The sequence below is a fragment of the Psittacula echo genome (assembly GCF_963264785.1).
Source record: "Psittacula echo genome assembly, chromosome: 1".
Taxonomy (NCBI): Eukaryota; Metazoa; Chordata; class Aves; order Psittaciformes; family Psittacidae; genus Psittacula; species Psittacula echo.
In genome coordinates, this window is record NC_137735.1 from 28,437,514 (window position 1) to 28,676,019 (window position 238,506).

Consider the following 238,506-nt stretch of genomic DNA (forward strand, 5'->3'; position numbering starts at 1 on the left):
AGAAAAAGGTGCATCAAAATGCTAGAAAGAGTCATACTGTCCAAAAAAAGTGACAATTCCTTTACCGTTCAAGACTGTTAATTTTTGTCCTCAAATACAAACAAAAAAAAGTCATTGTAGAGTCTTCTTGTCAGGGCTGCATGGCTTCTGAATATAGAACCATGATCAGCTTCACAGACTTCTAGTGTCCTGCCAGCTGAGTTTCAGCTAGAGGCTATGTCTTTATAAACTCAGGCTGAGTAAGGCTGGCAGTGCTGTGTAAGAGGCATTACCCAAGATAGCATCCTGGTCATGGTATCAAGAACAATGGCAATAGCTGTTTGGGAGAATTTCTGGTTGTAGAGAAAACATTGTCTCTTTTTTTTCCTTATAATTAAAAAAACCCAATGGAAATGTCTGCATTTCCACTTTTTTTTTTCTTTTTCCTCATTCTTCCACCCATTTTCTCCTCTCCAGTGTTCTCAAAATATCAGCAATTCAACTAATACTTTCCAGGGTTAGATATTTAGTAATAAATCCTTCCACACTGTGTAAGTCTGATTTATGCTGAGTAGCAAGCAGAGCATCCACAACACAAGCAACTTGCAGTTTCAAAGCTAAATTGTTAAATAGTTAAATTTATATGAATTTATAGTGTTTTTAAGTTCCATCACATTTTGTTTGAGTTCTCTGTTTGTTTGGGTTTATGGCTTTAGGTCTCTGAAATTGATCCAGAAAAATTCTCCAGTAGAATAGAGTGTGAAAGTCCTAACAATGACCTTGGTTGCTTCAGAGGCTTTGTGTAAGTAGACTTGTGGCTCTTGAACTATTGTAATTTGCTTTGGTGCTCTTACTAATTTTCAGAGAGCTTGTAATGTTTGCTTAAAAAATTAATAACAATATCTATAGAAGTCAGCTTACGCTACTACATTTCTGAGTATGGCCCAACAGACAGAGCTCCAGAAGGGCTTTCTGAGCAGCAGATTGTGAACTGGGCAAGGCCACTAGTGCTTTTTATTTTTAATTGAATACTTTCAACATCTTAGTTCAGGCTATTTTAGAATTGTATAGTCCATATTTGAAATAGCTGTTTCAAGTCTGCTCTTAATAACGTGTGATATCTACAGTATTTGATCTGGACCATGGCCTGATTGTACTAGCTGCATTGCTCAGAAGTGGAAATTGAAAGGAATGGCTTCCTCTCCTGATCTGATTTGTTTTGTGTAACCAGTGTCTTGATCAAGGTCCTTTTGACCAATGTGCCTATCCATGTCTTTTCTTCCTATAGGTTAATGATTTTCGGTAGGCAGTAGGAATATAAAATATTATTTCATGGGGTGACTTATTCTCAGGTTTTGAGAGTTATAATGTCAATAATCTTCCATGTGGGCATTGACAAATTAGAAAAATTAAAAGAAAAATAAATACATATAAATCTTATATATAAATCTTAGTCTCTGAGGAAACACTTTGACAAAGAGTGGGCATACCTTTACTGAAAGTATGCCACAGGAGTAGTGATGCTCACGGTATATTTAAGATGGGATTTTATATGTTGTTCAATTTTTTTTCTGATATTGACAATACAAGTAGAAGTCTTAGGCTTTCAGACTTCCAGTGTTTGTTTTGAGCTCTTTTCAATAGTATTGCCTATTTATGCTTGTAAACACAAGAAAATTTTAACACAGTGCCTACATGCCTGGATTTTCAGAGGTGATCTGCATGCATGTTATCCCGTTCTTTTGAAAAGTCCAATTGGAAATGTCAGAATGGCTGTCAGAGATTAGCAGCTTCTCTGGGAAATCTGCTCCCTAGTGGCTTTGCAAAGCCTGACTGGTAATTGCTAGAGCTGAAATAACATACTTTTTTTTTTCTTCAGTGAGCATTCAAACAAGGATCGAGTGGGCCTCAGCAAGGAAAACTTACTGCTCCGAGGATGCACAGTAAGAAACACAGAAGCTGTTGTAGGCATAGTGGTATATGCAGGTTAGTGAACCACACTGGCTTTCACAGGCTGCCTTGCAAACAAGGGAGTTATGTGCCCTAAGATACAGTATTGTACAGATAGGAATTGGGAGTGTTAAAGCTTGAGTCCAGCCAAAAGCAGCTGTAGCTAGAAATGTTAAGAATGCGTATCTGGATTAAGTTTGTTTCTATATTAACAATGTAAAGAACTGATACATCTGATCATTCATGGAAGGGCAGCTCTGTTCTATGTGAACAGGCCCTTGTCCTCAACTGTTAGTTGCAGTGGTAAACCCAGATTTTGAAATGGACATGGAGATGAGTGGCTTGCTTAGGGGTTTTTTTCTGGTCCAAAACTGAAGCTAGAGCTCTTCTTCAGTGTTCTGTATTAAAGGGTAGGGGTTTTCAACTAATCAATAAGATGTATCCAGATAGTTGTAATACAGGTGCAGGATTTTGTAGAAAATACTATAAATAATATAAAAAATGTCAAGAATGAGATAATTTCTACAGGAAAGAATATTATAGACAGTATAAATGTTAAATGTGTATGTGACAGATTTTGGTTTAGCTTCAGGTTTTTTTAGGACAGAATTCATATATTGTAGGAGCAGTTAGTTTGCTCATATTTACAGTTTCTGTTCAAATACTGGTTTATAGAAATGTCTCATTTCTCAGACCTTCAGAAATGCAAAGAACTTGTGGTTCTGATACCTGCTATTAGAAAATTTCAACCTGTGTTGTGATGACAGGTCATGAAACCAAAGCCATGCTGAATAACAGTGGCCCTCATTACAAGCGCAGTAAATTGGAAAGAAAAGTGAACACTGATATCCTTTGGTGTGTTCTGCTCCTAATTTTGATGTGTTTAACTGGTGCAATAGGTAAGTAAGAATCAGCAAACTCCTGTTTTCCTCTCACAGTCTTTAATGCTTGGTGTTTATTTTGTGGCTGATTCATTTTAACAGCACATCTCAGAAGCTGCCTTTATCCAAGCATTATTCTCTAGCAGCTGGGGATGCTGCCAGGTTTTAGTTCATGGTGTCATGTTTAATCTGGAGTGTGGTGTGAGTTTAGGAGTCTGGAACCTGTTCCTCCAGTTGATGTCTTTTTTTCTCTTATTGATTAGTCTTTTCTGTCACTAATTGCTCAGCAAAACTCCACTTTGTTTTAGGATTTTTCAGGTAACATGAGATATGTACAGCATTGTGGAGAGAGGCCTAGTGTGACTAGGGATTGATTAAATAGTAAGCTTGAATAAATCTAAACAGACTAACTTTTATGACAAATCAAAAAGGTGTTTAAACATGTCTAAAAAATCTTCTTCAGACTACACTTGATGATGTGTTCACATGTTAACTAAAACCTGGACAGGCAAGGATAATACAATTAATTGTCAGAGGTTTTTCTGCAGAAAAAAAACTGTGTTTATCAAGTGTAGTTAGTATTCCTTTAGTTCTGAGATATGCTGTATAGATGTCCTGTTGATAGAAATGTATGTAGAGCATATATTCAGATGTGCATTGATACTTACTTAATTTTAATGGGGTTGCTGCTGAGGAAAAAATCAGGAGATAAAATGGTATTTTAAAAGCAAAGTTAGAACTGCAGAGTGTAACACCTAACACTATGACCCTGAACAGTAATACAGTTTACATACAACTGACTCACTTTATCTTGTTCTTGTTTTCAAGGCCATGGAATTTGGTTAAGTAGGTATTCAGAAATACCTTCTTTCACCATCCCTGAACCAGATGGGAAATTGATTCCTCCAACATTAGCAGCATTCAATGTGTTCTGGACGATGATCATCTTATTACAGGTAACTTTGGTCTGCTTGTTGGTCATGTTCTGATCTCATTCATATCCTTGATGTAACTCTTCAGCTTCAGTAGAGCTACTTCATGTTTGTAACTCACCAAAGAGTTTCGTTTTATTTAATCCCCATATTTTGTTTTGGTAGGTCTTGATCCCAATTTCTCTCTATGTTTCAATTGAAATTGTCAAATTGGGACAAATTTATTTAATACAGAATGACATTGATTTTTACCATGAGAAAACAGACTCAACAATTCAGTGTCGAGCACTGAATATTGCTGAAGACCTTGGCCAGATTCAGTATATCTTCTCTGACAAGACTGGAACCCTCACTGAAAATAAGATGGTTTTTCGGAGATGCAGCATTGCAGGACAGGAGTATTGCCATGAGGAAAATGGTAAGACACTAAGCCTGTGTTCACAATAAGTCATTTTTCTCTTCTGAGAAGCTGAAAGTTTTGATAGGGGTCCAGTGGACTTTATGAGCTTTACATGGCATTACACACTCACAGAAAATAAGAATTTAGACTGATCCTACTAATAGCCACACGGCTTTTCCCATTATTTAGATCCCTTCATATATAGTGTGTTACAAGACTTGAAGGCTGGATGTAAGGTGTTGCTTTACAGCCAGTTAAGTTTCAGTGTATTTGATACCACAAACAACATTCTTTACTCACAGTGGAAGAAGTCATGCCTACTGTGTTTTGCTTCTCTCCTTGCAATATTCAGAACCCAGAACACTGGAAAATACCCATCTAGTCTTTCCCTCAAAAAAAAATTTTTTTTTTTGTTAACTAGAGTGCCAATGCTTACCTAACATTTAAGGTTCAGATATCTGTTGGCTGCCACAGATATACTACCTTTATGTAGTGTATCTTAAGGCTCCAATTTAACATGCTGTTGTCCTTTAGGATACAGTAACACAAATAAAATACATGAAAAGTTAGAGTTTTAACAGTAATGTTTAAGTACAAGTCACGCAAATAAGTATACATGTGTTGAATACCTCCATCAAAAATGACTATTGTATTCTTACTTACATCTCAAGCAGCTGTTTATTGTTAGCCAAAAAGCCACCAAGCAGTGTTTCGGAATGGTTGCTTCCTCACTGTCTAACAGTGTAGCATCTTTCAATATGCATTTTGTGAGAGCCCACTTAAAACTTTCTCCTAGCCCGAAGAAGATACAAAAAGGCAAAAGAGAAAATTGGGCAGAGTGACATGAAGTATTTGATTGCATTATCTATTTTATTAATTAGATAGAACCACAAAGTTTTTATTGCTCTTATTGTATATAAGTACTGTGGCTACGGACATTTACTGTTTTGCTGATGGGCAATGCAAGTATTCCATAGGAGATCAAAGGTGAGGTGCTGACAGGCAGTCACACGCAGCACAGCTGTGTATTAAACTTCCCCTTGGGGTTTTGGTGGTTTTGCTGCTAGATAGAGCTCCTCACAACTGCGAGCAAAAGGCACACCCTGCTGGCCACAGCATGAATCAGTTCAGCCTTTCTGTTGGGTCGCAGGATCAGATAGTTCCAGACCATTTTGCAGTAATTTCTGCACATACTTTAAAAATCTTAAGGTGTGCATGTCCAGCTGCTTCTTTGGCTGTGCATAATTGTACTGGGAAGGATGACAACAGCAAAGTGAGAAGAAATATTTTCGAGTTTTGAACTTGGTGAATGAACAACTTAAATAAAAAATAGAATATATTTTCAGAGCCCTGTCTTTTACCTGGAGGGTAAGCATGTGCTTCTTTCTAACAACCTAGAAATTATGTGAGCCCTGAAAATCAGTTTGAAAAATGTTGGAGGTCCTGTGTTTCAGTTCTGCTTAACATTTGTTCAGCTGCATAAACCTATTTGCAAGGCTCTTGCTATATATTGTAAGAGTTGTGCTGCAAGACAGTACAGTCTTTTGCATACAAGCCACTTAATCTTTATATATATTTCTGTACTGATATCTGTAGTGCCCAAGGTAAAGCGGTGCACAGCAGGGAAGTACACAACAGCAATGACTGTGATTCAGTATAATCCTCCAAATAGGTGCCCCCAGGCAGTTCTGTGTAATGTAACATGTGCCTCTTGGACCATGGCAGCAGAGCAGTGTGCTGTTATTAAGAGGTCCACAAATATTACTTCAGACAGAGCATGCAGGCTTCTCAACAGCGTGGAAGGAAAGCAGAATGGGCGTGTGTTGTCTAAACCTGCCTCTACAAACACATACTAAGTCACTGTTGCTGCTTTCTGGTAAAAGATATCAATAGCGCATGTGGGATATTGTATTTGGTAGTTGTGGAGAGCCAGTTTGTCACATTCCCACCTATCTCTTTAATAAAAGAAATATGTTATTAAATTCATGTTGACATGTCCCCTGAGTGACATGGCCTGCCAAGGAAGGTGTAAGCTCTGGTCTCCCTGCTTTCCTGGACTCATCAGAATAGCAGTGTCGTGGTTTAAGCCGAACCCAGAACAAGGAGGATGAGGGACAGGAGGCTTTCATTTATGTTCCAGAAACAGAATAAAGCAGGAAATAAGGAGAACTTAACAGGCTAGAAAACCTGGTAGCTCATTTCCTGAACATAGCTTGAGCTCCTGTGCTTTGGCTGGGAGGCAAAGGACTCACGAGCGATATAATAAACCTATTTCCATCTCATTTTGAGCAACAGAGCTGGAGACACAACTGTGAATAGGTTTCCTATTTGCATAAAGGAGAATAATATCTCACTGTTCACTTCTTTCATGTAAATTAGCTGCTACTTTAAATAAGAAAAAAATAGGGAATTAGTGTTGTTGCAGATGTTGTTGCAGATGTTAACATATGTTAATACTGGTTTTTTCCTAAGATGCCGTTGTTTATAATCACACTTTAATGAAATAGATAGGCAATGCACACCTCTCAGAACAGTTTTTCCATGCTGTCTGTGGATGCAGACATTGAACTGCTAGTTTATATTCGTTGCATCCTATTTTCACAGTGACAGGTAAAAACGTGAAAGCTGAAGAGTGTACAGTGATCCAGTGCTGTCTGTATTGAGATTGCAACCTCTTGGATGTGGTCCAGCACTGTCCCAGAACTCCAGTACAAACACTTGAATATGTTGTTAACAAGTGCATGATAGCATAGGCCATGTTTCCATTTGGTACAGATGTTCTTTGTACCACTGATCTTCCTACCTAGATTTGTGAGGCACAGAACTGCATTTATATCTTAGGTGCAAAGGTGTTAGACATATCAATATGAAGTTTTATTATTTAAACCTTCTTTTCAATTAAATACTCAGGAAATGTGCATGTGTGTGTGTGGGGGGGGTGTCCAATACAGAAACGATTGTTTCAGTGAGTTCCTGCTAGCAGCTGTACATACCAAACCACTGGCATAAAATCCTGATCAATCATCAAATAAATTGGAAAACTTATCAGTAGGTAATCTGGTCCCATTTGTCTGGGCTAAGGCAGAGTTGTTGCTATCATTCTTTACGAATTTTTTTGTTTGTTTGTTCCTTCAGAACCTCTAGTGAAGTCGTGTTCAGTGCTTTCTCAGGCATTCTGTTCTAGTATATCACATCTTCTCTGTCAGAGTTTTGCTGGTACCTGGCCCTGAGTATGTCACAACCTAGGGCCATTATTATCCACAGCCTGTATAAAAACCAGGCTATTTCCTTTTCTCTTGCAATTGCCCTTCATGTACTTGAACACTATTATTTGGCTCCCATCAATGTGCCCTTCCGGAGGCTATGTAACTCCAGCTTATTATACTGTTTCCATGCAGATTGTGTTGTCTAGAGCCCTGATCATTCTTGCTCCCTCTTTTGGGTTCGCTCTGGAATCCAGAAGGATGACTCTTGAAGTGCAGTGTCTCAAACAGAAAGTCAGCCTGGTGGTTTATTATGGGTTTTGTTTTTCATAAATAACTGTATACTAAATTCTTACTTTAAAAATGTGTTTCCTGAACCTCCAAGCAACGTTTTAGACAAGTTTCTTCTTGCTCATGTAACAATAATTTTGTTTCCCTTTCCATAGCAAAAAGGCTGGAATCCTATCAAGAGATGGATTCAGAGGATGAAGATTCAGCTGATCATCAGTGTGGCTCTTCAGTGCGTATGTCAAAATGGCAGGGGCACGACTGCAGAGCTGTAAAGGAACCTTTGAACAGAAAGTCTTTGAATCTGTTGTCTGATAGTCATTCTGCATTAGGAAGGGAAGATGGAGCAGGTGATGCTCCCCCTTCAGGACACGTTGCTTTCAGCAGTCCCATTGTAAGTAAAAAATGTAGGTTTTGATGCTAAGTTTCTGAAGTAACTCATGAAGGAATATCTTTTCACCATTTAAGAAATTGTTTCCCTCTTGATCAATACCGGAGCCTCCCATGATTGCTTGGCAGCATCCTATTTGCACAGATGTTTGTTGCGTCATGAAGGTGTATGCTTTAGTTCTTGCTGCTGTGAGTGCATGATCACTCCAGCTAAAATGACCAACTTCATCTTAATAACAGTTTTTAATTTGTTTTAAGAGATTTCTAGTATTTTCTGGTTTTAATGGAAAATACCTAGATGAACAATATTTATTGGAAGTTGTAGAGGTAAAAACTTAACTTCTCTACCTGAAGATGTCTAATTAGCATTCATCATACTTAATCTCAGTTGAAGTGTCTGTGAACTATGGCTTTACTGTTTAGCTATCTGTGCATGAAGTTTACAGTTTTCAGTGGGCTAACAGAAGGCAGTGAAGACACCAGAGTGTTACTCTATTTCATCTGTAACTGATTCAACTTCCAGAGACTAAGATTAAACTTATAACCTAATGGACAGTTTTGTTCATTTCATCAATAGGAAACAGATGTTGTACCAGACACACAATTGTTGAAGAAGTTCAGTCAAATTTCTTCTCATTCCTATGAGCAATCAGAAGCTAGCAGCAAGTTATCTCTGGAGACAATGTACATCACTGACTTCTTTCTTGCTCTGGCCATCTGTAATACTGTGGTAGTTTCAGTCCCCCATCAGCCACGTCAGAAGGTAACAAGGTCTTATTTTTGTTTATTTGGCTATATTCATAAAGAAATTAGCTCCTTTTGGGTTGATTACAAAAGGAAAAAGCAATTAACTGACATTCAAAAATGACCCTTTTCTCTTCTATTGGTTTGTCCTCTTAGAAAGATGGGAATTACTGTAAACCCACAAAGTGCGATCAGTTAATATGTAATATAATGCTGGTAGCATTTTTCAGAAGCAGAAAAACTTGGCTTCAGTATTTTTGCTTCTGTGTATAGACAGTTCATAACTTTTACAAGACAAATTTTGAGATCAAACTGAAGTTGTGATTTTTTCTATATTCTAATTAAGTTTTTCTAGATATGTGCACAGCTTCATTTTAGAGTATCCTAACACTCAGGTTACCTTTACAAATAGGTTATTATTGGCTGAAAGATGAGAATAATCTCAGAAGGCTCCCAGAATACTGAAACTGGGAACGGTCTTACCCGTTCCCTGGCTATTCAAATAGAGTTTCAGCAAAAGTATGAAAGGTCAAGTTTCATATATGTAATAATTGAAATTAAAATGCTTTGCAGTATGGCATAAAGTGGTCTTATTTTGAATGTACAGTGCATTTGCTAGCCTGTCCTGGTTTAATGGTCTGGGGTGTGTTTAAGTATTCTGAGACCTTTTGTTTTCAGAGCACGCAACCTAACAGTTTTTTAAAGACACGAATATCTTTTTCAAATCCTTTTTTTTGGTTTTTTTTTTTTTTTGAGGGGGGGTTGGTCAGTTGGTTGGTTGGTTGCTTTCAGGATGGGATTTTCGTAAGCCCATCTTACTGATTTTGATTATGTTGCAGCAGGATAATCCCCAAGTTTAGCTTTGATTTTCTTCCCTCATCCCCTGGTTATTTCCATTCATTGACTTTGATTTCGGTGTCCATCTAGGCAGTGAATATACAACCGTGGCTGGAGATGTTCCCAAAAGGTATCCTGTGGAGTATAAAGTACCTCCTATGTATAAGTGAGACTGGTATTTTAGCATGCTTCCAGGCATTCCCAGAAACAGGCAGTGTAACAGGCAGCCTACAGGTCCATGTGTGGAATGGGCAGCTGCATTTCATAGTTACTAATCGGTCATTCCTTAAAGGTGATACAGAAAAAAATACAGGCAAGGTTCTTGGTTTTTTAAGAGTCATATTTCTCGATGACTTGCTAGCAAGGGAGATGATCTCTCCAGGTACTAGTAAGGTAGGTTGGGAGGGGCAATGTAACATGAAGTTTCTGAGTTTATGGGAAATGACATGAAAGAGATCAAGGCAACGGAAGTTTTCAGTGTTTCCTTAGGAAAAGGGAATGAAAGGATGTTCCTAGTCTCTATTTCCATGATGCTGGATGCAGACATGCTACAAATTGCGTGCAGTTGTGGCAGAACTGAAGCCAGAGTCTGTCCTTGCTTTATGCTTTTCAGTGGCAAAGGAGAGCATGCTTCCTGATGACAATTCAGTCTTAACTCTTACCCAGTAATGAGATTTTAATAACAAGCTTGCATGCCTTGTTCGTTGTTTCTGAGCTAGTAACTGCCTGACTGTTCTGAGAAACAGTAAACCAATTGTTTTGTAACATTGATGAGAAAGGAACTTTCTTTTGTTTTAAATTCAGACATTAAAGAAGTATTGATATGAGGTATTGTATTTTTTTTTTTCTAGCTAGTTACTGTGGGAAGTATGGAATTGCTTTATTCTTCACAAATATCTTGCTAATTCAGAGCAAGAATTAAAGTTTTTATTTCAATTTGCCACAAGTTTTAAAAGTTATGTTATACTAATGCGTTCATTACTGAAACAGTTCTAAAGAGGAGTCATGAATCAAACTTCGAATGCATACAGTTTTCAGATCTGAAGTATTTTATAATTCTTTTGGTTGGAATAATGAAGCTCTTCCAGAAGCTGTTTAGTGTACTCACATGGTTATGCGTTTAATTGAGCTGGCCATCTTCAATACAAACAATCAAACTCATGGTAAATTTTAAAATACTACATTCATTAAGAGACATACATAGTTTGTAAGCTGTCCTTCTTCAATTTAGTAAAATACAAAGAATTTAACGTAAGTGCTTTCTCTAACTGTTTGTTCCAGATGAGACTGTCTTCGCTGGGTAGGATGCCTATTAAATCACTTGAGGAAATCCGGCAGATGTTCCAGAGGTTGTCGGTCCGGAGACTAAGTTCTTCCCCACTTCCAAGTGTGAAGGAGTCATCATCTGAAAGCCCCAGTAGTTTTGTGAGCAAACTGTCTGTTTTCAGAATGAAAATGGCTTCATCTGCTTTGGATGAAGCTGCTCAAAGGGCTGCTGAGGTTCATAATATGGACAGCCCAGAAAATTCCCAAGTGCCTCAAGAATTAGATATGATGAATGTAGCTGCTGGCTGTGAACGCAACAGTGCTACGTCATCTATTGAATTGTCTCCCTTACCTGAACTTTGTTATGAAGCTGAGAGTCCAGATGAAGCTGCCTTAGTTCATGCTGCTAGGGCTTATAGATGCATCTTACGGTCTAGGACTCCGGATCAAGTAACTGTGGACTTTGCAGGTCTGGGATCTTTAACGTTTCAGCTTTTGCATATCCTGCCTTTTGATTCGGTGCGGAAAAGGATGTCAGTGGTGGTTCGGCATCCAATCTCCAACAAAGTGGTGGTGTATACAAAAGGTGCAGACTCAGTCATGATGGATTTATTGAGAACTGCATCTGAAGGTATGCACAGAACTTTTAATTATTTTTTCACCTTTATCATTCTTCAGTAGAGTTGAACAGATGGCCAGGTTCATGAGAAAAGACAAGTAGCCAAGCAGAGCTATTTTCTGTGAATAGTTTGTTATAGGGAACCCAGAAAGGTCTTATTGCTTGTCACCTAGATATGTCTGTGCTGTGTGCTGGTGTGGAAACTAAGAGAGAAGCAGCTGTTATTCAAATAATTTAGTCATGTCTAAGCAGACCCTTTGGAGGGGGTCTGAATTATTTCCAGTTACAAAGTAAGGCCACCTGCTTGAATAGGTGATATCTGCTGTGCAGCAAGAGGTGTTTATTAGAGTGAAATACTTTCTAGTCTTTGCCAGTGTTAGTGTTTCTGAGCTGTTTGAGAGAGGTATCAGTAGAAGATGTCATCAATCAGTGCTTTTTGAGCTTTTCTTTTTTTCCTTTGATTACTATTTGTGTGTTTCTAGGTGTAATAATAATACCTGCAAAGTGCATGGTGCCTCCTCATGGGCCCTGTTTTTAGAAGGTAAACATTTTTTGAATGGGCCACTGGAGGAATGCACCATGTTTAAGCACTAACTGATTTGTTCATACACTAGTGAACAGTCACTGATTTTTTTAACTGAAGGCAGTAAAGAGAAACCATTATCTGTGTATGTAAATATACTTAAGTTCACAAGATGTTCCAGGTGTTCAGGGGTTTTTTTTATGGTTCAGAAAGTAGTATAAAGGAATTAATTTTTACAGGCTTGCTTTCTGCAAAAGGGAGTTTGGTTTGTATGTTCCATGGCTGGCTGATCTCAGTGAGGATGAGGGGTATTTCCAGTTCCAAGGGTGGATTTTAACTCAACCAACATTAGCCTTTTGAAGTCTAGACAAAAAGCTGCTGTAGGCTAGGGAGCAGAAATGATACCTCCAAAATCCGTCATCTTACTAGGGGGTTAATTTTATGTCTTGAGATGCCTTTCCTTCCTTAGATTCTCAAGGTAAACTTGGAATCTAACTTCTACATGTCTGAAGTTAGGTGAGTTGAATGCCTGTCTGAATAGCCCACCCCTTAACAGTTATTTTTAAAAAAGCTTTCCTATGACTGCCCTTTTAGCTCCCTCCCACTACATTGGTGACAGTAAAGCTGTTTGGGTGTCTGTGACCCTGTTCATTTTAGAAAATTAGTTTACTTTAGAAAAATGTTTTGACATATACTACTGGCATCCAAAGATGTATCAGTACCAGGTAGGTTCTCCGTCACTGCTGATGCCAGCTGCTCTCTGTAGATACAGCCACAGTACATTGTGCAAACATGAAGATACTTTCACAGGTAAAATAAAGTATGGTAATATTTTGGTATTTTAAAAACTTATGTAGACCTTCAAAATTTTCTGCCTAATTTAGCCTAAGAATGCATATTTAAGTTGCTTTCTCTGCTTTTTATGTGGTAATAGATACTAATAATTCAGAAATGGAACAAAGGAAGATTAAAGAGAGAACTCAGAAGCATTTGGATGACTACGCCAGAAGAGGACTACGCACTCTCTGTATTGCTATGAAGGTAATCCTTTTAATACATATTTTTAGGAATGTCTGTGACCAATCTGAGTGGTCCAGCAGACACAGTTTCTAAGCAATGCTTCCATTGCCGCACTTTGTTCATCCTCATGTTCTATATCGGAGGAATTTGTGAGTTGACCCAAATCAATTCCTGGCTTCTGTTAGCTTGTCATAGCTGTTGTCAGCTTAGGATGCCAAGCAGCTTAATATCTTAATTCTAAGACAGGGGTTGTCAAATAGTCCAGAGTCCTGAGTGAAACTTGCCCTGGTTGGAATTCCAGACACAGAAAACAAATTAAGTCAGACCTAGTTTATTTGGTTTCACAAACAGTTTGCAGCGTTATAAGCTCAGGATGCAAAGCTGCTCAGAGGTAAAATTCGATAGGGATTGAAACAGGTAAGAAACTTCTTTACAAAGCCTTATGGGAAGTGAAGGTACTTGCTGTATAGCTGTACAGCCATCAAGTTGTACACAGCTATACAGTGATTCTGTGGCTGTGTCAAAGGTGTGATTAGAGAGCAGTAGGGAGAGCATACTATGCTTGTTGGCCTGCCTACTTTCCGTCTAAATGGAAATCTGTCAGGCAGCTCCAGGAACCTGCAGGGTGCCAGTGAGTAACCTGGTTTGTTACTCACTGGCAAAGTAATCTTACGCTATGGACATCATACTAAATCCATGAACATATTGGTGCATTTAAGACAGCAAAGTAACTGTGAGGACACCAAGGTGCCTTTGAAAACACAGTATACATACATGCTGTGTGTTTTCTCTCCCTCTGCAGGTGATGAGTGATGCAGAATATGCAGAGTGGTTAAATCACCATTTTTTAGCAGAAACCAGTATTGACAATAGGGAGGAGCTGCTGCTTGAATCTGCCATCAGGCTTGAAACCAAACTAACTTTGCTCGGTAGGTAGAGAATGCTGTAACTCCTAGGAAACTGCTTATGGTATTCATAATTGGAATTTCCTTGCTAACCTCAATTAGCTTTCTATGGGCCTAGAATTTATTGTCATTCCTGTGAATTTCCATAAATCTGGTAACTTTGTACTAGTTGTAGAACACACTGAAGACAGCAAGTGTTCTGTTGTTTGTAAAGGGTGAAGTTTTATTTATTTTATTTTTTAATTTGGTTTCTTTTTTTGTGCTTATCAGAGTTTTTTAAGTGTCATCATAATAAGCATGAGAAATAATAGTAATAAACCAAAGGCCTGCCTGGGCAAACATATGCAGGGGTCCCACTTCTGGGCATGTTTTCCATCACTGTTGCATTTCTGGCTTAGCAGGTATGCTTGTGCTGTGTCCTCCTGTAATAACATGGAGATAAGAAGTCAGGAATGCTTCTTCAGGAACCATTCCTCTGGTGGTCATTCAGCTGTGCAGAAATGCGGAGGCCAAGACAAAATGAAAAACATTTGGTTTAGATGTGTAAAAGGTAAAACTGCAGGCAGTATTGGATAATAGCTCCACAGGACTGACCAGCAAATAACATTTGGAAAACAAAATGCAAAGATCTGACTGACTCACTGGGATGGTAAAGGCAGCTCATGCTAGAAGCTGAAGAGAGACAGATTCTATTGTGTGGAAAGGTGTTACTCCATTCTGTGCTACATCTGCTCAGTGCAGATGCCATAAATGCCTTAGTATTAAAAGGAGGGGAGAGTTAAGCATATAGACTGCCCAAGTTAAAATAACATTTTTCTTTCTTCCGCTAATGCCTGACAGGGCCTCTCGAAGCAGTTTGCATCAAATAGATCCCAGCTTTTTCTTTTCTGTCACTTTTGTTTACTTGCATAAAAATGCAGGTAGAGTGCAGAGCAAAGACCTGGTGGTTTTTGTCTTCACAGTGACCTGAGGCCATGAGCTCTGTGCAGTGTTGGCAGCTACTTAAAGAAGAAATTGCTGTAGTGTCAGAAATTTCGTTGACCTTTTGGCTCTTACCCATCCTCGTATGACAGTGCTTTGTATTCAAATTGCTGGCTACAGGCCTGCACTAGAAACATGCCAGGAGGGAAAATTCTGCTTTGAATTTTTTTATTGTTTGTCTTTCAGAATGAACCTAGCTGCAACTGTCTGAAGTTTCTTTCTGAGAAACTCTCTCAGCCTGAGAATCCCACAAGACAAAGCATGTCTTCTGGTTATGATTTAGTACCATTTTAGTACCCTGAAAAAGTGATGAAAATGTCCTGTACAATAGTAAATCACTGGCACTGCAGCTTTTCAGAGTTAGTTCTGGTTTATGCTCATGTTGTGTTACCCATTTTTACCAGAACAGATTTTGTTAAGCTGGTTTCAGGGACAGAGTTCTGCCTGCTGTGCACAGCACAGAAAAGGACATCTTTCTTAAAGTGTCTGTATTTTTTTTGTCAAAAGTCTTTCTTTAACCTCTAACGGTTGTGTATTAGAGCAGATGTTTCCTCCCTGTGGAAGAACATGTCAAGGTTGGCAGTGCAGGCAGGAAGAAAGGCAAACATAGAGCTTAGTACTATGAATTGAAAGGACCTGTGACAGCAGGTACTGCAGCAATGAGTAGGGGAACCTGATGATGAATGTAGGGTCTTTGCAGCAGCGTGCAAAAACATGTCATAAGAAAAGGGGATTTTGGTGTGGAAAAGGTGAGGTCTTGGGACAAGAGGTACACAGAATTCAGCTTGGGGAGCAGAGTTGAGGATAAGGAAGAGAAGTGGGCCTTGAGATAGGAAGGATTGAGGTGATACATGAAAGAAGGTTTGGGGTAGTCTGGGGTGGGAGGGACTGAGAATAATGGAGTATATTTGTCATGAGAATCCTGGGAGTCTGTGTCTCACAGCCACTGGGGAATGTAACAGTTGTAAGAACAAGAAAAGTTGGCGTAAAAGGGTCTTATGAAGAATTGGAGATCCTCGAGGCTGTAGCCAGTATGTGTGTCAACAGCCTCACATGTGATGAGCTCTGGGACAGAAAGATGTGAAAGGGAGACTTTCCCAAGCATATCCCAGTAGGGTGTCTGTTTTGGGATGTGAATACACACAGAGGACCATCTTGTCTTGTCACTCTTGCAGTACTTTGGTTTTGGAAATACAGTAGCACTAATCTGTCTAAATTAAGGTGCCACTGGCATTGAAGATCGCCTGCAGGAGGGTGTTCCGGACACAATACAAGCCTTACGAAAAGCAGGAATAAAAATATGGATGTTGACAGGTGACAAGAGAGAGACAGCTGTCAACATCGCCTATGCTTGTAAACTGCTGGAACCAGATGACAGGATCTTCACTCTCAAATCACAGAATAAGGTGAGTAGAAAATTACACTTTTCTTCATGTTATGTGTTGTTTTGGGTTTTCTTCTCCACTGAAAAACTCAGACAGGCTGTATCACAGGGCAGTACAGAAAAATAAAATGTCCTCTGCTTTCCCAACCAACCGAAGACAGCATGATTTCCTGGAAGATGAAAATACTGGAAAACTGGCAGTTTTCTGCCTTGCGGGTAAAATATTAAATCCTTTATATGTATCATTGGTTTCTTTATATACAGTCCCTAAATTATGCTTAACTATTTTAACTGAATAAACTGCTTCATTTCTTTTTGTGGGTGGGTTAGAGAGTTGACATGACCTCAAGTTGCATCAGAGGAGGTTTAGCTTGGATATTAGGAAAAATTGCTTCACTGGAAGGTTGATCAAGCATTGGAACAGGCTGCCCAGGGATGTGGCTGAGACACCATCCCTGGAGGTATTTAAAAAACATGTAGATATGGTGCTTAGGGACATAGTTTAGTGGTGGAATTGGCAGTACTGGCTTAACAGAAAATAGTTGGACTCCATGATCTTAAAAGTTTTCTTCCAACCTAATTGATTCTACTGTTCTCTGTAACTAGAGATTTCAGGTGACTGTGACTTACAGCATATTAGCAATGTGAGAATTATGGTCATATAAATTCTATTGTATTAAGTTTCATGTTGCTTTGTATAGAATATTCCCTCAGCCCTGTTTGTCTTGCATGAATGTACAAAGAATTGTCCCATGAAAAACTACACTGTAAATAATTTAAAAAAAAACTAATCTGCCAACAATTTTATCAGAGAAAAAGCTGCCTTCTACCCACCACCCAGTGATTCAGTCATTGATAGAGTGGGTAAAACTGCTGCTGTTTTGGGAGGCAAGATTAATCCTAGTTGATTGTTGTGTCCTCTTGTGGATGCTTATAACCAGCAGTTTTTCTAATCTTGATTTTTATCAATTTGAAGGTTCTTAAGAGAGAAATTACTAACTGTAACCGGTAATCCAAGGAATGAAATCATAGAATCATAGAATCATAGAATAGTTAGGGTTGGAAAGGACCTTGAGATCATCTAATTCCAACCCCCCTGCCATGGGCAGGGACACCCCACACTAAACCATGCCACCCAAGGCCTCATCCAACCTGGCCTTGAACACCGCCAAGGATGGAGCATTCCCAACCTCCCTGGGCAACCCATTCCAGTGCCTCACCACCCTAACAGTAAAGAATTTCTTCCTTATATCCAATCTAAACTTCCCCTGTTTAAGTTTGAACCCGTTACCCCTTGTCCTATCACTACAGTCCCTGATGAACAGTCCACCCCCAGCATCCCTGTAGGCCCCCTTCAGATACTGGAAGGCTGCTATGAGGTCTCCACGCATGTCCCATCTCAGAGCAGAGACATGAAATCTGAGACTTCTCTCAAGGACTGGCAGATTCTTCCAAGACCTTTCATATTTTTTTTTCTCTGCTTATATGTTACTTTAGATATTCAGTTTGTATCTGCCATAAATTGTAGTGTGGCAGGCGGTAACTGTGGGGAAAATAAAGTGAAAAGAAAGGATTTTTAGTCCAGTTGTGTTTAAGGAAAGCTGGGGTTTGATTTTTGCTAACACTTTTTTCTTCCTTTTTTCCTACAGGGAAATAAGTGTTTTAACAGTAAGAACTGGGTCCCTTTTGCAGAAGTGCTCATCCTCCCTCTAACTAAGCTTTGAAATAAAAAATAGGCAGTATTTGATACTGTTGCATTTCAAAGGAAAATGAGAAGATTTAAGAACATTTATTTTCTTCTATATAGCATGCACATTACATATATTGATACCAATAATCTTTTAGCCATCTTGTATTGATTCTGATGAAGTAAAAAATTCCACAAGGCCAGTTCTTCAATAATTCATTGCAGCTCACCTATAATCTGATTTGAAATGCACTTTTGGCTTTGCATGCCAGACAAAAGAGCAAAAGTCTTCTATCAAAGCTGTATTTATTTTACAGAATCCTTAATATTTTTCTTTTTTCTGATAGTCTTACGAACATTTTCTGATTTGCTTCAGTTTTTTCCCTTCTAGTACAATACCCAATGCAACCTACTTAGCTAAGTTAAATCACAGGCCCTTTTATTAACAACAGACTGCATCCTTTGTGATTTTAAAGAGTTCTTCAACTCATGTCTGAGCCTTTCTGTATTCAAGTGAAATGCTACACAAGGGCAGCATCTGACTTTTTCTCCATATGTATTTCATAAATTGGAAAGGGAGCCAGAACCCAAAAAGTATTTTAATAAGTTGCCTTACTCTTGTCTTTAATTAGGATGCCTGTGCCTTGATGATGAGCAAAATTTTAGAAGGCATCCAGAAGGATACCTCTAAAAAACAAGCTGGTCAGAAACTTGGGAATGTCTCTGCAACTCTCTCCACCCAATCTCCAGGGTTCAGTGCAGGCCTCGTTGTTGATGGAAGGACTTTGGAGCATGTCCTTCATGACAGCCTACAGAATATTTTCTTGGAACTCACCGAAAAATGTCGGGCTGTAGTCTGCTGCAGAGCCACACCACTGCAGAAGAGTGTCCTGGTCAGACTGGTGCGGAGTAAGCTAAAGGCAATGACATTAGCTGTAGGTGAGTCCTGTGGTTATTGGTTATCTTCTTATCTACCAGTTTCTTCTCTCCTTTTTTTTTTTTTTTTTTTGTTAATGTCTGTCACAAAATTTACTTTACAGAGGATAATCCTTTAAATCGTAGTTGTCTCTGGTGTAAGATTATTTTAGTATTCTGCAGTAGCAAATTTAGTCCATAAACATTCTCATGGTAACCTAAAGCAACAAGAACAGCAGCAGTCCTGCAGTGTTATGTAACATGTGCAAAGGAGCGAACAAGGGGGTTTTTCTTCTCATTCTTCATCACAACCCCCCAGAACAGGAAGGGAGAGGGGAGATGACTGGCTGAAATTTTAAAAACTTATATTTTCAGTTCCAGCGTACCAACTACATTCTAACAAAATGAACAGCTAATATCCATTTGGAAAATACAGCTCATTTCAGTCAAGTCTTCCACTTACTTATCCTGCTTTCTGTAGGGTTTTCCCTAGGCTGCACTTTTGGCCATAAAAATGCTTTTCTCTGAACAGTCTGATCTTGTATATTCGTCTTTTCCTGCCACCCTCATGGTGATGCAGTAGCCAGCAAAGCTGCCTTTAGGTTGCATTCCAAGTAAGAGAGTTTATAGTTTTTTCTTCTTTTTTTCTGTAGGTGATGGTGCCAACGATGTCAGTATGATCCAGGTGGCTGACACTGGTGTGGGAATATTGGGCCAAGAAGGCATGCAGGTAGTATATACAAAGATAGCTGCAAATGACATCAGATTCCATTTTAATTTGTTTCAGAGTTTACCCTGGAGGCCCAGTGGCTCCACAGCCCATTATTGAACACGAGCAAGATTTTGCAGCCTGAGCTCACACCCAAGCCTTAGCACTCTTCCAGCAATGTTCAGAAGCTGAATGCTTCAGGAATTCAGACTCCAAACAACAGAGCTTGCTGAGTATCACCAAACTCCCTATTACTTGTGTCCTGCCAGGAAACAAGCAGACTAAGCATCAGTGATTTCTGTGCAGTTGTGTGGTAATAATAAAGACAGCCATGTTCCTACCTATGTTGTTGGGCTGAGCAGTTTGTATTAGTGTAAAATGTTGTATGGAGGGGCTCAGATCTGAGCAAGGGTAAGACTGTAAGCACTATGTGTAAAAAAAATAACTATAAAATATGACTTTCCATCAGCTGCTAAGTTGCTCATTTGGCAGTATCTGAAGCTTATCTTTAACACTCTGGAAATGACATATTCTTTCCTTCATGTGCGTTGCAGGCTGTAATGGCAAGTGACTTTGCAGTCTGTCAGTTCAGACACCTCAAGAAGCTGCTGCTTGTCCATGGTCATTGGTGTTATACCAGACTTACCAACATGGTGCTTTACTTCTTCTACAAGAATGTGGTATGTAGCAGTCCCATCCCAGGGAAATCACATTTTGCATATTTGAGACCACTGACAGTTTAGTGGAGCTTTATATTCTTTTTTATTTTTTTACTGTGAACAGTTTCAAAAAGCGTCGAACAATTCATTTTCCAATTTATGTCTGCAGAGACCCTTATTCCTTGGACTGAATTTCTTACGTCATCTAATTAAACAGCGGGTAATGGGTGTTACCAGTGTAGTGGTAGCGTGACTATTTAAACAAGTCATGTCCGAGTTTGAAAAGTAAAGCTGTGACAAGTTTGAAATGTGTGCTAGTCAAATATAATCTTGAAGTGTAGGATTGGCATGAACTCTGCAGCATTTATAATTATTTTTCCACAGATTACTGTGGAAAAGATCTACCTGTTTTCCTCCCGCTTTTTAAAACCCTTGTCTGTGGGTAACGTTTTGTCATGCCATCTTTGACTTTCCAGGCCTATGTGAACCTCCTGTTCTGGTACCAGTTCTTCTGTGGATTTTCAGGCACATCAATGACCGACTACTGGATCTTGATTCTTTTCAATCTCCTTTTTACATCGGTGCCACCTATCATTTATGGTGTCTTGGACAAAGATGTGTCTGCAGAGGTACTTCTGCAACTCCCACAACTGTACATGATGAGCCAGAAGTCTGTGGTAGGTTAAAGAATGATTGGTCTGAAGCAAATTGGAATAGTCAGCATTTGAGCCATTTCTGTCTGTCTTTCCTTCATGGTTCACATCAGGCAAACATGAAGTTTAAAACCACTTTATTAGAAAAAACATCTAGACTTGTGCACATAAAATAAAAGCTGTGTTTTCAAAAGTTTTTGTAGGCTCTTTTCAGCCATATACACCTAATCTTATCAAATATTTGATGAGAAGAGAAATTAAGGACTTCAGGGGAAGCGTTGTACTAGATAAACATTGTTACCAGCTTGTTCAATTCAATCACTGTCTCAGCTGTCAACATTCTTCCTCAAAATTCATTTCTTCTGAGCATCTGGGCTTACTTTCAAAGATAAGGGCCCTAGATACAGTTTTTTTCACTGCCGTTTAAAGGTCTCAACTGCCACAATATTGAGGCTGGAGGTACACAAGAAGTTGGGAGGGGGGACATAGCTGAGGCAGCTGACCCCCACTGACCACATGGATATCCCATATCATATGTCATCATGCTCAGTATATGAAGCTGGGGGAAGAAGGAAGGGACACACACACACACACATTTAAAGTGATGGTGTTTGTCTTCCCAAGTAACTGTTACTCATGATACAGCCCTGATTTCCTGGAGATGGCTGAACACCTGCCTGCCCATGGGAAGTGGTGAATGAATTCCTTGGGTTGCTTTGCTCGCATGTGGCCTTTGCTTTCCCTGTTAAAACTGTCTTTATCTCAACCCAGGAGTTTTCTCACTTTTATTCTTCTGATTCCCTCCTCATCCCACTGTGGGGGGAATGAAGAAGCGGCTGAGTGGGGCTTAGTTGCCAGCTGCAGTTAAACTGCAACAAATGCTTAATTAAAATCATATCTTTATTATAAAAATTGAAAGCAGTGGCATACTGAGCCTGAGACAGAATAGATAATGGTAACCCAGAGAGAGGAAACACTTGAGCATATGAGTCATCTAAAACTCACCATTTTCTTTATGATCATAGCTTTTCAGTGACAGACTTGACATTAAGAAGCATTTCTTTACAGAGAGAGTGGTCAAACACAGAAACAGGCTTTCTAGAGAGGTGGTCCATGTCCCAAGCCTGTCAGTGTTTGAGGCATTTGAACAATGCCCTTAATAACATGCTCTAAATTTGTCAGTCCTGAAGTGATCAGGCAATTGTAGGTCTCTTGCAAATGAAATATAATGTGCTGCTCTGTTCTATTCTATTCTATTCTATTCTATTCTATTCTAACAAATGCTACTAAAAAAATGAGCTATGACGTGCAGTTTCATCAGCCTAATCTGGCAGAAGTCTAGGTCTGGTTTAGAAGCGAGAAAAAGATAAACAGTGAGGAGATAATTTGTTCTGGTTTTTTGTGGACCTTTACATTTCTTTTTACATATCCTTAAGTACTTTATGTTGCTTGGTTTATGATATTTTTGCTAAACAAAGTTGTCTTTTGGTACAAATCTGAGTCCCTGCAGAGTGGCTGAGGTGTATCTGTGCTTTGTCAATCAAAGAGAGTTTTGACTAAGTAAAGGTTACAAGGCCCCAGATTTGGCCCTTTTTTGTCTTCAGGATATGTACAGTGAGCTGAGCTGAAGGTTTTGAGGTAGCATAATCACAATTGCTGCATTACAGAAGTTCTCCCCGCTTTTTTTTCCTTAACTTTTACCAGAGTTTTTCTCTTTTGTCCATCATTGCCTTGCTCTGTGGTTGGAGTTGTTAAGTAGTAAATCATATCATTTCTTGCATGGAAGCACAGTGAAATAATTGCTTTTATTAAATGCAGTATAGAAAATCAAGTGCAGTATAGAAGAAATAAATGCTTTAAAAGATGTCATATCACAGTATTGGACCATAATATCGCAAGTGCACAGATCTGTACAAGCTATAAAAATGGACAGTAACTTGGAATCATGTTCCGTATTTTAAAGCACTTCCCTCACAGGCAAATAAGGTAAGTTTCCCACACCACCTCCAGAAAGCAGCAGTTCAGTTCTTGAAAGAGCTGAATTGCTTTTTGGAGAAACACATCCCTTTCCACTAATTGTACAAAGTCCTGGGTGACTAGGTTGCTCACCTACGTGTCTCAATCTAGGGCCTGAAGGAATGGGATATATTTTAGTCAGGACAGATGCAACTATATGGTTTCATAAGCAGTTGAGCTGTCGTAGCAGTTTGCTGCCACTAAGTGAGGAAGGCTTGTTCCTTCTCCTCCCTTTTCTTTACATTCCCTGTTTTCACCCACATAGTTAAACTACCTTCCTTTTGCCAGCTTGATTGTCCCATGGGATCTTCTAGGAGCTGATTTAGCTCACCAAAACAGCAGTGTGTTATTCCAGCAGAAAAGCAAATTGGTTTCTCATATTCCAGTGAGTTAGATTATCTCAGAGGAGTCCCGTCTGCCCAGAGAAGTCAGCCAGCGCAAATTAAGAGGCAGAAGCACATGTACTGAAAAAGAAGGGGGTGGAGATAGAAGAAAGTAGGATTTGGTGTTCAGTGATGGTAAGCTGCTAGGGTAATTCACTGCACCCTGTCCTCACTGCCTTAGTACTCAGGTGAAGGCTCTGGTAGGTCTGTTCTGGCAGAAACAGCCGTGAGAACAGTTAGCTGCTTGTGTGGAGTGAGACCTTTATTCATATTACCATAACACAGAAGATTCCTCTTAATTGAGAAACTAACTGGCATTGCTTCTGAAGATAATCTTTCCTCAAATCCAAATTAATGGTAATTAAGGATGCAGCAATTTGTTCACTTTTATTTATCTGCCATTATCTGTTTTTCTTACAGGCTTACTTGCCTTCAACATTCTGGATAACCTTGCTGGATGCTTTTTACCAAAGTATTGTTTGCTTTTTTGTGCCTTATTTTGTAAGTGTTGGATATGAAACACATTTATACATTTTGATATACTAAAACCCCAGACAAATTAGAGAACAAAATTGTTTTATTTTAATATATAAATGTGTACTAGTGGGATCATCATTGGAACTGAGCTGAACTGCTGATGGAGGGGAGATTTAGATTAGATATTAGGAAAAAAATTCTTCTTTGTGAGGTTGGTGAGGTGCTGGCACAGGTTGCCCAGAGAAACTGTGGCTACTCCATCCGTGGAAGTGTCCAAGGCCAGGTTGGACAGCCTGGTCTTTGGGCAGCCTGGCCTGCTGGAAGGTGCCCTGTCTATGGCAAGGGAGCTGGAACTAGATGATCCTTAAGGTCTCTTCCAACCCAAACCATTCTATGATTGTGTGATGTTGAAAGTATTCTTGCCACTTTGAGTATTAGGACTATATGTAAAGAATATATTATGGTGACCATTGGCTTCCTTTACAGACTTACTATGGCTCAGACATAGACATTTTTTCTTTTGGAAACCCTATAAACACAGCAGCGCTCTTCATAATACTGTTTCACCTTCTTATTGAATGCAAATCTGTGGTGAGTACTTTGTTTCCAAAAGAGTATATTCCTAACAGAGAATGTGCATACAGCTTTCATTAAAACTAACAGAAGAAAAAGCTTCATATACAAAACAGAATAACTATAAAAGTGCCAAAACCTAAACCAAACATTTCATATATGTGACCATGCAAGCATTCCTAATGCATCTGCCATTGGAGCCAATAGAATTACTCATATTACTAAAGTTAACAAAATTTGGCCTCAGAATTATTTGTAAATATTGAAAGGATCCTGCCTTGTTAGGATAAAGTGGTTTTGAAAGTGTCACTTTCCAGATAGTAAAACCAGCCAGCGATCTGCTGAGCCTTCATTCGTTCCCAAAGCTTGCATCTCAGTGTGAACTGTTGATACTGGAATGCTTGGAACTGATGATCTGCTTTGTGGCCAGGATAAACAAGTCAAAGGTGTGTTTTGGTACCAGAACTAGAGAACCGATACACTACAGAAAAGCTATTCCAGTTTTTAATAAAGTCTGTGCAAGCTAAAGCATCTGCTTTAGCTTGGCTAAATTTACAGCCCTTAAAAGTGTAATACTTGGCTTTCTTGCATAATTTTAAAGAAAATAAATACAATAATATTTACAGTCCATTAATATTTAGGATATAGAGTAATGGGGTTTATTTTTTCTTTGTCTTTTTTAATATATATATATTTTAGGATTGTTTCATAATGGATGAAATTTCAAGTTGGGATTCAGTCTTTCCTTTGTTCTTTTTGGGAGCCTGGCAACAGTGATAAAATGCTTTTATTGAGGCTATATGGGTAGCATAAGTGTATCCACACTTAGAATAGAAAACCAGTACTTAAATGAGTTTTATTTGACATTTTTGAATGTTGGCAAGCTGTCAGACTGATGACAGTGTTGGTTCCATAGGAACTGTTATAGCAGTTTAGGTATAAAATTACAGAAAACTCAAATGTATAACTAATCAGTGTCTCAAGATACAGAAGGATGGTGTCACATAAAGATCTCATCTCCATTTGCTGCAGAAGGCTTTCTCTGCTGCCAGTGGATGAGGTGGTCATCTAAGGCAAATGGCACAAAAAATGTCTCTCCTAAAAGTATCAAAAGCTATGTGTGTAGTTAGAATTAAAAAAAAAACTAAATGGCTGGGTCACCAATATGCTGTGGGAAGAAGGCTCCATTCTTCCTGGAATGTTTTGAATAGAATTGGGAATATTACGTGAACAGATCTATCCTCTGTTACATTAAGCAGCTAGCCTTGGAGGAAGAATGTATGCTTGTTCATGTATGCATTGTGTACACACTAACACACGTTACAGGTTTTTTTGTGTTTGCAGCTTAAATCTGATTTCTTTCCTTTTCTGAATTGCAGACTTGGATACATACAGTAGTTGTAGTTGGCAGCATCCTGTTTTACTTTGTCTTCACTCTGGCCTTTGGGGCAACCTGCAAAACTCACAATCCACCATCAAATCCTTACTGGATTATGGAACAGCACATGACAGACCCAGTGTTTTACTTAGTTTGCCTCCTGACTACTTGTGTTGCTCTGCTACCAAGGTGCGTTTCTGTTTTATAATGCCAGACTGCTGTTGTTAGCAAAATTAGTTTTCTTTGTGTCAGTGATGCTATAAATCTCTCCGGCTAGAGGTCTTCCTCTCCACCCCCAATATAAAGAAAATTTCACAACTTGACCAAGCCATATGAAGATAGCTCTTTAGTGACATGTTCTGAAATTAAATTTCAGTAAATAAAAAAATCATTTTGTGATTTATATTAGATTATTTATGTTATATTGCAGATTGTGTTTGGAGGAAAAAAACCCAGTAATCTCTAACTACAGACTTTGAGAATCATAGAATGGTTCAGGTTGGAAAGGACCTTAAGATCATCAAGTTCTAACCCCTCTGCCGTGGGCAGGGACACCTCACCCTAGACCATGTTGCCAAGGCTCTGTCCAACCTGGCCTTGAACACTGCCAGGGATGGAGCATTCACAACTTCTTTGGGCAACCCATTCCAGTGCCTCACCACCCTCACAGTAAAGAACTTCCTCCTTATATCCAACCTGAACTCCCCTATTTAAGTTTAAACCCATTGCCCCTTGTCCTGTCACTACAGTCCGCAAATGTATAATTTACATGGTTTATAATTTATATTCAAATCAGTTAAATTAGTGATCAAAGTTGACCATGTACTATACATAGAAGTACTCTGCTTAGTCTGTGTTTTTGAAACTATTTTCTGTTTGAAATTTATGTCATTAATACATGTAAGATTATTTAGAACAAAGAATGTATGTACAGGCTTCTTTGTGGGGTGGAAAGATGCTGACTAGATTCACAAGGGGTCCTGGGTTGTGCTTTTATTGTGCCTAATGTTTAAGTGTTTTGCCTCACTGAAGAAGTCCCAAGTTCAGTAACTCATTCAAGCTGGAAAGGAAGGAGCACTGGGTGGAGGTCCCAGACACCAGCACACTGAGCAGGGAGATACCCAAGCGAGACAGCAGCAAACAACAGAATGTGTGAAAACCAGTGACAGACTTCATCAGGCTCTTGGTCTAACTCTGTTTAGTAGCTGTGTTTCACAGCTATCTTCTATTTACTGGCTGAACATGAACTTAAGCCTGTAGCCTATTTGCAGAGTGCCTCCGATGCCGATTTATTCATTCTTCTGTGTTACGCCTGGTTTTGTTCCTCTCATAATTACAGAAGGAATGTGATTTGAAACTGAGTTGCACAGACACATACTGACAGAACTCTTGGGGAGAATAACTGCAGTTTCCTCCTAACCTGACATCATTTTATATCGTTAGGCACAGTCTGAGTACCCTTTCTGGATCAAGTTACAGGCTGCATGTGTTGTCAGTGTCACTGGCAGGAAGGCTGGCAGAGCTGTGGCTGTAGGTGCCTGCAGTAGCTAATAAATATTTGGGTCCCCTTTGAAAATGTCCTGATCTGTGTCTTAAGCACGTCAGCCAGGGTTTTGCCGCACTCTCCAGAGAACATAACTGATAGCTTTGCTTCACACTTCAGTTGAGTAGAAGGACAAACCGTGAGGTGCAAGAAACATGTATGCTTTTCCGTCTCCATCCCTACTGTCAGCTTAGCTTCAGGTGATGACTGTAGAGCCTTTTCTTTCACACACAATAGATCTCCCTTATAAGACAAACAGATAAAAAAAAAAGCTGTTTTAGGACCGGGGTATAGAGAGCCTGGGTAGGAGAAAGCCTTCAGCTTAGTGACTGTTTCCAATGTACAGATAGATGCTCAGTTTTGAAGAAGATGGTGTTTTCTTGGTGAATTATATCCAAAGTAATTTGTACTCTCTGTGTGCAAACACCTCAGAAGATTTATATGTGTTGTGACTAACTAAAGCTTTTCTCCTTGAGCAATTTAAAGTAGAAGTATGGAACCACTGCTCTCACACATACATCTTTTTCGTTTGTAAGGGTATCTCTCCCCACTTGGTGAGAACTGTGACACTACTGAGTGCTCTACACCTTCTGGACTGGGCAAGGGAGATTGCAGCTTTCAGTGGAGTTTAAACAGCAGTTCTCCCACAAAGGGACAGATGTTGGACGCCCTGTTGACTGAAAATTCAGTGCAAAAGTCTATGATTATTAAAACCTTTGCCCAACCTAAGTTGCCAATTAAGTCAGTTCTAATATGAAATACTCCTAGAGTTTAATTCTGGAACATCATTGGTACTCCATATTTCTTTTATTGCATGTGATGCTTTGTTTCTTAGGCTTTCACCTTCATGTTCATTCTTGCTTCTGGTGAATTCTCTGGCTCCTGCAAAAAATAAAAATTTCAGAATGATGCTTTACTTACTCTTCCTAGGGCTGTTAGTGCTATATTGGAAGTGTGAATTTGGTGCCTTTACTCCTGGGCCTGACACTATATGCAGAAAGCTCCACTTCCAGCATAGTTGGGACTCCAGCCATTCACTGAAGTTGCAAGTGCACAGTGCTGCAGTAACTTCTGTAGGAGAACAGCATTCAGGACAGAAAAATGGAAGCCCCTGAGATCAGTATCTGTCTATAAAAATGCCACTTTTCAAACGTGTTCTGGTGATGTTGCTGGCCTTATACTTCATGTTCACAAAACAGCATCTGCTAAAACTTTTAGAGGCTGCTGCAGCCTCATGGTTGCTTGAATGGTGTTTGGTTTTCTTTAGTGTTGCTGGAAACTGTTTTGAGTGTGCTTTTAAACAGTTTATTTGAAACTGTTTATTTTGTAGATATTTGCTGAGAGTTCTCCAGGGAACGTTGTTTCCATCTCCGGTCTTGAGAGCCAAGCACCTTGACAGACTGACCCCAGAGGAGCAGAGGGAAGCAATTAAGAGATGGAGAGATGACTGTGTTGTAAACTGTAGAGTGGAGTTCCACACTACTTCTGGGTTTTCCAGCTCAGTCACAGGTGCTGTGTCAGAGGAAGAAAGCATTGCCAGTGTTTTGCCAACATCTAAAACGCTGTTACAGGCCTGTTCAAGAGATGGGTTAGTAGAGGACACCTTCTTACCAGACATTCAGGATGAGTCTGGGAACACAAATGGCTTGAACTCTGAGAAGATGGAATTCCTGAATTCATCAAAGGAAACTAATTCAGACTCATTTGGCAGTAGTAACTCATGTGCCAAAGTCTCCGTGTGTGATTCTGAAGGGGGCAGCAGTGCTGTTTCTGTAGCATAAATCATGTTTGAATTCTTTTGTGTGAAGAAGATGCTTCAATGTATTTTACAAAGTTGGAATGCTAACTATTTTAAAACCCAAGAGTAATAACTGCTGATTTATGCTACATTGTGGTTTTGTTTTCTTCAGGCAAAGGAGATGATGCACACATTTCCTTAAAAGCTTTTTTGTTTATAAAGATTTTCTGTAATGTATTTAGATGTTCAAGTTCTAAGTGGCTGGGTTGCTTTTTGTATTTTTTCAGTCAAAAGACTTTGCATACTGCTTATTTCTTGTATGCAAGATTGCACAATACCTCATGGTGTTCTGGACAGGATGTTGCATGAATACGGATTTGCAGGTAGGCCAACCTGCTCCCTTGCATTGCTAGCCTACAATCCTAGCATTCCCTGAGACTCACCGCTTTATCTATGTATGATGTAAGCAGAAGGACTGGGAGGTAGAGTTACTGGTTGGCTTGTTTAAAGACTCCTGCAATATAGTAATTTTATAGTAACTACTGTAATACAGTATTTGTTTTAACCACTCGGGTCCAGTTTGTTCCCCAGGCTATTGCACAGGCCATCTCAGTGCTGGCCAGACATGATTTTAACCATCAAAAGGGCAGCCCAGATGAGGCATATGTGCTGTGCACCTTCCTCACCTTCCTCTTCCACAAAAACCCCCAAATTCTAGTGCGGCCTTTTATTCTCTGTGACAGTTCATACTCATGCTGCAGCCCTCCTTTTATCTCCATGTGCCGTGTCATGCAATCTGCCAGTGACTGGACTTCTTTTCCACCTCATCCAGCTCAAATGCTGGTTGCCTGACTTTTCTCTAAACTATCTCATGCCCATACTACAAAATTGCCTGCCAGCAGCAGTGGGTAGCTACAGTCTGCCTCCAGGTCTTCTTAGAAATAGCAGCTTCTACCTGATATTACTCTGTTCACTCTCAGGTGTTTTTATGTTCCTCCAGGCTTTTATAATGCACAGCTGAAGTATCTTTAGAGGCTGTTAGGAAGAAGGTATAACCCATTGCACACCCTAAATTTGAGCTCTGTTGCTCATCTCTCTTGCAGATGTCCTGCCCCAACCAGTTCCCACTGCTCTGCACACTGCACAAGAGCTGGCTGAAGTGCATGTGGAGTCTGGGTTCCAGACCAACATATTGCCTCCTTATTACTCCTTCCCCAAAAAGTTACATGGCCAATTTATGGAGGAACTTAGGAAACTGTTCGTTATCTACTAGCACCTGTTGAAATAAACAGTTTCTTCTAACTGTAGCTGCTAATGAATTCTTAGTATTGAGCCCATTTTTTTGGTTCGGTTTCATTCTAAAGCTTTCTGCTTTCAAACTGCCAAGATTTGTGTGTTTAGGTACTGTGTTTGGGGCAAGGACACTGCTTTTTAATTGAACCATGAGCTTTCCATGTCAATGATCAACGTTACATATTCCACATCTTTTAAGATCTTGGAAAGAATTTAAACAAATGCTGTGAGGTCTGAGACAGCTGCTGCTATGCAGGGCAGATGCTGGAGGCATGCTAAGTTCATTCAAATGAAGGTCACCACATGTTACCAAAAGTTGAAAATGGTTCTGTTTTCAAAAGGTAGAGCGTAGTTAGGGCTGACTCCATCCCTAGTGTTAGTGAACAGAAAAATACCCTTTTGTTTAGCCTATAGAAGGAAAACAGTGAAAGGAGCCAGTGATGACAGCCATTTCTGCAAATACATAGATATATATTTTTTTTTTTTTTATTTAGTTCAACATATGACAAAATATTTTCTGTAACATGTAGCAGAAGGTTAGTGGGGACCTTTGAAGTGATGGCAGGCATTCAAATTCTAAGATCATGTGGAGCTTGTTGGTTTGCAGTTATGATTTTCAGATGTTTGTCTGTAGCCTCCTTCTTGCTATGGGGGCACTGTGCCAGGAGTGGGCTCCAGGTGTCCCAAGTGAAACATCTTTGCTTGCTCTGCAAGCCATGGGGATTTGTGAGGTATCCAAGAGGAAGATGCAAAATGGTCAGCAGATTGTGCAGGGAGATCAGACAGTACAAGGGCAAAATCATACAGGAACAGACTCAGTGAAGTCATCTGCTCTGCTTCACAGCCCCACACAGGCTCAGCTTTGCCCTTACTGTTCCCAGCAGATGTTCTCCTGTTGTAAAGAGCTCCAGAGAAGCAGGCCAGGCCAGTGCTCTCCTGCCCTCAAAGTCAAATACTGGTTTTGTTTCTGTTGCCTCACCTGCATATTTTTATTGTGCCTTAAATCTATGGGCTTTCTTCACCTGTGGCCACAGAGAACAGGTTATTCTGTTCTGTGGTTTTACAAGTCTGTGACTGAGGCATGCTGAGCTCTCAAAGAGTAGCTCAGGGACTTGCAGTGAGATGAGGGAGCACAGGGCTCCTCTTCTCCTCCACCTGCCACTGTAAAAAGGAGTGTGGAGGACAACATTGGCCTGACTGCCTCTGCTGCAGAAGCAGAACCTGCCAGTGGATTTGGCAGGTATCTGATCATTTAGCCTCAGGAGGTTGCATGTGTGTCACACAAAAGCTGTAAGCATTGCAAGTACCATCTTCCAGAATCCTCTGTGAGTGTAAGCCATGGCATTGAAATACCTGCCCAAGAAACGTGTCACCTGCTGGACATGGGGCTTGCTGCATGATGTCTCTGGGACACTTGGATTGCTATTCTGTGGCTTCTATAAGCCTAATAACCCTGTGCTCACTGCTCGCTGTTGTGGAGCTTTTGTGATGGGTTCTGGAATTGGATGAAGGATCATTCCATCTGCATGTGGATCATGCCAGACCCTGCAGGTTGCCTTGAAACTTCAAGTCCAACCTGTGCTGAGGTTGTAAGTAAGTAAGGACTGTGGTGCCACTTGAAGTGGTCCAAGATAACATGCACACATTCCATTTTTTCTGGTTATGTTGTTTCACTGATGCTGTGTGTTGCTTAAAATTGTCTGCTGTAGGCTGTGTTCCTTTAGAGGACTTTGACAAGCAGTCTAAGTGCTGACATTATCTGTTGTGTAAAACCCAGTGTTTCTTTTTTCCCTTTTTGGTTTCTCTGTGGACAAACAGCAGAAATCTCTTAACACAGAATCTCTGCTGTGATCTCTTGCTGTTTTTCACTGAAAGGGAGATGAGGGTAGCGAGTCTTTAGTGAAAGCTTCAAAATGTTAACTGACCATATCCAAAGTGCCAAATGGAGGGTGCAGGCAGATCACTCTTCCTTTGCTTCTCAGCAGCTGAATGTTGTTTCCTTTATTTCTTTTTAGCACTGGAGACATGAGGCTCCCCTGCTGGCTTCTGCACTTTGGCACAGCATGACCTGACTTTCCCATTTTGAAAACAGGCTTTTTAAGATCATCTCACAGGTGCCTTCCAGATGTGAAAGAAAGTACAGCATTTACACTTTTGTCAGCTTAAAATAAACCAAACAATCACGTTCAGCTCTGGCAAACTTTGTAGCTACACCTAGGGCAGCTTTAACTCATTTTTTGATGTGCAATATTTGATTTACAGAATGATTTTTTTTTTTTTATTTTTTATTTTTTTGCTATTTTTTTTTCACAGCAGCCACACCATTTGCAGGTGGCAGGAAGCCACCACCTTTATAGAGCAAGTGTCTTTGCAGCACAGTGAGCTTTGGTCTGTACCTGGGGGGTAGACAGAGCTGAATGTTTAACCCAAGTGTGTCTTTCCTCTCAGCCCCAAGGGGCCAAGCACAGGGCTAAGGACCAGCCAGTGTGGAGCAGCCAGTCCTCCTGGTCAACCTCACTCTGACACTGGCCAGCCCAGCTCTCCTCTCTGTAGAGGCCAGCGGCCAAGTTCTGAATGTGGCAGTGTTAAGAATGTTCTCATAGCTGAATTTCAGTATGGGTTTTGTATTATTTGTTCCTGGCTGATTCTGGATATGTTACTCTTACCCTCCTGGTCCTGAATGCCTTACTGTTGACTGCAGTGAAAAGGAAATTTTAACTATTTAAAGTTTCTGCATGCTTAGTACTTTGATTTCAGCGTGTGCCCTTAAAATGCTGGATCCCAGTTAAAACGAGATGGTTATTTCAAACTAATTGTGTTCCTGAGGAAAGCCATAGAACAAAATGTGTTCAGAGAAATTTGACTGCATTTTTAGTTTTATTTTAGATTTTTCAATCCAGAGTATTTGTTGGCAGCAATATTACTGATAATGCTCTGTATTAGAAGCATACATGCAGAAGAAACTAGAAGTTGTATAGTGGTGGTAGTGCCAGAATCTCCACAAGTCTTGTAGTGCCAGGGCTGTGAGGGCTGCTTAAAAAAAGCTAGATAAGGGCATGCAAATAACTTTTAAAGACTATTTTTAGGCACTATTGCTAAAGTTGTAACTTCACACCTCCATACGGGTGTTGAGTCTCCCTCTTGAGATTGAAACACACTTTCAACAGAGAAGGTTTTTGGAAAATTACTGTAAATTTTTATTAGTACAGCTAGAAAAAAAAACCACATCTGCTTGACTGTGTGACATTGCGTGGTAGAAGTAAAGCCAGCAATAGTTACCTTACAGTGAGGCTACACTTAGTTAAAAGAGAAACAGCATGGTTGTGATGATAGCCATCAAGTCAGCACACAGGGGAGGACTCGGTACAGCGGAAGGAGGGCTATGTTTGCCTATTTTGTGTGCACACATAAAAAAAGCAGTATAAAAATACATTTATAAAATTACAGATTTCTTTTTTACATGGAATGTTGTGTCAGGGACAGATGTGGGGAAGGACAAGTACACAACTGCTCCCTCCTAAAGTCATTTGCAATGGGTCTTCAGACTGATCCCTTACCAGGAGGGGGCTGGACCATAGGTGGAAGCAGTCTCATTTCCCAGGAGGGACTGCTTGGAAAGTGGAGGCAGACCAAACCCAGTTAATAAAAATGTGTAATTACATATTATCATTTGGTAGCACTCATGTCTACATGAAATGATGAGATGGATCCAGTGCTTTGCTTCACAGAATTCGAAGCTGCTAACTATGTCAGCTGGTGGAGAGCTGTCGGGCTGGGCTGTCCATTTCACAGAAGCACCTCTTTGTTTTCTGGAAAACAGACCTTGCTGAAACCTGTCACCAGACACATCAGATGGATGGATGGACGGGCTGGCTCTGACAGCCTCTGGGCAACCTCTCCTGGTATCTCTCAGTAACTGGCTCTGGGACTTTGATCTGTGCTGCCCTACAGCTGCAGAGGTCCTGCCCCAGAGAAAAGCTAAAGTGAGGACTGAGAGCTCCAGCTTCCATATCCTTGAGGAAAGGGTGTCAATAACCTGTTTCATCTGTAATCTACTTGCATTGGAAAAACATGGTCATAGCTTCCTTCTGTCATTTACAGCTGGGGAAAAAGATCATTTACATATTATAGTAAAAACAAAGTCCTTAATGTAAAATAAAAAAGACCCCCAAAGCCTGGAAGGGTTTTCTTTCTGAGCATGAAACAGTGATACAATAGTCACTTAAAAAGAGGTTCAGATTCCATAACATAGTTATTGAATATTAATGTTGTCTAGTCTGTCTAAACATTAAGCATGTTAAAGGAGAAGATAGATCTATCTATTAGTTGTAACATGATTAATAGTACCTGAAATGTCTGTTACTGAGCTCTTTTAATGCATGTTTCCACATACGGCAGTCATGGTATTAGTAAGTTCCCACCATGCTTTCATGGGGGTGTGCCAGAGGTAGCAGAGAGAGTGGTTACATGCCTTAGTCAGGATTCACAGCAGGCTGGGCACAGCACTGAAAACATAGATTTTAAACATGTTAGTCCTGGTGGAATTTACCCTGTAATCCTGGGTCCTGACTCCTCCTGCTCTGGCTTCTGAAAAGCTGAGTGCTGTGCAGGACAGCACCTACAGCAGATGGTAAGACACGCTTCCCCACCAGCACCATGAAGAGGTGCCAGGCTTCATTTAAACATTTTTGAACCAGACTGTCCTGGAGTCAAGGCACAGCCTCTTACCTTCCACACAGTGCTCCACTATCTGGCTGCCAAGCATGTGAGCTGATGTACTTTGCTTAGTGTCTAATATTCATTTGACCAGAAGCTGCAATCCAAGTCTTCTGTCACTCAGATTTTTTTGCCCTTTTCTTCCAATTGTTTAGTCTTGCTAAGCAAAATGAAACTTTCAATGCAAGATACTATAAGAGACCTATCAACTACCCAGTTTGCCAGTACTTGGGGTACTGCTCACACTGCATCTTTTGCTGTACTGAAAGCTGCATTTCCCGTATTGCACCAGGTGTTCAAACTAGCTTACTGTGGGAGGGAAAACCATTGCAGTGGCATTGACAATTCTGTTATGTTTTTGAAGGGCTGGAGATGGTCAATGCATGCTTTATAGGCTGAACACACGATACAAAATGAAGGAAAAAGAAGGGGAGCACAGGTCTGACAAAGATGTCGTGCTGTCAAGACATGAGTGATTCTGGGACATGTCGGGACACTGGAAGCGTCAGAAAATGAAATGATAGAAACTGTCAAAAAAGTCTGAAGAGCTGAGTTGTGGTCTTGGGTGCCTCAAGTGGCAGTTACAGGTCTGTTGTACTGGTCCCTCTGTCACCCCGCAGATGCCCAGGCTGGCTCTGGGAACAGAAGCTGTGCATCAGGATGGTGCAGGGTTATGCCCATACACATTAGCTGCCCTGAGGGACAGAATGCTTTAGCTCAGGCACACCAGGAACACATGGCTACACATCTGTGGAGACTGGCACGTGTACCTTGATGTGTCTGTGCCACATGGATGCACAAACTTGTCGACCTCTTCCACACCCTCCATCATGTGGCATGGCCGCACCCAGTGTGGCCCTTGTGAATAAGTGTCCCATCTGAATGCACAAAGTTCATTCGTCATGACAAATGGGTGAAAATGCATATGCTACTTGAATAGTATTAAAATAGGTTATTTAAAAAGGTTTTTCTAGTCTGTGCTACTGCTTAGTTTGAATAGCTGAAAGGCAGAAAGTGGCTGATTCTTTTAAGCCTTTTGCTGTGTTTGGAATAGCACCACAACACAGTTAAAAGAGAAGTCAAAAGGATTATTAATTCTACCCCAGAGTATATTCACCAGCAGAGGGTTTACCATTAACATACACTGTGTATTCCATACCTCCACAACAAGAATAGATAGAGCTTGAAACTCTCTTTCATGAGTCCCTGGACTGCAAAATCTTCAGTGTTGAAGTGCTGATTCCTGTTTTTCTTTTGTCTGTCAGCACAATTCTTACCATCTGGAGTTAGTTTAGCAGAAAGGTGTGGATGTATATTTGTCTTTCAATCCACTCAATAAAATGTGACACATTACTGTAAACTCCAGGTCCCAAAACTTTGGAAAAGCAGACAGAGCCCCAGGATGTTAAACCAAACAAAGTCCAGCGCCCTGCAGGTTGCTCACACACAAGTGGTCCTCCGCTGTCACCCTGCAATGTGAAAGAAAAATAAAGTCTACAGAGGCTACACGTGGCCAGCAGTCGTGGTTAAAGCTCTCTTGGTTCCCACAACGATTTGCCTTTAGTAAGTACCTCAGCTGAAAAAACTGGCTGCTCTGCTGGACAAAGTCTTGGGCAATACGGTCCAGTGAGGCATCCCTGCTCATGGCAGGGGAGTTGGAACTAGATGATCTTAAGGTCCTTTCCAACCCTAACTATCCTATGATACTGTGATTTTACGTGATACAGCAGCACACAGTGATACCAGTATTTATTCCCTGTTCTATTTGTACAAAAAATTACCTGCAGAAGGCTCATGAAAATAACATAAATTAAAATAAAAAATTAGTATAATACTTAAGGAATACAGATAAACCTTCAAGAGTCGTCAAGCGATATTTCATTATCATAAGCTGAAGCTGACTACTACATCAATAATAATGAAAGTTGAGTTAAAATCTGTAAATAGGCAGTTGTGATTCCCGTAGTAGCTAAAGTATGCTATACCTAGTAAAAATCACAGTACTTTGATTTCTAAAAGCAATTTTTTGGCTGTTAGTTTCCCCTACCATGCAAGAGTCCACAGTGCCAGACTCATAGCCAGCACACAGCATCCTGCTGGTGATGGTTTTCATGTCGAAGTATGACTGGCATTGTTCTAAGGAAATGATGCGAACCTCTCCTTCTTGAAGCTTGAAAGGCACTGGAAAACAGAATTAAGCATTAAACTACACCCACATAAACACACAAATAGTTACGATGGCTCTTTGAGATATCTGAGTTATGTTTGTGTAAATTTGACTTAGTACATCAGGGACTCAGAATTCAAAGGACATTGATATTATTTTAGTGCATTCAGGAGACAGTAAATTGACTTCGTGGTGTAAACACCTGACAGAGCTCGAATTCTAAGGAAAGTTGTTCTACTTACGGCATGAAATACTAAATGTGTGTAGCCATCTACTTTTAGAGAGATGGAACTGCTAGTAAATGGCCTATCCCTCACATGTGCAATCTGATTTTTGCCATATGTCTGGCCTGGCCACTTGAAGTGAAGTCCCACCTGAAGCAATTCTGAAAGGAAAATTTCCTTCTCCAGTGTACAGAACAGCAACCTCCCCTTGTAGTTACTATAATGGTGAAGAGAGAAACACAACGGCTAAAGCATTAATAGGGCTGTGGCCAGGATCATTTACACATGATTCATGCAGATTTACACATGATTCATGCTCATTTTGTCTAAATGAGCAACCTGGTCTAGTGGAAGGTGTCCCTGCCTATGGCAACAGGGTTGGAACTGCATGAGCCTTAAAGTCCCTTCCAACCCAAATCAGTCAGTGATTCTGTGATAACAACATCTATGCTTGTCATGGGACCCAAGGATTGCAGTGGGCACAGAACAAGAAAACATGCTAATGCTCTGTTTGGAGAGACAAAACTAGCACTTGTGATTAGGCCTTTTGATTCAAGAAGTTGTTCATTCAGCCTGTATGCCAGTGTTTCCAGTGCATTCCACCTTCACTGAACTAAGAATGTCCTCCCCCCTCCAGAATATCTGATACCTTCTCAGTACAGTTCTGAATACAACCTAAACCAGTAAAACAACCAATTCAGGTGAATTTCTTGATAGCAGTTTCTAGAGCCTCAGTGTTTTTTAAAATCAATCCACTTGTCTAAGTGAGGATTAAAGAGCATAAGTTCAAGCTGCTGATTTGAAAAAGCTAGGCTGTAGTCACAGCTAGATCCCTTCATGAGTTACAGTTTCCTAGTATTTAATAAGGCCCAGTAGTAATATACATGGATAAAGCCTTGTAATAGGATTGCTTGTTTGATTAACTCAGTAGAAGGTTAACATATTTTTCCAAGGGTCCCAGAAATATTCAGCTTACTTTTGTTGCCCATGTGTCCCCAGCCTGTGATGTAGCAGTAGGTATCTGGCTGAACCAGCTGGTCCTTGCTGGGCAAACAGACAGGTCTTACATAGCTTGTCTCGTTGATGTCCTCATCTAGTTCCACAATGCTGATATCATAGTCTACCACTGCTCGGTTGTAGCGTGGATGGAGGATAATAGTCTTCACTAGTCGGGTCTGCATGAAGACTGATGGGTGATCAAGATTGCTAATCCCAAATACTACTTTCCAAACAGCTGCATTTTCTCTCCTTTGAAAAAAAAGAAAACTTGGGGAACTGCAATCAAATAAGAGCATTCTTTTAAACTAAAATACCTAAGAATTTTTTCTCTCTGACATTTTGCAGATTACACTTTGTAAACAATTATACCTAAAATGCTACAAGAAAAATCAAATCCTTAGGCATCAGTACTTAACAGCTAAAATCTGAGCAACAAAATTCCATTTCCTTCCTGTCTGTTACCAAATTAAAGCTCATACCTTCAGAAGACATGTGACCACAAATTAGTTGGTGTATTACATGCCAAAGGCTCTCAAAATCATTCCTTGGAGCCTGCCCAGGTCTTCAGTGCTCCCATACTCACTGGTGGGCACGTACCAGTTTCAGTGGGGTGACAGCACTGTTCAGTAGTGAGCTGCTGACAGCCATGAGTCTCGCTGGAATCCCAAAGAGTCTCAAAGACGCAATGCTATTACAAAAATCACCTCTTTTATGATAGGCATGGGAAAAGTCCCTTATTTATTGGGCATTCAATCTGTGCCAAGCATACTTCCTATGTCAGAGGTTGCTTTGACTCTTACAACTCTTAAGACTTTTTTGCTAAACATACAAGATCACAAAAAAATGCACGATACAAGTGGGAGTCTGAGCGAGTGTCTGTTGAGATACACAAGAAAAACACAGACTTTATGAAAGGCTTTGGGGGTGTAATCTCTTGATCATAACTGGTCACAGGATAAGTCACGGGTTCCTAATTAGTCTGTGATTCTAAAACCCTCCAAAAGTCAGCATTTTTCACACCTGATGAAATACAGTTCCATGTAACTAAACACCTTTGACAAGATAGAAGCTTCATCAAAGCAGTGTAAATCAAAGCATGCAAAATTTCAGCTTTTTCACAGTACTCAGCAGGACTGTAATTTCTATAATCTGTAAAGAGATTTGGCTGCTAAAAAGGGTATTTTTGCATTATCTTAAGAGTTGCATGAAAATTCTGATATTTCAGACTATAATGATCATTTCACCATCATGATTAGTTTGTGAGTTTTTCCCTAAAGTTCCAAGATTAAGTGCTAAGAATATTCACATACTACTGTGGTTATGAACACTGTAAAAAAAGCATTGCTGAGAGCAATGAGCAATCACAGCTAGAAGGTACTGTCCTACAGTCAAGTAAAAGACCTTTATATCTTGGACGCTTTGGTGTAATGCATTTCAAGTCAATCTTGACAAAACTCTGGGGACTGTACTAATAAACTAGCTCTTCCCATTTATGCCCTCTACAAGTATTCATGAGTATTTGAATTAATACTTTCTGCTGCATTATAGTTATATGTTTCTCATACTTTGTATCCCAAACCTCACATGAACTTCATGAAATGCTTCACGAAATGAAGTTTTCATTTTCTCTGAAGTACTAGAGCACTTTAAAATCTGCTTTAACTGTTGGCTTACCTGATTGGTTTGGTAACTATTTAAATACTTTATATCAAGAAAGCTTCCTGACATCAAGAATGATCTTGCTGTTGCTGTATCAAGCTATACAAATGCAGAACTTAAAGATTTCAGGCCAAAAGAACCGTAGACTCAAATTTATTTGGAGAGGCAGAAGAGAAAAAAGTTCATAGAACTCCTCAATGATTTATTAAAGTAAAATATTGTCCTGCGTTCTTGGTACTTTAAGGCATTTGGAACACAAATGCAGAAGAGACCTTTAACACGCAGCATTCTGAGCTCACGTAGATATTGTACAGCCCTAAATCATAGAATCATGGAACAGTTAGGGTTGGAAAGGACCTCAAGATCATCTAGTTCCAACCCCACTGCCATGGGCAGCGACACCTCACACTAAACCATGCCACCCAAGGCTCTGTCCAACCTGGCCTTGAACACCGCCAAGGATGGAGCATTCACAACCTCCCTGGGCAACCCATTCCAGTGCCTCACCACCCTAACAGTAAAGAATTTCTTCCTTATATCCAATCTAAACTTCCCCTGTTTAAGTTTGAACCCGTTACCCCTTGTCCTATCACTACAGTCCCTGATGAATAGCCCATCCCTAGTATCCCTATAGCTCCCCTTCAGATATTGGAAGGCTGCTATGAGGTCTCCACGCAGCCTTCTCTTCTCCAGGCTGAACAGCCCCAACTTTCTCAGCCTATCTTCATACCGGAGGTGCTCCACTCCCCTGATCATCCTCGTGGCCCTCCTCTGGACTCGTTCCAACAGTTCCATGTCCTTTTGATGTTGAGGACACCAGAACTGCACACAATCCTCCAAGTGAGGTCTCACGAGAGCAGAGTAGAGGGGCAGGATCACCTCCTTCGACCTGCTGGTCACCCTCCTCTTGATGCAGCCCAGGATATGGTTGGCTTTCTGGGCTGCGAGCGCACACTGAAGCCGGCTCATGTTCATTTTCTCATCGACCAACACCCCCAAGTCCTTCTCCACAGGGCTGCTCTGAATCTCTTCTCTGCCCAACCTGTAGCTGTGCCTGGGATTGCTCCGACCCAGATGTAGGACCTTGCACTTGGCATGGTTAAACTTCATAAGGTTGGCATCAGCCCACCTCACAAGCGTGTCAAGATCCCTCTGGATGGCATCCCTTCCCTCTGGCGTATCAACCGAACCATACAACTTGGTGTCATCAGCAAACTTGCTGAGGGCGCACTCAATCCCACTGTCCATGTCACCAACAAAGATGTTGAACAAGACCGGTCCCAACACCGATCCCTGAGGGACACCACTCGTTACCGGTCTCCAGATGGACATCGAGCCATTGACCACAACTCTTTGCGTGCGGCCATCCAGCCAGTTCTTTATCCACCGAGTGGTGCACCCATCAAATTGATGTCTCTCCAATTTAGAGACAAGGATGTCGTGTGGGACAGTGTCAAAGGCTTTGCACAAGTCCAGGTAGATGACATCAACTGCTTTGCCTGTGTCCATCAGTTCCGTAGCCCCATCATAGAAGGCCACCAAATTGGTCAGGCAGGATTTCCCTTTAGTGAAGCCATGCTGGCTGTCACCAAGCACCTCCTTGTTTTTCATGTGCCTTAGCATGCCTTCCAGGAGAATCTGCTCCAAGATTTTGCCAGGCACAGAGGTGAGACTGACTGGTCTGTAATTCCCCGGGTCATCCATTTTCCCCTTCTTGAAAATGGGGGTTATATTTCCCTTTTTCCAGTCGTCGGGAACTTCACCTGACTGCCATGATTTTTCAAATATGATGGCCAGGGGCTTAGCAACTCCATTTGCCAGCTCCTTCAGGACCCGTGGATGGATTTCATCAGGTCCCATGGACTTGTGTACGTTTAGGTTTTTAAGATGATCTCGAACCAGATCCTCATCTACAGTGGGCCCAAGGTCTTCATTCTCACAGTCCCTGCGTCTGCCTTCCAAGACTTGGGTGGTGCGGTCAGAGACTTTGCCAGTGAAGACTGAGGCAAAGAAGTCATTAAGAACCTCAGCCTTCTCCAAATCCCAGGTAGCCAGTTCTCCCGAAAGCTTCCGGAGGGCGCCTACATTGTCCCTAGTCTGTCTTTTATTTGCAATGTACCTATAGAATCCCTTCCTGCTATCCTTCATATCCCTAGCCAAGTTTAATTCTAACTGGGCCTTAGCTTTCCTCACCTGGTCCCTAGCTTCCTGGACAGCATCCCTGTATTCTTCCCAGGCCGCCTGTCCCTGCTTCCACCTTCTATAAGCCTCTTTTTTTCCCTTTGAATTTTCCTGAGCAGCTCCTTATCCTTCCAAGGAGGTCTCCTGGCCCTCCTGCTGCACTTCCTTCTAGTTGGAATGCAACACTCCTAAGCTTGTAGCAGGTGATCCTTGAATAACAACCAGCAGCCTTGGGCCCCCCTGCCCTCTAGGGCTATATCCCATGGAACCTGGCTAAGAAGGTTCCTGAAGAGGCCAAAGTCTGCTCTCTTGAAGTCCAGGGCAGTGAGCTTGCTGCACGCTCTTCTCACTGTCCTGAGGATCTCAAATTCCACCATCTCGTGGTCGCTGCAACCAAGGCTGCCCTGGAGCATCACATTTCCAACGAGCCCTTTCCTGTTGGTGAGCACGAGGTCAAGCATGGCACCTCTCCTTGTCGGCTCCTCTATTACTTGCAGAAGGAAGTTGTCTTCCACGCAATCGAGGAACCTCCTGGATTGCTTGTGCCAGGCTGTACCGTCGCTCCAACAGATGTCAGGGTGGTTGAAGTCCCACATGAGAACAAGGGCCTGTGAGCGTGAGGCTGTTCCTATCTGCCTATAGAGCACTTCATCCACAGATTCCTCTTGATCAGGCGGTCTGTAACAGATCCCCACAATAATGTCTCCCATCGCTGCTCTCCCTTTAACCCTGACCCACAAACTCTCTGTCGACTGCTCACCCGTCCCCAGACAGGGTTCCATACTCTCCAGCCTATCCCTAACATAAACAGCAACTCCCCCTCCCCGCCTGCCAGGCCTCAGTGTTTCAGAGCTCAGTGTTTCAGAAATAGAAAACAAAACTGAAATTATTTCTGAAAAGGGTGATGATTAATGTTTTAAGGAAATACCAGTCATGAGACACTTGCTTACCACAGAATTTCTGCTGGCTTGAACAGGAAGAAAGGTGTTTAGTGTAGTCTAAAATAATTTCCAACGAGCAAGTACCAGTTTGAAGCAGGATTAAGCACTGATGACAACAACCTAGCAGAGAAGTACTTGCTAACTACAGCAAAAAACACACATTTCGGCTATCTTTAGAAACCCAACTGAGTATAAGACGAGGTAATAAACTTAACTCCAAAATTTCTAGTTCATTAAAATTAAATGTTTGTTAGCACTGAAAAGGTGTCAATGACCAAGACAACTCCTAAGGCATGGAAACTTCCTCTGCACTCCAGACTGTCCATCCACCAGAGGACCTCAGATACCAGAAGGTACTGAATAATGACAGCATCCCTAATAAAGGAGTGGAGTCTTTATAACTAGGAAAAGGCAGTGACTTCAGTATGTCAGTTGCACTGTAAGTAAATACCCAGTTTCTAGTTTTAACTAGTGGTCACAGCATTTTTCCAGGGTTATTTCTATGCTGGTGTCCAGAATTACTTTCTTAATCTATAGCAGTTTTATGACACCTATAGGATTAATGTTTTGCTCTTTGTTTCCTGTTTCCTGATGAAAGCCAGGGCATCTTCATTTAGCTTTCACTAGTAGAGGTACCAGCAATGAATAATAAAGCACGTGAAAACTTAAGCTGATGCTGGTTTATATCATTCACTTTCTTGTTTTAGTCTCCTAAAACCAGGCCTCTGTGATTTGCGTGACTGCCATTCTACAAAGGTCACTACCTACCCCAGTGTGTCTGGTAGAGGAGGGAAGACTTGGTAATTCATATGTGCAAATTTATATGAACAGTAAAACTCTCTGAGCCCTCTCACCCTTCAAAGCAGTGTGCTACTGTCAAGACCCATCTCTTTGCAATCAAAACACAGCCACATATGTGTCCGCTTGGCTCACTCTGCAGGGAGCATTGCCATGGCCATCGGCCTGGGCGACTGGTCCTACCACCAAGGATCCTCTTGTTCATGCGAGCAGCTGGGCGACGGCCACAGTCTAGTGAGGAACAGACGCAGAAGGGAGTTACCACAATGTTACTATTGTTACCATGAAGGCAGCATGTACAAGACCTTCTACAAGGAAAATGTGGACAGAATTATATTAACAGTCATGAAATTACACTGAATAACAGAGAACATTAAATCATGAACAACAACACAATAATATCACAGAATCATAAAATGGTTTGGGTTGGAAGAAACCTTCAAGATCATCCAGTTCCAACCCCCTGCCACGGGCAGGGACACCTTCCACTAGACCAGGTTGCTCAAAGCCCCATCCATCCAGCCTGGCCTTGAACACTGCCGGGGATGGGGCAGCCACAGCTTCTTTGGGCAACCTCTGCCAGTGCCTCACCACCCTCACAAGGAAGAATTTTTTCATAATATCTAATTTAAACCTACCCTCTTTCAGTTGAAATCCATTCTGCCTTGTCCTATCCCTACATGCACTTGTGTGAAGTCCCTCTCCCGCTTTCTATCAAACACACTGAGCCATTTTTATCCTTCCTTTATATCAAAGGATTTTCTCTCCTGGTACTAATTTAATCAGCTCAGCCTGAGATATTAACCAAGCTAAGCTTGGGATCCTGAATTCCTTTCTGTCAGGGGTTACCAGGCTGCCCTTAGGAAGGTGTCCTCCTGGGTTTATGTCCTTGTCATTCTGTCAGCTAGCAACACGTCTGGGCTACTTTGTACTATCCGTAAGAACTGTTTCTGGAAAATCTGCTCAGCAATAATAAGGCTTTTCTTAAGCCAGGTGCCAGGTTAACGTCACACTGTTTACTCAGTTACATGGCAGCAATCTTGCTTGGCCTATGGAAATTACTAAGGGAAGAGATCTGAAAATTTGAAGACATTCCAGTACGGTGTTCATTCTACTCTGTAAGCCACTTCCACTGGAAATTACACCAGATTGCCATCTGCCAGACAGTTACTTTTCTGAAATAGCCCTCCACTTTTGTTTAACTTTACATTCTGGATTTGTAAGATAGCAGACATTATTTATCCTGTTTATACTAGGTCTGATTTAGAGATCAAAAGAACGCCACCTGTTTCTGCAATCAGCCTCCCAAGGGAGGAGCAATGGTTATTTGTAATCTGTAATTCTTACTGTGTTCAGAGGGCAATGGGTTTTAAATGTACTTAAAGCAACATATGTCAGAAGCAAACACCTTTGACAGGCTCATATAAGGGTTGGGGCTTTTTCTGATCAAAGTAGTAAATGTTTTGATTAGTTTCCCATATTTAGGTCATGCTTTGTGATTAATTTTCCCTGTGTCAAGCTAATTCATAATCTAAGTGTTCTTCAACAAAGCTCTCCTTGTCTGTAGGACAGGATTTCACTGAAGATGAAGAATTTCTGCATTTTCAAACCACTTAAACTTGCACAATCTGCTGCATCTACAGACTTGGTCTGCAGCTTTCTACTTCAGATTCTCCTGTCCCTTTGAGCTTCACACTAAATGGCTTCAAGCTCCCAGGCAGATAGCCTGCTAATCACTCAGCATGAAGTTTTATCAAAGTAATTTTTGGCACCTGACTGCTGACAAAATTTGTTCTGTGGGAGCAGGACTGCAGTACATAGCCTTGTAGTCAAAGAAGGAAAGCTGATGAAATGGAATAGCATGGAGGGGGAAAAAACACTGCAAAACTGGATGTTGCAGAAGTCTAGTCAAATTTCAGAATGAATCCACACTAAACATTTGCATTTGTTAATGTAATTTAGCTCATCTTGGAAAATGTCTTTGTATTATATGCACTTCTCTCTTACCTGCTTTACTGCAGAAGAGAGCCACTTTGCTTCTGCTCTGACACATCTGTCTAAATATTAAAACAAAAACATGGCAGAAATTTCAATTAACGGATGTAATTTTTGTCAATTTGAACATCAGCACAGGTACTCGGTACTCGTTGTTGTGAACCAGCTGTGAAAACCCACACAAACTGTAAAAAGAAACGCAAAGAGCTTCTTACGCCAGATCATCTGTGATTTCCAGTGTCTTCCTGGAGGTAATGCAAAGTATTAGTTCAGCTTTACGATGCATTCTGTGAATGGGTGCTACATGTTCTTCAGACTGCCTCACTTTCTGGGCACTGACCCAGCTCTGAGCTTAGCTGGGATGTACAGTCTGTCAAGTCTTAACTTATGGCACCTGAAAGCACAGGAATTGCCCTTCTCCTCTTCCTTACAGCTGAAGGATAGAAGTGTCTTTGAAATACCTTTGATAACAGATGATCTTTCATGCCCTAAACATTTGGGCAGCTTGAAAAAATAGGAAGTTTGCAAAAGTAAGTATTACAACAACAAAAATGATCATTGCTGTTAGACTTTTTTTCATATGAGAGAGGAAAGAAGGGATTCTTTGTCAAAGGGAGATCCTTGTAAAACAGTGAGCATTGCTGCTCAAACAGCTGACTGCCTTTTAATTTCCACCACTTGCATTCCTACTGTATACGTGCTTTTCTGAGACAGATTCAGAGCTAATTAGACTGGATACCCACATTATCTGCTCCCCAGGTAATTCATTGAAGGCTGTAATCTCAGTAGGTAGGCAGCACCTTTAAAATTTCAACCACCTATAAAGGACTTCATTTAAGTCATAGATACTAATGTGGGCACAAGAAGAGTGCCAGAAGCTCACCAGATGAGCTTGAATCTGTGATTTGGCCGGACCTCTGTCTCTTACATTGCACATGCCCCAGTCATATACTGTGCAAATCAGTCTACTTTCTGTTCCTGAAAACACAGAACATAAAATTCTGTTTCTAGAGCTGGACAACCAATTTCAGGGAAGAAAATTCTGTGCACAGTTTTGAGGAGCATTTGCACCCCATAAAAAAATTTACAGAATATAATAGAGACTCAAGTTTCATACTCATTTTTTTGACTTACCAAGTAGCCAGCTCTAAAAGAGAAACCTTCAATACTTCAATCTCATATGTATGCACAGCCTTCACTGTGACATTCCCTCTTATAAAAATGTTATAAAACTAGTGGTGCATTTGTTAGTTCTTGCCCAAGTTCCCAGTAGTCCAGGAGCCTGACAGCTCCTGTAAACATACAACGTACTCTGCAGCACAGATGTTTTACATGCTGAAGTTGACCCAGATGAATACACCTGAACTGCAGGTCCCAGTCCTGTCTTGGCTTCATGTTGGGAAGAGACTAAACACATACTGTCCCCTGTGCAACTTGCTTTATACCAGGAAGCAAGCCATGGACATGAGAAGTGAAGCAGGCCTGCAGGTCCTCCAGTGGAATGATGGGGAGATCAGTATGGGGTGCATCTGACCTGCAGCACATGCACAGACAGTGAGAGACATCTAGGCAGGATGCCTGATGCAGCCAAACCAAAGCCAGCTTCACTCTTCACTTAGCTTCTCACTTTGTGTTACCCATTTTCTGGATTCAAGGAGACTGGAATGTACTACCTTCCTACATACTACTTTAATCTGTTTTAATAGCTTTATCAATAATCCTCATTACTGATATTTTTTATTCCTTTAACTTGTACTTTGAGTGAAACTAGATCTTCTGCTACTAGATATTGTAACTCAGAGGCTCCAAATCCATCCCTTCACACACACTTCCTAGCAGACCACTCTCAAATACGACAAAGCACCTTGAAATTTCTGCTTTGTACTTTGGTGACTGTACAGACTATGACTGTGGACCTGCCTTTGCATTTGCCAAGGTGTTTATTCTCGTATTATCCTGGAGAAAAGCATTTAGATACCATTAGGCTAGTGGAAACAGACAGTGAGAAAGGAAAGGAGTTAAAAAGATTTTCAAGTATCAGGCACCATCCTGTAATTACCTTCTCCCAGAAGAAGAAATAAAAAGGAATTTAAATGAATGAGGAAAATACTAATATAAACCAGAACAAGTACAAAGCTGAGATGCAGGAAAGCAAAAGTAGGCACTTGCAGGCACAATCTTTTTAGTATTTTGCCATTACAGAAAAGTTTCACTGCAGAAAATAATGGAGCCAAGCAAAGCAAAAATAAGTGTATTCTTCACATTTGTGTCTTCACACATGTTGTACGTCTGCATTTAGCCAAGGCAGTCTTTTCTTTTGAAACAGAAGGATTTTCTATGGAAGAAGGATGTTCTGAAATCTCCTAGGCATTTGAAAGAGAATAGGGAAACAATGAATCTGCTTTCTGAAGAATGCAGTTGCAGATGGGGATTAGGTGGCTCTCCCCATTTTGTCCTGGATGTTAAGTTCATTGACTCTTCAGTCTCAAAATCACAACCATGAATGTCTCAACCATGAGCTCCTGCCTTCTCATTACCACCTACCTGTTTACTCAAGTTAATTAAAAGGAATATACCTCTGTCTGAAGTCGCAGGGGTTGCTAAGGAACCTACCATAAGTGGATATAATTTCTGCTGAAAAAGCTGTGGTCACTCCCAATGTGTGAATCCAGACTACATGGGCTGCAGAGGATGGCAAGATGTTGCTGCAGGCTTTGCTTACTGGAAGAAATTCCAGTAAGTACCTACTGGAATTTCTTGGTCAGCAGGGATTTAATGAAGCCGTCTAGCCCAGGTGCTTCAAGGGCATCACCTCTATGTCATTCAAATGCTGTTAGTCTAGCAGAATGGGCCCCTGAGGTTTCACAAAGTAGATTCAGAAGAGTCTACAGTTGTAGTAGACACTAAAATCGTTATAGAGTGTAACCTTAACAACTCACAGGATTATGTGCTGGGATTTATATATGGATACCTTGGGAAAAAAAGAGTTTGTCAAAGGGAGTTTATCATCCTCCACTGATAACTGATTACCCACAGCAGTGAAACCAATCTCATTTACCTATTACTTACCCATTCACTAGAAGAGCATGTAAAGTTGATGCATTTTTATTCTTCCAGTCTGAGTGCAGATTCAGCCATTTTTGATGCTGCATTTCCTCATTCTCTATTACAATTTCTGTTTTGGATGGTCCCCTGAAAGAAATGAAAGACACTCATAAATCTTCCAGTAGGTTTCTATGTTACACTAATGAAGGTGAAGAGGCCCTATTGCCTCCTGTTTACTCTAAAGATATACAGCTGAACGTTATGTCGAAGCCATGTGTGGCAGAGTCATAATTAGGGGCATGAAATCACCTCAAGAAGCCAGGCCAGCTAACATATTACTGTCAGTTATGCTGTATTTTTTGATGAGAACCAGAACTGGAATCAGAAACACTAAGAGCCTTTACTGTAATGCATACATTGTCGTACTGTTTCTACAGCTTCTTGCCTCCAAACAGACAAAAAAACCCCAAACATTTTTATATGCATATTCATATTTTCTTGCATTCCTATATTTGCAAATCCATTAAAATTTAACAGTATAGAGCAGTCTGGGTCTTGTTAATAATACTTGACAGTATCTCTAAGTCCAAGCTGTCTGCTTTGCGAAATAGAACAAATCATGGGTGACAATGTCAAACCCATCCTTCTGCAACAGGAATATGAAAGTAAGTTAGAATGCTTCACCAGCAAATGTTTTCATATATCCACTTCCTCAGTTTAGTTATCACCTGATAGACTCAAGCCACTGAAGCAGAAATTGCTGGTTTAGTAAATCTCAAACTCTAAATGGGAAAAAGAGTATTTTTTAAATGGCTTTACAAGTCATGCAGCTTTCCAGCACAGAACCATCCATGATTAGCCATCAATCCCTGTTGATGCTAAGGACTTTCAAGGACTGTTTTTCTAAACACTGATCAAAGGCCAAATTCTAAATCCTAGTTCATCAAAAAGAGAATGAGAAAGGTTCGGAAAAACTGAGATGTGTCCCAACACTTGCCTCTGAACCCTATCTCTCACGGCAGTAGCTACAAATGCCAGCCAGGTTATGAGCTTGTTTTTTACTCCGATTTCAGTCTCAACTCTATTTCTTTTTAAATATTTACAAAAGTGCAGCAACTTTTACTCACTTGATTGCATAAATTAACAAAATCAAAGAATTCTCTTTTATGCTAAAGTCGTCAGTGCAACCACATGGAAATGTTTTCAGCAGGGCTGGCAGAACTGACTAGGCTCTGAGATCACAGCCCAGGATCCTGCCTGTAACATGACTTATTTTTCAGAACCTTCTCTGGGCATATTAAACAAAACTTATTCCATGATCTACTACCGAGAATGTGCAGGCAGATATAATAAGCATTTTTAAAGACTGCATTTTTTCCTCATTTAGAGAAAGCTGTTTGCTGCAAAAAGAGCAGCACTTTCTTCCTCAGTGCCTGTTTATAGCAAACACATAAAATTCTCCTTTCTTCATTTCCATCATTTACTTATTTCCCACTCTCTCCCCACCAAACATACACAAACCTTTTCTTCTTAAGATTACATTCTGCCTTATGATCGTCTGGGAACAATTATATTCACCATTTCATAATTGTGTACAGTCATATTTCATGTAGCTGTAAACAGTGCCCGATCTACAAAATGTGTCACTCAAAAATGTGCTAAAAGTTGCAAAGGTTATGCCATCTGATGGATCCAAATTCTACATTATCCCACATACTCAATTATTTCGCTGAAACCTGCAGTTCTGAGTTACAGTGTGTGATGCTATAATCATCATTAAGCAGACATGTACTTCCAAACCAGGGCAACAATCTACAAGACACTTAACCCTGTATGAGATTTTATAATTATTAATACAAGCTATTGTACTTAGTAAAATTATAGCTATGCCTTTTTTCTGTGGTGGTCACAGCTTGATGTAATACACTTAAAATCCGTAGCTAATTTACATTTTAAGAACGCTCTCTGTAAACATTAATACAGCATTCCTCCCTTGATGAATTTTATTCATGGTTTTCTTTCAAATAGGTAAGGGCCACAACTTCTAATTAGCAACAGGCAGAACAAAAGAGACCTAAGAATCTCATTTCTAGCTGAAGAAAGCTGGAGTCAATAGCTAACATCTGTAGAGAGACCAGAGCATTCTGGCAGTTGCCAGAGAGTAAGAGAACACAAGTTAAATATGTTAGAGGAGAAGGACTTGGGGTGGTGTGAGCTTCTGAGTCTAAGACTTACAGCATCCACCAAGGGGCTGCTATGCCAGGTGCATATGTTACACCAGGGACTGTAAAGCACTCAGAGAAAAGGAGGTATATAGAGTACTAGGGACTCATTTTAGCTAGACCCTGTGCTCCAGAAATGCAGCAGGTTCTATTTGGCCCCTCCTAAAGCTGTAGCACGCAATTTCTTCTGTAGACACACTCCAAAGAAAGGGAAGAAGGATCTTTCAATAGGCAGAGCCACATCAACTCATGGTGTATAATTTCTTCATAAGAGTATTTTGCTTTCTTGAGTTTCTGACTGACTCCAATGCCAAGGCTATAGCTACCAATTGAGATATCAATCTAATATTTGAGTTCAAATTTCGCTCTCTTGCCAATTTTTTTTCTTTTTTAATGGCCTGACAAGGTTGACCTGAATGAAGTAATTCTGCATAAAAGTCTTGTGTGTGGCCATATGTAATATCTTTCATGATTTCAGGCAAGCAAAACATTTTTTATCAAACACTTTCAGAAAGCTCTGCATTACTTGAAGAGGAGTTAAAAGGTGGTGGAATCGAGCTTCTCTCAGTAGTGATGCATGGTAAAACAAGGGGAAATGATCTAGAGTTGCAGCTCTGGAGATTCTTTTTCACTAGGAAGGTGGAGTAGCCCTGAACAGAGAGACTGTGGAAACTCAGTCCACCAAGGTTTTCAGGACTTGGCTAAACACAGCAGTGGTTGAGCCTATCTCATTTTGCCAATAGTCCTGCTTCAAGTGGGAGATGGACTAGATTTTCTCCAGATGTCTGTTACAATGGGGACTTTATGATTCTGTTCCTCAATACAAATACACTATACTGACCAGTACCTATGCTGAAGATCTTAATCTTAAAAAAAAACCAACAGTTACTTGAAGAGGTTTTTTGTACATAAGAGCATCTTCTAACACTACAATACAGTCACCGAAATATCTGTATCACTTCAGTACGTTTGTTAGTTATATCTGCAAACATAAGACATCCATGCCACGGTAACAATAATGCATGCCTTATGAGTGATCATCTTTAGATGAGGTCTTCCACCATGCTTTTAAGATAAATTACAAATCCTACCTGAATCCACATGACTTTATAACATCTCATGGTGCTATTTGGATGGAACCATCTGAGTACCGAAATATTATTTTAAAACCAATGGGATTATAAGAATCTATTATTAAATAGATCACATAAATTTAAATGTCTCATGTGTCACATTATATATGTGCAGTAAATCTTTATATCCAGAAGAATGATAGACCTCTTGAGTTCAAACCACTCAAACATAATACTCAACAAGTATTTAGGGTGCCTGTAGTCTCAGTCTAGGGACTTCTCCAAGATCATACCAAAAGTGCCATAGTTCAGGAAGTTTACAACAGACACGCAACCAATAGCAATGTTTCATCATTCCGCACACACACACATCTGATGTGACAGAAATACCAACCTTAGTGGTAAAAGACAAGTTTGTCTTTCACCTAGATTTTCACTAGATCCTTTGCACTGTTTTCAAGAATAAAACGGGACTAGGACCTATGAAAAAAATCCTTCCACAAGGCTTTCTTTCACTCAGCAGTTAACCAAAACAGTTAACTATCAGAAAATTCAAATGAAAGAACTCTTATGAGGCCATCTGATCCATTCCCCTAATCCAAAATGAGATCAACTCTATCTAAATTCTTCCTGACAAATATCTATCTGCCCTATTTGTAAAAATCTCTAGTGATGGACAGAATTCTCAGCATTTCCAGGCAATATATTCCAGGACTTAGAGTTAGCAATTTTTTTTCTGGTGTTTGTTCTAAATCTCTCTCACTATCATTTTAAGCTCATTAGTTTGCTTTTATTTCCTTCGGAAATGGAGAACAGTTTATTCCTGACATCTCTGCATCAATATTTTACACGTTTGAAGGTTCCTATACCTCCTAAACCCCGACTGACCACTCAGAATTTTCAACTTTTCTTCATGGACCATGCTTTCTAGGCCTCTGCTCATTCCTGCTGACTTATTCTGAACTCTCCCCATCTAATCAAAATCTAACACAAGCTGAATATGCCAGAGAGACAACCCAGAAACACTGCTGGTTAATTCAGGCCATTTCTCCCATCTGTCAAAAAAATTGTTAATTTCTAATCCTGTCCTCCAAAATGCTTTCAGATCCTCCCAGCTTGATGCTTAATGAGAAATTATTAAGCGTGCTCTCCACTCTGCCATCTGAATGATTCATGACAACAATGAATATCATCCTAAATCCACTGGGATGTGTCGAGCCCTCCACCGATACATCTTTACGGTCTGAAAATGAATCAGCAGTCTTGTATCATTTCATCTCTGTCATATCTCCTTACTTACATCAAAAGTCATTTCACATAGTGTGAAAGTGAAAAATATATCACATTTACTGTTTCTTCCCTATCCACGATGTCTCTGCCTTTTCAAGGAATAAATTAAGGGAATCTGACATGGCTTGTTATTGATAAATATATTCTGCCTGTCGTTAAGATCCTATACTTCCGTAATTATTAATTGATAATTGAAATTAGGCAACTAGTTTGTAAACCTCTGCATCTTCTTTTTCCCTTTTTAATGAAATATAGCATACCTAACAGTTCTCAGCCTTATGTAGCCATTCACCACAACTTCTCAAAACTATTGGCTATCATTATTGGCAGCCATAATGGAGATCTGCCATAGCCATAGATCTTAAAAGCTCTTGGACAAATTTCAGCACAAATAACTACTTTGAAGAGCAGTGTACAATCTATTATTTTCTTACTCTAGCCCTAATTCTTAAGTCTTTGTCATCTTAGAAACTGTAACTTTGAACTACATCTCCACTTTCTCTGGAACACTGCTTCCAGTTTCAGGTGACCATATAGCTTCTGCCTCAGCCAAGTTAGTTTTGCTACTAAATCTGGCATGTCTGCTAGACCTGATGAAAATCAAAGGGCACGTATAATTCTAACATTTCTAATTTCTTTAACCTAAGAAATTCCCTTTAGTCTGAGGCAATTTCAAAAGAAGCTACTCAATGATTCTACAAAATCAGTCACATAAAATCAGAAAGGCAGGATATTTTAATTTGCCGCAGCACTTACGTCTACCCGAATGGGAAATTCTAACTTAGATTTTTGCTAACTTTGCAAATTTCAACTTTAAAATTAGAATATTCCTCTAATACATTGAATTTCAAGCTATGGATTCCCTTCTGTGTGTTTAAGAAGGAGATTTTTGAATTAAAAAACCAAACAAAACCCAGTTTGTCTTCTACATTACAAATGTGCTCACAATAGGGCAAAGTAACATTTAGGGCAATTTCATTCCACAAGCTGTGCGATGGAAATATTAAATAAATAGCTTTCAAAGCATTCTAGCCTGCTATCTGCTGATCACTGTGCACAACATTCGAAGTTTATAGTATAGCTTATAGTGAAACACAAGCAGCATTATGACTTGCATACTCAACCATAATGAAAAAAAAAAAGACCACCAAAACCAAAAAAAACAAAATGGAAGGGAGAGACTAATTTTAGGTTATGAAGTTAATATTCTGTTTATCACTAAAACTAACATAATTTGGGATACTTATGAACAGCAATGTTTTTTTTAATACCTCATTCTCCCTGTTCCATTGTGGAAAATTCTTACATGTATTAAATTGCAAGTTCAGAATAAAGTATAACTCATAAACTGGATTCCTTCTCCCTTCATGGTAACAGTAATATTCCTCTGTGCAGCTTCTGTAATTTGATTGTTTTAAGCCTCATCTGACAGCAGGCTTGAAAAAGGAACCCTTGTGTTCTGCCAGAAAGTAATGAATAATGTGTGTATGGGCACTAATATAAAACAAATCAGGCCTATTTCAGAGCTGGAACAGCATCTTTTTCCTGCCTGTACTTACTTACTGTTTGAGATGTTTCTTGGTCTTGAGCAGAATTCTATGAAGCCATGGCTGTGCCATAGAATATGGAGCAAAACATCAAATTGACTGAAATCAGAGAAGGCTGAAATCTTAATATGAAGACATATGGAGACATAGAAAGTGGAGATTAAAAAAAATCAGACCATCGGCACAAAATTAAAATGTGTATAATTAAACAGTTCTTTAAATATTTGATGGAAAGCAGGTAATCAGTGTGATATTTCTAGGTTTCAAAATGTCTACTGTCATATGTCCTCACTGATAGACTACTTGATGCTATCAAGAATGAGTTAATGAGTTATTATGCTGAAAAAAAATATTTGCTTGCTTTTTCACTGTGTGCTGGTTTTGGCTGGAATGGAGTTAATTTTCTTCATAGTAGCTGGTATGGAGCTATGTTTGGGATTTGTGCTGGAAACAGTGTTAATAACACAGGGATATTTTAGTTACTGCTGAGCAGTACTTCCACAGCCTGAAGGCTATTTCAGCTCCTCACCCCACCTCACAGTGCACAGGCCAGGGGTACACAAGTTGTTGGGACAGTTGACCCCAAATGACTAAAGGGATACTCAACACTATATGGCATCATGCTCATCGCATAAAGCTGGGAGAAGAAGGAGGAGGTGGGAGGATGTTTAGAGTGATGGTGTTTCTTTTTCCAAGTGACCATTACACACGATGGAGCCCTGCTGTCCTGGAGATGGCTGAACACCTGCCTGCAATGGGAAGTAGAGAATTTCTTGTTTTGCTCTGCTTGCACACATGGCTTTTGCTTTCCTTATTAAACTGTCTTACTTCAACCCAGGAGTTTTCTCACTTTTACTCTTCTGATTCTGTTCCCCATCCCACTGTGGGGGTAGTGAGTGAGTGGCTGCCCACTTACTTGGGATTAGTTGCTGACTGGGGTTAAACCACAACACTGTCATTTGAGTCTCTGTAAGTTATAAGATTCAAGTAGCTAAACTTATAAAAAGAACATTTTGGGCTACCTACATTGAAAACTTCAAATAAAATACAGATTTTATTAGTGGGAAGTCTTAGTTCAACTTCAAATGAAATGCAAAGTTAAGAAAGTTAATTAGCTGTTAATTTTAAAAACATGGGCACATTTTGTTTTTAACTAAAAAGTGAAGTGTTTCATTTTAAAATGTTCAGAACAAAATAACTTGATTTTTTCAGACTTTTTCCCCTGCTGAAACTATTCACTGAATTTGCATAAAATCTGTTGCTATTTTTGTTCAACATTTTCCTTTAGAGAATTATTATTCACTAAGAAATGTTCCCATAGTTGTTCTCGTCATAACACATTCGTCTGAGAAATCAGACTCCAGAATGAGTTTTCAGGACTGACAGCTGTAATATCTGTTTAGAGTTACACGGAGTAAATTTGACTTGGAAGCCCCTTTTGGAAAAATAAAAAAAAGGGGTTCATAATGCCATTTGTACAAGCTGTGATGTAAAATAGTTTGAAAAAGGACTTGTGATCAACCACTACAATAGGAACATTTCTTTGGTTGGCAGTATTCATGTATCTTTCTATTTCTTTAAGTCAATAACAGAATAACAGAATGATTCGTGTGGAGACTTCATAGCAGCCTTCCAGTATCTGAAGGGGGCCTACAAGGATGCTGGGGATGGGCTATTCATCAGGGACTGTAATGACAGGACAAGGGGTAATGGGTTCAAACTTAAACAGGGGAAGTTTAGATTGGATATAAGGAAGAAATTCTTTACTGTTTGGGTGGTGAGGCGCTGGAATGGGTTGCCCAGGGAGGTTGGGAATGCTCCATCCTTGGCGGTGTTCAAGTCCAGCTTGGATGAGGCCTTGGGTGGCATGGTTCAGTGTGAGGTGTCGCTGCCCATGGCAGGGGGGTTGGAACTTGATGATCTCAAGGTCCTTTCTAACCCTAACTATTCTATGATTCTATGATTCTATGATTGAGGTTGAAAGTCTGGAGGTCATCTCATCTAACACCTCTTGGTCAAGCAGGACAACCTACACCCGGTTGCCCAGGAACACATTCAGACAGGTTCAAGGTTGTTGGAGATATTAAATCATTAATAATAATTATCTTTTTACTTAAAGAAATAAAAACTGTCCAGTCATGGAGCTAGAAAGTGTTACATGAGGTGAGTGACCATACACTTAATGACTATTTGAAGCAATTGCTACAATTTGCAAGGAATTACTAGGTTGAAAATTCTTTGAAAAAAGCCTTATCCAAATAATTATATTTTAAATTATATATGTACATGAAAGATGACACATTATCAGATTTAAGCTAATACAACTCTCATACACTGATTAAAGTATATGTAATTTAATATTGGTTTACAGTTGCTCAAAATTACTAAAACAGTCTTCCACAGCTTGTAATGTCATTTTCAGTAAATTTTATTTGATAATTTGCTGTTGTTCTCAAAAAAACCCAACATGTAATCTGAAGAATTTGCTATTTTACTAAATCCTCTAAAGATTTAATAGAACACACTGCAGCCATGAACAATGTGTATGTATTCAAGGTAAGTCAAGCACATTTTACATTCGGTTGAGTGGGTCTAGAAATCCAGATTGCATTGATGAGTTCAAATAGTTCATCTCGGCGTGGAATTTGATTTACTAAATGTCATTTTTATTCTTGGAGGAAATAAAGTAGGTTATATTTAGAAGTTCAAATTTCTATTGTGGGTAGGACAAAAGTATTCAATTTTTTGTTTCTGTGATGTTCTTCAACAAATAAGACATTAAACTAAATTTCCATTATTTCTGTTGTAGAATTAGAAAGTAATTAGCATAATAATTCATGTGAGAACAAAAGGTTATTGGTCTAGCAGCTTGACTGCTTAGTTGGCAAGTATTATTAAAGAACTCTGTGCCAAAGAAAGAGTGCGGAATATAAGAGGAAAGACAAAAGGCCAGGCAGCAGAAAGAGATTAGCCTTTCCCATCCACAAATACACACACAATAGGTGCTCTGGCACAGGATACAAGGAAAAGGAGCTACCTGTTTAAGTGGATCACCAGTGGCGCAGCCTACAAGAAAGGGAGCAGCAACAGCAGGAGGAGGTAGCAGAGATACCAAGTTACAAGAAGTAACTTGGTGAACAGCTGTGATTTTATGCTAGATCAGAACAAGATCACCTCAAATTCCTCTGTACTGTGCTGAGTATAAGCTGACGAAGCTTATCGCTATTACATTTGTTATCTCATTGTATGCAGAAAAGAAACTATTACACTAACAGAACAACTTTGCTGGTTTTGCCAAATTTCAGATCTTAGCAGACCCTGGTTTTATGATGACCATTCCATTAACAAAAAATGGGGACTTCAGAGTATATGAAAGTGGTTTTCCTCTACTAAACATCAAGACAAATCTACAGTCTTCTAACATAATGTTTTGAACCTGCATAGTATGCCCATCCTCAACAGCATAACCTCTGCAGCACACGCGAGGATACAGCTATCCTTGATCTGAGACACTGATGGTGATTGCTGTTCAGTTCTCTACCTGTGTTAGCAGGAAGCCTAATTGCCAGATATTTTACTGTATTTAAATTTGGGATTCAATTAGAGGTCTCTGAACAAAATTTTCTGTCCTGAGATGAACAACCACTCATATCAAGTGATCTAATTGCCTCCTCTGGCCGTAAACTAAGAAAGCTAAGACTTGAACAAAGAGCTCCCATTAGGCTCTCAGCATTATAAACAAAAGCTTACTTCATTTCTAACATTCTTTTTGCACTAGAGGAAAACATAAGAACTGCTAAGAGCACATATTGCATAACTTGACCAACAGCCACCATTAGGCCAAAGCCTTTCAGACAATGCTTAGAACTCGCATGGTTTTGTGTGATGCTGCATCACACAAAATATTGCATATGTTATGCTGTGAAACACTGGAGAAATACAACATCTGTGGAATTAGAGTTGAACAACAGCCAGGAAAAATAGTTCACATTTCATGAAATAGGCAGAGCAGAATTACCTTTTATGTTGCTTCAGGCACAATGCTTATACCTCCCAAATAAACAGACTGATACTCTGTAAAATGTGTTACCACTGTCAGCTGAACTAATCTAGCTTTAAGCACTGTTATTTAATTATCTTCATTTTTTCCAAATTAATTTAGGCTGAAGAATTAAAAAATATCTACAAGCTGTTAGAAACACATTGCCCTGTACTCCTGAGACCTCAGATGAAGTCAGGTCACTGGAGCAGTTTGCCTTAGTCAATGAGGAATGGGTTAGGGACCAGTTGAGCAATCTGGACATCCATAAATCCATGGGTCCAGATGGGATGCACCCGCGGGTGCTGAGGGAACTGGCGGAAGTCATTGCTAGACCACTCTCCATCATCTTTACCAAGTCTTGGGAAACGGGAGAGGCACCTGAGGACTGGAGGAAAGCAAATGTCACTCCAGTCTTCAAAAAGGGCAAGAAGGAGGACCCGGGTAACTATAGACCGGTCAGCCTCACCTCCATCCCTGGGAAAGTGATGGAACACCTTATCCTTGATGCCATCTTAAGGCATGTCAAGGATAAGAGGGTTATGAGGGGCAGTCAACACGGCTTTACCAAGGGGAAGTCATGCTTGACCAACCTCATAGCCTTTTATGAGGAAATAACATTGTGGATGGATGATGGCAGAGCGGTGGATGTGGTCTACCTTGACTTCAGCAAAGCATTTGACACAGTCTCCCACAGCATCCTCATAGCTAAATTGAGGAAGTGTGGTCTGGATGATCAGGTAGTGAGATGGACTGCGAACTGGCTGAAGGACAGAAGCCAGAGAGTTGTAGTCTATGGGGCGGAGTCCAGTTGGAGGCCTGTATCTAGTGGAGTGCCTCAAGGGTCAGTACTGGGACCAGTATTATTTAATATATTCATCAATGATTTAGATGAGGGAATTGAGTGTACTGTCAGCAAGTTTGCTGATGACACTAAGCTGGGAGGAGTGGCTGACACGCCAGAAGGCTGTGCTGCCATCCAGCGGGACCTGGACAGGCTGGAGAGTTGGGCAGGGAGAAACTTGATGAAATATAACAAGGGAAAGTGTAGAGTCCTGCATCTGGGCAGGAACAACCCCAGGTTCCAATATAGGTTGGGGAACGACCTGTTAGAGAGTAGTGTAGGGGAGAGGGACCTGGGGGTCCTAGTGGATGGCAGGATGACCATGAGCCAACACTGTGCCCTTGTGGCCAAGAAGGCCAATGGCATCCTGGGGTGTATTAGAAGGGGGGTGGTCAGTAGGTCGAGAGAGGTCCTCCTTCCCCTCTACTCTGACCTGGTGAGACCGCATCTGGAATATTGTGTCCAGTTCTGGGCCCCTCAGTTCAAGAAGGACAGGGACCTGCTGGAGAGAGTCCAGCGCAGGGCAACTAAGATGATTAAGGGAGTGGAGCATCTCCCTTATGAGGAAAGGCTGAGGGAGCTGGGTCTCTATAGTTTGGAGAAGAGGAGACTGCGGGGGGACCTTATTAGTGTATATAAATATATAAAGGGGGAGTGTCATGAGGATGGAGCCAGGCTCTTCTCAAAGGCAAACAATGATAAGACAAGGGGTAATGGGTACAAACTGGAACACAAGAGGTTCCACTTAAACTTGAGAAGAAACTTCTTCTCAGTGAGGGTGACGGAACACTGGAACAGGCTGCCCAGGGAGGTTGTGGAGTCTCCTTCTCTGGAGACATTCAAAACCCGCCTGGACACATTCCTGTGTGACCTTATCTAGGTGTTCCTGCTCTGGCAGGGGGATTGGACTAGATGATCTTTTGAGGTCCCTTCCAATCTCTAACATACTGTGATACTGTGATACTGTGCTTTCATATTTTAAACTTTCCCCATTACTGGGTGTTGTCATTTGGGAAAACACCAGACACAGTTATGAAAAATAGTCTTTTACAGAAAATAAAAACGCCATATGCTACCATTCCCTGTAATTCCTGGTCTAAGGTACTAAGAAGTCTCAACTTTGATTTATCATGTTCCTACTCTTGCTAATTTCAGCCTAGGCACACCTCTCAAAAAAGGAAGCAATCAGAGGTCTTGTTATAATTTAATACCTTTTTCACTTTCCTAGCAGCATGCACTATAGGAAAGTTAAGCAAATCTTATGTTAGGACTATGAGACTGAAATATTAAGAAGAAAATACTTTTAATGTTAAGACCATCAGTTTGTTCTTAGGCAACAAAGTAGATGTTAAAGCAATAGCTATTTTTGAAGGTATCAAAGGAGTTTAAGCTTATTAGGATGTTACAGAAGTTAAAGCATAAAGATAATGTCAACATTACTTAGATATACTAAGCTAGCTAAAGGAGTGCAGAATTGTTGGGTGTTAGAATGGCAGGCAGTCCATTCAGTACAGCTGGTCTTGGATTCAGGAGATGCGTTATAATTGACGTCAAGCATCCTTGCAGTGCAAGGCAATATAGGACAGGTGAAGTGCAGACACTGTAACCCAGTGTTGTTATCCTTCTGTGGTTTTGACACAGATACAAAGAACAAGATTGCATGTCAGTATATGTAGTGGTAAAAGGCAGACAGTTTGGGGATCAGACATGAACAAAAGATACCTTCTATGCCATCTGGCTGTCTTCCCTAGTAGAAGAGAGCTTTGGATATCAGAGCACTTGTGGTTTATCCCACAGTTACATTTTGCATCAACTATTCCATAAAACAGCTATTAGTTTAATGTGCATGCAACAAGAAAGATGCATAGAGACTTATTTTTTTCTCAGTTCCACACAGAGAGCTTTAACAATTCGTTTTTCAAAAATACCCAAGTTAAACATATCTGCTGGCCTAGTTTACAGTACTTATTGCAGAATGAAAAAGGATGCAGAGGAATTTTCCTGCGTTTCCTAAGTCCACTTTCATTCTTTAGGAAGACACAGACTATCACATTGCCAAACAATTCTGAGCCTCAGCAACAACATCAAGTTCAGATATCAAGGTTTGGCAAGACATCAGTATCTTCTCAACACACTCTTTTAATATCAATCATGTAATGATTATAAACTGGTGGAAGTCCGTAGATTTTAGTGAGCTTTTGTTCCTGACATAGTTCACAAAATTTCATTACCTCTTTTCTTTATGAAAATTTCCACACTAGGTATAGCATTGCAGCAATCAACAATCATTTACATTTAACTCCAGTGCTCTGATTGTCCTAAGAAATTCATCAATGCTACAAACTACTGACCTTACCCTAAACCCATCTGACTGCAGGCCAGTTGGCTTAAATTTTCTTGCCACTCATCAGCACAAACATGGTTAGCAGCAGCTGACCTGTGAATGGTCAGGAACATCAAGGAATTCATGTTTTTAGACAGGGTAACTGCAAAGAAAAAGAAGAACAACTTCACTATTATTTCACATAGTTTTATAAATGGCATACTGAAAACATACATTCAAAGGAGTTTTCCAAGATGCTGGCACTTTTGCTGATTTTTTATGTTCAACAGCTATGTAATTTAAAACCAAGGCAACCATGGCTATTAGAACCTTGCTAACACTGAACAGCATGAGGCACTAAGCAACAAAAGCATCTTGAGGATTAGAATAAACCAGAATACTCTCGACTCACCAGCACAGGTTTACATGGTTTTCTGATAGTCTTAATCTTGTTAAATGATGTTTTACCCCACAAATAGTCCAACTAAAATCACTAAATTTGTGACTGATTGACATAAGGGTGATACCATCATTTGACTCTCAGTAATATGCACTATTCCTGCTGTAACAATATGTGGGGGTAATGAGAGAAAGAATAAACAACTACTGTTTACAAGAAAGATCATGACCATTGCTTCTCTGTTAATCTGTTTATAAAAGTGTGCAAACTGCTTTTATTACACACATAAAGCTTCTTAAAATGGCCCAAAAGTGAAGTTTACATCTCTCCCTTTCTAGAATCCCTTGAAAGAGGTTGGGTTGTGCATTTCTTCCCCTCATACATACTGGTTTTAGTTAAACTGTTCCTGACTTTTGCTTTGATAGTAAAAATCTTACCACTGTCGTTACGCATTTTTCTGATACGCTGAAAGTGCTCTGCTGCTCTCCACATGAAAAAGGTACATATTAATCTTAGATTACTCATTTTCAAATATACATGTCTAGAATAGTTCTTCTCTGTTGCATAGGATTTATTAATTCTGTTGTTGTTTAATATTCATAGAATCATAGAATAGTTAGGGTTGGAAAGGACCTTAAGATCATCTAGTTCCAACCCCCCTGCCATGGGCAGGGACACCTCATACTAAACCATGCCACCCAAGGCCTCATCCAACCTGGCCTTGAACACCGCCAAGGATGGAGCATTCACAACTTCCCTGGGCAACCCATTCCAGTGCCTCACCACCCTCTCAGTAAAGGATTTCTTCCTTATATCCAGTCTAAACTTCCCTTGTTCATACAATGTTAAGTGTTTTAAAATATTTATAAAATCTACTTCAATATGAATACAAAGTACTTGCTTCTGTAAGCCACAGTATACCTTTTTCCTGTATTTAAAATCACATACAAAGCATCTCAAAACTTAGTAATATAAACTACTGTCGGGTACAGAAATACACATTATGCTCAGTGAAATCTCAAGAGAACATACTACCACTTTCCAAACTGCTTCTTTTCAGTGCAATTTTTTTGAAGTCCACCTTTATTTTTATTTAAAGATTTAATTAATACTTCAAGAGTATTATTTTAACAACAGATAAAATCATGAGGCCTGATCTGAATGTATATAGCAATAACAGGTTACATCACTCTGCAGGTCTTTAGCCAGTGCAAAGGGGACCTAGTAGGACTATCTTCTTCTCATAAGCTCTGAACCTGCACCATTTGAGTCAGTGGGAATTTCACAGTTTTCACAAGTACAGAATCGGGGCTTAGAAGTTTTGCCCAAATGAATTCTACATCTGAACATCCTCCTACTCTCTCTTCTATCCACAACACTTCAGATTTTACACACCACCTACAGATTCTAGCAGTTCCCTGCTAAGTCATTTTTCTTGTATCTTTGCACTGTGATAGTTTACACCAAGGCTTCTTTCTGTTTTGCCCACTGTCTTGCACGCTTTCCCAACCTCAACCCAGTCTCCCTTTGGTAATGAAGAGAGCCTCTCTCCACTACTGCAATTGTATTCTAAATGAAATCACCAGTGAGCACTACCATCACCCAAACACCGCTTCCAGGCAGAGCGCACCATGGTGGAAACTTACCACAGTCCCATTCATCTGAGCTGTCACTGCAGTCTGCTTGCCCATCACACCAGAGCTCACGTGGCACACATTCATGGTTTTCACATTCAAGTTCGCTGTCTTCACAAAATGCTGCAAGGACATATTTCATACTGAGAAAGAAATCGTCAATGTGAAGTTTACACTGAGACTGAAAGAATGAGAAGGAGGGTGAAGGTGGGCACAGATCAGATTTATGGAGCAAGTCAGTGAGACAGATTTGCAACAAAATTCAGGACAGACATCACTGAGGTAAAAGGTGGTTGCTGCCACACAGTGGCACAGCACACAACAACGCAAAGGGAAAGAAGAGTGCCTGGAAAATTGCAGGATCTGTGATTACTCTGTAGCACTTGCGGTCTTGTCACATGAAACCTGTCTAAGCCTCTCAGAAGCTTTAAGTGAAAATACTGTGTTAAATGCTTTTGAGAAGACTTCTTCATGTTCCTGAAAAAGTATTTTACTGCAATGCGTATGTATTTCCTCTCATCCACAGCAAATCTGTATTCACTTTTAGATCCCCCTTTGCTATTTAAAATACAAGAATAATTTTTATCTCCACTTTAGAGATGGGAAACTGCTGTACAGATAGATAGACATGTTCCAGTTCACAGTTGGTTGCCAGTTGGCAGCATTAGACAGCAATTTCCTGAGTCTCTTTCCAATGCAGGAACCATAAGAGCATCTACAGCATCTATACTGCCATACAAACCAAGGATTTATTTGCAACACTAGCGCAAAAAAGGTACTCCACAGTGAAAACCTTAGAGAGAGAGCGGGCAGTGCTGCCTACTCTGGCATCAGTGACCTGCCTGGCTCTGGAACAAAGTGCGCAAAACTAGAAAAAGTTCTCTAACTCTGCCTCCCAGAAAAAGCATGTTTCAAAAGCTGGAAGCCTTTAGCTGGGCAAACTTCTGCCATTTTGGATATTCAAAGCCTGACACAAAATCAGAGAGGAAATCCAGCCTGATAATTATAGACTAGCTTAACATAAGCCCTTGTCGAATCTTTTCTCTGACATGATCTTAGTGTGTGATCATGAGCAAATCACTTTAATACCACCTGCCCTTGTTTAGATTACAGTACACAGACTGCTAGGAAATCAAATGGCATAACCTTCACAATAAAAATCAGATTAAGAAATGTTCCGTGAGCTGCCTCTTCCCTAGGTTAGATCTAGGGATATATGCAGGATGGCAGTTGTTTCAACGAATATATTCATATGCTCCACATAGCACGTAAAATGTGCCTGCCATCTTGTCCCTGTCAACAGAACTCCAGAGGCTTGGAATAATTTCATTTTTTTTTAATTGTAAAATTATATCCTACTGTCCCAGCAAAACCACCGAAATATTGGGATTGCCCAGAGAACTGAAATTTCAGCTTTTAAACAGATTTACCAAGCATCACTTCTCCCTTGTGCAGGCTGAGTGTCACCCAGTATGTCTCTGCTAGCTCCTTGTCCTGGGAACATGCCCACACACCAGGTTTCCTCAAAAGAGGAGAATTCAGTGTACCACCAATACATTAATGAAAGTGAAGGTAACATCTCACAGCATCAACACCCAGCTTCACATGCAGGGTAGGAGCCTGCAAAGCAGCTGCTCTTTGCAGCTCCTTTCACATCCTCCCAACCCACTGGTCAGCTGCAGAAACACTGGTCAGAAACAGAACACAGGGCAGCTCCCACAGTGGACCAGGGGGCCTACTACACACTGTCAGCACTTTGAGCCAACTCACACTGTGCACATGGACAGTATGTTCACATCATTGGTGTACCATGCTAAATTTCGTATCTCTGATATTTATTATGGTTTGGGTTGCAGAAGCCAAGATTCTGTCCTGTGGAGCCAAGTGGGGAGACAGAATCTAAGAAATGTCAAGCAGAAGAGAAATTGAATAAAGCAGGGAGACATAAAATTTACTGAAGAACAGATCAGAGCAAAAATCAAGTGGAAATCAAGGGAAAAAGCAGTGAGCAGTTATACCTACATGAAACAAAGTTGAAAAAAAATGGGAAAAGGAGTCAAGTTACAAGGAATAAAGAAAAGAATCACAAAGACACAAGAAAGAGGAAGGAGAGGGAGAGAAAGGAGAGAGGACCAAAGTGATCAAGGAGACAGAAAGGATCCAAGGATGTGAACAGCAGATGACACAAGATGAGGAAAGAGATACATTGGTTCCATAGAAAAACTGAAAAGGAAACTGAGGGAATGACTAAGCCTTTCTGTTGGTAGAAAACCTTTTTACTTCCATTTATTTTGCACCCAAAGATCCCCAGAATGTGATCAGTGCTTTATGGGACTAACAAACTGTATAAGCCCTTACAGCAGTTCTTTTCATCCATCATGTCAGGGCAGTCTGGGAAACCATCACAGATCATGGAGTGCTTGATGCATAGCTTCTTCAAAGGGCACTCCCAAAGACCCCTTTCTATACAACCTAGAGGCAGAGAAGCACAGCTTTGAAACACTTGCATGGAATATCAAGTCCACTTTTTTCTTCTTTCTTAATAATCCTGAAACACCCAAAATGTTTTCAGTTCCCATACAAACTTTAAAAGGTACCAAGAATAGTTATTAACAAAGAAACTGAAATAATATTGTCACAGTGTGCACTTGATAAGTGAGTATAAATTGTGTAACACTTCATAATCCTTCAGTGCTTTTAAAATATTATGCTACACAAGTCTATAAGTAACGGTTTAGGCATTAGCTCAATTAGCTCAAAACCCATGCACTACTACTCTTGAAATAGATTTAATAGCAATATATAAACTTTTGTAATCCTGGTCTATGGAGTTCCCTTTAAGCTATTGACCATAAAAGATTTCCTGGTTCCATTATCTGAGACCAAACCAGTCTGAAAAGATTAGAGACTTAATGGCTATTTCAAAAGGGTTCATTATTACACAGGGAACACACTACATTATTGTCTCTACAAAATCCTGCTAAACAGCCTGATTTCAAGTGGCTTCTCATGTTTTATTTCTCTATTTATTGCCATCAGCTAATAAAGCACTTCATTGTGATGTCAGTTTAAATACTTTGATGTCCTAATACTAATTTACTAATGTCCTGCACATCTGACATTCTGGTTTTATAGGAAGCCATAAAATCAATGTGCTCCCCTGACTAAAACAGATAGCTTGTCTTCCTTCTTTGGCTTGTTCTACAGATGATTATACCTGTTTTCTTTTTAGTCCAAGCTGTAATTCAGGTGACAACCCTGATGTCCCCACAAGCAAATAGTTAAGGTATAAACTCACAAGACTGCATTTGAAGCAGCACCTCTGTCTGCCTGGACTTGGAATTACAGCAGCACATAAGCAGTTCAATTACTAAGCAGATTGTGTTGTTTCCAAGAAGTGTTATTTTAGAAGTGAGTACTTCAAAAACATGAACCAGAAAATCACTACTACCTCATATGATTACTGGGAAAATTTACTCACATTTTAGCTGGACCTGGATGTGTGGAGTGGTTGATTTTGCTTAGATTCAAAAAGGCATGTAAATAAATGCTACAGCCCAGAGAAATAAATAGCCTTGATAATTAACAAGTTTAAATATTTTAATAAATTAAACCCACATAATCAAGAACTTTCTTGGGTATCACCATTTCCATGTCTCCTTACTGACAAAATTTGTGATAACTATTAATGGAAAATTAATTGAAACCAAACAAAACCTTTACCCCAATAAAGAACAAAGCATGTCAGTCATGGTAGGAACTTCATATGAAAATATAATAAAAAAGCTCAAAAATATATAATTTATGAACTTTGCAATTTTTTAGCAGTGTTTACAACTAATTAAATACATGTTCACTTTTCCCCTTCATCACACATTATAGTGTTACACTGTGAAGTGTACCATGATTCTCCAAAATTTATCTTTGAGTACAATACAAGCAAATATAAAGACAATTCATTAGGAAAAGATCCCTTTTACTGAATTCAGTGTTCAAATATATTGGGGGTTTGGTAGAAGCTATCTACTCTTTGGTGTATTTATATTTCTTCTCTTAATATTTGTGTGACATATATTTTTAATTTAATGACAATGACATTGAAGTGAAAATTGAGGTAGGAAATCTTATGTCCATATTTACATTACCCCCATTTGAAACATATGTGCTGGCAAGAGATAGAGATTCACATATGATCTTACCTTTATTCTTCTTCAAAATATGAAGCAAGTTACCACTTGTTTTTCATATATATATTCCCCATGCAACTATTATTGCCATTAAGACCGCCAGATTTTTCTCTCAACTAAAATACCATAGTCAGAACTCAGACTGCAGAAAATAGTAAAGGGCAATATTGGGTTTGAATGTTAGGTCCTCAATTTCTTCAGTACTCCTCCAGAACCCTATTCTGCTCTCCACCAGAGGCATAGTTCAGCAGCCAGTAAATTAATAAGATCAACTACAATCAAGCATATTTAATACCACAAACTCTTTTGACATCTATCAGTTTTCAGAAATTATCTTCCTCAGACTTTACTGAAATGCACTTAGAAGTCTCACATTCAGAAATGTGGGTCAAATTTTCTCCCCAAATCCTAGTTTAAATGGCACTAAAGTCTTAGGAGTTTGCTGCAGTTGCACGGGTGAGACTTCCCTCACAAAGATCATGTGAAAGTATGACAGGGATTCTTAACAGGAAGAGACAGGGGATGCTGAATACAGCTTTATGCTGCATGGGCAGAGTACACCTTAGATTCTTTGGGCTGTTCTACCTCACATTTTTGGCCAGAGTAGCTTGAGCCTCCAAGAGCTGCAGTTAGTCTTTTCCAGCCTGTTCAGGCCAGCACTGTGAAGTTTTTTCCATGCCTGTGATTTAAGGCACTTCAGATACATGGGTTTCAGCTTAAATACCGGCTGACATTTAATGGAATAAAACCAATTTCAAAGGATAAATGTAATAAAATGTAAGCTAGCCATTTACACATGGAAAGATCATCAAGTTTTGATTTTGTCCTGTACACATGGAATATGAATGAGTCTGAGACAGTTACTTCTGGAGCTCTACAAGGACGTCCTGTTCTTTGTGTTACCCCCTGGTCAATGTAATGTCACTCTGACAGCGGTAATTGCCTAGCAGATACAGTCCTCTATATTTATAGAAACTGATAAGAATTCTGCTGATTGCTAGTGACATTCTGTCTAGACTGTAGAGACAGGGAGAGATCCACTCGAGAAATTAATTTTATATATTAGAAGAATATTTCATATGTTAATGTCTAGGAGAATAAAATTATCCTAAAAGACACATAGCAACTACTGTTCTAAGGAGTTAAGAACAGGTAGCAATGAAGAATATTTGGCAGGGAGGACAACTGAGACAATTGATTCAAAGCTAAAGAGATGACAGACTGATCACTGTGATCATCAGCTCTGTCTTTCCTTCACAACCCAAGCAAGGGAACGACCTAATATTAGATCTTGCTTCAGTGAGCATACTTTTTGGTTTTTCTTTTTGCTTTCTTTTTGGAGGGGGATGGGAATGGGGCAGAAAGAGGACACAGAATACAAATGTGATTTGAAAACTCCCAGATATTGAGAATACATTGTACCTTAGTGATAAGGAACCCCTTGGTTACTCCAATCATAGAAACAAGATGCTTTTTTAAAAACTAAGCATTTCATAGAGCTGTCAAGCTTAATTTTAGCCTCGCTTCAGCTTTCATGTGCTGGATCTTATTTTATTTTTGTGCAGCTGAGTCAAAAGTCTCTTATTGCCATGGTTTTGTGGCTCACAAACTGCTTTCATCTTAACCTGCTTTCTGTTTAAAAATAAACAACAGGTTGTGCACTCTGCTGGAATGTTTTCCAACCCTTTACTCACATCCACACCTCTTGTCTAAACCCTTAGTGATTTGTAAGTATTCTCTTGGTCTCTAGGAATACCAGGCCATCATGCAGAACCGTAAAGAGGCTACACCTTAGTCACCTAAATACAGTATAAACTTCCTTCTCAAAACAATCCTGCCAGCATGTACAAGGATAAACAGTGACCAGGAGATTTGTTTGTTATTCTCAAGTGCAATACATCTCCTTGAGTTTAAAGTCAAAAGCATCTCCACCATAAGTAAATTCAGGAATATCCTGGAAAATAAACTTTGTGGTTGCCACTTTATCCTTGTACCTACAGCTTGAGCTTGACCAATCTGAAAAAAACATGCAATTCTTGACTCTTGCAGTACAGAATCCACCTCAGAAACACAGATATTTTGTTAACACATAATAATGAGAACATTACTGTGTAGAAATTTAAAATCATATTAAAATTATAACTAAAATTAAATCTATGATTTCAAAATCTAAACTGCCAGGAAGCCACCTTTTAGTTCAGCAGAACTTCCAACAATATCAAAAGAATTAAATCTGCATCATTTTTTATCTTGCTTACTAAAGGAATACTCAAACATCCCGGAATACAGTTAGCAGAACCTAAGTGATCAAATATCGTAAATTGCGTTGGCATTAAGCAAGAAGGATGCTTGCTGAGTATTTGTACTGCCATCAATCCTTAAAAAACCACAAACAAACAAACAAAAAACTCAAATGAAAAAAACAACCACCCTGCACTTTCAAAACCAATTTTTTTTACAGAAAAAAAGGCTTATCTTCTGAACTGTCAAATAACTGAAGGGAAAATAAAACTCATCTTCCAATGCTGCAAGTACTCTTCATTTAAAAGATCCAGCCCATCAAATTTATTTACCACAGCTATCCTCATCACTATCATCCTCACAGTCAGCTTGACCATCACATCTTCTGGATGCCAGGACACACCTCCCAGAACGGCACTTAAAGTGACTGGGTGAGCATTCTGTCAATGACAAAGAACAGGGAGAAACAAGAGTTCATAAACTCCAAGCTAAATCATCATGTGAGTACTTACTTATTTATCACCGTGTCTGTTTCAGAAGGGTAAAAGACAGGAATAGAAAGTTTGTGCAACACTGAACTAGAACCACGTAGCAGGCAAGACCCAACAATTGCACTCTGTACCGGGTGAAGCAGTATCTTGCAGAGCTCTCCCTCACATGTTACCCTCTCATGAATTTCAAAGCTTTGACAAATAACTGGCGTACAATGTTACGACTGTGGGCATGGATCTTGTAGCTACTTTTCTCAGAATGGTGGTCTTGTCTGAAGCAGAAATAGAAACAGATAACGTGATGTGTTGAAATGTGTTGAAAAGTGTATATATGTATACACACCAGCAATTGTGTGACTATTTGAATTAATAAAACCACCTGTAAAAGTCCACTAAATTAATTAACCATTGCTTCTGCCTCACCTTACAGGGTATCATTTCGAGAAAGCTTTATTTAGATGGCTTTGAAAAACCCACTCTTTTTTTCACTGCATACATGTCACTGACTTTGATGTACAACCTCCGTCATATGTTCCTTTTATTTTCCTTACTGCAGAATCTCTCAGATCCTTCATACCATGTGGTTCCTTGGGTAAATTTTATCATTCAATAAAGAATTGTACCAAAAAATATCAATGAACTGAGGAGCCTTAGAAAAATAACCAATCTAATAATAAAAGGCATGTGAACTATTCTGCCAACATTTAAGACTAATTCATTATGAAAATAACTAAGTTGACAACGCATACTGTCTTGGACAGCAGTGTTCTTAGATTCAGCATGGACTGGAAGTAATTCAGCACATTGTAAAAACTCTGGTGATTAAAGCTTAAGTTGCAAAATCACTTATATTTTGTAATCATAAACATTTTAATTGCTCTCATGAGTTGATTCCTTTTATTACCTCTGTTTTGGTTTCGTTTGGGATTGGTTTGGGTTTTTTTTCCAGCAATATTTAGTTAAGATTCTAAACTTTCCAAGGAAGAATTTCTAGGCAACACTGGTAGTCAGTGGGAATCTGAATGAATCAACATTAAGTTCTAGCAGTAAGTAAACTCAAAAAACCTCTCGTAAGCCCCCTTAATGAGTTAAACTGTTTCTAAAAGAATGCCACCCTCCTCCTTTCATTTTTATTTATTTTCCAGAAATATCTAATTCAGTGCTAAAATAATGAATGAGCAGTGGATCAGCCCACCAGGCAGAGTCCCTCTAATTAAAGTGAGATTTTTGTAAGTGACCAGAATTTGTCTCAAGAAATGGAACACACTTGTCTCATATGCAGTAGTATATTTAAAATATAATCATTCTGTGTTATATTTCAAAGCCAAAAGATCTAATAGCCCAGAGAGGAAGGTTAAAAGACGTTTGACACCTGAGAAAATTAAATCACATCATTTTTCTTTAATTCAACTTCCTGTGCCACAATCTTACTTTTCCTTTCCTACACAGTGCTGTGTAATAATGGATAACTCAGTCATCTCGCTGCTGTGGAGGGAAGTTATCTCCTTGTCTCTCAAAAGTGCCACAACAGAGGATTTCATTACTATGGTATTACACATCTTTATAAAATCTTCAGTGATATCTGTGCAAATGGACTTTGCTTGAAGAAATAGTACTGACTGCTATATACGCTTCACTGTTTTTTCACAATTCCATCACTATATCCACAGCACTACACCTTAACTAAAAGAACTGCAGACCAAGCAGCTTTTACCCATTCCTTTCTCTGAGCAAGATCAAGGCTGTTGAAAGACCATCATCACCATGTAGGTGAGCAGAAGAGTGAGAACTGAACAATATCAGCATATTGCAGGCACTACAGTACACCCCATCTCACTACCTACCCAGCTATTTTACTGTCATTTTGGAAATAAATAGAAAAGGCATGTCAGAACCACCACAGATCCCTCATTTGATGAAAACTGCAAAAGGAAAAGCTGCACAGCTTCTCTCTTCATACATACAAACAATATCTAGAAGGGTTTAAGGCAATTTCATTCTTTTGTTCCATGTTTGCATCCACCCACAATGATTAATATTATGGTTGAACGCAAACCCCATAATTTGTCAGTTGCTACTGAAGCTGGGTTAGAACAATTCTACAGAACTTCCCTCAAAGAAAAACCAAGGGCAAAGAATAGCTGGCAAAGACACTAACATTACAATATCTTTCTCAGAGCTGTCATGGGGCTCAGCTTTTTAAGATTGCCAAGAGTCTGCCTCCTGTTAGAAAAGCATTATTATAACATCTAAATAGGTAAAAAAGTGAAGTATAAACACAAGCAAGCACTAGGTGTGGTGTTAGTAACAAATCTCAAACACTGACTTTCACAGATTGAGGATAATTGATCCCTCCTTCAAACAAACTTCTGATGAGAACTTCCTGCTGTCTGCAAATTTTAAGTATCCAAATTCCCTGAAACCCAGTTTGGAATAATTCCCACAGTTTAATTACTATAATTTAAAGAAGAGGTACGTAAAAAAAAATCAGTGGCTTGGGGAACCTAATTAAATGTTTAATTTTCTGCTCTATGTATTTATAGGAGTTACCTTCTACACCTTCATCTGGTGTTAGACAAGTTTCATTATCTGAGTTCTCATCTGGAAACTGAGTGCAGTCAGTATCTTCTGGCCACTGCAGACCTACAATCCCAAGCACAGACTCACAGCGTTCCTTAGACTGTACACATAAAGTCCTGAGAAGATAAAGTGGAAAAGCACAAAGTAACTGAGTGAAAGTCTTACAAACTCCCAGCTATTGGAAGCTAATAATCATAACCAAAGTTAAAGATGAAGATCAAGGGAAAATCAGTTTATCAGATTTCTTAAAAAAAAAATCAAAAGATATGTTAGAATCATAGAATCATAGAATAGTTAGGGTTGGAAAGGACCTTAAGACCATCTAGTTCCAACCCCTCATACTAAACCATGTCACCCAAGGCTTCGTCCAACCTGGCCTTGACCACCACCAGGGATGGAGCATGCCCAGCCTCCCTGGGCAACCCATTCCAGAGCCTCACCACCCTTACAGTAAAGAATTTCTTCCTTATATCCAGTCTAAACTTCCCCTGTTTAAGTTTGAACCCGTTACCCCTTGTCCTGTCACTACAGTCCCTAATGAAGAGTCCCTCCCCAGTATCCTTCTCTTCTCCAGGCTGAACAGCCCCAACTTTCTCAGCCTATCTTCATACAGGAGGTGCTCCAGTCCCTTGATCATCCTCATGGCCCTCTGGACTTGTTCCAACAGTTCCATGTCCTTTTTATGTTGCGGACACCAGAACTGCACACAATACTCCAAGTGAGGTCTCATGAGAGCAGAGGGGCAGGATCACCTCCTTCGACCTGCTGGTCACTCTGCTTTTGATGCAGCCCAGGATACAGTTGGCTTTCTGGGCTGCAAAATATTGCTACTGTTGAAACATTATTTAAGTTACTGTACGCAGACTATTACCTGAGTTATAATAGCCAAATACAAATACTTAGAAACATCCTCTCCTCTCTAAGGGAAGGCAGATAACTTTTTTAAGAAGCATTAACTGCTTTCCTTCAAGAAAAAAAGCCAAATACATTTTGTACCAGTGAAATGGTGCCTCTTCTGATGATCCTACCTCAGAAAACAAGCGGCTTCAGAAGGACAAAATATTTAAACCTGCAAACTGTAGAGCAAGGAACTCCCCAAAGAACTGAATAAAATTAAAAGTCTGGGGAAAATCAAAGCACAGGTCAACCTAGTCTTAGGTTGCTGTCAGTTAGAGCAACAGAAGCTTGTACCATACCTGGAGAAAGGTATGAACATAGAACTCCTTCTGCTGACCATACAAAATTATTTCAGTTCATCTAGATTAATATCCTGTCTCTCAAAAGAGCCAATGTCAAATGTTTCAAAAGTACAAAGAGTATTTTGCATAATAATTCCCTATTATTTTAAACATTATTTAAAATATTTAGTAACTACTTTTGCCTGGAATCATATCTGATGTGCTGTTCGATAGAGTAGTCTTTTATCTGTGGTATTTTTAATCCCTGTTTGTTTCAACTTCCTTTTTTTAATTTTTGCAGAATATTAAGTAGGCAGTATGGGATTAGGAACCTCAACATCCTTTTCATCTTTTCCTCAAAAAAAAACATGTGTCATGCTTAACAGATATGCATCAAAGCTGTTCCTAAAAACTCTTCAGTTGGCAAGATTTCATATACTACCTCATCATTCATTCTCATACACAGGTATCTATTGTTTTCCTTCTTTCTGACCTATAGCTCTCCTTATGTATTTTAAATCCATTGCTTCCTGGGTAACCTCAGTGAACATGGTGAACAACTTCTTTCCTCAAGGAAACTCACCTTGAAGGCTAAGATGTCTCCCCAAGCCGTCTCCTGTATCTAGACTCAGCAACTCATTTAGTTGCAAGTTTTAGATCATATTTTCTAAATCAATAATAATTTGGACTTTCTCCTACCATTTTAAAGAAAATTCTCTTTTCTTCTTATGCACTAAAAACTATTCAAGAATAGGGACCCAACCATTTCTATATATATAGGGGTTTTTTTTTCAGTTTCCTTCATGTCATTTTAAATTTGCCTTTTCTTTAGTTTGATTAATTTTTCCAGATCTTTCTTTAGGAAGCAGACATTCCTTTCATGGAAGACATTTTATTCCACCCATTTTCCTTTGATTTTTGACCAATGGATCATTTTCTTTTTCCTGCAATAAGCTTGGAGAAATACAGTGACCAAAACCAGGCAAAAAGATCCATTCAGTATCAATTATTTTATGCTCTTTTGAGAAAACAATACATTATTAATCTTCTCAAATTTAATTTTGCTTTGGGTGACTTCATGAAAAAGAGTCAGTGCTTTTTTTTGCACCAAACAATTCGTCATTGAGTTGAGCGCTGGAAAGAATGGATGACTGGATTGACATTGGTTAACCATGCTATAGTTACAGATTCTTTCCTTTTAGACCTTCCTGAATATCAAAAAGTTTTACTCTCACCAGTTTGTAACCTCAGCTTTCTGAATGATAGAAACTTTTATTTACCTATGTCAAAAACCCAAAACCAATATGATTCTATGATTCTATGACTATTGTAAGACAGCTAGGAAATTGGAAGAGCAATTGGCACTTCCTCTTCCCCTCAGTCTTTACCCCATTCCCACAGTGAGCCTCATCTGGGCTTTCAGAATACCTTGGTAACAAACTTCTTTATTTACTTTTCAGTCAAATCTCATCTGTGGTACTGTCTATGAATTAACCTAACAAGTTAACAGTTAACAAGAGTACACATCACAAAGCAGAGAAATCTCTCCCTTCCTGGTATGAGAAAGAAATTAAGGTTAGCAAAAAAATCTAGCATAGAAATGTGTAATTTTCTGCAATGGAATTCAATCTAGCACTTTTCTAAAGAACATTAAGCATACTTAGCAGATAACTAAAACATCTTTTGACTCTCCCAATTCAATAATGGGATGCCTAAATTGATGTCAACACATAAGGCACATGAAATTTGACCAAGATTATTCCTCATACGCATCTGTCACAGTTCTGAAACAACAGCAAAGTCAGCTGGAGACTCCTTAAATACACAGATATCATCATCTCCATGACATTGTAGATGAACATGACTAAGAAGGCATTTACTGCTCCCAAAATAAGGGACACTGATAAACTTTTATTTATATTGACATATTAAATGTATTTAATTTTTTCTACAGATCTGCTTTACATTTATCAATTAACTCAAGTTTATTGATATAAGGCTATACATGTTTTTATTTCTAGAACATTTTTACGTTTTTACATTATATCTGTGTCTGAAATTCTTCCCAAAGTAGTATTTTAAAGCGAACACTATAGATCTCAGTGGAACCCTCCAAGGTACCCCTTATTGATAAAATCACTCTCTACTTGGAATCTAACATAAAAGCAAAACCTGAAAACAGTTACAGAAGTAGAGCTTTGAATCCTGGGATGTAAAATTTTATGTTGCATATTCAATCTGATCTAAATATGACGTTACCCTGTTTTGAGGAGGAAGTTGATCAGATGACTTTCAGAGGTCCCCTTCAAATTAAATAATTCTATGGTTTCTACAAGTTTCTCTTTGTCTGTTTAACACCTTGAATTTGAAAACTATGCAACTATATTCTGATACTTCTTAAAATCTGTTAGCTAGGTATGCAGTTGATGAAGCAAAGAACCTATACTTTATCTTTTATCCCTGTACATTAGAATAAGCTAGCCAAATTTTCATAGAATCATAGAATGATTTGGATTGGAAGGGACCTCACAGCTCATCTACTTGTTCTCATAAAAAAGTCCCTCACCAGCTTTCTTGTAGGCACACTTTAGGTACTACAAGGCTGCTATAAAGGCTCCCTGGAGCCTTCTCTTCTCCAGGTTGAAGAAGCCCAACCCTCTCAGCTTGTCTTCATAGCAGGAGTGCTCCAGCCTTTGATAATTTTGTGGCCCTTCTCTGGATTCACTCTAACAGGTCCATGTCCTTCTCATGTTGAGGGGCTCAGAGCTAAGCGCAGTACTCCAAGTGAGGTCTCACAAGAGCAGAGTAGAGGGGCAGGATCACCTCCTTCGACCTGCTGGTCACGCTCCTTTTGATGCAGCCCAGGATACGGTTGGCTTTCTGGGCTGCAAGTGCACACTGAAGCGGACTCATGTTCAGTTTCTCATCGACCAACGTCCCCAAGTCTTTCTCCTCAGGACTGCTCTGAATCTCTTCTCTGCCCAGCCTGCAGCTGTGCTTGGGATTGCCCTGACCGAGGCAAGTCGACCAGGGCCTTGCAGTTGGCCTTGTTGAACTTCAAGAGGTTTGCACCTGTAAAGGTCCCTCTGGATGGCACCCCTTCCCTCCAGTTTGTTGACCCCACCACACAGCTTGATGTCACTGGTAAATGTGCTGAGGGTGCACTCAATCCACCATCCATGTTGCCTACAAAGATGCAGAATATTGCCAGTCCTAATACCTATCCCTGAGGATCACCATTCATCATTGGTCTCCAAGTGGACATTGAGCCATTGACCATAAGTCTTTGAGTATGACCATCCAGACAATTCCTTATCCACTGAGTAGTCCACCTGTCAAATCCATGCCTCTCCTTTGTCTCGAGACAAAGAAGCTGTGCAGGACAGTGCCTTGCAGAAGTTCAGGCAGATGATATCAGTGGCTCTTCCCTTATCCACCAACACCATACCCCATCACAGAAGTCCATCAAATTTGTCAGGCACAATTTGCCCTTAGTGAAGCCATGCTGGCTGTCACCAATAATCACTAATGTATCTTAGGATAGTTTCCAGGAGGATCTGCTCCATCATCTTGCTGGGCTCTGAGGTGAGACTCACTGGCCTGTAGTTCCCCACATCTTCACTTTCCCCCTATTTAAAAATGGGGGTTATTTCTCCCCTTTTCCAGTCAGTGGGAACTTCACCAGACTGCCACAGCTTCTCAAATATGATAGATAATGGCTAGGCAAATTTATCTGCCAGTTCCTACAGGACCTGCAGATGCATCTCATCGGGTCCCATGGACTTGGGTACCTTCAGGTTCCTGAGATGATCTCAAACCTGATCTCCTACAGTGGGTGGTGGTTCATTCTCCAAGTGCCTGCCTTTGCCTTCTGTGACTTGGGCAGTGTGGCTGGAGCACTTGCCAGTGAAAACCAAACACAGAAAAGCCACTGACTACCTTGGTCTTTTCCACGTCCCGGGTCTCTTTTTTCCTTACAGAGGGGGCCCACATTTTCCCTTGTCTTCCTTTTATCCCCAGTGTACCTACGGAAGTTTTTCTTGTTGCCCTTAATGTCCCTAGCCAGATTTAGTTCTATTTATTATACTGCTTTCTTAAAGAAAAAGAAAGAAAAAAATTCAAACAAGCAAGCCTGAAACAGCTTACACAAACCACTCTGTAACTTTGCATATGTAAAATATTCTAACTTTCTTGCTAGGTCCCTATGCAAGGATTAAACAGTATCTGGGTAAATTTCCCTGTGAATTACTCTTAACTTACATTGAGAACCACATCGCTAGATAAAGTAGTTGTCCTGGGTTCAGCAGTGCCAGTAATTTTTCTCCTTCTTAGTAGCTGGCGCAGTGCTGTGGTTTTGACTTTCAGCCTGGGAACAGCGCTGATAACACCAATGGTTTTAGTTGTTGCTAAGTAATGTTTACTGTGACCAAGGACTTTCTGAGTCTCATGCTCTGCCAAGGAGGAGGGGAAGCCGGGAGGAAGCAGAGACAGGACACCTGACCCAAACTAGCCAAAGGAGTATTCCATACCACAGCACGTCACGCCCAGTATATACACTGGGGGCAGTTACCCCAGAAGGGCTAGATTGCTGCTCGGGTCAGGCTGGGTATCATTCGGCGCGTGGTGAGTGCTTGTATTCTCTTCCTTGTTATTTCCCTTATCATTATTATTATTGGTGGTAGCAGCAGGGGTTTTGTGTTATACCTTAGTTACTGGACTGCTCTTATCTCAATCGGTGGGAGTTACATTCTTTCGATTCTCTTCCCCATCCCTCCAGGAGCAGGGGGAGGAAAAGTTGGGGAGTGAGTGAGCGACTGCATGGTTCTGAGTTACCAGCTGGGCTTAAACCACGGCAGTAATGTGATCTATTTGTCAACAATGTCACATAGTGGGAAAGCTTAGGACATGTATTGCAAATTGCAATGCACTTTTCTTTCAAGACAGTAGATGTTAATTGATCAATATCAAGGTAGGCCCATTAAAAGATACAGAAATACAGTACAAGAAGGCTTTAGCAGCCAGCTGCTCAGAGCTCAGCCTGCTGATCAGGTTTATTAGCTCTCCTAATCTGCAACAACTGCTGCTACAAAAATGACAAAATTTACAGAACATAGTCTCTTTTGAACATAACCCTGAAAAGTACAATCATGTTAATTGATGATGGTAGAAAAGTTAATCTGACAAGCAGAAAGCCTAAGTTAGTCTGTAATTCAGAATGATGCGGTACTCCTCTAATTTAGAAAGGTAAGCATGCATTAAAATTTCAAGTTTTGTTAATGGTATTTAGATAGGGCTTTGCATAGTTGAAGTGATACACAAATGCAAGGAACAAACACTGATGTTCCAAATTAAATTAGTTGATTCTATGTTTAAATACCCTTTACAGTGGTGCAACTCTAATCAAACACAGAAATGGACAGTACTTTGTACAAAGCTCACAGCAACCTTCTGGACATGTTGTCCAACTGTGAGGTGGGTGGGTTGAACAACTGGCTGAAGGGCAGAACATGAAGGGTTGTAGTGAATGGGGCTACATCTGGCTGGAGACTGGTCACCAGCAGTGTTCCTCATGGTTCAGTTCCAAGGCCTGTTCAGTTTACTTTATTTATCGATCGTCTGGATGCAGGAGTTGAATGCAGCAAGTCTGCTGATGATACCAAACTGGGAGGTGCTGTTGACACTCTTGAGGGACAAGAGGTCTTGCAGAGGGCTCTGGATAGATTGCACTATTGGGCAATGATAAATGAGATGAAATTTAACAAGCTCAAATGCCATATTCTGCACTTAGGACAGAGTAATGCCAGGCACAAGTAAAAATTGGGCAAGTAGTGGGTGGAGAGCAGCCCTGGAGAAAAAGGTCTGGTGGTGCTGGTCAACAATAGGCTTGATACAACTCAGCAGTGTTCCCTGGCAGCCAAGAGAGCAAACTGCACCCTGAGGTGCATCAAACACTGTATAACCAGCTGGTCAAAAGAGGTCATTATCCCACTGTATTCAGCATTGTAGGGCCTCAACTTGAGTGCTGTCTGAAGTTCTGGAACCCACAATTTAAGAAGGATATGAAGGTCCTTGAATGAGTCCAAAGGAGGGCAGCAAAGCTGGTGAAAGGGCTGAAAGGAATGTCCTGTGAGGAGCAGCTAAGGACTCTGGGCTTGTCTAGTTTGGAGAAAAGAAAGCTGAAGAGCAACCTCATTGCTCTCTACAGTTTCCTGAGGAAGGAAGCAGAGAGGCAGATGCTGACCTCTTCTCCCTGGTAGCAACAGGACATGTGGCAATGGTTCAAAGCTGAACCAGGGGAGGTTTACACTGGAGATTAGGAAGCATTTCTTGACAGAGAGGGTTGTCAAACACTGGAACAGGCTTCCTAGAGAGGCAGTTGATGCCCAAGGCCTGTCAGTATTTAAGAGGCTTTTGGAGAATACCCTTAATAATATGCTTTAACTTGGTGAGCCCTGAATTGGTCAGGGAGTTGGACTAGGTGATTATTGTAGGTCCCTTCCAAATGAAAGTCTGTTTTATTCAATTGAAAATTAATGAACTGCTATTCCTCTCCTTGTTTTGAATACTTCAGATACTAATCAAATCACTAATACACACGTGTAATGAACTGAATTTAATGACCTTTTAAAATATGGTTTTCTACCTTTTGCTATGGAATTGCAAACCAAAATTTCTGCATTCTGAATGGTAACAGAAAATTGGGAAAGACTAACATGACGGACAATGTCAGTCAAGAATTAAATGAAGTATAGTATAGTACCTGCAAGGTGGGATCCGCTGATTTGTATGGGGGTCACATTTTGGTACTAAGATTGTACAGGCAAAAAACATAAGGTACTTGTAGCAGTTGGTCTGAACCAAGGCTGGGAAAAGAGAAGACTCCCAGCTGATAGAAGCTTCCTTCTGCGTCCTGTGTCCCAGGTAGTTTGGGTAATAAGTATAGTTGTAAGGCAAGTTCATACAGAGCTCCAGAGTAATTGATTCACATTGACCTTTCACAGAAAGAAAACAAAACAAAACAAAAAACCAAAACAAACCAAACAAACAAACAACAAAAAGAAATACAAATGGTGTGAGATGAAATGAAATACAGAAGAAATAATTTAACAAATTTATCAGTCAGGGGATTTCCTCAAAGGCTTGAGAAACTACAAAATTTCAAAGCTCAAGACCCCGTATAAGTAAAGAAACATGGGTTTGACCTCTGACTACCTAATAACCTATTCAGAGACTTATATTCCCTTACCGATATGCATTAACTTCCTGAGTAACATCTTAACTTTAACATGGTACAATAAACCATTCTTTAAAAAGAGATTTATTCTTTTCAAATTAAGTTTCTGATAATTTTCAAGAGTTCCTATACCATAAAGCAATGCACCCACAACACAACTCATATTGGCAGGGCAACTGTCCAAATTAAGAAAACTGGGATTATACAATACTTTGGGTTGGAAAGGATCTCAGGAGGTCTCTAGTCCAATGTCCCGCTCAAAGCTTTGTCAGCTCTGAGGACTGATCAGGTTTCTCAAAGCTTTGTTTAGTTGGGTCTTGAAAAATCTCTAACGACAGAAACTTCACAATTCCTCTGTATAGAAAGCAGAAGGCAGATTTTTTTTATTTCATTTTTACATCCCAAAATCTGGAGGAATAATGAGGACAATTATGTTATGGATTGCACAAACACTGAGTAAGAGACAGTCTACATGCTAATAATTAAATTCAGATAAGGCATAATTGATAATAAAAAGAATGATAAGCAAGAACAAACTAAATGCAACAGCTACAAGTCCATATGATCACACTGACTATAGCTATATAAAGAAGTCATTCTTTTAGGGAGTTCATCACAACACATAATAAACTGATCAAGTATTTTAAAGTTAAAGTATTGTATAGCTCTTCTATTTCTTCTCAAGCTGGTAGTCAGAAATACTTTTTAATTTTCCACCACAACAGAAAAGTTTCAATGAAAAAGTGTAGTAAAAAGTACGACAAAAAATAATTTGTTACCAAAAGACTGCAAATATATTTGCCTGCTCTGAAAGCAAACGTATCTTAACATGATTAATATTGCCTACCAGCCAGTTGTGGCAACTGTGTGATTCTATAGCTGCACCTTTGAGAGGAAGAAGACCCAACAGTCAGTTAATCAGCTGATCAGCCGAACTGTCATTCTTGGACTGGCATTCCCTGTTATAACCTTTTTTAGTATTTAGCTGTAATCTGAAGATTATAAAGTTCATTTTATATACAACTTTTCCTCTGCTAAATCCTTGCATACTGCACATACTTCAAACCACTTAGTCCCAGCTTTGGGGTATATGAGGTTCAAAGACTACAAAAATCCTCATCACACTACTGTCGTTTCCTGTTCCTTTTGAACTCTTTCTTGTCCTCCCACACTTCAGTTGCCCAGATCAGTTTGGCTTTGTCTTTTGATTTTTCCCCGGTAAGTATCTTTCCTTGATGTGTACAGAATATTACATGCTCATCAGTATTTCATGATAAAACCTGAGTAAATGGACCCAAAAGCGCATGCAACGTTGTGTTTGTATAACATAGCATTTGAAACTAAATGGCAGAAATGCTCATGTTTCATTCTCTCATTTGTTATGACTCATATTTATAGGCATTTAGGTGAATTCCAGGAGAAAATCTAGTCCACTGAAATGCCTTTGCAGGATACAAGTTTTCACTTTAAATGTTTTCAATATTATTACAATTCCTTTTTTCGCTGCGTTTAGAAAGCTTCTACTGCATTATATGCAAAGATGTCATTGTAGGTTTGAAAATAGTAACTTTTTACTCTTACACCCAATTCCCTACAATCCACAAGCAGAGTAACAAACAGAATATACATTCCAGGGGAACACCTGGCTGAATTCAAGTAACCCAAATGTTAATCTTTCCTTCTGATATCTGTCCTACAGTTTATCTTGCTGCTCCCTTATTTATAGCACATATAAGTACAAACTAGTGAGTAGGAAACAAGGAATAAAATTCATTGCATCTTATCCTAAAGAAAAAAAAAAAGCAAAATCAAAAAAACCTCACCCAAAAAAAAAAAAAAAGAAAAAGAAACCAACCCAAAACCCCAAACCCCAAAAAACTCCAAAGAAACTCACAAAAAAAAAACCCAAAACAAAACCCCACAATCAAAAAACCAAACTCATAAACCATCAGATTATGCCTGGGTTTAATATCTTCATGTATTAACTTGCTCTACCTACTATACAGAAGTTAGTTCCAAACATAGTAACAGCAGTGAATGGGGTATTTCACAGAATTGTAGAAAGGCTGAAGTTGAGAGAGACCTCTGGACATCATCTGGTCCAATCCCCCTGCTTAGGCACAGCCACCTAGAGCAGGTTGTGCAGAACCATGCCCAGACAGCTTCTGACTGTCTAGGGAGTCTCTACAACCTCTTCCAGACAACCCGTGTTCAATCGCCCTGCCAGTAAAACAAGGGTTTCATTATATTCAGTTATCCTTATGCTCCCGTGTTTCAGTTTGTGCCCATTGCCTTCAATTCTGTCACAGAGCACAAAAAAAAACAAAACAGCCTGCCTCTGTTGTCTTTACACTCCCCATTCAGATATTTGTTCTGTTGTCCTAAATATATTACTGCTTTATAATGCCAGCCTAAACTGATCAGGCATTATCACTCATGCAGAATATCCACTTTAACCAATATTGTGAAACGTGGCCTATGCTTTGGAATTTTCCAACTAAAGTGTTACTTGGGTGAGAAAATGCTTCTTTGTCAACACTGACGTTTTTCATGGGAATTCTCATGTCTTACCAAAGATGAAATATCTCTGGTCAAAATATGAACAGCAAAAATAACATGAAAAAAGATATTACTTCCAGATGTTATGCAAGAAAAACCTCTCCCAAATTCTCTTGCTGTTCCATTGTGTATAAACAATTAAATATTCACTGGACCAGAATGGGAGAGAGATGATCTGCAGATCTAATTCAGATTATGTATTACTCCTGTTGAGAACTATGGACTGTTGCCCATAATATGCCAAGGAAGTATCTTCACTAAAAAGCTCTTGGGCTTCTTATGACATGGAATAGGAACATTGTTTTAGAACTCAAATATCACACATCAAAAAGTTTTTCACTGTCTTGTAACATAGTGCCAGGCACTCAAATGTTTTCCAAAATTACTTTCCAATACATACAATGGGATACAAAAATTTGCATTTTTCAGAAATGATTTTGGACAAACTCTTCTGTACCACAGTCATTCTCAAACTGATTTATCCACAAAAAAGATGAGTCCAAGAAAGAAAGTACACTTTCAGCTGTCTCTTTTTGTGAGAGCAACTGAATTGAGTCACACTGCTCGAAAGACTGTTGCCTTTTAGAGGGCTATAGCTGCTCCTTATGAAGGGTAATCTGCTTAAGAGAGAACTGCTCTCTGAATAGGTAAGAACAAGAGGCTGCTGTGGGTATTTATACATTTTTGTACTTGTTGGGTAAGGCTGCTGCTGGTGCCTTTTGCCACCCAGAAGACCTGTCTTATGGACAACTGGTGACTACACAGCCATCAGCTGTGAATCCAATGTTGTTTCCATCACAATATATCAGATACATTTTACATGGTCTTTACTAAGCAGTTTAAGCTCTAAGTATTTAAAAATAAATACAGTTACAAAATACTGTCTTTTTTTGATCTGAGTAAATTTAAAGTTACTACCATTTTAAACATATAAACCAGGGTTTAGTGTAATGCCTGTTAACTTTTGGAAGCATTATGTGTAAAACTTTGAAACAATAAATAGAAGTATGGAAGCCCCATTCCTGGGCAAACCACAGCTTTGTGGCAACGTCAGTAATGACCAAATAAAAAAGCTGATCTTCACATGGAGAAACTGAGAAGCAACACCTGTTCTTAAAGGCTCAGGATGCTAAAGCTGATGCTTCTCCTGCAGACAGAGAGATCTGAGACTAAATATCCTTCACTTCTGTGTGAGTATTCAGCCCACAGAGGATCAATCTTATCACACCCATTTAAATTTGTGACTAGCTAAAGGGGAGTTATTCAAGTCAGCAATTATATCTCAATCAATACTTGTGTATTCTGACCTTCAAAGATCAGGAAAATATGACCTTCAAGTCTCACCAAAGATAAGCAAAGATTACTTGAAGAACTGTTTTCTGTGGAGATGCCAGACACCTACAGTTTCAAGGGGTTTCAGCAGGAACTGCAGATGTGGTCAACAACCAAAATAATTTGATCTGCTGTGATATCTCATTTTTCATTTCTCATTTTTTTTAGTGTATGTATTTCACGTATATCGCTTCCTTTTCACCAGGAGAGGGATAACTTCTCACAGGAGATAATATTGCAAGATACAGATGAGAAAGTGGCTGAGATAATTCAATGAAGATACCCAAGATTTCAAAAACACACAAAAAAAATTATTTTAAAAATTAAGATTTTGATACAAGTTTTTTAAAAATAAAGTGTATTTTTTGTTAGCTTTGTGTAATTTGGATGCTTTCCTTCCCATTTCATAACCCTTTCTAAATATTTCTTGGGGTTTGATATTTCTCGGTTTGGTTCACAACAGGCAAGTGAAAAACCCCAACACCTACTACTCCACCTTAGAAAGCTCCTTCTCACCTGAATAGTTTGATTATGGCTTAAAGGCCTGATCTACACAGGTGATGTACATGATAGGCATCTGTTGCAGACAACCTTTAACAAAAAGTGGAGGTATATGAACCCTTCTTGAGGGCTGAGGATGCCTCCTGATTGCAGGCCTGGTACTTATGAGAGTTTTATTCATGTTGATATCTGCTTGAAGGACAGCGAGTTGGTCTTAATGCAGAGCCTCCTTAGAGCACAGGATTCCATTCCAATGCAAAGCAAGTCAAGATGAGTCTATGATTCTATGAGAAAGTGCACCATAAGACCACCTTGGCTGAATGTGATTCTCCTGACCAAGCTCAAACACACAAAAATACACAGAAGACATAAGAGGGGATGCAGCACTGAAGTGGAACATACAGAAATTTCCCAAGCAAGAATGTAGTTAGAAAAGCCAAAGCTCAGCTAGAGTTGAAACTACTGGACAATGTAAAGGGCAAGAGAGAATGCTCTTGTAAGTATACTGGCAGCAAAAGGAAACAAAAAAAAAAAAATGTGGGTCTGCTGCTCATTGTGGCAATGGAGCTAGTTACAAGATACACAGAAAAGGCGAAGGTACTCTATGTCATTTTAGCCTCAGTTTCAAATGAGAAATATCACTGGAAGGCTGCTTTATATCATCTGTCATTCATACAATATGTATTGGTCAGAAGAATAAGTAGTTTTGCCAGTTTGAATATCAAAATTATTCCTTCATAAAAGGCCTAAAAGTTCTCCAGACTACTAAACACAGCATCAGGTTTTCTTTTATATTGAAATAAAACCAGTAGCTTCTGCTTTACACTTACACTGTGTTGCTACTTCATGTAAACACTGAGTGTCAGTAGATGTTAAGTAGCACAACTGTAAATAGCCTTTAAGAACGTATCAAAAATTCACAGAAGGGAAAATATCTCAATGTCAAATGTTATGAGGATCTCTAAGTACATCAATATTAAGTTATGATGGAAGTTTCGTTTCAACTTTGCCCTTTTCAATACTTAATCATTACACATATTCATTAGATAGTAAATTAAAGTATTATTTACCATGTCCTACCCTGCATCCTCATTATACTCTAAACCACCCTAAAACAGTGACAGTGCAAAGCATGTGACCTACTTACTGCAGTTTGTCTGGCTGTTTCTTATCTCACAGAGAGAAGTTCCACAGGGATCAGGACAGGAAGTACATCTCTGGTCTCCCTCCTGACAGAGGGTTTGACCTGAGGAAAATAGAAATTTACTATTCTAATTATTTACCAGACTAATAAAAATTACTGGAGTGTAGCAATGAGAAAATGCAGAGTTTACATTACAATTAAGTATTTACTTTACATAATTAAGCACCCTACAGCAAGAAAATGTTGTAAGAAAGGAAAGCATGCAGGAGTGTCCAGATGTCACTTTTCTTTACCTGTATACTTAAAATAAGACTTTACATCCCAGTTTCCTATTGAGAGGTATGGATCTCTGAAAGCCATTTACCACAATTCTGCAGCAAAGTATGAAAAGTCATATAAATCAGATTTTGGAGGGAACAATAGGTTCTAGTTGAAAGAGAATATTTTCTGGGAATCATTCCTCAGTGCAATTCAGTTGATCTGCTTCTCATTTTATGATTGTTTTGGTGGACAATAAAAATCTTCCTGAAGAAAAGTCATCAAAGCTGAAGTGCCATTATCCCTCTTTGGCTGGTTAAAACACTAACAACAACAAGAAATCCCAAAAGGCTATGGTCCTAAAAATGGAATTCAGAGCAACTAAAACCAGCATTTCATCGAAACATTTCTGAATGTATTACCTGGGTAGCTAGTTTCGCTGACAAATCCCTGGACCTCTCTGTGTCACAGTGATGACAGCTCCTTTCCAAACCATTAAATTCTCTCTTCAACGTGACTTTTGCAAAAGCAATCATTTAATTTACTATTCTGTACACAGAGACTGAGCAGTTCGGATTTCATCATCTCATCCTCTTTAAAATGGGTTATTGCAACTACTACTTAGTGTTTGTATTGCATTACACAATTGATTATTATTGAACATTAATCATTCAGTCATGGCGTCCTTATATTGGGGTACAGAAGATGCTTAAGAAACATCTTGTCTCAATGATCTTTACAACAGCCTCATCCCAAAGAACTGACAGTGTAGTAATGTGGATTTACTTCCCTTCATACATGTTACATATTGAAGCAATACAGGTACTTTAGCTGTAGCAATTGACTGTCTTATTTTACCAGTGCAGCTGATCGCAAAATTGAACTTTAAAAATAGGGAAAATTTCTTAAAGTCTAAACCTATTACAAATAATTACATTAAAATTAATTTTTTTAAGTTTGCTCCAACCCCTTCTTATCCCACAGTGGAAGAGTTTCTCAACTCTTTAAAATTCCTTTTGCTGCAATGTAGATTCTTTTGATCCAAGCACAGTCAATGCTGAATTTCTATAAACACACTCTACTCTCTCTTTCGAAGGGATCACAGAACCAGCTGTGAATTTATCTTATGATAATAGGTGTGTTCTACTCTAATAACTTTTGAATAGGTTGTCTTATTACCACTATATTTGACAACACAAGGGTTTTCTACATAAAGTTAACTAATTTCTTTAAAAATGAAATTCGAAAGAGTATGTCATTAATAATTCTCACATTGAAGGAAAGGCTGGTATCTGCACCTACCTTACCATAAACAAGAGAATTACATGTGAAAAATATCCTCAAATACTGAAACCTTCACAACATTACAACATTTCTTTCCAAGTGTCAAAACGTACCACAGGACACAAGTCTTTGGGGAAACACATTCTCGGGCTCAAGAAACTGCGTGGTTTCCTTTTCTTTCATATAAACCATCATGAGCCAGCTATTAAGTAGCTGTGAAAACTTACATTTTCATACATTTTTCCTTAGTCACACTAAATAATTAATTAATTTAGGAAAACATCCTTTCTCTGATTCCCAAGTACTGAAGAAAAGATAATTTTCATGAGAAAATTCCTTCTCAAATGGCACCAATTCCTGTGATAGTAGCTTCTAATTGCTGCAGACAATGTGAATAGATATCAATTTATTTTAAGTAACAGCTCATTATGTCGGATAACCGAAACCTATACTAAAAATCACCTCCATTTCTTTAACTTTTTATATTTTTAAGGACTAATAAAGCTCTGCTTACAAATTCCTGTGTGAAAGCAGACACCAGAGAACATTAGCAAGTGTTACTTGAAAGGGAATGAAAGTAAATGTCAGATAGCTTTAGCTAAAGACACTTCAGAACAAAGCAATCAATGGTAGGTTCAGTAAGAACAGTAAAATGGGGGATACCCTCACTTTCACTGCAGTTTTCTTCATCACTTCCATCCTTACAGTCATTATCTCCATCACACTGGAATGCACTAGGAATGCACTGCCCATTTCTGCACTCCACCAGACCCTGACTGTGACACGCTAGAGAGAAAAAAATGATGATACACTGGTTAACTTAGACTAATGAAGGTCTTAATTATTTTTGAACGTTATCTTGAAGGTATTTCAGGAGGAGCTAGTAACACTGCTTAGAACTGAAAGTCACTAGAAGACATTTTTCATTGCATGTAGGCCATGCTTTCAATAGCTTAGAGCTACAACAAACCAACAAAAGCATCATTTTTACTCAACTAAAAATTGTCATGTTTTCTTTGCCCACTTACTTACATTCTTTAATTCAGAATAGATTCTTAGGTTTCAGGGAAAATTTTAGGATAGTGATTGTTAGGTCAAGCACTGAATGGCAGCAAGAATCAAAGCAGCATAAGCGTATCTCTTATGACAACTTTAATCACATTAAAACATATGCTAGTTCCCCAAGGCTTGATTTTGCAACCTTGGCAATATACTAGGGGAGTTGTTTTGTAGATATATACCATTATCACTGGAAAAGAGAGAAGTCCAGACTCTGACAAGCTTTGATAGGTTGCATACAGACAAATGAGAAAGCTGTCCCAAACTCAGAATGCCTACAGTTTAAAGAGATTATATACATTCATTCATTATTCTTTAAGGGGAACATCACAATTAACAAAAAGGTAATTCTGTAATTAAGCTGAAACACAAGGTAATGCTGGGAGTTCTCAACAATGGCAACAAATGTTTAATTAGCTGCAGTCATCTTCCAGTAGGGACATTTATCAAGTGCAAACTTTGCAAATCAAATAAATTTGTAGTTTTGCCTTACAAGTAGTAAGTAAATATACTACTTTTAAAATGAAAATAATGTAAGATAAGAAATAAAAAAACTGATTTAGAAATTAAAGGAACTTACAGCAATTGATTTCATCTGATTTGTCTATACAATCATGGTCACCATCACATACCCAATCAGCAGTTATACATCTCCCATCTCCACATCGATGATGCGTCACTGGATTACAATCTAATTAAAATTCAAATGTGAGGACAAAAAAAAAAAAAAAAAAAAAGAAAGGATGATGAGTTACAATTTGTGTATTTTGTGATTTTGATCAATTGTCCTATGCCTATAAGCTAATTATTCTTACCAATGAGCCATTTTGAAGTTGTAAAATACAGTAAGAGATTTTTCTGTTCCTGGAGATTTTTTTGGCAGATTTTAGTTACATATGTTCTGAATTCTCTTGCCTATATAGATAGTGTTGCACTTACTCCTCTCAGGAGCACAGTTGTTTCAATTTGCAAATAAACACATTTCTGACATTTGTTGAGCAGATTAAAAGATCGTTGTATTCCCATAATGAAATGCCTTTCAGTTAGCCAACATTTCCAGTTGCCATCAGGGAAAATCATTCCCTACATTTATCTTTTTACTATGAAGTAAAAAAAAAAAAAGTTTCATTTGCCCTATTTGGCACTTAATCAGAAACTTTTTTTGCATACACTCAGAATTTTTCATAAGAATGATCTACAAGGAAACTATTCCAATCTTCATCTTACTTTTCCTACCCAAGTGCTTCCACAAATAAATAAAAGCATTCTTTTGAGCAGTCTGATTTTACACCAAAATAAATAGTGAGTGTAGACAGTCTGATGTGAGACCCATTTATAACCTGTACGAAAAGTTAGATCTTAAATTTTCTATATAAAAAAAAACCCCTATCTCAAGATAGCAATGGTTGGAGTTAGATAAACATTCAAAAAAGTCTTGAATCAAAGATGGTTTATGAAAAATAAACAAATAAACAAAAACCAAACAACCAACCAAACAAAAAGGAACAATCAGAACTGACAAAAAGTAGTGAAAGATCTTGGAGTCTTAGAGTGTGTTTAATTTGGAGAAGAAACATAAAAAAACTATCAGAAAACACGTGCATTGACTTTTAGTTTCGAAATTTCCTGTGATTTTCCTTTAGAGCACTTAATTTGGCTTAGGTGTAGCACCAGGAGCAAAAGTTAAAAAAACTAAGGCTTTCAAAGTTTTGTAATATATACATGTGCTAATTATTCTTTTTTATGGCAAAACTTCATCTTTTTCCTATGAAATTCAAGTGTAAGTAGAAAGACAAATATAAGGCGGCAGAACATGCAAAGCTGACTGAAAGCAGAATTTGAAAGAAACATAATTTGATCATCAAAATATGCAAGTTCACTCTGAAGCTTATGTAAAAACAGTTCAGATACAAAACAGTTGCCATCACCAGTGTGCAAGCTCTTATGGTTTCCTTTAATCTCAGTTAAATTCAGCCATGTTAGCAAGAAAGCAAACATAACATCTTGAATTAGTTTAAAATAAATTATGAATCACAGTATTTCTTCAAAATACCACTACCTTCAAAATTTTGATTGACTCGCAGTTAAAACTTCACAAATGGCACATAAATTTGTGAGCTGTTTTTACTTTGCACAAAGAGAATAACAGCAGGGTATGCTACTCTTTCAATAGTTTAAAGAAAAAGATTGCTGATTTAGGCAATACTGGTATCTTAAAGACTTTAGAAAAGCATAAAACTTTCACTTACCACAGTTCTGTTCATCGCTAAGGTCTCCACAGTCATCATACCCATCACAAACAAACGTATAATTTAGGCATTTTCCTGTGTCACAGCGAAATACATCATCACTGCAATCTGCAAAACAAATTTTTGTAAAATGTTAGCATGACTTTGGAACGTTCATATAAGCTACGAATGTATTGACTAAATCAAAATTAGCTAAAGATACACCCCAATTTACAGGTACACATTAATACCCAATGTGCATCAGTTTATTAGAATCTAAAATGGAAGAACAAGAAAGATGAAAAGCAATTTTTAGACATTTTTATTACCAATTGCTTTTTTGATCAATGCCATGAGGAGAAAGCGCTTTGTTTACACATATGGACCAAAATGTTTAATTATATTTATACATATACAGTTCTTGAGTAAGCTTGTAGGTTTCATCAGTTAGACTACCAGGACAGTCTTGAGAACCTGATGTAGCTATTAGCTGAAGCTGAAGCTTCTATCAGCAAAATCAAGATCCTCAGACCATGCTTTTTAGCCTACCTTTGATCTTGCAATGGTTTCAAATGAGTTTTATGCCTTATGCAGCATTTGGCCTGATGCTGATCAAAGAATTCTTCACACTGTCAGCCCTAGGTGGGTTTAGCCTTTCTTTCCATGGCTGAGTCCTTCAGTAAAGCCCTGATAAATATTCTCTGAGAATATCCAGAATGTTTGATAGAAACATGGAATCTAACTTGTAGTAGTCAAGAAAGGGGGGAGAAGAGAAAAACAGGGTTAGCAGTGTCTGGTCCCATTAGTAATAACTTTTTAACTCTAGGCTTTTTCTTCACATCTGGCTTTTCCAGGGAGAATACCAGGATATAGAACAGGTATCTGGACCACGCCTTCTTCCTTTTGAAACTATGCCAGTGGAACCAGGGAAGTTCTTTGTTCCCTTTCTTACTGGGATAAGTGGGCATTTTAAATGAGCTCTTTCCTGGAAAACGTACAGAGAGAGCTCTGAGAGCAGGCAGTGGAACAAGGCACAAGTCTTTCCCCTCAGTTGAGATGCTCCACCACTAAACAACAGAATCATGCTACCGTTTGCTTTTCTCCTCTTGGCATGTGACTCTTGTGTTCAAGATTGCACAGTGGTCCCACTTTGAAAGATGAGTGTCCTTCTAAGTATATTACACATTGTAAGGTGCAGCATTCTCTCAGAGGGTGCAATGGGGTTTCTATCCCTCCAGATCAATGTCAGCCAAGTGTTCCACCTCCTACGTGAGTGCTCAAAGTTTTGCAAGGTTTTAACACCCTCAATTCTAGAACTTGAACATGAATCACTTCTTCCACTCCCGCACAGAAGCATTTGTGCTTTCTATGAGTTTCACATCATCTTAGAAAGTACAAAAAAAATTTACAGCACAATGCAAAGGACAATATTTCAGGGCATAATGAAAAATAATATGGCTAAACCATGAGCTTTGTAGTCAATAGTTAATTTAACAAGAACAAAAGGCATAGAACAGTAAACACCAAAAAACCCAAACTAAATTAAAATATTTAAGTTCTAGTTTCAGAACAGAACACTTTCAGCAGAACAACAGCCTCCTGAAAGTAAAATTCTAAGCATTACTTGTTTTGAGTTTGCAATGGCATGAAGTACTCTGGCAATCTTTATTAATCTTTACCAATCTTTACAATCAGTTTGTAACTGACAATTTCTGTGTTTGTATTGCTCCTCACGCAAATGAAACAAAGCTGTCTTTTTCTATGTTGTTTCCTCTGGGCAAGTTTATTGTTTAATTTCCATCCATACCCTCATTCCTGTTTACATTCATACTTCTATAGCTGTGCAGTGTCCTTTAGGGCATGGCAGCTCTCCTGCCCACACTGACAGGGTAAACAAAAAGAATACAAACTGTCTTGCAAGAAAATAAGATTCACTTGATGAAAATCTAACAGTCTTAACATACATTTCCTTCAAGATATTGGCAATAATATATTGTATGGGGTAGCTAGTTACTTCCATCAGAATAAGATGGGCACATTGCAGCTGCCATTTGTAAAAGACAATGATGGTACAAACTCAGTTTTCATACAATTAAATACTAATTCCTATTGTATACTCCACAAAACACAAATAAACCCTGGTCAAACCTTTGCATTCTGCAACCCTTCGATCTCCACTCAAGCATACTCTGTTTTCACCACTTCACTATTGCATCACGTTGTCCTTCTGACCATGAATCACCTCAACCCAACACTCATGATTTTACATTTAAAGATGTAAGGATTTTAAATTTTAAAGCTGTATGTTTAAAGACATATGTGCAGACTCAATGTACATTTTGTGTCACTTCAAGGAGTAAATAAGACCTTAATTCAACAAGACGTTCTACCCATGTGTGTAAACAGTTTCATCTGTATTTTATTACCCAAATGGTCTTCATCTCGTTCACCCTTGGTGGAAGAGAAGTATGATTGAGAAAGTCACAAAGGAAGGAAGAAGAAGCAAGTGTATGTATTAAGAAAGTGTGCATCTAAGTGCAGCCAGAGGGATGTAGGAGAGCCTGTTGCATTTGGTACATTACATGTAAAATTTGTTCATCAGGATCCTTCTGACAGACCCAAGTGTTGGCACTGATAATTTATGCACTTGTAGATCTTAGTTACAGCTTCTTTCCCGTTCAGATCCCTATGTGATAGCTGGCTGAGCTGAATTCCAATTCCTCAGCTGGCAACCTACACTGCACAAAGTCACAGACTAAATGGTACAGGAAACATGGTGAAATCCTAAATACCAGTTTTCGGCTGCAGCTGTGAAAGTAATGACACAGCTAAGTAAATTAAACTATACATTCAAAAAGAGGCATGGATTCTTCTAAAGCCTAACTATTGCCTGCATACTTATTATGGCCCATCAAAGGCAAGAAGAGAAAAATGCAAGTCAAGAGCCAGGAAAAGACCACATCATCTAATCAGTTTCTTGATGCAGAATCCTGACAGGAGATTCTAGCAAGAATTATTAATAAATATGAAAAAGATTAAAAAAAAAAAACAACAAAACACAGAGACTTCTACATTTCATAACGCATATAATTTTCAATATTAAAACTAAGGAGGCACAGCTGTAAGGTTCACTTATGTAACTTTAGACATCTACATCGTTTGGTTTCTCAAGCACACAGGCCATCTAAATTACCTGCTTCAAATAAGATAAATCATGTATCAGAAGTGTCTGTTTCCCTTGGCTGATTTTCCATACAGTCAGTTTAGACATTTAGCTCAGATAAAGTCACCTGTACAGGGACAGACGACTCTGTCGCTAATGTATGTCATCTCATAACTAAAAACCAAGGACATCTGTCCAGTAAGAAGTTCTGTATTTTGGGACTGCAGATGTGGGAAGCTTCGACAGGAACCTGGACATCCCAGGAGAACGCCTCTGGATACATTTACTTTTTTTTAAATCTTGAATTATGAACCAAACCTGATTGAGTAGTGCCTTCAAGACCAATGATACTGAGGTGAATGGGCTTCATCTCTTGTCACCTCATCCTGTCGTCTTAGGAGATGAACACAGCATTGCACCCATCAGGTTATGGAATTGACACTGAAGCAGCAGACAAAGCAAGCTCCTCTGCTATTACTGCAGATGTCTTTTTGTAACAAAAATGGGAAAAGAAACTTAGAGATGGATAAAAAAAAATACTAACTTTAGTACTAAATAAATAGGAAAGGAAATATATGTGTGTACGAAGGTGTCAGAAGCAAGAGCAGAACAGGATTTAAAGGAATGCTATATGTTACTTGCTACAGAACACTGTAAGTGCGATTTCATTTAAATAATCATGCAGCAAGAAGATTAATAACAACCTGAAACAAGATAAAGAAACAAGAATCCAAACAGAATCATTTATGTTGGAAAAGACCCTTAAAATCATTGAGTACAACCATTAACCTAGCACTGCTAAGTGCACCACTAAATCACATCCCTAAGCACCATATTCACGTCTTATAAATACCCCCAGGTATGGCAACACAATCACTTCCCTGGGCAGCCTGTTCCAATTCTTGACAATCCTTTTGGTGAAGAAATCTTTCCTAATAGCAAATCTAAACCTCTCATGGCACAACTTGAGGCTGTTTCCTCTTGTCTTGGCTTGCTACCTGGGAGAAGAGACCAACCCCCACCTCACTACAACCTCCTGTCAGGTAGCTGTAGAGAGCAGGGAGGTCCCCCTGAGCCTTCTCTTCTCCAGACTAAACAATGCCAGTTCCCTCAGCTGTTCCTCATCAGACTTGTGCTCCAGACCCTCCATCAGCTCTGTTGCCCTTCTCTGGACCTGCTCCAGCACCTCAATGTCTCTCTTGCAGTGAGGGGCCCAGAGCTGAGCACAGGATTCAAGATGTGACCTCACCGATGCAGAGTACAGGAGGATGATCACTGCCCTGGCCCTGCTGGCTAGGCTATTGCTGATACAGGGCAGGATGTTGTTGCCCTTCTTGGCTGCCTAGGCACAAGCTGGCTCATGCCCAGCAGCTGTTGGCCAGCACCCCCAGGTCCTTTTCTGTGGGGCAGCTTTTCCCAGCCTGTAGCACTGCATGGTTGCTGTAACTGAAGTGCGGGACCCAGCATGTAGCCTTGGGGAATTTTACACAATTGGCCTCAGCCCATCAATCCAGCCCATCCTCTGTGAAGCCTTCCTACCCTCAAGCAGATTAAGACTCCCACTCAATTTGGTGTCATCTGCAAATTGACCGAGGCTGCAGTCAACCCAAAGATCAACAACAGCCCAGGTGATACAGGGTTGTTAAGACTGTAAAATGTTTGTCATAGGAGTAAACTGTTGCTGCCAAACAAAACATTAGAGGACACAAAAGCCTAGTGGGTTTTGCTGTCAGTCAAGTGATTCTGGCCAGACCACTTGTGTATATACTAGGGGTGAGACAATTAAGCCAATGAGATTGAGTGCAAATGGGTAAAGTAAGTTTTTCAGGATGCATATGGCCTTTCTTCTTACTGAGGTTACCCATCCAATTTTGTTACATTCATTTCCTACAGAAACAATGATTAATTTGAATGGTTTGATTTCAAGTAAAGCATGAAGCTAAATAATTTATATCAGACTGCTGTACATATTATATTGCAATTTGTAAAGTTCATGCCTCTGATTGCCACCCTCTGGGCCCAACTATTCATCCAGTTTTCAATTTGCCTCAATTTTCAACCCGTCTCATTAACATATATCAGAGTGAATTATTGTAACTCAAATATAGTGTGCAGCTGAAAGAAATCTATTTCTGCCCCCAAATTATCAGCACCATTATTGTCATCCCTGAGAAACTTACCTGTTTGCATGCTATTCTATATTATGTTACAGCATTTACAGAGTAGAGGAGGCAGAGCGAAAGTTCAACAAGTAAACCTAAAGCACACCAGAGACTGAAACAAAGCTGGAAAGAGCAGGAAATAAACACATGGACAGGGCTCCACTGTGATAAAGAAACTTACCAAGGGAAAAAAAAAAAAAAAAAAAAAACAGAACCAAATATGCTGAGAAAAAGAAAGTTCCTGAGTTGACTGAAAGCAAGCCCAAAGACTCAACCTTCAAGGCCACAGCCAGCAAAGGCAGTTTTGTCTGCAAATCCATTTCTATTCTGCCTTATCAAGTTTCTTTCAGTTTTGTTTTGTAAAGGGTTTTCTTTTTTTTTCCTCTTATAGCGTTATTTTTTTAATTTTACATTTTAATAAAGGTTGGCCTTTTACGTTTAAGAGCCTTTTAATCTCATTGTGAAGTAACTGTAACAAGAAGATTCTCCTCACCACACTGGCCGACATGAAGAGTCTCATGTGGTCTCTCCACAAGACTCAAGCAGCAGAAATACTTGCCTTTCTGTGGAATTTTGGTCTTAAACTGCCTATTGCTACGTAAGTTTGTTTGCTAGAACACAGAGTCCAAATATTTTTCTCCATCTATATTACCCACAGTCTTTGTTTCCCATTGTCATGCAGACAAAACAGCTCCCAGCAATCAATGGAGCAGAAATTAGTCAGGAAGTGAACTGTACGTTTATACCTAGTTATCCTCTTCAATGTATTCATGCTGCTTACTCTGAGTTAAATCTGCTGCTTTTGTTTCATATGCTCCATATTACCTCCATTCTCATGGCTAACAACAAAATCTGAAAATAAATTTCATTCCATGCTAGGTAAAACTTTCCGATAAGCAAATACAGTTTGGACTTCATAAGAAGGGAACAACTTTTCTCCGTGTTGTTCTGAATCCCACTAAACACTGGCAAGCTGTATGTAAGCACTAACAGTCACAATTCAGTTTATACAAAATAGAACAAAGCCTAAAAATTCAAAATCCTGTTTTCTTTCTCAGATATTGCCAACTGTTTAATAATTAAATGGTGAATAGCAACTACATTCTGTGGAGTACTGAATATTCTCATTATTATGGAAATGCCAGTCACTGCTAAAGTTATTGAACTATCTTCAACTGAACTGAAATACCTTATGAATAAACCTAGGATAAGAATTAAGTTTGATGGCCTATACTTTGATTGAAGGACAAGTGTTTTAAGAATTAAAAATTTAATAATTTAATAAAATTAATTATTAATTCATTATAACCTTCAGTTATTTATAATGATTCCTATAGGAATTACAGAATGATTAGGGCTGGAAAGGAACATCTAGTTCCAACCCCCCATTCACCGGCAGGGACACCTTCCACTAGACCAGGTGCTTAACGACCTGTCCAACCTGGCCTTGAACACTGCCAAAGATGACAGACTCCTCTAACTACTCATACACTTATAACTTGCATACACTGTCTGGACCCGAATAAAATGTATTTTTAGGGTTAATGGTAATTTTTGCCATTTATTTTTCATTAATGGAAGTTTAGTAATTGTGCTTTTTTTTCCTCAATGGAAGAACAAACATCTTAATTCCAATGAGACCAAGAACATAACTGCCTTCCCACATGGCTGTGCCTTTGTCATAAAAGGGGATATGAACTGCCAGAATGCCCAGAAGTCTCTTCTTTGTAGCACTCTGAAGAGGGAAGATAATTAAAACCAAACCAAATATCCCAAATAACGCACCTTTAAAAGTGTGTTTAATTCAAACCAGGAATAAAACACTGCTGTGCCAAAAACATTTTAGGATTATGACTTGGCAACAAAAACAACCTGTACACCGTAACAGCAAAGATGTTGTTCTGAGCATCTTAATGGTGTATTTCCATGCCTTAATAAGTTTTGGTACAAATGTTCCTCTAACTGTGGTCAATCACTGAGATGAGCTGCTCCAGAACTGGCCTGATCCACAGTGGAGTGGTAGATCTTGGCACACAGGGAGACTTCCTGAGGCAGAGAAACACCAGGGGAGCAGAGACCTGCCAGGAGCCAGCAGCTCTCTCGGGAGATGCTGACTGACACCTGAGCATTGCCAGAGAAAGCACAGCCCAACCCCACACCTATAAAAAGCAGCCTAGGGAGCACAAGTAACTAGGAGTGCTGCAACCAGAGCATAGAATCATACAATAGTTAAGGCTGGAAGGGATCTTCAAAGGTCATCTAGTCCAACCTCCTAGTTTTCTACAGTGAGGGTTGTAAAATACTGGAACAGGTTGCTCAGAGAGGTGGTAGATATGCCATCCCTGGAGACATTCAAGGCCAGGCTGGATGTGGTTCTGGGCAACCTGATCTAGTTGAAGACACCCCTGCTTATTGCAGGGGATGGATTAGAGGACCTCTAAAGGTCCCTTCCAATCCAAACTATTCTGTGGAGTAACTCAAGAATTTAAGAGGGGCAATGGCTACTGGAAACACAGCATCTTTTATCAGACAAGATTTCAGGCAAAAAAGTCGTCCTTCAGTTTTGCTATTTCTGCCGTGTAATTCAAGAAGGTCTTATTTGACCTCCACCCCCTTTCACCAACTGCTAATAAAAGACATCCTCTGCCTATAAACCCTGTATCATTTAACACACAGGCTTTCACAGTATCACAGTATGTTAGAGATTGGAAGGAACCTCAAAAGATCATCTAGTCCAATCCCCCTGCCGGAGCAGGAATACCTGCTTTCTTTTAGAGGTAATCTTAACTCATGAAATTTAAAATGCTTGTAATACTTTTATTGTTATATTACTGATTTCTTCTTTTCCCATTTCTAATGGAACTCAAGAGACATAGTTTCATAGGCATTTTTTAATTTTTTAGCTTACATTAAAAACTTGACAGGAAAAATTCAAATAAAAACATACTACATTTTTTATGTAATCAAAATTATATCAACCTCCATTAAATAAATTGTAGGCTATTAAAGATAAAGCAAGCTCTAGACTTATTCATATTGAGACCAGGAGGAAATTGCAGCCATCATTTATTCCTTGGAGTATTTCAGATAAAATCTATCAGCAACTTCCTCAAAAGCAGATTTGTGAGTCTTGGAATGCCCAGGCTCTTATATCACAAATATGAACAAATCCTTTGGGGCCAGTCTAAACTGCAGAGTCTGGAACTCAACCCCAGGTCTGATATTTTCCAAAGTCTGAATGCACAGTGCTGTTTTGTGCCATCATGTCCTACTATAGTCCCTATTCAGTCATTGTTCCACATTTTCCTTTTTTCTTTTATTTTCTTTCTTTTCCCTTTTCTTTGTTTTCCTACTGTACATTTGCTGAGCTTTTCCAAAGGTAGTAGTCCAAGGATGTTTTTTGTCAACACAGAAAAACACATAGGAGCTCTAAAGATACACAGTACCGCAGAGAAATAAACAAGAAATTGAGGTATTAAGCATGTATTTTCTTTTTTCTTTTCTACCAGCACCATATACTGGGATTTATTTCAATAAACCACATCCAGGGTTGAGACCAAGATAACTTTCTAAACAGATGGTTTTGCATCTTCTCCAAAATCAGTGCCAAGGACTGGGAAAAAGATACAATTGACAATCTTCAGTTTATTATCAGAAGTGTTCTTCTGATACATGTTTTTGATCTATTTAAAAAATAAATAAATAAAAAGCCCCAAATACTCCCTAATTTTCTCATGACTTTTTGCAGAAATCTTAGAATATCCTACCAGGCATAAAACTTGTTGGATCAAAATTACATGCTGTGACTAGAGTGAGCAAAGGTAAACACATTCAACGGCAACTGAGAGTCTAAACACCGATTACGCTCAAAGACTATGCAAAGCTCCCATTCTGTACCAAGAGAAACAGCTTTTAGGTTTCCCTGAAGAAATTCACTGCTTCAGTGGAATGGTGCAAGGTTTAACAAACTTACTGCAATGGACCTCATCACTCCAATCATCACAGTCATTGTAGCCATTACACTGCAGTTTCCCTGGGATGCAGATTCCACTGGCACATAAGAAACTCTCCTCTCCTCCACACAGTGCTGCAAAAGAGAAGAAAATAAAGAATGAGTGTTAAACTTCTCAGGGTAAGCAGAAATAAGCAGAAAAGAAAGATGGCTAGAACAGTGAGTCTTAATCGAGGCTCTTAAGAAACAAACCCCAAATTAATCAAATTCAAGCAAGTGCAAACTGGCATTTTTATCTAATTTTTGATATTTCAAAAATAGCTATCTAGGTTGAGTTAATCAGTGAGGTTCAATCTACCATTACCTCTAAAAAGCTGCTGTACAGAGTAACTGTTAAAAAGTGACCATAGGATGAGATTAAAGAAGCTCTGGGTTTTGTTTTGGGTTTGTTTTGGGTTTGTTTTTTTTTTTTTTTTTAATTAAACAGATGCACCCCAGATTAAATATCCAACTAAAGTTACAACAAATGGATCTTCCCAGCCTAAATGTTTTTCCAAAAGATTACCAGGTCAAGACCTAACAGTGTAGCAGGCATCTTTCTAGAGGTAAAGGATTCCTCATCCTTATAAATTCTCTGAACACCAGAAGACAGTTATTATTGCTATTAGATATAGTGTGAATTAAGATACTTAGAGACAACTTCCCCCTAGATCTTTAGGTATCCCACTGGAAATGTCTTGCAGGGCCATTATGTTCAGAGGGAGGGAACTCATAAGCACCTTCCCATTCAAGTCCTTCAAAGCACTTAAAATGTAGAGATGCAGAAAACCATTAATTTGTTTACACCTTAGTCCATGCAATATAGACCAAACTTCTGAGCCTTTGCCTTAAAAACAAAAAAAAAATTGGCTGATAAAAGTCCCTGTAAAGCATACAGACGTACATGGGGATGCAAAGTAAAGATGTCAAGTAGAAAAGCAAATATTCAGTACAAAACTTGGTTGTTGGTTTTGTTTGGGTTTGGTTTGGTTTTTTCCAAAAGCCAGAGTTAACTGTCAGGCTACTTGACAAAACTGAACAAAACAGAGTTTCACCTTTTGTAAAAGATCAGTTAAAAAAACCCAAACACAATAATTTTACTCTAAGCATACATACCTGAAATGAGAAATAGCTTTCAGAGATGGAGGAAAAAAATCATGTTGCTCTGCCAATGTAGTTAGTAAATATATCCATGTGTGAGAACAGCAAGTTCAAACAACAATATTTCATGGAAGTTCAAAATTCTACTCATAGAAATTTCATTGTAATTCAAACTTCGTATCTAAGTATTCCAAGGACAATAAAAATTTCTAATTGTAGCTTTCAAACTTGACCACACTGCAAATCACAGGTATGAAAAACAATCATTTTCAGCAGCCACTACAGAAGCACTTCCTCCATTAAAGTATTTTTGCACCTGACCACAACATAACTCCGGTTTTCCAATTTTAAAATGCCTAGATTTGTATTTTCCTATTCCTATAGGAGAGTTTAGTTCATATTTTTCCTCCCTTTATTCTCTGAACCTGAGGCTTCACAAAGTCTGGAAAGTGTAAGTATAATCTACATGTCAAAACTAAAAAATGGATGTTGAGTATTCTCATCATAATTGTGTATTTCTCATAACATGTCTACCAACATGCATATTCATGCAGAATACAGTTTAAAATTAAGGAAAAATAACCAAATATGCAATTACAGCATTTTTAGTAACATTAGCTTTTATGACCTCAGTTTGGCACTGCAGTAAATGATAGCGCAAAGGTAAATTTCAGATGAAGCCATTAATAAGCCAATGACTATGATGAGGTTTGTGTCTACCTTTTACCTGGTGCTGTACTCAGTAGAATTCATAGTATAAGGACTTACCCTTTACAGTGAAGTATTATTCACAACAATGTGTTGATTAAGCACATTCTTGGCATACAAAAACAGAATTTAGGTGAAAGATCAGTCCTAAACTAACACACTGCTAACATTCCATTTAAACTCTCCTTTCTGAAGGCAACATTTCACTTACAAACAGAGGGAAAGTTCTTTTTAATTTCTTCCAGAAGAGCAGCCTGTTGTGAAGTAACCCAGAGCATACAAGTAACATCATTTTATATGTCTTCAGAAGAACAGAATTATAAAGATGGTGAAAGTCAGAAGAATGAGTGCACCAATAAGCCCTGAATGGCTTTGAATGACACCCTCAGCTGAGGCCTCCGCCAACACTCTCACTCAAGCCCTGTCTGACCACTGCTGTAGATACAGGCTTACATCCAGATCCAGCTCCTGGATAGATATCTCATATACACACTGTAGCAGGCCTGCAGCCCTAACTTTGACCCTGGTTCCTAAGTGGGCTTGGAGTCACGTTGGAACCTTGTCACCACCCTGTCTCCTGACTAGGTTCTCTGATTTCACCCCAGACCTGGATCATCACTTTGCTGTGTCTGGGGCCAGCTTTGCCACAAACACAGTTTTCATACAAGGATGTGTGTGTCAATTGACTAAGTCTAAGATTTCTATTTCTTTGTATGATAAGCTAATATTTCAGGCTTAAAAAAGCACATGTATGTGTTGAAAAGCAATAATCCCCTGCTGCCAAAACTTAAGGTGCTGAGAGAGTGTGTGTGTATCCACTACCATAGTGCAATAGAAAGGACTGCTATGCTAGGACCACAGGTAAAATTGGAAATCTGAATAATTAATTGCACATGTGGTCAGTGCAGACTGGAGCTATTTGTCACTTTTGAAAAATACAGTCTGCATGTTTAAGCATATCCAGTGCTCAGTGGTACATCACAGCATCAGTGCACCAAGAGATTCTGCAAATTGTGAAGAATATCACATTGTCATACTGAAAGGAAAATTGTGACCAGAAATTATTATACTTTTTGTAGGTCCATTAAGGGCTGCTTCTTTAGTCCCAAGGGCAGATTTAACAGGTGTAATAGTCTTTTTTCCTGGAGAGTAGAGACTCTAGTGGCATTTTACATGTTCAAAGAATAGCTCCTATTACCTTTGCTTGTAGCTGCAAGAGCACATTTTAATTACAAATAAATCCCAGCAATACAAATGAGGAGTCCAGTTAACTGAAAGCATGCAAACAACAGTTGAGAAAATTTTTAATCCAGTGCCTTGCTCAACATTACAGTTCTCTGCAACAGTGACAGGGAAAGAATCTCATTCTATAATATAACATCACGTTTTCTTTACTATGAGATGATATTTTTGTTTCTTCAGTTCAGTCTTAGGCACTGCATTTTCCAATTGCTACAATCAGTAAGCTCTACAGGAGGCCCTAACAAAAATAGCCTTCCTCAGTGTGGGCTCTAGTTCCCTGTAGATCAGCATTTATCCCACAGACAATGATGTCAGGTAAAAATAGAATATGATAACATAATCAGAAGATTGTAATTCATCATACAAGAAAGGCTCTTTGAGGTTGGAAAGGCAACTTTTAACTGACTTGGAAATCTTACATTCTTCTAACTCGGGCTTCTATACAATTTCCTGTATGTTTGGAAAAGAAAACAGCATAAATAGATCAAAAAGAAGCTTTAAAGAAATCATCTTGATTCGTTTACAGATCTCCATCAGTACAGATTTTCACTGGCACTAAGAGAGCAACCATAACAGACTTCTACCTTCTAGACCTAAATATGCCAACTTGGCCTGGGAGAACAAAGGTGAAAAACAGGAAAGGTATTTTATCTGACCATTTTTCCTATAGATCAGAAAAGCAAAGTTCCAGAGTCCCATATTCATTTCTGGGCTGTGAACGAAAGTATGTTCAAGCACTTATAAACCATTCTGACTCTCCTTTCCTAATACATCTCTATCCTATTCTGCTCCTATCCATTCTGATTCCATCCCAATCTACTTCTCCATTTCTTCTTACTTAAAGTGAGCATCTTTCTACTTATCTTGTGTGTTATATGCAAACAAGAGGAAGAATTAAATCAGTTTTTCCTTCTCTCAGTTTTCATACCCAGCAGAAATCAGAAGGAATTTTAAGAAAAATTAAAAATTGAAATTGAGCAGTCAGGGATCAGGTTAAGGAAGCTAAAGCCCTGACAGTATTAAATCTGGCTGGGGATGTCAAGGGCAACGAGAAAAAATTCTGTAGGTACACCGGGGATAAAAGGAAGACAAGGGAAAATGTGGGCCCACTCTGTAAGGAAACAGAACACCTGGTCACCCAGGACATGGAGAAGATCAAGGTAGTCAGTGGCTTTTCTGTGTTTGGTCTTCACTGTCAGGAGCTCTAGCCACACTGCCCAAGGCAGGCACTTGGAGAGTTAACAACCGCCCACTGTAGGAGATCAAGTTTGAGATCATCTCAGGAACCTGAAGGTACACAAGTCCATGGGACCCGATGAGATGCAACCGCAGGTCCTCAAGGAACTGGCGAATAAATTTGCCAAGCCATCATATTTGAGAAGCTGTGGCAGTCTGGTGAAGTTCCCACTGACTGGAAAAGGGGAAAAATAAGCCCCATTATTAAATAGGGGGAAAATGAAGACGTGGGGAGCTACAGGCTAGTGAGTCTCACCTCAGAGCCCAGCAAGATGATGGATCAGTTTCCTCCTGGAAACTATGCTAAGATACATGGAAAATAAGGAGGTTACTGGTAACAGCCAACATGGCTTCACTAAGGGCAAATAGTGCCTGACAAATTTGGTGGCCTTCTATGGCAGGGTGATAGCATTGGTGGATAAGGGAAGAGCCACCGATGTATCTACATAGACTTGTGCAAGGCATTTGACACTGTCCTGCACAGCATCCTACACTGGAGGGGCATGGATTTCACAGGTGGACCACTCGGAGGATAACAAATTTGCTGGATGGTCACACTTGAAAAATTGTGGTCAATGTGCCCTGCATTCCACTTCATGCAGTGGAAAGAAGAGAGAGCTTACCTGTTTATGTGAACATTGATACTGATCAGCTTCAAAACCAGAAATAGTGGAGTAATTTTTTTGCAGGAGACAGAATCTTTTTCAGGATTGTGGTTGTGGTTCATATGAAAAAACAGTCAAGAGCTGAAAAAACTATTTCCCCTAAGCACTCATTCTTAACTAATAACTCGCATTATATTTTATAATGTCCCTTAATTTTGTGTTTCCTCCCATTCTGCTTCCCCCATCCTTTATCTCTGCCTGCTTTCTGATTCTTTGCCTGTTTCTTTTCTAGCTTGGAGTTTCCCATGTGTCCTTTTTAGGACCTTTAACTTCAGTGGAAGTGAAAGGTCTTTTATGTTCTTTCTCCCACAGGGTATTGCATCATAAAGAAATAGAGAAATGGAAAGTTTCCTGGGGAGAAGGAGTTGCCAAATTTCCTAATTCTCTGATTGTGATCCTAGTATAAGAACTTTTTAGAATTGACAGCTACAAGATGCATATACTGTACCACAGAGTACATAGGGTATAGGGAGCAGGTGATGAAAATTTGCAGGCAAGAGAATACAGGAATTCCTCCATGTCCCACTGTGCTATTGCGGCTGTGTTGGATCACATGAAAAGTCCTATTTATCTCATAATGCTGCCTCCAGAAACTGCTAAAATCAGATGCCAAATGAAGAATAGAACAGGGTAAGGCTAAGTCACAATACTTTTTCAAAATACTCCTGCTTTTTCCATCTGAGAGTCAAAGACTTGCTGCAGTTTGTGACCAACCATAGATCTTTCTTCTGTTAATGTGTCCTTTTGTTTCATGGATCTATGTACATTTTAGCATGTTACGAAGTGTTACACCTTACCTATGCACTGTATGAAGAGTACCACGTTTTGGTTGTTTTAAAGACAATTTTAGAATCATAGAATCACAGAATAGTTAGGGTTGGAAAGGACCTTAAGATCATCTAGTTCCAACCCCACTGCCATGGGCCGGGACACCTCACACTAAACCATGCCACCCAAGGCTCTGTCCAACCTGGCCTTGAACACTGCCAGGGATGGAGCATTCACAACTTCCTTGGGCAACCCATTCCAGTGCCTCACCACCCTCACAGTAAAGAATTTCTTCCTTATATCCAATCTAAACTACCCCTGTGTAAGTTTGAACCTGTTACCCATTGTTCTGTCACTACAGTCCCTGATGGATAGTCCACCCCCAGCATCCCTGTAGGCCCCCTTCAGATACTGGAAGGCTGCTATGAGGTCTCCACGCAGCCTTCTCTTCTCCAGGCTGAACAGCCCCAACTTTCTCAGCCTGTCTTCATACGGGAGGTGCTCCAGTCCCCTGATCATCCTCGTGGCCCTCCTCTGGACTTGTTCCAACAGTTCCATGTCCTTTTGATGTTGAGGACACCAGAACTGCACACAATACTCCAAGTGAGGTCTCAAATTCTACTTGATTTTATTTTATTTGATACCTCCTAGTTCTTTCATAGCTTTAGACAGAGACTGTCTTCACTTAAAAAAAATTAGTAGCACTTCTCATGGTAATTTTCAGAGATATACAGTGTTTCATCTGTTGCTATATCTTGACATGCAACTGGAAGTCAATCTTGAGGATGGTAGAATAATATGTTTATTTCAGCCTGTGCTATCTGGGGCTTTCCAGAGACCTGGCTGCATAATCTTCTGTAGATGGCATTCCAGTAATCTAGCTGGGAAGTACAGCACATGGATATGGACAGCAGCCCCCAGGAAGGTTTCTGAGATTTATCCTCCTAAAATGCATTATTGGATACATGTAGAATGAATGACTGATGATGCTTCTTCCTCACTCCCTTACATGCTCACAACTAATTGGAACTGTGAAACCAGTTCAACCATCTATCAAATCTCAACAGATGGATTCCTAAAACTATGTTCAGAGTAGCTGATTTTCTCACCTACTGGGTATTCACTTGTCATGTGTGAAAGGATATCAACCTGACTGATGCAGTCCTGTTTACAGAACTGTACCTTTTTCTCTATGACTCATTTTGTACACTCAGATGGTTTTACTATAATGCACATGGCTTAGATTTTCCAGTACATTCAGTACGTCTGTGGTCGCATCAGGAATGCACAGCATAATAGTTTCTCCATAGTGGTAATGTGCACTTGATTTGCAGTGCCTTTGGAGGAAAAATACAGACAAAGAGATAAATACCAGCAGTGACACATGAACAAGCACATATCCACTAGATAATCCTAATTCTAACTAATGCTAACATTTTTCAGGAAAGCTGGCAATTGTCTCCAGGATAAGTGCTCTGGAATCATCACTCAAGTACCCATTACAAGGAGTCACATGGAAAAGAAGAGTTACTCCTGCGGACATTCTGACTGGACACAATAGGAAAATTTCTCAAAACAAGAACAATCAGCCACTGGAATAACCTCTTCAGATGGTGGATTCCCAAACATTGGACACTTTTAAGATTCATCGGGACAGGGTGCTGGGACATCTAATGTAGGTCATGCCTTGCCTAGAAAGGTTGGACCAGATGATCTTTGGGGTCCCTTCCAATCTGTTATTCTATGATTCTCCAACAGAGCTTGGAAAGGCATGTGATGTTCAAGGATTTTGTTGAGGAGTGATAATTTTCTATTCAGAAAATGTGGAAGATAGAGAGTATTTAGTTACAATTGGACAAAAATAACCAAGAGAAAAAAATTTTTTTTTATTCAGTGACACTCTGCTAAAACAAGCAGGTACAGCAGCCAGACCTTATTTTCAATAAATACAAGAAATAACTACAGTCCTTGTCCAAATAAAGCCCAACTAAAAACATTGATGTGTTATCAGCATTGTTCTCATACTAAAGCCAAAAACACAGCACTGCACCAGCTACTAAGAAGGAGAAAAATAACTGTTACAGCTGAACCCAGGACAACCCTAAAAAGATAATCATAGAATCGAAAAAACAAATTATATGCCAGGCACATGTGGGCAGGGAGGACTTCACTGCATGTAATCTGGAAGCATTATCCCCAAAGAAATCACGAAGTTGAGACGTAAGCAGCCATATGCTAAGGACATGCTCTTGAAATTTCCAAGAACTAAGCCTTTAGAAGAGTGTGAAGAGCGCTTTGGGCTGAGCACTAGGTAAAAAGGGATTGGAACAGTGAACCGACCCCTGCTGTTTGGTCCTACTGTGTTCAGAGAAGTAATTTTTTTCAAATATACAAGCTGCAGAGAAATATTCAACCACAACATAATTTATTTCTGTAAGAGAAACAGCCTCTCGAATTTAGACTCTCACATTTTTCTGTCATAAAGGAGCCATTCTTTTAAACCATTCTTTTAAATAAAAAAAAGTAGAAATATTATCTACAGCTTATGATTCCACATGAAAACTATTCACATCCAAGCATCATGCACAATAGTTCATGAAAAAATGAATTTAAAGTGCCTTTTGCTTTGTACAACAGGATGTCAAAACTGCCAATAAAGGGTCTGGGTCTCCACAGTCTGCCAAGTAGGAGCAGCGAATGTCACAACTGGCTTTAGATTATTTTCCCCTAGTGAGAAATAGCAAGCCTCCACTTTGTACTTTTCTGTAATTTATGTAGTTCACTACCAGACAGAAACAAATCCTACCATACAGATTATGGAAGAATCATCAACCACACACTAATCTAACAAATTTCTTCTCTAGGAATATTAAAGATATGATTTTAGCTAGAAGATATTCTGAAACTTGAATGTTTCAGAAGTAGGCAATCTCTTTTGGCTTGACCTTAGAGTTCAGCCCTCTAGATCTGGTGGGGTTTTTGAACACTTTGGCCAGCTGTAATCTGTCAGAATTTAACATGCACATTTATATCATACCTTGAATTCAGTCAATGTACCACACACTCATGAAACTGAGGTTTCTAATATGCTTTTGCTCTTTCAGAATAATTCTGTGCCCAGTATCAGTACACTCAGTACTAGTCACTCTCATTGTCCAATGTACAACTCCTTACCACACTTACATATTTATGCTACAGCCTCTTTATTTGTTATTTGAACCTGACATGAAGATAAAATTATTGTAGTCCTAATTCCTATAATGTTCATCCTGTGCCTAGGAAGCCAAGAATGCAAACAGCATCCTGGCCTGTATCAGCAGTAGCACAGCCAGCAGATCCAGGGCAGTGATTTCCCTGTACTCAGCACTGGTGAGGTTGTACCTCAAGTACTGTGTTCAGTGCTGGGCCCCTCAAGACAAGAAAGACACTGAGGTGCTGGAGCAGGTCCAGAGAAGGACAATGAAGCTGGAGAAGGCTCTGGAGCACAAGTCTGATGAGGAATGGTTGAGGGAACTAGGATTTTTTAGCCTGGAGAAAAGGAGGCTTAGGGGAGAACTCACTGCTCTCTATAGCTACCTGACAGGAGGTTGTAGTGAAGTGGGGGTTGATCTCTTCTCCCAGGTAACAAGCAATAGGATAAGAGGAAACAGCCTCAGGTTGTGCCAGTGGAGGTTTAGATTGGATATTAGGAAAGATTTCTTCACCAAAAGGGTTGTCAAGAATTGGAACAGGCTGCCCAAGGACGTGGTTAAGTCACCACTCCTGGAGGTATGTAAGAGACATGTAGATGTGCTTAGGGACACGGTTTAATGGTGGACTTGGCAGTGCTGGGTTAACAGCTGGACTCAATCTTAAGGGTATTTTCCAACCTAAATGATTCCATGAGTGGATGTATACAAGCCACAATTTTTTAAAAGTTTACGTCTCAAACAGCTCTGGGCTCATTTTCATAGCAAGAGAAAAGGAACACACTTGATATTTGGGCTGTGGATAAGGTTCCTGCTCCAAATAACAATCCTGTATTTACTAGAGCTTAGCAAAGAAAAAGTCAGCAGAACGTTTATAAAGGGCATATTACTCTTCTCCTACCTTTTTTACTTGAAATAGCTCAGAATTTTTGATGCAAAGCAAAAAAGACTCAAATCAATACAAGTCTGAAAAAAAAAATCATAGAATCATAGAATAGTTAGGGTTGGAAAGGACCTTAAGATCATCTAGTTCCGACCCCACTGCCATGGGCCGGGACACCTCACACTAAACCATGCCACCCAAGGCTCTGTCCAACCTGGCCTTGAACACTGCCAGGGATGGAGCATTCACAACTTCCCTGGGCAACCCATTCCAGTGCCTCACCACCCTAACAGTAAAGAATTTCTTCCTTATATCCAATCTAAACTTCCCCTGTGTAAGTTTGAACCCGTTGCCCCTTGTTGTATCACTACAGTCCCTAATGAAGAGTCCTTCCCCAGCATCCTTACAGGCCCCCTTCAGATACTGGAAGGCTGCTATGAGGTCTCCACGCAGCCTTCTCTTCTCCAGGCTGAACAGCCCCAACTTTCTCAGCCTGTCAAGAAAAAACAAGCCTAAAAAAATTAAAGCACAGCAAAACTATAACCAGCTGACAACCTGACATCATCACAGTAACGTGAAGTAGCATAGTAACAGAACTAGAAACAATAATTTCATCCCAGAGTTTTTCCTACACAATAAAAATACATTATTAAATAGAAACTCATGAACATGGCATAATCATTACGAACGGAAACATACACTGCTTTCCTTTTTCTTGGTGTGGTGAGAAGCATACCCTTGTAGTCGTATCATTTTCAGTTTTGTTTTGGAATTGAGAGCACTTCAGGAACTCTGGCCAAGAAGCATTTACCATACCAAGGACTGGTTCACAGCCTTCTTTTGCTTCCTCACAAAATGTCCTGCAGGGCAAGAGACCTTGACTGGAGAAAAGAGACAGAACAAAAACATAAAGATTACTACTCTTGTAGATTGTGAAAACTTTTGTAAAAAGTAGAAAGCAATAATAATCATTCCAGAGTAATTTTACGTTCTATAAAGTTACAGAAAACAGTGCCAAATCTTCATTATTCATTGAAACCTCTGGCTTTCAGGTTAAATTTAAGCCCCAATGAAGTTTAGAACAGTTTCTGAGTTCAACTGTGCTCAAGCTGAAGCCAAGATTTCATCAACACTTGAACAAATACAATGGTGTAGTGACATCACACAGGAGAAAACTTGCTTCTTCACCCTTTCCTTCTTCCCCACACTTGTGCAGACCTTCTCCCTCTGACTCTGGCAAACACTTTCATGAGATTATTAAAAAAATCATTAACTTGGAAAAAACCTTTTTGTGTTTTTGCCTGGGTAAGCCTTCTGGCCCGGAGTGGGTTTGCTGGCAGGAGTTGTGACTCTGCGGGAAGACCCACGCTAGAGCAGGTTGTGAAGAACTGCAGCCTGTGGTAAGGACTCACGCTGGAGAATTTCATGGAGAACTGTCTCCCATGGAAAGGATCCCACGCTGAAGCAGGGGAAGAGTGTGAGGAATCCTTCCCCTGAGGAAGACGGAGCAGCAGATATGACCACAACCCTATTCCCCGTCACCCTGCGCTGCTCACAGGGTAGGAGATAGAAAAAATTGGGAATAAAGTTAAGCCTTGGAAGAAGGGAGGGGTGGGGGAAGGTGTTTTAAGACTTGGCTTTAATTTTCTCATTATCCTGCTCTGATTTGATTGGTAATAAATTAATTTTCCCCAAGTCAAGTTTGTTTTGTCCATGATGGTAACTGATGTGCGATCTCTCCCTGCCCCTATCTCAGCTTTCAAGCTTTTTGTTATATTTTCTGTCCCCTATTCAGCTGAGAAGGTGAGTGACAGAGCGCTTTGGTGGGTACCTGGCCTCCAGCCAGAGTGAACCCGCCACAGATATATACACAGAACAGCAGTAGAAATTACTAGACTTCTAAAAAGCAACTGCATAGTGATTAAATAAGCCAAGCAGACCTTGCAGTCTCTAAAGAAGCTCTGACAAACCAGAAAACATAGGATTATCCGGCAATTACTACAATATTTGGCCCAGTTTCAATGTTCAGTCATGTGTGCTCCATAAATTATTTCTGGATAATGATCAAGTTTAGTATAGACGTACTGCTCAATCTACTGAAGGATGAAAGGTGATTAAAAATCTCCATCTTGATTAGTCTTATTTACAGCTACTTAGAGACCAACCATTTTAAAAATAAACTGGCAGGTCTATGGCAACCTTACCATAATTTATTTGGCACCAGTGGCAGGCACAGAAACAGGTTATTATATACTAGGGTGCAATTCTGGTCTTCAGGAAATGATGTTTGATGAAAGAACAGATACGTGACATATTTTTAACTCTGTGGTTGGATTCCCACATTTAAAAGTTCATACTTCAGTTATTTCAGCTTGGGCACGGCTCTTGATACCAGCAGCATATACAGCTCTTGCTTCCGAATTTCTAGATCCGTTTCTGTGCTGCTCTCAGTTTTGCAATAGTTGTTAGTAGGCTGTATAGCAAGACAGGTCAAGTAGCTGATTCAGCTGAAAAGTAATGTGACCAAAAGAAAGTATTCTTTTTTCTCATCTGTCAACTGAATTGTCCTCTCCAAATGGATACAGGCAAAGCAGGAATAAGATGTCAGGAGAGGGAAAGGTAGAAATCACTGAAGCTGACAAAAGCATTAAATGATATATACAACTAACCATTCTGCAGAGACCTCCCCATGCTACCTATTCTATTATATAATTCTATAATATATCTAGTGCTCATTACTTATTGCATCATTTCATTGTGTCCTGACAGTAGTATTCTCCACTAGTAAAAGCACTGCCATAGCCATGTCCTATTGAGAAATTCATTACTGCAGTCTTACAGATTAAAATGACAGAGTGTAAATGACTTGCAGAAGGTTATAAACAAAGCTGGTATGCCAGAGCTGAAAATACAGCATGAAGATCACTCTTAGAACACACAACTGTTGACTGCACTGCTCTGGCTAAAGGTCACATTTGCAGTTCAGTAGACAACCTGACTGAAGGCAGACTGATGAACATTTTCAGCTACTGCTGGTCCTCATTACTGTTCTTTCCCCAGATTCATCCTTTCAGTTGTTCCAGGATAACTGTTCCTGTGGCCACACGGTAAACTGTACTCATGTATTGAGCAAAGTTAACCCTAGGGTATTTGGCTGGATTATTTTTTCAGCCAAATCTGTTTAAGGAAAAGTTTAAACTGGCATGGCTACAAGATGAAATATGAATCATACTACAGCCATGCTATAAAGCACTGTGGGGTAATTCACTTATCATTTATAGGCACACAGGCTAAGAATGCTGACAGATCCAAGGTCTGAGGCAGAATAAAGGAACAGTAAAACAGTTGTGAAAGCGTGCTGGAGAGAGGAGGCCTTACAAAGACAACTCAGGGGCAAAACACACATGACAAACTGAAATCCTAGGAAACATGAAAAAATTATGTGAAGAAGAAAACTGAGTTTACCCTTTATGTTTCTACAGTCCTGAAATAAAACAAGTTGAAGTGACAAGCTGACACACCAACCAGATCTAATTGTCATTAATAGTTTTCAGGATTTTCAAGGACTTCCACAGAATATAAATGTCACAGAAGTTTCTACAATACAGCAAACACCCACACCCAAGATTACAGCTTTTTAGAGTGATTGTTCTTGTGAAAAATTCCTCTGTACCCTAACATAGCATGCCAATGTGCAGAGCAGCATATTCAGTCACTGAACAGAGAGCTGTATGACGAAAGCTCATAAAAATCTCAACATTACTTTTTGATTCATGGATTTGTAAATAAATGGGCTGTTTAAGGTTTCATTTTCACATAATCAAGAAAATAATGTACTTCCCTCTTCCATTGTTTAGTTTTGATCCTTATCTTGCAAGTTATTTGTAAAGAATGAATTTTTTTTTTTTAATTTTATCTCCAGATACAGGTTTAAACCTGAAATTTGCTGCTTTACATAGTAATAAAATCTGAAAAGAAAGAAAGATTATTTTAGATTCTTGTGGTTATTTCACTTGGCAAAATTCTATTGAATCCATATAGCAACATCCAAGGAAGAAGCCTCAACTCCATGCAATGCTTTGTAGTACTGGATGCAGAGCCAGCTGTGCATATGTTTTGACTTCCCATCTTGCTTTTAAATCATATGCATGTAGTGTTTTCTTGAAGCAGGTTCCTGTGTGTAAGTACAAACATGCATAATTAACATGTAAAAGGACAATACAGGACCCAAAGGCTGAAAAACATTTTACATCTTAAAGGAGAAAAAAGGCCTGAGAGGTGATCCTGGCAGAAGGCAGCAGCAGCAGCTCAGAGGTAAGGACTACTATTAATTGGCTGAATTGCTGGGCACTTGCAAAAGCCTTAGAACAGATCACTGGTATCCAAGAGATCCATACTTAACAAAGAGCTCACACAGAACTCTGAAGGCTTCTCAGACAGAGGAAGGAAATAAAAATTCCTGATTCCAGTGACAGTGGAACTGGGAACAAATCCAAAAGGTACTATTAAAAAGATTACTCTTACCCATCCAGAAATGAGTAAAGGGGGCAGCAGCTGCTGTTGAATTTCACATCTTCTACACCTCCTGATATTGAATTTAGCATTTCCTACATAAGCTGCTGTTGAATTTCACATCTCTTTCAGGCCTAGCAATGCCCTCGGGACAATGTGGCCAAACTCACATGGTATCTGTAAGGATGGACACACACAGTCTCTACAATGCATGTTAGAATTTCTAATCAGTTTAATCAATTATTTTGCAGGCAAAACCTAGATAAATTAACCAAAATAGGATTCATTTCTATCTGGAATCAGCAACCACCAGAAGTTCAGAAATCCACTCTGATTCTGCAGTCACTTTCTGGACATGACAGCACCAAAAGTCACAGCTGATCTAATACCATAACAATCAAAACCACCTAATGTATAGGTTATAATGTATAGCAGAAGAACTCTGTCTGTTCTACCACACTTAGCAAAGTGCTACATAAATTTTGCCTTATATCACTGAAATTATTACCCCCCCCAAAAAAAAAAGCTAGCAAAATGATTTAATGTGCTTTGTATGACAGCCATAGCCAGCAAAGAGGATCTTCCAGATTTCTCTTACTGATCCCATCACTTGATTCAAACATGCCAATGAAAATGTGAAAGATGTAGTAAATGAATTCATGAGAGCTATAGTTCAGACAGGAAACCATTTAAGTAAATGTTATTTAAAATATTGCTACAATTATGAGCCATTTTAACAATCTTGTACCATCTGCCAAAACTTCCCATAAATGAAGTTTCTGAAAATTTTCACCTGATATTCATCATGCAAGTGCTGAAAACACTGTTGATTTAATTTACTCTATAGAAATATCTCTTGCAAAAAAGAAGCTTCTAATATGTTTGAGAATCCAGGCTACAAGGTCTTTAGTTGTTGGCAAACAAAATTTGCACTTGGCAAAGACAAGCTGTCACAGTGAAATGGAAGTCCTCTGAATGAGACAAAGTTATTCCAACAGAATATTTCTGCTACAGAAATTCTGGAATAACAGTAAATCATACACAGCACATAACCATTTGCATGATCAGCATAATAAAGGCACCCAAAACAACATTGTGCCTAAAGGACAGCCTCCCATTTCCAGAGATCACTGTGATCGGTACCCTTAATTTCACATAGCTTTACGGAACTCGTGCTTCCCTGTGCACTTCAGAGCATCATTAAAAGGAAGGCCTCAAGAATCAGCCTAAGTTTAAACTTTCTGTACCACATCTTATCAGGAATCCTAAGGAATCAGACTCCTATAACTCATTTACACTCTAGGGTCCTCCTTGTCAAGTGGAAATTCATTACAATCCATTATCATGCTGCTTCCTCACAAAGTTGTTTTATAAACACTGCATGCTGGCAGGAACAGATGTCATCAAAAGCAAGAAGCTGTCCTACCCCCTTCTCAGTCTGGCTTCCAAACCTCTCCCCACCTCTCTTTGTGCCAGCACGATGCATCATGCTGTTACACAATGAATCAGATCAGTCACTCCCAATTTAATTCAGATCAGTTTCCTGATCCAATATGTCATGGAGCTAAACAAATACTCCTGTCAGGACATGGAAAGGGAACTGATGAGCTGGGGAATAACAAGCAGGGAAACAGGGTAAGACTGATCTCTTTCACCAGGACTACAAAATAACACAAACTTGAAATTTACCATGAAACAGTTATCTGGAACATGTTCTCCAGAGAGGCTGTGGAATGTCCACACTTAGAGATACTCAAAATTCAATTGGAAATGGCTGTGAGCAATCTCATCCATCTTTAAAGCTGGCCCTGACCTGACCAAGGGGGTGGACTAAAAGAGCTCCAGAGATCCCTTCCCACCTGCACAATCCAGTGATACCAACTTGCCTATCCTGCTCAGGATGGTGTTTACTGCTACAGTCTCCATTGGGGCGATAGAAACTTCTCACTGGAGAGGCAAATGCATAAAACTTTAGTATGTCTCACTAACTGAACTCCGACCCATTTTTAACTGCAGGTGCTTTGAAAGTTATTTTTTAATAAGCTGAGCGTGAAAAGTGGCTAAAAATGAGCTGAAAGCATATGAATTAGTAGAGAACCCTTTAACCACTATTCAAAAACCTTTGTTTATTAAACTCTGCACAAGACAGTGTACTCATATCTACTAGAGGAGTTTTGTTCCCTCATCTGTATGTTTCTGGTTTTGAGTTCAGGCGCACAAGTCTGATAGTTTTCTATCCATTAATGCTCCCTGTGTGTGAAAATGCAAACTTTTACTGGCAGCTTCTGTCCTATCATTATTGCAACTTATTAAATTAAATAAATCCCATTTTGTGAAAACAAAGTGTGTTTTTCTAGCAGATATATTAAGTTTCCAAGCATTAACAAAAAGCCATGTCTGGTTTACGATTTGTTGCAAACAATTATTTCAATTACTCAAGTGATCAGTATTCGTTTATAAGTAGTAACACACTGCATGTATAGGAGGATGACCTGTGATCCCTAGGTAACATAGCAACCTAGAAACCAGAAACCATAGCTTATAATAGATAACACACACAACAAACCATTACAACAACAGGGCTGGAGGCAATCAATCAGTAAAATACACATTTATAAAATAACCAGTCCTCCTGATTTTCTTGTATGCCTCCTTCCCTTAACTCCTCTGAGCAGCATTGTGAAATATGTTTTCAAAGGAACATTCCCATACCCAGATTGTTCTCAAACATATTTCTCTGCTTGATAACCTTTTAACTCTGGTCTATCCATAATTCCTCCCAACACACACACTTCAAAAGAAGATTCTTTTGTGGCTTGGAAAAGTTTTTGTGGTTAATACATTAGATCACTGGAGAGGGTGAAACAATGCGTGCAAGTTTGATGTTGCCTGCTACAGTAAGCAGAGACCTCACACCCACTGGACCACAGACATCATTCTGGCCAATGTAGGATGCCATTGCCTATATCTCCATATCACTTTTCTAGCTTTTTTTTTTTATTATTATTATTAATTTCTTAAGCAATCCCTTCCTTCTGTACATTGATTTCTTTACATATACATACCAGTAATTGTAAACAGCCTCTATTTGTCAGTGGGGAAAGGACAGTTCTCTGATGGGGAAAACATTCTCTCCAGCATCTAACCTAATCTAATTTGCCCTGCTTTCTTTGTATTTTGTCCCTGGTCTGCCCTTCCCCTACACTGCATCTGCCATCTACTGGCACATTACTGTAAAAGAGTTTGGCATCAGAGACTTAATTTCAGGCCTTTTTATGTAAGGGCCTGCACCTAGCGCCAGTGCCAGCCCCCGCTGTTGGGAGAGTCTTTCTTAGGCCAACTCACACCAGCAGAGCCATAACATCGACAGAAAAGCTTTCACAAACCATGATTTCTTAGAGATATGTAAGCCAAAGTCTGGGGGTTAATTTCTGTAGGTATATCCATAGGTAAATGTATTTTATAAACAGAAGTTCCCCTAAAGTACACACATTTTCTCACCTGCTTCACTTATCTTCCTAGCTTCTAACAGCCATGATAAAGAGCTTACCACTTCTTAGAGCAGCCTCCCTGACAAATTTCAAGTTCCACTGCTCAAACACATGGAGATATGAGGAACTATTGGCGATTACAGGAACACCTTTTCACAAGCAACCCATTTTTTTCTTTCTGTTTTTGCCCAGGCATAAAAAAAATTAAATTGTGCTTCCTTCCCCACCCCCCCAAAAAAAAATTATATACATCTGAAGAAAGGGTCCTATAAGAAAACATGTTAATCAACTTTAAAAACAGGCATTCTGGCCAATGCCACAACATTGCCTATAATTTCCTTAGCACTCCTTGGAAAAAACAAACTTTATATTTGTTACCTTTATACTGTCTCAGTTTGGGACCAAGTAGTAATGTCTTCTAAGGTGGTAACTTCTATCCTAAGGTGATAACTTCTATCCTAAGGTGATAACTTGCTTTTAATGGTGCTCTGAAGTGCACAGGAAAGCATGAGGTCTGGAAAGCTATGTGAAATTAAGGGTATCGATCACAGTGATCTCTGGAAATGGGAGGCTGTCCTTTAGGCACAATAACTTCAGACTAAGTTGGCTAATGGCTCCTAAGGTGATAACATGCTGACTTCAAGGTCTGAGTTCTGAGGGACAGTGCAAAGTATAATCTCATTAGAAACTTTTTTCTGCCTGTTAAGTAATAGTTACACAATACTAATAAAATAACTTCTGAAGTATGAAATTATTTATAATACAGCCTGCACTGAGGAGAAAACAGAGATCTTTGGAAATGCTGCTTCCTAAATGCTGTTCCTTCCTTTGTTTCTTTGCAAGATGGTCAGTGCCAATGTTTCAGAAATATGTGAGCATTCCTTTCTTTGAACTCAGATGTAAACCAGCTGTTTCTTAACATTTCACTTCTATCTCATAAAGAACATGTTCTAGTCTTAGAACAGCAGAAATAAAGCTTTGTTTCTTGAACAATTATTTTTCCTCAGAGCCAGAACTGGTATTTGAGGATTTGTTTTCCTCTAATTCCTTTCTCCGTGCAAATATTCCATCACTTTTTGAATCTCCTATTGTAGATTTTCTTTGTTTGATAAGTACCTATTTGTTATTTATTCAGTTTTCTGATTGAACTATCTCCGATTTGATTCCCTGTCCCTTTAATTGGGAAACGAACTCAGTATGTTCAGCACATTCACTGAAACATGGTTTCAATCATGACCTTGCCTATGACACCTGTTGCTGTACATAAATAGTTCCAAAAGTACACAGGAATTTTTTAGTGATATTTTACGGATACAGCAAGCTGACAGGTATTTTTTGCTACTTTGAATCTCTACCCTGTGCATTACAACCATTTCACTTTCTTGTTGTTGCAAATCAGTTCTATTTCACCTTGAATTAGTGCATTAGCAACTTGAGGGTAGACTGGAGCTGAAAATTATCATTTACATTGTGCAGAAAACACTTTACTAAATGTTTCTCACAGTGTGTTGACTGCCATTAGCAATTCTACCCCCAATGTTTTATTTCTGAAAAAATTAGGCTATGCAACTACTACTATTACAACTGGTGGTGAAATTACAGGTGTGGGAAAGCATACTGACTGTGACAAAGGGCACGACGAAAGAAAAATACATGTTCATTTGCTCTGCTGATCTGGGCTTTCTCCAGTTACACACACTCTGTGTGTTCCTCATTGTCTGCTGAACAATAACAAGGATATAAATTTCCTTTGTCGAATGCTTTAAGTTAACAAGAAAAGACACAAAAATTAGAAACAGTGACAGAGCACGCTATTTGTGTCAGCAAGTATTCACAACTTCATCACACTATCTTCCTCTCAAATTTCTGTTCACTTTTGACAGCATTTGGCTACACATGTTCTTCATTAGCTGGATGTCTGACATTGTGTGGTTCAAGTTAGAATCGCGCTCACAGGAATCACAACTAGACTTAAAATCTGAAGGCTGCATTATGACTCTATTACATATTCACACATAGATTTTATAACAGTGTATTTTCTGCACATAATCAGTCTAATGGATTCCTAAGGGTCTGAAGCCAAGATAAGGCAACATTTAAAACAAAACACATGTGATTTCAAACATTCTAGATATAAAGCACTTCATCCACTGAACATCACCTATACTTCATTCATGATGAAAAAGTTGAAGTTCATGACTTTCTGTTTCAAGGCTGATGAACAGAATAAATAGATCTTCTTGACAGACAACACTAACAAAATTCCAGTTGGAATAGCCTGTTTGAATCATGTTAATTTGATTGGTAAAAGAGGCACCATCAAAAAGAAAGCATATTAAAGGATGAAGCAACTCCCACAGGGTGCTAAAAGGCAGACTGCAAAGTCAGGAAACAACTGAAAGCCACTATGCAAGCATCTGAAAAGAGCCTCTACCCCATATGCTTGGGTCATGGCAACAAATAGGCTGGGTGGAATCATAAAAACAACCTAGAAGGACAAGGCAGTGGCGGGGGGGGGGGTGGAAGGGGCAGAAAATCATCCCATCCTCTTCCTCAGAAGACAGTTGACTGATCATCACCAATGCTATAGCTTAACTTTTTTAATCAGGTAGTGACAATTCTTAATGAAGCCACCACAGATAGGATACTATGACAGAAGATCCTAATGTCATTCCAGGCAGGCTTCTCAATACAGTTACTTCAAAAATTACCCTGAAACTGTAACTGCACAAGTGTATAAAACTTAAACATTTCTTAAAAGCTGCAGAATCATAGAATCATAAAATCATAGAATAGTTAGGGTTGGAAAGGACCTTAAGATCATCTAGTTCCAACCCCACTGCCATGGGCAGCGACACCTCACACTAAACCATGCCACCCAAGGCTCTGTCCAACCTGGCCTTGAACACCGTCAGGAATGGAGCATTCACAACCTCCTTGGGCAACCCATTCCAGTGCCTCACCACCCTCACAGTAAAGAATTTCTTCCTTATATCCAATCTAAACTCCCCCTGTTTAAGATTGAACCCGTTACCCCTTGTCCTGTCACTACAGTCCCTAATGAAGAGTCCATCCCCAGCATCCCTATAGGCCCCCTTCAGATACTGGAAGGCTGCTATGAGGTCTCCACACAGCCTTCTCTTCTCCAGGCTGAACAGCCCCAACTTTCTCAGCCTGTCTCCATACGGGAGGTGCTCCAGTCCCCTGATCATCCTCGTGGCCCTCCTCTGGACTTGTTCCAACAGTTCCATGTCCTTTTGATGTTGAGGACACCAGAACTGCACACAATCCTCCAAGTGAGGTCTCACGAGAGCAGAGTAGAGGGGCAGGATCACCTCCTTCGACCTGCTGGTCACGCTCCTTTTGATGCAGCCCAGGATACGGTTGGCTTTCTGGGCTGCGAGCACACACTGCTGGCTCATGTTCATTTTCTCATTGACCAACACCCCCAAGTCCTTCTCCGCAGGGCTGCTCTGAATCTCTTCTCTGCCCAACCTGTAGCTGTGCCTGGGATTGCTCCGACCCAGGTGTTCAAAATCTTAAAATGAAAATTCTTGTTAGCTATGTAAAGAAATCTACGTGACTCAATCAACTTTTCTCCTAAACGTTTCAAAACTCTCAATTACCTCTAAAAAACAGTTTTTATGGAATGACATTGTTTTAAAAAAATCTAAATGTGCACTGTGGCAAAAGAAATAAAAATAAAAATTCATTTCTACTTTACTGTAAAAAACACTCTCAGCAGGAGAAATAAAGAACACGGATAAGCTTAGAGTACAGGTCACAAAAGCAGGAAAAGTGAAATAGCAGTAGCCACATCACTGGTCTCATTCATGGGTCATACAAAGCTGCTCTATAGACAGATAGGACGCTTGCAGTCCCTTGTTCTCATGGGGGTCGTCAACCACCCTGACATCTGTTGGAGCAACAATACGGCCCGGCACAAGCAATCCAAGAGATTCCTCAGTTGTGTGGAAGACAACTTCCTTCTGCAAGTAATAGAGGAGCCAACAAGGAGAGGTGCCATGCTTGACTTCGTGCTCACCAACAGGGAAGGGCAGGTTGGAAATGTGATGCTCCAGGGCAGCCTTGGTTGCAGCGACCGCGAGATGGTGGAATTTGAGATCCTCAGGACAGTGAGAAGAGTGTGCAGCAAGCTCACTGCCCTGGACTTCAAGAGAGCAGACTTTGGCCTCTTCAGGAGCCTGCTTAGTCAGGTTCCATGGGATACAGCCCTAGAGGGCAGGGGGCCCAAGGCTGTTGGTTGTTATTCAAGGATCACCTGCTACAAGCTCAGGAGTGTTGTGTCACAACTAGAAGGAAGTGCAGCAGGAGGGCCAGGAGACCTCCTTGGATGGATAAGGAGCTGCTCAGGAAAATTCAAAGGAAAAAAGAGGCTTATGAAAGGTGGAAGCAAGGACAGGAGGTCTCGGAAGAATACAGGGATGTTGTCTGGGAAGCTAGGGACCAGGTTAGGAAAGCTAAGGCCCAGTTAGAATTTAAACTTGGCTAGGGATATTAAAGATAACAGGAAGGGATTCTATAGGTACATGGCAAATAAAAGACAGACTAACGACAATGTGGGCCCCTCCGGAAGATATTGGTAGAACTGGCTACCCAGGATTTGGAAAAGGCTGAGGTTCTTAATGACTTCTTTGCCTCAGTCTTCACTGGCAAAAGCTCTGACCACACCACCCAAGTCTTGGAAGGCAGACGCAGGGACTGTGAGAATGAAGACCTTGGGCCTACTGTAGGAGAGGATCTGGTTTGAGACCATCTTAAGAACCTGAATGTGCACAAGTCCATGGGACCTGATGAAATCCATCCACAGGTCCTGAAGGAGCTGGCAAATGGAGTTGCTAAGCCACTGGCCATCATATTTGAAAAATCATGGCAGTCAGGTGAAGTTCCCGATGACTGGAAAAAGGGAAATATAACCCTCATTTTCAAGAAGGGGAAAATGGATGACCCGGGGAACTACAGACCAGTCAGTCTTACCTCTGTGCCTGGCAAACTCTTGGAGCAGATTCTCCTGGAAGGCATGCTAAGGCACATGAAAAACAAGGAGGTGCTTGGTGACAGCCAGCATGGCTTCACTAAGGGGAAATCCTGCCTGACCAATCTGGTGGCCTTCTATGATGTGGCTATGGAACTGATGGACAGTGGCAGAGCAGTTGACATCATCTACCTGGACTTGTGCAAAGCGTTCGACACTGTCCCACATGACATCCTTGTCTCTAAATTGGAGAGACATCAATTTGATGGGTGCACCACTCGGTGGATAAAGAACTGGCTGGATGGCCGCATGCAAAGAGTTGTGGTCAATGGCTCGATGTCCGGCTGGAGACCAGTAACGAGTGGTGTCCCTCAGGGATCGGTGTTGGGACCGGTCTTGTTCAACATCTTTGTTGGTGACATGGACAGTGGGATTGAGTGCGCACTCAGCAAGTTTGCCGATGACACCAAGCTGTGTGGTTCGGTTGATACGCTGGAGGGAAGGGATGCCATCCAGAGGGACCTGGACACGCTTGTGAGGTGGACTGATGCCAACCTGATGAAGTTTAACCATGCCAAGTGCAAGGTCCTACACCTGGGTCAGAGCAATCCCAGGCACGGCTATAGGTAGGGCAGAGAAGAGATTCAGAGCAGCCCTGCGGAGAAGGACTTGGGGGTGTTGGTCAATGAGAAAATGAACATGAGCCAGCAGTGTGCGCTTGCAGCCCAGAAAGCCAACCGTATCCTGGGCTGCATCAAGAGGATCGTGACCAGCAGGTCGAAGGAGGTGATCCTGCCCCTCTACTCTGCTCTTGTGAGACCTCACTTGGAGGATTGTGTGCAGTTCTGGTGTCCTCAACATCAAAAGGACATGGAACTGTTGGAACAAGTCCAGAGGAGGGCCACGAGGATGATCAGGGGACTGGAGCACCTCCCGTATGAAGATAGGCTGAGAAAGTTGGCGCTGTTCAGCCTGGAGAAGAGAAGGCTGCGTGGAGACCTCATAGCAGCCTTCCAGTATCTGAAGGGGGCCTACAGGGATGCTGGGGAGGGACTATTCATTAGGGACTGTAATGATAGGACAGGGGGTAACGGGTTCAATCTTAAACAGGGGGAGTTTAGATTGGATATAAGGAAGAAATTCTTTACTGTGAGGGTGGTGAGGCACTGGAATGGGTTGCCCAAGGAGGTTGTGAATGCTCCATTCCTGGCGGTGTTCAAGGCCAGGTTGGACAAAGCCTTGGGTGGAATGGCTTAGTGTGAGGTGTCCTTGCCCATAGCAGGGGGTTTGGAACTAGATGATCTTAAGGTCCTTTCCAATCCTAACTCTTCTATGATTCTCTTCTATGATTCTATGATCTTGCTCAGTCTTGGCTTCCCTAGCTATTAATGTAACAGTATTAAGTGTTAAGACAAGTTTTTAAAATCTGATTTTGAAGTCAGATTGGAAAGATCTCACCCATTCATTCAAGAAGGAAGAAGTTTCATAATGCCTTAAAAAAAATATCTCTTACTATCCAAATTATGAGCAAGTAATAAGGAAGCAAAAGGTCTCACTGTACTTTAACTTTCCATGTTTCATTCTCAGAGAGGTTTTAGTTGTATTTTCAAACTTGACATTTATTGAAAATTGTATTTTAAAAGTACTGTTGCATAATTTCTCAAAAGAGCAGGGCTGCCTGGGTGTACATCCAGTTGCCGGAATGAAACATAACTTTTAAAATTAATGTATTTTTACTGTCACACATGATTTCCACTGCAGTAAGATACAGAAGAACAATTTTTAAGAGCAACAGTATTGTGGCAGCCTTCAGAAATCCCAGTACCTAACTGCACTTGGTGTTACACAAACACTGAAGATGCTCTGCTCAGAAACATAATCTCTTTCAAGTGTTAATGAATACAGTGTTTATAAACACATAAAAGATAAATGTGAAACAGACACAAGTTTAAACATCAGAGCCATGCTATTTAATAACAACACACTGGATGCCAAGGATTAGTGTTTGTAACTTTCCTTCTTGTAATGCATTTTTATAAGTACTGCTCCTATGGCTGCAGCTGCCAACACAGTTGCCCTTGACAATACTTAAGAATAGACATCTGAGCATCACAAGTTTCATTTTTTCTTTACTGTGTAAGAGGCATTTACCAAATTTTACTGTAGATAAATTTGAAATAATTGCTCTATAAAACAACGTAGTATCAATAGATGAAAAGTTATGATCAAAGATGCACTGGCAATTAGAATGAAACAGCTGTAACTGACTGGAGGAACTAGTGACAATGTCCGTAATAGCTGTTCTCCATACTGGTGTACATTTTGTAATACTGTATGTTAAAAACAAACATAGTCCCCAAAAAGGCCTACAGCATATGGTCATACCCCCATTCATTAACATCAGAGTGTTTCCACGGTGGATTTTCTTCTCCTTCAGTATGTTTCTACCTCCCAGATTCAGATTCCCCTTCTCTCTAAAACAGGCCTGTCTCTTTCACTTTCACATCTGCACTCAACACGTACAAAGTAACCAAGAGCTTTTCATACCAACAAAGAGTTTTCTCCAGATCTCACCCATCTGGGGAGGGGGGAAGGAGGGAAGAGGAGGGAGGTGTTAAACAACTACTTTTTGCAGATATGATACTTCTGAAAAATCATTATTCTTGGCTTTGAAATACATCTCTTTGCCTGCAATAATTGGATGCTACAAGAAAAACAGTAATCATGAAAATCACTCAGTTGCCTACAGGAAAAAGTGTTCTCTTTAAAGAAGAAAGCAGAAGTTAAACTAGGACAACTCAGGCAAAGCAAACTCGATTTAACAAACTAGCACTTCACCAATCCACCCTTAAGGTCCTTCCAGTGGTTGCTACTCAGTCTACATTTTCAGCATACCCCATGACACACTCTGGAGACAGAGGGTTACTCAAAGTGAAATCAGATTCTAGCATAATCCCGCATCATTCACAGTCTCACTTTCGACTTTCTTCCCAATTGGCCTGCAGAGGCCAGAACAGTTTCCACAAAAAAAAATGTTGTAAAGTAAGAACTGAGGGAGGCATTGTGACCTCCAGAACATTAAACCAGGACAGGAGAATTCAGTTCCAGCTTTGGCATTAAAAACTAATGGGACAAGGTTATTGTTGGTGAGATGGGGTGACAAAAAACAACACGTACAAAGAAAAACCGTGACTCTTGAATCTCAAATTATTTTGGTTGCCACTCAAAACCAGACTAAAACCTGCATGTTCCAAACATTAGTTTAACTTCCATCCTTTTCAAGTTAGCAAGGTAGTTGTCATAATGTAAGCCCTGCAAGAAAATTTCTTCAGGAAAGAAATGCAAAAGGAAAGGTAAAAATCTTATCCTTTCACAACTTTGATGGATTTATGAGCTTTCCACTTTTGACACACGCCACTCACTCTCAAAAAGTTTGTGAAAGTCAAATTCCAAACAAGACTAAGTCAGTGAAGCAAACGAGAAATGGTCTCTTCTGTTGTTGAACATTAAAATGCATCAATTTATTACCTGAACCCACTTTTCCTGTTTTGTTCTATAATTTCGAGAAACAGCAGGTAGCTTAAGGCTGTATATTACCAGATACTTTAACTGGAACAATTTTAATACCGAATTAGAGCAGGCGGGCTATAATTAATCATGCACTGAATTAAACAGAGTTAACTGAAAATAGTTTTTGGTGGTCTAACAAAGATATGCACACAGGTGCATTTGGATTAAACAGCTCAGCCAATCTAATGGTCAGCCTCATTCCATCATTACCCTCTAGTGGAATGGAAGGCATATATTGCCTGGAGTGGAACTCTCATTCTCATTGGCAACTATTTTAGACTCATAGAACATTTTTCATAAGCATCATGTCCTTTCTAAACTGCACAACTTCCAGCATCTTGGTTCTTGCTATATTGAATCACTTATTCAATTGCCTTATTCCCTTCCACTGAATTTCACAGTGAAGAAATTGGAAATAAGGAGAAAGAAATCTATCGTCTCTCTTTTCCCCTCCAGAAACATCAGATCATGTACATATAAAAAAACTCCCTTTTTTCCTTTTTGCACCATATTTTGACTTTAGCACTGTTAAACCATCTGATCCTTTTCCAAAATCAAGCTCAATTAAAAAAGTGCATGCATATGATAGTAATGCTGTGTAATTACATAAATGGAGAAATAGAGACATGCTTAAGCTTCTGAAACAGTTTATGTCACTCTGAATACATCCTGCTAATCTAGTATCATAGACCATATTTTTAGTATTAACTTTTCTGATGGAAAAGACTAAAAAAAATTCGAACTTGTCGTGGTTCAGGACAGGACTTGTCGTGGAACAGGCCGTAAATCAGAACCACGAAGTCCACTTCCCCCCCACCAACACATTTCTTCCCTCCACTCCTGGAGGGACAGGGAGGAGAATCAAAAGAATGCAACTCCCATGGTTTGAGATAAGAACAGTTTAATAACTAAGGTATAACACAAATCACTACTGCTACCACTAATAATAATAATGATAAAGGAAATAACAAGGAAGAGAATACAACCGCTCACCGACCGGTAACTCGCCCCCACCCTGCAGTGTTCCAGCCCTTCCGGGTGACTCTCAGTTCTACATCCCAGGCATGACATGCTATGGTATGGAATACCTCTTTGGCTAGTTTGGGTCAGGTGTCCTGTCCCTGCTTCCTCCCGGCTTCTCCTCCTCCCTGGCAGAGCATGAGACTCACAAAGTCCTTGGTCAGGGTAAACATTCTGACCAGCAACTGAAAACATCGGCTTTATCAGTATTATTCCCAGGCTGAAAGTCAAAACCACAGCGCTGCACCAGCTACTAAGAAGGAGAAAAACTGACTGCTGCTGCTGAACCCAGGACAGAAGTTAATTAACTGCCACTACACTTTAAGCCAATGTTATAAATATCTCACATTGTTACAAAGCATTTCATTTTGACTCATACAGATTGGAGCAATGAGATATAAGGATTCTGGATAGCCTTTTTTAAAAAACTAGGCCTGATTGCCCTAATACTGCTGTTTTATTCCATACAGTGGCATTATTTTTTCTAAGAGAACTCTATTGCAGTTGGCTTATCATGGCAGAAATGTTGTGACATGTCTCACAGACAGGAGTTTTGCAATGAGGTCATAGGCTTAGTTTGGATCTTCCCTTGTCTGATTAGACAGAGAGTATTTTACCACAATTGGCTCTAGTCACTGACTGATTTTCATTCCCAAATACCTGTCATCACCGTCACTGATGCATTCAGGAAGAGCAAGACTACAGCCAAACAGCATGATGTGTTGATAGCAGCTGAGACGACTGAGATAACTGAAGAACTTCAGGAACTTTTCCATTTCAATACTTTTGACAATGGAAAGAACTGAAGTTATAGTGGTGTAGTTATATGGCAGCATTTGGCACTGACTGTTGGTGATATTTATGCAGGCACCTGTGAAATCAAAACAACATATTTAGAACAAAAGTATCACCAATTAATAGGTGGTTCAAAGCACATTGAATTGACTAGTCATTATATATACTATATAACCAATGCCTGTACCTCACAGACAAGATTACATTCCATAATGATGATATAATACAGTCAAAAAATAAGTATCTAAGAAAAAAAAAAAAAGAATCTGGAGAAATTTGGTAGCTTAATTTGGAAAGCCAAATAAACTTACGTATTCTCACAATCCTCTGACTATCTACAAAAATGCACTAGAAATAACACAAAACTAATTTCTTTGACGCAGATTGGACAAACACACCATAAGAATAGCCTGGAAGCAGCCACCTTTGTCTGAAACTAAGAATGGAAGTCATACAAAAAAATTAAGGCTAATCAGCTGCTCTGACTTCATAAAGTGCTCCCATAAAGTTTCTCTTTTTGCTACCATTCTACTTTACAGCTGTCTTTCCTGCCAAAATCATCAGCTTGCTTACCTGTTTTTCCACCGAGGCAATGGTTTTACCTCCACAGTCTTTCTTGTCTATCCTTCCAACATAAAATTATCTGATTTTACAGGTTGAATTTCAACATGTGTCCTAAACTGTTGTCTCACTCTTGACCTACCAGAGAAGCCTTTCTCTGCTAATGTCCATGTGCAGTAGGCTCTCCCAGCTCTGTGTGATCAGCAGGTTAACTTACTGCAAGAAGTTCTTAAGAGCAAGTTTCACAAGCCATAAATCAAATTCAGAATTGTCAACAAGAATAAACTATTAAAATCTAATATTTATGACAGCTCCCTATTTCATGAAGGCCTTTCCAGGCTCTCTAGTCAGGCTTCAGCAGAACTTTTTTCATACTCTGAGCATATTCACAATCTACAATAGGCACAGGCATCAGCTGCTTTGCACACCAGACTCTGCCACTAATCATACTATAAAACTCATGCTAAATGACCATCCCAACTCTAGCCTTCTGAAGGCTGAAAACTCTTGAGCACATTCAAGCCTTAGCATTCCTATTACTATCTGAGCAAACCAGACATAGGTAGCACCAAATGGGATAGATTCTTTCCATCATCAGACATTTAGGGACTGGCTTCTCCCAAGAATTGTGCGGGTCATTTACAAGGGTTCAGCAGGTCTGCCTTTTCCTCACCTTTCAGTCTAGACACAGTCGTCACTGCCTAAAGGCACTAGTGGCAAATTCTGATATCTATGCACTAATACAACCTCACATAAGGGTAGGGAAAGTAAAGCATAATTAAGAAAAATTTCATTAGAGCTTTTCCAAGATGCAATATCCTTGAAGGGATAGACAATAAAAAGTGGTTTTCAAGTTTTATCTAGACATGGCAAAAAATAATCCCTATTTTTTTCAGTGCCTGATGAGTATATTCAAAGTTTCTCCCCTTTGTCTTCTCCCCTTCCCAAAATCTCAACAGAAACTAGGGAATTTAATCTTGTACCACTAAAATAATAGCAAATCTCTTCTCTCATTCTAATCAAGCTCAGACTATGTCCACAGGTCTCCATGTTAAGATTCCCCTGTCTGCCACCACTGCCAACAAGAAACCTTAACAACAGTGCACCTATTTTCTGCTACAATCTCTTCTCACTCCTACACCACAGTGATTAATGGATCTGCTCATCCAGGAATCACATTCTTCCATATAATTCAGGGACAAAATCTTCACTTAGAATTAAAAGTAAATGCCAGGAAATCAGCGTAAGAGTAGTGAGCCTCGAAATTAAGAGAGCTTTCAAACCCACAGAGTGCAGTTGTCAGAAGTGACTATGAGCTTGTACCTCATGCCAATGATTTTCAGTGCAAATTCTGCTCTGAAGTTGTACAGCTGTTTTTGAGAAATACCACCAGGATGATCACCAGATCTACCTGTTAGGCTGTAAGACTGGTGATACTAGAATAGATTTTCAGAGGAAAGGAAAAAAAAAGGTGGAAGGAAGGGAAGAAAAGGAAATTCACTTCAGAATCACAAAGCTTTCTTTTAAATGATGCCATCTCTTTAACACTGACTTTTGCACAGTATCTTGACCTGCTATTAAAATGTGAAGTTTCTCTCCATTTTTTGCATTATATTTTGTACTTCAACAAACTTGTTGCCATTTATTTGTACTGCAAAGATTTTATCTTTTTTTTTTTTTTTTAAACAACACTTTGATTGCTGTGGAAAGTTTAACAAGAAAATACAAAATTCTTGATTTAAAGATTAAAAATGTTGAGGCTTTTAGAGCAGAAATTCTTTAAACTCTTAACCTCTCCATAGCTATCTCTTGCCTACATTATTTTGCTGATGCTGGGACTACATATTCATAAACTATTGTGGTAAGGGAATATGATACCCACACAAAATTCTGGGTCTCCCACATGCAAAAAAAAAAGAAAACCTCCACACTAAAATTATTTAAATAAATCAAATTATCCTAAATTGGGGGACAGGGAGGAAAGGGGGACACACAGGGCTTACACAAGCAGAATTTCAACAAAAAGATTCACAAAATCATTGTGTATCTCCTGAGGCACAATTGCAAAATTGTCCCTGCCATAGTACGTGTGTGGCCTCCTTTAGACCTTTCAAAATCTACACAATCCTGACAAAGAAGGGCTGCAGTTCCCCAGAGCTAACTGATCTTTTAGGAGTACCAGACCTCTCCGAAGATGCCCATGGACTTCTAACCCAGCAGCAGGCAGACGTATCCTTACTGCTTTGCCCAGGACCTCTCAAGTTCCACACAACCGTGAAAGTCAGTCACATTTTGACTAACACATTATTTCAGAACAAGGTTGTGTTACATAAACCAAGTTAAGAAGATAACTCAAAGATTCCCTATTCCAATCATCTGCACAAAATAAGTGCCTCCATTAATTCTGGCATCAAGCCAAATAGCATGGGACAGAAAGAACATACCTTTCAGACAAGCAAGTCTGCTCAGTGCCAAATGGCTCTTTATATAGGCAAACAGGGATACAAACACAGCACTCAGCACAAAGCAAGTAGGAGAAAAATAAGCAAAAGGAACTGCTTATTTAATGAGCAGTAGTTAATTAAAAAAAGAAAAGAGAGAGATTATGTAAAAATATATTTCAGTATGAATAAGGGTATTTTTTCCCCAAAATAAACAGAAAAACTGAGTAATTACACTCAAAACCTGCCACAGATATAATAAAAGAATGCAGTAAACCTCAAAATGCATAACTATTCTACCAAATTACTAAATTCTGCTCTATATGTACAGTTTGAATACGTTTTAGGAACTATGTGGCCCTTCAGCGCCAGAATACTCCTCTGACTGATGGTATAACATACTAGTACTAAACATTTTTCAAACCAAGCAGGAAACAGCCCAGTGAATATGGTAAATGCCAAGTACCCATAGAAAAGCCTCAACTTACTTCTTTTCTCTAGTAACAATTCATTAAATATAAACTAGTCTTGGCAATACCTGGAGTGTGGGAGCAGCGAATGGGAATAACGTGAAAAAAGCTGTTGCTCAGAACAGCATGGCTGCTAATTATATGGGGTTTTTCTGACATTCATGCAAATTGAGAGATTTGTGTTTATCATACTCTACCAACATGGAATGAAATCTCATCTTTAATCCTAAAATGTCTTAAAAATTTCTAAGAATCCCATTAAAAAGAGCAAAACCAAACCAAACTCACCCATTCTAACTTAGAAAGTTGTCTAACTGCTGCCTACAGCCGCAATTTGCAGACTTCTTAATGTGGAAATAACCTTCAGCAAATGAATTTTGTCCCAATCCCAAGTTGCCACGTTCTCTTGACCTTAAAAGAATCTTGTGATTCTACTTGATTTCACAATCTTGTATGTGAGTCATATGAAGGTACAGATTGCCTTTTTTATCTCCTCCATCCTGTTGCCATTGAATATCTGGATTATCACGGACTTCAGCTCCAGATCAAAGGAGCACGGCATTCCACTTAGCACCTAGTCTTTTCAGCAAAACTTCTTTCCAAAACTCATTACTGTCTTCAAAAATGTTAATACCTCTTTCAATTTGCTATGACATCTTGGTACATTTTTATTTTAATTAAAACAGAAGATGGACAGATTTCCTTGGCCTCCCTTCAGCTACGAAGTTCTCATGTACAGTCCACTTGGGACTGAACATTTGATATTGCATTTCAGATATTTTCTCCATAACTTTGGGAAAGTGCCCTTCTAAGTGATTTTCTTATGACACACTTGCAATAAACGCCAGAACTAGGCTCTATCCTTCAGAATCCACCCAGGAGGCAACTCTACGAACTCTTTCCTCCTTAGTTCAAGTATGAGGAGTTAAAATCAGCTATTTCACAACACAAGCATAGTCTGCAATTTTTTTCACATTAATGGTAGCTTGAAAACATGATTTCCACAACTCTGTGTCCTGACGTGAGGGACAGCTTGGCTGCCGAGTGTGTACGTTGTGTGACTGTTCCCTTCTAAACACATTCTCAGCCCCTTCCACTTGTTTCCACACTTTACTGCTAGAAAAGTCACCCTAGCAGGGACTCAACACTGAGGCTGGGGAAAGTGTGAAGAGGAAGAAGCGGCAGAGAGGAACTGTTACAGACTGACCACAGCCCAATTCCCTATCCCCCTGGCTACTCACAGCAGGGAGGAGGTAGAGAAGTGGGGAATGAAGAAGTGAAGTTGAGCTTGAGAAGGCTGGGGTGAGGGGAAGATGTTTTACTTCTTGCATTCATTTCTTACCATCCAACTCTATTTTTAATTGGCAACACATGCAATTAATTTTCCCCAAGTCAAGTTTGTCTCGTACCTGATGGCAATTGGTAAGTGCTCTCCTCATCTTTCACTCAACCCAAGAGATTTCTGATCTTGTTTTCTCCCGAAACTATCCTGTTGACATTAGGGAGTAGCTGGGTGGGTAGCTGGCAGCCTGCTAAGCGCAACACACCGTAGTCTAATAAAAATATTAATTCGTTGCAAACTCAAGGAACATGAAAGAATAATTGAAAGCACTGAAACAATTCTACAAAGGAGATCTAGTTTCATCTCATGCTTTTGTTGCTCTGTCTTTTTAAATCTTTCCTTTATCTAGCCCAGGTTCCACTTAGCCACATCATATTTGGATAATTTTTATGTGCTTCTCACTGCATAAAGGTGCCTGTGACAGCAAAGATAAACCCCATGCCAACCAAGCAGAACTTAAATAGAGACACTGAACTCAGAGTCATGTGGAAAAAAATTCAGTGGAGTTCTGAGATGAAGCCCAAGAGAAGGGGAATCTGTAGATCATCTTTCTGCATGGAAGGCTAGATAGAAGCAAGGAAGAGATTGGGACACATCAAAGATGCAGTAACAGAATCAGGTCCTTTGGATAGTTTGTCCTACAGGATAAAATCCTGATCAGTGTCTGTGTCAGGCTACATTGAATATAAGAGTATAAACTGGAGGAAGATGTAACATGGACAGAAAACTAAAATAAAGCTGTGGAAGGAAAAAGCTTTAAGAAAACTTGAAATTTTCAATTCTTTTCAAGTCTGATCAACATCTCTGGATCATTTGTACGATTCCTTTCAGTGTAAAATTCTCAGTTCTTCCAAATAGGTTGGCCATCCTGCAGCTGTTTGTGTCAGGACAGATTTTGAATCATAGTTTGGAATTAATAAAGAAGCTTCACAGACAGTTTGGCCATAGCGCTCAAAATACACCAGTCAAACTAAGTCAGTTTTCTTCATACTCTCAGGTTGGATCCACTTCACTTGACTTTGTTTTTAAATCAGCCGGCTAAAGATTTTTTTTTTATTATTATTTTTTCTTTTTCTGCTTCCCCCTTCAAGACTCCTGAAAATGCTTGTCTTTCAGACATCTGTCCTAAATTTGTCATTGTAAATAGCAAGACAATGCATTTAAGTTCTCCAACTATTTCAATCTGTTCAGCATCTGAATGATTCTTGCCATCTGTTGGAGACCCCTGCTGTCCTCTCCCCAGAATCTCTCTTATTCTGGATGAAGTGGAAAGTACTTTTTATATGACTTAACCTCCCATGTAATTACATTTTCTTTCATTTTCCATCTTTACCTCCCCTTCACTTTCTGTATTACAATGTCAGCTTCATCTGTAATTTCTACAATCTTGTGTTTTCAGATAAAGCTTGTATGTCCATGTTCATATACTTTTCTCCCCATCCAAGACATAACAATCATTACTTATGAGTGCATACTGCATTTCAATAATGAGTGCAATTATAATAAGTGCAATTTTCCTTTCAACACATCCCACCTTGCTAGTGTTTCTTTGTCATTTTCTTCCACTTGGATTTCAACCAACTTTTCTGCACTTAAAGACGTACGGTTTAGATAAGATTTGTAAGCAATTGTTTACACAAGAATTTCAAAAGCACTTATGAAGGTGTAAGTTATTCAGAAAGAAATCATTTGTGCCTATTTTAAAATTTATTGTAACTGGTGTGTGTGCATGTTAAACTATTACCTTAGGCCTAAAGAACCATTACACTTTTATGCCACTTACTTCTCAGTTCCATATTTTCCTTCTTGGAATGCTGAAACACTAAAGAATACAAATACTGCATATGCATTTTTATCTAAATAACATGCTAAACAGTTGATGTAACCAGGGTACGTAGTCATCCTTCCAAAACTACATCTATCTAAATGAGAAGATAACATTTGCTTTATAAGCAGTTCAAAATCATGTATGTTAATGAAAACATTACAAATAAAAAGTGTTCCTAAATTTATTTGCCTATATATTGCAAGCACTAAACTGAATATTTGAGAATGCCATATCAAAATTAACCTTTTTCACTGGATATCCAAAATGAGACATGCAGTTCTGAAAGGCATTAAACAGGAGGAGGAAGAAGCAGAAAAGAGTAGCTTTTATGGACTGACCACAATCCCATCCCCCTTGTGCTGCTCACAGCAGGGAGGAGGTAGAGGAATGGGGAATGGAGTGAAGTTGAGTCTGGGAAGGAGGACAGGGTTTTTGGAGGGAAGGAGGGAAGGGGTTTTGGTTTTTGTCTTTGTTGCTCACCATCCAACTCTATTTTTAATTGTCAATACAACATGCAATTAATTTTCCCCAAGTCGAGTCAGTTTTGGTTGTGATGGTAATTGGTAACTGATCTCCCTGTCTTTACCTCAGCCCATGAGCTTTTCCATCCCGTTTTCTCCCTCTGTCCTGTTGAGGAAAGGCAGTGAGAAAGTGTCTGGGTGGGCATCTATAGCCAGCCAAGGTCAATCCACAGCAATATTGCCCAGTTAGCTTAAGTATCTACTTTGAGAAAAAAAGGGTTTGGGTTTTCTATGTTAAGTAGAATGAATACATAAAACCAGTAATTATCCAGAAATTACGTAATACAAAGTGCTAGATAACTTAGTTTTAAAGACTTTTTTGCCACTGGTGGGTAAGTAAACCCTCCATATCTGTGCTGAAATGTATCAAAGCTTTAATGTGTATCATATAACAGCACAATAAAATACAGAACAAGATGGCTCATCCTATTTATATTTAGAAAGCATGTATATCAGTCAACGGCTGGAACAGTGCAAGGTATCTTTAAAGCTACTAGTTTTATAAGATATTTTGCTCAAAATGAGAAGACTCCTTTTTAAACAGCTGAAAGAAGACTCACTTGCATTTAAGTCTGTGTTGTTAAATAATTGTGTTGGACTGGACTCCATTAAAAAATGCTAAATATGCCACAATCAAGATTGGTAACATACACTTTAGAGTCCTGATGCCTCTGAAAATTCAAATCAAAGTCAAGCTAAATAAGCTTGTTCAGCACATCTTTTGTTTTATAAGAACTTGCTTTTAGGATAACTAACCTATGGTTAATTACAGTTTGGCATTCAAAGCTTTGAGTCATCTAAAGCATTTTGAAAACCAAATTTCACATAAAAGAAAATTCCACAAATTTTGTAACATCAACACTGATTCAATCAAAAAGAAGCTTTTGCCTTTCTAGAACTGCCCAAACCAAAACAGATTAATTCCCAACTAGCATAGGGACAAGTCCATCAGTGATAGAATCATCATTTCCATGACACTTCACATTTCCTTTGCAGCTGACAAACTAATTAGTTGCACCATGGAAATAGAAAGCTCACACCTACAAGCATCCATCAAACAGTCAGGAAGTGAAGGAAAAGACAACGGGAATACTCAATTCCTCACTGTTGTGAAAGTGCAATATTACAAACTGTTGACAGCAGTGCCCCCATTTCTAACACAGTCTCTCTTGACAAGACCAAAATATCCTTGAGGAGCTAACAAATGTTTCTCTCAAAACTGCTATCACAGCCAATAAAATTTTGGTAAACACTGTGTCTGTAGCCAGTGTAAAGGAAAGTGTTTGCAAACAGCAATACCTCTCTTATCAAAATGCAAAAATTATGATAGGATGGAAAAACAATGCAAAAAGAAGCTTCCCTTCAAGCTGTGAAAAATAAATGTTTTCCTTTGTTGAAACTGAGATCCTCTATGGTACATTGCAAAATAGAAACAAGAATTAAGACGCATTTGAGTAAAAGCACTTATAGCTTTTATTTTAGATGATTATGGGCATAAATGATCCTGCTGATTTTCAGAAATCTGGTTTATCAGAAGCCCTTTACCGATGAAGTGTAATGTCTTAATCCCTAAAGAAAGGCTTAACAGGAGTGTCTTTATACAGCTTCAATACAGCACAAAGACATAACCTCAACAGGAATAGTACTAAGTTTGTTACATTTACACTTGGGTAGACATTTGACACACTCATGTCTACTGCTGGCTCTCATGCTTCAGTAAACAGCCATGGTAGCCTCAAGATACAAACAAGTTACTGACAAAGTAAGCTTCTAACAGAAGGTCATGACTTTTCTTAGGTCAATCGACAGAGTCAGAAAAACATTTCACAAGACAACCAAACTGATGCAATGGCAAAATACTGCTTCCTCTCAACCATGTACGCTTGCCATTTCCTTTAAAACAACTTTGGTGCCAAACCAGCCAAGAGCTAACTTAGGCAGTGTTAGAGCTGAGTTTGCTCATCAAAGAGACAGCAAATACCAGTGCACAAAAAGAAGCATACAGAACTGTTTGGCTCTGAGCAAAGGGAATGCGGACACCTTCTTAGCTCCACTATGCAGGAAACAGGAAAACAAGCTTTTGCACAGCAAACCCCATCTGCAGATCTGAAATACAAGTCAGGCTCCAAGACTAGCTGAGAACAATTGTTCTGCATTTAACTTTGTTCAGCTAATGAATTGTACAATTTGAAAGGAACGAATGATTCTCAGCTCCCCCTGTGCTCCACAGGCACCAAAAGAAGGGGTGATAAGGCTACTGACCACCTGCAGTAGAGAGAAAAACAATTCATTATCTCTCAGGTCACAGACTGGGGATTAGCCATGAAGGAAATATAACTCTTATTTTAGAACAGAGTTGAAGTGTTCTCATAATTTTTTTTTAATGCAATCTGTACCAGCTGTAGTACAGTGGAACACCACATCCAGTCTGCACCAGACATTTCTTGCTCAGAGCTTAATGCAGTCATAAATTCTATCTCAGTTATTCTCCTGACCAAAACCAAGACTCTTCATTAAGCCACCTCATTTTTTGGAGCCCCAATTCCTTCACCAAGGTGCTTCTTTAATCCTTAGGCAGGCACAGCTGAGAGCAGGTAAGCTCATTAGCTGAAGCTGAGTCTGAACGCCTACTCCCCGTGAGGTGTGAGCTGGCCTGTATTCCACATCTGGTATTTTGATTAGTTGTTTCCTAATTACAGGATTCTTTAGTGAAATTGGAGACACATTTCTAAGAACCTACCATTAGGAAAACAAAAGGTACAAAATGAAATAAATTTTGGGATTACAGTTATCCTTGGAGACTACCTTCCATAGCATATGAGGTTGGACAGGATTTTGATATTGTTTTAAAACATTTGCATGACTTTTGTCCTCTTCACAGGCTTTGTAAAAACAAACAAAAATCCACAATGCAATAGAAAAATGGTAGCTTCCACAGGACCTAGGCAGGATCCAGATGGTTTTGGTTGGTTGTTATTGTGTTGGGGGGGTTAACAAATGTGTTTTCAATAAATGAAAACGACTGCTAGCTTGATTGATAACAGTTAAATATGCATCAATACTGTTATGTTCAAAACAAAACGAAAAAAAACCCAAACACAGTGCTTTGTAAAAGACAATAGTTGAGATACTCAACATAGTCAGCATAGATATAGGCGGTAACCATATGTCTGTTCAGTCTGCATTTAAGTCTTAAGAGTGACACTTGCAAGCTGCTTTTGCAAACTGAGATTTTTTAAATTCTCATACTTCAATTGCTCTTCCCCAAATGGAAAGCCCATTTATTTCTTTCACATAATTCCATTAATGAATACAGAAAGGTTCCTTTAATGCTCTCCTATAGCTTATTGTTTAATTGCCTATGTTAGAGAGAAACAACAAGTTTCCCCATGAAACTTAGGACAAAACTATCTCAAATACTGTTAGACAAAGTAAAGTGTTAAACTCTTTTCAACCATGCAAAATGCTCATTGTTTACTCCCTAAGTGCAAATATTTTTTTATACCTTATAATCATAGAAGTACTGGATGAAGGAGTCATCTGGATGTCTCTAGCCAACTTGCTGTTCCAAGTGAGACTGCCACCAGCAGTGTCATTCGTGCCTTCAGCCAAGCCTTAGAAACACCCAAGGATAGGGATCCCAGAGCCACTGTGGGCAACGGGTTCTACTGCTGCACCACTCATCTAGTGAAAAAGCTTCTCATCATTTCTATTCTGAATTTCTGCTATTTTATTTCATTACAGAGTATCATTAGGTTTTTTTTTTAATTACCACTAATAATAAAGGTGAGAAAGACAGATTTTATGCATGGATTAGTAGCTAAATTAACCTTTAACTGTATTGGGCTATTTATTACTTTCTCAAATTCCCATCCCTGTAATGATTTTAAATTATGGTACTCATTATGTTGTTCTCGAATTTCATACGAATGCAAAAAATGACAGTGACTGTAAATCCCTTTCTGTTGTACCAATTCTTCGACCTTCCAGTTTTTGGACTAAAGTTTCTATCTTACCATTTTATATTAATGATGGCTGTATACCCACACCTGGCTACACTCTATTATAATCATTACAGACGATGCAGAATCATAAAGCAGATCAACTTTCCCACAGGACATCCTTGTCTCTAAATTGGAGAGACATCAATTTGATGGGTGGACCACTTGGTGGATAAAGAACTGGCTGGATGGCCGCACGCAAAGAGTTGTGGTCAATGGCTCGATGTCCGGCTGGAGACCGGTAACGAGTGGTGTCCCTCAGGGATTGGTGTTGGGACCAGTCTTGTTCAACATCTCTGTCAGTAACATGGACAGTGGGATTGAGTGCACCCTCAGCAAGTTTGCCAATGACACCAAGGGACGCTTGTGAGATGGGCTCATGCCAAGTGCAAGGTCCTACACCTGGGTCTGCACAATCCCAGGCACAGCTACAGGTTGGGCAGAGAGGAGATTCAGAGCAGCCCTGTGGAGAAGGACTTGGAGGTGTTGGTTGATGAAAAAATGAACATGAGCCGGCTTCAGTGTGCACTCGCAGCCCAGAAAGCCAACCGTATCCTGGGCTGCATCAAGAGGAGCGTGACCAGCAGGTTGAAGGAGGTGATCCTGCCCCTCTACTCTGCTCTCGTGAGACCTCACTTAAAGTATTGTGTGCAGTTTTGGTGTCCTCAACATCAAAAGGACATGGAACTGTTGGAACAAGTCCAGAGGAGGGCCACGAGGATGATCAGGGGAGTGGAGCACCTCCGGTATGAAGATAGGCTGAGAAAGTTGGGGCTGTTCAGCCTGGAGAAGAGAAGGCTGCGTGGAGACCTCATAGCAGCCTTCCAGTATCTGAAAGGGGGCCTACAAGGATGCTGGGGAGGGACTATTCATCAGGGACTGTTTTATTATAGAATCATAGAATCATAGAATAGTTAGGGTTGGAAAGGACCTTAAGATCATCTAGTTCCGAACCCCCTGCCATGGGCAGGGACACCTCACACTAAACCATGCCACCCAAGGCTCTGTCCAACCTGGCCTTGAACACCGCCAGGGATGAAGCATTCACAACTTCCCTGGGCAACGCATTCCAGTGCCTCACCAACCTTACAGTAAAAAACTTCCTCCTTATATCCAATCTAAACTTCCCCTTTTTAAGTTTGAACCCGTTATCCTTTGTCCTATAACTATAGTCCCTAATGAAGAGTGGAGTAAACCACACTGCTGAAAGGCCAAAGAGTAAGGATAGATAGATGTGCAAGGGCAGTGTGATAGTTACTCATAGTACTCATTACAGTATTAATCCCAACAGATACCTGAGGTCTGTTAAATATCCTATACAGATGGCATTTGGGCAGATGATAATCTACACACAGACTAGCTGCAATATTCCTTCATGACTCCTTCATGAATTTATTAAAGGAACTGAAATCGCAAGTTTAGCAAGAGGTAAATCTCTGACAGTGTTAGCAACCTCATTACAATTCTCACACAAGTATTTGAAGTTTTTTGCAAACTTAGTTACCTAAGAGCAGAAATGCAACAGGTGATAAAAGCTAGCAAGCTTCCTTTATAAACTTCAGTTACAGAGGAAAATCTCTCTATGTTCTTGCCCTGGGTATAGAGCCATCATTACTCTCTATAAACCATGACAATTCTAGATAGACAGTAATGACTTTAAGAATCTTTTGTATTTCAGATAATACATCTTGTATGTCAGAAACCTAATGGTTTTGTTACCAAGCTACGTCCATGCACCCATATGAAACAGCAATGGTAGAACAAGCAAATTGATGAAAGCCAGGATCTTCATTGGATTTAGTGAAAATTCACCATGTGTTTCTCTTCTAAGTCACTAATTTTGCCATGTCAACTGCAAATTCAATTTTAAATTTCTGCTAGACAAGAAAGCCTGAATGGCTCTATGTCCTGGGTTCAGCAGCAGCAGTCATTTTTTCTCCTTCTTAGTAGCTGGTGCAGCGCTGTGGTTTTGACTTTCAGCCTGGGAATAATACTGATAAAGCCGATGTTTTCAGTTGCTGGTCAGAATGTTTACCCTGACCAAGGACTTTGTGAGTCTCATGCTCTGCCAGGGAGGAGAAGAAGCCAGGAGGAAGCAGGGACAGGACACCTGACCCAAACTAGCCAAAGAGGTATTCCATAGCACAGCACGTCATGCCCGGGGATGTAACTGAGAGTTCCCGGAAGGGCTGGAACACTGCAGGGTGGGGACAAGGTACCGGCCAGTGAACGGTTGTATTCTCTTCCTTTGTTATTTCCTTTATCATTATTATTATTGGTGGTAGCAGTAGTGATTTGTGTTATACCTTAGTTATTAAATTGACAGGACAAGGGGTAATGGGTTCAAACTTAAACAGGGGAAGTTTAGATTGGATCTAAGGAAGAAATTCTTTACTGAGAGGGTGGTGAGGCACTGGAATGGGTTGCACAGGGAGGTTGTGAATGCTCCATCCTTGGCGGTGTTCAAGGCCAGGTTGGATAAGGCCTTGGGTGATATGGTTTAGTGTGGGGTGTCCCTGCCCATGGCAGGGGGGTTGGAACTAGATGATCTCAAGGTCCTCTCCAACCCTAACTATTCTATGATTCTATGATCTCAACCCGTGGGAGTTGCATCCTTTAGATTCTCCTCCTCGTCCCTCCAGGAGAGGAGGGAAGAAAGGTGGGGGGGGAAGTAGACTGCGTGGTTCTAACGTACAGCCTGGGCTTAAACCACGACACTCTAGCGTTTATTTTTTTAATGAGGACTGCATTGCCAGAATTTTAGGAGACACTCTTTCCCTTTGTTTATTTAATTTTGAAGAAAATGTAGGCATAGGCAAGGTAAAGAAACAGAAGCTATTGTTAGAAAACACTCTCAAGCATGAACTCAAGCACCAACAACTTTAATAGTTACCATATTGGTATACTCATGCTTGCATTTGCATGGAAAACCACAGCTGAGTAGCTAAATTCCTAGCTTGGGACTTACGAGACCACTGTTTATGTTCTTCTATGTTAATATGAAAAACCAAACCCATTTTCCCCTTCAGAAGAAAATCATGTTTTAATATTGTGAATTTTTTTTTTTTTTTTTTAGAACAAGAATACCCATAAAGATCTACCATGGGTTTATTGCTACTATTACTTCACATATACTTGGGTCTATTCCAACTTGTATGAGTAATTAAACATAAACTGAGCTAGAAGACAAAGTGATTTATTAGGTCACTGCTTGAAATACTGTGGACTAGGGAGATGCAAGCCTATGGTCTGACTTGAGATGCAGTTACTGGATACCTTAGCTTCTGCAGAAAAAAAAAGTCTTTAGTAGGAGCAGCACTAGCCAGGGAATTTCTTGCTTCCATGCCACATGCGACATATCCCATCCAGCTATCCCCACAGTGGTTCTCATACTGCTCTTTTCTACTAAACAGAAAACTGGGCCAGATTACTTCTTTGCAGACTATAGTAGTGGCAGAACACCAAATACAAAGTAAGAAATGCTGGGTAGAGACAAAGAGACATGACTAAATGACAGAGAGGACTGGGATAACCTCTAGGCAGAGCAAAGGATTGCAAATAAATTCAACTGCGCTGTTTCAAAGGTGCGCATGAAATGTGAACAGACCCAAAGGTCCTCCGCATTAATATTTGCTATTTGTGAAAAAAGCAAAAGACAAAACAAGCAAATATAAATCCTATGCTTTTTGAAACATCTAATAAGTCCTCTGATGGAGGGAGGAACTGAACAGGAACCAAACCCATGTTCATTCAGGATGCATGCCTTTTCTAGCACTCTGTCAAGTACATTCAGAATAACCTGCAACTGGAAAAAACACGTGCCTTACCTCTATCTACTTTGCTCCTTACTCAGCTGTTTCCCAATGAAAGGTCTATAGGCCCAGGGCTGTTCCCCCACTCCCCCAGATGATGCCAAGTGCAGAAAGGTACTGCAGAAGATGATGAAGCTCACTCACATTCCTTTCCATATTAAGTTTGGAGCACTGTCACAGATCTCCACTGAAACTTTCTTTGTGAAATTGCAAGAGAAGTATGAGAGACTTGGCACAAAAGAAAAGGGATATTAAATATACATATGCATACACAGCAGTGAGTGAAAGAACAAAATCAGATGCCAATACCTCTTGTCCCAGTGCATATTCCATTAGTTTACAGGATGTTTTTCTAGGAAGAATGTCAGCCCTCACTCTGTCTCCTTCTTCCTGTCTCCTCAAATCAGCAGTATTACAAAATAGGGAGTCTGCTTCATTTGAAATGAAAACATCCCACTCAGTCTCATACACTCCCCTGGTCAGTCTCCCACTTTACTGCTTAACTGCAGACTACTTTGGTTTCAAAGATCAGAGGAGTACCAATAAAATTGTACTGATATTTATCTTGACAAAACATCCTCTATTCTTTAATGTAATTATTATTTAATGTACGTCCCTTTCCTGTTAAGCACTGATTGACAGATGAACAGAATACTACTGCGCATTTCTTAATTCCGTGAACATCCACTACTGAACCTATTGGTTCACCTAAGACTCCCTTCCTGATGTTTTTGCTATCAGAAAACTCTCCCATGAACGATCCTAGTGACTTAGGACCATGGCCTATGCCTTCAGAAAACATTTCAACATGAAGTCATGCAAACTCAAATCCCTCAACAGGAAAAACATATTCCTTCACTTGCTTTCTAACAGAGAGGATACATTTATCTTGAAAGCTGGCTTTTGGTAGGGGCCAGCATTAGAATTTAGGGCAAGTATAAGGAACAACCACCTAGGAATATAACAACCTCTGGCAACCTAAAATCTTGACTTTTCACAAGTCACAGGGCTATTGTGTTTAAAAGGCCCCAACAGACCAACCCCTCATCAAGTTCTCCAAGTATTTTCATACTTTCTGGTTTTCTCATCATCCCATGGCAATGAGTTCCACATTGTCTCTTTTTTCTGTTAACATACTGTCCAAAAACCAGTAACAAAAAAAACCCCACAAACCCACCAAAAACCAACCAAACAAAAAGCACCTACTGATACAATTAAACCCAGTGACTAATTGTTCCCTGTTCCATTTCACCAGGACTCTCAAAATGGTATGGGTAATTGCCACAACGCTCACTCTTTAGCCAGCTGTTTTCCAGGAGGAAAACATTGTCTTCCTCCTATTAATGTTTTCTCACTAAGAAATTCCATGCCTCCACAGGTCTGGTTGCCCGCTATGTGCCTTTTGCAATTCTGCTATTATCTTTCTGACCTTAGACTCTGATGAAATGAAATTTTCTGGTTTATTCTTCACAGAGTTCAGGACAATACCCAACACCCTCTTTGCCTTCTTGACAGCCACAGAGCCAGTCTCTTGTCACAGCAAACCATCGGGTCTTTGTTTATTTGGTGGCAAAGCTAGCTGAGAGTCCAGCATTGTGCTGCATAGAGTTAGGGTTGCTCCCCACCCTCCAGCATTCTTTTGTGCCTATTGGCACCGTCATCTAAATATTTTATCAGTCACTCTCTCCACTATGATACTTTAATGTGATTCCCAGCTATTCATTATAAGACAGCTAATTTTGTATTAGCAGATAGGTTGTTGAGTATTCACCATTTTTGCAGATCAGAAAACCCTGTAAGGCTCCATCAGTAATCTTCTTGACTGGGAAGCCTAACCATTCATTCTTATTTTTCCTTTTGTCTTTTAACAAGCAATTGGCCTGTGAGAAGAATGGCTTTCAGCCTTCTCAGTGAAGACCCTAATTAACAGCATTTTGAAAAGCCAAGTATGCTGTATTAACCAGCATTTTCAATGACTCCTTCAAAGAACTCTCTTAGCAGAGTTGCGAGACATCATTTCCCCTTGCAAAATGAAAATAAACTTCTTCATCTCTTCCTTATTGTATCATGCATTTCCATTTACCCATTAATCTATTCTGTACTAGAATTTCTGCCAAAGAATTTCGTTCTGCTTCAAGGACTTTTTAAATAATTGATGTTATATGTGCCAAATTTCATTCCTCTCCAGTTAGTAACTCAGCAATCTCTTACTTGTATTACTTTAAAGTCTAGAGTGAATACCATATGGTCAGAATGTTTATAATTTCTCTTGTTAATGTGTTCTGATGTCTTTTATTGAAGCTGTAGTTCACCTGTAAAGCAAATTTAGTACTAGGTATACTAACATCAGACCAAAAACATTACAGCTACATGAATGCCAGTTAGAAACGTGTTGAGAGAATTTTGTCTGGTTTGTTTTGCACTGACAGTCTCTATGTTGTATGACATACCATTTGTCTTTTAACACCCTGCACAAAACCAGCAAAAAGTCCAAGTTACGCATGCCCACTAAATGAACAGAAATGCATTCACCTCCCCATACTTGAACCAGTTGAAACTTGCAATGATGGATGATCTGCTAGTATGCATTGATGATGGAACATCAGCCTCACACTTCATTCAGAGATTAATTTCCTTCTAAGATACACCTTAAAAGCTCAAACCATTTTAAATGGGTTCAAAAGTGATTACATAAGTTCATGGGAAAATGCTCATCAGGACTCACTGCAAATAACTGGATTCTGCTACTATATAATGCTGAAGTGTCTCTGTATGCTAGCCCTTGTTTACTTTGTTAATGGTTGAAGTTGGATCCAGACACTAAGCAAGAGACTTAATTCGATCTACTACCACCACTCCCATGTGGTCATTAGGCTTTACTTGTCCCAAAAAAATCCTTCTTACTCTAAAAAGCTATTCCCATCTCACTATTCCAAAGTTTATTTTGATCTCATCTCCCAGGTATTCCCCATCTCCCTCCACATCAGAACACCTAAGAAGTTCGTGTGTACACCAGACCATGTTCTCTGTTTCCTCAGAGTTCTCTCCAACAAGCAAAGCTTAGTGGGAAAGACAAAAGAGACTGATGATGAGCATTGATTTGCAAAGGCCAGGACAAACAACATAGTGAGGAGCCCTGTGTACTAATCAAATTCCCCTGCTTTCTAGTCCTCCATGCCTTGCACAACCATGGGAACACATAGCTATTCTGAGACCAAATTCTTCTGAATCCCCAAAATATATTTATTTATTTATTGTATCCGCACACAGAATTAAGGCAAGGTCTACATGGATATAGAGAAGCAAAACACTTGAATCTTACACAGTATCTATACTGTATCTACCGAGTTACTAAGACTGCAATGCAAAGACACAGTTTTCTAGAATAGGAGCAGCCAGACACCACAACACATCAAATATGACCTAGTTAAGAAAAACAGGCAGAATACTGCCCTACAATTTTGCTCAACATTAATCAGCATGCCACTAACTTTGAGGTGTCCTTTGCTACAGTAATTATGGAAAACTCCATGGATTTGAAGTATCTGTAGTGTAGTAGCACACTACAGTTTTACGCTGTTCCTTGGCATGGTGATAATAAACCAAGTTACTAAAAGAGGTAAATAAATGAATCACTAATAGGATATATGTGTGCATTTATTTACACTCATTCTGAGTCTGGGGTGCGGGGGGGGGAAGTAAGAGAAATCTGTATGTGAAAAATTATTTAGCAGAAAGCCTGTGGAGCCACTATGGTCTACAGGACAGAGAAAATACTGACAAGTCACTGATTCATAGTAAGTTATTATTTCTGAAAGCTAATTTTTGAGTAAAAAAATATCACTGAAATGCCCTCAAAGGGAAATCTCTTCTGTATACCAGGGTTTTGGGGTTTTTTTTAATAAGGTCTTATCCAAAGGTTTTCCCTACTTTTACTTCAGTCCAGGAAGAACAAGAAAAGACATAATAGCTGTTTACCAACTTTAATCTGCCTGTTTAATTACGGGATGGGTGGAACACAGAATCTAACAGGGAAAGACACACAGACCTGCTCCTCAAAATAACATATAATTCAGTGGCCTTGCAGAAGTGATCACCCCTGTCAGATACCACCTCTTCATTGTCATTTTATAGAAACTGAAAAAATGCATCTACTAGAGTGCGTCACCTCTAGATCAGTGGCTACCTCATCTATTTCTGATCTCTCTATGACCTGGAATAAGTTTTCCTTTGTGCTCTGCTGGGATAAAGGGCAAAAAGGATGCTCTTGATATGCAGTTGATATGCATGTTGACATGCAGTATGCTGAAACTGCAAAATGATACGCAGTTTAAGAGAAACAAATTCATTTTATTATGGTACCTCAACATTTGTTTGCAGAACAGTATCAGGGAATCTTTCACTATCTGACGAATCAATAGAATTACCACAGCACTAATGAAATGCACCTACTTTAAACTCAAACGAATAAAAAACAATCCCAAACAAAACAAAACAAAATAACCAAGTAAAACAAAAACACCAAACTGATCGCAGTTAATTATTATTCTCTTATTCTCTCTACACATTTTGATTATAATCCTCAGAAACATCTCTGAAACTTCTTTGCTACATAGAGAAACTGCTTCAAATTTGAGAAGAATTTAGCCAATAACACTGAAAAAGTTATAACTGAGATTACATCTCAAGTTCAGGAAGGTACTTGTCACATACCTAATTTTAAAAAAACATAGTAAATTCAGTCCACAAACTGAAAGGTATCTACCATAACTCATTTCAGCCTTGGTACGTGTGTGCAACTACACCAGTTGAAGAATATATTGCAAATATTCATACCTGAAAGAATTTACTGCATCTTCCTCAATAGGGTTGATCAAATGTTCTGATAAGAAACCAGTTGCTTGCAACATAGAATGTGCACAACAAAATAAATTATCAGAATGGACACATTCCTTAGAACTCGGAACTGGGAACACATTAAGAAGCATGCCAACACCATGCTCTGTATTTTTTGAGTCAGAATTATGGAGCCAAATAAAACATAAACTCACTTTTTTTCTGATCCATTTTTTGTGACACAGATGGATGGGTAGGATTTAATACTGGGAAACTAGTCATCCCCTCAGTGTTGTTAAAGGGTGCATCTGTAGACCACAAACTCGCCTCCTCCACAGTGGCAAAGAGCTGGGTGCTCTCTTCAGAACCCCCTGCCACAGCAGCATCATATGTAGGTTGAGTATTGAGCACTGTGGCTTGAGTTGCAAGAGCAAAATTATTTTCCTGGAAAGTCTCTCTAAATATATTTGAGTTCTTGCTCATTTGGTCAACATGGGATAAAGGCATGGTGGTCCAGGAAGAAGGCTGTGTGCTGAGATCCACTGTGGGTTCAGTCTTGGAACTGTTTTCAGCCATGTTTGTCAAAAGATCACCAGATGTTTCAATGTCACCATTAACTGTGAGGACCTCGCTTCCATTTGAATAAAAGCACGTTTTTTCTAACACACCTGGAAGAAAGGAAAAAAAGCACCAGATTTACCATCACCTGGAAGGACATGTGTTACCAATGTGTTTTGGAAAGGTAATAATAAATATAATGGCACAGATTTAAAAAGCAATATTTGTTTCAATGTTAAAATTAAAGAGAACTAAAGATTTTCATGTAGCAACAAAATAACAATAGCACATCAAAACAAAAGCTATGGCTTCTGTTGGATAAACAGAGAAACATATAGAGAAACAAATACTTCATGAACTAAAAATTACTTATTTGTAGTAGGTCACTGAACTCCTACTTGTTTACAATTATTGAGTGCAAATTTTTTTTTGTTTTCATAGTACCATCATCTTTGGAAAGCTAATTCTGAACCTTCAAGGGAACCAATAAATTTTTAATATATTTTATGTTCACTAACTTTTAAAATGGAAAGAGGTATTGTACTCTCTAAATAGGATTAAAAAGGACACAGAACTGTTGGAACAAGTCCAGAGGAGGGCCACGAGGATGATCAGGGGACTGGAGCACCTCCCATATGAAGACAGGCTGAGAAAGTTGGGGCTGTTCAGCCTGGAGAAGAGAAGGCTGCGTGGAGACCTCATAGCAGCCTTCCAGTATCTGAAGGGGGCCTACAAGGATGCTGGGGAGGGACTCTTCATCAGGGACTGTAGTGACAAGACAAGGGGTAACGGGTTCAAACTTAAACAGGGGAAGTTTAGATTGGATATAAGGAAGAAATTCTTTACTGAGAGGGTGGTGAGGCACTGGGATGGGTTGCCCAGGGAGGTTGTGAATGCTCCATCCCTGGTGGTGTTCAAGGCCAGGTTGACAGAGCCTTGGGTGACATGGTTTAGTGTGGGGTGTTGCTGCCCATGGCAGGGGGTTTGGAACTAGATGATCTTAAGGTCCTTTCCAACCCTAACTCTTCTATGATTCTATGGTTATGTAATTCAACTATGACTGCTAAATATAGGTCCATGACTTCTTTGTCATTTTTCTCTGATACCAGATTTTAAGTATGTAGTTGTATCCAAAATTTTAGGCATTTACTGTATTTTTTTATTGTTGTTCATTTATTTCATCACAGACAAAGACTTTGCTTAATTGTAGGTATTGAACAGTTGCAAGTAATCATGGTTCACAAACCAAAACAGCTGTGTAACACTAAGAAGATTGCATCAGGGCATTCAAACTAAATAGAATGTACTTTTAACCTCTATTACTGAAATATTTAATTAGTCCAAATAAAAAAGAAGGCATCTCAAAAGTATATGACATATAACTTAGTTACCTACAACAAAAACTAAATATATTAACTCAATTTTTTTAACCAAATATATTAAAGTCATATTTAATGTTGGAAAAGAAGCACCACTTTGTATCACAATGAGAAATTTTTGCTAAATACCAGAAATTATTTTTGCCAATAGCTAGTCATGTGAAAGAGTTTAGCAACCATAATAAAGACAGTTCAGTTAGACATGATCACAGAAAATTGAAAGGAAACCCTCAAAAACACAAAATCTCCGAATTGTTTCTACATACCCTGGCAACAATTGATTATTTTAACAGCTTTTCTTGTTGTCTATTACTGATATTTAAGCATTCATCTCACATTGTTTTAAGACAATACAGTAAAAACAACTGACTGAAGATTTGTCTTTTCAACAATGGGACACTCATAGCGCAGCTTTTCCTTATCCAAATTCCAAAGAAAAGGCCTAAAAAACTATTTCCTCCAGCTGGGCTCCATGTGGAAAGTTTTCTACTTATCCTTTCAACTCCTTCTCTCTCACCCCTACTACTAGCTACGACCCCTCAAGCCAAAAAGGTAGTCACACCTGAAGTCCATTAGCAAGAATTCACCTCCTGTTGCTCACTCTACAAACCATCTGAACTTAAGGCAAATGGCAGATTTTTCTTTCCACTCTTACATGTAAAATCCTTCATTAGCTGCTTGGTACAGACGACTCCTGAGGCCACACAGGACCCATGACCCTCTCTCCTGAATTTCGTTTTCAGTTTGGTTATTGAGTTTACCAAAATAGCATGATCACCTCTCAGTCAGATATCATTCACCCACCACCATTCTAGACTCTCCCTAGCTAAACCCACTGCTCTGCCAACTCCAGGCACCATATGCAGTCCATACCCACTCAGATATTCTGAGTCCCTTTTCACTGCTGTTACTGAGCTCCACTTCCCACCCCTTCATGTGTTCTGCAGCTAGACTGAATCAGCTAACTGGCCTGAAATTCAAGGACTGGGTAGGAGGAAATCTTTGTTAGTCACAGCTACAAATAAATAAAAATGCCAGAAGAATCCAACCTCCGTTTACAATCTGAAGTGACTTTGTGTTGCAGAGCTTTATAAGGAAGAATAAAAGAATTAGAATGGGCAATTCTTAGTATTTTCTTTTTCATTAAGTAACTTTTATTACAGTAACTGGAACCAGAAAAAAAAAAAAAACAAAACACACAAACCCTCAGAAGATTCCTAAAACATAACGGGGTTCAATGAAAGAGTTACCATTTGAGATTTACTATATCCTCGTTTATCCAGCCTGGGTTGTTTTGGCTCCAGTGTCACTAACTGTAAGTAAAATAAATCTTTATGTCTAACTTCTACTGGAAGAACCCAGGGGAACTTTATATATATACATGTTAAGGTTTCTGTTTTTCCACCAGCAAATGTTCATAATTCATTGGGATTTTGAGGAATTTACTGCATGTGTTTTACTGAAGCAACTAAAAATCTCCCACCTGCAAACTATTTCAGCAGCAATTTCTTTTTCTTTGAGTCCTCTGGTTAGGCCACATGGGAAGAATGAATACGCTATTTTTTCACAAATGAGGACCAGTAGTAATGTGACTGTGACTGATCATGCTCAGATATTGTGCTCACTTATAGCTTTACTTGGATGCTTTTATTCCAAATATAGCTTTGAATCTGAATAATTTTTAATGATTCAGAAGATTACTTTGTTTCAAGTTTCAAACTTCAGTAGAATTTTTTTCTGTAGTTTTCAAAAAGTTAAAATGAACCTTTTCTTCTCTTTTTCCTCTCCCTTGGAAAAGTGAGTAATTTTCTTCCATAACTCAAGAATAACTGAGGGATTGTTTCCACATTCTCTCTCCTACTCCCTAGGCTCGTCTCTTCTCCTCCACTCAACACAGAAATAGGAAAAGCCTGGAAAATATTGGTCCCAAAGAGCCATGAATAACGATTTTAAATTAAAGTAAAAATTATTAGCTATTTATGTATCACTCAGCAGAATATCAAGCAATACATTACAAAGCAGGTAAACTCTTGAAATAAGTTTTAAAAAGCCTTTTGGTTCAATAGAGTGGACCAATAAATACTATTTTGGAAAATATTGAAGTTACTCACTAGATTCTAACCCCTGCTCACTCAGCCTTATTTCATTCTTTTTCTGGAACTACAAATAATAGCTATGGCTGTCACTATGCATAAGGTCATTGACTTCTTTCACCAACATCCCCAAATGCTTGTTTGCTTCTTCAACACATCTTTCCAACAATATCATTTTTTGTTCTGTTTTCACAGTTCCCTAGTGCTAACAACTCCCCTTCTCCTCTGGATAGGCGTACCACACAATAAACTTCTTCTACACAAAAGGCTTCCCAATTGTATCATCTCAGCTGACAATGAGTAGTATTAAAATTCTTTTTAACAGTTTTTTTCCCCACAAAATAACATAAGCCTGGGCTCTGGTGCATATGCCCTTGAGAAAGGCAGGCATAGACCTCTGGCTAGTTCTAGATGACAACTCTGTCTCCACTTAGTATGTGAGGGGTTTAGACAACCTTTCTGAGTCACCCTGTTCTCTCCCACCTCTCATCTTCCTCTCATCTCCTCTTCCTCTCATCTTCTCAAGGCATGGTAAGGAATTCAAGCACTTAATTCCAGCTACAGAGCCTACTCTCTGAGTTAGGCTCCCACATATTCGATTCTTATCCGTTTCCCTCCTAAAAATATTACTGTAAACCTTCAATCTTAAATTAAGCTTCCTGGAGATTTTTCATCACCCAAGAGCCCTAAAGGAACTATTTAAATTATAAGATACCTAAGAAAACACTATGATGCTTTAAAACAATAATTTTTTTTAATCTCTTGAGTAATGAGGACTGAATTACTCTCTACCAATGTCTGCTAACAGCCATACAACACACAGAGAACATGCATTTTATTCATGTATACATGCACACTATATCCAACTATTCTTCAGATTTGAGTTCATACAGAGCTGTAGACAGTAGATCAAAGGCGAGGTAGTTAATTTGTTGAGAATTAGTTGCAACTATTTTGGATTTGTCTCAAGCGACAGCTGGACATGTCCAAATGTCAGAAACACAGAGCATGCTGGCCTTCACTGTATTTGGTACAAAAACAAGGGACTGGCACCAGACCCATTTGGTTAGAAGTGATGCTTTGCCAATGGTTTTACTGATCATTTTCCAGTTGCTGTTCACTGCTGAGGAATTAATGCTTTACTTAAAGATCTGAAATTGACAGTTATGAGATCTAAGAAATAGTCACACTGTTCAAGCTATTAAACTGAGATTTTGGCAGTTTATGCTGTGGGTGATTTCTAACAGTTCACAGCAGGAAATCTTCCAAAGACCAAGTTTATCTAAAAAGCTAATGAAACAGAGCAAAGCAGCCTACCAAGTATGTGTAATGAATGAGGTGGTTTCACAGGTAATAAAATACTGTTTCACTACTATCCAGCACACACCCACTGTGATTTCTTCTGCAGAGTCTGTCCCTATGACCATGCACTCTGAAAAATGGGCATATGACTGATAATATGAAGGTCCCATAGCATACCAAACCACTGCACATCAGTACAGCTGCAGTCATAAACTATATCCTGCTCCTCCTGTCAATTAAAGACATTACCCTAAACCGCTTACCAGCTGCCCAAAGGGCCAAAGTGAGGTCAGTTGTAATTATTTTTTTCCAACTTAACAGGTGACTTACACAAAGAATGAATCAGTTCCCAGATCAAACAGAACTGAAAGCAGACTTGGTGGAAGGCGTCTTTTAAAGAAGCTGCAGAACAAACCCAGGCTGCTAAGGTGATGCACAGAAAGGAAAGATTTTGCCTTTCATCAGCTTCTGGCTTCCAGGTAACAAAGTTGCAGCAGCAAAAATATCTGAATCACACTAAAGTGCTGGAGGGAAAGACAGCAGCTACCTTTCTTTTTAACAGCTGTTGCTGCCAGAAAGTTCCCAGTTACAGTCGTAACACTGCAGTGTAATACAAAATCTTATCTGGTGTCTTTCTTTACTCCTGTCTCTTGAGCATGATGTAACTAGAAATTTTTATTTATAAAGTTTTTCTTAACCTAAGAAATGAAATGCAACATACACATAATGGCTCTATTGCAATTCAGAAACCAATCCTGAACTCCATGCCTGTGTTACTCATTTTGCACTGGCTAATGAAGGAAGATCCATGTGCTCCTTGGTAATCAGTTATGCCCTGCCAAAATCCATGCTTCAGTCATGGTGACTGACATACAGGCTGCCCTAGGATACAGACCTTTGAAGATTCTTCATAATACACCTGTGTTGGCAAGGTTGAATTAAAGATTTGGCAGATCATTTAGCCGATGATTACCACCGTCCATCAGAAAAACTCCCAGGACCAAATGGCTTATAAATATGTTAGTGTTAAACTCCTAAACTTAGACATCTGTCTTACAGCAAATATGGCTATTGATGGACAATGGAATTGTTTATATTTCATGTTGCTTTCACAGTTACAACTTTTGTATCTCCATGCCATTAGTCACTTTAGATTTTGAGGATGTGTCACATGCCTCAAGACTTGGTGTGACTTTGAGAACTACCAAATGATTCAGGGATCAAGATCCTTTTACTCTAGAGTGTAACTATAGCTCCCTGCGACTTTAACTTTCTTTTTTGTGGTGAAAAATTCCTTATGGGCTAGTACAGCTGGGTTCCCAAATTGATGCAGGAATCTTGATACATGCATATTACTTTATGAATGTCCAACAGCCATAAAGCTAAGCCTAACAATTTTACTATAATGTATTTTTCTTGATGTTTATTCTGTGAAGAAGACACAACTGTTTCTGTGTTCTTGGGAAGGGAAGGGAAAGGAGAATACAGGTCTCATATAATTCAACAGTAATGATCATTGTTCAACCAGTGATATGCAAAAACACTGACAGCATCATTTAGGTGGATTTCCCAAACAACAGAATGTTTTCAGAACTACCCAGGTTGGTTCATACTTACACGAGGATAACAGACATTCAGCTGTTGGAGTGAGCTTTGTTTTTAAGGAGATAACATGAAAATGCTGAACACACCACATCACACGTAACACTTGTAATAATTCTCACTGAGAACCAAAATTAACCTCAAGATAAACATCAGAGTCAAAATACAAACACTACATGCTGATAATGCAAGGACGGTGAGAGAACCAAACCCTCAATTATTTGCATATCCATAGTCAACAGTGCATCTTGAAGTCTTTAGTTGTAATCCTCATTCCCACCAGTGTTGACAGACTAACAGATTTTTTAAATTTATTTTGCAAGATGCATGAACATCTATAAGAGGATATGCTGCTTGCCTGAAAAGCAAAAGTATTGATGTGGTCCTGCAGAGTGATCATATGCCCAAAAATTACATCTGGATTGCAAAAGTCTGACATACATTAAACCATTCCTTATGTATGTCACAAGGCTTGTTCTGAATTCTACATAAAACAATAGACAAAGCATGAGCTGGGGATGGCTGTTAACAGGAGGTGGTGGAAAACCACGAGTTGAGGATACTGATGTGAAGGAATGGGAGGAATGGGACATCTACCATGGAGTGCATTTATCACTATTAAATAAATAGATTTGATTTTCCTTTATGGAACTGTAAGTATAAAACATTTCGTCTTCCCAGATAAATAACCTCAATGGTAAGCAATTAGGGTGCATTCAAAAAAAAATTAATTTGATATAATGCTCACCAGCCATGAAGGACTTTTTAAGAACAATGTTTCAAGTGGTTTATAACAATTCCTCTCTGCAAGGAAAAGAACGGACATGCCCAGGGTTTTTCATTCTTACAAACATGCTAGTTTTCACTGTTGTAATGTTTGCACACTATTCATTACTTCAGGATTCTTTTCCAGTGTAAGCAAACAGGGACATAGAGTACAGACTCTAAGACAAGTTGAAGGTGATCTTAGATGTCTCCATTCTAAAGAAAGATTTAGGTATTCACAGAATCACAGAATGGTTATGATTGGAAGGGACCTTAAAGATCATCTAGTTCCAAAACCCCTGCCACAGACTTGAAAAATCATTTCAAATTGTGTCATGCACACTTGATCGTTAACACTTTTCAAGAGGGAAATCACTTGCCATTTGGTATTTAAACCATGGATTCAGTTATTGTTTGTTTATCTGGAAAGTGATGAAAACTTACCATACTAACAACAATCCCCAGGGGAAAAAAAAAATTATCAGTCTTATTTGAAGGTTCTTGATGTCCATAGGGGCCAGATGAAATTGTAAGGCATCAGTAATTTCAGTCATACATAATCTACCCTTCCCCCTTCCTTCAAATTCATAGTGCTAAGTTAGATCTTCATGGTCAAGGTCTCGCATGTTAGGTCTTTGGCAGTCCAGAGCAAGCACCATTCATAAGCCTTCCTGTTCTCTGGTATAACACAGGCAATTAACAAATTAGTATGGTCATGGTCAGGCTCTAAAGGCTAGCTTCCTTCATAGCAACTGGTATTGCCTCTACTCCAATGGGTGAAACAACACTCATTCATTACAGTTTTCTTTTGCAGGTTGACAAACATGCTGTACTTCTGGTGACAGACAGAAGAGTATGCAGAGCCAGAGCGTAAGTACTTAAAAGAAATCAAAGCTAAACAATTCACCTTGATATTTTCTTCTATGAACCATAAGTCTCTTGTATCTTTAGTCAAAATAATGTGTATCTCTACTGATAATTCACTTTGTTCTTTCTAATTCTAACAGTTTTAACAAAATAACCTTTTTCAAGGGCATCTTGAATACTTTGACGGTAAATAATTTTTGAAAGGCTGATTAATGACACATTCTGAAAGCAAGCCCCCATGACACACCTCGAGTAGGATATTCTCTATTACTACAATGTAACTCTACTGCTCTATCTGTCTCCTTCCACCCATATCAACTTCTCAGTTTCTTCAACATCAGAACTTGCAATGATGTGCAGGCAACAAAACAGATGTAAGGAAAGTGAATAGGAAAGTTCTAAGCTGCACGCACACTTTTTTCTGTGTATATGTCTCATTTAATTAAAAAACATTACAGAGGAAAAGAACAATTACCTACATATTTACCATGGGAAACAAAATACTTTCTTGTAAAATAGAAAAGGCCTAATTTTCTGATGAGTTTGTTACCAAAGTAACAAAACAAATCAAAAAGTTCATAAGGTTCTAAATGATACACTGAAGCTATCTATTTATGTTCTAAGCACCAGTGAAAGATACTAGAAAGACAACCACAGAATTTAACTCCTCTATTTCATGATAAATAAGAACAGAATTTCCTATATATACAATAAGTTGCGTTAGCCAGTCACAGAATTGTTAGTGTTGGAAGGGACCTCTAGAGATCATCTAGTCCAACCACCAGATAACCTAGTCCAGCTCCCAGGACTGTCAACTCATTTCTTACATTGTAATTCATCAAAATAGACTGTAACAGAATTCAGTTATTGATCTGAAATGAAATGCGTATCAACTACTATATTCTCAATAAATAGAACAGACTATATTATATTGCCCACAAAATTTGTTCATTTAATTCCAGTCATCCATACATTTGCTTCTAGGCTATCAGTGCACATAAAATGAAAGCTGCTGAGAAGAATGCTAAACTATAACTGTGCTAACTCAAAAGATGCTGAAGGGAGTTTTGCCAGTTTTAGACTTGGGTAATACCATCATGTCTTATTCTTCACCCTACAGGAATAACCTTGACTTAAGAGGATACAGTCTTAGTTTTTGCTGTGTAAGTAGGATCAGAACAGGTCCCATTTCCCCAGAGGATTTCATACATTTTAATGAGTGCTATGTTGATACATGCCTTAGGAGGAGACTGAGTAGAGCTGACGTAAAAACACCTGCTTTTTTATCTGCTTTCTCACCAAAGAATGAAAATCTAGGGCAGAGGATATGAAGGATACAAATGGAATGCTGAACATAAGGAAAGTAAATTGAATGGCATCATATTTCCTAATTGCCAGACTTATTTGATCTTAATCCACTTCAGGCTGTTCTTAGTTTAAAGATACATCCTAAGACTTACTTGTCAATCATGACATTGACTAGCTTTGGGTTTTTTTCTTACTTCCCTAATTGAAGCTAAATGAAAAGAACAGGCCTACAACATTTTGTTGCAAATCCTTTACAGACTGAATTGAGAAAACAGATTTAAGTTGTCTTGATTTTGACAGTGCTGAAGGTGATACTGAGACATGTTTCGTTTCTTCCTGTGCTTGCTAACTGTTTGACTGTAGGATGTGCACTGTTGGGGGTTTAAAATTGGAAAATAGATTTATATCTATATAGCTCATATATTACACCACTTTTTACAGACGTGCTTCTGACTTACTTAAAGAAGCTCAACTAGAAAATCTTCTCATTAACAAAAAAATAAAACAAGTAAAAATCCCAGCAGCCCTCAGCATTGAAAGTAGATGATTTTTTTTACTTTTTTTTTTTTTTTATCTGAAGAATTAACGCTTTAACCTAGCATTCCTGTCTTACTCATGTTGTAGTTGAAGCAATGTAATAACAAGATATGTCAGCTTCTCTACAGGCACCAAAGGGAAGGCTTTTTTAAAATAAATCGAATAAATGATTACCTGTCACTTCTGTAACAGACACAAAGTTAGTTAACAGACTAAGCCATTATGAAAGTTAATATCCCTGGAACAAGTTTCCAGAAAACATGCTTGGGGTTCTGCATTGATACATATTTCATATTCAGAAGAAATGAATGTTTTTCCCCTTAACGGTAATATTTTGTAGGCTCTTCAGAAAGATTTTTATAGTTAGGATGTTCAGAAAGGCTATTTATAAATTAACTTTCACCTGAAAATAAAAATCAGATTTGCACATCAGTGTGTAACATAAAGTGATAAATATTCAATTCCACTGACAGTGATCTAAAATTCTAATGTAAATATCTTTTTATACTTGTAAAATGACTGCTGAAAACCACCTACATACTACATGCTCAAGGTAGCATGCTCTTCAAAAATCTGCTTTAGGAAATTCAGAAAAGTTTTTTTCTTCAGCACCTTGAATACATTTTAAATATATAAATCTGAATAGCACATTTATTTCTCTGCAGAAACATTATTAGGTCACTAAGTTGATTAGTTAGGAAGGTAGATGTGCTAAGATATATCTTTAATGTCCACAATTACATTAGCACTTGAGAATGGAGTCTCAGTTTTAGTCTCCCTGATTACAAATGTGTCAATTTACTCAATTAGCACTCACCTACAAAGGTAAGCAGGATCACCAACAAAAGGATAAGGGCACAAATGCACGGGATCAGTATTAGGAGCAAAAGTCGAAGGAACTTGGCAGAAGCCAGTTTCTGAGAGCAACCATCCCCCATATTATCTTCATCTGCTCCTAAGACCTGCAAAACAAAAGAGCACAGTTCTATCATTCTCGTGTCAGTCAGTAACTCAATAGCAGTCTTCCCCATTACACAGAACAGCTATATGATTTAAATATATGCTATAAATGGCTTTTAGATTCTTCATTAAAAGTTGTATGTAAACTCTCTTTTTGGTGGACAACCCAGTGTAATCCACAGAATTTAGTTTAGTTCACCCAATACCCACAGACTTACAGGTTCATTGAAATTTTGGAACATTTCTGATGAACTAGAAGTTGGATAGGCATTTCATTGGAAAAAAAATAAAACACATAATAAATTCAAACAACAAGGCTAAACACAGCTTATTTCACAATTAAAAATGAACCACTGCTAATTATTCAGAGCTCCATGTTCTTACGTAGTTTTTTTTAAGGAACCAAGGAACTATTATAATCTATAAGTGACAACAGAAGTCATAAGGACTGTTCCACTTATGCACAGTAATGTTATCTCATTTTTTAAGAACTTTACAAACTTATAACTTATCACAGTATTCTGTAGAGTTTGCAACTTATATTTTCTGTTCTATAAATGAAATTTAGAATAACAGAGAAAAATTCTTTTCTGAATTCAATTGTGCTGCACAAAGTATAAAAATTCAAACCTTTGCAAAAGCCTAAACATGCATTTAACACACACAGACGCTATGTATATGTAAAATGGAACTCCATTTTAGGAATGGTGGCTATGATCTCATATACTGGAAAAATGTCATACTTATTAAACAGAAACAAAAACAACATTCCAAATGATATTTAATAGAAAGATTGAAACTTGTGTTATGAAGTTAATACACCTTTATTCAAAATTGACTAAAAATAATTATGATTTTTGCTATGATAAGGTGAAATTGGATGATAGGATTATTAACTGCAGACAGTGTCTTCCCAAAGGATGACTAACAGTTTATCCTCGTCGTCCAGAGGGTCAATCACACTGAAGGTGGTCGTGACAGGACACAAGAGTGTAAATGCATTGATTACCCTGACAGCTTTTCTCCAAAGAACCTCAAGAGACTGACATACATATTATTAGTTTGTAAATGCCAGTCTCTGTGGGTTATCCCTTTGACTGGCTCTGCTGGAACTGCCTCTCTGTGAAGAACAGGTTACCAGACCAACAGGCACAAATGGAAGTTGAATTATTTCTTAAGGAATTGCTGCACAGAGACTAGATTTATACCCCACACACACCCTCACTCACTTCACTGAGAAGCCTGCAGGCATAATGGGATTTATAGCATTATTTTCCATCATTCCACAATGTCTCTTGTTCCAGCATGGCACAAAGACTATTTGTAAGGAAAACTTCCTTGCTCATAGTATTAGAATTATCATCTATTTCTGAAAACCCTGGTTACTAGGCATTGCAGACCGTGTACAGACAGAAGTTAAGGAAACTGCATTTGTGCAGTTGTATGTACTTCTAATACTGCTAAGCATCACATGTTATCTGACCTCCTTGGGCCACATCCACTGCAGTGTCCTATATGACTTTTGTTGCTACTTCTACTGTTCAAAGTAAAGATCAGATAACGTTGCAAATGCATACGGTACCAGCATGGTGTGAGGTGCTAGCAGTATCCCACTTGATAAATTTTTTCCCATTCCTGCAATTCAGTTCCAACACCATCCTGCTGCTGGGCTTATCTAGCAAGCAGGACGTAAGTTGATGGTCACCTTCAAGATGATGGAGCTATCCGAACATCTGAAACAGCCAGCTCAGGGTCAGAGCAGTAAGAGTGGTAGCTCTGTACATTGAAAAGGTACAGCTAGGGTGACTTGACAAGGTCTGTAACATGATCATCACCATTTCCCATAAAGAATGTTGGAGAGAGTTATTTGGTTGTCAGAAGTGTTTATCTTAATTAACAGCTTATTCAGAAGTTGCGAAAATCCCAAGATTTAGGGATATTTCAGCTGAATTACTGTCTTTACCAGCAAGTAACACCTCAAATATCTAGGTATAGATAATAAGGATTTAGGTTCCTGAAAGTCACCTAAAGCAACATTTAGACAATCCTGGCTTGAGTACGTGACTTCCTGCAGTCCATATTTGCCTACATTCTCATGTTAAAGTCTTCAAAGTCTGCCTGAAGTTTTGCTTGTGGTCATGCTGGAACACAGCAGCTTAGCAGCTACTCACGGCCGGCTTCCCTGAATTCCATTACCTTGGTTTGAACAGCCTGTATTAGGTCTCCTTGGGAGGGCTGAGTGCAGGTAACAGAGGAATAACACAGATCTGTCATGAATACAGATGCCTCAAACACAGCTGCCATAGCTGCTTTTGAAAGCATAGGCAAAAAGGAAAACAAAAAAAAGGCATAAAATTGCCCTTTCTAACAGTGCAGTGTTTACAGTGCTCCCACAGGAAACAGGGCTGTTGAGTTCAATTCTGTCTTCGGCCTAAAGAAATTAAAAAGTAGATCTACAACTCAGCACAGTACCACAACTACCTGAACATAAACTCCTGAATCAATGCACACTATCCCTTGAAGTCATGATATTCTGTAAAAAATACTGTTCTGCTGGGCCTGGTAATAGTGAGCAGGACCACTGCTACACAGCCCAGTGATGAGGGCACTCGGGAGCTGACTCTTCGTTTCTTCACAACAAACAAACATAACATCCAGCTTCTTTTTCTAAATGAACAATTCCAAATCAAGATACACTTCTTGCAAACCCCAGGCAAAAGTGCCCAACTCTACCCAGTGCAACACAAGGTAAATGCTGACCCATGACTCCACCTAGAGTGTTCAATCTAGAAAAAAAACTTATCAATAAACAACAAAATTATATTCTCAAAGAACTGAGAAAACACACAGAAACAGTATTCATTATCAATGGTTTTGACTCTTCTTGTGAGGAGGTGATATTGGATGTTTTGGAGGCACATGAGATTTATTCATCCCAAGCACAAGTGTGTAACTGAGAGCAGAGTTAGTTGTACAGATGCCTCAGAGTTAACCTAGGAGAAACATTACATGTGTGCCAATGCAAACAGCAAGCTTCTCACGTTCCTGTTTCTGTAAGAATTTCTTTCTTAAGTCTATTGGCACTGTAGATACTACTTTTTGTTCATACTAAATGAGAACTACAAACATTTTCCTTCTTGTCAACTCCTGAAAGCAACAATAACACCAAATTTTTGCACTGACAACTTACCACCACAGATTTTAAAAGGGACTGTTGTATCCAAATTTGCTTTCAGTGACTGCTCAAGAAAAGAATGTTGGATTGCAGAAGACATGCTTCTCTAAACACCACGAATTGCTAGTTTCATATAATAACAAAGTAAATATTTATAGGCATCTAAACACCACGTTTTATTTTTCCCTTCTACAGGAAAAGACCTCATGAAACACACTAAACCTTTTTAAAATTACCACCACCTACTCAGCAAACATAAACTTAATTTTTGCCAGTTTTACCAGTTTTCCATCAGTAGAACACCTACATGAGTTTTTTTCCATCAGTTTCTGGGGTAAATATGAAATAAAACTAGAAGTAGTGCTAATGGTTCCTATACCATTAATGAGAATTTAATAAAATCTCCTATAGATAAAAACAAATGCATTATATATACTTATATATTCCCTGGTACTGATACTTCTCCTCTTGCCACCAAATATTGTCATACGCAAATAATAAATGCTCCAGTTTTAAATGCTGTAGTACGCCAATGATATCTGCATAAACTTCATACATCCTCTGTCCTCTCAATTATAATAAATAATGGAATTGAGGCATAAATAATGGAATCTTCAGGGAAAAAATTGACCTGTAGAAGGAGATAGGGGTGCTACACACTTATTCATCAGCTCACTTCCACAGGTTAGTGACCAAGACAAGAAACAACTTCCCTCAACTCTCTCTGTAGTCGAGTTCCTCAGAATCATTCTCCAACTCTGTAAGACTGAGGTGCCTTGTAGATACATGCTTATCTCCCTTTCCAAGAGAAGGGCAAGAAGACAGAAGCAGAATCCTTGAGGGCAGACTGAAAGAAAACAAGCTTAACTGCTGGAGATTTTGGCATAAAACAGATTTACTACAGCACTGGACCAAACCATATTCTCAGTACTTGAAGAATACTGATGCCAAGTTCCCCTCCTACAACTGTTAGAAAAGTCAATTCAAAAAGGACTTTTTCTAACTAAGTACTGTGTGCACCATCGTTAGAAAATCTCAGTGTTCGGTTTTTTAGTCATTTCCAATCACATTTTGTATTGAACAAGAACATAGAGTGCAGGATGCTCAAAAACATTTGCTAATTTCTCCTAACAGCTAAAAAATTCTGTCCCTAATAAAATGCCTAAACTCACTGCTTACCCGAGTGCCATTCTTTCAGCAATGACTGCAATAAAGGAAATACACCATGAAGTAACTCTGAGCTAATTTCAGCACAGATTTTATAAAAATCCTAGCCTTATCCAGGACTGCTGTATTCGACAGCTCATAGCTGCTTTTCTGAAACCACAGAGGCAGAAAAAAAGATGAGGGGGGAGGGGGAATACAGTCCCATCTGACTACAGAAAGACTAAAAATTCATTAGACCAAAATTCATAGCTTATCTTGTGCAAGATGTGGGGAGAATGTGATCTCATGGGTGTCATTTTAATAACATGCCTGTCATATTAAAGCACAGAAATGACAGATTAAGATTTATGGGTGAAAAGCCTATGGTAGCATACAATTTTCCTTTTAGACACAAAAAGTATCTAAGTTACTAGTCTATAAAACAGCCTGAATCACGGTATAAGCACTTGACAAAAATATCTCCCACGGTTGTCACCACAAAGCTAACAGATTTTCTCCCAGTAAAGAAATGCCATTAGGGCTAACAACCTGCTGTCAGTATTGTCTATGCATGATGGGTTTCTACAAAGAAATGTAGAAGACAACTGCTGGATCAGAAACATCAAAACATCTTGAACAAGCCATACACCAAAGTATTATATAGTATATATGCTGGAAAGAACTACAAAGAAAACAACAAACTACTACCATGAAATGGCAGGAAGAATGTCATTAGAGGGCAGTAAACAAGTGGCTTTGTAGAAGTTCTCATATTGCCATTAACGAATCTGCCACTGAGCCAAGCAACAGTTTGTGTATAGAAAGTATGTTAAATTATGAAAACTATCTGCAGCTTCCATATCCTTGATATGGTTCCTCCTCTTGCGCTGAAGCAGTGCTCTGTTGTCAGCTCCAGTGATTTTATCAGCCTTCATAATGCCGGTCTTAAAAGTGTAGATCATTGGATTCACAATGACCATGCCAGGCATTACAACTTTCTCTGTAAGGGAAGATGGTTCCCAGTTACCAAATATTCAAATGCCTGAGAGTACCAAAAGCTACAAATGTTCTACATTTTTTATCAGTTCTGTCCTGTTCACATGAAAATTTGGAAGTCGGCAATGCACTTCTATTTGACTACTTTATTATCCAAAAAATGTAACACCATGCTTTAACAGTCACTATAACAAGTAGAAAATGTAAGATGAATCCTCCAAAGGTACAGGCAAAAATCACAGACTAAACCCAGGACAATCGGGAATAGGCAAAAAGTCACTGGCAACAAGGTTTTGCACAGTCTGTCATTGTCAGTGTTACAGGAATCAGAGAGCCAAACTGAAATGGAACAACTGATGAATGAATGTTAAGGCAGCATAAGAAATTGGATACTAAACAGCTTTTGTCTGCAAATACAAGTAATATTCAAATTCCAGTGCACATGAATTGAAGAATAAAAGTGCTTCAGTTATTCTGAAAGAAAATATTGCAATTGAGGGATTAAAAAAAACCCTAAGTAAACAAACAAAACTCAAACCACAACCCTTTCATGCAGCAAGGCAGCAAACATGAGAAGCATCACATGAATTGTTAGCTGCACAATGAAATGCACTAGTTTTTCTGACAGTTCAAGTTCACTGTAATCCTGTAACTTTCCCCAGGAAACTCCATTTCCGCAGACAAATTACAAATTGCTGACACAATTCATTCAAAGTTCATTTTGATGACCAGAGCGACTTTCCCATTCATGAAATAAAATACTCCAATTTAGCCCTATTTTAACCGCTGAAACATAAATATACTGAGCCATCATACCAATCTGAAATACACAGTGATCCAGTAAGGGAGATGTCATATAAAGACAGGCACACATCTCCAAAAGAAATACTTGGTGCTAGATGCCATTTCCAGCCAGATTCTTTTGGCTGAAGCAGAAACCTGAAACGCATTTCTGACCTAACATTTTCACTTAAAGTAAGCAAGCTGTAACTGTGTTGGTGATGTTTCTTCTGTGTACAGAAGACATGATGTGTGAAGTAAGGTGATCTTGTCATCTTTGAGACTACCACAGAGACCCACTGGCCACTTTCTGTTCAGGTGACCTTTCAAGCATTAATCCAGCATGAGACGCAGTGTGGTAAAAATCCACACCGGGTCTCACCAGAAGTCACCAATTCAGACTAATGAGTGTTGATGTGGTATTCTTCAATTATTTCACACAAATTTGGGGATCTTAACTCCTGACAATTAACTTCAGCAGTTTTGTGAGCCACTGAGACAGCTTTGGAACTGAGAAATTGTGGAGATACACTCCAGAAGCTCAGAAGGGACAAGGTGAGAGTCAGGTATGTCTCACCCAGATAAGTGACAACGCAGTTCTGACGCTGCTCCAGCTTCAGTCTGAGACAGAGGCAGCGCTAAGTTTGCTGAGACAAAATCCAAACAAGACCAATGTGTTCCAGTTATCTGTGTGTTTGGGACACTGCACTGCTGCCTGCCAAGCTAGATCTCCTTTGCAGTATGCCTACAGTGCTGTCCAAACAGCATGCTGCAGACCTCTCAGACATAACCCGCTCTTGCTTTGCACTTTTTAGCTGAGGTATGACCAGCTATCCAAGTCACTGACACACTGAGTTACAAGCCTGTTTTTATCTGGAATGACAGATGAACGTCATGTTGCCACTGGTGTTACCATTAAGAAATAGTTCAGCTGATGGCAAACTTACTGAATTCTGAGCTCTCCTTTATTATTAGCAGCTGGTAGCAAGGATGCATGATGCTGCCTTTCCTCATAAGCTGTCATGGTTTAAGCCCAGCTGGTAGCTCAGCACCACACAGCCGCTCACTCACTCGCCCCTTCCCCCTTGCTCCCAGCGGGACGGGAAGGAGAATCGAAAGAATGTAACTCCCACGGATTGAGATAAGAGCAGTCCAGTAACTCAGGTATAACACAAATCACTGCTGCTGCCACCAATAATAATAATGATAAGGCAAATAACAAGGGGAGAGAATACAACCGCTCACCATCCGTCGACCGATACCCAGCCCAACCTGAACAGAGATCTAGCCCTTCCGGGTAACTGCCCCCAGTTTATGTACTGGGCATGACGTGCTGTGGTATGGAATACATCTTTGGTTAGTTTGGGTCAGGTGTCCTGTCTCTGCTTCCTCCCGGCTTCCCCTCCTCCCTCGCAGAGCATGAGACTGAAAAATCCTTGATCAGAGTAAGCATTTCTTAGCAACAACTGAAACCACCGGTGTGTTATCAGCACTGTTCTCAGACTAAAGCCTAAAACACAGCACTGCATCAGCTATTAGGAAGGAGAAAAACAACTGACCCCAGGACAGTATCCACCCCTTATTCCATAGCATTCACGTCATGCTCAGATTTCACATTTTTCAATATACCATTGCTTTTCATCTCATATACATATATACACATACACACACACAAACACAAAGCGACAGCTATCATTTCTTAGTCCACTGACCATCCCTATAAAGTTCACTGAGTTCATTCAGTCCATATCAGGCTCCATCAGCCTTTCAGAGCAGGAGAGACGGTGTGCATTGTTGGATTGTTGCCTGCTGACAACACCACTGAATTTGTCTGGTCACTGCTGAGCTCATCTGGTTTCGTCAAAGTTCATTCTTCGTCGGAATGATGGTCGGAGGGAAGTTGGGGCCAGTCGCTGGTGACTTGAGAACAGTACTGGGAGACTCCTGCTGCTGCTGCCAGCTTTTCCCATGACTTTATTCTCTGCTGATGATCATGACAGCATGTATCCTCTTTTCAAAGCCCAGAGTGGCAGAGATGGGCATCTAGCTTATGGGCTATAGAAGTGTTATATAGCAGCAACAGCATCTAATTGAGTTCATTGGCTGTTTTCACCCAAAATTAGCCCCCCTTGGGGCACACATTGGCCTTCCCCATCTTCCCACATTACCCACCAAATACAACAAGGTCTCCAAGTGAACACAATCCCACAAGTGGACTTGCTTTTACAAGGAATAACCCAGACTGTCTTCCCCAGCAGATTCTTTATGTGCACCACAGGAACTTTCTCCTCCTCTACAGTATGTAAAAGTTCTGACTGGGGTGGGCCAGCCCTGTTGGCAGATCCTCTGGTGTTGACCAACCAGGTGTTTTGCAGAATGAGTGTCTCCCAGTGTTTGAAATCTTTGGGGTTAATTAGTTTTCTTTAAGTTTCTAGGGCTTGTAAGAACTACTAATGAAAGTTTCAACAGTGCCATGCTGCTTTTCTGAAAACACCCAGAGATCACTCTAACACCATCCTGACTACCCAGATGTTCACTGCATTGAGGCTTACTAAGCAAGTAGAGCAGCAATGACAAGTCTCTGTCTATACACTGCTGAGATTCACAACTCAACAGGCAGTGGAGTAACACAATACTTGCTTCAGGTTCCTGCTTTGCTGGGAATTCAATAAGCAGATGCCTGCACAAGACCTACTAGCACCAGAAAGCAAAATCAAAAACTCTAAAAAGACATAGTTCAGAGAGAAAAAAAAAATCTTATTGGTGTAATTTGTGACAATACAAAGATTTTGAAAAAAAAAAAAAAAATTCTGAGGGCATGAAGAGAGACAGTCAGAGGAAAACCTCCTCTTAGAAACAGCCTCAACCCTGGAAAACCAGAATGGAGAAAAAGAAATCCTGTCTGCCCTGTGGCTCCCATTCAGTGTATCAATTATCGCCTGTATCAAAACCCCATTAGAAGGCACATCCTGCACAGGGTAACCCAGATCTCATAATTTGGCAAACATTCTTTTTTCCCCAATCATGCCAGATCAGTAGGTTTAGCCTTCTAAACTTGAAGGTGACCAGTATATCATATGTGCCATGCACATCACTGATTATATGATTACTTAACCTATTTAAAACCAGAGACTTTCAGTGACATGAACTGAATGACAACTGGAATGCAACCTAAACAAATGGCAAGAATCTTCTCGGAACCATTTGTCGCCTTATGTTTCATGCATTTCTTCTTTTCTTTTTTTTTAATGTACAGATTATTCTTACACTACCCATGTCTTCCTAGAAGAAATTAAAACTTAGAATTTGAATGTGTACTGTTAACTTTAGTGACATTTTTATGAATTGTGAACAAAAAGGTACTAACTCTTGGACCCAAGATAAGAGCAGCAGCAATATTTATCAAAGGAAAGGACATGATTTAGAGTCAAAGCAAAGCTTCATCTGTTCAGCATAGCTGGATATTTATTCGTCCTCTTCCCAAAGATGAAAGCGGACTTACACAATGTCTCACAGATCTATAATCTACTACCTATAAAATGTAGAGGTGATTCATTCATTTTTCAGTAGGGTATCTCTTTGTTCAGAAATATGTCATCTTTGAACATTTGATTCAGTAGGAGAAAATAAAGAAAGAGAAGGCTATTTCTTGAAACTACCAGGATATCTTGACAGAAATAACTGAAGAGGTGACTGGAGATTAAACCTATTCATTATTGTCAAAGTTATGAAACAAGCCGATACAGAAAACTCTATATTAAGTGAGTCAACATGGCACTGACATTGGTGTACATGTTTGACTATGATCAAAGGTTTATGGACCACATAAGGATTTGTAGGATAAAAACTTGCAACTAAGTCACTGAAACAATAAGAATTTGGCAAATTATTTTGTAAAAGAAGAAAAATCCAACTGTATTTATAGCTAGGATTACTTGATACAGTTGTCCTCCCTAGAACGGATGCCAGTTTTCCTCCCATTCACATTTTCTTTGGAAATATCCAAAAGTCACATAATAATCCTATCTATCATGAGGAAAAAGCAAATAGAAACCATCTGGGTTCTTAGCCCTTCCAGAGCACTAACAATACTACTGCATGTACTCTGACTTCATAGGGAGAAGAATTGTCAATAACCTCTAAGCAGATGGAATCATTTCAGACTTCTTATCCAGCCTTGTCCACATGCACAACAAACTATTTAAATAGCTACTGACTCTACAGTTCCTGATCCTCTTTCAGATATATTATCCACTTGGACAATATTTGTACATGCACAGAACTAGCATTTTCAGACAATAAGCTGTCTCTCAGCAATGTCTGTCCCTGAACACTGTGAAGGCAAAAATGCACAGGCTGTTAAAGCAAGGTGGGCTCAGCCATCTGTGTTTCTTCCTGAAGATGCAAAAATGCATCTTCATTTAGGAGGTTAGGGAAAGCCTGACAACTATAGCATGTTGGGCTTCTATAATATGCAGATCCTATTCATTCTGGGACAACTCTAACATAGGCAAAATAATCCTCCCAGCACATCTGACACTGGAAGCAGGAGCAATGGAAGAAACCTCCATGTCACATCACTGGCCCATGGAAGTCCAGAACAGACATAACCGTTCATTACAGATATATGCTGTATTACTGAATGCAAAGCTGTAGGTCTGACAGACCTGGGATGGAAAGCTCCTCAGTGCTACCAGAGGTTTTATTTCCAAGGGAATGCTCTGACTACTTTCTGAAATCTAATTACATGAACAATGCAAGGAGCATGTAAGTAATTTCTTACTGCTTCATTCAGAAGCAGCAAGAGTAAAAAATGCTCTCTTTTCCCAGGAAATGCTCCCCAAGTTTGAGACACTCTCAGTAACTTTCAGAAATATGGATGTGACAGTACAGGCTATTTGGAAACCAGGAGCTCTTGAGGTGACAAGCAATGGCAATTGTTCTGGGCAATTACTATTACTGTTAAATCATCGTTAAGTTAAATCTCCCTGGTATCTAGCACAGCATACATGGAAAATTTTAGCAAACTTGTTTTTAAAACACTAGGTTCTTTATATGGCAGAACTGAGTGTTACAGGTTTGAGGAAGAGAAGAAGGGAAAGACAGACTTTGACAATCACTGACCAGCTGGACCCAAATCACAAGCACCATCCACTGAGCACTGATCTTGAACTCTCTCTGAACTACAACACATGACTTGGAATAGATGCAGTCTGATGCAGTCTCAAAGAAGAAAACTCAAGTCTACCTCCACTTTCTTTCCCGTAAGGACTGGGTGCAGATGACTTCAATTTTCGATACAGAAAGTGCTTCTTTTGCAAGAAAAAGTGAGCCCTGGACTACAGCAAGAGCAGGAGCCTACAGGAGCACGTGCAATAAGACACCTGGCAGTCTTCTTTCCCACAGATTTACAGGAGCTGTCCTCCATGGGCTATTCTACAAGGAAGAGATTTTAAAATTACCTCAATTTCAGTGTCCTCCCTGAAAAAAAAAAGAAAAAAAAAAAAAGGAAAAATTAAAAAAATAAAAAAATTAAAAAAAAAAAAAAAGGAAAAGAAAAGCAATGTGCATTGATTTAGCACATATGCAAAGGACGGGGTCCCAGAGAATGCATATTCTTGTGGAAAACATGCTTTGCAACAAGGGGCAGGGCTTGAATAATCAAAGCATAAACTTCACTGTTCCGAAGCAGCACTGACAGTATCTGATTTTCAGCCTCTTTTCACTAGGGCAATGCACTAAAAACTACCTTATGCTGGCAACAGCACCAAAAAACAGATAAACTGTGTGCCACTCAAAGAAGCAGATGCTGTAGGGGTTCCACTCTAATGATAGAGATGATGAAAAGGAACTGAAGGATGGCTGGGTTCATTTCATCCCTTCAGGATGTGAGGATCAGGGAAGATGGACAGGACAGCACGCAACCATGGAAGTCAGCTATGAGCAAGCATACTTTCCCAAGCTGATGCTATAATGAGGTGGCCACCACTTCCCTGATTACACGGACATCTATACTGGGTGTAGGTGACAAGCTGCTGGCAATTGGGGGACTGCAGGCATCGCCCCCATGAGAAGAGACCAGGAGCTGTCCATGGCCGGCTCCAGCTGCTTCCACAGCACAAGACACAGCTGAGCCCATCAGCAAAGCTGGCGATGCCTCTGTAACAATGTATTTAAGAAAGGGTAAAAAAATCCACATGGGCAGAGAAGTGGGAAAAGAGTGAGAAACAGCAGTGAATACACCAATGTCAGAGGAGAAACAGGTGCTCCATGGTGAAGCAGATACTCCCAAAAGGACTGCAGCCCATGGAGGATCCACACCGGAGCAGAGGAAGATGGAGAAGGAAGGAGCAGCAGAGAACCACAGCCCTCCCCTGCGCAACTCATTGCCTCACTGAAGGGCCACAGTGCTTCCTGCAGCAATAACAAGATGGAAGAAGATTGAAGCTAAACCTGGGAATAGCAGAGGAGATGTGTTGTCCACAAGTGTTTTAATGCTTGCTTCTTTTGGTTTTGTTTCACAATGTTTAAATCAGTAATGAAGTATTTATATTAACCATCAATAACCTCATTTCCCCCACAACATTAACTGGTCAGCAATCTCCCAACCTTTACCTTGACCCAGGAGCTTTCTTTCCCTGGCTCTCCTTACTTTCTCCTAGGTCCCACAGGACGGAGTGGGGTGAGTAAGCAGCTGTGCAGGTGCTTGGCCATGAGCAGAGGCCACCTCACCACCACACCAGAGCAGGCCCTGAGGGCATGGAACCACATACTTCAGCAGGAGAAGGCATAGTAGCAGACAGACAATACTTCCTGCTACCTATGCTGCCTTTGATCTCCAGATATTCAGATTTCACAGGTAAAACAACCAAAAGTAGAACCATATGCATAATTAAACAATTATAAGCATTGTTTTAAATTATAGCAGCTTGAAACCACAGTTGAGGACAATCTATCCCTTCAGGGGAGCCATCTTCCACACAAGGTAGGCACAGAATGGAATCTAATTCAAATTTCAGGGGCAGCAAGATTCTCATCTCTATTTGAAACGGCAAGCTCTTGCTTGATTGTTGTCTCATTATTGTTTTTACATTTAGGATATTAAACCATTATCTCTAACTCTTTCGTGTTTGCTGATTAGAAAGACAAGCGGAAATTACAATCCCTGCTTGGAAGGGAACTATCTATTCCTTAGCAGAACAGCAGAAATAAATTATGCTTCCATCCGACAGTTAAGAAACGAGGACAGGGTTCACCATTAGGGTATTAAAGCGCACATCGATCCGGATGCGGCCGGGCCTCAGTCACTGCGGGAGCAGTTAGCGTGACGGGAGCGGTAGGCGCCGGGGCCGGTGCAACACCGAGAGACATCTTAGCCCGGCGCTAAGACCCGCAGAGGGGCTCCCCGGAGGCTCTATTTTTACTACGGTATTTTCTGCATTCAGACTTTCCACTGCAGGCGGCCCGGGTCAGGGGATCCGCTCTGCCGGGGGAATCTGACGGGTCAGCCCAGCAGCAGTTATTTATAGAGGGGCGGGGGGCAGAGGGAAGGGATGCGAGCGGCATCATATTCTTCTGCCGCGGGGCTGCGCACCGGCAGAGGCACCCACGAACAAGCCCCAACGCGTCCGTCCCTCAGCACAGCCGGGCAAGGCGGCTACGATGAGAGAGCCCCGAGCGCCGCGCCCCGGCCGCTGGCGGGCTAGAGAGAGGGCAGCCCGGGCCGGCCGGAGGACACAGCGGCGGCGAGCCAAGGAGGAAGCCACCAGGCAAAGCCCAGGCGCTCTTCCTTCCCTCTTTTCCCCCCATTTTTCCTCATGCAGCCTGTCGGGGAGCGAGGACTCACCTCACGCACCTACTAACTACCCCGATACAGACCCCTGCAAGTGGATGAAGACTTTCATGCCCTCTCACCCTGGCTAAAGCTCATGACAGTTCCAGATGAAAATGCACACCCTCAGATGACAAAAATTGACCCTGGAAGGTTAACTAGAATTAAAAGTACAGACGCAGTGAGGGCAGTCAAGCTGGATCCTATCTGGTCATGTCTTCAGAGGTTGTTCTGCGTGAAGACCTTTCTATGGAGGATTTAACCTTTCCTTGTCCTACTGAGACATCTGCCACTTCATGAGGAGTTACCATCCACCTTTCTCCCCTGGCGCTAAAGAACTGTACATACACAGCTTGCCATTTATGAGGTCCATTTATTTTTGGTAGGGAAGAAACTGAGAGAATAGAAACATCAGCCCTTTAAACTGTAATCAGACTGCCCCCTCAAGTGCTGCTGCTTAGCTGCTTCATCCTGAAGGTGTTTTAAACTCAGGAGGGTCAGGCTACCACATTCTGACAGGCCTAGGCTGGTTCTGCAAGTCTAGAACTGCCCTGCTGCAAGCAGCCTGACATCTGCCCCTGCCAAACCCTTGCTGGCACTCGGAAACAGGACATTCATCTGGCCTTATCAGCGCTGGCCAAGGATACCCGAGACGCTGACAGGATTCAACTCTTCCCATGCAATGCAGCAGTAGCCAACATCTTTAAAAACCTTATCGCAGCAGGAGATTGTGCCACTGTGTTTAACTGCCTCATGGCATGTGCTGTTCAGCCTGGAAGCAGGTGACCTGGTATCCATGGCCTCCTGGTGCAGGTGGGGCTCTCATCTCTTAAGGAAGTGCCTGTAGTGCTCCTATTGCGCCTGCTATATTGGGGTGGCCTCAGTGTGGCAAAGACTCACAGAGCGCAAACAGCCACTAGGCCACAATGATGGAAGCACCATCTTCCCATTCCTGTATAGGAGCTTACTCAGAGTTCAGCATCTGTTGGTTAGAACAGTTGAGTAGCAATAAGAGCAGGAGACATTGGGTTTCCTCACCCGGTGCAACCATCCCAACATGCCCTTGCCTTTTCTGCCTTCTCTTGGAAGGTTCCCCTGTTCCTCTGCTAGTAAATGAGATTTCTGTCTGGGTGCTTACCCACCTCAGCCTCTGCCCACGCTCATCTGGCCATGCAAATAATGATAAGAAATTATGTGTCTGGCAATACACGGACTTTGTGTAATGGCAGGACAGTGATGTTCCTCAAGGGAGCAGAGTGCTAAGACCTAAACATGTATATCAGCTTAGCAAAAAAAAAAAAAAAAAAATAAAAGCAGCTCCTACATTCAAGTAAGCCTTTTTAAATAATTACTGGCATTGCTAACAGTCCTGGCTTTCATTTGGATCTGCAGGCATCATCTAATACATAATTAAGAGCTAAATGATAATACAGATACATTAAATTGCCTTGTGTACATTGCACATTTTACAGAACACCTCCAATCATGACACATTTCAAGACATCTTATACTCGTGATTCATTGTACACTCAAGTTATCTACCACAGGCACAGAGTCAAGTCCCAGCAAAAATATCTGGAGAGGAAGCGACCACTTTCTTCAGTGTTTTGTAGTCCCAACTCCAAAAGATGGGGGAAAAACCTTGTTTTGCCCTGACAGTCCCATCAGACGCCAATGGGACACCATCAAAGCACAAGCTGTGATGCAGGCAAGTGAGCTGTGCTGCAAGGCTCACAACCCTGAAAGCCCCCTTAAGTATAACAAGTGCTGGTATCTTCCTTGAAAACACATGCTGAGAGACAATTCTATGCGAGGCTGAAGGCCCCAGCTGGCACACTGGCCAAAAAACCTGGCTGTCGGGCACCTCAAAAACAGCTGATGGGGAATGGAAAGGAAGTCGGGAGCATTTCCTTTCTAAAGCAGGCTCGGACATTCCTGGGGATTCTCCTGCCTGACCCCCCAAAGGAGCCCCCAGCTTCCCTATGGAACCTCAATGTCCAAGACACTTGGCAGATGTCACTAGGTTTTACAGAGACACTAATTCTAGAGTGGTTCTAGAATTCCTTGTGTTACTCCTGTATTGCTGTTTGGATCACCTCAGTGATGTGCTAATCCAGCACTGTGTCACAGTGCCCGAGGACCTCAGAACAGAGATCTCCAGCTAAGGCATCCATTACAGAAACAAGACTGAAGGTCCATCTTTTAGGAGCACAGGAAGGGTGTAAGCAGCCATATGGAAAAATCCATTCCCACATTTTTACCGCTGAAAGCTAAGCCTTCCCAAGAGATGCCGGGAATGCATTAAAAGCTCTTGATTTCGCTTAAGAGTTTCACCATTTCAGCCAGACTGCTAACAATTTAAAATAACGGTTAATTAATTAATCGTCTGCCATGAAACGCGTCCAAGGAGGCTGCATTTTAAATCTAAGTGGAGCAACGGTACTGCTGGAGTGTGCTGCCGTATCTACAAACTTGTGAAACCCGCTGCTGTGACATCCCGGACCGGTGGGACGGCGCGGGCAGCTTCGCCGCCCTCACCCCCGGAGCCACGCACCGAGCTCAGCAGCATCCCTGCGCTCCCACGGCCGCTCCGGCTCTGCCCGCAGACGGAGGGGGGACAGGCAGCCCGGGGCTGAGGGGCTCCGCGCCGGCACCGCCGCAGGGAGCTCCTGCGGCCCCGCCGTGATTCTCCTCTGACAGAGGGGACGCCGGGCAGGCACCTGCTCCCCGGGCAGACGAAGTTAGGGCAGATCGGGTGTGTGCTGGGACACTGCGAACACCCACGTTATCCCCTGCAAGGGTTAACCACCCGCTCTGTGACCTCCCGTGAGCGGCGGCCAGCGGTACCATCCTCCGGACAGCCGTGGGACGGCGTCCCCCCACCCGCCCGCAGCGTGCATCCTAGGTGAAGATAAAGCCAAGACCTCGCGGCTGCCGGGGGCAGCCACCTCGCCGGGGACGAGGTGACGGCGCTCCGGCCCCCGGTGAGGCTGCCACGGCCGTCCTGCCGGAGGTGGAGATCAATCTTTGCTCTTGCAAATCGTGGCTGGACCTGCTGTCGGCGGGCTCGGCGCAACTCCCCTCCGCTCCTTTCAGCGCCCGAGCATTAACAAGCACACCAGCCCCGCTGATCTTTGCTGACTTCGTGAGAGAACAGGAGCGAGGGCACTGACAAGCTCTTCACGGAACGCTAACAGCGACCGGTTGTTAACTGCGGCTCACCTACATCCTGTGCCTCTGAGCTCGACCGTCCGCAGGTTTCCACACGGGAGCGCCCCGGGACGCCTCCACCGCGGCTGGTTGGGCGCGGGCAGTAACCTGCCCGCCAGGCCGTGTCGCCCGGGGCCCCGGCACGGTCCGTACCTGCGAGCCGCGGGCCCGCTCTCGCTACAGCGGAGCGCAGGGCTCGCCGCTTCTCCGCCTGCCCGATCAACCTGCCGCTCAGCCCCGCGGGGGCAGCGCAGGCTCTGCGCAGCGCGCAGGGGTTGCCCGCCCGACCGCCGGCCGCGCTCCCCGCCTCCCGTCCGCCACCCCAGCACCCAGCGGGGCTGTCCCCTGGGCACGCTGCCCCCACACATACCGCGGGGTCGCCCTCGCCAGCCGCCGGACCCACAGCCCCCCCGGCGACCTCACTCGCGGAGGGAGTGCCCCCGGGCTCGCCTTACCCGGTTAGCGGCGAGGACCTGGCGGTAGCGCTCCTCCTCCGCAGGCAGGACAGGGAACTGTTGCATGGAGAGTATGCCCTGGCTGCCGCTGAGCCCTCTCCACTGTGGCCGCCCCCCAACTCGTCTCTACCTCTGCCTTTAAGGAGCCGCGACCGCCCGCTTCTCGCACAGACACACTTGCGGGGCGGCGGGGCTCCGCATTTTGTGTGCTCGGCAGACTCCCCCTCCCCCCTCCTCCACCCAATAATAATAAACCTCCGCGAGAAAGCCGCCACATCCCCACCCCTTTTGCACACAAGGCTCTACCCCTTGGGGACAAGCTGAGAGACAGCCCACTTGCTAATTTCGCCCTTTTAGCCATCCCCCAGGGAGGGCGGATGCAGGGGCACAGCCTTTCACCCTCCTCCCTGATAAAGGGCGTCCAATCACCCTATGGAGGGCTTCAGGTGCCAAGATCAGCCTCAGCGAGGGATGACGCGCGGGACAGAGACCCGGTGGGCTCGCCTCTCGCACTCTTCCCTTGGCCCGCCGGGGCCGGGCCGGGGCTGTCCCCGCCGCGCCGCCGGCGAGCAGCGAGCGCCAGTCCACCCGGATGCGCACTTGCGGCTGCGGAGACCCGAGGCCAGCCCAGCATACGGACCTGGCGCGTTCCGGGCGCACCGAGCCGGAGCGAGAGTTCAGACCGGGGATGGCGAGTCCACCCGCCCGCGGTTCCCGGGCGCAGGGCTTCTCCCTCTGGATGCGCTAAAGCGTTACGGTCACGCAAAGACTTTCATTGCATCCCAGCGACAGAAAGTTTCACGGGTACAGGGATCCAACGCTTTCCTGCGTAGCACAGCGCTTGCCTTGCCCCAGCCGATCCTCCCCACCTGCACAAAGGGGGCCGGAAGCGGCGCCAAGGGCTGCCTCCGACACGGCAGGAGCAGAGGGAGAAAGGCTCCGGTTCGGTCGCCGCCGGGCCAAGCCCGTCTCGCCCCGTGCCTCCCTTGCGAGGAAACACCTGCCCCTCCCCCCATCGTCGGTCCTGGCCGCGACCGAGCCAACGCCGGAGAGGGGAAAGGTGTTGCAAAGCAAGGCTCTCACGCCGAGCGACGAGTGCCGCTTGGAGCCAAGAATGACAGAGCAAATCCCCCACCCCACAAGCCACCGGCTTTTAAAAGCCCATTTATCTGCATTTGTTCCCTCTTCCCTGTATCTGCACCCAAAGGTGTCCGATCTGACTGGAGCCCGGGTGTGTGTACATCATCAAGCACGATCCAGTCAGCACAATAAGCATGGTTGGTGGGTGGAACACAAGCAGTTTAGGGCCTTCCAGGAGCCACAGAGAGCTGCCACTGGCACCACAGCTGGGTTCTACAATGACATTTGTAAAACAGGCTTCTGCTTTTTGCTGTGCATGGTTTAATGCTTCTGAAATTATAAAATGTGAGTCAGAAAATACCCCAAAAATGTGAACCAGCACCTTGACATGAATATGGCTTCTGGTCACCACTCCCAGCTATCAGTGGGGACAATAGCCCTTGTCTACAGTTTGTTTATGTATGTCTATGACAAACCCTTCTTCCAAGCTTTTTTCCAGCTATCTTTATTTCCATACCTTCAGATTTAGGCCCTGTTATGCACAGACTTTTAAGAGGCAGAGGCTGGGTGCTCTGTGCTCCTGAAGTGTCACTCTACGTAAGTAACTCATGATTCTGGTAATGCAGCCCTGCCTTTTTTACCCAACCCAGCAAAGTTCCCTCTGGATGAAAGCAGTGGTTTTGTTCTAAAAAGAACTGCACAAACAATAGGAAAAACAGAAGCAAGAGCATTTATGCAAATCTTCAAATTGCTTAATGTAAACCAACAAATACTGTGCTGTAATGCTGATAAAAAGAGGAACCAAACTATAATGCCTTAGTTATTAAGGTATTTTATAGAGATTAGTTAATCCTGTCAAAAATTACAGCAAAACCAACTGAAAACTGAAAGCCAAAAGGGGCAGCACGTGGCTCAGATGGCAAAGCCAGCTTGGCCTTGCATGGAGTATGTCTTCTCTTCAGCAGTGGAACCATCAATTTCAACCGCCAAGCCAATCTTGACTTCTAACCTCACACAAATTTCCTCACTGCGGGAGCCATTCAAATTGCAGTTTCCCCAGCTACAAGAGTCAGCCTCAGCATACAGCGCACAAAGCCTCAGTTAAGCTCTGGTATTGCTGGCAATTTTATGGAAATCTCTGGGTAAGAAACAATTATTTAGATTAAATAATACTTGGTTGAATTAAGCCCTCAGAGTGTGACTGATTTCCACACAGCTGCCATTTAGCCTACCTTGTGACTGACTTTAATACATCCCAGAGCTCATATTGCTGCACTGTCCATACCAGAAACTTGCTGTCTGGTAGCATGGCATATAAACATTTTAGTGCAGAGTCCAAAAATTCATTAATATGTAACCATTAGTGGAAAGAAGCAAGCATGTCTCACTACCTTACAATTAATTTGATTTCATTTGATTTTTCTCTTTTACCTTGCATTTCCCTTTCTGGTTAATACACAGACTGCTACAGTATCTTTGTTTTGTGATTTTCTAGAGCGATTGATTTAATTGAATGATAAGGGCAGACACAAATACAAATTTATGTTCATGAAGAAACAAAAAGGAGTGACTTAAGTGCCCATAGGTAACAACTGCAATCAAAGCAGAAGAGGGATATCTGAACTGAATGAAAATGAAGACAGGGCCCCCCATGGGCTGTTCACACTCCACCCTAAAGCACACACCAGAGAGCAGCTACCACACATCAAGCTTCCACTGCCTGTCACCAGAACATCCTTCAGACCAAGTATCTGCGAGTTCTAACCCCACAATACACAGGCTCATCACTCAGAAAAGCTGGCACTCAGCAGATATGCTCTGGAGCTAGGACTCCTGAGATTATAAACTCCGAGTTCAGTGCTTTAAAGCCACAATCAAGCATAGAAGCTTTTATGAACAAATTTCGATGCTATCTGCATAGTTACATTTCCTTCTCTACTAGCTAAGGTCAGGACAAATCTTTCCCCATATGAGGCCAAAACAAATAATCTACTAAGTCCATTCCTATTTGTTTCATCTTAATCTACTTCCCCAACCCATTCTTGCAATTTTGTAAGAGCAGTAACATAAAGGTACATGATCACGTAATTCCAGCATTAACCTGAGCATTAAGAACTGTCACTGCCAGAGAAACATGCCTGAAACTTACGCTGCAGTTATGTCGGTTACTATTACCCAGAAGTCTGCTGCTTTACTACACCAGCCTTCAAGGACAAACAAATTTCCAACTTGGTTTTGATGCCTTTATTGTCTGACTTGGTTTTTACATTAAACTAACACACGCAATGGCTTTGTCATTGTTACAGGGAACAAAATTGTCCAAGGAGGTTCCATTCCAAAACTTATTGACTACTTGTAAGCACCTCAGTCCAGCAGAAAGATGAATGCTCATCAGAATGCATTTAGGATCAGGAAAAGCATCCCCAGTTTTTTTCATTTTACACATAGCTGAATATCATTCACATTAAATATCCTCATCATAGAATCATTTAGGTTGGAAAGGACCTTAAAGATCATCGAGTCCATTAATCCATCAGGTTTCTCTCTCAATAGTTCCCCTACCACAGCAGGTCAGATTGTATCATTTGTTTTGCTTACCAAATTGCATTGTTTGTATAAAATGTTAACGTTCAAAATATTTGCTCAATACTGAATAACAGGTGATTTTGTCCGTACCTTTTACTTCCAAAGGTTGTCATGCTTGCAACATGCATCTCCAACCAAAAAAGGGAAAATATTAACTGTAAAAGTAATTTAGAAAACCAAATAGGAATCAGTGACTTATTAAGCTGCAGATTGCTTGAACCCCCACACTTTTTTTATGCCAAGAAAAAAATACCTGGTTCAGCAAGCAGACCAAGAGAGTGCAGATGACTCAGATGGCTGGAGAAGATATACAGAACTGTTTGGAATAACATTTCAAAAATAGGTATGTCTTACATGTGCGAGGTTCAGGCAATACAAATCCTTTAAAGGAACATGAATACTCATACACACATTCGTGTGAATGGGATTAATTCTTAAAGACTAGTGTGCTTTCTTACTACAATAAAGATTATCAATGAGAAGCAAGTCTTCTCTCCAATATTTCACAGAAATACTGCAAAATATGCAGGAAAGAACACTAAGAGCTACTTCAAATGTATAACTCAAGTGCAGTTCAGTTTGATAGCTCTGCAGAGAGGGATTTCTTCTCTTTGCTGTAGAGGCAAGGATAAACTTTCCATTGTACTGCTTTTAAAGAAAAAAACTAGCAGTAAATAGAAAAAGGAGTTACATATGGAATTATCTTCCAGGCATTAGTATTACAGAAAAGAATTAAAGTAAGGAAAACAGTTTATTCTTTATCCTAGAATACAAGAGATTCAACAGAGATGCAACTGTGATTGTAATCTCAATTAATTCTACAACTTTACATACTAATGGCCTGACACATCATGACAGAAATAATATCCACTTCTAAAGTCAATTAAAAAAACCCCATGAAGCTATCAGATAGCCCTAATCCATGCTACCTATTGTCAACTTTTCCTCACCTCTTTCCTCTTTCACCAAACTTAGGTGAAAAATTGAAAAGAAACTGATTTTCCCCCCATTTTGTCAATCTAAAAGCTACTGCCTTCTGCAGCTTTCCTTTTTGTTTTTTTTTTTTTTTTTCCTGCTGCTACTGAACCACAATTACAATTGGATATCAGCTCAAATTAATAGCAGGCCCCTTTTCAAGTGGGCCCAAATCAACCAAGCAAGCTTTCGAACACTCTGCAATCTTCTCTGCTCATTCCCACAAACAGTCCCACTGCTTTTGCAGGATTTACAATGAAATCATATGTCTGAATTACAAGGGCAGTCTAATGCCCTTTGGCTTTCACAGGATCTGGTAAGCAGTTTCCAGTTAACCACAATGCTCAAGTCTCAGCATACAATTTCCATCAGAGGTTTAAAAATTTCATTTTCTGATCTCTTCCTCCTTTCTTCCCCCCTGAATTTAACTTGCAGTCCCTCAGCTGAGGCAATATAGCTTCTCTAACAGTCTTGGAGCTGTGTAAACCTTTCAGTTCTACCAGCCAACACTGATAGCCCAAAGCGAGGTATTCTAACCTGTCAGTAAGAAAATACTTGAATATTTAAAAGATTAGCCAGATAGTTTATACATTAGCAAGCACCATCCAGATGGCTTCAGAATGACACATAATCATATTGTTAACACTAGTCAATCACAGTTTTGCACACCTATGCAAACATCCAAATGTGATATTTGTCTATACAACTAGTCAAGTGATACTCAAGTTCAATTTCAGATTGTTTCTTTGCTGTTGGTGATGGGGGTAGTGATGAGAATGCATCCCTGTACCTGAAACTACATCACATCCATGTTCAGCATATGCATCTCTCCACTAAATGAAGTTTTCAATTTTTTTTTTATTGTTTGATTTTAAGGAAATAAGGACAGTGGTGGGGGGTGGACATGACACAACCATAAAACAAACCCCACGGTCCGTAAGGGAGCCCATTTTGTTTGTGATACAGCTGACTTCAAAGACAGTTCCATTCCTTTCTCTGAACAAAATTCTGTCATGAGGCCCCAGAATATTCAAGCTTAAGTGTTCTAAAGTTCCCCATTAGCTGTTATAATGAAAACTGACCTGAAGCACAAAAATTATTGTGTGATACAACATTAAGACTAGCATAAGAATACTAATCTTCAATAAACCACTACATTGATTTTTACAGAAAACAAATATTCAATAAAGCATTTTATACTAACCTATTTTTAATATTATGAAGACAAGGAAAAGTAACCCAATGTATAAATAGAAGAGATGTTAACGGATATCAGTCAGACAAACTACATCAGCACTTCAGTGTAGACTAAAATCTACTATTATTTTCAGTGTCTAATTTCAGTTTTGTGCTGTGAATGTAACACAAAAGGTGACATTTCCTCCCTCCTCTGCACCTGGCAAATAGTGTACATACATAATCTATGCATATTAAGTTCTGTTACACATAGACTAACGTTCTAGGATTAATAGCTACCCTAAAGCCCAACTGAGATATATTAAATATTGAGTTGGTTGTTTCAGTCATTGTAGACCATGAGCCATGCAACCATCACAACAGCAACTCCGAACATCGGCAGCATAATGAAGTTCTTGTATTTCTGCCATGATGACTGTTCAACTTCTACTTCATCCTTTCTTCTCTTGTTCTTTCTTCGCCCTTTTAATCTGTTTTCAAAAGCTTCCAGTTCAGCCTAGATGAAGAAAACCAGAAGCAGTTAGCATTTGTGTCATAATTAAAAAGTGAAGAATATGCAGATTTTAAATACCATTCCCCAAAGCCACTTTATAATCATAACTGCCAATGGAAGTTACACAACTTACATATCTCTTACAGATGAGATGCTAGCACCAATCCCATGGTTACGAAGCATTTCGCTTCCAAGTATTAAGTCACTGTTTATTTTCCCATAAACACTGCCAAAATGCAGCCAACTGAAGTTTTACATTAGATCCTTGACTCAAACTGAATGTTAAGCCAACAAGAGATTGTTATTTCCATTAAATGTGTTAACAATACATTATTTTACATTACAAAAGCACTTGTATTTAAGCTATTACAATTACATATCTGAAAGCATAGGTTGAAATCTTCAAAGACCTCCCCCACATAATAAGGATACACTGCTAAAATAAATTAAAAAATATATAAATAAATAAAAAATTCTCCTCTTTCTTCCACTTGTATTTTGTATGCTCAGCTGAATTTTAGATTAATAGCTACAATCTTAGACATGCACAAAAATATGCCATTTGTTAAGTGTTATAACTTAACACCTAGTCACTCATATATGACAGTAGTAGGTATATAGTGTCCTTCAAAAGAAAGCCCATTCCCTTAGGCCCAAAAATGAAGCAAAGTCACTGGAAAAAATCAGTAGAATGCCAAGCTTCCACCCAGAACAGCAGTTTCAGGGCAATGCCTGGAATGAACAGTAAGATCCTCTGATCCCTGTTCCTCATCCCCCTCCACACTCTTTATTGTGACTTAAGCCCAGCTGGCAACCAAGTACTGGGCTTGGTGGGATGGGGAGCAAATCAGGAAAAGGTAAAACCTGTGGGTTAAAATAAAAACAGTTTAACAATTGAAATAAAGTCAAATATACTACTGCTACAAATAACAATAGTAATGAAAAGGGAGACAACAAAAAGAGAGAGAAGAATAAAACCCAAGAAAACCAAGTGATGCACAATACAATTGTTCAACAACCAACCAATAGCCAGCCCAACCAGAGCAGTGATCTGCCCTTCTGGGTTTATATACTGGGCATGATGTGCTGTGGTGTGGAATACCCCTTTGGCTAGTTTGGGTCAGGTGTCCTGTCCCTGCTTCTTGTGCCCCTTCTCACTGACAGAGCATGAGAGACTGAAAACTCATTGATCAGGGTAAGCATTACTTAGCAACAACTAAAACATCAGTGTGTTATCATCAGCATTGTTCTCAGATGGAAGCTGAAACACAGCACTGCACCAGCTACTAGAAAGAAAATTAACTCTATCCCAGCTGAAACCAAGATTGTATCCACACTTTATTCCACACCATTCACATCATGCCAGGTCTTACACCTTCCGAAACACACCAGTTAACCACCATCACCTTTCCTGTCCTTTGATAAATATACACACAGGTAGCATTCCCTCAGTCTATGTACCATCCCTATTAAAGTCCACTGAGTTCATTTAGTCCATGACGTAGGGCTCCATCTGTCACAACAGCCTTTCAGAGCAGAAAAGATGTGTGTGGTGTTGGACTGTTGCATGCTGAAGCCAATATTGGTTCCATCACCCCTGCACTTGTCTGGTTTCACCAAAGTTCATTTTTCATTAAAGTGGGTGATTTTTACTGTAATACCCTTGATATGGCATACAGACACCACAGAAGGGATAACAGACAGTGCTATATAGCAATTAACATCAGACAGTTCAAATCATTGGTTATTCTTACCCACAATCAAATCCTCTTGAGGTACACATCAGACAGCCCCATCCTCCCACATCAAGTGCGCCCAGGTCCCTGAGCAAAAGCAATCCCACAAGTGGGTTTGCCTTTACCTGAAGCAGGAATAACCCAGACTGTCTTCCCCAGCAAATTCTTTATGTGCTCCACAGGAACTTTATCCCCTTCTACAGTATGTAAACGTTCTGACTGGGCTGGGCCAGCCCTGTTGGCAGATCCTCTGGTGTTGACCAACCAGGTGGCCTTTGGTAAGTGTGTATCCTAATGCTTAAAAGTCCCACCACCCATTGCTCTCAGTGTCGGTTTTAACAGCCCATTGTACCGTTTGATTTTCCCTGAGGCTGGTGCCTGGTAGGGGATGCGATATACCCACTCAATGCCATGCTCTTTGGCCCAAGAGTCTGTAAGGTTGTTCCGGAAATGAGTCCCATTGTCTGACTCAGTTCTCTCTGGGGTGCCATGTGGCCACAAAATCTGTTTCTCAAGGCCCAGGACAGTGCTCTGGCCAATGGCATGGGGCTCCAGGTTGGACCATTCTTTCCCGGCTGGGGTGTAAAGCACATTTTTCACATCTCACCCAGTCCGGACTAACCCAAGAACTACTGCATGAACGACTGCATTTTGTTGCTCAGAGCCCCATTTGGGGGGCTACTAGGAAGAAAATTAACTCCATCCCAGCCAAAACCAAGACATATTTTTAAAGGGGATCAAGACAATACAGACAAAACTCATCTTAGGGTACAATGCTGGAATTAGGCAGCCTGGAACAAAGACTGTAAGACTGGGATGAGATTCCAATGAAAAGACACCTAATTGCTATGAAAATCAGAAAATAAACTCTAAGACAGACTAAAACCAGACAACGTCTGACGATTGTCTGGATTTTAGGTGAAGTTCTCAGCTACTAAAGAAAATATGGGCCAAGGAGCTAGTGAGCAGAAAAACTAGAATCGGAAGAGAGAAGGGAGACGGGAGCAGCAGAGTGCAGCAAGCCAGGACTGGCTGGGCAAAAGGCACAAGATTAGGCTGAAGCAAAGGGAATGTGGACAGTGAACAGAGACCAAGCCTGGCCATGAGAGGAGATAAATCTACATGACTACTACTGCAGTGCTAACAGGAAGAGAGGGCCTAAGACAACAAGGTGGGTGCATTAAAGAAACAAGAATAAGCCTGTTTTGGGAAATGGACAGAGAAGTAGTCCAGTAAATATAATTTTCCTCTGGACTTCAAGATTGCCTGATGTCTGGTCTTCCTCCACTGACAGCAAATAGTTGTCAGATTTTCACAAAGCAGATCTTACTTTCCTTCTTGTGCTAGATACCACTGTTAGCAGGAGAAAGGGACCCATTTTGATGTCTATTCTTTTGTACCTAATAAAGGCAGAAATTACTGGCACTTTTGTGACGATATGGGGGAAAAGTTCAAAGTTCCACACCCTGCTATCTGAACCAAGATTGATTTCAACTGGCTAATCCTCCTTTAGAAAAGCAAAGTATTTTAGTGGAACAGTTTTTCAAAATCCAAAATGTGGAGGAAGTGCAGAGTTCTTGAGGTTTTATAGATAATATGGCAGTATTTCATCTTACATAGATGCTAAATAAAACTGTGGGCTTCTATAGTTACCATATACTTGTGATCTCTAAGTTATAAAAGCAGAGTGCTTCATGAATTGCAGTAATCTGAATTAAAATATAGGCCTCGAACAATTATATAACAAGTACTGAATTGCTTTCCTAGTCATCTTTATAAAACCCCAGCTAAAAATAGATACATCATAAAAAACAAAACACAGAATGAGAAAAGGTTCGTGGGCACAAAATACGAGGAAAAAAAAAGACATCACTATCCTTGAAAAGCTACCTACAGATTTTATGTAACTGTCATCATCCCCAAAGTGTCTCTTCAATGATCTCTGAACAATAAAGTAACGGTTGTGCCCAGTCTTCAACCTACTTTAATTTTTCAAGCTAAACAAGCTCTAGCCAGGGGACATGCTTGACTTCTGTAACCTCTAAGGAGCTGTTAATTTTTTTTTCTTTCTAAGAAAAAAAGGAAACAAAATCTTTCTTACAACTCATTAAATCAGATTTCAGGTTTGAGACCTTGACTTTCAGTATTGAAACTCTTGACTATTACCAGCTAGCTCAAAAATTTAACCAAAATCTTTTGCACCAGAGTGAGATGGAGAGACAGACTGGTCTGAATTGTTAAAAAACAAAGCACTAATCTTTTTTCCACCTCTACCAATTGTGAAAACCCTGGCCTCACAGGGTGCCTCTGACTTAGAAGCAGAAAGTTTGGCTGCTAGGGCCATGACGAAAAGCCTAACTAAGCCATCTCCTTTCCACTAGGAAACAAATGATTCCATCTGTAAATCGTATTAGCAAAAGCAGCTATCAAATACAGCAAATACCAATATATAAATGTGCTATACAATTACTAGAGCACTACCTAGTTTGTATATAGAAGAGTTAAAGTATTAATCGATAGAGGTCTCAAGAACCAGTAACTAATAGATAAACTGTGTATATAAAAATGTGCTAATGACATCAGGAAGGTGGTACAAGATGCAAACTTTTGTCAGAAGGGATTATACTCAATAAATCTATATTCTTAATGTGACCCAACACCCTATGATAGTGATGTCCTCCAATTCACATCACCAGATGGCAGATTAAGAGATTCCCTTCCAGTCTGATCAATTTTCGATAAAAGGCTGCAGTAGCTGAGGTTAGTACTTGTGTGCAATTTTGGAGCCTATTTATTAGTTACTGTTGTCCTACTTTATTTTTTTTTTTTTTTTAGCAGGTTTGTCCTATTTTTTACTGTTGTGGTCCTACTGTTTGCTATTGTGCTGTATCACTCAATCAACCTTTTAACAGACTCCTATCCCTGAAGCTTCATCCATCACAAGACATGTATGCAAAAGCAGTTCCATATACTGCAGTTCCATATACAGTGAAAGAGTACTGCTGGACTGTAACTGTGGGACTTCAGTGAACGTACAAGCAGAAAGCAACTACAGAGAGAAATAATCAATGCTGAAGAATCAAGACAAAAATAATGTTGCACACTGTACTGGTGGAGTGAACCTGCAACAGTTACAAAGAAGCCGCATTACTGAGACTTTACTAGAGGGGCTGTAAATTAAGTGAATGCATGAGAACACAATCAGAGCAATACAAACACCAGCAACTTTGCATTTCTAGTTCACAGAAGTTTCCTGGATTACAAGGCTGACAATATGCTCACCAACAACAGCAATTACAGTAAATACACCCTCTCCTCCCCTTCACGCCCCCTCAGAGACCATGAAGGATGAAGACTCATTTAGGCTTCCTCATTCTTTCATGATGGAAGAAAGGGGGGAAACTTCACCTGACATTTACATCTGTATGGATGCTATTCAGCAATTCTGTGGGCTTTATGCATTCTAAAGTGTTTAATTAAAATCAGCAGTACTTAGTATTTAAAAAATAAACTATACACAGTTGCAGTAATGCAAGATTAAACTGCTTCATTGGCATTTTGTATAAAATTATGAAAATTGTTTGGGAAAACACGTGGGCTTTTAACCACGGCAGTTCACAGCACGCATCTTGGAGCAAGGTAACAACTGACAGGAGTAACTGTCACATTAAAAACTACGCACCTTTAGCTGCATGTAAATGAAATGATTTACTAACAAGAACAAAGTGGGGAGGAAGTGGGTGAAGAAGAAGAAAGGTTGATACCTGTTGTCTTCGTTTCTCTTCTTCAATAGCAGCTTTGGCTTCTGCCTCTTTTATCTGTCCAGACATATAAAATGACAAGCATCTGTTGCAAACAGGAGCTAAAACTATTTTCTTACAGAGTCATAATTACTCCTATGGAATTGTTCTCAGCAAAAATGAGCAAAACCTCCATCAAGTGAGCTCTTAACTTACTGAGATTACAAAAAATTCTTAGAAAAAGCTGCATTTGAAAAACATGGAACATACAACAGATGCTACAAGGTTATAAATTGAACTTCTGACTTCAACTTGACAAGCTGAACTGACAAATATAAAACCTAAAAAGAATAATTTGTTCACTAACAAGCATAAAAATTCCTGAAGACAGTTATTCTAAGTTTTCAGCAACTTTATCCCGATTCAGTACTTTACCCATACAGATAATTCCTATGTATGTATAAATGTGTATAATTTACACACACATATTTCATTCCAAGTACTTTAAATGTTCCCTGACTACTAGAACAAAAGGAAACCTCAATATTTGTACCTAATACAATATATATTGGAAAATGGATAACCAAACTGCTTTAAAGCTCTTGGTGTAATGCAAGCCAAATGTAATTAAAGATATTCCACCGTCACCAATTGATAATTCTATAGAAATGTTTTGTAGTGTTCAAGAAAGCAAGTTAAATGCTAGAAATCATTAAGAACAGTTTAGAAAAAAAAGTCAATATGTAAATACATGATGCACTTAGCTCCTCCATTCAGTTGTGGTCCTGCAACAACAAAAGAATGTGAAGCCTGAACACATGCAAAAGACAAGAGGATGGAGTGGCTTCCGTCTAAATTGATGCATAGCTAGGGTTCATCAGGTGACTACACCAAGGCACACATTCCTGAAGAGTTGGAAGATGCCAAATAGGGATAAAACCATCAATAATGATTTTTCATAATACAAAAGCAAAGGCATAAAATGACATTACCAGAAGGCTGGTTCAAAACAGAGGGAAGTATTCTACTCCCACAGAGTATTTGGCTAAATCTAAAAATCCAGTGCTACAGGACATTTGTAGATGCCAAAAGTTTATGTCAACTGAAAAAACAATTAGGTGTGCTAACCTAGGAGATAAATCCAGAGGCCATTAAACAGAAAGATACCAGCTCAATCTCTAAAATTGCCATAGTCACAGTAACAGTAGCAACAGGAAGAGTATACTGGGGAAGTATATCTAACTTATAAAAGTTAAATGTAAAAATATGATTAATAACTTGAAAAGAAACACAGTCTTGATCCTCATAACTGCACAATTTGCATACTAACAGTGACAGTAACTTCATAGTTTGTGCAGATGAAATTTGTTCCAAACAATTTGCAATTCAAGAGCTTTTGATGACTAAGCAGAAAGCACACTAGCCCATGCTTTAGCACACAGTACCTCAAACAGTGTGCACTGAGGACAGGGTCAATAGAACAATCCTATTTGCAGGTTTTCAAACATGTTTTTTAATTGCTAAATAATGTATCAAATAAATGCATTATTGAGAATTTCATGAATCTAGAGACAACTAAAGTCTCTCTTTAGAAGAGCTTTTCAGCCGTGCCCATCTGAAATGGGAAAGTCTGGTGTAGAAAAGACTGCACAACCAGCTTCCTGGCATTTCACTGCCATCTAATGGCAGAACTTCAGCTCCAAACGAAAAAGTGACCCACAAATGTGGGGAAAAAAGGAACAAAATTGCTCCTTTTTACATTGGTGTGATCATATTTTTATAAGATACAAGGTATAATATATATAGGTAGAGGGAAGTTTAACTGTTATACCATAGTTTGGAAAAACATTTCTAGAACTATTTAATAAAAAGTACAGTAAAAGATGCACTCAGTTCTTCAGAAGTTCATACTCTCTAGGTGCTATACATGGAGAGTTAAGAGTTAACACACAATGTTTTTAGAAACTGATGGTTATTTTGCAACCATCAAAACTAAACTATCCTTGTAAATGTTTGTAGTTTTTAACAGACTTCTTCCAGTTTTGATATTCTGTGTCTCTGGGTGACAGCATGAGCAAACTCCCCACTCTTTTGGCCCAGGGTAACTAATACAGTGTGACAGGATTACACTCTTCATGCTAGACAAGTTGAGCTCTCACGGGCTGTAAAAATCTGCCCTGGAAAGAGCAGATCTAACAATGACATGTGAAGTGGCCTGGCCCAAATCCTACAGCAATCATCATCAACAATTTTATCACTGATCATTACTTGCTCTCAATGGAAGAGGAGAAAACCAGTTCTAACAAATTAAATAACAATGCTGTTTTAAGATAGTATTTCACTGAGTTAACACTGTCTACAAACACTGTAATTCTCCACACTAAGCCGAACACAATTCTGAAAAAGTAGCTGTTATTGAACTGCACATCTACTTATGTTGTATTTTTGCTGGTATTGCCTTGAAAAATAATTCTGTATTCTTTTTCCCCTACTTTTCTTGAAGCACTGAGAGGAAATGACAGCTACAACAGATACATTACCTCAGATGCTTTCCGTTTCATTTCCTTGCATAATGCATCGCATTCCAGTGGAACTCTGCCTTCTTGTATCTTGCTGCATTGTATTTCCTGTTATGTATAATTTGAGTATTTTATAATCATTTCCCTATATAAGGTTTTTAGTTATAATGTTCATTTCTTTATGAAAATAATTATAAAACATTCTAATTTCATAAAACATTGGTTAAAAAGAAAATAAAGCTAACAATGAAAATGTTATTTGAACCTCTAATTCTGTATTAAATTGCCCTTTTTTCCTTCCTTCTGGTAAAATAAACTGAAAGTAAGAATAAATCAAATATTCAGTTTCATTCCTTCTCTCTTTTCTTTTCTCACCTGTTTGCCTAAGACGAAGTAAGATAACCTTTTGAACTTTGGCAGAAAGAGCTAGCATTCAGAGCCTCAGTACTTTCACTTACATGCTCTTAACTGGCTGAGATTACAGGGTAAGGTGTAATCATGGGAGGAGGAGGGAAATAATACTCACACTTCCTCCCTCTAATAGTGAAGGGAAAAAAAGTGGTTATCTGTAAGCAGAGACTGTAAAATCTGTACAATCTGAAGCACTTGTTCTGTACATATCATCCTTTCTCCTGCTGAACACCCCACCTGCAAGACTCCTGGTTGCACAAGACATTTCTCAGAGAAGCTGAGAACTCTTGGGGAACAGCAGCCTGTTTGGGAGCCTCAGAAGTTAACAGGGTCCCAATAAATAATTTAAGCACCTTTTAATGAAGCCAGATAATTATTTTTCACTAAGTCATTATTATTTGCCAAGACTTCACAGCAATTTCTGTTCTTCCCCTCACAATACTATATAGCTATAATATACTTGTTACATTACTTTCTCCCTTATCTTTGTTAGAAGCTAGGGATTGCTGATGTCTCTACTTGCTTCTAGGTTTGCAAAGAACCTTAACTAATTACATTAGTTAGGGATTCGTATCATCTGTGCTTTTTCCAACTCACATGATTATAAACTTCCCCAATATAGTCAGAAAAATGTATTTTTTCTTCTCAAATCACTCCAGGTCATCTGACTGTTCTCCCATTGAAGCTACAGAAATAAAAGTGTGCTTGAAGATAAAGCTATTTTAAGTCATGCAGTGAACATGGTTTAGAACTAACAGGATTTTATATTCTTCAGTGAATCTTTTGATATTGCAACCCAGATCTTCAGCTGATGTGAACTGCTCTACTAGAATAACTGGACCTACTCTAACTTGCATCAGAAGCAATCCAGCCACACAAGTCCAGGAACATGCAAAGAAAATGCATCATTCTTAAAACTGTGACTTAGAAATGTACCTTTTTCAGTCTCTTGCAGAGACATCGGAGTTTAACCTTCTGGCTGCAGTTCAGAGGACAGCTACCTGAATGGCAAACCTCTTTACACCGGTGACCACAGGGCAACTATAGAGAACAAAACACAGAAACAAAAACCCCACACCAGTAAAAGATCATGAAATTACAAAGAATCTATGAACGTAGCAGCTTAACAGAAAATTCATTCAGTTCATCAGGTTTTCTACTTGTGAATTACTTTTGTTGTTGTAGCTTTTGGCAAATGTTTGGTTGTTACTTACTTTATTTCAGCTCCTGCAGAATGATTAATCTTTTATTGGCACAGCTTGATTAAAAACCAATTCGTCCCTTCGAATGTTTCAGGCCCAGTCATCTCCACAGTAATTCATACAACAATTACCCTAGTTATCTATACATTGGCGAAATGTGAGTAGATAAGGTAAAAAGAAACTGAAAACTGAAATCAAGTGTACTATAGCAACTTGTAGATCAGACAGAGTTGGCAAGAGGGAAGAATCAGAAGTGAAAAATAAGACAAAAACAAATTTTGCATGCAAGAATCTTCTGAACTATACGAAAGTCAAATACAGGTCATTAATATTCTTACGTCCAAAACAATTTCACAAAACCCCAGATTTCTGCATTTGATAGATTTCTGCCATCTCAGAGATACTTTTTTACTGCAAGTGCAATCTTTAACATTTTAACATTTATAATGAAATATTATAATTTAATTACTGTGTTAACAATTGAGATACTAATTTAAATATGCTGTTAGGAATGCAGCAGTGCTCCAGCATTATAAACATACAAGAAAGCAAACAGATTTTTTCAGTTACTGTTAGAACTTGACTGAAAACGTCCCTTGGTCATATACATGCCTGTAAGAAATCTTAGCAATAATGATTTCTCATTTTCAATTACATAACCCAATACTGTTAACAACTGAAGGTGGCATCTCACATAAGACATCTAATCAATTTAGCAGTAGCTTTAAATCCCCAAACTATTTAAAATGGCACTGGACGGTGATCTTTATTAAAAGTGAAATTTCACCTCTTCACTGTCATCAAGAGATTAACACAGCTTGGAAAACGCTGCAAGAAACATTTTTTTATAGTTACTAAGAATTGAAAATGCATACATACTACATGACTCCATCCACAAAAATGAGGATACTTAAGATAATTATAAACCCCAGGTGTATACTCTTCTTGTTGATTAATAAACTGGGATTCACAGAAGTTCACTTAAGCTGGCTCAGCATCTAAGCAAGTATGAAACACATACCCAAACAGAACACAGTTTTCTAACTAAAAATTACATAACAGACATACAGATTTTCATGTCCATGCCAGTCACGAACCATTATTACACAGACAGATACTTTGCAGTTCAGGCTTGCTATTTTTTAGTGACTGTTTCAGAACATTTCACACTGGACTAGAATGAACCTCTAAATCAACACATTCAGTCCTGAAGACCAGTCCTCCTAAAGGCAGGAGGACTTCACCTCCTATGATCCCCCTAGGACTGGATGAAGTCTTACCAGGAAGACAATCCCCCATGCTTTCTCCTTTCTATTGTTTCACTAAGGAGACTGTTCCAGGAGCCCACTACAAGATGCAAGAGCTTTTTTTGAATTTCCTGCATTTACTCTAGCTAGTCTAAACCCCTTAGTTCTTACCCTCACTTTGAAATATTCCTCTACTGTCCTCCATAGAAGGCTCTTTGCTCCCATAGTATTCCCTTCACTTAATTTCAACCAGCTTAACTCAATGTTTCTTGAATACGGTAGCCACAACTGCATGTAATATTCTAAATGACATCTTAGCAGGAAGGACTTTGTACAATGCCTTAACTGCACCTCATTCTTAATAGAATATCTTCCCCAATACAACTTCAGCTCTCATCTGCATTTCTCCGCAGCTAATCATGCTGTAACAATAAGCATTTCTGTTGTTTCCCAGGAGCTTATTCACACGCATGATCTTAATGTTCTTTTCTGTATCTAATAACATGCCCCAAATATATGTACTATGTAGATGCATTTCTCAGTACATTATATGCAATTGTCATGGCTTGCCAACAGTCTACAGATTTTTATCAGAAAATTCCAATGTTTTTTGGAGCCATGGTCATTACTGAAAACAATGTAAGGTCAAGCATCAATCCAGTCTTTGGGAAAATTTCATTATTGCTAACATCTCTTGCTCCAACTTTTCATTTAGTTTTGTTGCTGTTGTTCTGGGTTCTTTTGGATGGTGGGTGCTGTTGGGTTTTTTAATAATAATAAATACAAGCAGTCGTTTCCTTTAGCCACCTTCATCTTTGTATTAACCCTCTTTTGTATCAAAACTAGATATTCAGTGAGTAACACTGATTCAATTGCTCTGCTGAAGCCTTATATATCTCTTTGCTTTATCTAGAGGGGGAAAATATAAATTGGTCAAAGAAACAATTTCGGTTTGTTCAGGCACAAATAAGTATCAGCAAATCTATTTTGCATTTTGAGAAGATGAGAGGAGAAACCTGTCTTTAAGCCTTGTATGCTACTGAGGTCAGGCTACCAGCCATAACATGGAGTCTAATGGCTAAGTCTGCTCACTAGTGACCACGACCTTTGCAAAACCAATTTGCTACTGCGTGACCTCTGCGCAGTAAGACAGCCCTTCTCCTGGCTCCCTACCCAAAAGTATCATACACAATAACACAATCTAGTCTCACCTCCAAGTCACCACATGCTGGCCAGAACAATCCACGGCTAGAACTGTTACATCCAGTTTACTCTTCCATACTAATTAAACACATTTCCATTTACAGCATCAAAGACTACGCAAACAGTCTTATAACTCACATGTCAGAGCTGCAAATTCAAGGCAGTAACCCTCACGTGCAGCTGCAGTAAAATTCTTACCAGTGCAGCAGAATTTGCACAGCACAGAGATACACATAATTCAATACTGAACCCCAAATTTACACATTTAGTTCTCTGCACAGAGCTATACAGTTCACATCCACAGGAATGCAGGACAAGAACGAAGCAGGCAGTGTGACTTTCTTTTTACTCCCTCTGATGCAAAACCAACATTAAGAAAAAAAAAGAAAAATCAAGAGGAGCAGTGAAATGAGTTTTCTGATCTCAGAAAACAAAAACAAGGCTATTGCTGCTTCTGCTCAGCTCATGACATAGTGGGAAAGGATTTTTTTGCTTAAGTGTCCACGATGAGCTCCTTGGCACTAAACCAGAAACCCCTTTAGATCTTTTTCACCATGTAAGATCTCTTGTCTTTGGACTAAAGACCAAAATGAGTAGGCTTTATGTTTGGCATGGCAAGGACTTTAAAAGAAAGGGATTTGATCTACAGCTCTGAAAACAAACAAACAAAAAAATCCTACAAGTATTTTCCTCATAGGCAATGCATTTAGATCTTGACATTATGTGTGATGATAAAACTCATCAACATTTATGAAGGTTTAACTGATTTCCACCAAAAGGTAATAGACAACCTATTAATACATATCAGATAACAAAGAAATTAACCTGTTAATAAAAAAACCTGCACTTTTGAGCAACAGTCCTGTCGTGGTTTAAGCCCAGCCAGTAATTCAGTACCACACAGTCTCTCTCTCACTCCCTCCCCTTCTTCCCCCCCTGCTCCCAGTGGGATGGGGAGGAGAAGCAAAAGAATCCAACTCCCACAGGTTGAGAGAAGAATAGTCCAGTAACTAAGGTATAACACAAACCACTACTGCTACCAGCAATAATACAAATACTGATAAGGGAAATAACAATGGAAGAGAATACAACCGCTCACCACCCACCAACCGATACCCAGCCCAACACAAGCAGAGATCTAGCCCTTCCAGGTAACTGCCCCCAGTTTATGTACTAGGCATGACGTGCTGTGGTATGGAATACCTCTTTGGCTAGTTTGGGTCAGGTGTCCTGTCCCTGCTTCCTCTCAGCTTCCCCTTCTCCCTGGCAGAGCATGAGACTCACAAAGCCCTTGGTCAGAGTAAACATGACTTAGCAACAACTAAAAACATCAGTGTCATCAGCACTGTTCCCAGGCTGAAAGTCAAAAACACAGCACTGCACCAGCTACTAAGAAGCAGAAAAATGACTACCAGTGCTGAGTTCAGGACAAGTCCCGAAAACTAAGCACAAAGATATATTTATTACTTCTAAACAAAGGGGCAGACACTTCAGTTTAAAGGGTGGTCCCGCTTCCAGAGGTCTTATGAAAATCATCGCTGCTTAAGCCAGACACTGAGGAAAACCCTCTCCTTATGGACCAAAGCTGTGCATTTGCCTTTCACGATTAAATTTTTGCAACCCACGTTCATTTTTAAGGTATGTTTACAGAACTCCATTATATTTCCAGACTGCGTAATTTATTTCACTTCTTAAAAAGCGATATGCTGCTCCTAATATGTATGATATCGCCTCCCCTGCATTATCATGTTAAAATGAATTTATCACAATCACGTCCCATATTTCACATCAAGACAGTAGAAGAGTGCACAGTAAAAGTACACTGTATGGTTATTTCGTCCAAAAAAAAAAAAAAAAAATACTAGTCACACAATAAAGTTTTAAACATAACCACAAATACTGATATGAATACATAGAAGATGAAAAGTGACAGACCGTAAAAGCTTCTATGTAAGAACTGCCCCAAAACATCTGCATAGATGATCATGAGAATTTAATCACCCCTGATTAAAAAAAAAAGTTAAATTTCCTTCAACAGGATATTTTGGTTTTGCTACCAAGCAAGAGAAAGAGCTTCTTAATGAAAGCATCTCATCCAACAGCTGTGGCAAAATAAAGACTTTGCTTCCCCTGAAGCAGAAAGGAAATGTGAGCTGTACTGTATAATACCAGAAGTAATTTTTGGTGTTTTATACTCTAGCCAAAACAAAGGCATGAAACGTTTCAAGCCTTTCAAGTTCCTGTTCTATTTTTTCAAGGCATCAGACAGTGTAATTGATTTTCATAATCCCCAAATGTACCATGCTACCTGAAATTCAAACACGGTAATATAGTGTCTACCACAACCCATTAACCAAAAGGAAAAACATCTCGAAGCTAAGACTTCAGTAAAATACTGTATTGCACTGAACCTGAGTCACACTATGCTAAGTTTGGTGGAGTGACACTGCATATTCATTTTTAGCAAACAACAACTTCACTGAACTCTGCTAATGACCACCCAAGGTCAGCTTCTAAAACTCCCATAGAACACTGATTTGAAACTTACTTGAGGCAGTCAGGACTACACACAAAACTTTTCAAATTTAGTTTTGGGGACACATATTTGTAAACTTATCCATCTTTTGGCCAAGTTGTCTGCAAGTTCTTGTCATAAGTCCCCTCAATGGACTTGATTTATATTTGCTGAGGAGAGATGGTGGTGATAGTGGCAGAGTGATGTCTGATAAGGCTGCTCTTTCAAATTGTGTTTATCAATAATTCCTTTAAAAGAGAACTATCAGTATAATTTCTGTGATGATACAGCTAGTGGATTTTCCCAAAGTTGCAGAGTATTTTTAAAAGAGATAAAATACCCTCAGCACTGGTGATATTGGGAACAAAATTTTTCTGAACAAAAAAAAAAAAAAAAAAAAAAAAAAATCAAACCAAACAAAACCAAAAACAACAACAACAACAAAAAAATCCCCACACCAATATATGAACTACCTGAAACAGGACTGCACTAATACTTTTATGTTTCATAAAAACCAATAAGAGCTAGAATCAGAGGAAGGGAAGAGCATGTATTTTTACATCATTAATTACACTACAAAGATTCTCTGAATAGCAGAAGCTGCATAAAACCTCAAGGTTTTCAAGGCATCTATAGGAATGAGAATTTTAGAGTTAAATAAAAGCTTTATAAAACTGAAGCGGCCTCTGTTGTCCTAAGCTTTTTTCACACCCCACTGCATCAAGTAAAAAAAGACATCTGTGGAACAGAGCAATTCTGAACTGCAAGCTGGAATTCAAAAGCACTACTAGATGGATTTTAAATCCCAGACTGAGTCTTGGGAATATGTCCAGAAAAATCACAACAGTTACATTAATCAAAGACAAAGATGAGATATGGGAGGGAGGGGCAAATCTTTGAAGAGAAGCTGAAATACAGGAACACACATTTCATGTTAAGAGATTATAAGAACTCTTAAAAACAAAGAGGAAGAAGTCTCAGAGCAAATAAACCCAAAGTAACAAAGAGGGAAATGAAAGGACAAAATTAAGAGGTAAATGGACAATGAAATTATATCTAAAAGTATTCCCCTGCCAGAAGACACTTTTTAGACATCCAGATGAGAAAATGGTGACAGGCATATTTATTTACAGAAAAAAAGTCATCAGAAAGGCAACTATGAGGGCAAAAAGCAGAGGATACAAGTAGGCACAGCCTTCCTGTTGGGGTTAACACAATCTTGTCTGAAAAACAGAGGAACAGAGACAGAAACGAGCAGGAATCCTGTGAATTTTTTCATTTGCCCAAAACAAAGTTTCCTTATAAAGGCAAGGATTCAAATTCAATGCTTCTGACACTGGAAAATAATGAAACAAAAGAAAAGCTTTGAGGCTACATTTATTAGGTTAAGGCAAAATTCAGGACTACAAGTCATGATTGAAGTAAGAAGACAGAAATCTCAGGCTAGAGGACATCATAGGTAAACCTGTATAAGGGAACTGAGTGGAATCAGGGAAGGAGAACGGGTTGAATCAAATTGTGAGTGCCAGCTAAATATTACATGAGACAAAGAGACTCAGCTACACAGTAAAAGGCCAAACCAGAACAACAAAACAGTAAGTGATTATGGGATATTTTTCTTCAATGCAAACATCTTTATTTCTCAGAAATTCTGAGAAGTTTAGCAGTGGAAACATTCTCCAAAAATATTCCTGACAATTTCTTGTTTTCCACTTCATAAATTTTCTAACTCTGCAGTGTGAAATGGAGTGAAGAAACAGCTACCACTCTGGCCACGACTAAAGAACAAACATACAATAATGAGTGACACCTGGATTTCTGAAAGTATGCAAGCAGCATATGACAATAGCACTGGGAGGGACAAGGAAGCAGTCATTTCACCCATCCTTCATATCCAGTCATGGATAATACTGCTGTAAGACAAATCCTGAAACATGCCTAAGCTCTTACTAATGAAAATTTGGTAGCTTTTCCAACCAATTCCTCTCCGGTTCAAAAAGCTTTATTACTCAGAAGCTATATTTAACATGAATCTTCCTTACTGATGCCTATATACACTGGTTTATAGTCTAAGCATCATGCAGTAAGGTAATTCTGCTCTTTTACAGCAACCGTTTAGATATACACAGATATAATAGAAAAATTACCTGGCTTGTCTATTTCATGCTACTTAACATAGATTTCACTAACGCAGGGCATTATTAACTAATCTCACTCATTAATTATAAAATTTGCCCTCCCAAAACTGTTGCACAGAGAGGGATTATCAGACCTGCACTCAGACACAAAAAATTGCAAGCAAAATTCTCAGTATTTTTTATAATCAAACAGCATCCCATTATTTTGAAGATATAAATTCAAGACCAGTTTTTAACCACATTACAGGACACACTCTTCCACATTCAACCTCATCTGCATGCCTAAAACGTTCAAGCCATTAATGCCTTGGAGACAAATCTCTGATCATTCAACACAGCCTTCTAATTTGACAGCAAGACATTAATAACTGTCCACCTGAGTACAGTTCACCAACCACCTTCGCATCTATCATGTAGCATATTCATTTAGACTAAGCTTCTCTAGCTTTTTTGGCCTATGAAACTGTATCAAAAGGCTTACAAAATTCTACACGCCCATCAAATCAAGTATTTCTTTGTTAATATGCCTTACCTCTTTTGGACACTGATTTTTGCAGGAAATAAGAAGTTCCTTTTCTATTAGATCAGCACTTGTTAGTTTTCTGTAAAAGGAAAGACGTATTTGTGATAAATTCCAAATTAAAACCAACAAAAGTCAATATGATTAGGGGCATTTTTAAAGTATATCTCACTGTAAAGGAAAGTGCTTTCATCTGTCCATAGTCTGTGGGACTAATATAAACTACACCATTTCATAGACAAAACCACATGAATTTAGAGGATTTGAGGTACTTTGAAGAAAATGCACAAAGAAGAACATACATGCATGGGATGAATGTTTTCAGAGCAATACACAAAGGATAATGCTTAAATCCACAAGCCTTGTACTTAGTAAAGCCTAGCTTACCTTCTAGCTACACACGATTAAAAAGGAATACAAATTATCACTAACACATTTTCCAAATAAAACAACTACAGTTTGAAGGGCATCAGCTGTAAAGACTCTGTACACTAACTACATTAATTCTAATTCTTGATATAAAATTATTTACTGTAAAAGAAGCACACATAGCTCAAACATTATGTAGATTACTATATATTTGCATAATTCAAAATATTGTAAAAATAGTTCTGCTCATGAGACTCTATACATTTGTAATTTTAGCAGCAACACCAAATAAAAGACTGACAAATTTTAAATAGAAAAAAGACCCCATCAAATTACAAATTATAACTTTAAGGAGAAATTTTATAACTTGCCATAAGAGTATCTCCCACCCCCAGACATTTCATATGGCCTCCAGTTAGTACTATTAAAATGAAAATTTAGATGCAGTTCTGACACTTACAAGCATTCAATATACAGTATTGACAGTTTGCAGTGGCACTTGATTTTAAGCATCTGGAGACAGGATGGGCAATCCCCAGGGTGACAGGGCAAAACACATCGGTGAGGGCAGCCGGGTGGCCGGGGCTTGGTACACTCCTCTTCACACTGCAAACATTCTGGACCTGCCTAACAAAATTAAAGGGAAAAAAAAAAAATAAAAATCACTAAAGTAAGTGCCAAACATTTGTTTTCTAGATGCCATCAATAAGCTTTTATGAAGAAGAAAGAGTTGGGGTGGTTTTGCTAAGGGAACACAGCTATTCAGAAAGATATTCCTCAAGCAAAAATAATTATTAAAATACGCTTTTAAAAGAAAAGCAGAAATGCCAGTGTTTGTCAGTCAGAGAAAGAGTTCCATTTTGCTTCCTGGGCATAAAAGGACCTTTTAATATTAGTGCTTTGGAAAATTGCCATTAAGCCTGTTTATTCTCTATGGCAAATTGTTAGAAGTAATTTCATGTTCAGAACTAACTTCTCCCACCTAACATGTCATTGTAACACTTTAGTCATGACAAACTGCTCTGTAATACAGGGGTGGGGAGATTTGTTTGCTTGCTTTTAAGAGGCAACCTTTCAGTCATTCTGTTTCCATAGGGGTGCAATATTTTATATAATCTTCCATGTAGGATTAGCTTAGGTCTATGCTGGGAGCTGCTGAGGTGTTGCTTCTGCTCCATACACTACACTAAGCCTACATGAGCTGAGGTGTCATCTGCATTCCAGGTGGATGCAATCAACATCAGCACAGTAAATCAAGCTCAATTTCTATTTGTATCCTTAATAACTTTTCCAGAACCCCAGTCTGCAAATACACACAGACAGATCGATCATGATGATTTAACAACTGAACCTACTACCTAGCACAGTATTTAAGGCCCGCCATCACATTTAAAAGCTCAGTTTCACATAAGTTAAAGACAATTTATCCAAGACCGAAGCCATACCAGACTTTCCCAAAAAGGGCTAATTCCATGCCAACATTTCACTTTATGCTGTTTAAAATAAGGGAATAAGTATGTAAGCTTTTAATAGTTTCCCCCCATTTTCTTCCAATCGCCTTTTCTTCTGCTTCCACAGTTGAACAATTTTTGCTGAAGTTTAAAAATGAATTTTTGTACAATGTACAAAACCTAACCCCTGAAAATTCACATCTAAGACAATAGCAACTGAAAGCAACTAGAAAAGTGTGATATAAAATTTAAGAGCAGGTAAAAGCAAACAGCTGGCCTTTCTGCAACATTTTCTAACAACATGCAGAGCAAACCAAAATCCCAGACAGAAAATCACTACTCAGACATACAAGCAAGGAATTTAATCAGCCCTTTTCTGACTACAACTGCAATTTAGTCTATCAAAACAACAGAACAAAAGCTCTAAAGGTCAAAACCAACTTCAGTTTATAAAAAAATCAAAGAACATTGAGGCATTAGATTTACCCATACTTCAAATGTACACAGATTCCAGTTTTTTGAGAGCATATTGTCGCATTCAAATGGAGCTAGGAATAATCCTGGCCCATTCACATTTTAATTGGTTTAACTGAAGCAGTAGGCAGACAGCCTTTTATAACTGGAGATGCTTAAACAACTGTCACTCTCAGAATTTACTGATGTCACTCTATTGCTGCAAGTTACTGTTCCACAACTGCACTAACAGCTCATATTCCTCAGACAGAAGTTCCACAATCATATAGCTACAATATATACAATTATTAGAAGACAGTACTACTTCTGGGATTGGATTCCACAGGGATATCATCCTATTTAAGTTAAAAATGTAACAGTAAGTTAAAATATATTTGTTTTGTACCCAATTGAATGCTTGCTCAGTTTTCTAAGTGCCCAGAGACTTGTAACATTTTCTTCAAGTAATGCTTTAAAAACTTAAAAACCTCTTTTCCTCCAAACCATGACTCTCTCAAACCACAAGCTATGTGCTTTTTGACTACTCAAAACTAAAATAATTTGCAGCTTTGTAGTTACATTTTTGTTTCATATTATCTTCAGCAACTTACCCCTACACCACCTTAATTGCATAAATGACACCTTCTAATAGACACTGATAAACATGAGTATCTTTAAGAAGTCTTCACCTATTCTGCAACATTTTCAGACTGCTCTCCTAAAGATTTGCTGGCCTCCTCAATCCATTTAAAGCTCTCCTCAGTAAATAGTTTCCCCAGTAGATTGCAAGTGCTTTTGTCTATAGGCATTATCAGTAGTGCAGTTAATCTTGACAGTTAAAAAAAATACTTCAGAAAGACTTGTCAAGGGTGTTAAATAAGGTTTTGGTGAAAACAAAGTAATGTATGTCAATATAAACCAAAAAAGGGTGTAGTATTTGCAAAATATATAATATTGTCTCAGTTTTATAGTCTAAAGAAGTACAGATTAGCTATATATCACAGCATCAATGGGAACAGAACACAGGCAAGTCTCCCATTGGAATGTGGAATAGATCCTGTGCTTTCCAGCTTATTTATTTTCCAGTTAAAACTGCAAACAATTTATAAAATACATAAAAACAAAAGCAAAAAGGGAATCAACCTACCTTCTTTCCATCTGCACTACTGTTCAATTTAGTAACATGATGACATTCTTTCATACAGGTATGATTCTGACAAGCCAGAAGCCGCCCACAAAATCTTTTACATGAGTAGGGATTTGCAGAGTGACACGGGAATGGACTAACCTAAAAGTTAAAAATAAATATATAAAAAATATATATTTATATAGATAGTGTATATATACATACATGCCACACGTGTACTGTGTGTGCTACATACATCTACACACACAGGGCTTTCACAGGGCTAATTGTGTCATGGTCATCATAAACCCGAAATCATTTTACAATTCTACAAACAGAAAACAACCTGAAAGCAAGGAATTCTATAAGCCAAATACCGACTATATGAAATATGACTCCCAGGAGTGGGAAGGCGAAGAAGAAATGGTTGTATGACAGGACTAGGATTTATGTCTTATGATATATTTGTACTTCTTAATTTGATGTTAATGCTCCAGTTAACAGAGCTTTGCAGTACTATTTAGAGTAACTATTTAGAAGCCTTTAATCTTCATTGCTGCTCACAGACTGAAAACTCCTAACTTGTTCAACTTTAGAGAAGTAACTTAATTAACCAAGTCCCTCCATATCCCAAGTATGCGAGGAAACTGGCTGTTCCCATTTTCCAACCATTACATAATATTCACATGAAAAGAATTAGTTTCTGTGATGCTGTCAAAAAAAAAAAAAAAAAAAGATATTTTTTCTATCATGATAATTTCACAGACAAAACCAGAAATTATTTGTGATGTTATTACACAATAGGCTAATGTGACATAACTCACTGTGACTAGACTAAGAGCGTGATTTTGTGTTACAGCTTAAGCTGACAGAACAGATTTGCACTGTACCCCTCCCTTTTCTCTCTTCCAAATCTACAGTCTTAACTGCGCACTCCTACCACTTACTTTGAACAAGTCCTACCACACAGCTGTCTTTAGAGCAAGACAACTCAATCAAAATGGAAAAAATTAATAGGAAAAGCTTCCTTGTGTTTTGCTAGGTTTGCAAGTGGATTGGTCATACAATCAGATGAGCACTGGAACTGAAATGAGAGAAGACAGAATGGCCCCCCACAGGACAGAGTGAGGGACATTCTCCTTTCAGCACTGTCCTGTTGATTTCCTTCAATCCTAAAGCAAAAATGTACAAAGCTGGATTTTAATCCACTTGCCTATAAAAATGCTTTCTAGCCTTCACCCAGAAAAAAGACTGTATTCCACATCAAATCACTGCAAAATCCAATTAATTTCACAAGACTTCTGAACTCATCCTGGGTCACCAAGACTCCATGAACAGGAGTCTCCATGCCATGATAAAGACCAAGCACGGCATACACAGGGGAAAACCTTGAAGTTATCACGTCCAAATACTCTCACATACCTAAGTCAGAGCTGAAGCTCATTATGCTGGCTAAAGCAGCAATATAGCAATAGCAAGTAATTTGAGTGTTCAGTTCACACAACCCCCTGCAAACATCCTACAACTCGGTCTCTGATGGCTTATGCTCCTGGTGACCAAGGAGCAAAAGCCAGTAACAGGCCTAATAAAAAGGGTCTGAAGCAGAGAATATACTATATCCAGTGAACACACACTAATTACCAAAGCTTTTATTGTTCATAATATCCTACCCTTTCCCCTCCTCCTCCATCTCCTTCCTCTGCCTTCCTCAGAGTCACAACTTTCTTTCAGTAGCAACAGAAGTAGCCAAAGGATGCTGAGAGTTAAGAGAATGAAAGAAAAGTTGTACTAAACATGAAGATCTGCCACTGCCTGCTTACTCAGCTTTCCCTGCTTCCCCATTACCATTCAATTTTTTTATGACTACTGCTTTTGGTGCGGCCCAGGCAGTGACAGCAGATGAGGGGAATTAGATTAGATCTATGGTTGCACAGTTCAGTCATGGTAATGAGACCTTTTACCAAGAGTTAGTCTTCTATCAGATATGGACACAACCACTACTGCCAGTTAAAGTGAATTAGCAGAAGCAGATAATGCCTTCTAGTGGCATCCCTCAAGTACACTGGATGCGATGCAATGTCGAGCAAAGCCAGGGTCAGTGGAGCATGCAAGCCAGCAAGGCAACAGTGGCAGCTTTCAGACAACCAACTATGGAGAGCATCCCAACCCTCTACCTGTGCAGCATAGCTTCAGCTTGCCCCTCTTAATGACTTTCCTAAGTCTTGATACCAACAAATGGTAAGACTCTTCTGGAACCAATTGACATTGTAGCCACAAACAAAGGAATTTCAATTAATTTAAACCTACATTATGTTTTCAAATTTTGTTTTAATTCCTTAACAAGTCAATCTGTTGTGGATATCAGTAACTAATCCAAAGGACAAAGCAGAAAAAAGATTTTGGAATGCATTTCTGAAATGGCTAAATGGAGGTCACTACGCTTCCTACAAAGACAAATATCACAGAAGCCACCAATTCCAGGAGGCTGATGAGCTAAAGTGTAACAAAAATGCAGATGACAACTAGAACTATTTTATAAAATCTGACTGGAAAAAGGAAGAAAATAAGGAAGCATCATCATAAGAACACAGGTCTTGCACAGGATAAGGAAAGGCAGACAAGAAAGAAGGACAAGAAAACTTTCAGAGGCTTTCCAGCACATCTCCCAAATGCTTAAAAGCAACTAACAGATACATCAACCAGAGTATGAAAATAAAAATCAAGTACAATCGAGCAGGGTAATTTTGGAAACATCTGTAAGCTACTTAAAGCCATAAAGATAAATCTCATCAAGTTTTACGTAATGTTTTACCAGACAGAGTAATGATCTTCCTTCAATAACTGAAACACTTAAAAAAAAAAAAAAAAAAAAACCAACAAAAAACACAAACTTTTCAAAAACCTAGAATAATAAAATAATAGAACAGCATTTAATGTTCCTACCCAAAACAAACCCTACTCACCCCACCAAAAAAAAAAAAAAAAAAAAGAAAAACCAAGAAGAAGAAAGAGTTCTATCTGTCAGGTTACAGCAAGACTGATATTATAGGATATTCAAAATAGTCATCAAGCAAAACAAAACCAGAACATTTTCCTTCCCCTACAATGTTAATGAAATGAAACAACCTCAAGATAATTAAATACAGTAGATGAATTAATACTATCTCCAGTTAAGATTTCCCTGTTTGTCCTCATATACCTTGTATGAGATTTAATTAATGTTTTCCCATAAAACCAGATTTTGAACATAAACATCAGCTCTCATAATTTAAAAGATCACATGTATGCTACTGCTATGAAATGCCAATGCTTAGAGCAGTTCAAAGTAAACCAGCAAGTTTTCATTTTGGGATGGCAGCAACTGTTGATGATAGGTGATTTTTCCGACCAACAACCTGAAACAAAATTGAGAGCTACTTTTAAGTACCTACAAATCCAAGAGCAAATAATTTTTAATTTTTCTAAATATCTGTAAAAAGATCCAAAACTTGCACAGAAAAAATATTTAAAAGAAGTCTGTACATGGTAGCTAAAAGAAATCCTATTCTAAGTTAAACATCATGTAGAATCATACTTCTACTAAACACAGGTTTTATACAATTACATCATCTGAAAAGTACTTTTAAGTTTTTTGTTTCAAGTGATAAATTGCTTGTTCTAAACACCCAAAACCACGTAAGAGCTCAGATTAAATCAATCTCCTAAAAATAAACTAAAATCCAAACTGAAATTTAAAAAAAAAACAAAAACAACAAACCAAAACCAAAAAACACCACCACACAGATCCCCAACAAAATAGCCAACTCCTCTAATGCCTACACAAATCAAAATTATTGCTCAAGTAAAAATAGAAACACAGCAAATTTGCTTATTATACAAGTCCTGAAGTATTCGCTTTTATTCTCTCTTCTACTAATCACCTGCAGACATCCTGGTAAAACAGAAGATAACTATAACTTGTTTCATTCCTAGGTCTTACTTTTATACCTCATTGATTATAGAAGATACAACAACAGTCCAATATAAGCAGTAACACAGCACAACTATCAGCCCCTCTTCACAGCAAAACCTTGCTTGAGAAAATCACTATGTTCACCACTTGTGAAAAGTCCACATTTCCCAGTGAAAACGCCTCAGGCTGAAAACTACTATAGGAGGGAAGTGTTCATAAATACACACAAGTGTTTTCTCTTGTTAACAAAAGTAAATTAGTTTGAGGCAAGATCACTTGTAAAAGCCAATGTAGCTGTAAAACACTGAACAGACTTTAAGACATTTTTCTTTCCAGAGATCACAGTACAACATAAAAAGGTACAATGCACACAAAATACACTGTAAACACTCCCTCACACACATATTAACAGATCATTCTTTTTGTTGACTGCTATCAAAATCTCAAATATTAGCAGACTTAATTCTATGCCAGAAACTGCTAAACCTCAGCAGGAAGGAAGCACTGCGCTCTTGTGGCCAAGAGAAGGAACATTAAATCTAGAATATCATTTAGCATCAATAATTTAAACAATTAAAGTCAGGCACAGACTAAGGGATTTTTCCTTATTCTCTATACTAAGCTATAAAGAAAACATGACCCAAAGCCATTGATTGATTCTGCCAAGACTAACATGCAACAGAGAAGGGATTTTTTTTTTTTTTTTAATTCTGAAATAAGTAGTTATAAATATGTAGTAATTGGAATAATAAGTACCACCATACTGTCCTCTGTTATGGGGAGAGACATAAACTTCACAACAGCGTACATCTGAATAGTACCAAATCAGTAACATTGTCTAGAGTAAGTTATATATTGGGTCAATTGACCACAGGCTATATTTTGTTAATACATAAATTCATGAGAGTTAGGATGAGATTCGATTATGTCCTGTAACAAAACACGTCACTAACTCAATAAAACACTGGCTGATACACCTGCAAGTTTCACTGTGGAAAACAAAACCAAAACCCAATTTCAAGAACAAATAGGCACGCTTGTTCTCTTCATTCATTTTGAGTGCACAGTCTTCTTTAGCAACCAACAAGGTGCAAAATAGCTCTAAGGAAACTGCATTCATGGCTTTGCTGGATTAATAAGTGTCCTGTACAAACAGATTGTGGATACATAAACTTTGTTAACAGCATTTGTAGATGTTGCCACCGCATAACTGAGCCACCATTGCAACACATACAAAACGATTATTAAATAAAAAAGGGAAGGGTGTCTTTAAATATTTTTAAGTGTTTACTGTTCTCTAGAGTTTTTACTAGCTTAAAATGCAATTAGGTTTGTTATGATATTATTAGCTACACTTTGATAGTGTATTTTATTCACTTTGATAGTAGATTTTATGCCAGACTTAATAGTAGACAAAGCCATAATAGCAATAGGGATTTTTTAAAGATTAGTTTACCAATCACATTTTAAAAACAGAGAAAAATGAGCTGATATTAGATTTCATAACTTTTAGAAATTACTGTGAATAATGATGATGGTTATTTAGCTTCAAGTGTCACTTAGACTTTCTTATCATGTAAGCCAAAACAGACAATGACTTAATCCAAAACTGGAGAAGGCTGCACACCAACAAGACAAGCTAATAAGTAACACTAAAAAAGGTTTCCACTACATTGTCTGATTTCATCCATGCATGCTTAGATCCAAGTCACATGAGAATTTTCATTTACCACACTATGTTCCTTATCCTTTTATAATAAACATAGCAGTTTCTAGGACTGCGGAAAGTGTGTTACAGGGACAGAATAATAACTATAAAATGAAGGGAAAAAAACCAAACAGAAGTATATACTGAAAAGAGCTCTCAAAAAAATTTAAACACTGTTTAAACTATTTTCAAACTGCAAGAATACACAAATAGCTTCATAGATCTTGAGTTTAAATTTCTGTCCAAGAGTTCAAAAAAGTCAAGTAGTTATATATTCTCCAAAAAGGAACTAAAATACTTTCCCATATGTAAGCCCTTGTGATAAGGTACTTCATTGTTTTTAAAATATTAAAAAGCATATATTTCTCTTTAAAACTTTTTTTTTTTTTGCAATCTGACAAAGTGAGATGTCCTTCATTTTCCATTTTAAAAGGCAGTTTCCATGACTCACCTCATGCTGCCCAAGACATTCCCTGTTGAAGAGAGAAAAATCGCAGGTTTAGAAAACATGTACATCTTTGATAAGGGACTTAGTCACAGTGCTTTTCACACAAAAATAATGCAATCTATTTTTTAAAAGTGCAAACTAAGAGAAAAGCATCTATCTATGCAAATCAATGCCTTATCATTTTCAACAGGTGTTTGGATTACTGTACAATGGCAATCCCTAAACAGTGTTTCATGTGCAGATTAATTATAGTTGTATATAAAATTAATAATTTTTATTTTAGCAAATTACCAGAATTGCTTCCAAATATCTTCTCCTTTGTGTCAGAACTAGAACAATCTAGCATTCTTATGTTTATCCTTTTAGAATGGTCTACCATTCCTTGAAAGAACTGCACACTGATCAGAATTGTGAAGGTATTAAATGCTGACTCATTCAAACACTAATCTCCTAAAACTTAAATCAATCTTTTGCCCAATTCATTTTGACAAATCATCATTTTCTTTTTACGTCTGATTTCGCATCTGTCATCTCCTTCCCAAGTATTATTCCTGACATCTTCTCTAATATAAAGCTACAGATGGCCGTTAGGACAGCAGGATATTAACAAGAGCTATCAGTCTTCCACCTAGTATGAGAAGCAGATGCAGCACAGGACCCCATTGTTCACTCTACGCAGCCCAATTAGCTTTCCAACATAATCTTCCCATATCCAAGCTAATTTGGCTTTCAGGACCTCTGCATTCTACTGTAGAATGTTTCCGCTCCACTACAAGGCGAAACTGCTCACTTAGCCTGATTGCCTTCTGCCATGTAACTACTAAATCTATGGATGACAGATTTCCCATAGCAACTTTGCATTCAAGTTAAGAAGTAATGGTGTCAGATGAACTACTAGATGCACGAAAAACTGTCTGGACACTATCAGTCCTTTCACACAGTGAGCACACACTACAAAATCACTTATTAAACAACCACCAGTGCTCCCAGTTTTATGAGAATGGCATTCACATAGGCTTTCTGCATCTGAAAAGGAAAATACGGTTATTTTCATATCCACCTCTACAAGAAGATAAAAAGAGAAAAATATCTTTCCATACCAAAACTTTCTTTTATTTGACTTCTTTTTGATACTTACACTGGTATAGGAACCTCACAGGGAGGGCATGGTAATGCAGTTTGAATAAAAGCTGGCTCAAATGGCTGTTCCCAAGGACCTGCAGAGTGATGCTGAGAGCAAAAGACAACAGTAGTTGAATACAAAACATAAATCGAACTATCTGCTTGACCATAAATAAACCTGTCATCTGAAGAAATCCCAGTTCTAACAAATCCACATACACAACATTATAATTTCATCCTTAGCATAGTTAAGGATAGGAAAACAAAGGCCTGTGGTCCTGCTGGTAAAAATCAAGCTCAAAGCCACACAACAAAAAACCCCAGCAAAACAATTCTAAGCATTTAATAGAGGTAAAAAAATAAAAATACTCAATTACTAAACAAGTTCCATTATCATCATGCAGTGCATACATCATGTTTATTGATGCCAAAAAATGTCTCATTTGTAACTCATGCAAATTTTGATCATTTAGTAAATAGAAGTTAAAATTGATTTTTTGTTCTTACGTTAAAAGGAATTGCTTACATTTGAAATTAAACATTTGCAACACAACTCTGACAAAAATCAGTTCCTGAGTAACTATAACTGCTGCAAACTGCACATTCAATTATATATATTACAGAATTAATTAGATTACAACAAAGGAGCTAGAATCACTTAGTTTCTCAGTTAAGCAGTATGTGTACCTCTGTGCTTAATTATTTATTTACTCTGCACTCCAAAAGCCTCCAACATAAGATTAAGTTCAAACAACTGTTGCTCATGCTTTAGAGCACAAATAACACACCATTTTTCACTGTTTACTTACTGAACCTGTTTGCTTCACAAGTGCTTCATCATGACATGAAACAGGGCACAAATGGCCACACGCTAATGTTTTCTGGCAGGACTGACAACATGGAGGACACCGACCAAAGTGACAGTAGTGTTTCTCCTGGGTAGGGTGATGACAGGTAGGTGGTCGACTGAAGTAAAATCAAAGAATGAATGTGGTTAATATTACAGTAAAATTATACAGCAGTTCTAAATTAAATTAAAATCAACACTGGCTTTGCCTATTCAAACAGCTATTTCAATCCTACTTCTACTCTGTGCTAAGTAATCTGGCTACACCCCAACAGAAAATATTCTTTTTCCTTTTGCTAGCCAAGTTTTCTAGGCAAACTGCCCCATGGAGGTAGTTGAGAATGTACCGGAGATGACTTGAAGAAGTGAGTGGGACTACAGAATAGGAACTGCTCAGTGGGGCAGAACCTCCCCCTTGACAGCTGCTCATGAAACCACAGCATCAAAGAGCAGTCAAAAATACAGAACACTGAGACGTACTATCTGTAACCAACTAAAGGAATAATTTTTGCTATTTAATGTTATATTTTACTATTTTCTTTAAGGACACTAAAGAACTAGAAACACACAGACTTTCTATACTGACCTGCACAGCTGTTTGCATTTGGGAGGTTTGATGGTGCGCTCTCGACCACATGGCACTTTAATGACAGTTTTTCCACAATTGCATTTCACATCTACAGTCTCTGGACATGGATTACAACTACCTAAAAATAAATATATTAACGATATGATAACCTGAATAAGCTACTGACTATAAAAAAATGGTAACTAAATTATCTCTGAATATGCACATTGTATAATTGTCCTATAATAATAGATGGCTGTTATTTTTTTATTTCTGCTTGGTTTCAACTCCCTCCTGGGAAAGAGAATTTCATCATTCTTACAAAACAGTAATAATAATAATAATAATCTAGGTTATTCTACAGATGTTGATTGGTATCAAGTTATAAATAATCCATCTCTCACATTTTAAAAAGAAAGCCCAGTCATTTAGATTGCACAACATTTAAGATTTGCTAATTATATTTCAGCTTTACAAACATATGAAGACATGTCATCCTTCATCTATATTCAAAAGATAGAAGAGAGACACTGAAAAACTGGTACAATAAGGTTTTGCAGATTTTGTACGATATTAAAGAAATATTTAGCCTGTGTATAATTAATGCCTTTTTACAAGATCCTGCCCTCCTTTATAAAGTTACTCATGCTACTAACCTGATACTTTTTTTAAAGAGATCTGCAAAATCTCTGAAATGTTTTTACTTATAGCTCTCCCACACTATCTCTTCCTGAAGTGCTAACTGCTAAGTTTTATTATTGTGTAATTGACAGTAAGAATATATATCTTCTAAAAAAGCAAATTTAGACATGGGATTTGGACTTACTAATCACATTGCATTCTGAAACATTAAAGAAAGCAATGCTTTGAAAGTGTTAACAGCACAACTTTTTAAGCAATTCTGACTTCTTAACAGCATCTGGGAGGCAGATCTCTCAATGACAAAAAGTTGCTGAAGAAAACAGGATGGAAGGATTCAGTCTATATTGCAAAGTAAATTAAATTATAATACATTATCAGCACAGCTACTTTTAAAAAGTAAGCTGGGGGTCTAAAGTTGCACTGCCAGAAGGGCTGATATGTGTACAATTTATTTAAACATTTTATTAATGAAGACAACTGCCTACATTCTCAAAAAGATGGAAGGGCAGAGATCACACATAAGCCTGAAGTTAAAGCCAGAGAACACTCTTCTCCAATCAGGTGTTTGTTACAATGTATTACAGTAGGAAACAAAATGTTTCTATTCCCTGACAACACATGGTAAGTTTCAGCAAGAATGATTACTTAATTAAAAAGACAAGTAAATATCAGATCATGAACAGAATAGATTAAGTTACCTTTTGTCCTGCGTTCAGCTACACCTTTTTACAGGGACCCCTGCTAAAGGCCAAGTGCTTATTATCAGGAGCCTCTAATAATAATAATGAGATCAGGTAACTTTTAAAGGATCTGATCAGGCTACATCTTCTCTAGGAAGAATACTATTTCCTTTAAAATCAGTAGTCACAGAGACCTGTTAGCTCATTGCAAAATTAACCTGATCTAGTATAACATACTAAAGATAAAATCATCAATAAATCAAACCACACCTCTTAGAATACTGGTGTAAAAGGAAAAACGCAGGAATATAAATATTTTGAAATGAAAATCATTGCTTTCATTAGGAATATTTTCAAACATTCTGACCAGATAATACAGATTGTACTAGATTGTAATTTGTTAAAGCACACAGAGGTTATTTTCTAAATTTATCGTCTGATACCGTACTTACTAGCCTCATTAGATTCAACTTTTGGCACCTAAATATTGACAATTGTACTGTTCTGATATATTACATACATTTTAAAGTATATTCTATGATTTCGTTATCAACTGAGCTAATGCAGAAAAACAATGTTACCAGTTTTATTCTAACAGTACAAGAAATCCCAACATGTATTTCCAGGATTTTGGGGGGTATGGGGAAGGCAGAAGAAAGGAAGGGGAAGAAGAGAAGGGGCCCAGTTAACAGAGGAAAAAAAAAAACAACACTAGTTTGTGGTGACAAATTTACTAGCAGGCTGACTGGAACAACTACCACATTTACCTGTCCTGTCCTCTTAAGAATCACCACCTCAAAAGTAAGATTGGGTGAACAAGTTGTGAATTATTTCCTGAGTTGATGCAACATATATAGTCCAGAATACCAAGGGAAATTGCACAGGCTACTCAGCTGCTGTTTCAGCGGGGCAGCAGCCTCTGTGGAGAAAATTGCTGAAAGGACAGCTGCTTTTTCACTCAGTTCAAATTAATCCCCTACGAAGTGAATGTCAAAGCAATTGGCCAGGATAAAAACTGCCAGGTAATTTTGACGATTTTCAGCATCTTTTTAACTGAGGTCACTGGATGCAGAAGTAAACTTTTTTGTTATCCTTCATATAGTCAGTAACAAGTTCTTTTCTCTTTTACCAGTAGGATACCGATAGACATTCAAATTCTATCAAATTTTTTTATTATTATTATTTTATTTTAAGCTCACTTGTATCACATGTTTTATACTAGCATTTTTTAAAAAGCATGTAGACTCAACCATTTTGACACATTGCTGGACTTTGGTATGCCTATTCAGCGAATGGATTTGGAAAAAAGTCAAGCTATGGATATTGAATTAAGCAGCTGGAAAGGGGACAGCACATTTTCAGAGGAACAATGCTAAGCAAAATTACCAGGTAAAATCTTAGGTTGCATTATGTAAGTTCTTAAGCTCTAACCAGCACTAAAAACCTTTCAAACACACTGCCCCCACAAAAAGCCCACATGAAACAAGGGAAAGAATTCATTAAGCACCACATGGAGTCATGCAAGGATGAAGTTTGGCAAAAATAAACAATATTCCATCACTATGGGGATCCTTCACTTATTCTTACCTCTGTGGCAGCCTGAAGGACATTTGTGATTTCTGCAGCCTAGAGTCCGCCCGCAGACTTGATCACAAGGTGGACAGTTTCCAGAGCAGCACTATTCAAGAAAATAAGTATACTTTATATAACTTGAAAACTTGTATTATTTCTGGTATAAATTTGCTGCCTTCTACTATCTCATTTTTTCAATACTTAAAAAAAAATTCATGCAATTTAATCAAGTCTCTTCAAATTCTTGGCAGGTATAGAAAAGAGGTCATCTGCAAAGTTGTTTTAAATAATTCAAATTATAAAATACAAGAAAACAGACATTTGAAAGCATCATTTCAACACACTAACAAGGCAAAGGGCTTCTGAAAAGCACAAAAACATTTTAAAAGTTGAAATTCTTATAATATTTTAAACCAAAATAATTTCAAGAAATTACATGTAGGATATCCAACAGCTTGCCCCATTACTCTTCGATTTCTTTCACTTTACACTGTATCATCCCTGGTAAAAAAGTATTGCTAAACATCTTTTAACTTTGTAGCAAAGGTCAAATAACATCAGGATCAGGTACCGACTTTCTGTTCTTATACAAAATAGTGACATGGAAGAACATATCACAACACCTCACATTTGGTGGATGTCAGCAGAGAGCCCCACCTTTTCTATTAACTTGAAAAGTACCCATCTTCCAAATGCTATAAGGAAAAATGGCAACTAGGAAGAGAAACCTGGATTTTTTAGCATAAATTAAAGATGTCAAGATTGCACTTACTTCTTCTGTTACATATTCACATAAAGGAAATTCACTGTAGTAATAATAATAATAATAACACTCAAAAAAATTGAAGAATAAACCTGTACTTTTTCATGCCTCTTTGTGGTAAGAAGTCAACTTCTGTAATGTCATAATTAACACCTAGCAGGCAACTTTCAGGTCTTCTTGAATCACTACACTGAAAAGGTAGATCTGAGCTATCAATCATTCCTATGATTTCAAATAAGAAGGGAAACCAAACTCAAATTCCAAATTGTCAGACCACTGCTGCTTGCAGCAATGCATATTAGAAGCAGCTGTGGAATACTGGGTTGTCAAAAATTAGAGTATGCCCCTTACAAAGCTATGAGAGATTCCCAGCTCTTCCCACAAATGAAATAAATTGATTTAACTACTCCAGATTGCATAAAGCATCAGTAACTACTTAAGTATTATAGGTTTAAACTGTAGGTTTAAACTAATAGTGTGTGTGTCTATAAACTAACATAGTAGAATACAGCAAACTGTTCTAGCTTGCTAACACGTACAGAGAAAGGAATGTTTGGCTGATGGGGGAAGGAATATCATGAGACTGATAACAACTAAGGAGACAGTAAATAAGACCAAGGATGCCAGCCTTTAAGATAGCAGTGGCGCCCAACATGGAGCGAGCCTGGAACAGAACAGAAGCAAGGACATACCAACTGCTAACTCAGCACTAGGACCTTGCAAGCATGTGCAAGTGCCGAGGTCATTCAGTAAACACAGTGAGGAAGAGCCAGAGACCCACTCCACTCAGCAAGAAAGCACATGTGTAATTAGAATGCAAATATTATAATTGGTTCCTTGAAACACTATGAATATGCATGAGTATGCTAAAAACATATACTCACTGTCAGCAAGTATCAGGCGTGCTCACCTTTGCAAAACTATTCACCCGTGTGCCCAGTGGCTGCAATAAAGAATGCCTACTTTCTAAAACTCCAGATCAAGCCTTAGAGAGTTTCTCTGACTGACTTACGGTACCTGAAAGTACAACTGCCTTCTGAAACAGGGAAGTTGTCAAAACCCTCTCCCAGTTTTTGAGGCCACAGAGTTTTCCTTGGTGACATGCTGTTCAGAGAATTCTGGTACATTGCAAACTAATTTGATTGATGTTGAAGAAAACTCTTCTCTCTTTACAATAACATGAAATGGAACAACAGATTGATGTGATTTATACATAATACAAAACATTGTATCTAAAGAAAAACAAAGTTACCTAAACAATATGTTTGAGAAAGATCATCCCTGGACGCTTACCTTTCTCCTACATTGGTGCTTTTGGCAATCACGAATTTTAGTACACTTTGTTTCACACAGATATGGCTTATGACATGGCATGCGTTTAGTGTGCTTCCCACAGCGGCACTGTTTTTCAACTTCCTGGGCATCAAGATAGGGGGAAAAAGCAAGGTATTTTTAACACCAAAAAAAAAAAAAAAAAGAGTGGAAAATAAAATGTTTTTTTACCAGCTGTAAAGAAAATTTCATGGGAACAAAACATTACAGTGCTTTATCACAACAGGAAGCATATCAAATGCTCTGAGCAGATAACCTCTGTGTGAAATAACTATTCGGGGACCTTGTGTTGGTATTGCAAACACTGTGCTCTGGACAGCACCTCACTGTGACTTTGGTCTCACTGAGGGGAAAGCCATTTCAAGAGAACTACTCAAGTGTGTAGTGCAAGATGACAAGCGTAAATGCAGAAAAAAAACATACAAAAAAAAAGTACCCTTCCTGCATAGTAAAACAGATTCATCCATTGTGTATACAGATAATTTAAGAAGTAGGTGACCAGATTTATCTGATCCTTACCCCAGCTATCATGTGCTAACTACATTCACCAAAGACTCTGTAGTAAAGCTGGTCCAGGAAGAGACAAGCGAGAGCAGAGAGAGCAACAGCTTTATAGGCTAGACCACAGAAGCTCCATAGACCCAGACCAGAATAAAATATTATTTTCTTACTAGTAATGAAATAATGCTTTGTTACAGCATCTTCCATTTCACTAATGAAGAAATAGCACAAGACAAAGCATTAAGGAAGCTAGAAGAGCTGAGGGAAAAAAGTGTCTTTTAGACCATGATTAATAAAAAAACCCCCAAACATCAAAAAAAACAAGCCGAAACAATAAAAAACTTCTCTATGTATTATTTCACATACATAAAACTCAACTATTAATTCAGAATTGTGTTGGAGCAGGAGGGGAATAGGGAAAAAAAACATGTTGCTTTTAATGAACAGAAAGTCATAGACTTTGTGATAGATATGATTTCATTTTCCCCAGGAGACTTGCACTGTTCCAGGTATACAGTGTTTAAAAGCCTTAACAAAATGTGAATTTGCTAGGGTAAGACTAACCTGTCTGCATATTTCACAGGGACCTCGATGACAGCGCTGTGAACACTTATGGATGCCACATTCCAGAACTTTGTCACAACTATCACCACAGGTGGGCACATCTTCCGTACAAGGCAATGTAAACCCTAGATGAAGAGAGAGAAGTACGAGCAAACATTTAGGGGGGAAAAAAAAAGGCAAAAATATTTAGAAAAAGCAAAATGCACTGTGTAGTAGGAGTTCAAATGCCAATTCTCTCACTTTTTTTTAAAAGCTTCTCTAGAATTACTCAATTACTCACATCATCAATTAAACCCCTGGTACTAAATAAAGCTTTGACAGAATTAAGCAAAAGAGTTAATAAAAGCTGTCAGAGTTCATTGTTTGTAAAAACTTTTTATGGCTCATGCCCTGCACAATTAATCTGAACTACTCACTGTCAAAGACTGGATAACTTTTGTTTTCTTATTTTAGCTTTTAAAGGAGAAGGAAAACAAACGTATATTAAAAAAAAAACCCCAAGAAAGAAAAAAAAAAACCCAAAAAACAACAACAAAAAAACCCCCCACAAAACCCAAGAGCCGCTTACTTGATTTTCCACAAGGACAGGACCTTTTCCCAGAACGAGGACAGTCTCCACAGGGACCAGCATGACAAACTTGTTCACATGTGTGATTACCACAAGGCAAACGCTTCCCACACACCTGGAAAACTCAGAGAAATCAAGTGAATGGAATGTAACAGAATTACAAATCAAGACAATGCAACCCAAGGGGATAAACTAGGGGTGAGAGATGCCTTTTTCTTAATTTTGTTAACAAATCTTATATTCGCTGAGTTCAGCAAATAACTGATCCTGACTGGAAGCCCTCTGTATATTGAGGAGTTAGTAATTCACATAACAGTTAACCTGAGTAGTCCCAGGCCTGTCCTGTGCTGCACATACAGCTTGTCCTTCAGGCCCATACTGTGCAGCACATTTTCCTTAGCCACAGGATAAACTTATAGTAGCAAAGGGAGATTGAAGGCAGCTCCCGCTTGGTAGCTGTGATTATACCATCTGCACGTCCTTGCCCTTATCTAAAAAGTGCAGCAAGAAGTTCTCATCTGAACATCCTGTTTGACAGTAGAAATGATAAACAGAGTTGCCTTCTTGTAACAAAATCCTTCAACAGCTTCAATGACCAAAATGGGGTAACCCTTTCTACAGATGGGGTCTGCATTGCACCCTGTACCTGGATCAGATGCCCATTCAATGCTAAACAGCTTGGGACTCCTAGCATCTAAAGGGCTATGCTATTATTTATATTATGCTCCCTTTTTCTATAGTGTTAGCTGAGATAAACTGCATTTTAATTGATACTTTACCAAGGCTGAGTGTCTTTCTTACTGGGATTGTAATGACCAAGTATCTCCTGCTGCTATCTCACCCCTGCCACTCAATTTTGTTTAAAAATTATTTTTTAATCTGTCAATCCGTTGCCTTGGTCCTAAGCATGAGCTGTAAATACACTTCAAAGAACGAATCAAAGCTTTCATTCTGTTACAATAACTAGAATGAAGCATGAAACGCTACAAAGCCGTGGTTTCATGCTAAATTTTCAAGACAGCAACTGAAATTTCACCCTCAAGTATGAGAGAAGAGAATATTCAAGATCAAATTCAATGCTACCAGCAGCATAATTCTAGAACAGTGGCATTTTGACTACTGTCAGAAATTAACCTGGCCACCAAATAGATCCATTCTCAAACAATGTTGCTACATTTCTGACTGCACTTTCAAAGCCTAAAAAAAATAATTTTATTTTCTTACCTAATGAGTTTTTCCAATCCTCAATACACTGAGTAATAAAATTTTACATAAGATGAGAAATAAGCTTAAAAGGACAGCTTCAACACACCTGGTCACACTGCCACTGAGGACTTGCACAAAGTCTCTCTCCTGTTCGTCTTCCACAGATGCATCGCTGTTTACTGACTCGTGGGCAAGGCTGACAATCTCCTGTGTGTAATTACAAAGTGACATGGAGAGTAGGAATTGCAAAAGAATGACATATCTAAACAATTCAAACAGCTACTCCTCTGAAGCTTAAGAGAGCAGGTCTACCTGCATGACAGGGATTCTCACAGGTGTGCTGTCCACACAGCAGTGTTCGTCCACACAGCAGGCGACATGACCATTCCTTGGCACTGCACCTTCGGGGCACTGGTTTAGCTTTCTTACAGTGACAGGTTGTTGTGACCATCTTTGGGCAAGGTGGACAGGGTCCTAAGTACAGGAAAAAGAACACCACACTAATGGCTATTTAAGTGAATGTAGCCTTGAACACATCTGGTTTACTCTGAGAATTTTAAATATAGTTAGCAGATTTTACACCAAACTATGTAATAGCTGCATAAATGCAGGTCCTACAACCAAGAGACTTAAAGGGTTTACCTGGATGACAAAGCAGCAAACATTTATGACCACAAGGAGGTTTGAATTCCCTCTCACATATCTGCCCACAGGAGTGAGGTACCAGCCATGGGTCCAGTGTTGGATTCTCCACTTTTCCACAGTAACAGTAATACCTACTGGGAGTTTCAGACCGTTTGTATTCAAACCTGCATTTTGGACTACAACAAAGTGAAAAGGGAGTGAATAGAAAAGCAATTTTATTAAGATTTTTTTAAAAAGAAAAGTAGTTTTTATCTTTTCAGTTTCCCAAGATTGTCACCAGGCTACCAATTAACATTTTTACAACAAATGTAACCAATAACAACATAACTAAATTTATAATATACAATAACAGTCTTGCTATAGATTTTACAATACATTCATTAGAACGTCTCAGGAATTGTCCTATCACTGCAATCCTTTTTCTTGGTGTAGGAAGCATACAGAACAATTTTTATGCCAAGTAATACCAAAGGAATGTATGCAACAAAGAGTTAACCCACTTAAACAGAACCAGTCAAAAGAGATAAAAAATAGGGGTTTACCAGTGGCAATTTATAAGCCACGTAAAACAAGAGTTAGTAATGCTAACTGAACTATGCATAATATTTAAAATTTTATCTGAAAGATTTTAGATTGTATCAGGTCAGCATCTTAGCTATTATAAGATGCACATCTTTATTTGTTATCCTTGAAGGTGTCACACAGTAAAAAATACATTATTCCTAAGCATAGACAGACTCCAACTTGTTAGTGCCACAGGTTTTAAAGGATCTCTGGAGCAAGCCATGGTTAAGGAATGCAATACAAGGAAAAAGAAACAAAGCACCTCCCATTTCTGGCTACAACAGGAGAAGACAACAGACAAGGAGCTCTTCCTCAGAGAAGAACAGAAGCTTTGAAAGACCTATGTACTCATTTTTATCAAACATAATGTCGATTTGCCCCTATATAATACATTATAGGCCGTACACCACTTATCCATAGTGATTGCAGTTTTATCTCGTGCTTAAAAGTTAAATAAATTACCATTTCCTTGAAACTGTTTTCATTATAAACATTTTGCTTAAACATAAAGCTAGTAGTAGAACTGTAGTAAAATAGGCATTATCAACCTGGACACTGCCAGCCAAAAAGCTTGTATCTTATTTCCTGTTCTCGGAGATCCATTAACAGAGCTTTTGAATCCACCAGGCCCTTGCAATCAAATCTGACAGAAGACTCTGTCTCACGGATATTACTATAAGTTTCCACATGAAAGTAAGTGGGCAAATAAAGCACAGAACAAACATGCAAAAAGAAACCTTGAATGAACTTTCAGACACAAAACTACTGAGAAAGCAAACTTCATTATTCATACAGCAACAATACTACCTTCTTCTTTATACAATCCCACACAAAACTGCAAGACTGGCTTTAGTGCTTGAGTTATACAGAGACTAAAAAAATAATAAATCTCTAAATCTTGCTATTTTAGAACCATTGGGGATTTTTTGGTTTTGTTTGTTTCATTTATTTCACAGTGCCAACTTTAAAAGTAACAGACAAATATGGAAAGCAATTCAGAAACAAGTATTAGAAGCTGAGATACATGCGAAATAAGTTACCTTCTCAAAAACAACTTTGATGCAGCAGGTTTTTAATATCTCTTGAAATACTCCTGAATCATCTTAACGAAAACTTAAAAATAATTCAAAAAAAAGCAAAGTCAGTCTAAGCAAAGTATCTTTTTAAGTGTACCATGAAAAGCTCACCATGGCCAGGGATAATCCTTCTTCCCAAAATCATCATCTGTCACAGAAGACACAAGAAAAAGGCTGTCCTTGGCCCACTTCTGGATACACACCAGGTGAAATATACAAAAGCATCCACAACAGCTCCAGACCTAAAGAGCAGATATAAGTGTCAACTGCTTTATATTGTATTTATTTTTGTTTCTGTTGATGAACATCTGCAGTATCTAAAGAAATACAAGATTGCTATTTTTCCATTTAAAAAATGGGTTTCCAAAAATAGATTATACCTAATGTTAGATTAATACAGGCAGTTTTACTGTTCCTGATTCATACCTATAATCTGTTTTCCCGTTCCTCTGGGAAATTTTTGCAACGGCATACAGAGCCCAAAATGCTCACAATCATAGAAATATTGATTTAAACACACTGTTGGTGATCATGTAGCACAACCTCATTCCCAAAGTAAGGCTATTGCCAACTTAGCTCACTCACAGCTTTGCCTAGCAAAGTTGGAAAATCCTGAAGGATGGGGATTCCACAACCAACCATCCTGGGCAACTTACTCCAAGTGTCACGCTCCCTTCCTAGCACCCAATCTACACCCCCCAAGCCCCAGTTTGTGCCATTGTCCCTTATTACGCTCCTGTCGCCATAAAGATGACTTTGGCTTTAATCACCTTCACAACTCCAACTGAACAGAGGCTGCAACTGTATCATAGAATAGGTAGGGTTGGAAAGGACATTAAGATCATCTAGTTCCAACCCCCCTGCCATGGACAAGGACACCTCGCACTAAACAATGTCACCCAAGACTCCGTCCAACCTGGCCTTGAACATCGCCAGGGATGGAGCAATCACAACATCCTTGGACAACATCCCTTTGTCTCCTCTCTACCAGACTAAACAAGCTCAGCTCTCCCCATCCCATACACTAGGTCTCTAAACATCTCGGCAGCAGAAGTACTAATAAGATTTTATTTCCCTTTCAAACTTCAGGATTTACATACAGTGCTGGTAAGAATAAGTTCTGATTGGAAGCGTGCTTTCAGCTTAGTGTCTTCTGTTCAAAGAGCAAGAGAGGTATAAAATGAAACAGAATTAAAAGCAAATCTGCTTAAAAGAGTTGATTTTGCCAGTACCCTGCATCCATCACCAAGCATTTATGTTGTTGTTCCCAGTGTACCTCTCTGTCAGCTCTGGAGTGAAATCACCGTACTTCCCTAAGAGCCTGCTGCTGAAAAGCTATTTAAATAACAAAAATGCAGTTTTATGACTTGGAAACTTTACACATACTGATATTTGGTAAGAGAAAAGTAGCAGAAAATAATCAGTTTTCATTTACTTATTTTTTAACAACTTATGACATTGCTATGTATATTTCACAGTATAAATTATACTGTGAAAACAAGAATTTCCCCATAACTTAAGAGAGGACAAAGGCAACGATGTAAGTTTGTAAAAGTACAGTAAGTAACTCCCCAAAACTAAAGCTAAACAGGAGACATTAAGAAAATAAACACACTTGACTGAAATGTCATAGATTCAAGATAACTAACAAACCACTTAATTATAAAATCAGCTCACTTCTGCTGAGATAAGATTAACTCTCAAGAGACACAGAACTTAAAAATAAAGTTAAACACAGACATTAAGGTCTGAGGAAATACGGATTAAGTATGTTAAAAATTCATACAAAACATTATATTTCTTTCTAAGAAAAAAAAAGCTAATTATTACATTTTCATTGGATACTTGTAGTCCATGTACATCTAGCATAAGAAGCTCAAGATTTTCTGCACTTTTTTTTTTCTTTTAATATCAAACATACAGCTGCAAACATAACAGATTCAAGTAACCAACAGGAACACGGTTGGGCCTTTGAACATCAAAGGGACATTGATACATAACAATGAAAGTGAAAAAGATTTGTCCTGAAATCTCTCCCACAAAAAATGTAGCTATATTAAGTAAGTCAACCTTCTCAGATATGCCACCTTTCTCTTTCACCTGATTAGCATTTGGAGCAGCAAAGTTTATCTTGGGTCCCCTGCTATAAATCCAGCAATAATATTTCCTAGCTTCCTATTTCTTGCCTTGGTATTTGCTACAACGTAGCTTATTGCACATATCATTGCAAGCACCGGCCTTCAAGTACTGCACTTTTCCATTTGCTACTCTCTGTAATTTAGAAATAACTATTTTACATTAGGATAACAGACGTATGTCAAAAATTCCACATTCTGATTACAAGCTATATATATTTAAGCACTTATTCTTCAAACATTTGAAAAATCCAAAGATGTCGAATGTTGCATTCAGTACTCTACCAATTTAAAAACACCAATACCAAGAATCACCTTAGTAATATAATTAAACACAAGTTACTCAGTTATATCTGCTTTATTCTAAAAGACTACTGAAAAATACTTACAGCTTGGTTCCTTTTAACTGAGGCAATGCAGATCAGACATGTCATAGCCCCTGACTGAAAAGCTTCATTCATGTACTGTCTTGTACGTTCCAGTTCACTTGCATCTCCATCTTTAATGTATAAAGATTTTTAAAGCAATCAGTAATGTTTGATCTGCTATTCTACACATGTTGAGACTGCTGTAAAAATGTATTTTTTTTTCCTCTGAACAGAAGCCAGTCATATATTATTACAAAACTACATTATTAGAAGTACTTAAGACAGTTTCAAAACTATACCATTGATTCTGCCTAAGAAGGCAAGACGTACTGCCAGCATGCATCGCTGGGAACAAGTATTTTTAATACAAGACATAAGAATAAAGTGCTTTCCCTCCAATTATGGAAAATTTTTAATACACAGCCAATAATGCATTATTGTTTAAGCTTTCATACTGAAAGAAAAGTAAATAAATGAAAAAAATTTACCAGTTTGACTAGTGTAAATGGTAAATGTTTTGGCCAAAATCTTTCCTTGTTTTACTTCAGCATCTTCATCATCCTCTTCAGATGAGGAGCTAAACTGGTCTTCAATTAGCTTTTTTGCTGCAGCCTGATTAGCCTTCTTAATTTCATCAAATTTCTTCTGTGAAGATAATTCTATTAAGAGAACAGATTAATACCATAACAGTTACTCATAACACCATATTCAGGTCTACATACTTTCAACTGTCCTTTTCTTTAAGGAGTTTGATGATTTCATGCTTTTAAGGGCACTATGTTGCTACATTTTCAATAACACACAAGAAGAGATAAATTGTATCTTCTTCTTTAATGTGCATTACCCATAAAATTCACAGGAGGAATTATTATTTGTCAATTACTGCTGACAAATCCAACCAGACAGACTAGAATATATGCATCTATAATGCTGCTTTATGAAAGGGATACTTTAAAAAACCCACAACACACATCTCACACAGACACAACTTTCATGGCATGAGGAAGAAAACAAAACTGATAAAAACAAAAAAGACCCCACAAACACACATACACTAAAAGGCCCCAGGCAATTCTTGACAAGTGCAATTGTTATGATTTGTGTACAGCTGCCTCTCCCAGCATTTGGGATTTTTTAAATTATTACTTTATTGATCTCCCTCCACCCAACAACTCTTTAATGTAATACTGGGTTCACAGTACTTCACAGATGGAAACACTGAACACGACAGGGTATTAGCAGCTTTAGTTGAAGGTACTGCATGTGAAATAGAGGAAGATTCTCACATGAAAAAAAGAATATGTAATTTAACAGAGCTCATAATAAAACAAAGTACCTTTAAGATAACATATCACAGAGATATAAAGGTCTTCAGCATATCACAGGATTCTTACTTTTCCATATTAGACTACTGCACCCAATATATTTACTGGGGTTGTGTCAAGTCTAGTTTTAGGGCTTTCCTTAAGAACCTGTGATGCCATTTAAAAGAGCTCACTATTTGGCACTTCTCCACCTGCAAAGTATTAACTTGCACCCGCAGCACGCCCATGCACACGGCAGCCCGCACCGTGTCACTCTGACCCGAGTACCTCACGCTTGTCCCTAGTGGGCAGCACTCTCCCGAGTATTTCCAACCGCACTGAAAAACAGCTGGTCCATTACTTTAGACTTCTTCAGCTTGAAGGGCTCTAACCCTGCACCTGGGGAGGACACAGCCCCGCGCCCCGCTGCCCGGGCCCCGCGTTTCCCCCGGTGGTGCCCACAGGCAGTGGCGGCACATGGCGAACACCATGGCTGGCTGCCGCCGAGCGGCAAGGAGACGAGCCGGGCCCGCCAGCCACACAAGCGTCCCCCGCCCGCCTTCCCTCCACACGACGACGGAGAGAGCCCCGACCTGAGCATTCGCGGGGGCTCCCCGAGGCCCGGCTGCGCTACTGGCCACAGCCGGCTCCCCAGCCCGGCGCCCCGCAGCCCCCGGACGGACAGGGGTAAGGAGGAGAACAAGACACTCACCGCTGGCCGCCTCACTGCTACTCCCCGCGGCCGTAGCGCAGGCACCACCGCGAGCCCTGGCAGCCGGGGGCCGGGCAGCTGCCCCTGCACGGGCAGCGAGCCCTTCCCCGGGCCTGGCACGGCCGCGGCCCCTACCGCCCTGGCGCCAGGGCGCCTCCATCTCTCCCCCGCCAGTGAGCGAGGAACGGCGGAGAGAGGCCGAGCCCTCCTCACGCCGGCGGCTGAAGCCGACCCAAGGCCACCTCTGCACGCCAGCCCCTCCGTCAGGGTGTGGCAACGGAGGCGGCACAGCCCCCGTGAGCTCCGCGACTACAGCTCCCAGCGTGCACCGCGCGGGCGGGGCGAGGGGACTCCAACACCCAGTGTGCAGCGGGGCGCCACGCGACCCCAGTCCTTACTGGACCGGAGCTCGAAGTCACCTGAGGGGGTGGCCGTACCGGCGTGCCCGATGGCCGGAACGGGTGTGTGGTAGCGCACGGGCTGCGGGCCTCTATTACCTGATGCTTGAGTTTCTTTTTGCGTGCTTCTCTGGCCTCAGAAGTAAGGGCTTCAGATGTCTGTCCCTGAATTGTTAGGTTGGAAAAGAACTTTAAGATCATCGAGTCCAGCCAGTAACCCAGCATTGCCAAGTCCACCACTAAGCCATGTCCCTCAGCACATCTATATAATCTTTTAGACATCTCCAGGGATGGTGACTCCACCACCTCCCTGGGCAGCCTGTTCCAATTCCTGGCAACCCTTCTGGTGAAGAATTTATCCTGATATCCTGTATAAGCCCCCCCGGCACAACTTCAGCCCATTTCATAGAATCATAGAATAGTTAGGGTTGGAAAGGACCTTAAGATCATCTAGTTCCAACCCCCCTGCCATGGACAGGGACACCTCCCACTAAACCATTCAAGGCTCTGTCCAGCCTGACCTTGAACACCGCCAGGGATGGAGCATTTCCTCTTGTCCTATTGCTTGTTGCCTGGGAGAAGACTCTGGCACACAGCTCACTACAAGCTCCTTTCAGGTAGTTGTAGAGAGCGACAAACTGTCCCCTGAGCCTCCTTGTATCCAGAGTACATTTCTGGCAGCTATGTCTGCAGGGTGCAGCTCTTGCATGTGTTTTCTTCGTAGCCCTTCTTCTGAGCATGTGAGTTAAAAATCAGCCACAAGGCGTGTTTAGAAACTTCACTGAAGCATACCCAGGTTTTACTACACAAAAATACATATTGAGGTACCTGTGTGCCTCCTGAAGAGATCTGACAAGTAGGGGCCAGTTGAAATACTTTGAATTTTAGAAAACATAAATATAAATAACATATAGCACTTACAGCACTTCTGTTCTGCCTTGTGCCAGGAGGAACTGCATTTAGCGGGGTTTGGGAGGGAGGGGAGAGAGGTGGTGGTTTTTTTCAGCAAATACGTGATTGTACAAGTGAAATAATAACAGATTTCCAATCATAAAGAGTCTGAAAATGGTAAGTAAACTACCGGAGCTCAATTCTGGTTTTCTGTTTTATTTTGTAGTGTTTAGACTTGTTTTTATTCCCAAGAAAGGGGCAGCTAGTGACTGCAACTCATGTTAGACTGAAGTATCAATAAAAGAAAAAAATATGAACAGTAGAGCTCTGCCTTTATTAGTTAAAACTTGTCACACATTTCTCTAATACAAAGTCTTAAACTTCAACAAGGGAGAAAAGTGCTTCCTAAGTGCCTAGTAAAATATGACACAGCCCTACAGGATGCTGCTGCCATAGAGATTGCAAATTATATTCAAGACCTGAATTAGAAGAATGCTTATTGCAAACTCTAACATTCACGATATAGTTAAATGCCAGCATAACAATTGTTCTTGTGTGCAAAGGTAGAGTCTTTAATGAAACAATGAAAAGAATTCATTGTACAAAAGATCCAATTTATAATATCTCCATCTTATTATGGAGAAGAATGAAGGTATAGAGATATTATCAAGTATAGTATACTTATATATAATAGTAACATTTACATACATATTTATAAAGAGTGGAAGTACAATTGCCCAGGATAATGAAATTGCCCTAAACACCAAATTATCCCTTGAAATCCCTTTCTTCACTCTCTGTCATCAAACTTCTCCAACATTAAGTGGCTATGATCAAAGTCTACTAAAAATGCCCAGCTGACATCACAACTAATAAAGCCAAGTTTTGCCAATGGAAAAATACATAAATTAGGGGAAAAATCCAAGGAGATAATGCTTTTAAAGCAGTTGAAAATCTATCTGACAAATGAAACAATATATTTTACTATGTTAGTAGTAGTTATGAAGAAATACCCTATTAATCAATGAAAAAAACCCCCTATTTAGTCATGTTCTTTCCCCCACAGCAGCTACAGAAGATGCCATAGGGAGAGTTTGGCCTCTTTCTGTCATGTCTGCTCCTTGCACTCTGCCAGTGTCCACGACTGCTACACTAGGGACATAAAAATTTTTACTCACAGATCTTAAAAACTTGATAGTCCGTGTTCAGCAGCCATATGATTACATGGAGCAGAACAGTCTTCAAGACTATGGATTTGTTATTATTGTGGAAAGAACAGCTAGATTTTAAGCCATCCATATTTTTCAGAACGATACTTGCAAGAAGTTGTATTTTATCCATTCTCTATTCCAGCCTTTGCCTGTATTGTCTCCAAAAGGGTTCATTTAAAACCACCCACTTACATTTCAAGAAATCAGCCAAGGTGGGCCCAATGAAATAATAATATTTTCCAAATCTTATAGCCTTCAGTACTCATATATCCCATACTTAATTCATCTTACGTTAATCAATACATATTAAAATGTATTTGTTTATACACAAATTTAATATCATGGTTCATGCCTATATTGACTTCAGACAATATAATTGTAAGCAAATTTTTCCTTCTTTCCATAAGTAGACATAAAGAAATTATTTTAAAATAGTCAGCAAAACTTTTAATATTGACAGGATATTACTGTACATAGATTGAATGCATTTGCTATAGAGCAGTTACATAAAGAATACATAACGCATTAGCAAATAATACCACCTGTATCTGCAAGACCGAAGTGTTACCTTACGTTCTCATTCTCAGTTATTATTCTTCTTCTCAAAACCCGCCAAATATGTGCTGTTTGTAGGAAATCAGTGACATTACCTCAAAAAATATTTTTTCCTAATTAACAGTCATATCCTATCAAGATTAGATGATTAAGGGAGTGGAGCATCTCCCTTATGAGGAAAGGCTGAGGGAGCTGGGTCTCTATAGTTTGGAGAAGAGGTGACTGAGGGGTGACCTTATTAGTGTATATAAATATATAAAGGGTGAGTGCCATGAGGATGGAGCCAGGCTCTTCTCAGTGGCAAACAATGATAGGACAAGGGGTAATGGGTACAAACTGGAACACAAGAGGTTCCACCTAAACTTGAGAAGAAACTTCTTCTCAGTGAGGGTGACAGAACACTGGAACAGGCTGCCCAAGGGGGTTGTGGAGTCTCCTTCTCTGGAGACATTCAAAACCCGCCTGGACACATTCCTGTGTAACCTTATCTAGGTGTTCCTGCTCTGGCAGGGGGATTGGACTAGATGATCTTTTGAGGTCCCTTCCAATCTCTAACATACTGTGATACTGTGATACTGTGAATGTATTCAGCCCCATGCAGGACTTGACCCTAAGTCTTATTGGCAACTTTCAGTGGTTTATTCTGCTTTTGAAAATCCAGGCTTCTCTGTGGATGCATCTGCTTCTTGCAGATCCAAGTCTGCAAATTCTTGCTCTATAACTGGCTTCAATATTTTCTCGATTTGTGTAAGTCTTTTTTTCAGTTTCTGTTGTGCAGCATCATACTCAGCCAACAACCTGGCAAACTTTGTTTGTAACCTGTCCATTGCTCCTTCCATGTAGGTGACTTTCTCTTCCAGATCTTTAGGATCACTTCCTAAATTTGCAACTTCAATGTCCAGCAACCCATCTTTCATTAGGATTTGCTTTCCTTTTTCTTCCAGCATAGCCTTTGCATCTGGGTACTCTGTTAAAGCCTCCATGAGATCGTCTTTAGACAGACAAAACAAGTCAGAGTATCCGATACTTTTAATATTGGCTGTTCTTCGGTTGCCAGCTTTGCTACCTTTGATATTAAGAATGCTGATTTCTCCAAAATAGCTGCCATCACTTAGGACCACAAATTGGGTAATTCCATCATCAGCAACTACTGCCAGCTTGCCTTCTTTGATAATGTACATCTCTCGTCCAATATCTCCTTTTCTGCAAATATAATCTCCAGGACTGTATACCTGGGGCTGGAGTTTCAAAACCAGTTCAACCAACAGACCAGCTTCACAGTCTGCAAAAATCCGAACTTTTCTAAGTGTTTCCAGGTGAACATTGATTGCAATCTCTGCTCTTAATTTATCTGGCAGATACTTCAAGACCTCCCTTTCATCCACAGCCTTCTTGTTTGTCCACAGGTAGTCAAACCACTTTATAACTCTTTTTTCCATGTCTTTACTCACATTCCTAAAGTGCATATACTGCTTGATGGCATCAATCCTTGCTTGAAACTCTGCTCTAGCAGCATTCATATTGGAGATCATGGAGCCCACGTTACCAACAATCGTAGCAAAAATCAATACTCCAACCAAGAAGTCAACGACCACAAAGAAATACTCAGAATCTCTTACAGGAGGGGGTGTTTCACCGATAGTAGTCAGGGTCAGTGTTGACCAGTAGAGACTGTAGACATACTTTCTAATGAGACGGGCAAATTCAGGATCAGAGGTGTTGGGGTAGACCCACGTGTCAGCCCCAAATCCAATGGCTTTCGAGATCGAGTAGTACACACAGGCATTCCAGTGAATAATAATCACAATGTACATGACAAGGTTAGAGATCCTGAAGATATTTGGGTAGTTTGTCCTTGTTTCTGTTCGCTGGAAGAATTCAAACATCCGAGCTACTCTGAGTAGCCTATTTATTCTCAATTCTGGGTAATTCAGTCCTAACTTAAAGTATAAGATATCGGTTGGTATGATTGACAGAAAATCTAATTTGAATTGAAAAGATGCCTTATATTTCTCTCGAAGCTTCTGTTCTTCTTTCACCAGAAGACCTTGCTCCAGGTAACCTAAAATCAAATTGTAAATAATAAAAAATGTTACAACTTCAACTGTATTGTGTTTAATGTCAATCCAAATATACTTCAAAAATATTTTAAGTACAAATTCCAGATGGTACATAACTTCTCTTACTTTTTAATAAACAGTTTTCTTATTTCAAAATATTCAACTTTTTTCTATATGGTTCAACTTAATCTAAATTATAGTTTTGAAAATTAAACATTTCTAGCACTAATTTTTTTCCCTCCACTTTTCCATTACGCTGAACATCTGAAAAAGAAAATAACAACCCTCAAAAAAACTCCACAGGGAAAGAAATTGAACATGGGAATTCCAGTTCCATATTTAGTTTATCTACTCAGTAGTTCTGGAGGTAGGATAAGATTTTAAAAGAAACAGTTGCATCTGAAGCAAATTGGATGTCTTTTTTGCACAGTGGTCTTGAAAATCAAGAAAACATTTGAATCTCCTTAAATACAGAATCCAGATATAGGTGCTAGTTCTTCAGAATCCTTGATTTTCACTTGGCCACATCACATGTTAATTTTGTCTTGCTGAGGCAGCTGCAGGCAGAACAGCTTGTATCTAGCTTACTTCATGCCTAGCTTACCTCAGGCTTTATGTATACATCAGTTTCTCCTATTTTTACAGGTCACCGATTACAGTCTTTCAGAGATCTCTCTCAGTATCTTTTTTACTATCACACCTCCTCAAGGATACCCAGGTAATAAGGGTAGTAGTATTCTAAATATTTGACCCCACCTGGCATAAATATGTGAAGAGGAATAATTAATCATTGAGTATACTTACCTGTTCTTGTCCGTACGAACATGTCAGCAATATAGATGACATCAGAAACGTAGTCAATAATAAACCATATTGCTAAATAGTCGTGCTGAAGCTCATCAAAACAGGCTCTGAATAGGAAAAGACAAAATTAAATTACCATGTAAAAATTAAATATTTGCATGAAGTCATTAATAAGTAAAATATTTTTTAAATCTATTTAGGGATAATACAATTTGCCAGAAGTTTTATGTAGTCATTAAAACAGTACATCACCTAGCAATAATCATGGTCCAGTTGTACATGACAGGCATTGTGATGCAAAACAACCAATTGTAATACATATTTCCTGCTGGATCAATAATGAAAATCTCTTTCTTCTCCCTAAGTGATTGTCAGGAAAAAAACAAACAAAAAACAAACAAACAAACAAACAAAAACAACAACAAAAGGAGACGTAATGAGAGACTTAAAAAACACATAACAATTTTTGAGGAATGAAGTGTTCCCGAAATTGTTACTGTAAAATAAACAGTCTTTATTAAAGCTAAGCTTCCTTGCTTGAATACACAGAGAACATGAAGCTGCTTGTTAGGTGTGACTTAGGTTGCAGGCTTTAGAATCTAGATTTTGCTGAGCAAAATCATCTTGGCAGTTTCATTTCAGTTTACAGTGGCACATGTAATTTCAATCTTTTAAAGTTACTTTTAATGGTTTCCTACCCAGTTAACTATCTTATCTGATAATTGACTTAATCATATTTCAAAAAATAAAAGGATTATGTGGCTACTACTCATGTTTAAAGAAGTGGGAATAATCATGACTTTCTCATTGGGAAAAGTCCAGCTCTGGGAGAGATGAAACATTGGCATAGTTTACATAAAGAAACCAAAGAACATGAAATCATACAACAAAAGTTCCTACTGCGTTATTTTAAGTTTCTCTTCCTTGGCCAGAAAATTATGAATTCACCAAGCAAGAGTTTACTTGATGTAGGTACCCTTATGTGTGGAAGAGATTGCTTTACACTGGCATATCTTTTGCTTCAGAGTGTTATCCAGAAAATATGTGATAATCACAATACAAAGGAGGATTTTCTTGATTTTTTTCTTTTCAGACCAGTTTCACACATGCGTATTTCTATTGTCTGCATATGAAGTTAAATCAAAACAGCTCTGCTCTAGGAAGAGCAGAAGTCTGAACACTCATTCACTAGAGTATAAGCACCTTGTTTACAGGATGTCCATGAATGGATTTGATTTTACATAAAAAGCAATTTTGTTAGACTAACAGGAGGACTTAAATGAAAAATACTTACTCTTCTGTGTTCTTGGACTTATCTTTATTTTTGTTTTTCTCCTTTTTGTCCTTATTCTTTTTTGTTTCTCCATCCTTTTTTCTTTCTGACTTGCTAAGAAATAGATGTACATTTTCAGTTGTTACGGACTAAGTTAAAACATATTTAGAAAGAGATTAAATATCTTAGAAATAGTAGCAGTATTACTCTTTGTCTTACCCCTTCTTTTCTTTTTTCTTTTTCTTCTCCTCCCTAAGGAAAATTAAAATATGATAGGGTCATGGGATGCACATACCTCTTGCTTCCACATTTGTTTGAGTCATCTGAATTCATTAAGGATAACATTATACTCAGGTGTTTGGCCTTCAGAACTGTTTTGCTTACTGTATTCACATAGCACTACTTTTATTTTAAATTTGTAGATGTAATACCAATAATTTTAGTATTGAGAATGATCATCATAATTGATGTACATGAAGTTAAAACGTACGTGCAATCTCTTGGGATTACTTGAATGTCATGACTTTACAAAGAACTTATTAAATATATATCTCAATCATCATTGCTGCTTAAACAAACATTATTGCATTACTCTCATTTTATGAAATGGCAAGGATACTTACTCGCCTTTATTACTATTGTTGTTAATATTGTACTGTGCAAATGCACTGGGTAGATACCATTGCCTGGGGAATAGCAAAAAACAGAGTTACATGATATCTGCTGAAATACAAAAAAACCAAAATCATTTAATCAATATTGTCACAGACTGTTTCTCACCATTTTAATCATGGGCTAAGGTATCTAAGGAAATTGCAAGAGCCCAGATTTTAATCTTCTAAATATTTACAATAAATAATATATCATAATCTTAAAAAATTAATTAGATGGTAAAAAAAATTAGATGATGGCAAGTGCCTGTGCTTAGTTAATCCTATTCAAATTATCACAGAATAAAACCCAAACAGACACAAAATAGTACATTTAACATACCTGTTTTCCCTTTTGTCTGTTGGTTTAGGATCCTCACTGGCATCTTGCACTATCACACTGGGAACAATTGAATGGGAGTAATGGGTCTCAATCACTCCTACCCTCATGGTGAAGTTTGTCTTACCTTGGGTAATTGAAGAACACTGATTTAAAAAAAAACGAATCAAGTAATTTCAGAACTAGAAAAAGTAACAAGCAAATTTTTTCCTATAGATGAATCCTTTATATCCTTTCTTCCCCTAAACCCAGCAACAGTATTTTCAGTTTCCTTTCTCCCATAACATTCCCAAAAGACAAGAAAGGGCACTGTGTGCTTCAGTGTGTTGAAGCACAGGCAACTGCTGCTAAAGAGAATGTTAAACACATCTTTCTCTTAGAAGAACCGTTCATTTAAGTCTTTCTCTTTAGTCTGAACACATAGTGTGAAAATATTTAGACAACTATGTTTGAAACATCTACTGCCATTTCATTTGGTTTTGAACCAGAAGTTCAACACCGTATCAAGATGGATAAACAGCTTAACGCAGAGGTGACATCCTGAAAACCAGACTAGGAAACATCCACTGGTTTTATGTCCAAAGAAACATCAGTATATCTGATACCTGACATTTGTACTCTGTTGAGAGCAAAGAGTGCTTTCTGTAACTAGAAAGTTGATTTGTGTAGTAGAGTCTCCTTACTCATAAAACACATAGTATATAAATGCGTAAATAGAAATGCTAGTGGCTGTTCATGTCTGTTTTGTTCATCTCAGTATTCAAAAATTGAAAATACTATGGAGTACATAACTAATGTACTACATTCTAATGCACAGTCTTTCTATCACTGGAGTAATTAACTTCAGCTCTCCCTTTTTGGTACTATTCTTACAATTTTGTCAGTTATATCTTCTCGTCAATGAGACTGTCAACTCTGCAGGTATGAATTGTGTCGACAAGTGTGATCTGCTTTTGACAGGGAAATTTAGATGGAATTATGAAACAGATGCTATCTGTGGTAGTAACAATATCCCTGTGCATGTGAAATCGGAGTATAGGGATGTATGTAAGCCACAAACTGTCAAATGAGTGGCTGTACCACTGATAAGTGAAGTCAAATGCCATAGAATGAATCAACC

The 238,506-nt window shown here is 39.3% G+C and overlaps 3 protein-coding genes across 4 annotated transcripts; all 3 read right to left on the minus strand.

Annotated features, from left to right (window-relative positions):
* Positions 1–36,328: 36,328 nt before the first annotated feature.
* On the minus strand, positions 36,329–179,167 carry CORIN (corin, serine peptidase; the record flags this gene model as incomplete). Its single annotated transcript, XM_080630219.1, has 23 exons — positions 36,329–36,511; positions 37,090–37,223; positions 38,410–38,681; positions 44,068–44,242; positions 46,019–46,068; positions 49,076–49,198; positions 62,423–62,552; positions 64,436–64,546; positions 66,782–66,895; positions 71,184–71,291; positions 73,893–74,038; positions 81,861–82,092; positions 87,874–87,972; positions 90,082–90,198; positions 91,052–91,162; positions 92,721–92,828; positions 101,998–102,111; positions 112,506–112,687; positions 130,056–130,266; positions 150,218–150,670; positions 161,231–161,375; positions 178,967–179,068; positions 179,144–179,167. The coding sequence occupies 23 exons, from the start codon at positions 179,165–179,167 to the stop codon at positions 36,329–36,331; spliced, it is 3,444 nt and encodes a 1,147-aa protein (XP_080486345.1).
* A 5,959-nt stretch (positions 179,168–185,126) lies between these two features.
* NFXL1 (nuclear transcription factor, X-box binding like 1) lies at positions 185,127–229,379 on the minus strand (the record flags this gene model as incomplete). Of its 2 annotated transcripts, none has more annotated exons than XM_080613097.1 (22): positions 185,127–185,300; positions 190,798–190,851; positions 193,314–193,400; positions 194,640–194,744; positions 202,541–202,610; positions 203,358–203,524; positions 205,949–206,089; positions 212,039–212,060; positions 213,174–213,265; positions 213,967–214,123; positions 214,591–214,711; positions 217,482–217,572; positions 219,523–219,645; positions 220,627–220,751; positions 221,195–221,309; positions 222,507–222,607; positions 222,713–222,874; positions 223,043–223,221; positions 224,797–224,927; positions 227,210–227,319; positions 227,677–227,847; positions 229,205–229,379. In XM_080613097.1, the coding sequence occupies 22 exons, from the start codon at positions 229,362–229,364 to the stop codon at positions 185,127–185,129; spliced, it is 2,658 nt and encodes an 885-aa protein (XP_080469223.1). The 2 variants fall into 2 exon arrangements, with proteins under 2 accessions (XP_080469223.1, XP_080469222.1); XM_080613096.1 differs by having other exon boundaries at positions 229,220–229,364.
* A 3,518-nt stretch (positions 229,380–232,897) lies between these two features.
* Positions 232,898–237,496, minus strand: CNGA1 (cyclic nucleotide gated channel subunit alpha 1; the record flags this gene model as incomplete). Its single annotated transcript, XM_080635563.1, has 7 exons — positions 232,898–234,321; positions 235,124–235,230; positions 235,376–235,483; positions 236,418–236,510; positions 236,616–236,648; positions 237,020–237,082; positions 237,369–237,496. 7 exons carry the CDS (start codon positions 237,494–237,496, stop codon positions 232,898–232,900), a joined length of 1,956 nt encoding a protein of 651 aa, XP_080491689.1.
* Positions 237,497–238,506: the final 1,010 nt, after the last annotated feature.